The 226,718-nt window shown below is 33.5% G+C and overlaps 2 protein-coding genes across 3 annotated transcripts; both read right to left on the reverse strand.

The window, feature by feature from the left end:
- Positions 1 to 1,688: 1,688 nt before the first annotated feature.
- Positions 1,689 to 12,415, reverse strand: TBR1 (T-box brain transcription factor 1). The gene is made up of 6 exons (XM_051986273.1): positions 11,587 to 12,415; positions 10,816 to 10,970; positions 10,338 to 10,459; positions 9,486 to 9,644; positions 8,340 to 8,401; positions 1,689 to 4,286 (listed from the first exon to the last, which is right to left on the reverse strand). The coding sequence occupies exons 1-6, from the start codon at positions 12,276 to 12,278 to the stop codon at positions 3,437 to 3,439; spliced, it is 2,040 nt and encodes a 679-aa protein (XP_051842233.1). The 5' UTR covers positions 12,279 to 12,415; the 3' UTR covers positions 1,689 to 3,436.
- A 5,072-nt stretch (positions 12,416 to 17,487) lies between these two features.
- On the reverse strand, positions 17,488 to 126,670 carry PSMD14 (proteasome 26S subunit, non-ATPase 14). 2 transcript variants are annotated; one of them, XM_051986274.1, is made up of 12 exons: positions 126,474 to 126,663; positions 112,108 to 112,241; positions 109,820 to 109,871; positions 60,082 to 60,153; positions 59,726 to 59,845; positions 57,647 to 57,717; positions 56,434 to 56,584; positions 42,818 to 42,925; positions 37,177 to 37,251; positions 34,610 to 34,735; positions 20,720 to 20,782; positions 17,488 to 17,949 (listed from the first exon to the last, which is right to left on the reverse strand). In XM_051986274.1, exons 3-12 carry the CDS (start codon positions 109,865 to 109,867, stop codon positions 17,851 to 17,853), a joined length of 933 nt encoding a protein of 310 aa, XP_051842234.1. In that variant the 5' UTR covers positions 109,868 to 109,871; positions 112,108 to 112,241; positions 126,474 to 126,663; the 3' UTR covers positions 17,488 to 17,850. The 2 variants fall into 2 exon arrangements, with proteins under 2 accessions (XP_051842234.1, XP_051842235.1); XM_051986275.1 differs by lacking the exon at positions 112,108 to 112,241 and having other exon boundaries at positions 126,474 to 126,670.
- Between the last annotated feature and the right edge of the window lie 100,048 nt (positions 126,671 to 226,718).

Consider the following 226,718-nt stretch of genomic DNA (forward strand, 5'->3'; position numbering starts at 1 on the left):
CTCAGTACAAGGCACTTCGTTCCTGTGAAAAATCTATCCCTGTCTCTGAGAAACTCATTTACGCACATGGAACGGACTGGGGGCCTTTGCTACTTAAGACGGCAGAGGCCAGAAAACGCGCGCAAACCTGACTGCAAAGCACGCATGAGAACATACACACTCAATCCCACCACATGGTACAGTTCGACTCCCTCAAAAAATAAAAAATAAAAAGCAAAAGAAACAACCCCAAAATAAAACCAAATCACAATCAATAACAACAACAAAAAGAACCGTCGAGTTCCGAGGACAATCCACCACTTTTACTTACAACTGCGAAGGCACGTCTTCTGAGTCTGACTCCGAAAGACCCAGACGAGAATCGGGGAGAAAAGGGGTTGGGTTACATTTATTAAAAAAAAAAAAAAAAAAGTGAAGTCTCACGTGAGAAGCTCTACTTGTTAAATATGAACTGTAATTTCTACTTTTCTTCTTGTTGTTTGGTATTAAAGGGGGTGAGGGAATGGGGGACAAAGAAAAAAAATCAAAAATAGCAGTTTTGCTATGTAAGGCAAAACAAAACTCCACGGAGCGCCGTCTAGTGGTAGCTGAATTGTTCAAAGAAAGCAAAGGAGCTGTACTTGGGAATAAATGTCTTCTTATATTTGATACTTTTTAATTGCCTTTAGATTTGTCAACCTTAAAGGGGAAATATAATATCCTGAAGAACTGAAAAACATGGTATCATAGACATGGGGATTATCCAGTTAGGTCAAAGTTTTGAGACTGGGTGGATTCTTAACACCTTACTTCCAAAACGAGTGGCAATCACCTACACACACACACACACACAAAGGCGTTTTCCTTTATCAGAGAAGGGCAATCTCTGCAAGACCCCCAGCTGAGACCAACTGTATTCCTCTCCATCTGATCGTACAGTTGAGATACTATCATTTATATATTAGTTACTCTAATAAAATAAAGGCTTGAGACCCAAACTGAGCATAGATTCAGTTTTCCATTTGATTCCTAAGCATCCTCAGACACTTCTCAACATAAATTGATCGGATTTTAAAGAGACCTTTCTATCCTAAGCATTTTTTTTAAAGTATACTCAGTAGCTTCAAGAAGAGTTAGATATTTTCTGGTTCTATCTTTCCCTCTCAACAAATTGTACTGTTCCCTCAGAGACCATGAGTTAAAGACAATTGCTCTTCATTAAAACTTGTTTTAATACTATTTTAGCAAGTTTTAAAAATTAACTTCATCCACTTTATACATAGATGCATGTATGCATGCATACATACATATGCATACATACGCATGCACACGCAAACTACAGTCCATTCTCATCACTTCTTCCCTCTGAAATTCCTTTCTGAATTTTAAGTCAATCTCTGATTTTAAAACGTCTCCTTCTGCTTGCTTTGTTTCAGAATTTCTGTGAGCGTTAGTTTGAAAAGATAGGGGGTAGGGACTGAGAGGCATACTCTTCTGAAAAGAAAAAAAGGAATATGATGAAAAGTTTGGGATAAAATATTTGCAAATAAAAAGGAACGGGGAATTGAGTCATGATTGGTCCCGGGGGAGAGGGAAACAGCTCACTTTATAGCTAAATGTTCCTTGTCTGGTTCCGCTTTATCATTTAAAATTAATCACCTATAGTAACTGAATTTTCTTCAAACGGTAAACTGCTTTAATACACCATGTTAAAGTTTTAGCAGATTTATTTTTACTTGTTATACACAGACGATACAAACGAGCAAAAACAAAACATTTCTCAGTGGAGCTTGTACTTGTATAAATTATTCAGTTCACAGACAAAACATAACAAATATAAAAATCACAACATTAGATTTACAGAAGAGTCAAAAATATACACACGTTTAGACCCTGAATTGCTATTAGGAAAATCCCCCCATGAACTGGAATCTAGATTGAATATTGTGTATTATTATGCATATTTCACGTTATAATTTAAAATACAAAAAAAAAATGTATATTTGCTACACAACATTCGAAATCCTACTAATCTACTTCCAGGGGGATTAATGTTCCTTATCAAATGTAACAAGACTTACAAAGGAAAAAAAAATCAATCTTACTCGCACCAATGCTAGTGTTTTTCCAAGGAAGTCAGATTTCAGCTGTTTTCTAGATTAGAGGGAAAAATCATTTTCAAAACTAAAATGCAGTAAAATATACAACTCACACGATTCATCTTCACTGGACTACACGATAGTTACCAACAATTCAATCATCTATATCGTTTTAGAGTATTCATTACAAAGATTTACAGCATATAAAGAGGGAGAAAACTGAAGAGAAATTCGGAACAGTTTGTCAGCATATTTGGCACCTGCACAGACCAGTAATGGATTTGGCACTTTGGGAAAAACAAATAAGGCAAAATAATATTGCTGATGTTGAGCTATTCGATTTAGGAAATGAAAAAAAAAACTTACAAATTCAGTTAACTTTGCTTTTTGGAGGCATCAAGCCATTTAATTAACTTTCCTATAAAATAGATTCCCATTCTTTATAGGAGTTAGGGTGAGTAGGTACTCCTTAGCTATGTGCACTTAGGGCACAGAGTAAATTATTCCATGCGAGGGACTGCAAAGAAGTGAGAAACCCATTACTCATTGCCATAGCTGTTGGCCATTTTACATTACCAAAGCCTCTAGAATATAGTTAACCATCTCTCAAGGTAAATAAATAAATAAAGTTAAGCATGAACTGGTTTTGTGCCTTCACAATAAGAATAAAAACTAGCCATTCGTTACAATAAATTAACACTATGTACAGACATTTCACAGGCTTTGTTCCACTAAAATTATTAACATCCCTACCATCCATCCATCCATCCATTCATGGATAAGGAAGGAAGCGCTGTATGGGCTCCAGGTTCTAGAGCCAGGCGTCCTACTTTTTGAGGGTAAGGGTGGGGAAAGGGTGGGGAAAGGATTGGAATTCTGCGTTCCTAGAGCACTGCTTGGCTTTAACCTGGCAAAACCAAGGACTGTACAGATCTCCCAAAGATGAAGTATTTCATTATAAGTAAAAGGAAAAAAACAAAAAACAAAAAAACAAGTAGTGGGCCAAAGAAGGAGAGAAGAGAGGCGGGAAAGGAAGGTTAAAGACTTAGATAGGACAAACTTCACGGAAGGGAAGAAAGGCCGGGATATTAAAAGGGACCAAGGGTTTACAACTGAAGTTGAAGATCAGTGAGCTAACTACAGAGGTTGCTGGGAGGAGAAAAGGTTAAAAACACACTCGGAATTCTGTATTTATTCACTGAAGACGGCAATGGTAAGGCCCAAATTAAATACATGAGATGAGGAAAGTGGAATTGGAAAGGGAAGAAGAAAATTGGGTCGGGGTCTGGCCTTGGGGGAAGATGAAAGGGAGTCTTGGGGCTGTAGCTGGGCCTAAGCGATGCTGCCCGATGGCAAGTCTAGCTGTGAGAGTAGAAGCCGTAGTAGCCTATGTCCTTGGCGCAGTTCTTCTCACAGTCCCTTTGGGTCAACACTTCGCTCTTGAGGGGAGAGGAGCTCTCTGACACCGGGGTGTCAGACGGCGAGATACGCCTCCGCTTGGCCTGCTCGTAAATTCCAGAATCGGTGGAATCGATGGATTTAATGGACGACGGCGTTTCGATCCAGCTGGAGTCGGACAAGTCTTTGGGCTTGGAGTCCTCGGAGCCTGGGGGCAAAGGGGAGCGCTCAGTAGCCAGGCTCTCTGCCTCCTCACCTAGGTAGGGATTGCTGCTTGCCATACGAGCGGCCGCCGCTGCGCTGTTAGGCCAACACGACAACATGGAGCTGGATTTGCTGCAGTACTGCGGGGGGCTGCGGGCTCCCCAGCCCGACGGGTCTGCGTAGTAGCCCAGGGGTCGGCCGGTGCAGCCCGCAGCCTGAAGTGGGAGAGCCTTGACACCTGCCGCGGCATAAGAGAGCAAGGTGGCCGCATTGCCTGCAAAGTCAGTGGCCGTGTCGTAGGCCGAGGCGGCGAAGTCCAGCCTGTTGTTGGCTGGCGTGACGAACCAGCGCTGGGGTGACGGGGCTCCAGGGTCCTCGGCCTGCTGGGGCGACAGGAGCCCATTGGTGTGCGGCACGCTGCGGTCTGTGCCTGGGCCTGGGCCGGCCCCGGCCCCCGGGTGGAAGCGCGCCTTGGCGTAGTTGCTTACAAACTGGTCCTGTAGGAAGGAGCCGGCCATTGCATAACGGGCTCCTGGCACTATTTGCGAGCGGGGAGAGTCGTTGGGCGAAGGGGTCAGGCGGTCCATATCGCAGCCCGTGTAGATCCTATCAGGAGGGAGAGACAGAAAGAAACGGGAGGAATGGCACATAGTGTCCATGAAAGAAGATTAGGAAGAGGGCCCCAGTATCAGATGGGAAAGAGAAGGAATTCTTGACTTTTTCCCCTTCCCCCCATATAAGTATACATCTCTCATGTAGCCATGCCGAATTTCAGGAAACGATTCGCTATGCAGACTTGGAGTGGAGGTGAGTGAGAGGAGCAAAGGGAGGGCACACATTCTCTTCATTCTTATTTTAGGAAATCACTAACCAAAAAGGAAGGGAAAAAGTCTGTGTACATGGCATAAGAAAGGCATAGGGGTGTAAAACTAAGACTACCTCTTCTCCCTTCGCTTCGTTGTTTTATCTCACATTACGGTCCTTCCAAAATAGCCAGGTCAAGGGTAGAAAACTGAAGGCCTTCTCTCGCCCTTTGTCTAGTCAAAATATATGCATATTAACCTAGCCGGGCTGAGTGGGGATTAACAGGCCTCTGTGGGCAAAGGGTGTCTACACTCTGGGGATACTTTCTATAAGGATTTTGAGAGAGATTTTAAACAAAGGCTGGTTGGCTCTCTCTCTCTCTCTCTCTCTCTCTCTCTCTCTCTCTCTCTCTCTCTCTGTCTCTCTCTGTCTCTCTCTCTCTCTCTCTCTCTCTCTCTCTCTCTCTCTCTCTCTGTCTCTCTCTGTCTCTCTCTCTCTCTCTCTCTCTCTCTCTCCCTGTCTCTCTCTCTTTCTCTTTCTCTCTCTCTCTCTCTCCCTCTCTCCCTCTCTCCCTCCCTCTTTCTGTCTGTCTAACTTTCTCTGTTTCTCGTTGCCTGAAAACTTTGGCAACATGTTCTGTTGTGCCCTTCCTTATTTGCCTTGTCCTCTACCTTGGCATTCACTTTGTAATTCAAATTCATTTTGTAATGTACAAATACATAAAATCTCTCTCTCTCTCTCTCTCTCTCTCTCTCTCTCTCTCTCTCTCTCTCTCTCTCTCTCTCTCTCTCTCTCTCTCTCTCCCTTCCTCCCTCCCTCTTTCTGTCTGTCTAACTTTCTCTGTTTCTCGTTGCCTGAAAACTTTGGCAACATGTTCTGTTGTGCCCTTCCTTATTTGCCTTGCCCTCTATCTTGGCATTCACTTTGTAATTCAAATTCATTTTGTAATATACAAATACATAAAATCTCTATAAAATCTCTCTCTCTCTCTCTCTCTCTCTCTCTCTCTCTCTCTCTCTCTCTCTCTCTCTCTCTCTCTTTCTCTCTCTCTCTCTTCCCACTCTCCTCCCATTCTCTCTGTTACTTCAATAAGTCTCTTAGAAAGTAACTTATATCTTCTTAAAATTCAAAAGCATGCACACTCACCTCTTCTTTTTCCTTTATAAATGATGTAAGAAATGATGTGTGTCTACAATAAGTATTATTAAAGGAAAAGACCTCAGCCAACTTCCAGAAAATGAGTTTACTACTAGAATATCTCTGAAACACTCTTTAGTCTTATATAAGATTTTTTTCTTTACCCTTCTCACTCACCAAAACAAATAAGAAGGAATCATTACTAGCAAAAAGAATTGTGAAACTATGAAAGCTTCATTATTTAAAGTTTTTACAAAGAAAAATATTTCCCTCAACCATCATACACCACACAATTCTTGTTTCCTGGCCTTCCATCTCACATAGTTAGGAACCTTGAATCTGGCTGTCAAAAAATAGAGGCTGAAACCTTTTGCTATCCAACTATTCCCTAGGCAATCCCAAAAGGATTTAGCTGATAGGCTTGGGTCTTTGGCAGCTGCTGAGCTGACCTATGGTGACATGAATGACTTGTGTTAAAGAATAAGTCTAGGCCTCTAGGCTAATAGAACCTCATTAGAGATTATTTAAAGGGAGGAAAAGGCTGTTAGATGAATAGGAATGTATCCACCTTCAGATCAACAAAAATCCTCCACTTTGAATTAACTAATGCAGGAATCCCAAAATGCTCATCAATCCACCTTTAAAGCAGCTGTGGGTGGGGTAGTTAAAGGGGAATAACAATTTTTTCATATCTCAGTCTCATTTGAAGAAGAGGATCTTATTAGGCATAAAATAATTACAAATACAAATTACAATAATTTGAATGCTCCAAAAATAGCACCAGAATTGAAAATGATTTTTCAGAACTCTGCCTTTAAAAAACAATAAGTAATTCAAGGGATTATTCAGAATTTGAGTAAAAGAGAGGAGGAAGGAAGGAAAGGAAAGTTTCTTTTTTGCTATGGAAAAACTGCATAGTTTTCATAGTAAATATCAACTAATTTTTAGAATCAAAATAGGGAAAAAGATGAAGTTACAAGCAAGTTCCTTTTAAAATAGATTTCTGCAACATTTGGCTCATTAATAACTGGGGAGGAGGGGAAGAGAGCAATAACAGGTATTAGATACCCAATATATGCAATCTTTGTCCTGAAATTTAGTTGTATTTTAAAAATTAAAAAGAAGGGGACTGGAAAGGAACAAAAGTAAGTAATTATACCTATCTTCTCTATTTAACTGAGATACAGAAACAATGTTGCCAAAAGTAAGTTTAACGACCCACTTGGGAACCCTGGGCCCATTTACAAGACTAAATGCATTTAAACAGATGTTAATAATAAAATTTAAAAAGCTAGGATTCTAAAGGATTGTCCTCTCATATCCCTGGTCACCAATACATTCTGGATGTACTTATATTCCAAACTTTAGCTAAAACACTTTGCAAACACTGTCCCATGACTCTCTCTAATTTAGAAAATTGGAGCTGGGATGGGGGTTGGGTGGGAATATATTTATTTTGAAATAACATTTATGATAGAAAAATAATTCTTCTGCTGGGTTTTTTTTTTTTTTAAGGAAAAGATGAAGAAACAATTTGTATCATTATCAGTCACCCTCCTCTAGGCCCACAGTTTCCTAAACTGCTTCTCATAGCAGAAGCAGTTAAAGTACAGATTGGGTTTAGGGGTTTAAGGAATGGTGCCTGAAGCTGGAAATGAAGCCGTAGCCCTGTTTCTTTTTTCCTTGCAAATTTAATCTGATCCTACGCAGAGGGCGGCTACAACTTCGTGGCAGTATCCCAGGCACTGAGAGCAAGCCATCTAATTAAGACTTGTGTCTTTCCCTTATATGGTCAAGGAAAAAATAGGGGGAATCCCCACACTCCTTTGAAATCTAGATTTAGAATTCATTATCCACCACCATCCAAACCCTGAGCCACTGAAGCCTGGTCCCCTACACTAATGCTCTGATCTAGAGTGAGCTTAGAAAGGATTTAGTTTAAACTGAAATTTTGTCCCCAAAGAAAGAAACATTAGAGAAGACAAGAAGGATAAATACGAAACAGGGAAAGAGAAAGAAAAGAAATAAACAAGTTTCTAAGTCACATCCAGAAAGTAAAAATTTAGGGGAAAATTATTTTCTTTTTATGCTATTTAAATGTACACCAAATACTGCTTCATATCTTTCCCCAAACTCAAATTGCTAAAGCAAGCAGTTCATCACATTAGCTTTAGCTGCTACACATTTTTATTTAGTTCACAACAATGCACAGGAAATGCTATTACAGGAAACTTGAAAGTGGGTAAATAATATGTCACATACGCCAATAAAACTCTCACAACTGCCAAAGCAACGAACAATTTCGGGCAGAATCCGGGACAGGCTTCAGATAAAACCAATCTGAGCTAAGCATCTGTAGCCACACACACAACAGGATTGCACCCAGAGGCAAAGCTAACTTGCGCCAACCAAGCCAAAGTCCCAATACCAATTAAACAACGTCTGCAATTCAGATAAAAACTAAAAATACAAAGTCAGAACACCTGGACCATCCCAAAATATAACCACTTGAAGAAAACCTCTGCAAATATAGATAAGACAAGCAAAAAGAGGGAGAAGGAAGGGGGAAAATAACAACAAAAACCTACTACAACCTCATCCTCACACATTTCAGCTCCTGAAAGCTTTCTATCCAACAATTTTACAGTATATTGATAAGCGTTGCACTTCTTAGTATGACCCCGAAAAGTGAAATAATAGAGATGCAAATTTACTTACGTGTCATAGTTATCCCGAAAGCCTTTTGCGAAAGGGTTGTGATCTATCTTCAACTGCGTAATCTGAGGAGGAAAGGATCAATATTTATTTGCCAAGCCTGAGAAATTGCACTTTTGAGAATGAATAGTCATTCAATTTTTGCAAGGATAATTTCATCAGATGCCCAGGTTCCCGTATTTAAACACGGGATCGAGAGGGTAATGGGAAAGGGGAAAGTTTAAGTTAGTAATAAGTATACTTTAACGAAAGATCCAAATTAAATCTTTGCTTTAAAATTCGTTCCTCATATGTGTGTGTATGTATGTCACAAATGTTTATTGATTTGTTCAGACAAAATCATTTCCAGAGAGATTGAATTTATGACCAGATGTTGAAATTTAAAATCTTTTCGTGACATTTTAAAAGGTTGCGTTGAGTTTGGTATGTAGCTGCACAACAAGAGAGAATTCATCTTACACATTAAATGCAAGTTTAATTTAAGTGGAAGTACTAATAGAATAAAAAAAAGTTCTAGCATATTTAAAAGCACCATCACCCCCAACCCAGACAACAGCAGCTATTGCCAGCTTTTAAAAACTTGCTTTAAAAATGCTGGATTGACCAGTGGCGCTGATTTCTCTTCTGAGTATACCCCTCCCCCTTAATAACATATTTTATTATAGTTTTCACATGCCTCTGTGAATGTATGTATGTGTGAATGTTTCCTCAGTCTCCCAGGATGGTGATTTTTATTCTATTTAGCCATTAGTCCTGCCCACCTAGGAAACCGTTTCAAAAGCGTTCTGATTTTCTGTGATAATTATGGCGCCTGCCAAGAATGAAAATTCAAAGGGGAAATCTGCTTGTTTTGCAAAGGGAGACAAATTGAGGGAACAGCTTTTTATCTGTTATTGTTTACAGACCAAATTCTAACTCCCCGAATTAAGGCCGCCAGAAATCCTGTATACCACCTAAATACCAAAACCCGTCCCGAAGTCAGAGGCAAGAAACAATAGTATTCTCCTTCTGCCTATAATTTTTGGAGGGAGCATAACCGTCCTCTCCTGCTATATCTAAATGTTTTGACTGAGGCTGCTGTTGCTGTTGCTGCTGCTGCCGGAACCGAGGGTGATGCCTGCCTCAAGTAGAAAGTACAAGTCCAGTTACATCTGTGTTTTGGTAGGCGGTGACCGCTATGAACTGTGTCTCTGGGAAGGTGAAAGTCTGGACCCTCCCTGGCTGGTTGGTATCCTCTGTGCCATCTTCATTCACTTCCACTACATGCAAGCGGGGCTGGTACTTGTGCAAAGACTGTAAAACAACCATCTGTCGAGAGGAAAGAAAAGGGGAGAAACCCAGCGGCAAGTTAAAACATTGTGCCTGTTATGTGAATGTGTGCGGGTGCGCGCGGTGCTTGCGGTAGAAACATATATGTTTTGTAGGACTTGCTCGCTAGCTCCTCGCTAGTCTGGTAACTAGGGATAAGACCTCACCATCTCACAGCTGTCAGAAGAGATCCGACTAGATCTAGTCTAGATCTACCCTTAGGAAAATGTGACCCTAACCATCCACCCCGCAGGCCATCTCTTTTTCCCTACTGAAAGAAGGTCAAACATTTACCCAACCTGAAAAAATTTGGTTGTCCTTTCAGAAATCAGTCAATTGGATATTTGTATTTAGAAATCTGGGAGGATGTAGGGTAAGAAAGGAGGATTTATCCACATTCCTTTGTTCATTTCATTTGGGTGGATTGAAAGTAAAATTTAAAAGATAGAAAAATATTAAATCCTTATTTTTCCACAAAGGAAGAAAAGTGTTCCCATTCTAGGCAGAGGTAGGGGGAGGGAAGAGAATTTAATTATGAATTAGGTAGTACTATTTGTTTTTCTTGCTGGAAGTTGATTTTAAGAGCTTGGAGAGGGGGACATAGACTAGGGATTGGAATGTGCGAGGTAGGGGAGTGTGTGTGTGCGCGCGCGCGTGTGTGCGCTTGCTTGCTTGTCTGTGGGTTTTACTGACCTGGCCATTGTTGTTTGAGGCTCCTTTGTTGTTTGTAAGTTTTAATTTCCCGAAAGAGATTTCTTGGCGCATCCAATGAGCCCCTGTATTGGGGGAATCGGGATGCATATAGACCCGATTTCCTAGAGAAACAAACACACATTGCTTACACATGCACACCCCCACTCCCTGCCACTGTGTTCAAGAACACACATACATACACAAGCACACACACACCTTGAGTCAGTAAATCATATTAGATGGGAGTTTCCAGGAGGCACTCTTTCATTTTTTATGATCTGTAAATGATTAAAATAGCTTTTGCATAATCTTCCCCTCTTTCCTCTCTTTTTTCTCCCCTTCCTAGTCTCCCTTTCTTTAAAAAAAAAAAAAAATTAGCCAATCGTTTTTTAGTCGCTCGAGCCAGTCCACAAAGGCTTTAATTAATCATTCTCACCTAAATATGTGTCAGAAAAAAGTGTTAATTGGAAGAACTTGCCTTGTACATTGGTGTCCGCTTTGCCGCAAGGAACCCATTTCCCTCCTTGAAATCTCCAGTGATTGGGGTCCGCCAAAATTACATCCACAAAAATATTGTAATGAGCCGTGGGATCCAGACCAGAAATATTAAAACTTAAAAAAGGAAACATGCGCCTATTTAAATTAAAAGAAGGGAGGGAAGAGGAAGAAGGTAACAGAAGAAAGAACCATTAATATTAAAGATTTTATGCAAACCACAACAAAAAAAATTACCTCCTAAGTAAAGGCAAAACTTGCCTTGGCAGCATAGATGCTGGGTTAAAGAAAGGGCCATTCGAAAGAGAAAAAAAAAATCGTAAGGGACCCGGGGAGGATAGGGGGAGTGAGATGAATTAGAGTGGCACGAGCGGCAGACCTTTCCTCTGTCTCCCGAGAGAGAGAGGTAAGGAAGAAACCCACATCCGCTCAGTAGGAGAATTCATTCTTCTCCAGGTGCTTATGCCCAAACAGCCTTTTCTCATCTTCCCCTCTGGCATATGAGATCTTTGTTCTAAATCTCACCTTTGCCCTCGGGTTTGTCACCCACACACACACACGCATACATTGATCCCTCCATTATCTTTTTTGAAAGCTAGGAAAATAGGGGTACATACCCTTCCAATTCCGATATGCCCTACTCCCGCCCCGACCCTCACTATCTCAGCTACCACCATTCTGCGGACTGTCCGCTTGCCCAGCGGGCAACGGCTGTAAAAACAGCAGTAGCAGCAGCAATGAATGTAGCTTTTACCTTCCCTGTTTGGTGATGATCATCTCTGTTTGATGTCGATGAAATTTCAGCCAGAGTGGTCTGTTGCACAAGTAGACCTGAGCTTTGCCGGGTACTAGTCCCGGTTGAGTAGAGGAGAATTGATAGAAAGGCGCTCCCTGGTAAGAGTGCCCATACTGTTGAGGGTAAGGATAACCCGCCGCTGGATAGCCCTGTGGCGAAGAATTGGACAGGAGGCTGTTGTAAGCTCCATTGGTGATCACGGGGTGGTGTGCCATGTAGCGACTGGGACTGCCGATAGAGAAGGCAGGGTGCGCGGGTCCATGCTGGCTGGGGTAAGGAAACATGGTACTGGGAGCAGTGGCAGCGGACTGGGGCTGGCTGGACTGAGAGAGGAGATAGCGATCTGCAGCAGATCCATCGAAACTGTGACGAAGCTCAGAGACCCCGTCCAAGACAGGAGAGAGTTTACTTCTCTGGACGTCCCCTGGTGAGTCCTTGGAGTCAGGAAAATTGTCTGTATCTGACTGATTCGTCATCCCCCTGGTAATTTTTTTCAAAGGTGAACTTCTCTCCAGGTTGTCAGTGGTCGAGATAATGGGATGATCATGCAAGACAAGCTCAGATCCGCCTGAATGTGGGTAACTGCTGCTCACATTGAGAAATTTCTTGGAGAGCATGATAGAAGGAGAAAGACAGTGCTCCAGCTGCATAGCTCTAGAACCAGAGCAATCGCCCTCCCTTCCCTGGTTTTTAAAGTGCTATTTATCATAAACTAGAAATCCACAGACCCCCTCACTAGACGGAAAGCACTTCAACCAGCAAATGCTTCTCAAAGGTTTGATTTACTTTTTTTTTTTCCCTGGGAGAAGAGATTGGCCAATTGACACTATGCAGCAATCAGAAAAGGCTCACTTTTGATCTTGCTGCCTGTGCAGCCGATGAAACGGCTCCTGCCATTGGTTAACTGCTGACAGTAATTTAATTAGATAGACATTAATTAGGATAATCACCTGGCTCCTGGTCGCGATGATCATGGCAATTTGAAGGAGATGATTTTATTGTGGGCAATAGGGGGAGAAAGTGTGTGTTGGTTCTACGTGATCATTGTTGTGTCACCTTTAAGCTTTGTGACCACTGCGTTAGAAAAATTCAAAAGACTTGCCATTTACTAAACATTTTCCAACCCCCTCCCTTCTTTTGGGTGGAGGGACGGGGGAGGGGATTCGATGTTGGGAGACTTTTCAATTTTGAATGAGCCAAATATTCAGTTGAATGTAACCATTTTCAAAGTGCAAAGTATACAAACTACGAGCCGGTGGCCTCAACCAACCCTGTAAAAGTTCCAGAATGTCTTTTCCAGCTAATACAAAAGTACACAATACCTGAGTTAGCTCTTTGTGAATGGGTCATATGTGTGTGTCTTATGCCTGCCCCCTTCATTATAACCCCCTCCCCCCCACACCTTTCTTTTCAAGAATTAGCCGCTACTCGGAGTGGTCCCTGTAGGGAGAGTGAGTATATTGTGGGAGGGGACGAAGTGGCAACAACAGTAACCAACCCACTCACTTCGGGAAGCTTTCGATTCTTGGTTGACTACAGATACAGTTACAATATATGATTTCATTTTTAGGTTTTGAAATAATAATAAGCTGTTGAGCTGAAATGCCCTAATGTATTTGCAGTGATATTTACGGGTTCTTTAGTAAATGAATATTTTATCTGCTTGCTTGAATGCAGATTATCTGATGAGCATCTAACTGATGTGATGGTCAGGCTTCTGCATTTGTTGCCTTTGGAAGTCCTCTGCTGTGGCCACTGGATCAGAAGCAACGGTGGGAAAAGGGGATGGTTCTTTGTAAATACAATTGTCAGAAGCAGTGGTCTTGGTAGATACAAAATGGAAGAAGTGGCAAAACTATGATCACTACTGGCTGTGGGGGTGGGGAATGGATCTAGAGAAAATTAACCCATGTCTAATTTCTAAAAGGAGGGGAAGAAACCCCTACTTTAAAGGGGGGGGGAGGGTTGAATAATTATTAGAACAAGGCCTGAAGCGACCTCGGTGTGTAGAGGGAACACGGTTATTCCCAAATCACTAACATAGCTAGATAAAAGATAGACGCCCATCACACTCTGGGAAGCGGGCATGGCGGGAGAGAGCATTTGATCAAATCTGCTTCCCCACTGTAGGGTGCACCCTCAACCCCGCCCTCCTGCCGCTTTCTTCACCAGGCTGTGTGCGGTGGGTGAAAAGGGAGGGAGGAGCCGCAACCTGAACATCGAGGTTCAGCCCAGACAGGTCCATGAACTCTCCCTCGGGTGGACGCTCAGCTCTGTCCACCAGCAGGTGCACCAGTGCCCCGGGAGCCAGCGCTCGAACGGACGTGCGCGCACCTCCCACCTTTTTTCCTCTTCTCTTCACTCCGCCTCATTGTTCTGCAGCCCGCAATGACTGCAGGCTTTGTGGCTGAGATAGAGCTGGCTTTCCTCCTGCACTCACCTGGGCAAAGGGAGGGAAGCTAGGCCGGGAATGAGTAACGAAACAGCGCCTAGCAGGGCTCCTGGCGGTGGCATAGGGGGTACTCCCTTTTTGCCTGCCAGTGTTTCGGGGAGGGAGACAGTAGCTCAGTTAAGCTCAGAACTCCTGTTCGGCAGGCAGGCAGGCCAGCTAAGCTTTGAAGGAGCAACCCTTCTTTGGCGGCCAGGATCTGGAATAACTAGGAATCCAGAGTTGTAGCATTGGAATGGTAGTGATTTAAGGGGAGGGGTCAACCAGGATCCTTAACTTTACAAAGTCTGAGCACAAAGGTTAAAACCTTAAGTTTTCCCAAAGTGGTCAATCCACAAACCTAGTGCCCCTGCTGCAAAGGTAGCTACCGACCGAGACTTTAGACTGTAAAGGGAACTGGGGAGGCGCACATAGTCCAGGTCTGCTCATGCATTCCAAGACTACCCAGTTACAGGATGAGAGAATTTTCTAGAAGGGGAAAAAAATGCAGCAAAGCTTCCCCTCCAAGAACTACAACTGAAACATCAGATAAAGCTTGTTTCATGCCAGTACCCTGGTCTTTCTGAGGTATTTGGGATTTAGCTACTGCTAGAGAGGATGTTATGGTGTCCCCTAGTTTACTTTCCATAAATCTTTTAGATTAACGACTCTCTTGGCTCCCTCTCATGTAAAAGGAAACACGGGTTGGGAAGAGGGGAAGGTAGGGAAGAGAACGCCACAGAGAACCAAAACTAAAAGTCTACAAATAGAAAGAATATTAAATTTGCCAGTCAGGCCCAGATTAATATCTCAGTTCTCTTTTACTTGTGACAAAGCTAGGCCTCAATTTATAGAGGACTAGGGCACCTAACGCTTCTTCCACTTCTAAATACAGAAATGACCTTCCTCTATATTCCTCTTTGACCATTCTCCAGAGATCCGTGCTGGGATTTGATCTTGAAGGTTGAAGGAAAAATTGGGATGAGGTGTGAGGCTGGAGAAGGAGCACTAGGCACTCCTGAAACTGTCTTAATTAAATGGATAGATACAAAGATAAATCTGCTTTTTCTTCACGTAGTTACCAGCACCAAACCTGATTATCTGAACATGGTTTACAGAATAAAGGTTTATCCAAGAACTACATACAATAAAGAAAAAAAAAAATCAGGACACTGGGGGTAGTGTTAAGTGCATACACACATTGTAGTTTATTGTGTTAGATAAATTCTCTTTGCATTACTGGAACAAATATTTGTCAGAAAAACTCTAGGAGCAGCTTCAGGAGGGAAAAAAGCTTTGAATTTGGAGTGTGGGTAACCTAAATTCAAAATTGTCTACTAGGAAAACCAGAGTTTTGATTATACCATGATCTCAGCAAGGTCTGTATTGGGGAAGTTTTCCTGAGGGTCAGAAGAGAAGTGCTGGGTAGTTAAAATAGAGAAATATAAAAGCCAGGATTGGGAAAGACTTTTCAAACTTCTTGGATTCTATAAGGATGAAATTGAGAGCTAACAATTTTTCTTTTTAAAAGGATCCAGGTTAAAGTTATTTGTACTCCTAACTTGAATCCATTTATCAAAATCAAAACCAAAACAACAAAACCCTCTACAAACTCACTGGTCATCTTATAATTACAAGCTACCACATCTTTATCTAAGGAAAAAAGAAATGTTTTAAAATACACATAACTAGAGTAGAATATTCTTTACATTAAGGTTTGTGCTGCTTACATAAGACAAAAACAGACAATTTTTCCTGATACTGTGAATTTGAATGCTATATACCTGCTCCCTGTTATATTCCCATAATAGCTGACATTTAAAGTAACACTTTTATGATTTATAAAGTGCTTTACAAAGTAATGTAATTTTAATGCATCCTTTGAAATAGGCCTTATAGGTATTATTTTGACTTTATAGATGAAGATGAAGATTCAAAGGTTAAGGTCCCTGCTAAAATTACACAAAATAGGATGGGAACCAGAGTCTTCTGATTCCACAGTCATGATACATTAGATCCCCAAATCAATTCAGGCCCTTATGAACATATCCACCCCCTTTTGGACCCAAAGCTTCCTGATAATCTACCCATTTTCCCATGCTTTCTAACAGGAGTTAAGGTTACTATTTAGCATTCTAACCAGTCCATTCTATATCATTAAAACAATAGTCTTATTTCCTGTTATTTTTAAGAAAGCAGAGTAAGCCAAAGCTAAAGCTAAAGTATGGGCAGACTACAAATAATGTCATTTAGGCATACTGGAAATTGAATTGGTTTTCACTTAAATGATGGGTTACATACCTGTCTATTTAAAGGTTCATAGAAGTTTAAATTCCTTATTTTAGCTTAAAGCTTCACGCATGTTATTTCTCTATTTTAAACTTCAAACATAACTAAAACTTTCCTGAAACAATAAGGAAACATCTTCACCTAAGAAACTACCTTGTTGGGTTTATAAGATTAAAGGAGTTTGGTACTTTTTTAGGAAAAGAGTTCAGTATTTGCCTAGACATTTTATAATGAACAATTTAAGAACTACTTTCATGCTCTATGTTTCTATTTGCATGGTTTGGAAATTCTCCACTCACCTGTTTAGGCAACTTGACTAGTTAATAGCTTTAGAGATAGAATATTTAGAGGTTAACTTGCCTTGCCTCTTGTCACAGTTTATTATATGAGAGGTAGGATTTGGATAAAGATCTTCCTGACTTCAAAATCAGTCTTCTATTCCCTTAGATTGCTTTTCAGTAGATAGTATAAATATTATACCATTTGACAGATAAACAAACTGTGGTTTTAGTTGAGTAAGCAACTTACTGAAAGACTTTGATATTCAATACAGGGTTAGACATACATTGAGGAACAAAATTTTAAGTTGGATACTGCTTTTAGAGGGAGGGTAGTATCTTAGTAATATTCTACTATAATTAATACTCAAAAGACATCTGCAGGTTCCTGACCTGATAATCCTCTTTTCTCCACGAGAATCTTAAAGAATTTATTATAGAGGTCAGTTTTGTACTAGTCTCTCTGGGCTCAAAGGTTTCATTTTTAAGTCCTTAGTGTTTAAAAAAAAAAAAAACCAAACCCAGTTCTCCTTCCCTACATAATATTTATTTCATTTAAATCTTGAAAGCATAATATAGGCCACCTTAATAAAATATTCAGCATGGAATGTCACCTGTTTGTTTTTGAATGCCTTGAACAAAATGTTAATGTAGATCTTTTTTTCTAGGTTACACGTAAGAGTTACAAACTAATGGCAACCACTTTTCATTCGTGAAGTTTTGTTATCACACTGATGTTTTATGTGTTATAAGAGCTTCAAAATGAAAAGGAAAACACATCTCATCTGTATGAGCTTCCTAGAGTGTTGTCAAATGTAATACTGTCAATTCTACTCAGTGCCAAAAAGACCTCAGGAGACTAGATAGATTGTAAATGTATTTTTATTATGTAGCAACAATCAAAATATATATGTACTACTGATTTCTTCAAATATTAAATGGTAACTTAATAAAATTTGTCCACTTTGATGTATTCTTGTACTACTTTGGATTCTGCAAAGATCCCGACCTAAAGAAACAGAAGTAATTGCAAACAGAGACCCAAAGGTGTTAGAGTGCTGATCTTGGAATGCAAATGATGCCAGATGTCTTCCATTTAACCAAATACACCTTCGGCAGTCGACTGATTGTGAGCGTTAGAAACAATAGACGAATATACACTGGAAGTATCACTAACAGTTTTCTGCTGTTTTGGGTTTTTGTTGTTGTTGTTTGTTTGTTTGTTTTTTACTTGAATACAACAGTATCCAACATAGCTGCTAAACACTGGACAATGTTTGAGGTCATAAGCACATCCACATGTTCTTCCAAATGACGCTTTGGGTCCTAAAAGCAGAACAAAATTAAAAAAAAAAAAGATATTAGCTAGAGAGAAAAAAATTTTTTTGGCACATTTACATTTCAGTAATTGGTAATAATGCATGTAAAAAATTTGAGACAATTATGCTATACTATACGTATATTTTTTAAAACCTACAATTTTAACTCATATTATTTATTATGTTTAATTCAATTTCCAAGATAGCAGATTAATTTATATCATCACTGTTATTACACTCCTCCAGAAAAGCACAATAATAAATTTTATATACTCTTTGTTCATTTGACCCTATTACACACATATAACTGAGTGAATCTTTTAAGAACAACACACAAAAAAGATATATTTGAAGAAAAGGAGGATCAATGAAATCCAACTTCATTTTAATAAACCTTTTAAAATATGCCTTGTTTTGAATAATTTGGAAAAGAGACTTTTGTACTGAAATTTACTGTTTGAAGTTGAGAGAATTTAAATATTAATTTCTAATCAATTTCACACATAAGTATTGATAAGGTAATGTGGCTAATTTTTTTGTTTTGCTAGAAAAAAATGTTTAAATTGGGATGAGGTAACTTTTTCTTTTTTTGCATTTTTATAATGGATAAGAGAACTTAAGGAAAAATCATTATGTTTCAGCCCAAATGCAGTTTGAAAATTGAATATAAAAAGCTCTAAGGAAAGGTAGTGTGTAAGGGATACAAGAAACAAATATTTAATTAAAACAATGCTAATAGATGTTTCTGTAATACCCAAGACTTTCAATTTTATACAATTGCTCATCGGTGGAATAATTACTTGGTTATGCCTTTATAAGTTGTTTGTTTAACACCCTAAGGTTATTTTTACCACTGAATTCTCATAAAATGGAACCAGCAAATTCAAATGGATAAACCCCAATACCATATTTTGTTCAGTAACTTTGCAAAGAATTAAAGCATAAAAGGTGAAGTAGATAAGACAAACTTGCAAAAGAAACCGAATAGAATTTTTGGAGGGTGGGGAGGGGTTGTATGTGTGTGTTTTTTCCTCATGAAGAAGAGGCCAAAACTGAAATACTAAGATCTTTTGAATGATCCCTTATGAACATTCATAAGTGCCAATTATTCTCATCTCATTGATTTTAATTAGCTACTTCCCTTTCTCACTAAATGGAAAAGAAAACTCAACATTAATAGATCAAATACAAGGAAGTTATGATGTATTAGTGAAAACAATGGAAAATGAAAAATGCTCTACCTACTAAAAATACTTGATATCCTGTAGCAAAAATGATTTTAAGTACTATGGAAAATTGTCTATAAACTGCAGATAAGAATTTCTAACCCCCACAGTAAATATATCTGTCTGAGGTGTATCAGAAGCTTAAAAACAAAATTATATGCTATATATATATAGCAAAATACAATACTACACATGACCAAAAAATATAGAAAATAGGGGGCAAAAGAAACTATTACCTCTCCCACTACTTTTCTGAGGATAAAACAATATTTATGACATAATGGGACATTCATTTATTATATTTAAAGATGAACTTTGCCCTTAATGTTTTACTGGGATAACTGGCTCTAAACTGGTAACATCCTCTCCTCAGTCATCTACATTACATTCTTGTGGCAGCTGGGTGTTTCTTAGAGATTTCCCATCCAAGAATGGTCCTGGCCCAAACCTACATAGCTTGTGAGATGTGATGGGATCACAGCATATGGTAGGATGGCTGAAAGCAAAGACAGCTTAGTGTCTTGCATCTGAAATAGCGGGATTCTGCCAACATCAGCAATATGATATCCATGTTCCATGGAATGGGGGAAAAAAAGTAATCAATGTTCTTTAAAAAACAGTCTCATTACTCTGAAAATCTCCATTAAAAGGTGAGATTTTTATTTTTCTCTTGCCCCAATTATGGGGAATAAAATGCCTATTGCCCTTACATAAAACCCAAGACTACCTACTTTTGAATACAATTACATATTTTTAAGCATCTCAATCTTTATTTTTCCTGTTTCCCCAATAAAGCATAGGTAACCATTTAAATCTATATGTATGTGATTTTAATTGCAGTTATTACACAAAAAACTACTCAACAGATGTTTTTTAAAAATTTGGATTATTAGTTTACAGTCAAAGTTTCTCTTAATACTTTAAAGATGTATTATTTATTAACCAATTTAAACAAAATCACTGCCTTAAAGGTGAGTGAAAGCATTTGGCATTTAACTTTTCAATAGCATTAAATATCTCTGAAAATTAATTTCACATTTCCTCAATCCAACAAATATTTATTAAATTCATATTGTATGCAGAGCCTTTGGGAAGAAGTTAAAAAACCTTCTGTTCACAGGGAGCTTAAAATCTAGTAAGGAGATAACTATAATAAAATACAATAAGGGTATTAAAGACTTGGAAACAAAGTTATATTTGACAGCCAAGGGAAAAAAGTCCTTACCAATGAAAGGATTTAGGAAAATCCTCAAAGAAGAGATTTGAGTTGAGCTTTAAAGGCTCAGAAGAAATTTAAGAGGTAACAGTACAATGACTATTGAATGGGCTGGCATCAGGGAGGAAAAAAGCATTTAGAATAGTCTAGAGCAGAATAAATGGAGAAGTGATAGACAACAAATTGGAAAAATACTGATTGTGGGTCAAAATAAACAAACAAATAAGTAAATAAATAAAGCAGTGGACAGAAAGAAGCAAAGAAAGTTCCCCACATAGACCCTAAAATATACTTAGTCCATAAAGTCTGTTACTATATAATGTGGTACATCTTACCTGCTTGCCAACATTCTTTATTGCCAGCTGTTCAGGTGTCATCTTATCTTCTTCTTCTACTGCCTGTAAATGAAAGATCAAGGTCAGTATTTTCAGTTTTGTTTACTTTTCCCACAGCATTAAAAAAAAAAAAACACCAACTAAACAATAATAACCTTTATTCATAGGATTCAAAGAATTACATTTTAGTGATATTCTTTTGCTAATCTTCGCAACTTAATTACTATCAATTTGAACTTAAATGACATCTTAAAAAGTATGCAAAATCATATTGATATCATAAGAAATTGAATGCTTTGAGAGTTAAAAAACTTCTAATGATCTATTTTTAAAGATTAGATAACCTGTAATATGAGTGACACTCAATGGCCTTTAAGCAAATATTGGTTGTGTTCTACCAATGTATTAGATGAACTTTAACGGGCTGTTCTTTCCAGCTCTATGATTCATTTATAGAATTGAAAACAACTGGGAGCAAAGCAATAACTTGGAAAGCATAGGGAAATATTTCACAATACTGGCAATCACAGAAATGGAGACAAAAAGCAACATGGCACAGAGATACAAATGAAAAATACCTACTGGGTGCTTCAAATTGATCGTCTTAATGTCAAATTTCTTCATAGTTAGGAAATTTAACCCATCTTTAAATGTTTTCCACAAAGAGAGAAGTTTGGTCACATTTCACACCTTCTTAATGGTTTTATAAACAGAGAACTTGAAAATGAGCAAGGATGGCAAGTGCATAATTTTGTAAATGGATAAGCTACCTAGAGAATTTGCCCCAGCAGAACCATCCCCAAAAGAAAGGATGATAGATTAAGGATTGTATCTACTAATTATTAGATTATACTTATTTAATAATGCAGTAAAAAAAATAAAATTATGACTCATAAAAATGAGCAAAGGAAAAATTGCAATTAATAACACTTCCCCAATTGGGAATCCCTAGGGTAGCAAGTATGTTTATTTTCAAGGTTGGATGTCATTCCTATTATTTCCAGATAGGTTAAATCTGATTCTTAACTGGGAACTTCCTTCTCCATGCACTCCTACTATTTATATGGATTTCCTTGTAAAATTAATTACATTAATACTGTTGTGAATCATAGCTAGTTTTGGTTTACATGGATATATTGATTATATTAGGAGTAATTAAATAGCTAAGACTGACATACAAATTTATGTTTTAAAAATTCAATGATGTTATATACTTTTCTCCATCAATCTAAAGCTGGGTTTTAAATTTCATCTGAAGGACAGTATTTAACACTTTATACACTATGTCCATTCAATAAGAAAAATGCCAATAACAGTTTCTAATATAATAATTTAAGACAATAGTTGTGGAATTTGGCTCAATCCACTAATCCATTAACAAAATAGCTAATAAGAAATGATTTCTTAGTACTGTACATCTTGCCACATAATCTAAGTAGGTGCAGGTGAACCAGCTATAGTTCATAAAGTGACTAAAATTGTTTACACTATGTAGCTATCTTATAAATTACTCTCTCCACCCCCAGCCCCCATTTCCAATAATCCCCCTGGAGAGAAAAAGAAATTCTCAGAAACTCCTTGTTAAATGCAGATGGCAAAAAGTACTCCCAGCCATATCTGCCATCTGGGAATTGAGGAGCAGCTGTAGATTTAGGCATACACCAAGGTTGCAAACCTTCATGGCAAAAGGGTAAGTATATTCCATTTGGTAATAAAAGAGGCCAACTTTATCTACCAAAAAGCTTTTTGGTATTTCATTCAATGTACTTGCATTACCTCGATTTGTATAGATTGAGACCAGACCAGTTTGTCTTCACTCATATTCCTAGTCTGGCCAGTCACCAGAAAAATTCAGAAATGGTAGCAGTAAAATTAAATGAAATTCAGGCACAGGCAGTGTCCTCACTAGGGAACTTCTGTGTTTATGGCAACTTCTATGATTTGGCGTCAAATTTTGCTTTTGCATTCATGTTCATCGGTTTACTCAACCAACAAAAAGCACTGAAAATGTTTGTGGCTATTCACACTAGAAACGTTTATAACAGTTTATCAACAAAGACCCCCAGATGGCTATCCCATCGTGCACTGTCTGCACAGTTCTTGAAAATTCTTGGAACAAGGTCTGATGTATGATCATAATCCCCTAAAAGTCTCCCCTGTCTTAAAAAGCTTTCACTCAACCTCCAGACCTCAAATATCATTCCATCTTTTTTTCTTTTTCTTTTTTAAGCACCTGTGGCTTCAATTTTTATCATTTTAGTAAAACTCCTCTTGGGAAATCTCCTCCAGGTCAAATCCATTGTGTTCTTTTTAGTTCTCACTCTTTTTCACCTCTTCAAAACAACTAACCATCTGGTTTCCTTGTGCTATTCCATAAGCTCAGTTTCCTCTGAAATAATGTGCTATTCTTAATGTCTCTTTTTCTATTTTTCTTTCCTTGTACCCACAAGGCTCAGTCCTGGGTTCCTTTTTCTACTCTTTTCCTTAAAATGTGCCATTTAAACACATAATTCCAATCATTACTATTTATATGACTACATCTCCTATATCTCATTAACAATTTGCATGTGATATGTCAAAAACAACCCTAATATCATCAACCTCTTTAGTCACTTTTTCCTAATTTCCCATTACAGACAATGAAGCCATTAATTTTCATTTCTTCAGGTTAGCTTATAAGGATGCCTTTAAATAAGACAAGATTGAAATATGAATGTTCTACTTCCAAGTCTTTTCACTTTTTATTATACCAAAATGTACTTGATACCTTAAGAAGCATAACATGGAGAACACAAAGCTGAACATTCTTCAAGAATGATGAAGGAAAGGGCTATAGAACTTATAATAAGGAGTTAACTAGTGGGTTTTAAGAGTGCTTATAAGAAATGGTGGGGAAACTCAGACTGCAAAGATTTAGGAATAAGAAGGGATAAAGGAAGCAAAGGTAGAAGTTGTAGGATCCTTTTCTGAGAAGTTTTGTGAGGAAAAGGTAGCTAGAGGAGCCAGCAGGAATTCTTCACTCAAAATGGGCAAACCTTTTTAAGTTTGAAGATAAAGGGGAAAGAGTCAAAGAAGTAGAAAAAAAAGGTAGTGAAGAGAAAAAAAAGATTAGTATAAAAATAAGACCCTTCAGAAAATAGGAAGAGATGAAACTAAATGCATAGGTAATACCTTTAAGTGGAGGAAGAGGGATATCTGTTCCTTTGAGATTTGAAGGAAAGCAAATATAGTAACATGGTCCAATACAGGCCATATTTTCTCCTGTGATTCTTCTTCCCCCCACCTCCTAGTATAAAACTTAAGTGCATCCTATAATAGCACTTTTACTAACACAAATAGTACTTAAACTTTTCTGGCTTCCCCAGAAGCAGCAGAAGAGTATCAGTGTTTTCCCTCTGGCCCAGACACCTGCTGGAGAAACCTGTTCAGAATGATCTTACTGTTACAAAACGACAGACTAAATGGATGGCTTTAGCAAGAATCTTTCTAAAGTCATATTTTAATGATGTCATTCTTTGGTTTGAAACCTAGAGAAATTTCTAAAAGCTTTTATACAGTGAATTTAAACTTCTTACAACATACTTCATGACCTATAAAACAGTGGATTTGAATGACTTTCTAGATTAAGGTATTTATCTATTTAAGAGTCAGATAATCAATAAATATTTATTAAGCACTCACTAAATTTCAGATACTTACAAAGAAAGGGATAAGATATTTCTTGCCCTCAAAAAGCTCACAATCCCATAGGGGAGGCAAAACATAGAAAAAGAAGCTGAAAAGCTGAGGAGGAGGGAAAGGAGAATACAAACTGGGGATATATTGAAGTCATGCATCTGGGAAGGGAAATTATATGAGGACATGTGAGTTTTAAGTTAATTTCATCTCGGAGAATGATGAGTTTCTGTAGATAAAAAGACCAAAAAAGTAGGTGGGTGGGAAATAATAAGTGAGAATTCCCTGGGTATTTTAAATGAGGTGGATCAGGGACGAGCTTCCAAGTGTCCATTTTTCATCCTCTCTAAACAGCAATTCTCTACATACGCTGACTCAGTATTAGATTTTAACTACTATTTTGTTATTTATACCGGGCAAACCTTTCCCTTATATGTTGCCTAGTTTTAAAAATCGGGCTTAAAATGCCATGTAGGTCCATAACATAAAATTCTTCTTGATTATAAAATATAACACTAAAATAAGATGAAATGGAAAATATTCAAAATGGAAATAAGGTATAGTTGAAGTAGATACTTATCAAGGGACCAGATCTAATTCATAACTATCCATTTTACTTAAGATAGGCTTGGAGAATAATTTAAGGAACAATTAATTTCAATTAGCTTCTTGAGTAAGATTTTGTGAAGAAATCACTCTATATAACTTAAAATGATTGCATTCTAGCAATCTGGAGAACCTAAGAAATATTTCTGTAAAAGACTATATTTCACAAATTAATTCAAGTCTGGAGAGGTTCATCCCCAACCTGGCTCAAGGTGAAAGATATTTTTGCTCATGGAAATTCATAAGGATCAACTGTGATGGACTTGGCTCTTTTCAACAATGCAGTGATTCAAAGAAATTACAATAGGCTTGGGATAGAAAATGCTATCAGAAGAGAGAGAACTATGCAGACTGAATGTGGATAAAGGCATAATATTTTCACTTTTTGTTTGTTTGTTTTTTACTTTCTCATGGTTTCTTCCTTTTTTAACCTGATTTTTCTTGCACATGACAAGTATGGAAATATATTTAAAGGAATTGCGCATGTTTGACCTCTATCAGATTGCCTGCTGTCTTGGGAAGGAGGGAGAAAAATCTGTAACACAAGGACTTGTAAAAGAGGATGTTGAAAATTATCTTCACATGTATTTGGAAAATAAAATATTGAAAAATTAAAAAAGAATTCATCAAGATTAATCAACAACAGAGGACAGGATTTTCAATTACAGAAAATTATGAGTTTGTGAAGTACTGAAAATATAACTTAAAAAGTAAAGTTCTGATATGGTCTCAGATTTTAATAACATTAAATTCATTTAAACCACAAATAATTTTTATTGTAAAGATAGAGGGGACATCTCAGCTGATAACCAATTGGAAGCAAATGCATCTGAAGAAATCTAAAGAAGTGCCTTCAAACCGAAGGGCAAAGAAAAGGAAAAACATTAAATTTTGGAATTAGGAGCTGAAAAACTGACTTAAAAAAAGGAAGAAAAAATCATTAGTAGTTTTTATCCACATCATGATATGATTTTTTTTTCTCTCCCCTCTCCCCCAGCATATTCAATTTAATAGCAAAGCTAACAATTACAATAAATAGGATCCAGGATTCCTCAGTAGTCAAGAATGCACCTGACAATCAAGACAGCTTTAGACTCAATATAGAGAAACCTATCAGTCTAACACAATCTTAAGCAACACAGCACACCTCATTTCTGACTGGCTGGTATTAAGATCAACAACCATAAATTATACCAGACAGTCACCAGGTGGTCTAACATTTGAGCCAACATCTTCTAAAAAGTACCAAGGGTGATACCTTCTAAGGGAAAATAGGAATTTTGTGGTCTGGTTGATGCTTTCTGAGGGGATATACTATTGTTCTGTGATTGAAAAGAAATTATGTGGGGCAAGATAGAGCACCAGTCCTGAAGTCAGGAGGACCTGAGTTCAAATCTGATTTCAGATACTTAATACTTCCTAGCTGTGTGATCCTGGGCAAGTCACTTAACCCCAGGTCAAAAAAAAAAAAAAAATTGTGGGAGGAAAGTACCCAGAAAAAGGAAACTAAAACTCAGGGGTTTTTTTTGCCTACTAGGGAGATTACAGGACAGGGTCAAATTGTTTGTTTTTTGTGTTTTTGTTTTTTGCTGAGGCAATTGGGATTAAGTGACTTGATCAAGATCATACAGCTAGGAAGGGTTAAGTGTCTGAGATCAGATTTGAACTCAGGTCTTTCTGACTTCAGGGCTGGTGCTCTATGCATTGTGCCACTCAGTTGCCCTTTTGTGGTTATTAAAGTATACATATTCCTTAGTTAGCAATGCAAAACATGATTTTTTTTTTTTTTTGTTGAGGGTAACTGATATTAAAAAAAAAGTCTGCTGCTATAGGCTTAAGGTCAGAGAAAGTTCAAGTTCACATACTAAGGGAGAGTAACATACATAGCAACTTGATCACTAATATATAGTAAACTGATTAAGTTTTAATAAATAATCCAAAACAAAGTGGATCATCAATTTTCAATTCACAATTTTCCACTTAGATTTCTGGGAGCTATGTCTACCATAAATCGATGTGATTATTTCTTTTAAAAACTTTAGCCAGGAAGAGGATTTTGGAAAGATGGCAGAGTAAATCAGAAAACTTTCAGCTCTCCAAATTTCTTCCACAGAAGACAGAACACTGCCTCAGAAGGAATGTAGAGCAATAGAAAGAAATAAGTCAGGTTAAGCAATTGTTTTCCTGTGATAACCTAAGAAGTTTCCAGGAAAGACCTGATCTCCAGGGGCAGAGGTTGGGCCTGAATGAAGTACAAACACCTCCTACAACAACTGCTCTATCAACAAATAACAAACCTTGGGGGTAGCTGAGTTTGGGAGGCAGCCTTAGCCTTAGAAATTTCATCTCATTGACAGTGTAGGAGTCTGAAAGTTGAGTAGGAGAAGAATGAAGGAACTTCCACTTTCTGAGGGATGCCCAGCACAGCTGAGCCTGTTACTGCCAGGGAGGACCACACTTCTGGTGAGTGCAGTAGAGGAGTGACAGGGGCCCTACAGGCTGTGGTTACCTGCAGGAGAGCAGTCCCAGGTTTCAGTTTCAGGGAAGAAAGGGCAGTTGTAGTTTACCAGAAGGTCTTCAGAGAGTAAGATCATATGAGGATGGGGGAGGGGGAGATTGCTCTAGTCTAGGCTTGGTAGTAGAGAGGAGAGTCCAAGATTGGGCCTTGAGACATACCTGAGAAAATAGCAGTAGGGAAGAACTGAGCCTTGGGCCATTATTCTCATATTCAGAACTAGCACTTAATCACACTAATAGTTGTTAAAAACACACAAAGAAAATTTAATAACAATGACAAAACAAAAAAAAAACCCACTCATAGATAATTACTATGAGGATAATGAAGATCTGGATTCATATTCAGAGAAAGATAATGGAGCTGAAGCCAGTCTATTTTCAATGAGAATTGTCAAATGGTCCTAAGTACAAAAAGAGTTCTTGGAAGAACTTAAAAAAGGATTTTAGGGGATTTAAAAAAAAATCAATCCAAGAAAATTATGAAAAGAAAAAAAAAATCAATCAACTTGAAACAGAGAACCAAAAACTAAAGGAAGAAAATAATTCCTTGCAACCTAGAATAGGGCAAAGGAAGGCTAATAACATTTTAAGACCTAAAGAAATAATAAAACAAAATCAAAATAATGAAAAAAATTGGAGAATATGAAACATCTCAGAAAAACAACTGATCTGGAGAACAGATCAAAGAGAAATAATATAATAGACTTCCTGAGAATTATGATTAAAAAAAAAGAATCTTGATACCACACTATAAGAAATTACAAAGGAAAATTGCCCTGAAGTTCCAGAACAAGTAGACAAAGCAAGAAATAGAAAAAAAATCTAATTACTGCCTGAAAGAGATTTCCAAGAAAAACTTACAAGAATATTAAAACCAAGTTTCAAAGCTTACAGGTAAAGAAAAAATACTGAAAACAAGAAAAAAAAATTCAAATATTGTGGAGCTACAGTAAGGATTACATAAGTCTTAGCAGTTACTACATTATTGGACTATAGATCTTGGAATACTTTTTTCATAGTTACAAACAAAGGTAATTTACTCAGGAAAATTAAATATAATCTGAATATAATTTAAACAAAAGCACATTTAATGAACTTGAAAGGCTTTCAGGTATTTGTAATAAAAACAGCAGAAAATAATGGAAGTTAAGGGGAAAATTCAATAAATTATACCCCAGAGAAATATAAACATTAAGGAAAATTATGACGGATTCATGAAGGAGAAACAATTTACTTCATAAATTCTTTTATAAATGTGATTTTTATTTGGGTAATTTGAAAGATAGACTACAGCTAAGCTGAGTGTGATGGAGTGATACTAAAAAAGATAAAACTGTTTAGGGAGAGATAAAAAGAGACAATTATCTTATACGAATGAGACAAAAAAGGAAAAAACGGATACAGAAGAGGTTAGCAGGAGGAGGGCTGGTAGTGCTGAAAACTTATCAAAAAATGGATTCAAGAAGGAACTAAATATATAATATTATATATGTCTACAAGGGAAGAAAAGTCTTCAAAATTCAAAAAAATAAGGAAAGGGGATAAAGTCAGAGGAGAGGATAAGGGAAGGATTTTTTGCAGTAGATAGGTTAAGGATTAGAGGGGCAAGGTAACAGGTAAAAATAAAGAAGAAAAATGAGGAGGAATAAAAATAGAGTGAGAAAGTGAGGAAATAATAGGAAGGAGGAAAATATACAAATAATTATAGATTAGAAATGTATTTACCCATAAAATAGAAATTGAAAGCAGATTAAAAATTTGAATTCAACAATGTGTTACTTTCAGAAAATACTACAAAAATGAGATAAATAAAATAAAGATCAGAAATAGACATTGTTGTACAAAAAAACAGGGGTAATCATGATTTCAAACAAAGTTAAAGCTAAAATAAGGAAATTACACTATGTATCAGCCATAGTATTCAATATTGTTTTAAACTTCTTAAAATAACCAGACAGTATAAAATACCTGAGAGTATATTTGCCAAAACAAACACAGGAATTATGCAAACATAAACACAAAACATTTTAAACAAATCAAGTTAGATCTAAATAAGTGAAGTAATATTTATTGTTCATGGGTAGATAAAAAAAAGAGAGATAGATAATTTAACCTAAGTAATACCATCCCAATTAAATTACAAAAAATAATTTTCTTGCCAAGAAAAAATAATTTAAAAGTTCATTCAGAAGAACAATAGGTCAAGAATTTCAAAGAAACCAAGGGATAAAAGATGTGAAGGAAGCAGATTTGATAGTATTAGCCTTAAACCATATTATAAAGTGAGAGCATTATTAAAGTGTAGAGTAGATAATTTTGATTAAATTAAAATTTTCTTGTGTAAATAAAACTTATACAGCTAAGAATAAAACGAATGCAGAAAATTGGGAGAAAACTTTCATAGATAATCTCTCAAATAAAATGCGACTGGGTTAATATATTGCTGTGTTATAGGAAATGAGCTGGTTAACTAAGAAAACATGGACTTATGAAAGTAGATGCTATCCATATTAGAGAAACAGATGAAAAGCAGAAATAAGTATAATGTGGTCTTACATGTGTATGTATGAATATATGTGTGTGTGTGTGTGTGTGTGTGTGTGTATTTATTTATTTTTATTTCATTCTCCATGCTTAATTGTAGTGTTCTTGGAGGCTAGAGGTGGGGTGATGGTGGCAATAAAGTAAAAAGTGCACAGCAGAGAACAAAAGAAAACCTACAAGGAAGCAAAGGAAAACCGAACAGTTTTGAAACCAATGTGTAGTACTTATTATACAGGTTTTCTTGAAATGGAAATTTATTGCTTTATATTGAATCCTCTCATGTTCTGCTGTATACATGGCAATTTTTTTTTCTTTTCTTATTTTTAGTTTACTTATATGTTTAAAATTAATTTAAAAACTTAACTCCAACCTTTAGTTAGAAGGAAAGACAGAAGACAGAAAATATGCTAAAATGATTATTTAAAGTCTTGTCTTTTTATTAAGTTGGAAGAAATCAGATTTCTTTTGTCGAGAATTTAAAAGTTTGGGGGAAAAAACTATTTGCAAGAACTCTTGATACCCAACAGAAACTTAATGTACAGGAGTTACCAATATCCTGAAGAAATTTACCTTTTAAGGGTAATTTTGGGATTCTATTTTTCTTACACTAAAGAAAAGGTTAGAGTTATATTAAACACTGTAAAATCCATGAGTTTTATTTAATTTTTGTATATTCTTTCCATACTTGCCAAAATGTTCTTTTTGGTATGCACACAAATATCTGCAGAATATCTTTAATAAAATAGTATCAGATCATAGATATATTTTTAAAAATCTTATGCTGAACATTTGTTATAAATATAAACTTTGGTTAATTCCAGGTGATATATGTCCTTAGCAGTTCTAATGAAGGCAAAGTGAAAAATTCAGATGCTCAATTAAGTCATACTTAGTAAGCACTAACACAAGCATATAGCAGATACTCTGGACAACACAATTCCTACTTTCAGGGACATTAATATGTATTTTGGAGAAAGAGGTCCAAGATAGTGAAAGCCAACTATTGTATGCCACAAAAGAATCAGCTGAAGGAATTGAGGATGAGAAGTTAAGAGTGTTATCTTCCAATATTCAAGAAATAGATACCATGTAGAAGTTGAATTAGCCTTGTTTTCATTGGGCAACAGAGCAAGATTAGGAAAAACGCAGGAATTTAAAAAAAAAAAAAAAAGGATTTTAGCCTAATGTAAGGAAAATCTTCCTTTGCAATTAAAGCTTTAAAAATGAGTAAGATGCCTCCAAATAGAAAGGGTCCTGTTTCCTGGAAAGCTTCCAGAAGAAGCTACCTGGCTTTTTGCTTATAATGTTCTAGAGGAGATTATCATTCAGAAAGTCTGGACTAGATGACATCTGAAGTTTGTTCCAAACCTGAAATTGAGAAAACCTAATGGAGGAGGGTAAAGGGGGAAAAGGAATAAGTCATATGCATAAATGATAAAACAATGTGGCATTCAAGTGACAAACTAGTACTACAGATAATAAGTACTCTAGGAGTTCTAAAGGAGACAACAAAAGACGGGCTTAGGAAGGTGGGACTTAAATGAAGTCTTAAAATATTTACATAGGAAGAAGGGAATGGGAAAAATTTGTAACATGACCAAAATCCTTAGGAAGCTTATCTGTTCTGAACATGAGATTTGACTTTAGAAACCACACAGGACAACAACCTAACCTTCATTACTTGTCATTTGGCTTTCTGTAATAGCCTGCTTTCACTTTTTCTCCTCCTTAATCCAATCTCCGTACAGCTACCAAAACAATGTTCTTAAGGCATGGGAGCTGCTGTCACAGACTTGTTCAAAAGCCTTCAGTTGTTTCCTGAACCACTAATTGATTCTAAGGCTCACATTTTTTGTTTCTGCAATCTGCAGATTTATATTTTCAAAATTATTTCATACTATTCCTCTTGATAAACTGTTTCAAACTGGATTGCTAACCTATTTCCTGAGCTTAATTCCTGCCTTCATGCTTCCTATAAGTACAAGACATTCCATATGCCTCTAACCTATTCCTTTCAAATCACTGACTTCAGAATATGTCTTCCTTCAAGACTTAATTGAGATTTCATATTCTCTGAGAATCTTTTCATTCCCTGACTCTTTAGTTTATTAGAGTCTTCAATTTACAAAGTAAATTGTACAAAGTACATAATACAAGGTAAACACTGGAGGAGTTGATGTCTTCAGCATCAACCAGAGGGCCTTCCAACATAGCATATACTTCATGTTGGTGGAGTGGAATTATATTGTTTATTTAAAATATTTTAGCAGATATTTAATAAGTTAAATTTTACTTAAATTAAATGAGGCAAACCATGAATCCCTATATATTTAAAAACTCATTATTAAGTAAATGCTAGCAAACATTATTTAAACAGAACTTTTGTCACTTAAAATGTGACTTTTATGGCAGCTTAGTGGTAGTCATGTGTTCTAAAGAACACTTTTAGATTCTAAATGAGTGATAATTAAAAGCCAGAGGACCTGATTTCAAATTCCAGCTCTACTACTTATCCTCTGTGTGATGTTGGGCAAGTCACATAGTCTTTCTGTGTTTCAATTTCCTAACATGATAAATGAGGAAGTTGTACAAGATGACCCCTGAAGTTCTTTTTAGCTCTGAGTCTATCTATTTCTCTCTCTCTCAAAGCAACTTGTTCTTCTGGCACTCAAACAGGGTAATATTTCCACATGAAAAGATCTAGAAGGATTCTAAGGTTAAATAAGTGGACAAAGAAGGGGGCAGGGAAATATTTCCTACTCATGGATCATCATGCTCTCCACCTTTGTTCCTCCACCACCCACAGAAGATAGCTCTTTTGCAGTTCATTTTTCCACCTGCACACTCATTTACAAATTTTGCAATCAAAATACTAAAATAAGACACAAAAATAGCAGATGCATCCTGGCATGAATAAATTAGGTGAGTTAGAATAGCAGGAATGTGGGTGTTTCAGTTCAAGAATTAAGGAGATAACCAAATGAATAAAAGTGAAATTCAGGATTCTCCAAATTGTTCTTTCTTTGCTGAATTCAGAATTGAAATTAATTATCTAGTACTTATTTACTCAAATGTTTTAATCTCCATGTATTATATATAAGACCGCAGATAATCATATGACTTAAAAACAGTATTGTTAAATACAATGCCAATCAATAGGCATTTATTAATTGCCTATCCTGTATCAGACACTGGGAATATCTACATATCTATATCTATATATAAAGAAATAGTACCTGTCTTCCAGTAGTTTATATTTCATCAAAAGAAATAACATATTCAAATATAAGTACATGCAAAGCACATAAAGAACAAACAAAAAGTATTTGGGGGTGAAGACTAAAGAAAGGAGCTGTAGAAGTTGAGGATATCAAGAAAGGCAGCAACAACTGGTGCAATCAAGAAAGCCCTCATGAACACATAAACTGATCTTTGAGGGCAACTTGAGATTTTAAGAGGAAAGCATGTGGTATAGCCTATGAAAAAGGAAATAAAATGTTTTGATGAATAGCTATAAGGAAAGCATTGATTTGGCAGTGGTATTTGTTTCTGTATTTCAAATACTTAAAAAAAAAATTACATTTTCCCTCAATCAAAGAGGATAGTTAAGAGTTCAAATCTGTACTATCACCACAACAATGTAAAGGAAAACAAAACTAAAGGACTTTTTAGAATGCCATCAACATCTTATCTATTTCTGACTTTATGGGAATACCTCCTTCTTTCTTGATAGAGAGATTGTAGACTTAGTGGAAAAAACAGTCAATCATAATGCTGCCTCATAATCTAATGAAACTCTAAGAAAACGTAGGCCAATAGTCTAATATACTAAATATTGTTTTATATTCCATAATCTTCATAACATCAAATTGCAAACTATAATGATTTAACATCTTAACCCTAGCACTACTATGGATTTTCCAGCAGAGTACTATGTAACCACTCATCAGTACTTGTCCTTTAAAACCAAGCTAGCTGTTGGAATTTAGTTTGTAATGACCTGTCAATTTTAGTTTAAGACTTGAATCCTTGAATTTTCACAAACAGCAATAAATATGCTGTAATACGTTGATGAATTTTACATATACTTAGTCCTGGTTCATATTATTGCAACATTATATCCTCAATATAGAGCAGAGTTACACTATCATATTTTTTAATCATCTGAAGTATGTTCCTAATACTTCAAATATTTTCTTAATATACTCACATATACATTTTTAAAGCAAAAGAACAGCAAAGAAGCAAAAGATACATTTCAGCTAAATAAAAAGTTTGTATGGCCAAATGATACCTTTTATAATAGTTTCATCAGAATTTTCTTAAACTTTTCAAAAGAGTACTGTTACTTAATTGGCTTAAAAATCCTATAGAAGACTATGTATCAAGAAAGAAACTTATAGAAAAATCTTAGCTATCAATGTATTTTATCCTTATCTTTAAAAGTAATATAATTTTAGAGAAAAAACTCCAAATTTGAAGTTACTTAACTAGTAGATAGCAGAAAAGAATTTTATTTCAAAAATTTAATTATTAAAAACAATTTACCTTATTGTAATTCTTAGCTAATTCCAACATCTCCTTTACTACAGATTCATTGAGTTTACAATGTTCACTGTAGTCTTGAAGTGTCAAACCTTCCATCCAACTCTTCTTATGCAAATTTAGCAACATCTGAAAAATAGTCACATCACAATTACCTGCATCAACAATTTCATTTCCTTGTCATGAATAAATTAAAAACTAAATATAATAAGCATTCACAAATATGCTTATTTCTAAGCTTAAGCTTACTGAATGTTTTCATCTGTAAATAAGAGAGTTAAACTAGATGACCCTTGAGACTGTTCTAGCTTCAGAGCTACAATCTCATAAAGTTATAGACTCATTAAAAAATTCTGTATTTATACAATGAAACTAGAATATATTACACAATTTTATTTCCAAATGCAAAGATAAGAAATCATTATCTTGAATGGTGTAGCAGAAAAAACTCTGTACTATTTTCAGCTATTTTCAAAAAACAAACAAAAAAAAGGACTTCTAAAAGTTATAACATTTGAAGACTATTTGACACAAAATTTTCACCCTTCTAACACAAATGTATTAGGATTGACTCTGGTTTCAATGATATGGAGAATTTCTAGACAAAGAAATGCAAACCAACACATTTTCTCTACAAACTTCAGAGTTGTTTAGAATCTCTTGTTAATAATGTTCATGTAACCCAAGTTGGTGCTATCAGTAGCTACATATGCAGTGAAGTTCTCCTCGAATGAAAATGACTATAGTTAGTATACTGGCTTCTACCCTTCTTTAGTCTTTTGAAGACACTGACCAGGAAGCCCAGAATAGAATAGTTAAACTCTGACAACTTCCCCAGGACAAGTGGTGTGAGGTGAATTTTCTATCATTTAGAAGCTCTTAAAAAGCTCTTTCAGAGAAAAAGAATATTTTTATTATGTCTCAGAGTTAGAGGATTTGGGGTTTAATGCATATGGTTGTGAGCAAGGGTAGAAACAGAATCTATGCTGCTGGATTGGGGTAGTTAAGATAATAACATTCATTAAAAAATTTTTTTTAATCTGAAGATTGTAGTATAGGATATCCCCAAATTGGGTGGAATTCAAGTCACTTACTTGATTTCCGAAAGGCTAAACATTAACCAACATTTAGAAAAAAAAAATTTTATATTTTTTGATAAATTTTCCATCTTTTATTTTGAATGTTCAGCTATTGTACATTTCTTATATACAAAAATATATACAATCTGAAAAAAGTATTCTCAAACAGAATAATATTTATCTCTATCCTATCACTTTTCCACAAAAAGTGAAAAAAAGTAGAAAAAAATAAATTTGAGTTTCTATGATCCTACTTCATGTAAGTTTGGGATATGGGATTCTTTCTTCTCAGGTACTTTTGGAGGTGGCAAATATATATCTAACACTCATTTAACAAAAAACAAAGCAAAACAAAACAAAAATACAGATGGACATGCAGATGAATATTTATATAACTTTCACTGAGACACTGTTTTTTTAGCCTTAAAAGCAATAATACTGGATGGATGCTAACTCTAGAATTCAAACAGTAGTATTAAGACAGAATTTCACACTTAATTGAGGTTAAATAGGAAAAAAAGTTATAGCAAAATCCTAATCTATCCAAGATGCTATGAAATTTTCAAGATAACAAGTCTAGAAATTTGAAGAATGATAATTCTAAACATGAGGTCCATTAATTAACATAATTATTTTCTCTATTTCTTTCTCTTCCTTCTCTTTCCCTTCTTTCATGGAGCCCAAACTCTCTTATTTTACAGAGATGTATCCTTACACATTCATGAACTAAACCCCCTACTAAATCTGTATGGGAGCTCTGACATTGGTAAGACTGCCCTTTCTTCGGTAAGCCTGGCTATTCCCAACTTTCATAGTTCATCAATCTGATGATACAGTACAGACTAGGTTAACCCAATACAGCTCAGAACCTAAGCTTAACTGATCCACCAGACTCAGCCTACCCACGATCAGAGTGATTACAGGTGTGTGGCACCATACCTGGCTTAATAATTTTCAGCCCTATTCCAAATTAAAAAAAAAAAAATTACTCAGAATACAATGGCACACAAATTTTAAAAATTGATATTTCATTCAATGTATTTTCCCCAAAATGAGGAAATTAAACCTGTATTAGTTACTAATTTAGCTACAAGTTACAGTAGAGAAGCTTGAAAAAACCATACAACTTTACAGGTAACAAAAATTTAACCGGCAAATCACAAAGCTGAGAAAAGAAAAGGTTTTATAATTTGTCAAAATAAACATTACATTGGATTTATTTTTATTAGTCACTTCTCTCCGGCTTTAGCATCCAATGATTAGTCTTAATTAAACATGCCTTATGGAGGAGAATATGTAACCTATTCCAAAGGAGCCTTTCCTTTATTGTCTTCTACAATGCAACAGGAACACGGTACAGAAGAAAATACTGGAGACAATGATAACTGAAGAAAGATGACAAATTAAAATTCAAATCACAATGTTGCAACATGCCATAAGAGTTGAAATAGTTTTTTTTTTCCTTTCTCTAAAACAAAAATTAAAACTTACCTTCTGTTCTAGCTCATTCTTTCTATAGTTGATAGTAATGGAGTAATAATGTCTATTCAGTCCATGGATTAATGCCTGCACAAATTAAATGATTAGAAAAGAGGTGAGCAATTTAAATTTTTAAACTTTTATTTAAGAAGCACAAACAAAAAGTTAAACTAAATAGTTTAACATCTACTGTAGGTTCTATAGCACTATGTATGTGTCAGCTATTATATTTATTGTCCATTGAAAAGAGTATGTATTTCTGAAGTCTGACTCAAGATTAAGAGAATTGATTCTAGCAACAAACTTAGAAAATTAAGTTAGAGAGGTTAACTCTATTGGTTTCTATGTGCTTAAAGTGTGCAATAGAATAGCTCAGACTCTCCCGAGCTGGTGAATATAGACAAAAACTGCTAGATTTGCTGCCATATATTTCAGCTAGTTCTCTGACTTAGTTGCTATCAAAAAAGAAAAACAAAAGGCCAAACATCTAATTCCTTCATTACATCTTCATGCCTTTCCACTCCCCTCCTTACTATCACTTCTTGGAATCCCAAATTTCCTTCAATGTTCATCTTAAGCGTCACCTTCCACATCTATCACAAACTATCTTGACTCTATTAGGTATATTTATATATAAAATATCCTAGAACTGCACTAAGATGTTTGGGATGCCCTGCACATAAATGTTGCCTCACTGAGCTAGACATTAAGGTTTCTGATAGTGAGGAATGTCTGTATATCTCTAATTCCTAGTGCAGCACATGGTACATAGTAGTCACTTTAAAAAATACTTGTTGACTGATGGAATATATTTCCATCCACATCCCTGACTGGGGTTTTAACTTTAAGTCTGGTGGATTTAAATATTCCCATATACACTAGCTTAGAAATAGAAACTTTCCACTAGTTTTTACCTTCCCAAGTAAATAGCTTTGGTGAATAATTAAATCTACTTAAAAATTATTAAACTATAAATAAGATAATGAATAATTTGATATCCAACTTCAGTTTAAAAGAACTTCTGCTACTAATTTGTTTTTAAGTTTAAGGAACTAGCTTCTTATGCATAGATGTATAGAGATTAAATAATACAAATCCTGACCAATGATGGTCAGGGATATATCGAATTAATTTCATGCTAAGAAAAGCCACTCCCAAACAGATTCAAGAATTGACACTAATTTTAAGTACCAACTGTAGCCAGTATGAAGTGCCAATAGACATTTGGATTCTAGGATTATTTTACACGCGTGCGCGTGCGCACGTGTGTGTGTATGAGATGCCAATGAATTACTTCTGGCATCTAATTTGTTCTGGCCCTTTAATTTAAATCAAAGTAGGTTGAAGATGGGACAGAGAAAGGGAACATAGTGTAAAGCTGAAAAGTACAGAATCTAAATGAACATAAACTCCTTGAGGGAAGAAAAAGTTTGTTTTGTTGTTTTTGTCTTCTTAGGGCCTAGATATATACTTGTTGGATTGAATTAGCTTTCAAATAAGGAAAAATGCTGAATATATGAAAGTTTGGAGAAAAAATGTCACAGGGGAGTAGATATATATCAACATGGCTTCCTAAATAATAAATTCAAATTCAATCTATTCACATGTGATAAAACCACAAACACTTGCTGCCACTTGGTGGGGACGTACTCTAAATGCAGACAGATTTTTCCCCCTAGAGTTTGAATCTGTAAACCCAATTATATAACAGGAAAATAGCAAAGATTAAAGTTTAAAAAAAAATCTTATACATGTGATATTTTTCTTGATAATCAAATATGGCTGATGTTTTGTATTAAGCTTCACAAACTTTTTAAGAGTCTAGGAAAATAGAGGCAGTTCCTAGCCTATAGGCTATATTCCAAATTCAATAGTTAAGCCAGATATTTGGAATTCAGAAAATGTTTTGTCATTGAAATCATGAAGGGTAGCGATACTCTTAGGCCACATAAGTCCATTTAACCTATAATATGTCCAAATTATTGAACAAATAATATTCTAATTACCCTTAATAGGATTCTTTTAATTTTATTCTGAGTTCTGATCCAATGATTATTTGTTTTACTGACATCTTAATTTCCTTGCTTACCTTTCTTTTCCATTAAGGGTAAAAGCCTTTACAAAAGAACATTGATCTGAGATGTTATTTATTCTAAGCTTAGAGGGACTTGCAAGAATAACTAAGCAGGTGAATAGTAGGAAATTGGGGATGAAAAACTGGCTTCTTCCCAATAATTTCCTCAATCAGTTCTTCATACTGCAGCTTATTTTGTTTCAAGTGGGTTCCAAGAACATATTTCACTCAAATTAAAAACTGAAAAAGACATTCTAAAAAGGGGGGAAAGAATTGATATTGCCATTTTGACTTATTTATCTCTGGACCAATAATTTAACTCAGGTGACATGAAAAATGGTCAAGTAAGTACAATGCTCAGAACAGAGCAGGTAATAATAGAGATTAAGGCAGATGGCTACTGTCAGGGATAGATCTGACAAGCAAGAATGGTGAGTGCTTCAAAGTAATAAAGACTACATGGTAGCAGTATAGACTACAGCCATGTGGTCACTAATATCACCAGATGACGTGTATCAACTCAGTTCATGTGCCTGATTTTATAAAGCAAAATACAATAGACTCAAATCTAAATTGCTTAGGGTTGAAACTTATTTTGGATGATGGCAAATTTTAGATAAATGAGAAACCCTAACATACAGAAAATCAAATCCACTAGGGCTGACAGAATGGAGAATTCAACAAATATTATCTTGTTTCTCTATATAGCCTTTGGTAAAGGAAAGCAGGAAATAGATCATGATTTGAATTGCCAATTATAATTCAAAAGCAAAAAAAAAAAATTTAGACATGTAAAAGGCTTGAGCTGAATTCAAATAACTTCAACTACAAATTTCTTTCTTCCCTATTATACTAAGCTTTAAAAAAAAATGAAAATATTTTGCTAACAGTATACATTTAAGCTGTTTTTTGAAAAGATTGCATTATTGTGTACAGAAGAGAGGTTTTTCAGGAAATCTAATATTGTAAAACTTAACAATATAGAGCTATTCTTAGAACATGAAACTATTTTTTAAAACATTCATGACATCTCCATGAGGTAGATGATCCAACCTCATTTACTCTAAGAGTATTCTTAAAAAAATAAAATTTTTCAAAGCAGTTTTTATAATGGAAAACTTTTAAAAAAGCTTACAGGGGGCAGCTAGGTGCCATAGTGGATAGAGTACCAGCCCTGAAATCAGAAGGACCTGAGTTCAAATCTGGACTCAGATACTTAACACTTCCTAGCTGTGTAACTGTGGGCAAGTCACTTAATCCCAATTGCCTCAGAGGAAAAAAAAGTTTCAGGATAAATTAAATTTCAGGAAGATTCTATTAATTTAAATATTTCATAGGTATGCTACAAGTCAGGTAACATCTTCTGTGTATATGATGATACATCAGAATAATAGAAAAATTTTATTACAGTATCATTTTCATTCTTGTCAATGGCATTATATAGGGCTTCTATGATATAACACACAAAACCAATTTGGGGCTAAGTTACACACAAAGGCACACAAATTCTCTAGAAACATGTTATCTAAACTTAGTTTGAAATGACTATGATTGTTTAATCATTTCAATATATTTGTTTATAAACAAGTTTTAAAGATATCATTAATTGCTGGCATAGGGGTTGGTATCCCAGAGGAGGTATTCCCATTTTGAGTGGAAAGTTACTATAACGTGTCATACCAGAAGAGAACGGGTTATCAATGTGCCAACCTACTTTTAAAAAGCTGCTGACCCTTGTATTACATATTCTGATGAATGCTTTAAAACTCCATCAGGGAATATTACTGCTTACTTTGGATTCTTTCTTGGTTCCTTTCTTTATAGGTGAGTCTAAAATAAGTAAGGAAAGGTTTTAAGGTATAGGGTTTGTTCTACTTTTTTGGCTTTGCCTCATTTTAAGTATTTAATATTTTGAAAGTGTCTTAGAACTGTAAAACACTCACATAGATGTCATTCTGATGGGTGCTATATAAATTGTGAAATAAATAAATATATTTATAGATTTTAAGTTGAAGAACACCAATCTGCAAAATGAAAGAAACAATAATAACAATGTATCTATGCTACACAGGAGCCTGAAAGTTTAGTCTGGCTAATACTTTTGTAAGGAAATCTGAGAATTTCACCAAATAGCTTAAAAGGAAGGATCAAAAAAATTAAATACATGTAACTCTAATTATAAGAAAAAAATAGATCATTAATAACATTTAGACTTAAAATTCTTTTAAAATGACTAATTTAAGTGACAAAAAAGGTGACTAATTTAAAAAATGAACTATGCAACACAACAGGTGGCTGTTGACATGCAATTAGTAAACTTCTGGTAGAATTATGCGATGCTGTAATCACAATGATCTTAGATTGTGAGATGTTACTTAACCTTTTGCAAAAAATAATGAAGCTGTATGATGCTATGGGGGTTTACAAGGCAGGTCATTATTACAGGCTAAAAAGGTCCAGTAATATATTCTCTTGAAACATGCATGCATGGGCTTGTCTGTACCCAATCAAAAACACTAGTAGATTATTTCATACTCATTATACTTCACAGTTTTCACTTATAAAAATCAAAAGCAACACAATTTGGTTTTTTAATTCAGCATGTTTCACTTTGATCAAGACTTTTTTATTAAGTGATTGTTATAGAATTAGGTAAATAAAAATGTTAAATGGTCAAAGTTTGATAAAGACTTAACTATGTTTAACAATCAAAGCCACAAATCCCCAAAGACAGTTATCTGATAGTACTAGGTGGAGGAAGGAGAGGTGTAATGGCTACTATATTGTCTTTGTTCTGTATGCTCTATTTAACCACATATACGACTATTTCTCTGTTTTTAATTAATCTTCAGAGAAGCAATTAGCGCTATGGTCACAAATACTTGTGCATTTAAAGGCACATTTAAAATAATTTTTGCAGGCAATAAAGGTCTGTGTAAAAACAATGAGGCATGAGAATGATTCAAACAAAACATTAATCACTCAAGAGGATACTTAGTGTCTGAACTTGAACAATTCAAAACTTTCAGCAACAATGCCACACTAGATAACCTAAAATATAGGCTCCAACTTTTAAAAACATTTTAATATATTTACCTTTTAGAGTTGTTGGGCTTTGTTTTTTTGTTTTTGCTTTAAAATCAAATAAAATTAAAAGGGAAAAAATTCCAGGAATATTAAAATTATCTGTAACTTCTTTTCACTGTGACCTGATTTTTACTTACTAGCACTTCTTTGAGACTGCAAAGGTTTATTGATTTTTGGCAATAGATGGCAACAGCTTAAAAATGAAGTGTAATCCACTCAAAACTATATCTAACAACATCACGGACATACAAGTCAGAAAATATTCTCTAGGGTAAGTTGCTTTAAAACATGTTCCTAAAAAGATTGCCATAATATTCAAAAAAGATCTTTGTTTAATTACTCAAATCCCCATTTAACAATTACCTTCCAAAGAACCATAAAGATTTACTTGCATGCCAATTAAAAAGATATATTATATTTTAAAATTACTAACCTGATTAGAGTCCAAAACTATAAATCAGAGTTTAGCACATTATCAAAAAGAGGCATTACCTGGATAGATGGCTTGTTTAAGTGACCCAGATTTGAAGTTGTTTGTCTGGGTTCATGTCCCAAGACCATCATATTAGCATTGATCAATCTGAAGGCATCAATAACAACCTGTAAAAACAAGGTGTCAGGTCAATTCTTTTTAGAGACTGCAAGTGATGATTCCAAGCAACAGTGGACAAGGCATGATCAACTTGCATCTGTTTTTGGCCTATTTCCAGAAAATCATTTAATTATAATATTAATAAAAAAGAACCTCCTGCTGACTGTGCCATCAGCACACCACCCTCTATCTTGTAATGTAAGGTGACACCAATTATTACAATTTTCATGAGCTTCATGTGAGGAAAAATATTAATTTTGAATCCTTGTTACTGTAATACGTCATTGCTAAGCTTCTATTATATAGCTTCCATTGGTGTGCATATGTTTTGTCACCTAAACTTTACCTCATCCAAATGAATGACAAAGAGAGACTAAAACTGAAAGTGAGCACAAGGTAAGGGACCACAGCTAAGGCCCAGGCCTGTCACATCAATTATACCACCACGATACTTGAAATGACAACAAAATTATAACCAGCAAGGAACTTGCCTCCTATATTCTCTGCTAGTCAGATGCCTTTTACTCCTTGTGATTATGGAAGTTTGAATATCGGCTGATGGCTTTAAAAGTCCCTGCCAGTGTCATGATCATAAGTTAAGAAACAATGTTAGAAGATCAAGGTCATTTGTGATTTAAGAGGAACATATATAATTGATAACTATATTCTAGCACCACTGCAAAATAAAAACAAAAAACCCATGGTCAACTTTTTTCTGCTAAATTTAGTCTTTATTTTTTGGGCTTTACATTTTTATATAACACAATTTCACTTCTTTTAGGGATCTTTGCTAATGTAAGACTTAACAAGATATATTATTATCTTGCACTTAACAATTAATGTTACTGTTCCCTGTTTTTATCACTAAAATATTACATAAAGTTTTAAATATTATAAAGTATGATTCTCTGGTGCCTTTTAAAGAAAAATGCTTTTATATAGAAAACATTTCTAATATAGGTACTAGCCTTAAAACTTAAATAATAAAATACTAGAGTTTTCCCTTTAAAATGTGTTGTCATAATTCAAAGAGAAACAAGGGATAAACATGAAAGTTGTCTTAATTTGAAAATAAAACAAATTGAAAAGGGACATCTCAATAAGGATTATGCAAATATATTAGGTATTAGAGAAGATAAGTTTGAAGAAAAGAAATCACATCTTCTAAAAGATTGCCCTGGAAAAAATATGTACTTGAGAGAGATAGCTGTTAACAGATTAACATGTCATGAGAAATAAAGTATTTCAAAGCTTTTATACTATCCTGGTCAGTAAATTCATTTCTAATTTGATTTTAAATTTTAGCCCTTCTTTGAGAATTTCGTCATGTTACCCTTAATTTCTTCATTGAAATTAGTTACTTATGTGCCCAAAAAGTTCAATAATTTAACATTTATTATTTCATGAAGAAAAGTTAATACAGTTTTTAAATTCTTCTATACTTCTTTACATGTATCCCTACATATAACATGGTCTGGCTGAATAAGCTTATTTTGAATCCATTTATTAGTTTTATCACTATATACAATTTTTTAATGGACAAAATAATAAAAAACACCATCTTCTAAAGGTCTATTTATGTCTGATGTATATTTTCTTCAGATAGTTTAACTTTTAAGGGCATGCTCACAATGAATTATTTGGTTAAAAAAGCAAGAGAGGAAAAAAGAAAACAATCTGTAAATTCACATTTGTTTGCTTATTTTTTGGGGGGAGGGATGAGAAATAAACATTTTATCACAGGAAAATAAATAATGCCTGGGGGTGGGATAATTTACTAGCTACTTTGACATACTTTAAAATGATAACCTGTATACAGATGAAATTTTAAATGACTAATCTTATTTACTGATGGTAATGTAACAAAACATCATTATTTTGGTATACTTATTTTTCCTAATGTATCTATTGATTTTATTACTAGCATTGAGAGCAGGTAAAGGTTAATAGCATTTTGGATTTTGCTGTATTACCCCAGACTGATAAAATTGCATGAAATGTAATACTATAATGCTTACATACTGTTCTTTTTTAAAACCAAACATTATGTAACCAATAGTAATGCATCAGACAGCTATTTTACATGTGAAATATCTGTAATATTTCATAACTATTCTAAGCAGGTGTGAAACTTCATGAGAAGGAAAAGATCAGTTGAGTAGCTATCATACCTTGTTAAACTAAATCTAACTTTCAACTTCTATTCGGAAATCCAGAGGAAAAACATTTTAAATATCTAAATGTATCATTCAACTAGTTTATGAAGGACTATACAAAATGAAATGAGTAGACTGAGAATTTCTTAGTAGCAACATAACCAATAGAAAACGAATACTTTAACTACATCAAGATTAAAGGAATTCGCTGCCATCACTATAGCAACTGTCTTAAGGAAGCTAACATACTCAACAACCTGCAGACCAAAATTAGACTTAGTACGCAATAAAGGCATAAATACGGCAAAATAACCTACATTTTAATTTCTATACAATCTTATAATTGCTTTCTGCACTGCAAGAACAAATCGGTTCCTCCTTTAGAGCATATCAAAATAAATAGACTCATTAATGTCCGGTGCACTAATGAGCAATGGGTGAAGTAGGTGTTAATTATGCCACAGTAAGATTCAAGAAAAAGCCCTGGTGAGCACTTGGAGGTGTGTACAAGCTGAAGGCTTTCTCTATGTTTGTGTATTTACAGCATGATGCAATAGAATGACAGCAAAGTGGTCACTGCATAGCTAAGAATGGAAATCTCAGACACAGCAACATGAACAGAGAACCCCCAAGGATTAATTAAAGTACAGGGGAAAAGTCCGCTATTTCTTCAACTTTTTGAATTTTTTCAACAATTTGACAGTTCACATTTTTTCTCTTCTCATAATGGACACACATGTTCATTAATCTAAAGCAGCTTATACCTTTCGATGCAAACAATTGACCCAAAACAGACTATATGAGATTACCTCTCAATATGTAAAAAACAAAACCCTCCAAATACATGATGAATATTTTCAAGAACATGAGATAGATTTTAAAAAATGCTTTCCCATACTGAAGTCAATATACCACACTGAATATCTATTCACTATCCTGACCATTTAATATTTTCTGGTACAAATGCCTTGAGACTTTTCAGAGGTCACTGCAACAGTAGACAGCTTATAACAAAACCATTAGCAGTTTGGCTAGCTTAGGGAAACCTCTTACTTTCCTTTTTTGTTTATTATCACTGCATGAATCTGCAGCATATGATAGTTTATAATTTCTCAGGCTTGTTAAATTCATGTTAAAGGTCTGTTTTCTTGTTGAATAAATTTTGTTCATATAATGCTGCCTATTTCATACACTCAGTCTTTAATAGCACCTTTGGTCTATGCGCAACTCACAGATCAAAACAGAGGACTAAAATAGGGGTTGATGATGCTATTTACATGTGTGATTCCTGCTGTCTTCTTGTTAGTAGCTTTAATATAATAGAAGACCTTGTCTGTTTTGTAATTAACACATCTTTACTGGAGAGATATTTGGAAGTGATTGCTGTGAATATACTGGTTAGTAAAATAAACACAATCACACACCACTTTCTGTTATCAGACAAATTTGTGAATTGTACACATTATACTCCAGATCAACAAACTGTGATATAACAGCCAAGTAGAAGACACATATTTATATAACCCTTTATTTTTCTGAAAATATGTATTCACTCTGACCTTGCAAATATAATTAGCTTGTGGGATGTGCGGATTTCAGTACCATGGTTGCTTTACTAATTGCAACTCTTGGAAATAGATACAAAATATTTGGAAGCTGCCAATACAAAATAAAAACTGCATCATTTTGTACATCTGTCTTAGCTTGTAAAAGCTTAATAGTTTGAAAATCAATAACTATGTTCCTTATTTACACTAAGCATGACCAAGGGTCAAAGACCCAGAATTTGATTTTAGTAATGAGAATGGTTTGAGGAGCCAAAACTGCAATCATTTCCAAATTAAGTTTAAATACATGATTTTTGGCTTCACTAATGAATATGCTACAATTCATCCAATATGCTATTCATTTTTAAACTCATGTTCTTTTCATCAGTTATAGGTTACTCAAAAGACAAATTTTCAAAAATCCTAATCTATTTTAACAATATATGTTTTAATGATTTCTATAAAGAAAAACTATATTTAATGCAAATTCTCCTTTAAAAAAGTTAATATGGATTTTAAAGAAAAATGCATGGGTCTCTAGGCAATCTCCTCTAAACTACTAGTTCATTGGATTTCTTTATGGATTATAGTAAGGGAGGAGTAAGGGAGCATAGAAGAGAAAAAGTGAATTTTCTTAGTATTTAAGAAATATTATAGGACTTTAAAAATGAGAACTTTTGAGAAGCCTTTTTTGAGTTCTACATGCAAATTACTGTGAAATCTATTGAAATTAAGAATTGCATCATGAACAAAAAAGAAAGTTTGGCTTGAGATTGACAAAATTTGAAGAATATATTGAAATTCCAGAATTTGTTTATTTTTTGGATAATGTATTTATAAACAAACATACTAGTTAGTGAATAGTTAGCAAGTAAAAGATATAGCATGAACATGCCAGGTGTAGAAACAGAGGAAATGTCCCATCTAAAATATCTTTTATCACCTACAAATGACCTGTTATCAAATGCTTAGTTTGTTTCTAGATTCGTTAAAAATTAAAGGGCAAATGACCTTGGAAGTGCTGATGGGTTTATGATCATTTGGTTATTTATGCTGCTATGCACTGTCAGACATCTTTAAGAGAAGAACATCTCCTGTCCCCTGTAAACCCATAGCATTAAAAATTCAGAGAAATCTTACTTTTGATGCCATTTCCAATGAAAAGCACTAAGAACTGAAACTGACTCATGCCAAGTACATATCACTGAATTGCTATGATTGGGAGTCTCAAGTTTGCAACATGGAAATTATTTATAAAATGTCAATTTTAGCTCCGGAAAAGAGATTCCTATGAGTATGTACATTTTCTTGCTTTGTCCTTGGAGAATTTCTTACTATGGCTAGATCTGTAGTACAATCTCAATATACTGGAAGTAGAGGAGTTGATTGCAGGATAATACATTTATCTTGACAAGTGAGGACATGCATCCTAACTCCAATGGTAAGCCATAAGTTTTGCCTTAATGAAGCCAAAAGGATTATTATATAAACTAGTAGAGCAAAGAGTATCTAAACATTTGATTGAGCTTCTTTGAATAATAAATCTATTTAAAGTTAACTGATTAGTTGGCTGAATTTCAGAAAACAAATTTAAGCAACTAACATTTATTGTTTCAATCAGAAAACTGTTCAATTGGAAAGTTATGTAGTCCTTAAAAATTTTTGTATAAAAATAATGTACCTATGTATTACTTACACTGGATGTTCACATGAACTATAAAAAAGAATGATTGAGTTGGCATACTTTAGACTAGTCTTAATATCTTTATCACTTCAATATCACTGGAATATGTTCCAAATAAATAGTATCAGAATTATCTTGAGTAAACCTAGAAACTGTTAAAGCTAAAATTCTGCTTACCTAAAGGAAAAGGCAGAATTCTCAAAATACTGTAAATGAAGTAGAAGAACTTTCATGTCCAAGATACTAGTCTCAATTTGACCTAAACTACTGTTTAATATATTATGACTATTTAGAGGCCTGTGTACGATGAATCAGTAACTCCATTTCATTTTCTAATGTACTACAATTGGCTCTCCTTTGACAATCTCAAAAGTCAAGAACTTCTTAACCTAGAAATTATTCTTCAATGCTAAAATTCATTAACAACATTTCTCGTCTTAGATCTGATAGGTAAGATGCTTTTAAATGATCAAAGACCAAATATTTTGCTAGGGATGACTGTGTAAGCTATTTAGCATTGTTTTTAAATGGTTAGTGTATATCATATTAAAGCACTTTTTAAAAAAAATCCCAAACAACAAATTACTAACAGGTAAGTTTCACTATTTTTTTCTTCACAAATATAAAAATCAATTAACATCCCTAAAAAAAATTTCTTTTTTAATTGCAAGTAGCTTTCAAGATTTATTTTCCCATCAATGTATATGTGACTTTTGGCCTTGAAACTATTTTGAATTGCCACAGAAACATAGGTCCTTATAGGCAAAAGAAAATACATTCTAGCTATCCCTATCACTTCTCCTAATTTTTCAGCTTTCTTTTGTGTATTGTCTTCCCCATTAGAGTGTAAGCTCCTTGAAGGTAGAGAATGCCTTTGTTTTTATTTGTATACTCAGTTCTTACCACAGTGACTGGCATATAATAGGCATTTATAAATGTTTAATGACGGACTATACTGTTAAAAGTCACTGGTTTCCAAACTTTTTCGGTAGACAGGTGGTATATGTTGTTAGAGTTTGACACAAAAATGGTTAATGACACTTTATAATATCCAATGTAGCCATTTAAATTGTGGGAAAATTGCAGCATCCACTTGAATTAGAAGTCTAAGTTTGAGACTCTGCTATTTTAGTAGTTGAGATCTAAATTCCTCTGGAACTCAGTTTCCTCATCTGTGACACAAATAGTCACATTAGGAGATATCTAAAGACCTTTCTAAATCTAACATTCTGAGAATTTGTGGAAATGAATATCTAATTAACTGCTGCTTTGAGAAATTGCTGAAAATGACCAATAGAGATTTAAGGAATTTGAGAAAGAATTCATCACAATAGCCACTCAGGAAACCTCTATTTATTTGGGAGTGACAATCATAACATTTTCAACTCCCAAATCTAAATAATGAGGGGGAAAAGAAGCCTTAAAAATTTACAATGAATGTAAAAACAAAGAATAACAGTATAACAAAATTGAATGAGAAATGGCCTAATAATTTTTTCCCATGGCTTTTCTAATAGTGTAATAGTGAAATGAATATCACATTGATATAACATAGCTATGAAGCTAATTTTTATAAAATGGCATAGAAATGAAAAACATGTTATATAAATTAAAACTCAGTCAACAAACATTTAGTAAGTACCTAGTATATACCAGGCCCTGTGCTAAGACGCAAGACAGAAGACTGTTGCTAACCTCAAGAAGCTCACAATCTAATGGGGGAGATTACATGCAAATATATACAAACTACATATACAATAAATAGGAAAAAATTAAGAAAGAGAAGCTTGAATTAAAAGGGACTGAAAAAAACTCTCTTATCCTTAAATTACTATTAAGGGACACTACTATCAAAGGACAAAATATAATAGGATATTTAAAATAGTATTTTAAAATTTGATTTGAATACTCTATGCTTCAGATGCTTCTAGAACTTTTATCATCCAAAAAGGCAAAATTATCATAAAGTCATAATGAATTAGTCCAGGGTTTGAGAGACAACGGAGTACAATGGATTTAAAGTCACAGGAACTCAAATTGAATCATGGATTTGCCAGGATTACTTAAACATCTAAAATCAAGTCATTCTGTTTCTGGGCTCAGTTTCTTAATTTATACAACGATTAGATTTCTTTTAATTTCTTTCTAGTTCTAGACCTGAGAATCTGTTTTCTGAATCTATTTTTCTCAAACATTGTCATAAACTAAAAAGAACTTCATCTAGTATTTTCTTTCTTTTTCTTTTTGGAACTTTAAAAAGAATATGATTTTTACATTGGTAACACATACAACAATGACCAATAACAAAAGAATATATGTGGAAAATGTTTTTATTAAATAGAACTATATATATAATGTGGTACAGGTCTTATGATTAACTACTTTAACATAGCTGAGTAATTTTTTGCATTATCTTCAGAGATTAAACCAGTTTGCTAGATATCAATCTGATTACATGTGAAAAAAGAGAGAGCAAATAAAAAACACAGTAATTTGTATACTAGGAGCTGGAATGATAAGTTGATATGGAAATGGGATTTACATTTTTCCTATTTCCTTTTGCTTTCCTTCAACTTAGTTAATGAGTACAATTTATATGATGAATACTAAAGCCAGAATAATATGAAGAAAATGCTGATTCTAAAGTGTTCTGGAATATTTAGAAAACACAGAATTACAGTTGTTTATACTCATAAAGTATAATGTTTACTAATTGAATCTTTATTGACAAATCAATCTAAAATCTTTTTTATAAAAGTTCACTTCCCATTGTCACTGAAATGGTTGGTACATCAAAAGTGATACAGAGTGAACAAAATAACTATGCTTTTGTTTGTTTCTTATTCTTAAAGTTAACTGCTGTGCATGAAATATCTTTTTTATATGTTTAGAGCTACAATGCAGAGAGAAATCTTTCATTAAATAAACAACTAAGTAGTGGAGTAGAAACTAATGATCATTGGCAGATACTTAAGCCAGAATGACACAACAAAGATCTTTTATTTAACAGCATTTCTAGGGGAAATTACCTAGAAATAGTATTTCTAAATTAATTGGTCTAGAAATGTGAAAGGGATAATCTATTTCCATAATTAATGATAAAGAATTTTATATAAATATTCCAAGCTATAAATATGATAAATTTTAAGAAACATTTCTTAAAACTATATCTGAGTTTTGATCTTGTTCTTGGCTATCCTAATTAGCCAAGAATTTAAAATCCTTAATTTTAAAGAAATAAATTTTTTGATGATATTTGAGAAAGTTAAAAAATACCATATATATTTGAATTTATTTATCCAAATTTATTAAGTAAAGGATCCATCCTAAGAAAGCAAATATCATTCTAAATGGTTTTCTTATGGCTCAGAGGAGTGAGTTATTATGACACCTTTTTTCTGTCTTTCTCTTTTTCCATACTACCATCCAATTTCCTGTTCCTTTTTTTCCCCAAGAATGCTGAAAAGTAACTGATTTTACATTGTGACAGATGCCTGAATTGGTAGTATAAGTAATATTTTTCTTATACTGTCTCCTATATCTAGAAGATTTTTACTTGCTTCTTTTTAACTATTCTTCAAGGACTCAATTTTAGTTTTAACTCCTCTATAAAGCTGCTTCAGACAATACTGGCTTGCACTGATTTCTCAAATCCTTTTACATGCATTGTATGCATACACTTACCCTCCTTCTGACTTATGTTTACCACATAATTTTAAGAAAATATTACCTAGTAATTCTCTCATGGACATTCTTCTTTATGTAGGATCGTGGTCTAACTTCAGGAAGGCGTCTTAGAAATACCATTTAATTAAACTTCCTCATTTTTCAGATTAAGAAACAAGAGTTTCAGGTAGGATAGATGATTTGACCAAAGTCACATACACAGGTAAGGAATTTGTCAAGAGCTAATTCTGAAACTATATCATATCAAATATAACATTCTTTCCGTCCTACCACAGTTCCTGACACATAAATTCTTTGTGGACAGACTTGGTATAATAATATTTCATTTGAATTCTAGTATTCTTCCTGCTTTGGAGTTGTTCAATCCTGCCTTCTCAGAAAAAAAAAAAACACATTTGCTAATTGGATTACACCTTAATAAATAATCCATCTGGAAAGTTCTCAGCACTCAAATGCTTTATAGGCTTGATTTCCTACTTATTCTAACTCATATAATCCTTGTTCATGTCCTTCTGGTAAGTCCACCATAGTAGGTCCATCCAATATGTGGAAGATCTTCCTCAATTTTTCTAGACTTCATGAGGATATTAGTGGATCACTTTGGCTGTCCAGCTATTATCCCTCACCCTCATTAATATCATCAGTCTATCTCTTCTTCTTCCTGTCACATTTCTCCAATTATATTTTCTATTCCTGTTAATCACAGGAAAGTTCTCTGAATGGCAAATTGAGTTCAATATGGCAGAGAAAACCAGGCTATACACACACACACACACACACGGAATCCACCCTAATTAATAATCTCCTTAAAAATGAGGATTATACTTAGATTAAATGATCACTCTTTTAGAATAATTTTTTTTAGACTATAGACACAGACAACGAATTTTAAGAAAGAATTGGTCAATTTCCTACAGGTTGGAACCTTGTTAAACATATTTTGTAATATTGAAACCTATCAAATAGCTCTTTTTATTCTAAGTCACAGGATGACAGATGAAAAAAGGGAAGAGATCACAGAGGCCATTTAGTTTAGACCTCTCATTTTACAAGGGAGGAAACTGAGGTTCAGGAAGACTAAATTACTCAAAGTCACAAAGGTAATGTTCGGAGGTGGAACATAAACCTAAGGCATGTGACTTCAAAGCCTGCCCTCTTTGTACTGCACCACTGCTTGGTACACTTACCTAGACTAAAGACTAGCATCATAAGACTAAAACTTAACTCATTGTACCTAATGAATGTTCAATAAATAGACTGAGTCAGTTATGTTTAGAAAGCATATAACATTTGCAAGCAGGAATTTGAAGTTTTAACTTAAGGAACAAAATCAGGTTTCTGAACTGGAACATCTTACAAAGTAAGGAAGCAAGTACCTTAAAACCCAAGAAACTTATTATCATACATCTTATTCAGAATTCATTAAATGGTAGTTTCTTGGAATAATGACCTGATTTGGCATCACTATAATATATGTTAGCTATATCAATTATGTAACATAGTCTTGGTTCAACTAAGGTATATTACTGTTTATGAATTTTTTGGTTATTACTTATTTGCTTCCATGTTGTTTTCTTATTATAGGCTGCTAATTGGCAATTACTGACTTTGTCTAAATTAATTTATACAATGCCTAGCTCAAATATCACATAAATAAGCATATGGTAAAGAAAGATGTTAGGATGAATAGTCAATAACAACCAATTTGTAAAATCACTTTTATTGATAAAAATGAGTTATCAATACTGAAAACAGTTTGGAAGGAGTATACTAAGATGATCTCTTGAAATACTTTTCATTTACTGACATAAGCAAAGTCCAAAATACTCTAATAATATGAAAAATATCAATAATGAATGACTTAAAGCTGATGAAATTTGATATATTCACATTTCATTCAAATATCACTTATTTAGTAAAAATTATAAAAATGGAATATATAAAAATGCAAATAAAAAACATTTCCAAGAGGCTCCTGAATAAAGGATATAGACTCAACTTAAATATCTGACATGTAGTTTGCAATTTCAACTCTTGAGTCAACAGTTGCTTCTTTGTATGAAAAATACTACGTGTGTAAACTTAGAAATTCAAATTTATATAACAAGCAATTTGGAATGACTATTATACACGCTGGTCATGATCATTACTTATATTGACTGTAGTCCTGTAATTCTGAGACAACTTTGAAAGAATTAATATTTTCCAAATTTATTTAGGGAACTTCTGAGTAAGTAGTAATTTCTCTCTCTTCCTGTCTCTGTCTCTCTTCGTGTGTGTGTGTGTGTGTGTGTGTGTGTGTGTGTGTGTGTGTGTCTCTACATGCTTTGGTGTGATATGAAACATAAATCTAAATGTTAAAGTAAACAAATCATGTGAATTATTTATGTTAGCTATTTACAGACTTTGTTGAAATATCTTCCCATATCAAACACTAAACCTGTATTATATAATTTCTTCATAAAATTCAAGATATTTGCCATGAAAACTATTATGAAATTTTCAATTATATGACTATTCCAGAATGTGAAACCTTGCTCTATTTGTTAATATGTCTACATTTCTTTCACAAAATAAAAAAAAATAAGTCATAAAAATACAAATCAACATTCAATAATCTAAAATATTGTATTTTAGTTAGGTCTCTAATCCTCAGGACTACAATATGTGTGCCATGTTTAAAGAAACTATAAGATCAAACATGCAAAATATGTTGCACAAGACTATTTTAAATAATGTTTTCTTTCATTACATTTCAGTTATTTTTTTTCTCTTCAAAGTATCCTCTTCTGAGTTGAGTCAAACTACCATGAAAATCAGTTTCTAACCAATGCTACAAAAACAGCACCACTTTCAATTAAAATCAGGCCTCAACGATTAATCATCACTTAAGGCAGGAAAAATTTGAAAATGATATTTGATATTCGAACTCAAAATTACTGGTTATTTTTAAAGGAAGAGGATAATAATTTTGATGGTATTAGCAGCAACAAATGAAAGAACATTTCATGTAAGGGATGAGAATTAAAATTTTGTGATGGAATACCATAAGTTAATTTTAAAAAGAAACTAGCAAAAATCAATGCCTTTAATTTCTTTTCCCTCTTGTATACTGGTTAAATAACCACACATAGTCAAAGGAATTAAATTAGTAAAAAGATTTTTATCCACTAACGTTATCAGACGCTATTTATTTTGAATTTCTCTTATAATAGTAGTTTCTTTTATTTCTTTTGTGGGCAGCTTCTATCTTGAAAAGCTAAATCAAGACTAATAAGATCATGATTTAGGAAAGACCCCATCACAATGATATGTCATCAGAAATGGTTAGACTATAAATTCATGACAGATAAGTACTCTGAAATAACAGTAATATTGTTTGTTTGAATATGTGGTAAATGTAATCTGCACTACTACTATAATACAGGTTGGATATATTGCAAGTCACTATTTATTTTAAGTAATATAAAAAGTATTTACAAAATTGCATAAAAAAGACTCCATAAATATATTGTGATTTTAACGATTATTCTGCACTACAATAGAAGTACATGCTCAAACAAGACACCTCAGCAGTATTTTAAAGCAGTAACCACCTAGCCAATTTCTGTACGTTCTGTAGTTTTTCTAATCCACTCTCCCTGTGGTTGAGCAAAATCGAATTGCCTCTCACATTTGCAGACAGCTCTGTGAAGGTGATAATAGAGCTGCTCCCTGCTGTCATGAGGCAGGAAATAGGAAAATGGCATATGGGGCTAGAAAGAAAGAAATAAAAAAAAAAAAGGAACTAAACAAGAACAAAAGAGATTTCAACAAAGGACAACTATAACCCAATATGCTTTGCAAGTTAATCTCTTTTCAGAATCATTTAACATACTTAATCATTCATCTGTGTCCTCACTCAAAAATGTGAATGGTTGAGACCCAGTCTTTGGGGTAAGTTTGCATTGTCTAAAACATTTGGAACACACAACGCCAGAAAGTGTCGTGTGCAACATCTGCAAAACAAAGCCTTGTAACTAGCTGTTAAAGTCCTGTACTCAGCCCCACTTACTATTCATAAATGTAGTTTGTTTAAACCATTTGTCAAAATATTAATAAAACATTTGGGTCTGGGGTTATCACTCCTAAATGATCTTTCAAATCATTAAGGGGTTAAAAAACAGTTATTTAAATGGCAGTTGACTAAATTTGGAACAATCACAGAATTTAAAAATCAATAATGATATTCTTAATATACAGGGGAATACGTTTAGAGATTTTCATGCTTTGTTTATTAACTTCAATTGTGAACTGAATCTAATTATGGATAAAATTTGTAATGAATTAAATTAATTTGTAATGAAATAATTAAATGGGTCACTGAGATGCTATGCTAATAAAAAAGGACTTAGATATAGACCCATCAACATCTCACACCCCAAAAGAAAAACAAACTCTACCTTTCCTTTGACACTTTGAATGGGATCCACTACGACTGCTACGGCTCTTTCCGACAAGGCTTCAAAGCTCTGCTGAGTATTGATATCCACACCAGAAAGCCAACAGCCAAAGCCAGGGTGACTATGATACCAACCAACAACCATCTCAGGCCTGAAACAAAGAGGGCATTCAGGGACTCCTAAATGGAAGTAGTAAAACATTTATGATATGAACAGAAATACTATACTAACAGGGTATAAATTAAGAAGAGATGAAAAAACACACAGGTGTGAAAAAGCACCATTAGAAACACTGAAATTTTTCACCATATTATCTTGAAAACATGGAAAGGAATCGGTGTGACAAAAGAGTGCTATCATTAAGATACACATTAGCAGTGGTGGGTGAGGCTTGCAGTTTTTCACCCTGTTGCCACACTTGCCTGGAGCCAGTTTTTTACCCTTCAGCATTCAAGTAAACATCGACCCCTTAACTCCTTAACTCTGGGAGTTGCCTTCTCCAGGCATAAAGTCCGTTGTGAACAACGGACACTGGGATCCACTGTCATGAAAGTATTAAATATCAATTAAACCAGCAGTAGAACTAGGAACTCAGTCAAAAAGCAATTTGCACTGTTCTGTTCAGCTGCTGAGCCTTTTGTTAACATGAATTTTGAAGTTTTTTCTACAGTAAAAGAATCTGAGCGCAAAAAAAAAAAAAAAAGACAACTGTTGAGAGGTTTCGTTTGAAATCACCAAAATTGATAGACTAAGATTATGTTTTACTACTTCTCCTGTCTTTACACCTAAATGGTAATCCACATGCCTATAGATTTAAATATTCAAAATTCGAATATACTTGTAACTATCAAGACAAGTGGAAAACACAAGCCTTTTCATTTTTAAGCGACTAGATAGTAAGTCCATATGCTGAAGAGAAGGGAGCTACAGCCCAGGCTGTATTTTTACAAGAGAGAGGCAAGAATTTTAATGTGAGGCAATTTGCTGGTTGGCAAGTTTCTATGATTTTTGTAAATCAGGGAGGGAAAAGATAACTAGGTAGGTGACACACCACAGTCATATTGATAATACTTTTATGTCAAGTGAATTTTTTCCAGTGATAATATCCACAAATATACTTAACTGTGAGGTGTGTATCTGAAAAATCAAACAGTTTATATAGCATATGAAATGTTTTCAACTACTTATTTATATGTTGATTTGAAACCCTTACCTTCCTGTCTGCTTCAGCATATCCAACATTTTGGCTTGGAATACTGGATCAACTGCCTCTACACTGACACCCTGGTTTAGAAAGATGATTAGCTTTAGCACATAAGGAACTTTTGGAGGAAAATATAAACAAACAAAAACAGTCACAATGCAAGGTGAATTGACACTTCCACAGAAATACCAATGGAATCTCTTTTTACTTGAAAGTTTAATCTCCTTGAAAATCCAGTTATTTAAACAATTCTTTGAGGTGGTGATACTTAAAATCAGATCACCTGATACTGATATATTAACTTCAGTCAATTACATTTCAAATGTTTCCCAAACTCTTCATTGTTAATAATTTAGAAAGATTTAATCCACTTTTTATGCTTTATAATCAGATAACTATGAAATTATTCTAGTTTCTGGTTGGATCATTAGATTTATCCTGTGTCAATTCTATTTCCACCAGTCAATAAGTATGCATTTATTAACTCCTTATTACTCAATGAAGAAGGTCTTAGATGACCTCTTAAGTTCTTCTTCCAGCTTTATGTCTAGGAGTTATAATTTCAAGATTAGTTTGATCAAACTTCATTCTCAATAGGCAAATAAATATTCTACATTTATTCTGTTAGCATAAAAATATCCTAAATATTTTCCTCATATATTTTGCCTAAAGAAATACATAACTTGACTACTGGCTTAATTTCAATGTCTTTTGACAACAATAATATCCTCAAACATGAACTATATTCCAGGAAAGCTAGAGCAGATCAATCACCATGGCTTTAAAATTAACATATTTTCCCAACAATGTATCCAAAATGGGATTTTTAGAAAGATCCCATAGAGTCATATTACTTAACTGACAACAGTTTTCCAACTCATCATTTCTTTTATAAGACCATACATTATAAATGGATAACAACGGAATGTCACATTGTTAACTCCAGTTATTTTATAAATTCATGCATTAACATAAACATTTCCTCAAAAGATATCCTTAATATTTTGGACTCAAAATTAAAAGAAACCTTTTCAGAGAGAAAACTTTCTATTCGTATTTATGCACAGTGATTTTGGTAATCAAAGTTATTTCATAACATATTATTGTTGTAAACAAGCAATTATAGAGAAATTATAAGATTTTCCTTTGAAAATGCTTGCCTCAGAGGGACTGGTTGCTGATACAAAACAGTTAAGGAAGAAATTTGTTGCTCTCTTGTTAACTTATAATTAAAATCAAAGTCTCATGATTTTCTTCTTCAAACTCTGGCACTGTGCATTTAATGTAACAAGGGTCAACACATTGTCAATGCTTTTATAAATCCAAATACGGATATAATTCTTTCTTTAACTATGTGAAAATATGAAAAAAAAAAACATAAAAAAAAAGAAAAAAATGAATTCTAAAATGGAATGAATACAATATAGTTAAATTAAGAGTAATTTAGACATCTGTCCTGTTGTATTATATTCTGCTTTTAGTCCCACAGAGCTATAATGGCTTATCTGATATGTTGTTAGTAAAATGCTTAACATCTTTAAAAACTTATGAGAAAATGATAAAAATGCACCTATCTATACTAGTCATATATATTCCTTCCAAAATCAAAAAGCATTAAGGAAGACAATGGATTTCTTGCAAAGAAACAAACACACTGTATACTTTTGTAAATAATCTACCTCATCTGGGGAAAAGAAAACATTTTTTGTGATTTCTATACAGCCTTTTAAGTATTTTTTATTTAAAGTATTAAAAGGGACATATTTTTCAAATTTATTGGAAACAAAACCCAAAACTATTTACTAAATTCAAGCTTTAGAGTAGATTTTCAATTACAGTACTGATATCCTTTCCTTCATATATCCTATTTAAGTTTAATATGCTATTTTATTTCAAAGTCTAAAAGTGCTGATGAGGAGAGCTAGATCTAGGACATGTTCTAGAAATTTCTATCATTAATATTGTCATTTTTTTCCCCCTCTGTTGGGAAAAAACAAAATGGAACATGATGAAAAGTTATTTAGCATAGAAAAAGGAAAAAAAAAAAAAACACTTTTACTTGCAAGAAGAAACTATAAAAGTACTCACTGTTCCTGACTGTGGCATAGCAAACACATCAATCACTCTGACGGTGTAATCATCAACAAATTCTCCAAGCATCAAACCCATAACTTCCATTGGAACTCCAGCACGACCATGTTTCAACATCTGTAAAGAAGAATGAACTGGATTCAAGGCTTACATGACTAAGAAATCTATTTGCCCTATCGGACTTTCCCCATCCCCCAACTAATTTTTCTTCAGAGTAGAAAAACTGTTCATTTTAGATGATTAAAACAAATTACCTCTGAAAGTGTGGGTTAACACGAAATATATGATTTGGAATAAAATCAAAATAATCAATAATCTAATAAAGCTGCAACAAGGACAGTGGCTCTACTTACTTTCAATAGTGCCAAAGAAGAGATATAAACTTGTTCTGCTGTATCTACTGCTGGAGCATCTGTAGGTGGCCCCTAAAAAAACAAGATAATCAATAAGTACTATCAAATACTTGCCTAACTATCCAAAGTTAATTAAAATCCATCCCCTGCTTCAGCTAAAGGTAACTTGTAGAATTAAGGCTATGATAGTTCTCTGCAGATATACAAGTACAATGGGGGGTAAAAATGAACCTTCAGTCCCTAGGTATAAAAGCTGTGTGCAAAATACTCTGCCCCTCCCTTTATGAATATTTTTTTTTCCCAAAATTAACACTGTTGCCTAAGGTGTGAACAACTAGTTGAGGGAGCTATGGCACAACACTGAAATGTTTCAGAAAACTCAACCAGAACCAGACAGTGCTATTAATCATGGTGTGTCCTCTAATGAGTAAAAAGGACAAATTAATGAAATCATCATCAAAAGGTTCTAAATCTATTTTGAAACTAAATCAATACCATACAAAACTCTGTGTGTGTGTGTGTGTGTGTGTGTGTGTGTGGTTGTTATCAGCTAGAAGTTTAAAATCTTAGAAATATGACTTCAATAAGAGCACACATGATCAATCATGCTTTAAAAAAATTCTAGATACCAAATGATTCTAGAAATCAATGTGATTAATTACTTTTGCAATTATAGTCTCAGAATCCTCATATTACTTTCCTTACTAGAATATATATTTTCAGATTGTAGATGAAAAAAGCCAACAATTCAAATTATAAATAAATATAATTATAAATTATAAATAATCCCTACAAATTCATGTCACACTTTTAAATCCATGTGTATTATGTCTACACACATATAGTTACAGCATACATTAGACGCATTTGCTAAATGTCTAATTCTATTCTATGGAGTTGTGTGTGTGTGTTTAATAAAGAATTCAACAAGTCTTAAAGAAGGGATTAGAAGAATACTTCTTAAGGATGTTATAGAGATTACAGACTTCCACTTATACAATTCTGTGATAAAACTAACACTTCTAAAAATATACTATCTACACCATGTATAGAAATGACTAGAGATATATATGGCTGAGAAAAGACCAGGTAAGATGAGAACACACTGAGAACTAATGACTACTTTAAAGTGACCTGAAATACAGTAGAGTAGGGAAAATATGGGTTTTAATGACAAATAGGCATCTGGATCATGGTATATACTCATTTTGGCTTGTTTCCTTACTTGTAAGATACAATGAACCCACTTGCCCCCTTTTCTATTAATTTTCTCATAATTTTTATTAAAATCATTGAATTGGCTTTAATATGTTAAATGATTAACATCAGCATTAGCCATTATCCAAGGTACTGCTTCATTATTCCCCTTGTATAGAGGCATACTTGAAATAGGATAAATTATGTAATACCCATTAAAATGACTTTCTTTTTTGGGAAAGGAACTAGAGTCAAGGAGCTAACCTTTTTTCCCTACAGGCCAGTATTGAAACCAAGATGGTATAGCAGAAAAAACACTGGCTTTGGAGTTAGAGGACCCTGGTTCAAATCCTGGCTCTCTTGCCACTTAACCTCTCTGGGCTTCAGTTTCCTCATCTGAAAAAAAAGAAATGAGGGAATAGTACTGGATGACCTGCAAGGTTCTTTTGGATGCAGCAAAAGGCAAAAGAAAGTCAAATGGGCAATTACCCCAAATTGATAGCCTAATCTAAACAGAGGTACAAGTATATGCAAATAAATGTACTATATAGGTACTTGTAAGTGTAGTAAGGTTTAGGCTATCAGTAAAATGAACTCTCAACGGGTTATTTTTACCTTCTGAATCCAATTCTCCCTGTGCAAAAAGAGAACTGTTCGGTTCTGAAAACATATATTGTATCTAGGATATACTGCAACATATCTAACATATATAGGACTGCTTGCCATCTAGGGGAGGGGGTGGAGGGAGGGAGGGGAAAAATCGGAACAGAAGCGAGTGCAAGGGATAATGTTGTAAAAAAATGACCCTGACATGGATTCTGTCAATATAAAGTTATTATAAAATAAAATAAAATATATATTTTTTTTAAAAAATGAACTCTCAAGGTAACTGCCAAGTTGCCAGACATAACTGAATATTCTCTACTAAAGATCTACTTTGACACCACATGAGAACAAGGTGAGATGATTCTACATTTTCTAAAACTGAAAGAGCATTAAATATGAATCCAAATAATTGAGCATGAGTTCACTATTTGAAAACCAGATGAGCTGAATTTGGCAAATCTTCCTACTAAGTTGGTTCTAAGTTGATTTTTTTCCCCTCCTCTGGCTATAATAACTTTCCAAAACCATCTATTAAGTTTCATTGTCATCTATGTTGGTAAGGAGAAGTTATAATAAAAACATTATACTTTTAAATATGCAAGTATTCAGATAAACATATGTCCACCACATTGCTCTTATTAATAACAGCCATTATGCAAAAACTATTTGATAAATCTGTATTTTAAAAAATGTTCAGTGTCTCTAACACTACATTCCCAAGTCTTTTTGGAAGTTTAAAAGCAATTTTTAAAGTCCTCATGCAATCAGAGCAGATCAAATACAACTCATAATATTTCAGAAGAACCTATTACATCACAGATTGCTAAATATAGAACACAATTTTTCTACTGAGGCCCAAAACAATTCAATAACTTGGTCAAGGTCATAATGTTACTTAGTGTTAGAGAAAGAGACTAGATTCTAGTAATCCTAATTTCTAGTGTAATAATCTAATATATGTTACTACTACCTGTTAGTTACAAATGAAATGTCTTTATCATGAGCCTATTTAAAGTTGCTTTAATAATTTATAAATTAATTAAAAAATTAAAGCTATAACAAAAGAAGCAATCATAACTAAACATTTTTCTCAAGGCATCATAATTTGGGGTAAGGGAATCATAATTACATAATTAAGCTCTTTGTACATATCATTCTCCCCAAGGTCCTTGAGGGTTCAATCATACTTGTTTACTAGCTGTCCCTCACACACACACACAACACACACACACACACACACACACACACACAGCCTCATCTCATCGCTGTCTGTGTATAACTGGAATGTTCTCCTTCCTAACCTCAGAACCTCTGATTTCTTTCAGCTCATTTATCACCTTTCTCAGTTACCTCAGCAGTCAGAGCCTTCTTTCTAAGACTACCTTCTATTTTATAATTAGCTTTCATACATCTATAGTACAGAAGTTCCTTTAGACCAGGGTCTCCTTTCAGTTTTTTCTTGCAAAGGGCTTGGCACATAGTAAGTTGTTTCTCTCTCATTCTCTCTCTCTCTCTCTCTCTCTCTCTCTCTCTCTCTCTCTCTCTCTCTTTCACATACACACACACACACACACACACACACACACACACACACGTGAAAACAAATTTTTAACTTTTTTTTAAAGTTGAGTTTTAAATTCTAATCCTCTCTTCTCTAACCTATCTGAGACTATAAATAATCTGATATAGGCTATATATGTGTATTAAAACATTTCCATCTTGGTTGCTTTGTATATGAAAACTCCAATGGGGAGCTAGTTGGTATAGCAGATAGAGCATTGGTCCCTAAGTCAGGAGGACTGGAATTCAAATCCAGCCTCAGACTATCTGGCTGTGTGACCCTGAGCAAGTAACTAAACCTCAAGTGTCTCAGAAACAAACAAACAAACAAACAAACCTACAAAAAAAGAAAAAAATTAAAGTGAAAAATAGTATGCTTTGTATTCAGACAATATTCTTTTTTCTAAAGACAGTTTTTTCATGATGAATCCTTTGGGATCTTGTACTGTTGAGAGTAGCTACATCATTCGCAATTTTGTTGTTACTGGGTCCAATACTCTTCTGGTTCTGCTCAATTTATTTGCATAAGTTCATATAACATGTCTTTCCAGCTTTTTTTCTGAAATTATGCTTCTTGCCATTTCTTGTAGCACAGTAGCATTCAATACATTGAGTTTGAGTTCTCAAGCCCAAACCTAAAGACAAGCTAAGTGTAGTGAAATGCTTTATGAACTATTCTATTAGAGACTTATATGAGATGGGATCACTTACAAAGATCTGCTTTTAAACATCTACCTTTGAAAGTTCTTTCTCGCCCACAATTACACTCATTATCTCTAACTGGCTGACTCTAAAAGGCATCTAAATCAGAGCTTCTTAAACTTTTTCTAGTTACAACAACCCTTTTTCACCCTAGAAATTTTTATGTGACCCTAGGTATATAGGTATATAAAACAGGTATACAAATCAAGTATTTTATTGATAATAAATCATAGTTTTGTAATTTAATTTGCATATTAAGTCATGAGACTATATAGGATTGTGATCTTTAGTTTAAGAAGCTGCAATCTAAATAACCAGTCTGCCCTTACCTACAAACACTCATAGGAATCTCATTCAGATATGAGACCAACACCAAAAAAATGAATATAAAGGGTAATATTCAAAACCAAATTCATCACATTCACCCCTCAAATTTGTTTTTTACACATAATGGCACAAATTCCTTAATCTTCCATGTAGAAACCTTGGAATAATCTTTAAGTCTTTTTCCTTCATGCTTTTTGTTTCAATCTATCAATGAATATGATAAGCATAAGGATAATACTATAATAAGCAACATAACAAAAAGGATAGATAAGGATGTAAAATTTCCAGAAAATTTACATCTGTAGGGAAGATGTCACCCAGTCCCTAACCATTTTTGTGCAGAATGAAATTAATGCAGTATTTCCCTTTTTCCCAACATCCTTTACAGATCTAAAAATCATTGTTGGTTTAATAAATGAAAGAAAAGGCATTTATCAAGTATTTGCTATAAGTCAAGAACTATACAGCATGCACAGGAAATAACAAATAGTGAGACAATCTTTGCTTCCAAGGAACTAATATTCTAATGGGGAGGAGACAACACATAAAAGAAAGTTAAGTTGCAAGGCAGATGAAAAACTCCAGAAGTTCCAAGGGTGCAGGGTCCACGGTTCCTTATATTTCTCCAAGAAGTTTAATGACAAAGACAAGGCATTGAAGAGCACAGAGGAAGGGCATATAAGAAGTGCTGGATGGAGCACCATAGATGGGAATAATAAGGCAAGCAGTTCTCAAATTCTTTAGACAGTAGGCGGCCATTGACTTCCACTTCATCTAAAGCCTGTGAGAAATGAAGGAGCTCAGGGAAGAGTAACATACAGGGTGGCAGGTTTTCTCATTGTTTGGGGATCCCAAAGGGAAAAGTGGAAAGCAGGAAGGGTGTGGGGGAGAGAATAAAGATTCCAATTTATCAGTGACATTTTCCCACCACTAGCAGTGTTGATGGGAATATTTCTTAACTGCATTTTATATAATAGGATATATAATGAAAAGTATTATTTGATGTATATACATTTTAACTAATTTATTCAAGTAATTACACCCATAGGTTAATATAATAGAATTTACTAAAGGGTTTTTTTAAATAAACAAATGAAACCACCAACTTTCTAAGGAATTTCATGTGCCTCAGGTTTTCTTTTGCAATTTTATGCAGAGATTCTCAAACGGATCTATGATCTCAATTCAGAAAGTCCTTCTAATGACGAAGATGACAATCCCTCTATGCCTGCCTCTCTTCTATAACACTACCCCTTTTCTCCCATAAATTCCCCACAGGGAATTACAATGCGCTGGAAGCCTTCTGTGCTTTCGGCTAACACTGGGGGATTTATCAATGGAATACACTGGCTGTCAACCTGGTATTCCTTGTTTGTCACAAGATGAACATATCTTATTGTCCTATTATACATTTACTTGACAAGATTGTTCACTTCTGTTCTTTGGAGTTCCTAACTGCTTCTATGCTTTAGCCTGCTCACAACTATAATACATCACTCCATTGCTCTTTGTGTGATTTATTTTAATTTCTTTAAAAGCAGTTGTATTCTACATCCTGCTGCCTTACAGCAACATCAGTAGAAAATCTTAAAAATATTGTGCCTTTGCTTTCAAGGGGGGAGAAAAGGGGGGAGGGAGGGAAGCAGAAAGAGAGAGAGAGAGAGAGAGAAAGAGAGAGAGAGAGAGAGAGAGAGAGAGAAAACGAGAACAATAACTCCTCACTTTATATACTTTTATAACATCTCCTGCCTCTGGTCTCTTCTCTCTACTCACATAGCTAACATCTTAATACCAGGTCCTTGATATCAATTTTTGTTTAGATTATTGCAATATATAGGCTCCCAAATGGACTCCCTCACCATTCCAGTCATCACCATCCTTATAGATCTAACCATGTGACTAACCTATTCAACTTAACCCAGGAGTTTCACATCTAGAATGAAATATAAATTACTTTGTTTAACTTTTAAAGTTCTATATAATCTCGTCCCAACCTATCTTTCCTGCCTCATTTGACATTACTTCCCTCTGTATTTGAATGATCCAGACAAAGTGATTTTCTATTTTTTCATAAAAGACACTTCTCAGGACCTCTTTATAGGCTTTTCCACATACCTGGATTTTTTTTTCTTCTTCACCTCACCTCATATAGTTTTACTCTTCCTTTTAGATGAGGCTCAAGCATCATCTTCTACATGAATACTTTCTTAATTTCCTTTTCCCAAGTGTTAATGCTCTTCTTTTCAAATGACCTTGTACATATTTGTACTTAAGTCACTTTATATTTATACTGTATATTATTTCATATGCATTTGATGCCTCTTCAATTATAATGTAATTGGACTGCAAGTAACAATTACTTCCTTTTATCTTTACTGCCTAGAACATAATAGTTGCTTAATAAATATCTGCTGATTGATTGGCCTTATGCCTTTCCTGGTATTTTTTTTTTATCAGAAGATCACTAAACAGGGCTCCTTCTGTAATAAATTTTTTTTTTTGATATAATCTTGAATGATTGTAACACCTTGTTGTCAAAGTGCCTGTAAAAATGATGCTCTGTTCTACCAAATCAAATGCCTTTAAATAACCAAATACAAGATCTTAAAAATCTCCATATATTTATATTAATTATAAAATGGTAAGAAATACTAGTCCATTACTGAATATCACAAAAGCCTTCTTGTTGCTTAATACTTTTATCAATAACACTTCTGACTTATGAACAGATGATTCTTACATAGTAGACCAGGGGTCCTCAAACTTTTTAAATAGGGGGCCAGTTCACTGTCCCTCAGACTGTTGGAGGGCCGGACTATAGTAAAAACCAAAAACTTTGTTTTGTGGGTCTTTAAATAAAGAAACTTCATAGCCCTGGGTGAGAAGGATAAATGTCCTCAGATGCCACATCTGGCCTGCGGGCCATAGTTTGAGGACCCCTGTAGTAGACAGTAATCATCTAGGTTATATATCTTTACTGGTTTTCTTATCTTAGTATTAATAAGGTCTAAGAGTCTTTCTATGCCTTTAGTATCTTTGCCTCTTTCAAATATCTTGTATATTGGTCCTCAATTCTATAATAATTGTTATCACGTCTAGCACAGAACTTCTCTATATATACTTGCTTTAATCTGGTTATTTTCCCTATCTTTCTTTTCTTTAGAATGTCCTTTAAACACATCTGAGACTGTGATGTTAGTCCAAATACACTGTCTCTGACAGAGAATTTTTACAAATCATTTCTACATTAATTTTTTCAGTAATTGTCATTCCATTTTTAGCCCTTGAATATCCTTGGGATGTCTGTGTCTTATTGTGACATTGCTAACCTTTCTTAAAATTGTTTTTTGTCTTTTACTGTCCTTCTTTGCTTTATGAAATGATAGTGCTTCTAGATTCTGTTGTTTTTTTTAATGAGATTTTATAAACCAGTTTACATTCTAACTTAATGTTGTTGGCAGCCATTTCTCTCCGTCTGGCAAACAAATCAGATGTCTGCTGATTAACGCAGTTTCTAAAGCTCTTATGATCTTCTTGGTATGGTAGTAAATTTATATTGGTTAAACTTCTGGATAAAATTATTATGGTTAATGTCATTTCTATGTCTGAAACAAGCAAAAGTAAAATAGAAAATATTGATATTATAGTAAAACAAAAAAAATTCTTGTTTTCTGAACTTATTCTACTTAGTATGAAATAGTTGTAGAAAAATATATGTTTCAGAAAAAGGGCTCAAGGGCAACAAATGTCAGGTTAGACTTTTCTGCTACTGTTGAAACTGTTTTTCACCTTTAAAGATTACTTATAGGCATCATAAGCTTTTTCTCCCTCCTCCCCCAACCTTAATGCAAATAAGGAAGTTGGGGTGAGGTGGAAACACAATGAATGTAAGTCTCCCACATCTCTGCACTACCTGGAAGCCACAAATTTGACCTGGCTTTTATTACTCAGAACCACCATCACCACTACAGCAATCAACTAAGGACACACCATTGGTCAAGGTAGTCTTGAACCATCATTTAAATTAAAACCTTGAGAGTAATTGAGTTTAACAAGTTTTTATGAATTTTGTGCTCCTTATGGCCTATGACTGGCAAATTCCTTTTTCTTGCTCCTTTTTAATCTCTGATTCTAAACTGCTATATGCCTAAGTGAAAAACTATTTCTCTTGTTATATCTTTTGCACTTTCATTCTTGACCAAGTTTAACCTATGATCCCTATCTACCTTTACTTAATCTCTTTCACACGATGTTTACCTATGGATAATACACTAAGGACATTGAAATCTAGGTTTCTCCTAAATATGCTACATATATCACTTATATTTCCTCCAATGCAAATACTTCTTTCATGAAGTATTTCCAAACTTACAGGGCCAGACATAAGAGTATGCAGTTACTTTTTATTTCAGCTCCTTTAATAGTCATACCATCATCTATACTAACCTATCCAAATTTTTGATGCTATACCTATAAAGTTCCAGATCATTCTTTATCCTTTCTGAATGAGTTTAGTATTGGTTCCATCGTTTTCTCTTCCTCTTTAGCTCTTATACTTATCCTGCATGGCTTCAGTCTTAATACTGATGAACCTTGGCTCCCCAGTTCACTAGCATTTTAATACTTCTAGCTCTATTCCAAATTAGCTCTACTCATGGGATAGAGAGGTAGATCTCACCATGACCACAAAACATTCCATTTTTGTCCAAGATCTTGAATAAATTGTCCTCTACCACCACAATATTCTGTACCTCTTGTTCTATTATTGCCTTACTAACTATACTAAATGATACTTAGGATTCTCCTGATCCTCAAGGCAACCTTCAATACATAACACCCCCCCATCTCTCCCCTTAGGCTATCTACTTTGTTCTAACATCATATTTCTCCTTTCTTTCACTCCAGAATCCTTGCCCTCTTTTGCCCTGCTCTTGAATCCTGAATGAATGGTAATTCTTATCCCTGGGTCACTCCTGATGAATACTACAGGAGGGATTTGGTCCCATGATTAAGTATAAAGGAAAAACAGAAGATTTAGAGCCATGTGACGTGGGACATTCTATCTTTGACACTTAGAACTTCACTAGGTTTATGGTTTTCTTATAAAGAAAAGGGATTAGACTAGCCCTTACTACTACTATTTACTCACTTCTAATATATTCCTTATCACTTACTCCTCCCCCAGTAATGCTAACCACTTTATTTCCCAACGGACTGCTTCAATTTCTTTTTCACTGAGGAAAGACAGGCCATCTATTATTGCGAGGCTACCTCATCTATTCTCTTCACCTCAAAACCCTTCATACCTTCATCATTCCTAAGTTTCACAATAAATAGAATGCTAGACTTGTAGTGAGGAAGACCTGGATTCAAATTGCGTCTCAAGACACTAGCTATCTGATCCTAGGCAACCAACTAATTCCTCTCAGCCTCAGTTTCTCCATCAGTAAAATGGAGACAATGACAGCACTTATATCACACAAGGTCATTATGAGGATCAAGTAAGAATGTTATTCCTTTTCTCCCCAGTCTTAGACAATGAGAAAGCAATTCTCTTTGCCAATGCTAATCTTTCCATTTTTGTCCACAATCCAATGGCTCCTCTATTTCCTTCACAATCACTTTGTCTGGATGAAAAATAATTCAGGCCCTGAAAGAAGTGAAAAGTATGACTGCTGAGCTACTGATAGTGATATCTGAAAGAATACAAAGTCAGCAAAGCTAACAAAGTTGGAAAATTGCTCTGATTTTTTTTAAAAAAAGTATTCAAATAGATAATTTTCAACATTCATTTTTGTAAGATTTTGTTTCAAATTTCTATCCCTCCTCCCTTACCTATTCCCACCCCAAGACAGCAAACAACTGTTACATAGGTTAAATATGTGCAATTCTTTTAAACATATTTCCATATTTGCACATGTTAAGAAAAATCAGACGAAAAAGAAAACAAATAAAGAAAGAAAAAGATGAAAATACTATGCTTCAATCCACATTCAGTTTTCATACTTCTCTTCCCTGGTTGCAGATAGTATTTTCCATCCCACATCTATTGGAATTGCTTTGGATCACAGCATTGCAGAGAAGAGCTAAGTCCATGACAGTTGATCATCACATAAACTTGTCAATATGTACAATGTTCTCTTGGTTCTGTTCATTTCACTCAGAATCATTTCATGTAAGTCTTTCAGGCTGTTTTGAAATCAGCTTGCTCATCATTTCTTTTTTTTTTTTTTTTCCTTTTGAGCTCACAATTTTATTTATTTATTTTTTAAATAACAGCTCTTTATTTTCAAAATACATAGTTTTCAACATTCCTCTGTGTAAAACTTTGTGCTCCAAAATTTTTTTCCTCCCTTTTCTGCATCCTTTCCCCCAGAAAGTAAGTAATCCAATATAGGTTAAACATGTGTAATTCTTGTAAATACATTTCTACATTTCTAATGCTGCACAAGAAAAATCAGATCACAAAGAAAAAAAAATGAGAAAGAAAAGCAAACCACAATAAAGAAGAAAATATTATGTTGTGATCCACATTTAGTCCCTATAATCCTCCTTCTGGATGCAGATAGCTCTCTCCATCACAAGTCTATTGGAATTGGTCTGAATCATCTTATTGTTGAAAAGAGCCACTTCCAACAGAGTGATCATCACATAATCTTATTGCTATGTACAAAGTTTTTTGGTTCTATTTACTTCACTTAGCATCAGTTCATTTAAGTCTCCCCAGGCCTTTCTGAAATTACCCTGCTCATCATTTCTTACAGGAAAAGAATATTCTATTACTTTCATATACCATAATATATTCAGTCATTCCCTAATTGATGGGCACCCATTTAATTTCCAATTCCTTGCCACTACAAAAAAGGGCTGTTTCAAACAGTTGTGCTTATATGGGTTCTTTCCCCTCTTTTATGATCTCTTTGGGATTCAGACCCAGTAATGATACTGCTGGATCAAAGGGTATAAAGTTTTATAGCCTTTTGGGAAGAATTCCAAATTGTTCTCCAGAACAGTTGGATCATTTCACAACTCCACCAACAATAATTACCTTGCTTTTCAAAAAAAGGAAAGAGAACTATCTGCAAATCAGAGGTCAACTTGAGCCAGATTCATAAGAAAATTCTATAGCAGACCATTAAGCAGACAGTTGTAGAACATTCAGAAAGAAATAGCAATTACAAAGAGTCAGCAGGACCTCATCAAAAACAGATCATGCCAGACTGACTTAATTTTCTTTCTGACAAGATTACTACACTAGAAAGTAAGAGGAATGCTAGGCATATATTTACCTAGATTTTAAGCAAAGCTTTTGAAAAAATATCTCATACTATTCTTATGAAGAGACAGAGAAATATGAATTAAACAATAATGTAATCAGAACTGGTTAGATGGCCTGATTCAATCAATTAATTATACAAAGTCATTAAGTTGGAGGTTTCCATTGGAGGACTTATAGCTGTCCCCTGTGCTGTTTAACATTGTAATCAATGACTTAGATAAGGGAAAAATGTTTTGCTCATCAAATTTGCAGATGATACAAAGGTAGAAGGGAAAACTAATAAAATAGATAATAGCTTCTAGATTTAAAACTGGGATTCTTAACCCTATGCCATATATCACTCTGGAAATCTGTCAAAGACTATGGAAAAATTTAAGTGCATAAACCAGGGGTCCTCCAAGTATGGCCGTGGGCCAGATGTGGCAGTTGAGGACGTTTATCCCCCTCATGTAGGGCTATGAAGTTTCTTTATTTAAAGGCCCACAAAACAAAGTTTTGTTTTACTATAGTCTGGCCCTCCAACTGTCTGAGGGACAGTGAACTGGCCCCTTATTTAAAAAGTTTGAGGACCCCTGGAAACCATATAGAATTACAATGGAAACTAGTGATACTGATATGCAATTACCAAAAAATACATTTTTTAAAATCCACAGAGTTAAGAATTTCAAAGTTACAGAAATCAGAGGTATTAAATTTTTTAGAACACTGGTAGGGTGGAAGGAAACATGATGGCTGTCTTCAGGTATTTGAAGGCCTGGCAAGTAGAGAAACACTGATCTTGTCACATTTAGGTCCCAGTGGGAAGAACCAAGAGCAATGACTGAAAACTGTAAAGAAGAAAATCTAAGCTTGATGTCAAAACAAACTTCCTAATAATTAAAGCTGTCCAAAAGTAGAATGAAGTGTCAAGAAGATGGTGTGGACTCTCCCTTCTTGGAGAGCTTAAAGCAGCCTGGATTACCACTTGGTGGCATGTTATAGTGGAAGTTTATTCTAAGTAGGAGTTGGACAAGATTGCTACAAAAACAGAGAATACAAAAATAAAAACAGAGCAAGTGTTTAATTTCTATTCTATCAAATTAGAGTTTATTCATATTGAAATATTTCTTTTGTATTCTTTCACATTTTAATTCACATCTGAATTAAATCAATTTCTGAACACAATCAATCTTCATATCCTAGGGAAAGAAGGGCTATTCTGAAGCAGGTAAAAAACACATCAGAGGCTGTGTGTGTGTGTGTGTGTGTGTGTGTGTGTATTTTAAGCCAAGATAGATGATGGAGAGATGCTCAAGAGAATGGCAGATGTATTCCTTCACCAAACCCCAGGTGATTTTATTCTGCAAAGTATCTCTGCAGCATCAAATCCTAAGTGTGCTTTCTGTTTTGTTATTTAGTGTGCTGTAGGAGCAGTGCTGTCATTGCTCACATTTCTACCTTTGAAGATGGACCCGGTGGATTTATAGCAGTATGAATAAGTAAAATAAAAGGTTGCTGTTTATTAATTTTTAAAAAAATTGTTTGCTTTGCTTTTTTTCTACTCTTCTAACATTGAAAATATATCTTGAAAAAACAACTGCTTTCCAGGAGGCAGTGTGACATAACAGATTTAGGTTCAAGTTCCAGCTGTGTAACCCTGCTCAAATGATTCCTTAATCTTAATTTCCTTATTGGTTAAAGAGGACAGTGATATATATATATATATATAGTCTCAAAAGTAGTTCCTAGCATTGAATGAAACTATAAAGTACTTCACAGACATAGATCAAGAAGGGATGTTGAAGGACAGTTAATCCAACTTCCTCATTTATATATAAGAAAAGTGAGGTGTAGAAAGGTTAAATGATTTATCTCGTTAAGGTCATACAAGCCTCAAATAAGGGGACTAGGATTTTAATCAGGGTCTTCTGAGTCCAAACCCAGTTAACTTTCTGCTAATCCATGCCATATATCAAGTATTATCATTTGGCAAAGAATGCTAATAAAAGTACACTGTAAGTCTGATAGATAAATTTTATACAAAAGCTTTTCTACTGTATACCTCTTACAAACTATGCTAGAAAAATATTAAACGATAAGTAGATGCAGCATAAAAACACTTCATTCTGAAATATGTTTACTCCTTCCCTCTTTTGGGAAGAGACGGAGAGGGAGGGAAGGGGAGAGAAGAGGAAAATTTTTATGAATTAAAAAAAACCCAAAATATCCCCTCCCCCAATTTTTCTGATCTTTCATATCTGCTTTTGTAAAGTGCTCACCTAACTTTCTCTTTTACCAGCATTTATAACACTTCACACCTAGATCAATGTATGGGACAGGTCTCTTTAATTTTAGCTTTTCTTCATTCTAATTTATTCTGATTTAAACAAAAGGCCAAACAGTTCAAAAGAAATAATGGGGGAAAATAGAAGAAAAGGGAATTAGAATTAACATGGCTCAAACTATAACACAATACTAAAATTATTTGTAACTAGTTAAAAAAGGAAAAGTAGGATCAGGGGAACAGATTAACAAGGTAATGTAGGACTTGACCAAAAAATCCAACACAAATTATTGGGATCAAAACTTCCTATATGATAAGAGTAGAAAGCAAAGAATAGCTTTTGATGAGCATCTTTTACTATATACCACATCAAGTGTTAAAACAAATTATCACATTACCAAAAAATCAGGCCAAACAGCTTCCTCTATGTATATTTCATATAATTACAGTTAATAAGCAGGTGCCTATTATTAATTAACTGCTAAGCAAACTGTGGTACATAATTGTGTATTGTTGTACACAATTTTGGAAGTTTTTTATATTGTAGAAATGGAATATTATATTGTAGAAATGATCAATATGAGGAATTTTTTAAAAATGGGAAAGACTTATTATGAATGATGCAGAGAGGTAAACAGAGCCAGGCAAACAGTACACATGATGACTGCAATATGAATGAAAAAAAGAAAAAAACAGTTGAATATGGTATCATTATAAAGACCAAGAAAAAGAGATAGAAAAGAAAAGGAAAATGTACTCTTTTCCTTCTCTGCAAAGGTAGGGGAAACTATGGATGTGGAACATTACATAAATATTATCAGACTATGTTCCTTACTTTTATTGTTTTTTTGTTATGGACAGCTAGTTGGAGAAGCATAAAAGGCACCTCCAGTGCAGCTGGAAGTTGAGATATACACTGTATATTTGGAAATGAAAGTGATGTCTTAAAAAGCAAAAGACATCAAGAGTCTTTTTAAAGTTTCTATACCAACAAGATCAATGCAACTAGAAAAAACAGAAAAGGCAGTGATTGGGGGGGGGGGGGGGGGGAATGACATACAAAATTTTTTCATTAAGCATTTTTCATATAAGTGAGAGACTGAAGATTTACAGAAAATCCACAAAAATTTATATAAAGAAAATCATCACAAATTTCTAACTCCAAGAAGAATTCATTCCCTAATAGCTAAAATGAAGAGTTTCAAAATAAGAATTGCAATCTAACCACAAACACAAGAAAATACACTAAGTCACCAAGACAAATATTAAATCAATTGTGAGGTACTGTCCTCACACCCAACAAAGTAACAAAATACATAAAATATGAAATTCATAATATTAGAGGGGCTGAGAGAAGAAAGCCACATTAATTGGCTGTCTGTGGACCTATGAATTAGAGTAACTGTCCTGGAAATCATTTTGGAATTATATGAGAAAAGCTAATGGATCATTGACCCTTTAACCCTATCACTCAATATTAAGAGATTGCTGACAGAAAGGTTCCTCTTATAGCAAAATATTCATTTCAACACTATTGCAGAAGAAAGAAAATGGAAAAAAAAAAAGGTGTTACGGTTTTGAGAATGTGAACAACTTCAATCCAGAGCATCCCAAAACTCAATGTAGTTTTTAAGTTTTCACTTAAAAAAAAAGTTTGCTATAGAAATGTTGATCAAGAAATGTTTTAAGTTCTAGTTCAAAACTGCACTGAGAGTTTTGAGATATTCAGTATGTTAATGTAATGGAATACTACTGTACTTTAAGGAACAATAAATATTAGGAACAACATGAAAAAGTTTACATGAATTGAGTTAAGAAAGCATAAGCAGGAGAAATGTCTGTAATACAAAAGGCAATACAAAAAAGACAGCAGAACTCAGATTAAATTAAATGATCAATATATGCTGCTAACTGGAGTTAAAACATTATCCTCTTATGACAAAAGCAAGAGACTATACTTAGAATGTATTTGTTTGGATGAAATTATCTTTAGTAATTTTTATTATTAGGTCAGGGTAGTGGAGTTATAGGGGAAAAATGTTGGGGGAAAAAAACCTATATTAAGAAAACTTTTTTTTAAAGGCTGCCTATTCTCTTTCTTTTAAGAAGAATACCTTTGACCCTTGTGTAGGATATTCCAAGAAAACAGGGAAAAGTTAGTATAAGGTCAAGTTTTGTTAATATTTTCTTGATCACTTTTTTGTATAATAATGTCTGTTATTTTTCCTACACATTTCATATATCTTGAAAAATCAATCCCATAATTTTACCCACAAATTTATCCATAATTCCTAAATTTTATTACCTTTAATAAAGAATGCCCAGTGAATATTTGGTGTAGTCCAACTCCTTTCCCCATCTTTAGTTTTTTTCAATGTCAGTTCTACTTCCTCATGCAGGATATCAGAATTATGTTACAGTCCAAATATGGGTACTCTATTCTAACTGATGGATGAAAAGTTTGTTATAGAAATGATCAATCTTCTGAATTTCTTTCTTTCCTTTTCTGCTTGTCTTCTAGTTTGATCTTTAAATACTGGTATGATATTTTGATTTAACTGATTCTCTCCTCAGACTTTATATAACTTGTACCCCAACGCTGCTTTTTTTTACTGTACTGCTGGAAAACACCATTCATAATTTTTTTGTAAAAGAACTCCTCTATAAATTTTTGGAAGGCATTTTGGTATTCTGAAAGGTATTTTGCTAAATGCTTATTGGCTAAGCTGGTTTTTAAATTGTTTTGCTTTCCTTGTGGAAAAGACCAATTTCCATTAAACATCTTTAAGAAAATGTGTTTATTCATATCTATTTTTCCCATTTCAAGCATACACAGTTTATTTAAATTAGTTTGACTGTAGTTGCTTCAAGTACATATGGGTTTCTCATTTTAATTTGTTCTTCTAATTTAATATTGATTTTGATCTGCTTTAACAAACTGGTGGTCTATGTACATAGCTAATTGGGACATGATCCCCACATTGGTAATCAGTTCTTTCCCATCTGTTAAATAAGGATCAATTTTGTTTCATTTTTTTGCAGTGTAAAAATGAGGCAATGTGATAAGAGATGATCAGTGTTCTTTAGATTCATAATAAAAATGTTCCTGACAACTCTTTCAACAAAGGAAACCAGCATTGGAACTCTCCTGCTGTTTAGGTCTTTTGTTTTCTGGTTCCCTATAAAGTCTTCCAAGAGGTCCTCTTAAGATTATAAGTGGTAGAGAAATTGATGACCTTCACTGGGAGAAGACTTTTCTTATCAGGAGTTTCTTCCATCAGTGGAATCACAATCCAATCCCTATTACCTAAAAAATATCACAACTACTAGGACTTTAGTTTCAGTAGGATATAGAATTTGTCACTAAACAAATTTCTTACAATTGTAATACTAATTATTAAAAGTTTATAGATAATTTAAAACTGTATTGATTCTATCTTGCATACTTTCTCTCCTTCCTCCCTGTTCCCTCCCACCACCCCCACCCCCTCACAATTCTGCTATTCTGTTCCCTACTGCAGAAGTAGTATACACAGGGCAGGGGACCATTTTGTACTTTTCAATGCTTAGAACAATGATGAAGTAAAATAATTCACAAATTGAACCTTCCTCTGCAGGAAGGCAAGACCACACAGAAAGTAGATAGTCCTTGGTTAGACTATATTCAAAGGTTTTCCAGATGAAGAGAACTTGACAGAGTTTGCAATCCCCTGGCAAAGCCTTGGAGAATCTGCGGTTTACTTCAAAATGAAGTGTTGAAGTAGAGCAGTGTAACAGAAGGTCTACCAAAGAGAATGTAGGGATATGTCTTGGGACACTTTTACACTTTTGAAACAATGACTCCTTGAAGTTCTGATATAAATAAAATTTCCCTAACATTGACTAGATACTGGTAGAGACAGGAAATAAACAAAAACAAGGTTTTTGTCTTCAAAAGTCACAATTAAATGAGAAAACTTATTAAAACTTAAAGTACTATATAAATGAGATTACAATCTAGTTAGGGGGATAATTTACATACAAAAAGAATACAAATGATTATTATAAGCTTTATAATACAGCAGTATCTCAAGGAAACTAAAGATTAAGGTGGGCAGATAGTGGTAAAGAAAGGTCTTATGGAGATAGTGGAACACTAACTATAATATTATAAATGGGTAGAATTTGATAGGAGAGAAAAACAACTTTTCACATGGAAAGAATCTGTCTACGCAAATACTATTTGTCAACAAATGCACTACTACAAAAATGTCCAGTTAAAGCTGAGCTTGAAGAAACATGTGATGTCTTTAAATCAAATCAAATAAAATGTAAAGACCCATAGCAGAATATTAAAAGAAACTGAAATGTATCCCAAACACTTAAAACAGAACTTAAATTGTGGATCTCAATCTCATATGGGGTAGTGTAACTGAATGGGGTGTTGTGAAATTATGATTTGTCATTAGTAAATGTTTGATTTATATAACTAATTTATATTATCTATATACACCTGGGGTTTCATAAAAATTTCTTTGCTAAAAAGGGTCTGTGATATAGAGGATGGAAAAAATTTCATTTTGAACATTTTCTCGTTCAAGAAGACCATGCAAAGGAAAAAAGCTCCTTAACTCTAAACCCTGGATACCAATTTCCATTTATGGCTCAGAGAATTTTAATCAAATCAATACAATCTTTAGAACTGGTGGGTCAAATGACTGAAATATTGTTACACTCAGCATTCTTACAATTTTTAAGACTTAGAATTCTTGGTACCCTACTATTAGAATGATAGCTTCTGGAGGGTTTGGACTTCCTCATCTGTATTTGTATTCTAAATACTCCTGCTAGCTCTTTTTTTTTTTTTTTTTTTTTTTTTAAAATTCAAAGAATCACTGAATTTTAAGGGAACAGTTAAGTACAAGTTACAAATAAGCATTCATCCTTGATTTTTTTTTTTTTTTTGGCCCAATTACATATGGTCAGCTGATAGCTCAGTGGAAGATTTTGGGCCTTGGAGTTAGGAAAATCTATGTTCAAATCTAGCTTTAGGCACTTAGTAGCTGTGTGACTGTGGAAAAGTCACTTAGCTCTGTTTGCCTGTAAAATGAACTGGAGAAGTTAATAGCAAACCATTCTAGTAAACCCTAAATGGGATCACAAATACAAACTGAAATGACTAAACAACAACAATTAAGTATAGTCAAAGCAACGGCTACAATTACTTAAGTACACAAAAATTATAAAGGCACTAATTAACACAATTCATTTTAGTGAAATAATAAAGTTAGAAATTAAGTGACTTCACAAATTTTAAACGCTTGTATTTAAGGAATTTTCAGACTTGTTCCAATAGAATAAAAGATTCTGAAGACCGAGGTTGTTTTTCCATTTCTTCTTTGTATCCACAGTGCTCTGAACATCTTGAAGGCACCTAATAAATGCTTGCAGGTTATACTGCACTGTGGCTGCCCAGGTTCATCTGGATACAGTAAATATCCAAAAAAAAAAAAAATGTTAAAGAGAGCTAATTTTAGAGAACTACAAACACGAAGAGATAAACTGTTAAGAAAATAACATTAAAAGAGCATTCATATAATATTTTTAGTCTATAAAAAGAACAATCTCTAGTCTAGAGATGCTGGGAGCGATAAGGAGACAACATAAAAAACGCTCCTAGGCCAGGAAAGTTCTATTAAAGTACAACAACAATGCCATGAATATTGCAGTGAACTTAGTCATTAACCTGATGTCCACAGAATATTCTCAGTTTAAACCTATTAAAATATACAGCAATGCAAATTTTGTAATCAATGAGAAAATGACATTTACTGCATAAGATATTCTTAAAAATATATTCTTTAGAGGCAGCTAGGTGGCGCAGTGTATAGAACACCAGCCCTGAAGTCAGGAGGACCTGAGTTCAAATCTGATCTCAGACACTTAACACTTCCTAGCTGTGTGACCCTGGGCAAGACATTTAACTCCAAATGCCTAGGGGGGAGAGGGGGAGAACATATATATATATACTTTAAAAGTTGCTTTTACCCAAATTAGAGGAAAGGTGATGGAAACTGCTGTAGATGGTGAAACAGGGGACTTGTGTTCTAATTTTTCTTGATTATGCCACCAACTAAACTCTATCACTTTGGGCAAGTCATTTAAATTGAATAATAGTTTAAAAAAAACTAAGCACTCATGTTAGGAACTGTGCTTTCCTCTAGGTTCAATTTCCTTGCCTGTAAAAGAAAGGAGTTGGACTGGATCATCTTTAAAGTCCTTTTCAACCCTAAAATTCTACATGTAGATATATTTAGTTAAATGTACCCTTTTTAAGACTTTGGGGAAAAAAATGTATTTTTAAGTACCCAATATGTACAAGTTACTATGAAACTTAAAGAGCCAAATTAGATTCCAAATAAAAATCTCAACCAACTAAAATTCTTTCAGTAGTCTATTGGCTATGGGAATTATTAATATAAAACATCAAAAAATGATTTCTCTCTGGTGCTTTATCAGTAGCATAGTTCTAAAATTATCAGCTTTATTGAGTTATAAATTATTCAAGCTAATTCTAATGACCTTATAACTCTTTTATCACCATAATAACTGCACTACCACATTTTACAATGATCAAACAAGATCCAGAAAAGTACTCCATTTTAAAAGACTATGTTAAAATATAAGCAACATTTCAAGTTAATTTAAAAGCAGGCAAAATTATAACTTAAAAACAGGTCAAGATTTGTGGAATGGAAAAATAAAATCTAAGATGATGTTATCTGCACTTTTTTAATATAATTGAAGCTTATTTGACTTGACTATTTTTGTAACTAACTTCCATTTTATTCTTAGAAATCTCAAACTACTTCAAACATACTACTATATTTAAGCCAAAGTTACAAGAAGACAAAGAAATACATTAGAGACAACAGACATTTAAAGAGGAAAAAAATGAGTTCTTTTATGTTTTCTTAAATTAAAAGTACAATGGAAATTATAATAACTGACCTATATTCAAATTTGCAGTGTACTTGAAAACATCTGCTTTAAAACTAACCAAGGATTTAAATTGAACAATTATCATGCTTTTGGATTTATAAGTAAGCTGAATTATGAAGCTGAAATAACTTCCCAATAAAAACTTTTAAATACATCAAGCTGCTTGTAAGAGGCACACAGATTAAAGTAGGAAAGATCTTGGGGTGGCTGTGGTGAGTGGGAACAAATTCAAAACAACTTGCTAGTTTGCCATATTCAAGCATTAGATACCTGGCCCTGTAACTGCAACTTCACTCTTCTACCCCTAAATTTCCCCCAAATCTCATCTCCTTACACACTACCTTAGAGAATGAAAATGCTAATAATAATAATTCCTCCCACCATCATATAAGCCTTATTTACAAAACCAAAATTGAAATGATCACATTTGCTGCTTAATACCGTAAGGCTTATTTCTCATGGCTATCTAAAAGTTTGGAGAAGGAAATGGCAAACCTCTCTAGTGTCTTTGCCAAAAAAACTAATAAAATGAGGTCACAGAGTCAGACACTATTTAAGTGACTGAAAAACAATCTTAAAAGTTATTTAAACTGTCCTCCTTCAACAAAGTTTTTTAAAAGCGAAAAACAAATATAAAACATCCTCACCAGGATGATTCCTTTTTCTTTGTACTGTCAAAAAGCATTTGCTAGGAAAATAGCTTGCTTATAAATAAAAACCATAGTTATAAACATATTTAAATTATGCTGGTCTTTATATGTACATGTGTATACACCTATCCTACATATGCATTTATCATGCCTGATCTTAAACCTTTTACTGGTATAAATAAGGAAATAAATGTCACTTTAAATTCAATTTTGTTGTATTGCATTTAGATATAAAAAAAATTACTTGTAGCTATGTATTCATAATTTTTAAGGCTATAATGAATTTACCTTGTTAACAAATTTCAAATGTAGTTAAATTAAATGATCCAAGCATTTTGTTATTTAGAAGGTTAAAATCTGATACAGTATAAAAGCTGTGACTTCTCCTTGGGCAGCCCTTGTTGACTAAGTGCTAAAAAAAGGCATTTGCCATTATAACGGCACAAAAACTATGGCCTCCAAGTGTTACCTACTCAGGCCTTTTAACAAATTTGTTAACACTCTTAGTTATATTACTCCACCTCTCTCTTAGTGTGAACTGGTATCAATTATTTAGCCAATTTTATTATGTTATTAAAATACCTGCTGATTAGACGTGAACTAAAGTGTCACTTTAAAGAAATGTAAAATAAATAGTACCACTGAACTGCAATGCTCCCCAAATGTCTAAAACTGAAGTTGAAGTTAATTATGTGGGCAAAAGTGATAATATAAAACATTATAAGAATGTGCACAAAATGCATGCTTTTCCCCCTCCTTTGCTATAAAGGGTTTATTTTTCCACCACTGGTTAAAGCAATGTATGTAATTGTTTTGGGATTTTGAAATGACAGAAGGTCTTAACACACAAGTTTTTAACAAAAGGGATTTAGACTTCACAAATGGAGGTGATTATACTTTTTTAAAGAAATAACACATTAATTATTTGGGAATTTGATACAAAATGAATTTTAACTTTATAGTGTCCAGTATCACACTCAACAATTTCTACACAAAATATAAAATTTGATGTAGCCATCACCTCCAGTTTCTCAATTAAAAACCTTTAAAATAGAAATAGCACACAAATAAGCCAATATAAAAAACATACAAATAACTACCACTGTATTGTTTATCTCTTACCCAGCAAGGTAAGAAACAACCTTTTAATACTTTAATTTCGAGAGTATTAAACAACTAGTGTGAAAAACAAGCTGCATGTAAACTATTTCTACTGCCTGTGCTTCAATGACTAGCTGAGGCAACCTGTTATAGGAGGTGTTAATTGGCAATAGGAGTACAAGTCAGAAGCATGTTCCCCATCGTCCTAACCCAGCAAGGCTAGGTCATTAAAGTGGAAATGAATTCTTTCATGTCGACTTAACCCTTTCTGTGCTTGATTTCAGCTGTTTCCCCTCAATTAATTTAAAACTTGTTACTTTTTAGAGTTTAAAAAAAATGCTTACCAAAAAAAAATTCTCAAGCTGACAGTTCCAATGGATATATTATTCAGAAGGAAATGAAAGTTAATTGCAATATAATACCCCTCTTGTCTTTCCCCTAAAATAAAAACTGAAATTCTGTTAATTTTAATATTAAACAAAAATGGGAGCTATATAGAGAGAACATTTGAAATTAAAGGTATTCAATTATTTGTACTAATTTATGTTGAATTTCTAGATATGGAATGTGAATGCCCTGTTCTCTGTTGGCCTCAATCTTAAACAACTACCTGAGGTATATAATTATGAACTGATTTCCAACATGTTTAAAGAAGAATCTTCTGAGACTGATATATCTTCAAATGTATTTTGACTAAGTCCATCTTTCTAATTATATTCCATTATTCTGAGAAGGTGTACAGCCACAGCATATCCTGATGACTGGTTGCCAAAAAGCCAAAATTCCTTTTATGGCAGGATCTCAGAGGTTTCCAGATGGCACATTAATTCTCAGGGAGGGAGGGAGAAAGGGAGGAGACAGAGAGAGAGAGAAAGAAAGAGAGAAAGAAAGAGAGAGAAAGAGAGAGAGAGAGAGAGAGAGAGAGAGAGAGAGAGAGAGAGAGAGAGAGAGAGAGAGAGAGAAGGAGATATGGAGACGTTAAAAATTAGCATTTTTAGTAGAATATTGTGTATCTACATTTCTATATATTTTTAAAATGGTAATCACTAGAAGAACAAAATTCCAAAGAAATGGTTTGTACATGATATTCTGAATACTCTTTTCTGTTGTGTTTTTTTTTCCTTCTGGTCTAGACTGGTAATTTCATTCTTGTCCTCTCTCCAGCAGGCAAAAATTACTTTCCTTAGACAGTTGTCTGAGGGCACTAAGAGGTGAAAGTATTTGCCAATGGTTACACAGCCATTATTAAGTCAGAGGCAGAATTTGAACCAGGCCTTCCTGACTGCAAGGCAAGCTCTGTGTTCATTAAATGATTATTTATTGAATATCAATTTTTATTATAAAAGCTTATTTTGCAATTTTTAAACTTGAATAAGCTTTTCAATTACGTTTACTTAAAATCTAAATATTCCAAAGAATCTATTGACATATGGTTACTTAAGTTTTTGTTGACAATGATGATCAATTAATTCATTTCACCTATCAAAGAAATTTAGCCATCTTTTTAGGTAAATAGTTGGCAGGACATAGTACTAGTCTAATATGTCTATTAACAAAGAGGATACCTTTCTGTGAATTCACTGTCAGAAATAACAAAAATATATGTGGCATAAGGAGTTCTAAGTCACTATAAACAAATTCTTTCCTTCATCTTTCTCCTTTTCTCCCTAGTATACTGCCTTATTCTTCTCACTTCTACCTATTTCCCAGAGTCATTTTTCAGACTTCTATTAAGTCTTTCAGTGCTCAGACACTGAAATAAGTCAACATTAGGGCTGGTTGTTTGGAAAATTTAATGCTCTATACTATCTTTTACGTTATATTTCTTGCCCCACCAAAAAAAAAGTCATTTTATTTTCAACTTTTCATTCACTTTTCAACTGCTATATGATGGTTAAAAGTTGAGGCTAGATCAGCTGGGGAATGGGTGAATAAATTATGGTAAATGAATGTAATGGATTATTAATGTTCTATAAGAAATGATCAGCAAGATGATTTCAGAAAGGCCTGGAGAGACTTACATGAACTGATGCTAAGTGAAGTGAAGAGAACCAGGAGAACATTGCACAAGGCAGCAACAAGATTATGTGATGATCAACTGTGATGGGCATTGATTTTTTCAACAATGAGATGATTCAAGCCATTTCCTTTTTTTTTTTTTTTTAATTATAACTTTTTATTGAGAGAACACATGCATAGGTAATTTTTTACAACATTATCCCTTGTACTCATTTCTGTTCCGACTTTTCCCTTCCCTCCCTCCATCCCCTCCCCTAGATGGCAGGCAGTCTTGTATATGTTAAATATGTTATAGTATATCCTAGATATAATATATGTGTGCAGAACAGTACAGTTCTCTTGTTGCACAAGAATTGGATTCAGAAGGTAAAAATAACCCGGGAAGAAAAACAAAAATGCAAATAGTTCACATTCATTTCCCAGTGTTCCTCTTCTGGGTGTAGCTGATTCTATTCATCCTTGATCAAATGGAACTGAATTAGATCTTCTCTTTGTCGAAGATATCCACTTCCATCAGAATACATGCTCATACAGTATCTTTGTTGAAGTGTATAATGATCTCCTGGTTCTGCTCATTTCACTTAGCATCAGTTCATGTAAGTCTCTCCAAGCCTCTCTGTATTTATCCTGCTGGTCATTTCTTACAGAACAATAATATTCCATAACATTCATATACCACAATTTACCCAACCATTCTCCAATTGATGGGCACCCATTCATTTTCCAGTTTCTAGCCACTACAAAGAGGGCTGCCACAAACATTTTGGCACATACAAGTCCTTTTCCCTTATTTAGTATTTCTTTGGGATATAAGCCCAGTAGTAACACTACTGGATCAAAGTTATGCATAGTTTGAAAACTTTTGGGGCATAATTCCAAATTGCTCTCCAGGATGGTTGGATCTATTCACAACTCCACCAACAATGTATCAGTGTCCCAGTTTACCCACATCCCCTCCAACATTCATCATTATTTTTTTTTGTCATCTTAGCCAATTTGACAGGTGTGTAGTGGTTGATCTCAGAGTTGTCTTAATTTGCATTTCTCTGATCAATAGTGATTTGGACAACCTTTCACTTGAGTAGAAATAGTTTCAATTTCATCATCTGAAAATTGTCTATTGATATCCTTTGACCATTTATCAATTGGAGAATGGATTCAAGCCATTTCCAATAGACTTGTAATAGAGAGAGCCATCTGCATCCAGAAAAAAAGCTATGGGGACTGAATGTAGATCACATAGTATTTTCACCATTTTATTTTTTTGCTGTTTGCTTACTTTTTTTTCCCCTTTTTGATCTGATTTTTCTTGTATAGCATGATGAATATGGAAATACATGTTTAACCAATATTGTATTACTTGCTCTCTAGGGTAGGGGGAATGGAGTGAGAGAAGGAGGGAAAAAATGGCACACAAGGTTTTGCAAAGGTGAATAGTGAAAATTTTCTTTGCATATATTTTGAAAATAAAAAGCTATTTTAAAAGTTTTCTAAAAAAAATCAAATTTGGGGATTACAAATGAAAAAAAAAGAATTGAGAATAGGAACAGCCTAATTTGCTCCAGGCCTAAAATTCTCACAAAAGTGACCCTTACTCCCTCTTTCCTATAGCCAGTGTTAGGATTCTGTACCATCTGTTTCATGAGATTAAGTGTTATATGTCTTATATTAATCAATCACTCACAGGGTTGTCCACCCAGGAGGGTGTCCATCACTGTATTCTGACCTACTAAAAGTGAACAGACAGTACGTGATGATCTTTGGTATAGACCAGAATTTTACCCCTAGAAAATTTAATAAAGGCATCACAGTATAGTTGTTTCAAGACCTTAAAAAAATGCTACTAAAAAGTACCCAAGAAGAACAAGACTGTTTTTTTGAAAAGGACAAAAGAACTTTATACAATGAATCTACAACACTGACTCTTATGGCAGTCTGAAATTTCTCAGAATGATGATGTCAAACTCAAATAGAAGCAAGGCCTATAGATCCATGCACAAAAATCCTATTGGGCTGCATACTAAGTTTTAAAATGTAAAACATTTTGTTGTATTTGCACTTTTTTTTTTTAATAAAATATTTCTCAATGACATTTTTATCTGATTGAGTCTCACTTGAAAATGATGTGGGCCACATGCAACCTGAGGTTGGCATGTTTTTTCAGGCCACCATGACTCTCTGTTGAGTTCTTGTAATCACTTGTTTAAAATGCTATGATAAATGCATAAATTCAACTACTAATAAGTTATATGAAGGAGAATTCTAACTATTGTGAAAGCTAATAGCTAACAGTTTAATTGCAAACATGATAATCTCATATGTTCTGATAACGGAACTTACAACTCAAAAGAATGTTAGAACCAGAAAATGAACTAAGAGACTCATCTTACTCTTAATTGTTAAAATTGGTAAACCTGGCCCAGAGAAGAAGTCATCATCCAATTTCATAAAGATAATGTCAAATCAGCAGCTAGAATTAAAGGCTCTTGTTTCCTGGTAGAGGGCTCTTCCACAAATATTTTTAAAACTTTTTTTTTCATTCATGCAATATAAAACTTTTCTGCTTTTCATTTCTCATATAGAAGTTAATTTTTTTTTTAAAGTCTGAATGAATAAAACTGAGAACAAATATAGATTCTTAAGAAAAAACACCCAACCTGCCATCTAGGGGAGGGATGGGGAGAAAGAGGGGAAAATTTGGAACAGAAGATTCTGCAAGATTTTCAACATTTTTCAATGTTGAAAAAATTACCCATGAATATGTTTTGTAAATAGAAAAGATATAAGAAAAAAAAAAAAACACACCCAGCACATAAAAGAATTACAATTGTGGATGAGGTAAGGAAGAAGCAACACACATATAGGAACTCACAGTGAAATAATTCCTTCTATCAACATAAATCTGCAATTACTCTGGAATTTACAATCTTGAAGTGTTACCTAAATGTAGCTTAGTGGGATAGAAAGCAGCTCTACAACTAAGCAAAAATTGGATTCAGATTTCCCATCTGATAATACTAGCTACAAGAAGTCACTATAACCCTCAACTCACAACTATATCTTTAATAAAATATCTATTTTATTAAATATCTAAAATATCTAGTTATATTTTCTCAGAATGAGTAAAGTAATTATTTTAAAAAAATGAATCTTAAGGTTATAAAAATCAAAAATATTTTCTCATATACCCTTTCATTTAGTAACAAATTTACTGCTATAAACATTAAATCTAGTGTTCCCTGACTGTCCAAAAGGAAAACACCTTGACAAAATGTAGTATGTTTTTTCCCATAAGTTTTTAAAAATTCATTTACCCTTAGATTTTATTTTGTAAAAACACTACTTTTGTCTCTTTTAAAGTATAATTTGCTTGAAGACCAGGATTAACTGTAAGAGCTTTGGAGAGACTCTTAACCGGATCTCCCCCCCCCCCCCCCCCCCATTTTTTAAAGCAAGCTTGCTAGATGCTAGAGGTCTCCAAAACTGATTTCATAACTCTCTGGAATTCTTTACTGGTATAAGTTGACTCCTGGATCATAGCATGTGGCTCATCCAAGACCTGAGATATTAATATTTTAATCATCCTGAGCCTCTTTTTAAGCTGGGAAATCTTCAATTTGGAATAGTTGGTAAACCAGATCTTTGCAGACATGGAAGACTATTTTATACTATTATAGTACTATGAACTATGTAACTTAATCCTGATTCTACATCTTGGCACTAAGTCCATTTCTCTACTTAAAAAAGTGTTTTCTACTTTCAAAGTGTTTTCAATACATTATCTCATTTGGAGAAAGAAAAACTGAGTGAAATAAATAAGAAAAACAGGAAGAAAGAACAGATCAGCAATAAAAAGAAGAGCTGTGTTGTTAAGAAGTAGGAGAAGGTAAACAGAATATTAGTGAAAGTTAAGAGAGAGAGAATTGAAGAGGAATACAGAGGTACAAGATGAAATCTTGTTAAACAACCTAAAATAACTAGCACATTAAATAATCCAGGAGACACAACCCTTATTCTTAACTGTATAATTAAGGTGTCACAAGTTAAGATTTACCAAAAAGCACAGAACTCATCTTGTGAATGAATAATTATATAAAACAGAGCCTAAGTGAGGCCAAGTTCTCTTAAATTTTCCCATTCCTGATGTTTTAGAGAGGATTTTTATAGCATAACATCAATTATTCCCAGTATTCAATACAATGTTTGGTACACAGTAAGTGTTTTAAAAATGCCTTTTTTCATTCAATTATTCACACTGTAGAATCACTGAGCTCACAGACCACTGAAAGGCTCAAATATTTTTAAAAATGAATTTTTGAATAACTATGCTTCCTTGACCTTGCTATTACAATGTTGATTTTTGAAACCAAGTGTTAAGAATTTACATTAATAATGAAATTTTTAATGAAATTTCACCAGCTAAATGTCCTAGCTTGTTAAGATCTTTGTGGATCTTGATTCTGTTGTTCAATGGGTTAGCTATCCCTAACAGCTTTGTGTCATTTGCTAATCTGATAAGTAAATCACTTATGATATTCAAAGTCACTTAAAAAATGTTATCAAGATAAGCACTAAACACAAATTCCTAGGACAATCACTCCAAAGGAGAGCTTGCCTTAAGTTCATATTCACAAGCCATTTATAACAGCTACTTTTAGGACCTAGTCTTTCAATGAATCCTGAATCCTTCTAATTCACTCACATCTTTCAACCTTATTCACAAGAATAGCAGATTTTTAAGAATCTCGGTAAAACATATTAATGTATTTGTCGATGAAGAATACAAGGTTAGTCTGGAATGACCTGTTCCTGAAGAAGTCATCTTGGTTCTTAGTTACTATTATTTCTCTCTTGCAAATTGCTACAGTGGTTTAAGATGGTCTTGGAATCATCAAAACCTGGATTCAAATACAGTGTCTGTAACATACTGGATATATTGTAATGAGCAAATGAGTGAAGTACTCAGAGCCTTAGATTAAGAGACTGTCAAATACTATGAAGTGCTAATCTGTTTCAGTTAAGGGAGTTCCCCCACAAATAGTTCTCCATAGTGATAAAATCACTAGCCTAGAAAAAAAGGAGAGGGGAGGAGGGGACAGGGGAAGGCAGGGAAAGGAAGATAGGGAAGGGAAGGGAAGAGGGAGGAAAAGAAAGACAATGTTTGTGTGTGCACACGCATGTGTATATGCATACACATGTGTATGTGCATGCATTATATCTATTCAAATATCTCAGTTCCAAATATTAACAATACCAATCTTTTTTGTTAACGTTTTGCAAAGGACAAAATATTAGTATTATTAGGGACATCTATCTAACTTTATTTAAAAAAAAAAAACAACAACTACATAGGCAAATTCAAAGGTATCAAATACAATTGTGTCTGGAGCCTCAGAATGAGGCTCTTTAAATGAAATATAATTTTTAAAATTATTCCTCCCCCAAATGTTTACCTTTTAAATGTACCAATAATAATCTATACATATTACAACCAGTCCTAGATTGCTACTCATTTGAAATCATATGTAAATACTACCCCCATTTTACAAGTAAAGTTAAAAGTGGTTATGGCTTCCCCAAGGTTATACAGCTAGTAAAGTGCAAAACCTCTAACTCAAACCCAGGTTTCCTCACTATAAATCTAATATTCTTTCTTCTATCTTAGCCTGCTTCTCTATCCTTAAACTAAAGCACAATAAATACCTGCCCAAGGAGGAATCATTTAGCTGTATTAATCTGCCCAAGTCATGAAGGTAAAGTGATCAAGTCTTCAATGTTCCAGCAACGTACATGAACCATCATCTAATGGCTTTATAGATTTCTTTGTTCTGTTTAGCTTGACATAAGAGCTAACTTGACATCACGAGGCAACGATGTGGTAGAAACATCTGTGGATCTGGAATTGGAAAACTTGAAGATCTGAATCTGGGCTTTATCAAGTTACTAGCTGTTACCTTGATGATGATGATGATGATGATGATAATGATGACGACATTAATAGTAGTAGTAATCACAATAAATCATCATCATACTAATAACTATCATTTACATCGAGATGTAACCATCACAAAGTGCTTTACAAGTATAATCTCAACATCTGGAAGGCAAGTGCTCTTATTATCTTCATTTTACAGTTGAGGAATCTGAGGAAGACAGAGGACAAAAGACTTGCCAAGGGCCATTTGGCAGAGGTCAGATATAAATCCAAGTGTATCTGTCTTCAAGCTCAGTTTTCTCAGTGCCCTCTACTTGCCCCCCTTGATCAAATTACTTTAAAAGATTGTGCCTCAATTTATTCAATTGTAAAATGGAGCTAAAGAAACAATTCAGCATCTACAATTCATCTACTTCTATATCTAAAGGTTTTGTTCATGGAATTTTTCATGCATTCAATCATCTTTCCATTCACTTGTAAAAATTAGCAAAATGTATGTTCACCACCTATTTCACAGTTATAAGGCATTTTATTAATCTTAACAACAGAAATGAGTTGTTATCAACCTGTTATGGCATTATTTTTTATAAGTTAATTATTTTGTTAAAAAGATATAAAAATAAAATAAAATAAAACACTTATGATTTCTTCCCTGAATTTTTTTAGTTAAGCATTTTTAACTGTTTTGAGGTTAGTATATGCAGAGGGATCAAAGGAATTCTTTTGTTGTGACAGGGCCTCAACCTAAATGCACAGAAAAGGAAATACACCAAAAAAGGAAAAGAAGCTGAGGTGAATAATGACAATCAAGTTTAGGACAACACACAACATAGACAAATCTCTTAAATACCAATACTCCTCAACAATCTCAATCATTTATTATAAACAGATAAAGAAATTTGTCTCACATATTACAGAAAAAAAAAATTGAAACTGTTCACTATGAACTCCCTCTTCCTTATTACTTATCATTTAGGTAACTTTTGCTACTTTCTTCTTAATCAGTTTCATATGATAAAGTGGTTTTACTCTTTACCAATGATAACTCTTCTACTTGTTCAAGTGATCCTACACCTAGTTAGGTGGCACCATAGATTAGAGCACGAGGGTCAGAGTCAGGAGATTCTGAGTTCAAATTTGATCTTAGACACCTGACACTTGCTAGCTCTGTGACCAAATGCACGTCATTTAACCCCAAATGTCTCACCAAAACTCCTCCCCCCAAAACCAACAACAAAAAGACTATCCTGTCTCTCCCAACAGATTTTCCCATTCTGCCAACTCCACTCACACTTATTTTCAATGTTTTCCTCTCTACTGGTTCATTTTGTACTGCCTACAAACACGCCCTTGTCTCCCCATCTTGAAAAAATCCTGAGTTGGCCTTTCCATCCCTACTATCATTCTATTATTTTTCTGTCTATAGTGTCTAAACTCCTTAAAAAGGACAACACTATAGGTGTCTCTATTATTTCACCTCTCATTCTTCTGCTTCTGACCTAATCATTCCACCAAAACTCTCTTCAAATTTACTAGTGATCGCTTAGGAGCTAAATTCAATGGCCTTTTCTCAGTTCTCATTCTACTAATTAACAATCTCTGTGGCCTCTAACAGTGCTGACCAACCTCTCCCCCTTAATACTCCTAGGTTTTGGGAATAAAACTCTTTGTTCTCCCACTATCGATCTGATATATCTCTATCTCCTTTGCTGGATTATCCTCTAGAGTATGCCCTCTAACTGTTGGTGGCCCCTCAGTAATTTACCCTCAGCAACACCATCTTCCTAGTCTTTTAAGCTGACAACTTAGGAGTCATTCTGAATTCCTCACTGTTTCTCACCTCCTCTCATCCCATCCAAACTGTTGTTAACATTTGTTAATTTCAACTCTCCAACATCTCTGAATAAGACCTTCTTTCCTCTGACACTGTCTATATGATGACATCATCATATAGACCCTCATCATATTACAAATGGACTCTTGCAATAGACAGCCTGCCTCAACTGTCTTCCCACTCCAATCTATTTTACTGAACCAGTAAGGTGATTTTCCTCAAATGCAAGTGTTGTCATGCCACTCCCCTACAACAATGGCTTCCTACAGCCTCCAGGTACAAGTACAAAATGCTGTAGCATTCAAAGGCCTTCATAACCTAGCCCCATACAATTTTTCAGTCTTCCTATAACCTCCTCAATACATATTCTTCAATCTCATAATACTGGTTTCCTGGTGTCCCATGAACAAGACATATTATCTCTGGATGTCCCTGGCCCTGGAATGCTCTCCTTACTTTGTTCTGTCTATTGAGCTCTCTGACTTCCTTCAAGTCCCAAATAAAAATCCCACCTCCTACAAGAAGCTTTCCTTAACCCCTTTTAATTCTAGTGCCTTCTCTGTTAATTATTTCCTATTTATCATGTATATAGTTTACTTTATACATATTTCTTTGCATGCTATCTTCTCCATTAGATTACAAGCTCCTTGAGAGTAAGGACTGAATTTAGCCTTTTTTTGTATTTTCAATATTTAGCATAGTGCCTGGCACAGAGCAGGTGCTTAATAAATGCTGACTGACTGAACTGAGAACTGGATTTTCTGTTTATACTTACATTTAAATGGATTATAATTGATAATGAAAGATTTTCATTACTTTGAATAGCTTCCAAAATACTTACCAAAAGCATTCATTCAGCATGAACAAAAAGTTCATAATATATAATAGACATTATGCTAAGTAGTAAGAACCAAAGAAAAAAATGAAAATAGTCCTACCCACAAGGAGCTTACAATCTAGCTAGAGGAAACAACACATACATAAATGTGTATATACAAGATAAATACAAAGTAGAGTCAAGGTAACCTCATAAATAGCACTAAGCTACCCTCTCAGAAAGACTGGGAGATCATTATTTGTAAACACATCCATTATTTCACAATTCTTTCATTGCAGTGTACATCTGTTTATCTGGCTGGCACCCACTCCAAGAAGTATGCTAAAAGCAGAATGCTACCCAGGTCCTAGGGATCTTAGATGTACTCAAGGGTAAGCTACAAGCATTGTATCATGGGTATCGTCTTCAATTTGTCCTCTTATGCCTCTCTTTGTTTCAAGGTTTCAAATATACTGGATTCACTTCCATGTACATTCCCAGATGAATCCATATGTAACTGGGACAATCTCTCCTTAACTATATAGAATATATATACATATATGTATATGTATATATACTCTACATATGAAAGAGCAAATAACTCTAATACTCTAGTATTCCAATGGATCTAAAATTTCATTGATGTGAGTATCCAAATCAAGAATGCAGGTGACATTCTAGTTATACCTTTCTAATGGGATTCCCATCCACATCTTTCCGTTAGTTCACCACAAAGAGGCTTCTCAGGATTCTGGGGACCCTTACTCAAGTTCTCCAGACATAGTCTACACAAGAAGCAATTTCCTATTTCTCCTATGATAAAATAGAGATTCTGGCATTTAAAATCTTCCACTATCTGGCTCCAGACTGATTATATGTATTTCCCTTCCCAATAATAAGACTTTGCATGTCTCCTGTTTGTGCCTTTACACATTTTTCCCTGTCTAAAATGTTCTCCTTTCCTTCTTGCCTCTTAGAAACTTGAGTTCCCTTTGAATTTTACCTCAAAGACCACCTATTTAAAATAACTGGTATATTCTTGAAAGGTATTCTGAAGACATAGGTCAAGAAAACACAATTATGAAAATGTAACATAATTTTATGCATATCTGAAGGGAATCTAAATATATCAATGGAAGATGGGGAAAAAAAAAGGTCTTCCAGTTCTAACCAAATAAATTATTTTGGGACTGCCAAGGCAAAGAAAAACACACAAGTGATGTGAGTTTCCATTTATTTAAAGGAAATTTCCTTTGATTATTTTAAATGACATGATAAATGTAAGCTTCTTGAGAGTGGGAACTGTTTTTTTCCTTCTTTGTATGTTTACAGTAGTGCTTGGTACATAGATGTCCCTTAAGAAATATTTGCTGAATTGAATGAGGCTATAAATATTCTTTTGATGCTTGAGCAAGAAAGAATAAAAGGAAAACAAAAGAGAGAAATTTGTGCTATAATACTTTATAGCACCAAATCAGAATGGACAGAATGCAACAGGAAGATTTTCTGAGGTAATAAAGTTATAAATAGCAAACTGATGTTTTTAATCTTGAAGACTTTTGCCTTTCAAAATTACTTTTGTCATTTTCAAAATGGGGTAAATCCAAAGACATTTTGAGAATTTCAATGGAATTTAAAGCCTCTAACTTTGGTCAGCCTTCATTCTTAGATATGTTGGGCTTTAAAAACTTGGTTATTTGTCCACCAATAACTAGGAATTAAAGCTAGTATTGAGCTCCAGTGGTTCAGGAACGCTAGAAGACAGTGGATTTGGTAGTCTGTAAAACATAAAATATATCCTGGTTATAACCTCAAAATTCCCATGCGCACGTGACACTGTTTTATGTGCCATTTAAAAACAAGAACAACAACAATCCAAGTTAAAGTTGCACAGTTCCTCTTTGGGAACTTTCAGTCTGACAGACAAATAGTAAAGTAGTTAGCCAAAAATAAAACACAAATAAGAGTTTATAGAATCTGTTCAATGTAAAAATTATATGAAATGGGAAAAGAAGATAAAGGAAGAAGTTTAACAAGTTAAAAGAGGTACATCAGAAATGCCTATTGACTTATAGGTAAGGAATTAGAAGATAAAATCGGCTATAAAATGACATTCTGCAGTTAAACTTTTTCAAATTTTTATTTTTAAAAATAAGTTTACTTTGCAAATAAATATTTATATGCTTTATAACTGAAACCTATATTCAAATGAGGTATATGCATGTAAATTTTTATATTTTTTAAATGTTTTACATAATGTTTTTAACTTCTAATAGAATTGGGAAAAAATGTAAGAAAAGGTATAAAATGGTAGGAGAGCAATGAGAAGTATTTTGAATTTACAAGAAACTAAAATTCATCTTTTGCATCTTCAAATTCACTCAACTGATTTTCTTAAGTTTTGTAATCATTCTGAAGACTTGTGGCATTATCTTGACCAATTTATATTTCTAAATATCAAAGAATTGAAATTTCACTTTATAAAAATTACTAATTTTACTTTAAATTAATTAAATTAAAAGTAATTTAAAATTACTAAAGACTGGTCCCTATTATTAAACAAAAACACTTTTGAATATTGGTATTATTTCATAGGCTTGGCTTCAAAATCATTTCATATAGTTAACATTTAAAAATCTCAATACTTAAGTAGCCTTGGGCTACCACATCTTTCATGGAGAGACACTTTAAAATTAGTTTATATTAATGTGAAAATGTAAAGAATCATGCCAATGTGTGCCAACTTTATAGCTCATGGATAAAGAATACCACCTTCCTGTGCCAATCAGATCACTAACCACATTACTTTAAAGGTTATGTTAACACTCTGATTAATCCCAGTGCAGACCAGAGCAGCAGATTAAGCAGAATTTTACATCAGTGGCAGGTCTCCCAAGTTTCCTTGATGCCACAGAATTCATGAGTAGGATCAGCGTGTTCTAAAAAAACATTGGGGGGGGGGGGAGGGGAGGAGAGGAGGAGAAAGGCTTGCACAGCCTCAAACAGTATAATACTTGAAACCTCGTCATCAAAATGACAGTTTTCAAGTGCCATTTATGATGCCCTAGTCTGGAAACATCCCAGCTAACCCATCTGATCAACAATTTCACAGATGGAAGCACTTGATGGCTAATTGGCAAGTCCATTATTCAACTAGAACAGCTCCCTGTACCTCTTTTCTTTTCAATGAATGTCAAGGGACACTAAGATTGGTCACTATGAATATCTTAAATTTTTTTTTTTTTTTTAAAGTTCTCACTTGCTCAGGGCAATCTTTTAACACAATATAAAATTGGCTGGCTGGTTTAGAATACAGATGCAGTTTCTAAAAATTACAACTTTTCAAGAAATGAAAGAAGTAGGGAATATATAAATTCTTTTTCAAAAGTTGACCTTGCTTCTGTATCAGTAGTCTTTATCAAAGTGATATGACATAGGAAAATAAAGTGAAAAACTGAATGCCTCTTCTCAAATATTCTTAAAACATATCTAAATAGCCTTCATGTTACATGTCAAGACAACAAAAAATATTCGAGCATTTAAGCTTTACTAGAGGTGAGCATCTGTTAAAATATAACTAACTTTTAACTGAGTTTTGGAATAAAAAATATTAATTCCAATTTTTGATCTGTGAAACAGGTAATCAGAATGACTTTACGAAAGGAATTATTTAACTCAATATATAGTAAGCTTTTATCACATGAAACTGAAGGTAAAAATGATATTAGTGACATTTGTTAAGGCACATTATTAAACCTCATGAAATCTGTTTCTATCCTTATGTATCTCTTTTTAACAATACTACCACTAGATAACATTGTCAAAAGGCCTTATTAGGTTGCAACTTTTGGTAATCTTCCCATTGAAGAAATCAAAAGCAAATCCTCACACATAAATGAATGCTACATATGGTCTCAAAACATAATTTATTACACAAAATCCAAGTCACTAAAGATTTACTGAACACCTACTATGTGCATGGCACTATGCTATTCAACAATTTGTTGAGTACCTGTTTTGTTTATAACCAGAAAATATGTTTTGCTTAATGAAATAACTATCTCAAAATACTTACAGTATACATATTGCCTTTTATATTTAAACATGACCAAAAATGTATTCTCTAATATTGTGTTGAGTCTGTGACCTCATTAGTATGGGTACTCCTGACTATGATATAGGCTGTAAAAGATATAGATAGCCTACCAACCATGTGTAGTCTTGTTCACACTCAAATATGTCAACAGTATTTTTATTAAGGTTGCAGAATGTATCTAATGTATGTCTGTCCATCCTGTATGAATAACTCTTGTTCGTGTCCTCTCATAAAGTTTGCCACAGAGTCCACCCAACATATTCCAAGTTTTTCTCACTTTCTCTCAATGTGAGTTAACCAAGAGCTTATAAATTGTCAGTCTATCAGTTAACTCCTATTCTCATATATGACCAGTCCATCTTTTTTTGCTCATAGTTTTCTATGATTATATGCTACTATCCTTCTCCTTTGTAACTGCAGCTCATTGCTGTATGGTACAGCCTGCTTAAGGCTACTATGTGGCACTCAACTGCCCTCTGGATGATTTTCAAAGTTCTTTTAATGACTCGGGCTTCAATCTGAAATAAAGACTACTTTAGAATACAAATATTCTGCCTTTGCAGTTTTAGGGCTATGAATGATGTTACTCACCACTTCGTATAACTTCATACTATACTCCAGAGACTTTCCTTGCATTCTTTTCATATTAGGTGAGTATCAGTGAAACACAAGAGATGTCCATTTAGTTGTTCCTCACTCTTACTACCTGACAAGTTAATTTGTTTTTCTAATTACACATTTCTCAGAACAATTTCCTTATTTACAAATATGTCCTTACTTACAGTGTGATACTGCCTGGGTCAATGTCCCATGTGTCTTTCTACTACATGATGTAGAATCTTCAACTTTAAATCTCTGGAAACTATAGTACTGAATTTCTTTTTTAAGTGAACTCACTTGTCTCCTTGAAAAAAAAAGTTCTACCTTTTTAATTAAACCTCATATTCTTTAATATATTCATGTATGACTCTGAGTCATAAAATATCATAGCCTCTATTACATATCTGTATCTCTGCATGTAGATATAAAATGAAATGGAAATGGCTAATAATTTTCCTACTTATTAGGGAGAGCTATCTTTTAAAAATTAGGTATTTTTTAAAAAACTATTCTTACTTTATTTTTTATTAGAATTATGCTTCCTATTACTCAGCTTCCATTATTTACAAATCCAGGGAATGAAGAACTAATTAATCAATAGCCAGTATGACTAGTAAAAGTCAGAGCAAACACAGGTAAACATGGGAATTTAAGATAGAAAATAATGTAATTAACCTAATTTTATCTGTTGTTTGGAGGATATAAGTCAATAGATTTTTTCTGAGCTCTCCCACTTTCTTGCTCCTTCTATATTCACTTTCTGTTAGAGTAAGCAAACTTTGAGATCATTCACAACATGGCTTGAAAAGTATCATTAGCAGGGTTCCCTACACACACATACACACACACTTTGGTCTGATTTTTCTCATACAACATGACAAATATGGAAATATGTTTAAAAGAACTTAACATATTTAACCTATATTGGATCATTTGTTCTCTTGGGGAGGGGGAAATGTTTGGAACACAAAGTCTTACAGAAATGAATGACGAAAATTATCTTTACATCTACTTGGAAAAGTAAAATACTATTAAAATTTTTTAAAAGGAGAAAAAAAAAGTACCATTAGGAAACTATCATGGAGGGTACAAAATGGTAATAAATACTCTGTCCTTGGCATGCTTCCAGTCACTGAACCAACATTGGTATATTGAACACGTGGGACAAGAAAACACATTTACATGTTTAGGATTAAGTGAATCTGCTAATATCTAGAAAACTGGTGTCATTAATGAAAAAGAATAAAGTTTAAAAGCTTGAGAAGTAAATTTGAGTCAGGAAATATATTCAAGTAACTACAGGAAAGTAGCACCAGCTAGCTAATCAAAAGTATGAAAACAATGTGAAAGGCAGGAAAGTATAAGAAGTAAGAATGATAGAAAAAAACCTTGAAAAATTAAATCAGTTACTTCAAATTTTAAATAATCTCTTCTCTGGCCCTGATTTTATTTCTAAGTACAAAGCCACACTAAAGTTATATTGTAATAAATTTGTGGCCAGGCATGGTGGGCATTCCTGTAATTCCTGATACTGGGAAGCTAGTGGATCACTTAAGTCCAGGAGTAAGTTGTAGTAAGATTAAATCAAGCAGGTGTCAGCACTAAGTCCAGAACCAATATGGTGAACTGCCAAGAGAAGATGGTCCTAAGAAAGGCAAAATGGCCCAGGTTGGAAAAATGAAACATCTTAAAGATTCTGTGTTAATCCATATTGACATTGGGCTATAAGTGGCCACTGTATTTCCAACCTGGGAAAAATAAGAGAATTTCTATACTAAAACTTCTCTTATACCAATGAAATCACAGGTCTAAAGGGGGAAAATTATCCTTTAAAAAAAACCAACACATTTCCTAATCTAAATCTTTCACCTCAACTTCTGCCCTAAGAGTAACAGGCAAATCTAACTCGTCTCTTTGCTTTGATATCATATTTCATTGTGATCAACTTGATCTGACTTTTGGTGCTTATTTAGATACTTATAGATAAGATCTATATTCTATCCATATAGTATTCCATCTATCAATACTGATTATAACTCCCTCAACATGTCAGCAATTTAATTAGTTGTTGTAGCTCTAGGCTCCTGAAATGCCAAACAGAACCCAGAATACCTCCGTTCTACAATATAGCTTATCATGGGGATATAGTCTTCTTTAGAAGCCCAAAGTATTATTAGTTTGTTAGAGGTATGATACTTTTCTTAATTTTCTTAAAATTGATGGCAATGGGGTTAAAAAATTGCAACTGAAGTCAGGAAGCCCTGAGTTCGAATCCACACCCTCACACATTTATTAATTTATGTGGCTTAATAGAGTTGTTTAATTTCTCTTAGTCTCAGTTTCTTCATATGTAAAATGGGGATAATAATAGCAACTCTTATAAGCTTATTATGAAGATCAATTGAAATAACATATGTAAAGCACATTGCAAACCTTAAAATATATATAAATGTTAGCTATTACTGTGTAAACACACAAGATAAGATACAGTTAACAATAGCATCTACATTTCTAATAGTACTAATAGCAAAGAAGAATTTTTAGGGTTCTTAGGCTTATAAAATTATTTGTAGTAAGTTAAGCGATGCAAAAACTAAATTAAAATATTACCCTCTTGCCTCTCTGCCCAATTTCATACATAACTGTTATAGTCTGTATGCAAAGGGTAAAATATGTTTGAACTCTAATAGCCAGCTTTTATACAGCCAGCTTTAAAGGTTTGTAAAGCATTTAAAATATTTTACCATGTGATAAGGATCACATAGCCCAATGGAATTTAAATCAAATAATTAAAAAGAAATGCTTTATTCTATTAAGGTGGAAAAAGAATAGTTTAAAAAAAATGAACTGGTATATAAAATATTATATAATTATAAAATATATATTTATGAACCCAAGAAGCAGAAGTAAAAGTCAAACTGTATAAAATTTTAATCAAGAATGTTATGATCCTTTTCTGACTAAAACAGGCCAGTATTTAAGGATAGAAGTTAAGATCTTCTAAAATCATTGGTATGTTTAAATCATGATTAGAGTGCAAACAGTAGACCCAATTTGTTATAAATCCTTATCTCAACAAAATCAAAATTGGTGTTAGGAATTACTTGACTAAAGTATAATACTAAAATGCATTATTCTAAACAACTGATCATTTTGTATAACTGCTTCTGAAAATTACTAAATCAGACAGAAAAACAATGTAAGGCTAAAGTCAATGACTTTGATTATTAGGTTACAGCAAGTGATTACAAATTTGAATACTTATATATGTGTAGTCTAGTTTTCTGGAAGGGGGAAGTTTAGTACATTTTCCCTCAACTGATACAGAACACAACAAATGATATGGAAGACTGTCTTTAAATTTGGAAAGATCTTTTCAGAAACTTGTCAACCTACTTATACAGATTTTAAGATAGGGGTTCTCAACTTAAGATGCACAAACTTTTAAAAAATGGATTTTTTTTCTCAGCTGTATTTCATTATGATTGTTTTTCCTTACAATACTATGCATTTTGTTTTCTGCATTTAAAAGCATTTGAAGGATCTGAAGGCATCACCAGATTGCCCAAGGAGTTCATGATCACTAATCTCATTACCAGTAAATGCTTCATAATCAGAGAAGCTACAAGAAGCCAAGGAAAGACCACTGAGCTTTTAGTCCCAGCTTTGCTACTTCTGTGAGCAGTAGGTTTTTTTCCTTCTCTGAGCTTCAGTCAACTCTTGTAAAATGAGGGAGTTGCACAGGATGGTCTCTAAGTTCCCTTTCAGGTCTATATCTATGATCTGAATGAAATGAGCGATAAAGTGATTGTCTTTTTTTTTTTTAAGCTGTAGCACAGACTTAGGGACATCTTAATCAAAAAGTCAGATGAAGATAAAGATGACATACTTAAATTTGTGAATGACATAAAGCTGAGAGGGACAATGATATGGGCTGATAAGATCAAAAGTCTGCTAGCTAATAGTATGGTAATGTAGAATGAATAATGAACACCCAGAGGTAAATCCAATATCACTGTGAAGTTCTGGATCTTAGATGAGTTAGGAACCTGGAAAATCAAGGTGGCTGAGGAAAAAAAAAAAAGGAAAAAGGAAGGAGGGGAAGAAAGAAAGACAGGAAAAAAAGGAAAAAAAAGAAAGAAAAATTAAAGAGGAGAACCCTGGGGCAAAGAGTCAGATCCTACAAACCAGTTTCAAAAAGCTGAATGAGATCACAAATGCACAAAACTTCAGAGAAGTAATAAAATAGTGCATGCATACATTATAGTATCACTATAATAGTTCACTATACTTACTGATCTCCTTGCACCACCTACTTTAACACTTGTGAAAACACTCTACTGAAGTTAGTCTGCAAATATTGTATAACTTAAAGTCTAAGGCAGTTGCTTTGAGCACTCAGAACTTAAGGGAGTTGCTCTGGTCCATAAAGCATGGATGTGTAAGGAGCACAACTTGAGTCCAGGTCTTCTTAACTCTGAAGGTAATTTTCTATCAATTTGGTTTCTCTTCTTAGTCTAAGACAAGGGTCCTTAAACTACAGCCTGCGGGCCAGATGCAGCAGCTGAGCACGTTTATCCCCCTCACCCAGGGCCATGAAGTTTCTTTATTTAAAGGCCCACAAAACAAAGTTTCTGCTTTTACTATAGTCCGGCCCTCCAACAATCTGAGGGACAGTGAACTGGCCATTTAAAAAGTTTGAGGACCCCTGGTCTAAGGAAAGCAATTAAGGAAAGATATTATTCTTTCCTTTTACTAAGGATAAGAAAGTACTGATTATATACCTCAAGTTACCATAGTAATTTAGAAAAGTGTTATTAACAGTACAATGAATTTTGACTACTTCAAAAATGGAAAGTAGAGGATTTTAAGTAACAAAATTTAAAAATCTCTCCAAATATGTATATACATATCAAAATCACCAAAGAAAGGAAGCCATGAAAAGAAATTTAAAAACTGAAAAAGGCAATAAAAAGTATGAAAAAATTCATTTATAAAATATTTAAGTCAAGTCAGCAAGTGTAAAATTTGTTAAACATATACTCTGCCAGGACATAGAAAAAGGCAAAAGCAGTTCCTGCTTTCAGGAAGATTTCCTGCAGAAGGTGGAATTTTAGTTGAGACTTAATGGAATACTAGATATTAGATAAAGAGAAAAGGAGACAATGAAAGATAAAAGAATAAGCATTTATTAAACACCAATTATATGCCAAGCACTGTGCTAAATGCAAGAGATACAAATACATGGTAATTATAAAAATGTCTATTTAAAAATATATTTAAAATATATTAATTTAATATTTAAAAAATAATTGCAAAATTAAATCATTAACATAATTCAATAATTTTTCATAAAGCATTCTTCCAAAGCTAAACGAAAAAATTTGCTTTTTTTCTAATATACAACTATAACCAAAATTTGAGGCTCAAATGAAATATTTTGGAGTTTTGCTTAAGACCTCTATTAGGAAATAAAGATAAGGAATATTATAAAACTATATTAATTATTTGATAAGCCTACAAAGAAAGCAACACAAAAATTTCTATTTCAAAAACACTGTTAGTTACAACTTCTATAATAGGAATAATAGGAGATACAACTCAACCCAAAGGGCTATTGAAAATGCAACACCAATTCCCATCTACTCACACACAAAAAAGAACTTACCAACTTTAAATATGTCTAGAAAAGCAACTTCAAATTCCAACTGTTCATGAAGTTGGTCAACTCAAAAATTATTTATACTTCCTCTGAATTGATGATACTAGTATCTGCATTATTCCTCCCCTCCAGAGTACACTATGTCATAGGCCTAAATAAGTGTGGGTGTCCCTCAAGATTCTGGCCTGGGCTCTCTTTTGTTCTCCATCTTTGCCCATACATCTGCTCCAACAAATTTAATTATCATCTCTATGCAGAGGACTACTCTATCTACATCCAGCCCTCAACTCTTTCTCAAACTTCAGGCACACAACTCCAAATACCTCTTGAACATTTCAAACTCAACATATCCAAAACAGAAATGAATTATCTGTTTAATAAAACCTGAATATTACTATTTCTACAAAAACAACATGTGCCCTACCTACTTTTCTGACCCTTATCATACATACACTGTGATTCTTTCAATATCCTATGGCTCAGTCAAACTGGCTTTTTTATATTCCTCACATATAGTATGCCATATCCAATTCTGCCTTTACCTTGGCTGTCCCTCATGACTAAAATGTATTTTTTCTCCATCTCCACCTCTAACAATCCCCTATTTCCTTTAAAACTCAAATGAAACAGACGTTTTATATTAAAGACTAGTAACTAGAAGTCTACAAAGTTGTTTGAAAAATATTTTGATAAATATATTTCAATATAATTCATATCCCTTAGAATGCCAGTTTTCTTTTACTGATTTCAAAACATATTCTAAGAAGGAACCAATAGGCTTTACCAGACTGCCAAAGGAGTCCATGACACAAGAAGGATTATGAATCATTGTCCTAAATGAATCTGAAGTGCTTCAAAGAATAGAACGCTTGGTCTAAAGTCAGAAAGACCTGAGTTCAAATCTGGCTTTAGCTTTGTGATCTTTCACAAAGTTTCTTCACCGATACAATAAGGATAATAGCATCTACATCTCAGAGTTGTTGTGAGGAACAGAAAGGATAACATTTGTCAATGCTTAGTACAATGTCCATCATACTAAGCATGCTACAATGTTAGTTTTTATTTTCCTTCAAGTTACTAATAAGCATCTCACCTCCCACCCCCACCTCATTAACTTGTATTTACTTAAAAATAATTATTTTGTCTCCCCTGAAAGTCAATTCCTTAAAGACTGTCACTTTTGTCTTGGTACAACATAGTACCTGCCACAAAGCAGGTGCTTAATAAATACCTGCTGACTTAAGCCCAACTGGCCTTCTAGTTACTGCATATATATGACATTCCATCTTCCACCTGTATGCCTGTGACAGCAGGATCAACAAAACTAGTTTTGTCATTGATAGGGAGAGTTAAAAATGGAAGTCTTCACTGCAAGGATAATCAACAATTTTCATATACTTAGTGACAGCTTTATTTTTATATTTCATTTCCTTTCATGAGAAAACACTATAAAATTCATACAAAGGATACATTCACTATTTGAAATGTAATCCAAGTCCTGAGTTTCACAGTAACAGAAACACTAGGAAGCTGATCCCACCTCTCCCTCATCCTGCATTATTAAATATTCTGCAAGGTCACAGGGTATTCCTACATAGACAGATCCCTGCTTCTACTGGAATATGGAAAGAGAAAGGCAGAAATGCAAACTGCCTGGGTTTGGAGCAAGAGACAAAAACACATCAAATGCTATCAAAGGCTAGGGCACTTTTGATCCCAGCCCCTGTCTGACAGAAGGCAGGTCCAGTTAAATATCTCAACCAGGGCCACAGTAGCTGAGGCCCAGGCTGCCCCAGGAGAAGAGGCTAGACTAGTCTGCAATACAGGGCCTAGTCAGCTCAATATTCATTCCAATAGAAGAAAGGTCCAAAACAATACAAAGGAATCTTGTACAAGATCGATGGACAGCAAGTCAACAAAATATGGAGCCTGTCAGAGTCATAGCAAAGGACAGGGTTTGGAAGTGTGCATGGAGGAAACAGGTAACATAGATCAAAACCTAAGATGAACCACCAGCATAATGAACCAATACCCAGGAATTCTGAAGAAGATGAGAGCTTAGTCTTAGCTCTCCCATCTAAAACCAAGTAGGGCCTGTCCCACATTATAAAACATTATATATGGGAAGGAAGAATCTGATACAAGAACAAGGCCTAAATCCAGAAAAAAATTAATGGTGAAAAATTTGAACACAATGAAAAAATAATTGGGAACGAGGAGTCCAAAAGATAAACCCAGAAGAAGAGATTCATTTCACAAGAAGTCCTGTAGAAGCTAAGAGAAAAGAATGTCCTAGTCACAATAACTACAAAAATACTTGAAAGAAAATGAAACCAAACATATAAAATGTAATGTTCAAGGAAATGAGAGTTAAGAAGGCAATAAGGATAAAGAGAGGACAATAATTAAAGGCTTCCTTTTATAAGAACTAAACTACATAAAAATCAGATTGGATCAACTAAAAACCAATTCCAGGCAACAAGAAATAATAATAATGATAATAAAAATCAAGACTGAAAAAAAAAAGACATATCAAAAACTGACCTGGAAAACAAAACAAGGAGAAATCATCTAAAAATCACCATACTAAGTGAAAATCATGACCAAGAAAAAAGACTGAATACCATATTTCAAGATAACATAAATGCAAACTGCTCAGATTTTTTTAAAACCAAAGGGCAAAGTGAAAACATAAATATAAAAGTTATACAGACTCAAAATACAGAGCTCTCAAGTCAAAGAAAAAATTAGTCAAATTAGAAAATGCCATGATTGGTGTTGGAGTGCCTCTCTTTCACTCTTACATGCACGCGTGCACACGCACATACACACACACATACACAAACACACACACACATAGAGTACAGAAATTGAATTCTTCCTATGAAAAATATACTTTGGAACTTATAAGAGCTGTGAAAGTAAAATGAGATAATATCTGCAAAACACTCTATAACATGAAAGTGCTGTACAAATGCAGGCTATTATTATTCCTATTAATGTGTATTACAAAATCATAAGATAAGAATCATAACTATATTCATTAAAATACTAGTTTATCTTTGATTTTCAAATCACAGAATTCAAAGTGGAAAGAGATCTTAAAGATCCTTTTATCCAACCTGTTGGCTAGTGGAAAGTCAAAGTCAGAAGGACTAAATAAACATTTGCACTAAGTCACATAAGAAGCAAAGAACTGAGCTAATACTTGATGCTAGGTGCTCTGATTCCAAATCCAGTACTCCGTATTGTCCTTTTTCTTATAAAAAATATGTGTATTTTTATACTCTTTTAAACTGGTTATGGTGAGAAATATTTTGCAATGAAACATTATAAGCAAGATTTAAAAAAATATCTAAAAGTGAATAAAGTTAAAAGAGAATAAATTTTTAAAAATTGAAGGGAAATGGAGGAGGGAAAGAAATCACATTTACTAGCACTAACTGGGGTCAAAGTTCTAATGACTGAAATACGACAGAAATAAACTCAAGAGAATGATGAAAGAAACTTTGCTTCAAGAGTTTAAAATCTACTCGGGAATATGAAAGAAGCATAAATTACATTAGAACTTTATGTAATATGCCTAAACAAAAAAGTAGAAATCAACCATTAAATACACATTTTGATTAATCAGAAATTTAAAAAAAAAGGCTGTATTTTAGCAAATGATAAATCCTTCCAATAATTCATAGAGCAAAGGTTAACAATGGTCATCATGATAATACTTAGTTCAGTAACCAGACTGTGACACCCATTATTTAATGTCCTTGAGATATTTAAGAAGGAATGTTCTTGTGTAAATTACTGGTATTACAATGAATATAGTCACTTTGAAAGGAACTTAACACTGAGAGGAAATATGGTATAGTGTTAGAGTAAGTTGAGACCTGGGTTCAAATCTCAATGCAGACACTTATTAGCTGTGTAACCATGGACAACTCGTGCAAGGTCTCTAAGCCTGTCTTCACCTATCTAAAGGCTAACTGCGCAACTATGAAGCTCCAACAGTGGAGGTAATGGGAATTTCTATATATAGGTCAACTGTTTATTTTAAAAACCTGAACAGAAGTTGTAAAGTAGAGTGAAAAATGTTTGGAACATGACATTAGGATGATTTAAGCAAAAATCCTGCCTCAGACATTTGCTAGCAAAGTGACCCTTGGCAAATGTCTCATCCTATCTGTGCCTCAAGAAACTCTTTCTTAAAATTTATTCATCTCTTCTATATCATGAAATTTCCTACAAATAACATTACAGACCTGGGTTCAAATTCCAGATGTGAGCTCAGACAAGTAAATTAATCTCTCTGGGCCTCAGTTTTCTTCATCTCTAAAATGAAGTGTATGGGGCCTCTTCCCTAAAGTTATATGCCTATGACTACAGATCCTTTATGTATTCCTATAAGCTAATTTAATTCCCTTAAGAAATATTTACAAACTACCAAGGTTGGCTGTAACATGAATATTAAAGCGGGTTTTTTTTTAAAATCATTATATGTTTTTATAATTAATTTCAAATCAAATTTAGGAAATTCTAGAAGACGTTTGGAAAATTTACGATGTTTCTCAAAACAGCTTTGGTAGGCGTCAAGTTCAGAAAGGCCTGAGGAGGCAGAAGTCTGAAGGATTAGACTACACAGATGTTAGAAAAATGAAGAGTCATGAAGCAGGCTGGCAGCAAAGAAACATGAGAAACACTCAAAAATGTTTAAGGAAAAAAAAAACTAAAAATAACTGAAGACTGCTCCAGGATGCAATAAACTATCAGGAAGAGATTTTTAGCTCTCTAAAGAAAAAATGAAATAATATGAACCAAAATAGAATTTGGCCGTCTATCTAATGAATGAATTTACACATAAGCTATGAAGCTAAATGCCTCAACACAATATCTAAAAACTTCTTTAATTTTCACATCAAAGGTATTAGTTCTTACAACAAACATTTGAATAAAGAAGACAATTTCCTATGGTAATACTGAATTAGAGGAATGATGATGACTAAAGAAATAACAAAAATGGGATATTAAAAATAGACTGCAGAAGACTGTTCTCTGTAAAGTGAAGTAATTATCTCTGGGTTCAACCATGAACTTAAATATGTAAGCTAAACACATTTCTATAGAAATGGAAAATTAGAAAGGAACAACATAAAGAGATACATACATTATTAGAATAAAGACAGATGACTTTAAAAATACTCCTTTACAATTTGCAAAGTGCTTTATATTCTTTCTCTTTTTTGATCCTTCTAATAATCCTGTCAAGTCTGAAAGAAAAGTATCATTATCCTAATTTTACAGATGGTGAAATTGTGGTTCAGAAAGTGGCTAAAGAATATTCTGCCCATAATAAGCAAGTTAATATGAATTTGCAGATATAATACTTGAACACAATTCTTCTGACTGCAATTTATTCCTTTTTGTACTAAACTTCAGCTGTTTTTGCAATATTCAGAATTCGGGGGGAAAAAAAAGTATCTTCGCTGGTTTCAGAAGACAGAAGAGTAACACTGCTTCCCTCCAACCTCCACATTGATTGAATGAAACAAAGAAAACACTCATATCATTATTTGGTAATTAATCAGTTAAAGTAAAAGAAATAATTTCTATACAAAATATTAAAAGGGGAAAAAAAGATATATAATCACCACTTTAAAAAAAAGTAAACATTTATTTTGCACCTACTATGTACAAGGCACATGTAGCCAATAATGTAATATTTCATACACATAATTAATGCTGGTGATCATTTTTAGATTATTGCTAATAATACTGGTATCTAATTTTGCAAAAATATTACTAGTAAAGTTTATAGTTTTAAACAAGTAAGAAATTTCAAGTAATTTAGCCTTTTAACAAAAGACAACTTTGAAAATCGTATATATCTCAAATTATTAAATGAAAACAATTAGTTAACATTATTATTCCCAGGGTGGAATATCAATTAAGATAACTGTGCTCTCCATGTACCTTTAGTGTAGCAATATAGCACTAAAGCTATAAGGTCATCTGTGGGGTCATTTTCTTGAGACTTCTTTCACTTTTAGAAACACAGAAAATGATTTTATCTGTTTTTAATGATCAAAGAAACACTGAGAAACTGCATACTAACCTGGCCAAGCCCAGGCATACCTCCTCCAAGTCGAAGTAGTCTGTCCATATTTCTAGAAAACAGAAACAAAGGAAAATCTTCCTAAGCACAAAAGTGTTTACTCAATTGCTATCTATATAATTCACCTTCAGTCACTCAGTATGTCAAAAATATTGGTGGTAATTACAACACAACATCAGACTTCCTGTTAATTAACACCACATATTAATTCAAGAAGCTGTCTTCTACGCTAATTAACAGACCTTATTTTACTGCTTTGGTTTTGGGTTATCCCCAGTTTTAAAGACAAGCAATCTTAGCATAAGTTTTCAAAACTTTGCTATCCAGTTAATTATATTTTTTATTGTTATCAGATAACAGTACCTGAACAAGAGAAGTGCCTGGAATACTTACCATATATATGATTGAGTGTGCGTCAATTTGTCCAGAGTGTACAAATAAAAATCCTCACTTTTAAATTAAATTTTAACATCCTCATTAGTAAGTTCTGTGCTAATTAACTTACAGCTTGTCAGTTATCATCAAAACTACATGTGAAAGACATTGTGAGCAGATTATAGATCTCTGAATTAGCATCAAAAGCTTTTTTTAATGAACTCATTATACTAAAAAGAAATACTATAAAGTAAACATTAAATGCATTCAGTTAATGTTCTAGCAGTTACATAGAAATTTCATTTCTTTTAGATACTGGAGAACAAATGTAGAGAAATGTACCTACCTACTTCATTCAGGAAATGTTAAGCTATTAAATGTTTTAATTATGAGTCCCTAAATATAAATATGATTTAGTTTTTTAATAAAAACAATTTGATTTATTTTGGCATATTTGGATAAAGACAAGAGAAATAATTCCTGTGAATATGAAAAATTAGATAGAATAGCTAGAATAACACAGAAAAGTCTATATGTATACATATTTATGTGGTCTTCTCAATGATCACATAATTGACACTCTCAATATTTAAAAAGGCTAAAGATGTAACACTTGCATACTTAAAACATTATGCTTTCCCTAAGTAATCTTCTTTTTCAAAATCGCTATCACATCTCAAGAATTCTTCTATTCCTCCAAAGCCACGTACTTTAAAACATGTCATTACTGTTACTAGAAACAATTCTAAGCAAAAATGACTGTCTACACTGTTTTTACCAGGTGAAACTGTCAAAGACACTGAAATCAAATAAAGTGCTATTATCATCACACCACTAAGAAAAGTACTATTTATAAACATACATGTTGAACCATGTTGAAAATGTAACTTTTAAAATTTCCCTTAACTTAGACCTTAATAACTATTTAATTAAGGAGGAAAAAACAATCTCATGATAAAGTATAGCTTAATACATAGTTTGCCTCCAAAGAGTTTTTAAAGCAAAAAATACATATACCACACAATTTCTATTCTCAATTAGTAGCAAAAGTAACGAACAAAAACCCTCATCAAATCTCTATGGTTTTATGACAATTCCTACTATTACATGGACTATTTCTATGCTCATAAGAATATTCAAAGTATGTAAATAGTAAAAATAAGTAGCTTGGTATACATTTCTCTATTATTGAGCAGGGAAAAATGTTCTCAGCACAACATTAAATAAACTTAAAACAAGAATCCTTTTTCTTAAGACAGCCTTGAAGATCAAAATTTTAAGAAATAAACAAAAGACTTAAGGAAGAAAAAAGTATGCTAATCTAATACTTAATATGTTTTTCCCCATTGAATCTAATTTATCTTTTTGTGCTTTATAGCTTTAAAGATTTAACACAGATTTCCAGATGCTGTGAAAATTGAGAGCAATGTAATAAGCAGAGGGAAATAAAATCTGGCTATAGGGAAATTTGTTTTTTCAGTACAATTATATTTTTCAGTAAGAAGAAAAATATATTACACAAATGAAACTATTTTTAAAGAACTGATCTACATACATATAAATCAAAATTTTTTTTCCTGATGCTTAAATTTTGATAACAAATTTGATTTGATATTAAAAACAAAAAAACTTAATGGTGTTATAATTTTTAAAAAAACACTCAAAGCATTATTTTAAAAGTTAATAGAGGATAGAAACAATATTTTTAAATATGGTACAAAATCAATGCTGATTTCCAAACTGTCTACTAAGAACCATTTACTTTATAAATGTGGGTTATTATTTAGCACATCAAATTTGAAATTTGCAAGACAGATAAATACAATGTATTTCCAAAGTCAGGTCCCTTTTTATCATATTCTAAAAAAAAAAAAAAAAAACCTAAAGAAGTGAAGCATAATTCTGTTTCTCACCTGGTCACTAACTACAAAATTTCAGGCTTCAAATTGTTGAACTTGGCAAAAATTCTTCTTAATTCAAACTTTGATCCTTGTAGCAGTTTTGAAGTGTAACTCTTCCCAATTATTTCTTTTTTTCCTTTTTTTTCCTAATTAAAAAAAAAGGGAGGGGGGGGGAAGATCACTGTGATGATTATAAAGATTAAGGAAGCAAAACAAAAATGAAAAGGTTTTGCCCTAATCATTTCTCTACTCCAAGGCATCACTAGAAACTAATTCCTCATGCATCCTTTCCCAACACCGCTGAATTATCTAACATGTTAGAATCATGATATTTCATGTAAATATCCCCCCCAAGATGTTTTGCCACAATACAGAAGCTTTGTGAGTCCACAAAGTTCAATGCTTATCATAGTAATGAGTCACCAGCTATTAAATTCTTTTCATTATAATAATCAATTTTGTAATCTTTTAAGAATTTGAAAAGTACTTTTCTATAGAAACAAATTTATATCACTGCTTGCCAGGCCACAAAAATCTTTTTAGAACTATTACTTTGTATTAGTCAGAGAAGATTGTGCATATAAAAAATATAATGGTTTTTATTATTATATTTATTTTTAATGAATTTTAATATAAAAGACAGAACCATAAAAAACAATATATACCGGTGATCTCAAATTCAAACATATATTACCTATGTTGTACTGTATTTTTGTTAAATATTTTCCAATTGCATTTTAACTTGATTCAGCCACACTTAGGAGTTTGGGAGGTCAAGTGAGTTTGACAAATCTGACATATATCATGACTATCAATAATGTAAACAAAGAAATATTTAAAAAAAAATAAAACTTAAGTCAAATACAATCAACAAAAGTCAAAGCATACATTAACAATCAAAATACTAGAAAAGATAGAAAGTGACAAAGACTACCCATTGCAAACATTAAATAATTTTAATTAGATATTTACATGGAAATGTACTAGGGTAGGCGATAGTTTGTCTGGTTAGTGGCTTATGTTGAAAAAGAAATGCCTCCCTCCCACCCTAAATCCTTTAAAACATTTTTGAAAAATAAAATTAATTCTAGAGTTATACCCTAGAGTACATGAAAACTATCCTTCTCTGTAGCCTTGGCAGCAGAAATGGAGACTTTGAAAATTCCAAGTCAATAATAGTAGCTCTATTAGGAAAGAAGATATAGTAGATTAGAGAAGGTACTGGGAGATGGGGGAAGGGAGGAAAGAGTCATTTTTTTAAAAAATAAATGTATTTCATTACAATTATTTTCCTTAACCCTATATATTTTATCTTGTGGGTTTAAAGAGAGAACTCTGAGAAGGGGTCCATAGGTCTCACCAAACTAACAGAAAAAGGACAAGAAGCCCTCTGGACAATACTTATGATTTTGGTAGGGGAATCTCAAAAATCCCTTCAAATGCTCTAATTCTATTTATTTATTTCAGTGTGTGTGTGTGTGTTGAGGCATACTCTTTTCTAGAGTAGCATTGAATAGAGGTCCCTAAAGATCATCTTTAATTTCTCTAATTCATGTTCCACGTTTGCCAAAATTTCCTTGAAGCCTTTTATTTGTGACTCTTCATTCTCATTGTTCTCCCCTTTCTCTGACTATCTAAATTTCTTGTTTTTTCTTCTTCACTTTTCTAAATTCTCTATCTACACTCTCTTGCTTTTATATCTTCTGAACACTTTAGTTATCAACTATGAATTGATAACTTTCAAATTAATTCTCTCACTTTGAACAGAAGTTATTCCAAACTTTTCATCCTCTCTTTAAGTCTCCTTTATCAACCCCTAACCTCTCAAATGAGGACCTTACTTCTTACTTTACAAAGAAAAGAAGTGATAATTCGCCATGATCTCCTTTTTTTCCCCTGCTCTCTCCTTTTTACTTCTAATGAGGTGGTCCTTTTCCTTGTGAGGCTCATACCTTTAGAACCCCTTGATTCCATGCTCTTTTCCAATAAATTGCCTCTTCAATTAGGTCACTTCAACCTTTCCCTCACTAATGGTTCCTTCCCTACTGCCTTAAAACCTGTACAAATGTCCTCTATACTTAAAAAAACAATCACTCAACTCTACCATCTACTTAAGTCATCATCGCACAAGTCTTCTCTCTCTCAAACTGTTAGAAAAAAATTTGTTTACAATCCTTGTTTCTACTTTCTCTTCTGTCACTTCCTAAACTCTGCCTTTTAATCTTATCACTCAAAACAAACCGCTCTTTAAAAATCTCATTATGAAACTGCAGTATTTTCGAATCCTCATTCTTCTTGACATATTTCTGCAATACCAGGCATTCTTTCCTCTCTGCATTTTTTTTTTTTTTTACCCTTCACCTTTTCTGGTAGATTTTTCTTATCAATATCCTTTGGCTCTATCTCTATGTCCCTTTCTCTTTCTAAAATCTCTCCTTTGGCTACTTCATTTCTTATTGGTTTATCACCTGTATACAAATGATTTACAAACATCATCACTGGATGTTTTAACACAAATGTTCTTGAGACATCTTAAAAAATCAATATGCTCAAAGTAAAATTAGTAATCCTTTACCCTAACCCTATTCCTATATTAAACTTTCCTATTTCTGTCCCTATTCATCTAGCCTTTCATAAGTTCATAACCTTAGTGTTATCCTCAAATCCCTGCTTTCCCTTACTTCATATATCCAAACAGTTGATAAATTTGCTTTATTTTCCTCTATAATATTATACCTACATCAATTCCTCTTTAGTTACAAAGCCAACACTTTAAGTTCAGGACTTCATTACTTCTCATGTGGACTTACGCAATGTCCTCCTAATAGTCACCTTGCACTGTCTCCTTACTCCAATCCAGCTTTCGCACACATGTCAAAGTAAATTCCTTAGGCATAAATCTGACCATCCCAATATTCCACTCAACAAACTCCAGTGGCTCCCTACAGCTACTAGAATAAAATAAAAATTCCTGTTTGGCTTTTAAAATTGCTCATTTCTTGGCTGTAATCTATCTTTCTAGCCCTTTGCATTATTCCCTCTTATGCATTTTACAGTACAGATAAGTTAGTCTTCTTTCTGTTCCTTATATATAGCACTCCAAGACCTATCTCAATGCCTTTGCCCTGCTCATTTCCTGTGTCATGTACTTCCACACCTCCATCTTGTAAAATCCCTATCTCTTCCTGCACTTCAAACATCACTTTCTACTAAAACTGTTCCTGACTCCCCTAACTACTAAAGCTTGCATTTATTTTCTATTTATTTTGTATAGATTATCAGATGTGCAGAACAATGTATTCCCTGATAAAATATAAACTCTTTTGAGAACTGGGATTTAAAAAATACAGACACAGACACACACATACACACACACACACACACCAGTGTCCCTAATACATGCCTTACACATAACAGGTGTTTAATAAATGTTCCTGATCGATTGTAGGGGATGGGGAAAAAGGGAGAAGTGACAAGGGATGTGGAAGAATGTCAGGCATAATCATTAAACTGCCTATAGGATATTTCGAACTCCCTGTCTCAAGGTCATCTTAAACTCAACATGTCCAAAACATCTTTCCCCCCAAATCTACTGTTCTCCCAAATTCCTATTACTATCAAATGTACTGTTATCTTTGTAGTCTTCAAGGTTTATAACCTTGATGATATCCCCAACTTCTTGCTCTCTCCCACTACAAATACACACTTAATTGCCAAATCTTTCCACATTTAATTCTATACCTCTCCCATATCAACACTTTCTTTCTACTCAAATTTGTTATCCATCATCTCTCTGCACTCCAGTGCAATCTCCATTCACACAATTGCCAAAGTAAGCGTCCTCAAGTGCAGATCTGACCTGTCACTATGACAAAACTTTGAAAACTCCTTCAAGGAGAAATTCTCCTTGAATCCTATCTCTGTGAGACCCACCCCAAGGAACCAAGATAAAGTGGTTTATCTTGGTGGGACTAGTTGGAGCATTCAATTCCAAGGTTTTCTACCCCTATTGTTGGCTCAAAACCACTCTCATCTATAGGGTTAGTGGTCTCATCTAGGCCTGGGGGCAGTAAGGGAATTGAAGGAATACCATTCAATTAAAACTTCTGTCTCAGATTTCCTTATAAAAAATGGCAACTTAGGGCTCAATGTTTGCAGAGGACCTAATATGCCATGCCAAGGAAACTCTTTCTTCCTGGCATAGCAGCAAGCCTCTGCCCACTGGAATGATATTCTCTTTCAGCTCTATCCTCTCTTTATCCTCACCTATTTCCCTAAAGAGACTTTATACATCTCTGTTGGAATTTCTCTACTAGAAACTTTACTTCTCTGCCAGGACTCCTACACTACTTTACTCCCCTGTCGGCACCTTGCTACTAAGGAATTTAGCCTTTCTATTCATGCATAGCAAAGACTGACTTCCCAATGCCTATAATAAACTTTTTATCAGTCTAGCTTATCAGGTTCATAAATTCCTTTATGAAGGACCTCTGCCCTTCCAGAAGGGGATTTAGGGAAGCTAAACCTCTTCATTTGGTTCCCTGAACTCCGAACCTGCCACTAACCTCATCATTTAACTCCCTAACCACCAGCAACCCTAATCTCATCATTTTGGTCCCCTGAATCTAATCTCATTAACTACTGTAATCCAATGGCTCCCCTCCACCTCTAATATAGCCTCTGTTTGGCTTTTGAAGTCTTTTATATCTTAGACACAACTTTTCTTTCTGTTCTCATTATATATTACTTCCTCACCTTACCACCACTTACACCAGTCAAACTGGTTTCTCTCCATTTCTCTCACATTCTTAAAACAATAAAATGGAAGAATCATTTATCTAAAGCATTACACATATAATCAGACCTTCAGATCCAAGTATGTAAAAGACATCACATTTAAGCTCATAGCTTGACACGTTTGGTACTGCACTGTACTCATATGGCCACTACCACCCTAATTAGCCAAAGCCCTCATCATCTTCAACTGCACTATCATATTATCTTCCTAATCTCTTGCCTCAAGTCTCCCATCAGTCATTTAGGCATTGTGCTAATCATGGAAAATACAAAAAAGAGAAAAGACATTCCTTGCCCTCATGAAGATGATAATCTAATGAGGAGACAATGTGCAAATACATGTAAACAAAGTAAGGTATATACAGGTTAAAACAGGAAATGAGAGAGAAGGCAATTGAATTAAGAGGAGTTGGGAAAGGCTTCCTGAAAAAGATGGAATTTTAGTTAGGATTTAGAAGAAAGCCAGGAAATTCTGTGGACAGATGTGAAGAGGAAGAACATTTCAAGAATGGGAGACAGATAGAGAAAATGCTTAGAAAAGAGAGCTGGAGTGGTCTTATTTAGGAACAGAAAAGAGTCCAGTGTCACTGTACTGAAGAATATGTGGAGGGAAATAAAGTCTAGGATTAGAAAGAAAAAGGCTAATCATGAAGGGTTTTAAATGCCAAACTGAAGATTTTACATTTGATCTTGAAGATGAAAGAAAGACATTAAAGTCTACTGAGTAGAGGGTTGACATGATCAGACCTATGATTTGGAAAAATTACTTTGGTGACTCAATGGACAATGGATTAGAGTAGACTTGAGGCAGGCAGACTAACCAGCAACTATTACAACAGTCCAGGGGCCTACACTAGAGAAGAGTCAGAGGAGATAAGGAAGAATATACAAGAGTTAATGTAAAGGTAAAATCAACAGACCTTGGCAACAAACTTAGGCCAAGGAGAAGATAATGAAGAATCCAGTCTAAGGGATTGAGAGGATGGTAGTGGCTTCTATATTATCATTATTAATAGTGATAAGAATAAGGAAGATAAGGAAGAGAAGATTTAGAGAAAAGTTAAGTTCCTCTTTGGACGTGTTGAATTTAAGATGTCTGCTGTATATACAATACAAAATGTCTGAAAGGCAGTTGGAAATATCAGATTGGAAATTAGCAGAGATGTTAGGAAGCAGAAAGATGACATAATGGATTTCTTCTCTTGCTGAGTTTAAATTTAGCCTCAGATACTTATCAGCTGTATGATTCTGAAATCACTTAACCCTGTTTGCCTCAGTTCCTCACCTGTAAAATGAGCTAGAAACAGAGTACCTTTGCAAAAAAAAAAAAATCCAAAATGGGGTCATAAAGAGTTGCACATCACCAAAACGACTTAAGAACAAGAAATGTTAGGGCAGAATAAGTAGATTTGAGAATCATTAGCCAGAGGGGCAAGTGAATCTGAGAATTAATGAGATCATCAAGTGAAACAGGGTCCAAGGCCAAACTCTGAGGAATACCAACAGTTAGAAGTCATAATGTGGAGGAGAATCCAGCAAAGGAAACAAAGGATCAACAGTATCAAAAGCTGAAAGAGAGGTCAAGGTGACTGAAGATTGAGAAAAGACCACAGGATTTGGCAACTAAGAGTCCACTGGTAATTTTAGAGAGAGCAATTTCAGTAGCTATAAGTTGGGAAGCTGACTTTTAAGAGGTTAAAAAAAGTGAGAGGAGAAAAATTAGAGGCAATTAAAGTAGATGACCTTCTCAAGGAGTTTAGCCACAAAGATCTTGTATGGTAAGAGGTCTAGAACTATTAAGTGAGAATTTTTTAACAAGTTCTGGGCATATTTCTAGGCAACAGAAATCCAACAGAAAGGGAGAGATTGAAACTGAGATAATTCCTCCTATCTATCCACCTTATTTTCCTCCACAAAAGTATCAAAGAAATTGTATTAAAGTGCAGGTCTGGCACTTTCCTTCTAAATAAATTCTAGTGACTCCTTTTTATTGTTATTCGTTTATATTATTTATATGTTTATTATTTGATCTAGTATCAAATATAAAATCTTCTGTGTAACATTTAAAGCCTAACAATCTGGCCTTATTACATATCAATTTCCTTTTACACACTATGGATGATCAAAATGTTCTTACTGCTTCTCACACACAGACTTCTATATCCTGGTCCCATGCCTTTGTAAAAGCTTTTTTCTATATCTAAATGTACTCCCCGCCTTTCTACCTCACAGAATTCCTAGTAACAACTGCTACATGAAACCTTTCCTTATTCTTAGTTTCTGGTGTCTTTTTCCATAAAAACGATCTTTTATCCATTTTGTATATTAATACATGTGTTGTTTCCCCTATATCAACAGCATATGTAACAAAAACACAAGGCTAAGAGGTACAGTTAATACATTTAAGACCAAAATATTCAGATTTTAAGTAGTATATCTATAAATCTATTTGGAAGAAATCATTATTAATCAGAGAAATGCAAATTAAGACAACTCTGAGATACTACTACACACCTATCAGATTGGCTAGAATGACAGGGAAAGATAATGCGGAATGTTGGAGGGGATGTGGGAAAACTGGGACACTGATACATTGTTGGTGGAATTGTGAACACATCCAGCCATTCTGGAGAGCAATTTAGAACTATGCTCAAAAAGTTATCAAACTGTGCATACTCTTTGATCCAGCAGTGTTTCTACTAGGCTTATACCCTAAAGAGATACTAAAGAAGGAAAAGGGACCTGTATGTGCCAAAATGTTTGTGGCAGCCCTGTTTGTAGTGGCTAGAAGCTGGAAAATGAATGGATGCCCATCAATTGGAGAATGGTTGAGTAAATTGTGGTATATGAATGTTATGGAATATTATTGTTCTGTAAGGAATGACCAACAGGATGAATACAGAGAGGACTGGCGAGACTTACATGAACTGATGCTAAGTGAAATGAGCAGAACCAGGAGATCATTATATACCTCCACAACGATACTGTTTGAGGATGTATTCTGATGGAAGTGGATCTCTTCGATAAAAAGAGCTAATTCAGTTTCAATTGATCAAGGATGGACAGAAGCAGCTACACCTAAAGAAAGAACACTGGGAAATGAATATAAACTGCTTGCATTTTTGTTTTTTCTTCCCAGGTTATTTATACCTTCTGAATCCAATTCTCCCTGTGCAACAAGAAAACTGTTTGGTTCTGCCCACATATATTGTACCTAGGATATACTGTAACCTATTCAACATGTAAAGGACTGCTTGCCATCTGGGGGAAGGAGTGGAGGGAGGAAGGGGAAAAATCGGAACAGAAGTGAGTGCAAGGGATAATGCTATAAAAAATTACCCTGGCATAGGTTCTATCAATAAAAAGTTATTAAAAAAAAATAAAAATAAATTCAATGCTAAATAAATAAATAAATGAGCAAACAAATAAATAAATCTATTTGGAAGAACAAACTGTCCCCTATATTTATTTCTTCTTCAGGGTAGTAAATGTCAGAGGCAAATTTTGAACCTAGGTCCTATGGTTCCTACACACGTACCTTTTCTATTGCATCACTTGTATGTATCAAAACTCCATCCTCCCAAGAAAGAAATGGAACCAGGAAGCATAGAACTGCTCTGTATGTATATAAAGGCATTAACAGAATGATAGCATTTTTGAGTTAGAAGAACTCTGGAGAGTCCTATACTTTAATTAGTAAAATGCATCTGTATCTTTAAAGCAACTATTGTCAAAGAAATCAAATCTGCTACAGGGTTTTATCCTGGGCCCTAGCCTATTCTGGTCATTATTTTTAACTAGTGGCTTTCATGAAAATATAGATGCCTTATTTATCAAATCTTCAGAAGACACAAGAGTAGTAGTAGTGTCACTGGACACTAAACATCCTGATTTTAAGCAGTATATCCAGATAAATCTTTTCTGGAAGAGCAAGTCATCTACTATATCTAGGTCTGACTTCAACTATGCTTCATTTCTCTCCCAATTTCCCTCATCAACTACTATATGCAGCTCTCTTCTCTTTTCATAATTAAATCAATTATGTTATTACTCCTGGAACGAGTCTATCAACCTGCTTCCCAATGGCTTCAATTATCATCCTTAAAACTTTCCAAACCAAAATCTCCTTTTCTGGACATCACTTCCTTATATGTCTCCTATGAAATTATAACTTCCTTGAAATCAGGGACTAACTACACACTGCACTTAGCACAGTCTTCACCACATTTGGAGGAGTTTTAATAAATGTGTTTTTCATTTATTCAAATGACACTGACAGGCACTAAGTCAAATATAACCAGGTGAAATCTGATAGGGTTACTCATAGGGTGTCCCAAAAGTCTGAGTGCAGTTTTAGGCTGTTAAAGCTTTTGGGACATTCTGTATAAAAGTTATAAAAATCAAATGCACAAAGACATGATGAAAGGAATATAATAGGTCAGAGAAAAACAATTAACATGGACTTACAAGCTATTTCCATTATCCTCTTAAGAGAGAAAGCATGATGGAGTTGTAACATCTCAGAATTTCACTTTCCACTAAGCTGAATTCACTCTGAACCTTTTTTGACTTCTCCACAAGTATGCTACCCGACAGGTACTTTCTCTTCTTTTCAGCCCTTCAGCCCTACTACCCTCCCCCAATTTGAGTGAAAGCTTTTTGAGGGCAGGGGCTAGCTTTTTTATTCATATTTGTTTACCTGACACACAGTAAACTTTGTACTGACTGAATATTGATAACCTGAAGAATCAAGAAAAACAGGCTCTGGTCCCAAGTTGGTTTGAGATTTTCTTCAGTTTATCTATATAACATAAAGACATTGTAATCTGGATGACTCCCAGATCTATATATCCAGTCCTGATCACCAACTACCAATTAGCCATTTTCATTTAGTTGTTTCACATGTTTCTCAGACTTAATATATCAAAACAAAACTATATCCTTTTTCCAAACACATTCATCTTCCATTTTTTCCATTTGCTCATATTTGAAATTTTGAAAACATCCTAAGACACTTCACTCTCCTTTCTATCTAATCACTTGCCAAATCTTATTTTTCCTTCACATCTCATGAATTCACTACTTCTCCACTCATATAGCCACTACCATGACTAAAGTCCTTGTTACTTCTCACTCTGTCTATTTTAGCAGTTTCTTAATTGGTTTCCTTGTCTCAAGTCTCTCCTCTCTCTAAAACTGTCAAACTAATATTCAGAAGGCATAAATGTCTTTCTCCTGTTCAATATCCTCCAATGGCTATTATAAATATGGATAAATACCTTTTTTTGGGGGGGGGGTATTAAAGTTCTTCAAAATCTGGCTACAATCAACTTTTCCAAGTTTATTACCTATTATTCTCAGTATAGTAGGAAACTCTGGCAATCATGGAAGGGAATGGACTAGTTAACTTCTAGGGTCCTTTTTAGCTTTTGGTCCCTTTTCACAGTATACCTAGTCTGATCCCTTTCTAGTTGCTAATGTCTTCTCTGGGTACATATTGCTCCATTCTAAAAAATGGAAGCTCACCAAGGGTAAAGGCTATTATGTTTTAATCTTCACATCCCCAGGTACTAGCACTATTTGGCAGGTACTTAATTAATGCTCACTAAGGTAAGGAACATACCTTAGGATTCTACTGTATTTCCCCCATAATAAGACCTGTCCCGAAAATAAGCCCTCCCCTTACTGTATAAGATACCTCTAAAATAAGTCCCCCCCACCCCCGTCCCACTCCCCTTCCCCCGTCCCACTCCCCTTCCCCCACCCCAAAAATAAGTCCTATTGAGATTGCTACTGTAGTGAAGGTGATCCCCTGCGCTACACGCTATATTACGGTACCCTCTGTATACACCGTCCCCCCTCCTCCCCCCTAGGTGAAACGCACGCTGCGCTCTGAGCTGCATCCAATCAGAGCTGCAGCAGTGAGCACGTTATCCTGTTCTTCCCCAGTGATTTGCTTGCTGGCGCCATTGAGAGCAGTGCCGCGGAGGAGAGCTCAGGCAGGACAACATAAAAACCAGGTATGTAAGCGGGAGTGAGGGGGCATGATGGAGGATAAAAGAACTCAGCCAGCACTCACTGCACTAAAGAAATGAAGAACTTCCTTGCAGAGAGAAGAATAGATCAAGTAATGATTCCTGCAGGAATGACTGCCTATCTCCACACCCTTGATATTGCAATAAACAAGCCATTCAAGGACCATTTGTGCATGGAAGTCAATGACTACATTGAAAATAGAATGGAAAGAAATCAGCGTGGAACTTTGTGAAGCCCTGTCTGCAAGAAGTCGTGACTTGGGTGAAGAAGTCATGGGATAAAATTACTGACAGCTGTGTCGCCAAGGCACTATGAGCAGGTTACCTGGACAAGACATGTTCATTTAAAGAGAGCTATATTGCTGGACATGACAGATTGGGTCCACTTCTTCTGAAGGAAATAAAGGCACAAAACATCCAGGACGGAATTCAGGGTATGGACACTTATGACAATGTTGTTGAAGAAGATGACATGATCATTATTGAATAAAGGTACTTTTTTTTGTTCACATTTACCTGTTTATTAAAATTGCCGTCAATGTTCATTAAAATAAGCCCTCCCCTGAAAATAAGCCCTCTGGTGGTTTTTCTGTCCAAAAAAAATTTATTAATAATAATAATAAGACAGTGTCTTATTATCGGGGAAACACGGTAGAGACCTGACAATTTTTCTAGGAATCCACATTACGGTCACTGGTGCATCCTTGTGCTTACTTTTACATTTTTGAGTAGATTTTCTTTAATGACATATTTATCAAGTCAAGTCAAAAGAAAATCACCTTCACTGCTTTTAAAAATCAAATTTCCTTCATGTTTAAGTAGGTCCCATTTGCTTAACTGGAGGTAGGCAAACCCACCAGGAGACAGCTACTTAGCTTAGTGGATAGGTTCAGGAATGGACTCAGGAAGACCAAAGTTCAAATCTGGTATTAGTTCAAACATTCATTAACTGTGTGACTCTGAGCAAGTCATTTAACTTCTACCTTAATCCACTGAAGAAGAAATTTGTAAACTATTCCAGTATGTTTGCCAGGAAAACCCTATGAAGAATATGGTTCACAAGATCAAGAAGAGTCAGAAACTAAACAAAAACAAAAGACAATAAATGTTTGGGACTCTACTCCCTTTATGAGTGGGGACATATGAGTGCCTATCAAAACACCTGCCCATTTCTTTTTTCCCCTATTCACTTATTTAATAACTGCTTAGAAGACCATCTTTAAGATGTTAATAGTATTGGGCTATATTTAGTTACTCTCAGTGTCATAATATTCTCAGGCATGAATGAAAAAGACTAATTTATGAGTGGTTTTAGAATGTACTTAAATAGGGAAGAGAATGATATTCTAGAGATTTACAAAACTGAAATGAAGGGACAAAGTTAAATCATAAAGCCTTCAGGAAAAAAATTGTCCAGTTTCTCCATCATATTCCTTTTCTTTTGCTTTTCATTTATTTATGGGAGGAAAATTTCAGTTACATTTTAAAAGACTAACTTCTATTTCTAAAGTTTTGCTGATTTGTGGTTAGCATTTTTTTTTCTTGTTTGTTTGTCTTGTTTTAAAGCCTTCTTTCAGGGAGGAAAACCAAAATGGGAATTAAAAGTAAATCAGAGTTAATGATATAAATAGGATTCTTAGAATCTACTAAAAATGTTTCTGTCAATGGATACTTAAAATCAAATTTTATTGAGCCTGGCGTAGTCTAGATGGTTATTATGAGAGACAGAGCAGACCCTTGAAACGAAGGAGAAGACCCAAGAAACATCGGGTCAACAGTGTGTCACACTCAAAAAATAGAATAATTACAACAACCCTTATACACATTAGGTGAAAAGTATCTGTTGAAATCAATCTCACTAAGAACACTACACAAAGTTAATTGATAATGCAAGTTCTAACACAAAGTAGTGTCTGGTTAAGAGCCAAATGAGTACTCTAATCATTAAGTGATCAGAATTCATGTGAGGGAAAAAACATTCATTGTAGGTTGGTTGTTGTTCCACTAAACTTCAGAGAAAGGAGGAATTGGGCTGGAATTGGGATAACAGATAATTTACATGCAAAAGGGTAGAACTGAACGCTATTCTTTTTTTTTTTTTAGAAATAAAGTGCAAATTACAGTGACAGTATTGTACTCAGATTCAGTATTTTAAAGTTACTTTTACACTTAAATAATTGAACTGTATCAAGCATACAAAGAACATTGTTACAAACATTTTAAATAATAACTTTTAAAATAAAAATTAAATTTGTTTCTTGATATTGATTTTCAAAGTGATAAACAAGCCCAAAGGTTGATTTCACAAATATTTCATGCCAGAGTCAGTGGGTCACTTCAATTGAGCTGACCTATAAAAATACTATAATACAACATCTTGAAGAATAGTTTTCAAAACTTCACTTCATTGGAAGTGTCTCATTCATTTAACCACACATCTATTTCAAGATCACCACAAGAGGCAAGAATAGTGGAAATGTTTAAAATTTACAAGGATGGCTATCTAATTTCTTAGTAGATGTTATATATAGACATTAATGCTTCTAATAGGAGTTTGGACAAGATGATTTCTAGGGCCTATCTCAGAAACTGTCTTTTTTTCCCCTTTTCACATTACTTTATCCTATACTTTGTGGTTTCTCCCTCTATTTCATACATCTCATTGATCTTTCTGTAAGAACTACAATTGTAAAATAAATTCTAGATTAAACCCAATCTATTTTCTGTTCATTTTTGAAAAAGTAGTTTGAAGCTAAACACTTCAACATTTGTTTATTCATTATACTTTTAAAGGAGATCTCTCAAAGTGATTACTTACTCTCCTCTCCAAAAGAAACACCAGAAAATTTCTTCATCATGGAAGTGATCTCCTAAAAGCAAAATACTTCAGACTTCTTCCCAGTGTGGGAGTGGGAGTGAAGAGGCAACCACCGAATTATCTAATAGGTTAAAGCTTTAATTTTGTTTTTTGTTAATTTATAAAAAGAGATTTTTAAAGTTCCAAATCAATGGGTTCCCATGTTTTGGGAGATTCTTTTATAGGAGGAAAAATAAACCGGGAGGTTGGGGGGGGGGGGGCAGGGGGGGAGCGGGGAAGCCGCAGGGGAGAAAAGGATCATTGCTGAAAACAAAAGGAAAATAATGATTGGTGGTCGAGCTGAGTTTCTAGCAACACAAGATACTGGCATTTGGTATAGATGCTGACTTTATTCCTTCTGCTTTCCCTCTTTTGTTCCTAAGAGGTAATGACAAAAACTGGGACTTTTTTTTTTTTTTTTGCAAATCTTAGGGTGGGGAAACGCCAAAGGAGTGGATGAAAAGAAACCACAAGACCCAGAACCATCACTAAAAGCCCTAGAAACGTCCCGGCTGAGAAGGGTCTTAACAGGCCTGGTTTCTCTCCAGACACTTCTAAAGGACGACTTACCGATTCTGCACCGCTTCTACCGGGCAACGTGACTAAAGAAAATCCGGGGCTGAGAGCGGCCTAGCCGAGCAGATTTCTCGGCCGGATCCCAGTGGAGCTTGTCCCCACACGGTCCTTACCTGAAGGTGGGTAGCCAAGTGACTTTTCCACGCGTGGCTGCTGAAGTGATAGCGGCAGCAGATACAATGGCTCCGACTAGACCCCCAGCCCCGGCTCGGAGAAAGCACGATGAATCAGCTCGATTCCATTCAAAAGAGTCGCCCAGGCCTTGGCCGCGAAACACTTCCGGGTTCACCTTCATCCTCTTCGGCTTCCGTTCCGTCAACAGCCAATGGGAGATGGGTATGAGTAAGAAGTTACGACCTCTCGGGGAGGAATAAACAGAACGGGAACTTGCCTGGCTGGGTCGGAATCGGCACTTCTTGTTAGACTTCGCGCTTTCTACGCCAGACGCTCGGATCTCGAGCGCCTGCTCCCCAGATTCTGGGTCTTCGCTGGGACCGCCCCAGGCTAGGAAGGAGATATCAGGAAGAAACTGACTAGGTTTCTAAACTTTCTCTATTCTGCGACTCCGCCCCACATATTTTGGGTTTGTTACCCTAAGTAGCTGGAACCTGAACATTATTTGCTGTTTCTCACCATCTCTTATTTAAAAGAAGAGGAAGAAGAAGAAGAAGAAAAATGGCTCAAGAAAAGTCTATATTGTCACTTTCTTTTTCATGGATGCACATTCACCTAAATTTAGCACCACTTCCCAATAGTTTATTCAAAGGAATAAGCTTGTTTTGTGCTCACTGATTTTTAGATAGAGATCTTAGGCTTGTGTAATATCTGTTCTGATCAGATCGAGATCATCTCATTCAGGACCCCTTGTTTTATAGATGAGGCCCAAGGAGAAGTGATTTAACATCATAAAGCTAGTAAGTGACAAAGTCAAGCATACAAACCTGCAGTTTTCAGGTAAGGAAATTAAAGCAAACTAGCACATGTTTTTACAAATGATATTCCATAGTAGACCACACCTTTATAAAAATAGAATTAATTGAAAGGCAGAGAGAATCCAAGATCCCACTGTGCTTAACTTTTGTAAACCAATTTTGCTGAGTATTAAGAAGATTTGAAGTGGTAGAACAAGGTATAATACCTTAAAGAATTTCTTTCAGCAAAATGTGTACTATGATTATGTCAACATTACATGAAATATCTTGAAAATGTAACAATAGGAATAATTTTGTTTGGGAATCTTCTGATTATTAATACTAATCAAATACATGCTTGCCAATGATGATCATCACTGTCATGGTGGTCCACCATAGAGTTCAAGTCGAGAAATTTTCTTTAGATAAATCAATCAAAAAAGGATTTATTAAGTGCTTACTATATGTCCAGCACTGGGCTGGGTACTGGACATACAAATACAAAATACATAATCTCTGCTTTCAAGTAATATATTCTAAAAAGTGTGGATTTTTTCCAGATTTTCCTATTTGTGGGTGATATTGATTGCATAACATTTGGGAGATTGCAAAATACACATATCAATAGAAAGAAATGGCATTGATTTAGTATCTACTATGTGCCAGGCATTGTGCTAACTCTAATGATATAAAAAGAATATAAAGATATAAAAAGAAGCAAACGGCAACCTCTGCTTTCAAAAAGTTTACAATCTAATGGAAGAGACAACATGCAATATATTATATACAAAGCAAAGTATATATTAGATACATAAGAAACAATCAATAGAGGGAGGACACAGCAACTAAGATGGGTTGGGAAAGGCTTCTGTAGATGGTAGGATCTTAGTTAAATTTAAAAAGAAGCCAGGGAGGACATTAGTTGGAGTAAAAAAGGAAGAATATTCTAGGTATGGGAGATAGCTAGAAACAATACCTGGAGCAGAGATGAAGTGCCTTGTTGCTAGAACAGCAAGGACATCAGACATGCCCATTACTCTCCTATCCTGTAAAAATCCTTACCTGACCTTTTCATCCTTACTATCATCTTATTTCTCTTCTGCTTTTGTAACTAAAATTGCTACAAAAGCTTTAGTCAATAGGTAGTTCCACTTTTCTCCTTTCTTTTTTAAACCTTTAATAATTAAGCTTTTAAACTAATCATTTCATCAAAATTTTTCTCTACAGTTACTAAAGATCTTTTGTTGCCAAATGCAATGGTCTTTTCTCAATCTTCATTATGTTTGACCTCTCTGTGGCCTTTGTTGATCTCTTTCTCCTCCTTGAGGACTGAAGAGTATGTGTTAGGAAGTAAGGCATAAAAAGCCTGCAAAGGTAGAAGGGAAGCTAAACTGGGAAGGGTTTTGAATGCCAAAAAAACATTTTGTATTTACTCCTGGAGGTAATAAGAGGCTACTAGAATTTATTGAGTAGGGGAGTGACATGATCAGAATTGACCTCTAGGAAAATCACTTTAGTAAGAGAATGGAAGATGGATTGGAAGGTTAAGAGAGTCTTGAAGCAGGTAGACCCATCAGCAGGCAGTTACTCAAGATCTAAGGACCTGCACCAGGATGATAGCAGTATCAGAGAAGAAAAGGATGACTTCTAGGTTGTGAGTCCAAGGGATTGGGAGGATGGTGTTACTCTCTACAGTAATAAGGAAGTGGGAGGAGTTTAGGGGGAAAAGACAATAAATTCTGTTTTGTACATTGATTTAAGGTGTCTACTAGACAGCTAGTTTGAATGTCTGAAAGGCAATTGGAGATTTGAGAATTATTAGCATATAGATGGTTATTAAATATGTAGGAGTTGATGAGATCACCAAGTGAAATTATATAGATGGAAAAGAGAAGAGGGCGCAGGAGGGAATATACAATTAGAGGAAAGGATCTGCAGGAAGCTCTAGCAAAGAAAACAAAAGAAAGCAAAGTCTGGTAGGTCAGAAGAGAACTAGGACACACAGAGGTCAAAGAGAATGAAGCTTGAGAAAATGCCATTGGATTTCGCAACTAAAAGATCTTTAGTAACTTAAAAGAGAGAAATTTTGGTGGAATAGTTAGTTTGGAAGCTGGATTTTTAGGGGTTAAAGCAAGAAAGGAGAAAAAGTGGAACCACCCATTAAATGCCTTTTCAAGGAGTTTAGCTACAAAGGCTAAAGAGAAATAAAATGACAGTTAGCAAGAATGGAAAGATGAAGTAAGGGCTTTTTTTCCAAGATAGTAGAGTAATGGGCATGTTTGTAAGCAATAGGAAATGAACCAGTAGAGAGAAAAGATAGAAAATAAATGAAAGATTAGGGATGACAGAGGGCAATCTAGAGGATGGAATAAGATCACTTGAACAAACAATGAAGTCACCTTTGGTAAGGTTTAAGGCCAGTTTATCATGTAAAACTGAATAAAGGAGAGTGACAAGCATTGGAGTGATAGGAGTTAAAGAAGAAAGGAGGAATTCATAGTATATAACCTCAATTTTTTGCCATAAAACACATAGTGAGGTTCTTAGTTAGGAGAAGAAGGGAAGGAGAACCATGAAAAGTTTGAGGAGGGATTAAAAAGTTTGGAAAAGTCAATGTGTAGAGTGGAGAATGAGTTGACAAAGGAGGTATAGTAGAATTGCCCAGCAGTAGTAAGGGTATAGTTGAAGTTATATAACATAAATAATTTAAATTTGTAATGGATACAATCAGAATTAAGCTGTGTGATTTTCACCTTCACTCAGCAACAAGTGTATATAGGAATGAAGGTAACATATAGTGACATTAATCCAAGAGAAGTGGCTGTGTATAATCAGTGATATAAGGGGATTAGGTTTTAATTAAGAAGGACAATATAAAGCTGATTTGGTTTATCATGGAGTCAAAATGGGGAGCAGATGAAAGTGAGTAATATAATAGAGATGGTTTGGGAGAGAAGTAAGAGATCAAAGGATTAAATGTCATGGTGCAGATTGTGTGGGATGTAAAGGACCCCTACCCAAAATGACTATTCAAAGTAGAAAGCAGAAAAATCTTTATTATAGAATCTCATGAGAAGCAGGTAGTCCAGCCGTGAGCAAAAAAGGGAAATGAAAGTACTCACAGCAGGAGAGCTGAAGAATCAGTGAATGCACACAGCTTTTTTAGATTTTGTTGCCAGAGATTACATCACAAGTTAAAGAGCATTGATAGGGCCATCTAATTGGTTGTTGCTACCCGAAAAGATTCGAATGGAAGGTTTCCATTTCCCCGAAATCATCTGATTTCTAGGAAACCAAAACTTTGGCCTTCAGACTAGATAATTGAGCCAACAGTGGTCAATCTAATAGATTAAATATTGATAAATGTCAAATACTGATAACTGTCACTGACTACTGTTAAGTAAATATGTCTACATGTATTATACTTATGCAGGACACAAGGAAATAGCAAAAAGGGAAGTGGATTCATATAATACTTATCTTATAAGTTCTTCATTTTTCCATCTTTTATAAGATGAAGAATAGAGTTACCTAAAAGAAGGCAGAGGAAATGGTGAAAATCCAATAAATTATGGTCAGGTAAGGGAATTTCAGAATTCATGGATGTAGAAAGTGGTAAATTTTGTGGGTGGTAACAAGATCAAAGGTATGGTCATCTTTGTGTGTGGCTGGGGTAAGAAGTGAGTAAGTTGAAGTATGGAATTTTAGGCTATTTTAGGGAGAAATAATGTTTTAATAAAGTCCCCTATTATGAGAGGAGTTGGGAAAGACAAAATTTGTAAGTCAGGTAGAGGAAGGAAAGAGAATGACCTGGGAGTCTATAGACAGCAATTACCCAGATTTTGATTGGTTGGTAGATATAGATTATATGAGACTCAAAAGAGGAAATGTTAATGAGTGATGGAAGAAGGAGAACTTGAATGTAGCAATGGGGAGCAAAGAATCTTCCAATTCCTTTTCCTCTGTCAGTGAACTGAGGATGAGTAAAGATGCATCCAGTACTGCAAGGAGGCTGTGTCATCAGAGAAAAGCTAGATTTTGGTAAGAACTAGTAGATGGAAGAAAATGGCAAGAAAACCATACAAGAAAAAAGGAAAGGAAATTTGTTGCCTTTGGAACAAGCATTTTAAAAAGCATGGTAGAAAATATGGATGGAGTTAGGATGTAGCTTTGAGGTGGAATGATTGAGGGGGCTGGGAATGAGAACCAAGTGGGAAGGGGTGAGGAATAGAGGTTGGATGATGATTTATAATTCAGTGTTATTTGGAATGTGAAACGTATGACTCGATGAGGGGATGTTCAGCATTGAGTAGAGCATGAAACTCTTTTACCTCAAAGAAGAGGTGCAGCAGAAGAGGAGAAATTTGAAATTGAAAGGAAGTGCACTCTTCTTTGCACTGACAATTCTCCACAACCCATTTGAGAGATTGGATTGGCATCAGAATATAGAAGATGCCTTGCACTGATACAGAGGAAAGTACTTAATTTGAGGCAATTGGAGGATTTCTAGGTCTGCTTCTTGTAGCCATCTCTTAAAGGATACACTGCAGTGCAAGAAATGGAAGGCTGTGGGCCTATACAACACACCCCAAAGCTCATTGTTATGGAATTATTTCTTTATTAGTGGAGATAAATACCTTGACCTGTGTGAGAAGCCAGGCAGAATTGGAGAGATTGAGAGAGCACCAATCCTCTTTAGTCCTCTTCCAGATTTTTTCAAATTGCAAGTCTTTTTCAGGGCTTTTCAAATTTTAGGTAGTTTTAGCTTCCAACTTTGAGAAAGGAAAGTTCACTTCAAGTTGCCAAAGAAAAAGACTCTGGGAAGACATGTAAGGAGCTAACATTCTCCATTATGCCTTGCCCTCAGCAAATTACATCTAGTTGAATTTTAAGATATATTTGAGAAAGAGGAATATTAGAAGAAAAGAATATTATATAAAATCTTTTAAATGATTTTTTAGAAGGCCTGATAACTTTAATGTGCTAGTTAATTTATTGCAACAGCTTGACAGCATTGATGGAAATTATATCCAACCCCAATATGATTAGTGAGACTTTGCTGTCTGCGGTAAAACCATTTGGCAGAATGAATTTCCTCTTTAAGCTTCATTTTCAGGTTTGTTATGTCCTTGAACCAATGTTTCACCATTTTAGGAAAATGTTAGCAGTCCAATGGAGTAAAGTCTGTGATCTGTAGCCAGTAGATCCCTGTCCCTGAGAAAAAGGTTGGGAGCGTGACCTTGGGAAGGGTCTTTCCTTAGAACCCTCTTGACTCAGATTCCCATGTAAGACATTTTCCCACCTGGTTAATTTTGAACCTGGCTGTAGTATCTGGTCATACATTTGGATGCTTATGATATTCACATCTGAAGCCAATTAGAACTAGGGATTCTTTAGTCATTCTGTGCTCTTGGATTTTGATTAGGAGGCTGCTATCATGGTTCCTGCCTGCTTCTTCCTCTCATAACTACTCTTGAGGTTTTAGCAACTAAATAAATGAAAATTTGTCCTCATCTGCCTATTTGTGTTATATATATATTTAATATAAAATCCTTAAATTTTCCAAAATGATATGGGAATAATTAGACAATGTTTTAAGTTTGTGGGAGCAAAATACATATATACTTACATTCAAATATACATGTTCATAATTAAATTCAAAACATTTTTAGTTTTGTTTAAAGAAGAGGATTAACTTTAGAGGAGAATAATTTATGGATACTCAAGGGAAATTCTAATTTTTTACTTAGGTTTATTAATTAATGTGGGATTAACACATGTATATAGAGCATCTGAAATTCAAGTAAATTATGCAAGAATTTAAAGAGGCTTTGAGAGCAGTGGACTATGTGGGTGTTTATTCTCTTTAAGAATGTTTAGTAGCTGAATATGTTTTACTATAGACAATTTATTTAATAAAATCTGGAATTATTTACTTATTCTATTCAGACACTCCATCACAGCCCTTTGTTAAAATAATCATCTTTGTGCAGTGCTGTTATCTCAATAAGGAAGGGCCAAAACAGAGAAAGAAAAATTATAGACCAATTTCTCTAATGCATATTGATGCAGAAATCTCAAATAAAATGTTAGCAAAGAGATTACAGAAACTTATCACTGTGACCAAGTGGGATTTATACCAGGAATGCTAGGGCTTCTTCTATATTAAGAAAACTATCAGTAAAATTGACTATATCAGTAAAAAAATGAACAAAAATCATGTTATTTTAATGGATGCAGGAAAAGCATTTGACAAACTATAACACCCATTCTTAATAAAAACACTAGAAAACATAGAAATAAATGGAGTTTGATAAGCAGCATCTATATAAAACCAAAAGCAAATATATGTAATAGGTATAAACTAGAAACATTAATAAGATCTGGGGTGAAACAAGATTGCCCCTCATCACTACTATTATTTAATATTGTATTAGAAATGTTAGTTTTAGCAATAAGAGAAGAAAAAAAAATTGAAGGAATTAGGATACATAATGAACAAACAACTCTTTGCAGATTATATAATCATATATTTCAAGAATACTAGAGAATCAACTAAAGAAGTACTAGAAATAATGAACAATTTTATCAAATTTTCAGGATATAAAATAAGCCCATATAAATCATCAGCATTTCTATATCTTACCAACAAAGCCCAAATAGCAAGAGAGAGAAAGAGAAATCCCATGTAAAATAGTTGTAGATAATATAAAATATTTGGAAGTCTACCTGTCAAGACATAGCCAAGAACTATATGCATGTAACTACAAAACACTTTTCAGATAAATAAAGTTAGATCTGAACAATTGGAAAAATATCAATTCCTCAGATGTAGGCCCAAGTTAATATAATAAAAATGACTTCTACCTAAATTATGCTTCTTATTCAGTGTTTTACTAATCAAACTGCCAAAAATTTACTCTATAGAACTAGAAAAAAATTCATCTGGAAGAGCAAAAAGTCAATAATATCATGGGAATTAATGAAAAAAAAATGCAAAGGCCTAGTCATACCAGACCTAAACTATATTATAAAGCAGCAGTCATCAAAACCATTTGATACTGGCTAAGAAATAGTGTGGTGAATCAGTAGAATAGGCTAATGACTATAGTAATATAGTCTTTGACAAACCTAAAGACTCCTACCTCTGGGATAAAAACTTTCTATTTGACAAGAATTGCTGGGAAAAAAAATGAAAAATAGTATGGCAGAAACTAGACATTGAGTACCATTTAACACCATATATTAATATAAGGTCAAATGGGTTCATGATTTAGTCATGAAAAGTAATACTATAAACAAATTAGGAGAGCAAGGGATATTACCTATCATATTTTTAGAGAAAGAAGGAATTTATGTCCAAAAAAGAACTAGAGAACATCATGAAATGCAAAATGGATAATCTTAAATATATTAAATTAAAAACAAAACCAATGTAACCAAGATTAGAAGGGAAGCGGGAAGTTGGGAAACAATTTTTATAGTCAGTATGTTTGATAAATGTTTTGTTTTTAAAATGTGTAGAGAACTGACTTAAATTTATAAGAATACAAGTCATTCCTCAATTAATATATAATCAAAAGGATATGAACAATTTTCAGATGAAGAAATTAAAGCCATTTCTAGTCATAGGAAAAAATATTCTAAATCACTATTGGTTAGAGAAATATAGATTAAGACAACTCTGAGGTACCACTTCAGGCACTGGCTAAGATGACAAGAAAAGATACTGATAAATATTGGAGGGGATGTGGGGAAACTAGGATGCAAATGCATTGTTGGGGGAGTTATAATGATCAACCATTCTGAAGAGCAAACTGTGCCCGAAGAGCTTTAAGACTATGCATATTCTTTGACCCAGCAGTCTCATTTCTGAGTCTGTATCTCAAAAAGATCATATAAGAAGGAAAAGAATCCCCCATGTACAAAAATATTTGAAGCAGCCCTTTTTGAAGTAGCAAGGAACTGGAAAATGAGTGGATGTTAATTATTTGAAAAATGGTTTAATAAGTTATAATATGTGGATGTAATGGAATATTCTGTAAGATTTGGATCTCCTTTTCCATTTTACCAAATTCAGTCTACCAGAAGGTAGATCTAATTTCTATAAGAAATGATGAACAGGCTAATTTCAGAAAAGCCTGGAAAGACTTATATAAAATGATATGAGTAAAATGAGCAGAACCAAGAGAATATTATATGTAGTAATAGCAAGATTATGTGATGATCTACTGTAATGGACTTGGCTCTTCTCAACAATAAAATGATTCAAGGCAATTATAATAGACTTGGGTTAGAAAATGCCATCCACATTCAGGGAGAGAACTATGGAACTCAATGTGAATCAAAGCTTAGTATTTATACCTTTTTGTTTGTTTGTTTTTTTCTTTCCCTTTTGGTCTGATTTTTCTTGAACATGACAAATGTGGACTATGTTTAGAAGAATTACACATATTTAACCTATATGAGATCGCTTAATGTCTTGGGGACGGGTTAGATAAGAAAGGAAAGGAGAAAACAACAAATTTGAAATATAAGAGCCAATATCAAGGAACTCGATAAACAGTACAAACTGTTTATATTCTATATGTGGAAATATAAGTTATATGCCTAAGATTGTCATTAGCAATTGGGTAGTCTGAAAGAAAGATGGGATAGAGATATGATGTGATTCAAAAAAGCAAAACCATGAAGGGAAAGATAAAAATAGTAATTATGCTATACTAATGATGTGTGAGAACAAGAAGCAATGCAGAGGAATTAGGGGAAGAGTGCTGGTCATTCTGAAATTCTACAATACTATAAAAAAAAAAAGGATAAAGAGGCAAGATAGGAAGAAAAGATGAGGTGGGAAGGAAATTAAGTAATAGCAAGTTAAGTTAACACATAAAAGTAAAGCAGAAGAGTTAACAAGAATAGGAAATGAGATATACACAAACACAGTGACAATCATCAGGAGTAGAATTTATTAGGAAAGATAAGTAGGGGTAGTCATTGGTTTCAGACAAAGTCAAAGTTTAAAAAGATTCAATCAAGAGTGAAACCCACATTATGTTAGCCATATTGATATTGTTATAGATGTATGTATGTATGTATGTATATATTATATAATATATGTGTGTGTATGTATTATGTATAGCATATATATCCATGTTCATTTTGGGGGAGGGAAAGGAAGGGAAAAAAAAGTAAAAAGCACACAGCAGAGAGCAAAAGATAACTATAAGGAAGCAAAGATTGACAGTTATAAGTACAAAATCTTCTGTTATTATAGAATGCTGTCTTTAAATGGAAAGTTTTGTTTTATATTTTGAATCTTCCCTTATGTTCCGCTGGACACATGACAATTTTTTTTATATTTGTATTTGTTTTAAATAAATACATTTAAAAATAAAATAAACATCTTTTGGGTGATTTCATTTATATGACCACTAAATTTAGGGAGACATCACCTACTTATAAGGGCATTAGATTAGATCTTTATTAGCATCTCTGTTGAAATACATGGGAGAGATGTTGGAGTACACAGGAGCCACCTGACAGTAGCTGCTGGAGATCCAACCCAGGATGGATCTCCCCTTGTGAGAGGATGATACAAGGAGGCTGAGAGGCAGTTGCTATTCTCTGACCTCTCTGACTGAGAGGACATTGCTTTGTCTGATCTCTCTCCTCTTCCCTCTGCTTCCAATTTATCTCATTTCTAGTCTACAATACCTGTCAACAAAGACTGCTTTGCAACTCCTTCAGATGTTATAACACACAGCTGTGTGAGGAGAATTGACCTGTCCCTTAACACATCTCCTCTTAAATTGAATAGATGGGAGGAATGAGTTGTCCTATTTTTCCCCCTATAAGCCTTACAGGCATTTTAGTTTTCATACTCTTGGCATTCAAATATGATGATGGTTTTATTTTTTTAATTTATTTTACACTTTTTCATTGATATGAATTTGAACAAGCACTTTGGTAAAGCATAATTTTTTAATTAAAAATAAAAATTTAAATTAATAAGCACAGAAGAATATTATAAATTAAGTATCTTGGGTCCAGTTCTTAGAATCGCAGAAAAGTGTATGTGGGATCATTGTTTTGTTTTATATAATAGGATATTTAACTAGAATTTGTTTTAATATTTGGTGGTTTTGTTTTAAAATACTTCATACTATTTTAACCATTTTCCTTCCATTAATGTTATTTGATTTCATTGCCAGATTTATGAATTTTGGTAGCCTATGTTCCATATTTAGCTTTTGTATTTTTAGGCAAGTTGCATTTTTATACCAAGTGTGACATGTCAGATCTAACCTTAATGAAGTACCTTCTATCTTTATTTTATTTTTCTTTCCTATCTGAAAGGTAATTAAATGTTTCCAAATCTACCCCAATAGTGAATTACTTATAAGCAGTTCTGGTAGGATGTATACCTGCTCAAGAAATTTCTGATGATTACTGTTACAATTAATTTTTAATGAAAATGTAAAAAAGATACTGCTAAAAGCATATTGTACATTTAATTAAATCAAGATGGCTATTGAGATTAACTTTCATCACTGCTCTGTGCACCAATGCCAAATGATTTAAAGGCCATCAAAACATTTTAATCAATTTTTTTTAATATTTTAATTTTAATCAATATTTTAATTTAAATTTAATTTTTTAAAAAATTTAATCAATATTAAAATGTTAATTAAGCCAGCAATGTTGCCTGCTTGTTGCTGACAGCATGGGTCAGTAAGTTCTTCATTGAATGCCTTACAATAATTTAAAATCAAGCACATATACTGTGTAAAACTGTTTCATTTTTCATTCATATGTATGTATATACATATGTATCTTTACGTATATATACATATATACATACAAATACATATGCAGAAACCTAAAGAAACATCTCTTCCTTTTGAGAATATGGTAGATTTATCATCCTAAGAAATTGCATTTATATTTTGCTGTTATTCATTATCAGATAGATGGCATAAGATGCTTTTTTATTAAGTTTATATAGCAGTTACAGTGTTGCCAAATCATTCAGATATTTTCATGGAAAATATAATTGCCATCTTCCAGACAAATCCCACATATTCTTTTCAAGGCACTATGACCATGTACAGTCAATTGTTCTATAAGAAATAATCAGCAAGATGTGTATATATATATATATATATATATATATATACACATACACACACACATATATATATAATCTCATAATATATATAGTTATATGACATATAATATATAACAATATAGGTGTAACAATTATAGAAACATTTCTTATAGAATAATTCATATACCATAACTTATATATCCAGAACTTATCTCTCCGTTCAGTTTCCAGTTCCTTGACACTACCAAAAAGGCTACTACAAATACTTTTGTACGTGTGGATCCTTTTCCTAAAGGAAGACCATTGATACCAGTTAAAAAAGAGAAAAAAAGGAGTTGTCCATTCTGACCAAATGTTGACCCTCCTGGCCTTCTCTATGGACCTTCAGTTGTACAAAACAATTTAATTAACATCTTGAAGCTGTGCCTTTTGTGAGATTTCCTCCCTGCTGAAATGTATTTAACCCTGCTCTCTGTCCCACTCTTCTTGGGCACTCCAAGATTCCTGTGCTTTGTAGCAATTACAATTCCCTTGTTTCCATTAAAGATCCTAGTTTTTGCTACTTTGGTAGTCTTTTTTTCATTTTAGTTTGACAGTTCTTACATTCTATATTGTTGTCATTGTGTATATGTGTGTGTGTGTGTGTCATTGTTTATCTTTTGATTTTACCTCATTTTGCATAATTTAATGTCTTCCTTTACTTAGAATTCTTTGTGTTCATCCTTTTGTATCCTATAGTATTGAATTCAGTAACATTCCATTTGTTTTCCTCAATTTGTATAACCATTTCCCAGTCAACAACATCTATCTTGTTTACAATTCTTTGCTATCACAAAAAAGTTCTGCTGTGAATATTTTGTTATAAATTTCAATTCTGTGACCTTAACTTTTTTGGGGGCTATACAACTAAACAGTTAAATTTCTTAGTTAAAATAAAGACATTTAAATTTATATTTTAAGCATAATTCCAGATTGTTGATACTAATGGTTAGATGAAGTCACATTTCCATCAATGGTGTTTTAGTACGTCTCTTTTGCCAAAACTCTCCCAACATTATTATTTCTATTTTTTGTCTTTGCCAATTTGCTTACTATGAAATGAAATTTTAGAGGTATTTTTAAACATTTCTCTCATTAATAATGACTTGGAGTAATCTTTCATATCATTGTAAACCATTTGAAATTTTTCTAATGGGAATTAATTGCTCATATCCATTGACCATTTATACAGTAGAAGATGGTTTGTGTTCTTATGTATTTCCATTAATTTCCTATACATTTTAGATATCAGACCAAAACCAGAGATATTTGGTGCACAAATTAATTTTCAATTGATGTTTCCTCTAATTGATTTTTTTAAATTTGGAAGCTTTTGATTTTCATTTAATTGAAATAGTAAATTTTTAAATAATAATATTTTAATCTTCTATGATTGTTTTTAGCTCTTGTGTGCTAACAATTGACTCTAGTTATAATTAAAAGATACTGATTTTGTCTTTTGATTGTTTTATGGTATCTTTTAAATTTAGGTTACATAACCATTTTGATGGTTTGATAGTATATGGTAAAGATATTTGTCCAAGAAATCTTCTGCAGAGTGGAGTCAAGATGACAGAGTAAAGCCAGGAAGCTGCTCAAACTCTCCCAGTTTCCCTCAAAAACCACACGATACCAAGCCTCTGAACAGTCTGATGCAATGAAAGCCCTCTTCAGCTCAAGATAGACTGGAAAAACTTCAAGAAGATCAGTCTCACTAGGGTGAAAAGAGGATTCAGCTAAGCTTAGTAGAGTCTGGGAAAACCTGTGAGAGGGTCTTAATCACAGCCAATCAGCAACTAAAACCCTCAGTCCTGGCTCAAGAGAGGAGCAGATCAGAGGGGCAACTTCCAGTCCTATCTCAGAAGGCAAACTCTAGGAAACCACCTGCTTCCTAAAAAGAGCAGGCAAAGCGACCCTGCAAACACAAAGGGGTGCTGTGCTCAAAGCCAAGGCTCAGAGTTGCACAGGAAGTTTGGGACAGTACCACCTTTACCACAGGAGCAGAGCTCCACCTTAAAAGTTAAAAAAAAAATCCCAAAAGAAAAGGAAAGAAAATGAGCAAGAAACATAAAAGAGCCTTGACCACAGAAAGCTACTAAAACACAAACTCAGACGAGGACAAAATCTCCACAGAGGAAATCTAAAAAGAGTGAGATAAATTGGCTTTAAGCCCAAAGAAGTTTTTTGGAAATGCTCATAAAAATTTTTAAAAGGCAAATAAGAGAGGTTGAAGAAAAACTGAGAAAAGAGGTATGCAAGAGAGAGTCAACAGTTTGGAAAAGGAAGGAAAAAATTGACTGAAGAAAATATCTCCTTAAAAAATACAATTGGCCATCCCCAGGATAATACACCACGATCAAGTAGGATATATACCAGGAATGCAGGGCTGGTTCAATATCAGGAAAACTATCAGTATAATTGGCCATGTTAATAATCAAATTAACAAAAACCATATGATCATCTCAATAGATGCAGAAAAAGCATTTGATAAAATCCAACATCCATTCCTATTAAAAACACTTGAAAGTATAGAAATAAATGGACTTTTCCTTAAAATAATCAGTAGCATCTATTTAAAACCAGCAGTAAGCATCATATGTAATGGGAACAAACTGCAACCATTCCCAATAAGATCAGGAGTGAAACAAGGTTGCCCACTATCACCATTACTTAGTATTAGAAATGCTAGCTTTGGCAACAAGAGTTGAGAAAGAGATTAAAGGAATAAGAATAGATAATGAGGAAACCAAATTATCACTCTTTGCTGATGATATGATGGTATACTCAGAGAACCCCAGAGACTCTACTAAAAAGTTATTAGAAACAATCCACACCTTCAGCAAAGTTGCAGGATACAAAATAAACCGACATAAGTCATCAGCATTCTTATATATCACTAACAAAACCCAACAGTTAGATTACAAAAAGAAATTCCATTTAAAGTAACTACTGATTGTATAAAGTATTTAGGAATCTATCTGCCGAGGGAAAATCAGAAACTTTATGAGCAAAACTACAAAACACTTTCCACACAAATTAAGTCTGATCTAACCAACTGGAAAAATATTAAATGCTCTTGGATTAGGCCAGCAAATATAATAAAGATGACAATACTACCTAAATTAATCTATTTATTTAGTGCTATACCAATCAGACTCCCAAAAAACTACTTTGATGAACTAGAAAAAATAACAACAAAGTTCATATGGAAAAACAAAAGGTCAAGAATTTCAAGGGAATTAATGAAAAAAAAAAATCAAATGAAGGTGGCCTAGCTGTACCAGATCTAAAGTTATATTATAAAGCAGCAGTTACTAAAACCATCTGGTATTGGCTAAGAAATAGACTAGTTGATCAATGGAATAGGTTAGGTTCAAAGGACAAAACAGCCAATAACTTTAATAATATAGTGTTTGACAAACCCAAAGACCCCAGTTTTGGGGATAAGAACACATTATTTGACAAAAATTGCTGGGAAAATTGGAAATTAGTATGGCAGAAACTAGGCATTGACCCACACTTAACATTGAACACCAAGATAAGGTCAGAATGGGTTCATGACCTAGGCATAAAGAATGAGATTATAAATAAATTGGAAGAGCATAGGATAGTTTACCTCTCAGACCTGTGGAAGAGGGAGGAATTTATGCCCAAAGAAGAACTAGAGATCACTATTGACCACAAAATAGAAAATTTTGATTATATCAAATTGAAAAGTTTTTGTACAAACAAAACAAATGCAGACAAGATTAGAAAGGAAACAATAAACTGGGAAAACATTTTTACAATCAAAGGTTCTGATCAAGGCCTCATTTCCAAAATATATAGAGAATTGATTCTAATGTATAAGAAATCAAACCATTCTCCAATTGATAAATGGTCAAAGGATATGAACAGACAATTCTCAGATGAAGAAATTGAAACTATTTATAGACATATGAAAATATGCTCCAAATCATTATTAATCAGAGAAATGCAAATTAAGACAACTCTGAGATACACACTTGTCAGATTGGCTAGAGTGACAGGGAAAGATAATGCAGAATGTTGGAGGGGATGTGGGAAAACTGGGACACTGATACATTGTTGGTGGAATTGTGAATACATCCAGCCATTCTGGAGAGCAATTTGGAACTATGCTCAAAAAGTTATCAAACTCTGCATACCCTTTGATCCAGCAGTGTTTCTACTGGGCTCATACCCCAAAGAGATACTAAAGAAGGGAAAGGGACCTATATGTGCCAAAATGTTTGTGGCAGCCCTGTTTGTAGTGGCTAGAAGCTGGAAAATGAATGGTTGCCCATCAATTGGAGAATGGTTGAGTAAATTGTGGTATATGAATGTTATGGAATATTATTGTTCTGGAAGGAATGATCAGCAGGATGAATACAGAGAGGACTGGCGAGACTTACATGAACTGATCTGAGTGAAATGAGCAGAACCAGGAGATCATTATATACTTCAACAATGATACTGTTGGAGGATGTATTCTGATGGAAGTGGATCTCTTCGATAAAGAGAGCTAATTCAGTTTCAATTGATCAAAGATGGACAGAAGCAGCTACACCCAAAGAAAGAACACTGGGAAATGAATATAAACTGCTTGCATTTTTGTTTTTCTTCCTGGGTTATTATACCTTCTGAATCCAATTCTCCCTGTGCAACAAGAAAACTGTTCGGTTCTGCACACATATTGTATGTAGGATATACTGTAACCTATTCAACATGTAAAGGACTGCTTGCCATCTGGGGGAGGGGGAGAAGGGAGGGGAAAAATCGGAACAGAAGTGAGTGCAAGGAATAATGCTGTAAAAAATTATCCTGGCATGGGTTCCATCAATAAAAGTTATTAAAAAAAAAAAAAAGAAAGAAAGAAAGAATATGTAAGTAGAAAAAAAAATACAGTTGGCCAAATGCAAAAAAAATTCACTGAAGAAAATAACACCTTCAAAAGGAAAATTAACCAAATGGAAAAAAAAGATACAAAAGCTAACTGAAGAAAATCACATATCAAAAACTAGAATGGGGCAAATGGGAGCTAATGAGTTTGTGAGATAGCAATAAGTCAAAAAAAAAAAAAAAAAACTAAAATGAATGAAAAAAAGGAAGAAGTGAAATATCTCATTGGAAAAACAGCCAACCTAGAAAATAGATTCAGAAGAGACAATTTAAAAATTATTGGCCTACTCGAAGTCCATAACCAAAAAAAGAGCCTGGATAGTATTCTTCAAAAAATCATTAAAAAAAATTGCCCTGATATTGTAGAAAAAGAAGCAGAAATACTCATTGAAAGAATCCATTCATCACCTCTGGAAAGAAATCCCACAAGGAAAACCCCAAGGAACACTGTAGGAAAACTTCAAAACTACAATCTCAAGGAAAAAGTACTGCAAGCTACCAGACAAAAACAATTCAGATATCAAAAAGCAACCATCAGGATTACCCAGGATCTGGCAGCTTCTACAATAAAAGATCAGAGGGTCTAGAATAGCATATTCTGGATGGCAAAGGATCTGGTGTTGCAACCAAGAAGCAACTACCCTGCAAGATTCAGTATCATCATTTAGGGAAGGATATGGGGCTTTAATGAAGTTAGAGACTTCCATTTCTACTGAAAAAACAAGAACTAAACAGAAAATTTGATCTTCAAGCACAGGACTTAAGAGAAACATAAAAAGGTAAATAGGGAAAAAAAAAATATATATATATATGTCTCTGTGTCTGTGTCTGTGTATACACATATGTTGTATAGATAGATATATCTGTAATTCTTGAGAAATGTATCTGTCACTTGGGCATCAGAGAGAGAGCATCATATGGATAGAAGGTGTAGTTGTAAATGGACTCTGATGTGATGCTATCAAACAAAAAGATATTAAGGAGTGGAAAAAGAGGAAAGGGAAGGTATAATGGGATAAATTAAATCACATGAAGAGGCCTAAAAGACCTATTACAAAGCAGGGAAAGAAGGAAGAGGGTGAACATTGTCTGAAGCTTGATCTCATCAGTTTTGCCTCTAAGAGGAATAACTTAATCTATTCAGTTGGATATGGAAATTTATCTAACCCTATAAAGAAATAGTAGGAGAAAGAAGAAAGAAAAAAGGAGGGGCAGGATAGAAGGGAGAGCAGAAACCCTAGAGGAAAAGATAAGAGACAGGAGGAAGGGGTGATAGAAGATAAGGTAGTGGGTGGGGTGGGTAAAAAAAAACACTGCTAAGGACAGGGTGGAAAGAGAAACAAAAATATATAACGGGAGAAAATAGGATGGAGGAAAATACAAAGCTGGCAATCATAACTGAATATGAATGCGATGAACTCTCCCCTAAAATGGAAGTGAATAGCAGAGTGGATTAAAAAACAAAATCTTACAATATGTAGTTTACAAGCAACATGTAGAGTAGATTGAAACAATTTCATTATCCTTCAACTCCAAGTAAAAAAGCAGGGGTAGAAATTCTGATCTCAGATAAAGCAAAAGATCTCTTTTTAATCTCTTATTAAAAGAGATAAGGAAGGAAAATACAACTTGATAAAATGCACAATAAACAATGAAGTAGTAATGATACTAAATGTGTATATTACAAGTGATAGAGCAGATATTCCTAGAGAAAATTTAAGCAAAACTTAAAAATAGCAAAACTAAACTAGTGAGGGACCTCAGCTTTCCCCTCTTATTATCACACAAATCCAATCACAAAATAAATTAAAAAAGAAATTAGGGAAAAAAACTAGATATGATAGACCTCTGGAGAAAATTTAATACAGATAGAAAGGGATACACTTTTTTCTCCACAGTACATGGCACCTACACAAAAATTGACCATGTATTAGAGCATAAAAACCTCACAATCAAATGCAGAAAGACAGAAATAGTAAATACTTCCTTTTCACACACAGTGCAATAAAAATTATATTAATAAAGGGATAGGGAAAGATAAGCTAAAAACCAATTGGAAATTAAATAATCTAAAACTTAGATGTTTTTCTAAACCTTATTTCTGCCAAATTTTTCTAGTAGTTATTTATGCATAAGAAGTTCTTTCCTAAATAATTTTTATATCTCTGGTTTAAGACTGTTTATTGAATTTGTTTCTGGTTCTTAGTCTGTTAAAGCAGATTGATTGAACAGACTAAGAAAGAATCAGAAACAAATTCAATATTTATTTCTGATATATAACTATTCCTTTACAATATACTCCTTATAATATAATTACTTCTTTATGATACAGCTTTAGATATCACTAAGATATTACATACTTCATATCTACTTTTATTATTTCCTTTTTATTTCTTATTTCTTTAAATAATTTTTAGTTTGTTTTTCTTATATTTAATATTTTTATTTTCCCAGTTAGTTGTAAAACAACTTTTTACATTTGTTTTTAAAACTTTGAGTTCCAGATTCCCTCCTTTCCTTTGAACCTCCAGCCCTCTTTATGAAGGCACATGTGAAGTTATGTAAAACATTTCCACAAAAGTCATGTTGTAAAAGAAAACATAGATCGCCCTTTCTTTCCCCCACAGAAAACCATCAAGAAAAAGAAACACAATATGTTTCAATCTGTTTTCAGACAGTCAGTTCTTTTTCTGGATTTGAATAGAATTTTTCATCTTTAGTCCTTCAGAGTAGTTGTGAAGCACTGTGTTGCTGAGAACAGCAAAGTCTTTTCCAGTTAATCATCCCACAACACTGCTATTAGTCTGTACACAGTACATTTCACTTTGTTTGAGTTAATGAAGAACTTTCCAGGTTTTTCTAAAAGCATCTTTTTCCATTTCCCATAAAAGAATAATATTCCATCATAATCACATTCCACAATTTATTCAGCCATTCCCCAATTGATGGGCATCCCCTCAGTTTCCAGTTCTTTGTTTTGAGAAAAGAGCTACTATAAATTCATTATCATCATACTTTTATTTAGCTTTACAAAAATTCTTTTTGCCATTTGATTGGTATAGCACTAAATTTGTCCATTGATTTAAGAAAGCATCATTTTTATTTTATAGGCATGACACCGCCATGAGTATTGAATATTTCTCCAATTATTATTGATTGCTTGATTCAGTTATTATTTACTTTTAAAAGAGTTCTTTATAATTCTGTTTACATAAATCTTGAATATATAAAGAGCTATCTTTTAAAAATTATTATGTGTAGGTAGGAGTCATACTATTATAGTCTTAGAAGAATATTTTCTGGTACTTTTGTGTAATTGGGAGTCATTCTAAAAATATAGAAGAACTGAAATTGGTAATCACCAAAAGACAATTGAAGTTGTGCATTGTAGCTACTGGAAAGTTGAAACACATTAAAAATAAGAAAATATTTAATTTAGACATGCTTAGTACCTTAAAAATCATTACCATATCACATTGCTTCCAATTTGTTATAAATATTATGTTGCATGTAAAAAGGAAAAATTCTTCTCAACTCTCAAAAAAGACTAAAAGTCAGTATAATGAGGAATCACAGCATAAGATTTTTAGAAGTGCCCCGTCCCCTTTTTTGGGGGTGATGATCAAGATTCAGTTACTTTCCCAGAGCCACACAGCTGGTAAATGTCAAGTGTCTTATGCATTGGATTTGAATTCAAGTCCTCCTGACTTCAGGGCCGGTGCTCTATTCACTACATCACTTAGTTGCCTCTCATAGTCCAATTCAAAAATAAAACTTTCAGAATTGAGTAGAGCTGTTAAAAGATATAAGTGATATTTGGAAGAGATTAAACAATATAACATATTCAAGCTACAAAATCAGTATTAATTGTTATACTTATGATTGGGTTATACAATTATTGAGTTTTATAAATAAATACAGATCTAGAGAAAGAAAATAGAAAATAGAAAAATATTTACATTTGAAAGCACAGTGAATTAATTTAATGTATAAGACCAATATCATAATTGTTACTTCTAACAGATGGTATTTTACATTTTGATTTTTTTTAAAAAAGATATATTCTTAATGATATATGTCAAGAAAAAGCCACCATATGTTGTTAAACACTTCCAATTTATCATTTGATTTGAAAGGCACACTAAGATAGCACCATTAGATTCTTCATTACTATGACCCAATAAAGGATAAACTGAGTCTTTCGGACTATTTGTACAAGGCATATCAGCCAACAAAGGGTTTTCTCAGCAGGGATCCCATGAAGAGGTAAATACAGACTATATTCTGCCTAGATTATTAATTAAATCTATGTGGTTTTAATGAATTTTCTGAGATTTAACTCATCCTCTCTAAGGAAAAATAATAATCTACATTATCTCATTTAATCCTCACAACAGCCCTGTGAGGAAGGTGTTTTTAATTACCTTTCTTTAACTATGAAGACACCTCCTTCCCATGTTGATTTGCCCAGAGCTACCCATAAATTCTGAGCCTTTATTTGAATCCAAGGCTTTCTGACTTCAAGATTAGCACTCTTTTTACTATTCTGTAAGCTTTACAGTGGTAAGGTGTTATTTGATGTATTAGAATTAAACTAGCATAGGAAAGAAAGCAGATGAAAAATGCTTTAAAGGTTATGTTTTCAGATTAGAATGGCTTGATCTGAAATTTTAGGGTATTTTGTCCAATGGCAAAGTTAACCTCAAACCACTATCTATTATTTGTTTTATTATAGCTTTTTATTGACAAAACATATGCATGGGTAATTTTTCAACAATGACCCTTGCAAAAACTTCTGTTCCAACTTTTCCCCTCCTTCCCTCCACCCCTCCCCTATAGGGATGGCAGGTAGTCCCATACATGTTAAATATGTTAAAGTATATATTAAATACAATATATACATACATATTTATACAGTTGTCTTGCTACACAAGAAAAATCGGATTTAGAAAAAAGGTAAAAATAACCTGGGAAGAAAAACAAAAATGCAAACAAACAATAACAGAAAGAGTATAAATACTATGTTATGGTCCACACTTATTTCCCAGTGTTCTTTCACTGGGTGTAGCTGGTTCTGTTCATTACTGATCAATTGGAACTGACTTGGAAACTCTCATTATTGAAGATAGCCACTTCCATCAGAATTGATCCTCACATAGTATTGTTGTTGAAGTGTATAATGATCTCCTGGTTCTGCTCATTTCACAGCATCAGTTCATATAAGTCTCTCCAAGCCTCTCTGTATTCCTCCTGCTGGTCATTTCTTACAGAACAATAATATTCCATAACATTTATATGCCACAAGTTACCTAGCCATTCTCCAATTGATGGGCATCCATTCAATTTCCAGTTTCTAGTCACTACAAAAAGGGCTGTCACAAACATTTTTGCATATACGGGTGCCTTTCCCTTCTTTAATATCTCTTTGGAATATAAGCCCAATATTAACACTGCTGGATCAAAGGGTATGCACAGTTTGACAACTTTTTGAGCATAGTTCCAAATTGCTCTCCAGAATGGTTGGATCTATTCACAACTCCACCAACATTGTATCAGTGTCCCAGTTTCCCAACATCCCCTCCAACATTCGTTACTATTTTTTCCTATCATCTTAGCCCATCTGAGAGGTGTGTAGTGGTATCTCAGAGTTATCTTAATTTGCATTTCTCTGATCAATAATGATTTGGAACACGTTTTCATATGGGTAGAAATAGTTCCAATTTCATCATCTGAAAAATTGTCTGTTCATATCCTTTGACCATTTATCAATTGGAGAATGGCTTGATTTCTTATAAATTTGAGTTAATTATCTATATATTTTGGAAATGAGGCCTTTATCAGAACCTTTTACTGTAAAGATGTTTTCCCAGTTTATTACTTCCCTTCTAATCTTGTCTGCATTAGTTTTGTTTGTACAAAAGCTTTTTAATTTGATATAATCAATTTTTTAAAATTTTGTGACCAATAATGATCTCTAGTTCTTCTTTGGTCACAAATTTCTTCCTCCTCCACAGGTCTGAGAGGTAAACTATCCTATGTTCTTCTATTATTTATAATTTCATTCTTTATGCTTAGATCATGAACCCATTTTGATCTTATCTTAGTGTAAGGTGTTAAGCGTGGGTCAGTGCCTAGTTTCTGCCACAGTAATTTCCAATTTTCCCATCAGTTTTTGTCAAATAATGCATTCTTATCCCAAAAGTTGGGGTCTTTGGGTTTGTCAAACACTAGATTACTATAGTTATTGACTGTTTTGTCCTGTGAACCTAACCTATTCCACTGATCAACTAGTCTATTTCTTATTCAATACCAAATGGTTTTGGTAACCACTGCTTTATAATATAGTTTTAGATCAGGTATAGATAGACCATCTTCCTTTTATTTATTTTTTTTTCATTAGTTCCCTTGAAATTCATGACATTTTGTTCTTCCAGATGAATTTTGTTGTTATTTTTTTCCAGGTCAGTCAAATAGCTTCTTGGGAGTCTGATTGGTATAGCACTAAAAAAAAATAGATTAGTTTAGGGAATATTGTCATCTTTGTTATATCTGCTCGACCTATCTAAGAGCACTTAATATTTTTTCAGTTGTTTAGGTCTGACTTTATTTTTGTGGAAAGTGTTTTGTAATTTTGTTTCCCTTGGCACACTATTATTTTTAAGAACATTCCTGAAAACTAGAAAAGAACAAATAGTTCCCATGATCATACTAATAATTGTTAAGAAGTCTTTGTGATTCACAACCTGAAGAGGTAAGAATAAATCCATTACTATATTTTTCAACTTTTATTTTCCAAATAAAGACACTGATATCAAGAAAAGTGAAATGCCACCATCATGCAGGTAATTGACTGAATAGGAATTCAAACTAAGGCCTTTTGACTCCAGATGTAAGACTGAGTTTCATTATACCATTCTGTATTTGCAGCTAATTAGATTACAATCATTACTTTGTGATTATTATTCAGTCATTTTAGTTGTGATTTATGACCTCATTTGGAATTTTCTTGATAAAGATATTGAAATGCTTTGCCATTTCCTTCTCCAGTTCTGAAACTGAAGTATATAGGGTTAAGAGACTTGCCAAGGGCTACACAGTTAGTAAGTTGTCTGAATTTGAATTCAGGTCTTAGTGACTTCCAAGCTTAATACTCTATCCACTGTGCCTCTTAGCAATTACTTAGCAAGTAATTACTTAGCAATGTAATTAGTAAGTACATTGATGAACCATTGGTAGGACTGTAAATTGGTTCAGCTATTCTGGAAAGCACTTCTGACATGTCTCAAAAGTTACTAAATTGTGCATGCTGTTAAATATACTGATAACACTACTAAGCCTATACTCCAGAGATCACATAAAGAGTGAAAAGGACTTATATGCATGAAAATATTTGTAGCAGTTCTTTTTGTGGTAGTAAAGAATTATAAATTGATTATCTCATCCTGCCAGATGATCTTCAGAATCTTCCAAAGACAATTCACGTGGAATGATTTAGTTTCCTGGCATGGTGCTGTAGACTGTCCAGGTTTCACAGATATACAACAATGAAGTGAGCACAATGGCTCTGTAGACTTCCAGTTTGATTATCAGTCTAATACCTCTCTTCTCCTATACTTTCCTTTGGAGCCTTCCAAGCATTAAACCATGTCTGGCAATGCATGTGTCAATGTTATTATTAATGTAGATATCAATGGAAAGTGTATTGTCAAGGTAAGTGAATTTATCCACAGAATTAAAAACTTCTCCATTTGCTGTTACTAATGGTTCCACATATGGATGGTGTGATGCTGGCTAATGGAGAATCTTTGTTTTCTTGGTGTTAATTGTTGGGCCAAAATTAGAAGAAGCAGCAGAGAATCAATCCACACTTGAGTGCCTAGTCATCTGCAAACAAAAAATCATGCACCGACACTCCCTCCACTTTACTTTTGACTTGTAGCCTTTTCAAGTTGATGAATTTGCCATCAGTGCAATAATTGACTTTGATTCCATTTTGATCTCACTGAAGGAGTTTGACAACATGGCTGAAAACATCATGCTAAAAAAGCATGGAAGCAAGCACACAACCTTATTTTGCTCTACTGTTGACTGAAAAAGCTCTAGAGCATTGCCTATTGTACAGAACTTGAGCAAGCATGCTATCATGAAATTGACATACCTAGTGATGAACTTCTCTGAGCAAACAAATTTTGATATAATTTTCCAAAAGCCCTCATGACTGACAGGATCAAAGGCCTTGGTCAGATCTACAGATGTTGTATACAGACCTCTGTTCTATTCCTGGAATTTATCCTGTAGTTGTCAGGCAGCAAACACCATAACAACTGTTCCTCAGCCTCTTCTGAAGCTACACTGGCTCTCAGCTAAATTATTAAATAGATGAGGTCAAAGAAAAATTTTGTGAAGACATGGAAACCCTTATTATCAATGTGCCAAAAGAGGACAAGTTTATAATTCTGGACTTTAATGCTAGAGTAGGTTCAGACTACCAGACATGGCAGGAAGTCCTTGGAAGGAATGGAGTTGGAAACAACAATAGCAATAGTCATTTACTATTGAAGACTTTTGCATTTCATAACCTTCTTATCACCAATACTGTATTCCATTTACATAAATGCAATAAAACTTCATGGATGCACCCTTGCAGCAAACATTGGCATTTAATAGACTGTGTGATTATAAGAAAAGACAGACAGGATGTGAGAGTGGCAAAGGCCATGTGTGGGGCAGAGTATGAACTGATCAGAGACTTATTCTCTCTGAGCTGAATATTTGCATTTAGCAAAAGCAGTGGTACCAAGGCAAAAAGACTACTCTAACAATTAATGTCAACTAATTAGAGCTGAAAAGGAACATTTTGTTGCCATCCTGGAGAGAAAGTTAAGTTAAGACACAGTTGGTAATAATGGAGCAGAAAAGGAGTGGGCAACTTTCAGAAATTTGTTGTACAGCACTGCGTTTGCTCATCTGGGTCACAATAGTCACAAAAATCAAGACTTGTTTGATGAAAATGATGGGGAAATTCAAAACCTGATAAAGGAGAAAATGAGAACTTCACAGCGTATAGCAGCAGGATAGTTCATCCATGTCTAAGAAGGTAGCAATCAATTCTATCATAAGTAAAGGAAATTAAGAAGATGCCTGTCAATTGAGAAATGATTGAACGAATTATATAAATGCAATAGAACATCATCATGGCATAACAAATGACAAAAGGGATTAATTTCAAAGTAACTTTACTTTTTTTTAAATTTTATTTTATTTAATAATAACTTTATATTGACAGAATCCATGCCAGGGTAATTTTTTACAACATTATCCCTTGCATTTGCTTATGTTTCGATTTTTCCCCTCCCTCCCTCCACCCCCTCCCCTAGATGGCAAGCAGTCCTATATATGTTAGATATGTTGCAGTATATCCTAGATACAATATATGTTTGCAGAACCGAACAGTTCTCTTGTTGCACAGGGAGAATTGGATTCAGAAGGTAAAAATTACTCGGGAAGAAAATCAAAAATGCAAATAGTTCATATTCGTTTCCCAGTGTTCTTTCTTTGGGTGTAGCTGTTTCTGTCCATCATTTATCCATTGAAACTCAGTTAGGTCTCTTTGTCAAAGAAATCCACTTCCATCAGAATACATCCTCATACAATATCATTGTCGAAGTGTATAATGATCTCCTAGTTCTGCTCATTTCACTTAGCATCAGTTCATGTAGCTCTCCAAGCCTCTCTGTATTCATCCTGCTGGTCATTCCTTACAGAGCAATAATATTCCATAACATTCATATACCACAATTTACCCAGCCATTCTCCAATTGATGGGCATCCATTCATTTTCCAGTTTCTAGCCACTACAAACAGGGCTGCTACAAACATTTTGGCACATACAGGTCCCTTTCCCTTTTTTAGCATCTCTTTGGGGTATAAGCCCAATAGAAACACTGCTGGATCAAAGGGTATGCACATTTTGATAACTTTTTGGGCATAATTCAAAATAACTTTAGATTGCATATTAAGGTTAGCAGAACCAGGAGAACAATAATAACATTTTAAACAATATTATTGTTATTATATTTATGTATTATGTATATATATAATATATATGTATAATATATATATATAAAACACACATATATAATATATACAAATATAACATTGTCAAAAAAACATTGCAAACAAGGGCAACTAGAATGGCTAGAGCTCTAGTCAGGTAGACTCATCTTCACAAGTTCAGATCTGGCCTCAAACACTATCTCTGTGACCTTGGGCAAGTCACCTAACCCTGTTTGCCTCAGTTTCTTCATACATAAAGATGGAGAAAGAAATGGCCAACTACTGCAGCATCTATCCCAAAAAAACCCCAAATAGGATTGTGAAGAATTGCACCCAAATGAAAAAAATATATATATTGTCATTATTGTTGTTGTTATATTTAGTGGAAATAAAATAGAAATGGAAAAATGTGGTTATCTCAGTTATGAAATGTAATGTGTTTTCTAGAGCTCTGATTTGGGGTGCCAAAATGTACCATCCAGACTAGCTCTCTGGCATATCTTGGGACCAACCCAAGTCCTTGGTCTCAGAGAAGAAGTGATGAGATAGGGACCCACATGGATGGTCAAATATGGAGTCCCTTTATTTCAAGTTCTCTCAGCCTTAAATACCTCAGTACAATGACATCATCACAGCACACTGAGCATGTTCTAACTATGGTACCATTATATCACTGCAGCACACTGCATATGTGCTAACTATAAGCACTCTGCTAATAATATATAAATGCCTCTTTACTGTAAGTATCTCTGCTTCAAGTAGAACATAGATTGCCACATCCCCCTGACTTCTCAGGAAGGCTGAGATGCCCCCAAAGAGAGAAGAGAGCTGAACCAGACATTGTCAGCAGGTTCCTTCTGGGTTGAAGGGTCTTATACCTCACTGAGAGTTCCCCCACTTTCTGTGGCCTTCTACAATGAAGGGTAGATTTTTTTTCTCCTCTACAACAAATAAATTATTAGAGAACAAAGTGGATTGCTTGAAAACATTTAAGTGCATTATGTAATTTATAATTATATATTATACAACAAAAATAATATAATTAATAAGAAAGTAGGTTGGGGAAAATAATAGCTAAAATATGATATCACCTAAATAATACAGAAGAAACTGCTAACCTTTGACAAGATATTTGGAGATGCCCTGTTTTTCAGAGTTAAGGTGAAGCAAGTAGTTCTTGTGCCTTGATTTTTGTATAACAATAATGCTTTGTGCTCACCTTCTGGCAAAATGTATTGTGTTCACTACTACCAGTTGTTCTCTGAAAGATTTATGATTTTCATATTAATTGGTAACCCATTTAGATTTATTGGAGCTTCTCTACTTCCCAGGGATCTGATAGGCAGCATCTGACATGCTGTGGCAAAAAGCAATCAATCATCTCTCCTTATACGCTAGACAACTTCCTTGCTTATAACTGCTAAGTAAACTGAACCAGGAGCTGCATTCCTTTCACTCTGGTTCTATACCCCACTGAAGATTCAACGATCCTCATGAACTGAGATAATCACAAAGCTCAAGGATTCTGATAAATTAGGGACCCAAGAACACCTGTATTGTTCCATGAAATACCAACTGTGGAAAACTGTTTACTCAAGGCTTAAGAATAATTATTTTATGGTACTACCTTTTTTGTGATTTTTCAGGAATAAAATCCCTCTCTCTGGTATAAGCCACAATCTCTTTTTTCTCAAAAAGGTGGACTTCTGTTTATAAGCATTTTTCTCACTTTGAAATTAAACTTTTCTTTGATTTTTGACTCTCTCTAACCTGTTTTATTCTGCACTAACCACCCACAGGTTAGAGATTGATTCCAATCTAATTGACACATTGATACATTTTATAAATGAAAAGGATATGAATGGAAAATTCCTTGTAATGAGAGCTTAAATTATTAAGAAATACTAGAAAAAATTCAGAGTTCACTAAGATTAAAAAAGATGCAAAACAATTGTGAAATGCTACTTCACATACAAAAAAAAGTTAAAAAGCATTGAACCTCACTGCTAGTGAGATTGTAGAGAAAATGGTAGCAAAATTTCAAACCTCTAAAGTTTTTTGGAGATAAATCTCACAGAAAACATTAAAGATTAAAACAATAATCATTATATGATGATCAGTTCTGATAATCAGTCATTTTATGATTGAAATGATTCAGACCAGTTCCACTTGTGCACTGATAAAGAGAAGAACCATCTACACCCATGGGAACAGAAGGTGGAACACAATATAGCATTCTCATTCTCTGTTATTATTTGCTTGCATTTTGTTTCTTTTTTCTCAGTTTTTTTTTTTTCCTTCTTGATCTGATTTTTCTTGTGCAATCAGATGGCTGTGTGAATATGTATACATATATTGGATCTGGCATGTAAAAAAAAATTAGAAAACCCCCCCAAAAAAAATAGTCATGTGCACTGACCCAGTAATTCCATTGGTAAGACTATCCCCTGATAATGTCATTAGAAACAACACAAAAAAGGCATCCTGTTCAGTTACTTTTATAGAATTATTTACAAATTGCAAAAACTGGAATTTAATAATAAGGGAAAAATAAATAAATTGGGTTATATTAATGTGAAGGAATTACTGTGATACAAATAAAAAGATGAAGAGTATAAAGTAACTTGGAAAGAACTTCATGAAATAATTCAGAATAAAAGAAGCAAAAGCTGGACCAAGTATACATTAACCATGATTATATAACAATAAAAATGAGTATGATTGATGGACTAGTTCTATGACCCTAGGAAAGATACTTTACTCCTGTCTGTCCCAGTTTACTCAACTGTAAATGAAATAATGGGGCAGCTAAGTGGCAAAGTGCACAGAGTGCTAACCTAGAATCAGGAAGCCTCTCTTCTTGAGTTCAAATTTGGCCTCAGATATTTACAATCTTTGCTCTAGAGCAAAACACTTAACTCTATTTGCCTTGGTTTCCTCATCTGTAAAATGAGTGGAGAAGGAAATGGTAAACTAATATCTTTGCCAAAAAAACCTCAAATGAGACACTACTGAAACAATTCAACAATAACAACAGCAACAACAAATGGCAATAATAATAGGACTTGCCTAACAGGGTTGTTGTGAGCTTCAAGTGAGATAATATGTATAAAGCTCTTAGCACAGTACCAAGCATCTAGGAGGTTCTTAATAAATGTTTTATTTCCTTCCTTAAAGAATGTCAGAAAAATTGTCATGAAATTTTATGGACTTAAATGTATGTTGTCATTAAACAAATGCAAATTCCTTTCCTGATCTAAAATACTTAAAAAAACAAATCATTTACTTTTTCAAAAGTTAGTGTGATGCCTAATCTTCTTTCTCCTTTTATAACACATTTTAAAACTTGAATATTTAGTTTACATATCAAAAAAATACTGCTTAATTTGGAACTTCCTGTGCATAGTGTCTCTACTAGGTCTATATCCCAAAGAGATTATAAGAAAGGGAAAAGGACCCACATATGAAAAAATATTTGTAGTAACACTTTTTGTAGTGGCAAGGACTTGGAAACTGAATGAATGCCCATCAGTTGGGAGATGGCTGAATAAGTTATGGTATATGAATGTTATAGAATATTACTATTCTATAAGAAACAATCAACAAGATGATTTCAGAAGGGCCTGGAGAGACTTAAGTGAACTGATGCTAAGTGAAGTGAGTGGAACTAGGAGAACATTGTGTACAACAACAACAAGATTATGTGATGATCAATTTGTGAAGGACTTGGCTTTTTTCAACAAGAGAGTGATTCAGGCCAATTCCAATAGATTTCTAATGGAAAGAACCATCTGCATCCAGAGAGAGGACTGTGGAGGTTGAACGTGGATCACAGCATAGTATTTTCATCTTTTTTGTTGTTTGCTTGCTTGTGTTTTTTTTTCTCATTTTTTTCTTTTTGATCTAATTTTTCTTGCACAGCATGTGGAAGTATGTTTAGAAGAACTATACATGTTTAACCTTTATTGGGTTATTTGCTGTCTAGGGGAGAGGAAAGGAGAAAAATATGGAATTCAGGGTTTTGCAAGGGTAGATGAAAACTATTTTTGCATGTATTTTGAAAAATAAAAAAATTGTTATACATAAAAAAGAATCTATATTTTAGTCTTCATTACAGCCTTAACCTTAGTTTGTTTTGGAATTGTCTCTTCAATTGCTTTCTTTTTCTCACCAGACTTATTGATCCCTGACATGGTTGTCCCCAAGTTTATCCTCAAAACCCTGATCTGAATTCATAAGGGTCATAGCAGTTAAGAGCTGTTAGGATTCTTAGAGATTTAGTCCAATCTACCAATTCACCACTGAGACATAGAGGGAGGGAATGACTTGCCCATAGTCATAGAATTAATGAGTGGCAGAGACAGAATATCAATCTAAGTTCTTTAGTTCCAAAGACTACTACATATCTTCTGACTTTTGATCTGCTACAATTCCAAGGCAGTATCATACTGTGCTATAGATCAAACTAAAAAAAAGTTGCTATTAAAAAAAAAAGTTACCAAATGCAAAATATCTCACTTTTTTTTTTTGGGGGGGGGGACTCTTTGATCCTTTCTATCTCAAGAAAACATCCTGGTAATTTGATTCAACAAGTAGTTATTAATCACTTACTATGGACAAGGAATTATACTAGAAATAGATAGACAAAATGAAAAACAGTACCTGCCCATGGAATTTGCAGTCTACTAGGAAGATAACAGGTGAACAGATATGCAATTATATGATTATCTAAGGAAGAAGAGAGAGCAATAACAACTAAAGAGAAGATTAAAGGGTATTGTTGGTCATTTGCTGATCTTCCTTTTCCATATGTCATTTGCTGAAAGACACTGTTGAGATCTACTGATCATAATGTCTTTGAAGCCATATATAAATAAATTACCTTGGAAAATTCTCAAATATTATATAAGCCATAATGGCTTAAAAGTAAATATTTTCTTACTATGTTTTTTTCTAGAAGAAGCAACAAGCTTATGGGAATGATAAAAGAGTCCTCCCTATAATTTAACAAAAAGAAATTCAATTAAATTTAATAATGCTAATAACGGTTCACATTTATATAGCACATAAAGGTTTGTAAAGCATTTTATAGACATTAACTAATTTGCTCTCATGGCAATCTGGTAAGGCAGATACTGTTATTATATACTTTTATAAGAAAGTAATAATAATGATAGAGATAATAGTAGCTAGCATTTATATAGTGCTTTAGAGTTTGTAGATACTTTGTAGATATTTCATTTTATCTTCACAACAACCCTGATAGGTAAGTGCTATTAACCTCATTTTACAGTTGAGGAAACTAAGGCAAACAGAGGCTAAGTGTTTTTGTTCAGGTTTATACAGTTAGTAAGTTTCTGAAGAGGGATTTTGTATTCTGGTCTTCCTGTCCATTGTTCTAGCAACTGTGCTACCTAGTTGCAAATGAAAACACAAATGAAGAAATAGTTTCAGAAAGATAAAGTCATATAACTAGGTTTTAGTGAAGGTCACTCTTCACTACTCTTATTTTATCCATTTTTCCAGGCAATACCCAGTGTTCAGAATATATGCCCAACAATTTCCTGTTCCCCACATCATGAAACTCACTTAGAATTTTGACTTTTATCAGTTATATAATTTCCAAGATCACATACTCTCTATGAAACTTTTTGTGACCTAGAAGAGCCACAAAGTAATTTTCCCTGTATATTTATTTAGCCATTAGTTGTCTCTGCATTTTAAAAGAAAACAACAAAACTGTTTAAAGCATGAAACTTAGAATCTGTGAGGAAAAACAAGGCCAAGAACTTTGATTAACTTTGAGAAGAAATAAGGAATGATTTATTTAACTGTTCTTAATTATTATTAATTATTTTTAACAATAATACAGACATTATTGTCCTTTTATAGGTTAGATAAATAATAAAAATTGCCTCAAAAAAGAATTTGATTAGACAAATATAGAACTTACTGTTTAAGAAAGATCATAAGCATGATTCTCCTAGAAGAGACTATAAAGGAACCCTAGTTCCTAGAGTTGTTGTTTTTTTTTTAATCTTCCAAGTTTTGAAATTTTTTTCCTTTTGGTATTGTTAACTTGATAAACATAGACAAATAGTCTTTCCAAACAGATAAAGAAATTAAAAAGATTATGGAATATGAAATGCTACAGCTTTATTATATACTACTTGTATTTGTTTTTAAAATTAAATTATAAATTTCATGTTAGTTTCAAAGCTGTCCCTATTTATTTTCTTTTATGCATCTTTAAAAAAAATCTATAACCATCTTCACTCATCTTGAATTTTATCTTGCCACTGGACTTTGATGACTCTGAAAGAGTGAGGCTGACCACTTAGTGTATGTAACTCTACCTTACTTGACTCCAATTCATATACAACCATCACCTATCTTCCACTCTTTTACTGTTTAACTATTTTATTATTTTACTATCTCACCTATCTTGAAATCCTTTGGAGAAGTGTGAATGATTGTAGAGAGCCAGAAGTTTGGAGAAATATACTTGAAACAAGGATATTTACAAGATGTTAACTCAGTGGAATTGATGAACTGTACTTATAATGAAAGAAGCACACTACATTTTGAGGCTCCGGACCTAAGGACCTACACTCAGCAGTTTGACTGATGCAATCATAAATTCAGTGGAAAAGTTCCTGTGACCTGAAAATAGGGTAAGTACAAAAATAGATTAGCACAAAACTTTGGTAAGTGCTAAACTAGTCACTTTCATTTTTTTTCGGCTGAAATGGGGGCAAATACTAAGAAAAGAGCCTTCCCCACCCCAAGGGAAGTGTGTAGAATGCATAGTTAGCTTAATAAAGAAGCAAGGATTGTTGGTAACTTGGAAGCAGATCATTGGACTCTTAAAAATATTAGAGTGCATGTCTCCTTGGTTCTCTAAGGAAGAAAAATTAGAGGCAGATGTGTGGAAACTAGTGGGAGAGCAACTATTTGAATATTACGAAGATAATGGTTCTGATTCAATTCCTGAGGAAACTTTCTACATATACAATATAATACAATTGGCTTTAAGGAATTCCACAAGTTTTAAAATAAGGAAAAATCTTAATGTGGACAGCCAGACAAGAAAGTGTCAGGAGAAAGAGCAGGAGGGCCAACACGAGGTAGGTCAAAGATGGAATGCATTCTCTTCCAGTCCTTCTTAGCCCTTATATACCTTATTTTAATTACATCACTACAGCATACTGATTGTGTGAACTAGAGAACCATCTTACATCACCATACTAAGGACTAAAGTATATATGTGAACTAGAGAACCATCATCTCATTAATCACACTGAGTTAACACCTTGTTGTAAGTATCCTTGTTTCAAGTATACATCTCCAAAGTTCTGGACCTCTGTAAGTGATATAGGCCTGTAGGCCACAACACTGTACATAGATGACTCAGGACACTGGGTTGTCTTTTGACTGAATTAAAACAGCAGTGGGCTTCAGCAATTCCTGGGGATCTGAGGAACTTTTTTAAATGACTGCATTGCTCACCTCCTCATGTGAGGAGAAGTCTAGAAAAGGTAGCCTAAAAATTGTCTTAAGTCACACAGCTAGTTGGTAGTAAAAAATCTGAAGAACTCCAAATCCTATGGACTTTACACTACATCATACTTTCTATTCAGCTGATTTTTTCTTGGTGGAGATTAGTGTGAATATGTGTGTGTGTGTGTGTGTGTGTGTGTGTGTGTGTGTGTGTATGCATGTGTCTTTGGGACTTTTTTATTCCTTATCTAAAAACTCAAGAGAAACAATTAATTATTGGCCTAAAGAGAATGACTAGAAACACATTTCTCTTGATATAATCCTTATGTCTGCTATTGAATAGTTTGACTTTGGGTTGGAGTAGGACGTGGGGGGTTATGAACTGAGTTACATAAGATTTTAGGAAAGAAAGAAAGCAGATGCTATTTTTCTTGCTATGGATGAAAAAAATATGCAAAACTGGCATTGTGAATATAAAGGAGAATGAACAACCATGTTTCTATTACATTCAGTAATAAACACATTGGTAAAATATTTGGGGACTGAGAAATTTTACATAAACATTCATTGTTATTAATGATCAAAGTTAATGAAAAGGAACTTTAAGTGGCTGAAAATTCAGATGTAGAAAAATATTGCCCTTTCTCTAGAGAACATGAGTCTATAAACATGAGTTGGAAAAATTTGTGGTCTCCTTTCTCTTGCTTGAATGTCCAGACTAAATATAAGGAAGGATTTATCTTAGTTTCCCTATGTATTGTTATTATCATTTTATAGATGAGAAAATAGAGGCAGACAGAGGTTAAATGACTTGCTTAAAATCTCACAGCTAGTAAATATCTGAGACTGTATTTGAACTTAAAGTCTTCCTGACTCCAGGTCCAAGGGAGAGCTGCTTTGGAAGTTAACATAAGGAAAATTTTAAAATAAGTGCTTCCAAGTTTGAGAGTACCTTAAAGATTGGGATCCTGAGCTTTATCCTTTGGGCACAGACCACCTATAAAGAGAAGCTATACTTAACAATATGCTTCTTAGACAACCAACAAAGGATTGAGTTATAGCTTAAAAATTAAAACCCCATAGGGATGAGGCAAATCTGAGCTTGTCTAACTAAGATATTGCTTAGATAGCATAAGTACTATGTGAAGGAAAATTGTTTGATGTTTGGACCCTAAAGATGCCTGAACTTAAGTCAACTGTTCTAACTCTACCTACTATGAAGTAAATTTCACTGTGCAATGTGAGAAAGACACATTCTACCATGATTTATGTACCACTCTTCCCAGTCCACACATTGATTCACTTTTTCTGAGTCTCTTCCGTCCCTCACCTCTTTACCTGGCATTGAAGAAGAGTACTTTGTCATTGATAGTTTGGGATCATGCACTGATAGAGTTGTTAAACCTTTCAAAATTGTTTTCTTTACAGCATTGTCAATATATTAATTGTTCTCTTAGTTCTGTTCAGCTAATTCCATATTAGTTCAGGTTAAATCTTTCCAGGTTTCTCTGACTCCTCCCTTTTATCATTTTTATGGCACAATAATATTTTCAGTTTTAATATTATTTTAATTAGTAGTATCTAATTTCTGACCTCCCATTTCTCCATGTTTTGATGTGTTAATGATGATCTCATCACTGTACATAGTTATAAAGCTTACTCCTTTAATATTTGTACCTTTATTTAATTCTTATTTCATTCTTATACAATTTGTTTATGATATGATATATATATATATATATTTATATTTAGGTCACAAATACATTTAGATATTATTTTAGAATAAATTTTATGATAAAATTTATATTAAATTTAGCATACTAAAGTAATATACTAAATTCAGTATTTATACATTTAACATAAATTTTAGTTAGGATATTATTCTAACCTAATATATCTATCATACTGCATTCTAAATTTTCTAGTGATTCATATCAAAGTATGATTATTGGGGTCCTTGGATTTATCAAACATTAGGCTACTGTGTTCTTTTGATCCTCATTGTTGTGTAACTACTTTATTTCATTGATTGTTCTCTCTAATTTTTAAACCAGAATCAAATAGAATTTATGAATACTGCCTTTTGTGTAATTTCCATTTAAAAAGAAAATATTTCTCTCAAAAAATTTTAAACTTTTATTCTTTTGGTTGAATTCCAGTTTTATAATTTGACTGGCATGCATTGAATAAGTAAATTATTTTAGATATTAATTTCCCAATTACATATAATGTTTGCTCCAAATATTAAGTTAATGCTGCAATCCTGGTACTAATTCAACCTGATCAGTTTAATTTTTTATGTGGATATTTCTCCTTTTCTAACATTTTAGCATTAATATATTGGGAATATTAGTGTCTAGTTTTCCTTCATTGCTTCATTTCTCCATGGCTTAGGTACTAGGCCCTCATTATTTCTGTCATGGAAGAAATTTATGTAACATTAAAGTTAATTGTTCTTTGAGTTTTTGTTAGAATTTATTTATAATTCTGTTTTAAGATTTCCTGCTTTGGAAGGTTGTTTATTACTTAATAGTCTTTCTTTTGGAGTTTCCTCTATCAGGTCACTGAACTCCCTGATAATTCCCTAGTCAAAATATTGGGAATTTCAGTCTGTTTGGGCTGTGTCCACAATTTGAGGCTATATTTTTATGTAGTCTTGGATTAGATAAAGGATCTTTTTAAAGTTTGTCTATGGACTTTTGAGTCATGGTTCAATGTGATTTCTTTTAAGATCATTGCTAGAATAAAGTTAGATTTGGGTTTTTGTGTGATTTCCCACATGCCATCTTAAGCAAAACCTCTAGAAATATTTAAAAGTTGGATAGACAACCATGGTCTGCATTACTGATTTCTAGACTTTTTTTTTTTTTTTTTACTGTAATTTATTCTTAAACCTCTACTTCCAGATTCTATGTGGAGATATAAGGGGAGGGGGGAAGAATTTTTTCATCACAATCCTTGAAGATAATGGTAATAATCAGTGAGAGATTAGAAGAGATCCTGTGGCTCAGTGACTCTATGGATATCCTTTTTAAATCACTGACTTAAGTACATTTATCTTAGGGAGGGAAATGGATGAGATTATTTCTTGGATCCTTTTCATTCTATTATTGAATAATACAAAGGTTTGTAGGGTGTATGGTGCAGATGACTTCTAGATCTATGTCTCCAGCCCTGGATACATCTCTTTACTACTTTCCATTCCTGATGGGCCTTAGGTACTTAGCTGTATGAACTTCGGCAAGTCCTTTAACCTCTTTGGGTTCAACTGCCTCATCTGCAAAATGAGGGGATTGCACTTAGTGACCTTCTTGCTCTAAATTTGTGATTCTGTATTTTCCAACTATCTACTGGATATTTCCAAATCAGATGTCCTCTAGGCATCCCAAACTCAGTATGTGCAAAACAAAACTCCCCAAATCTCAAAGCTTCCCTATTATTGAGTACCACTATCCTTCTAGTAATACAAGTTCACAACTACATCTTTGATGCCTCATTTTTAACTGCATATATCCATCAGATGCCATATCTTGTCATTTTTACCTCCTTAACATCTCTCATATGTGCCCTCTTTTCTCTATTCATTAAGCCATCACTCTAGTTAAAGCTCTTATCACTTCTTGCATGGACTACTATAATAGCCTCCAATTGATTTGCACCTCAAATAACCTTGAACTTATTTTGTAAATATTCATATAGCTATACATATTATCTTTCCCAATAGAATATCAGATTATTTTATTTTTGTGACTGATTGGCATAGTTTTATTTTATTACAAAATGCTGAATAAATTTGCCTATTTTCACTCCTTAACAGTTTGTTAAAAGGATATTTTCTTTTCTTCTATTGACACAGTAGTTCTACCATTTAAATAAAAATATCAGAGATAAGTTGGCTAATAGTAAGATGAAACCTCTGAACTATTACAAAAAAATCTCGATCCATTTACAAAAATGAGGGCTGAATCAAAATGTGTTAAATATCAGGAATATTATGCTCTAGCTGGATGTCAAAAGCTTTCTCAGCCTCTAATGAGGTAGCTAAAACCAGATTATCTTTGTTGGATAATATTAATTAGGTCCTATTATTGGAGTATATCTTTAAGCTTATAATGAATCTGTTTGATTTAGGAAGATTAGTTCAGTATAAATCTTTATGTTAGAATTTTTGCTACTATTTGTAATCTTTTGAATTGAAGAAATTAAATAACAATCTTAACACTTATTAAAATATCAGAGTAACATGAATTTTCTAATAATTTTGATCAAAATGAACTTGTGTATGAAAGGAGTTAATATTCATTCATGAAACAGCAAATGGATACAATGTAGAGCTAATTCAATTTTAATTTCAATCTTTTTAATTGAAAGGCTGTTTTTCTCATTGCATATATTTCAAAATTTTAAAGTAGTGCATCACTAACAAATCTCAATCTGAACTAGTTGAACAAAATGCATTAAACATAATAGGCTTCTTAGTTATCAAATTTATATGTATATATGCATACATACACACTTATGCATATATTTATTAAAAAAAGTAGCCACATTAAAGGAATCTTTGGAAGGACTTAATGATGGGTCTAACCCTACAAATGAAATCACTGTTTTGCTAGTTCTTTCTCTATTTAAGGAACAAAATCTCCTTTGAAAGACTCAAAAATTAAAAAATTTATAGGGAATCCATTTTACAAAGATCAGCATTATAGAGGCTGAAGTATATTTTTGATTCATGAGTAAATTTAAAATTGGACATACACATTATATTTTAAATTTCATTTTTCTCTGAAATATCTAACATAAAAATAAGAGGTAGGCCTGAATTTCTCCAGACCATTAAAATTTATATTTTTATATAACCAATCTATTGAATAAATAAATGAATAAAAAGCAAAAATTGTAATAGAGACATGTAAAATTGCTAAGAATTATTCATGCAGAAAATTCCTAAAGTTATCCAGTCAGTTAAACAACAGGAATTTATTTCAATAACTAGCCTAAAGTTTCATGTTGGAGAGTCATAATATTATGGAAAGAGTTTGAATTGTAAAAGTTAAATATGGATTCCAGACCTTGCTCTGCTTTGAAAAAAAAAAAGCAAAATCAGCTGTCAGCAAAAATTTTCCTTCTTTCTCCTCCATTCACCTTCTCCTCAATTGCAAAAACCAAACAATCCATGTTATACATATATATATATATATATATATAATCAAACAAAACAAATTTCTGCATAGGCCATGTAAAAAAAAAAAAATCTCATTCTGCACTTTCAGTTTACTACTCTATAAACAACTGGTCAGGATTCTTCATCATGAGTCCTCTGAAACTGTTGGTGGTTATTATGCTGAGCAGAGTTTATAAGTATGAAAGTATGTGTAATGTTCTTTCTAAAATGTAGTGTTCTCTGTTGAGGTTTTCTTGGGGTCTCTAGAGGTAGCCTTCGTCTCAGTTGAGTAATCACCACAGGGGTAGCCAGGTGTTAAAGTCCAAAATCTTTATTATTTCTTTCAAAGTCTTGTCTCCTTTCCTGGGACTCCGTTAGCTTTCTTATAGTCCAGATCCTTTATTATCTCCTTCCTGGGACTAGGCAACTTTCTAGAGAGCCTTTTAGTCTGGCCTTGGTTTTAGTGGGGGAAGTTCAGGAGTCCAGGCCAGCCACCAGGAAGATTGAAGCGCGAACTGAATTTTTCCCTTTAGTTCTAAGAGCTTAAGCTCCTGCTACCAGTCCTTTGCCTTCTCTCCAAATGTCTCTGAATCTCCCTGGCTGAGGCTTCTGGCTTATATGCTCCACACTGAGTACAAACCAGTCATTATATCATTAGGAAACCATTATTTGTTGTAGGATCAAATCAATGCTAAACTAGATTTAACCATTGTCTCTTCAATTTCACTTAGTACCTTGTTTCAAGTTCTGGCCCATAACATCTCCTTGTAGGATTAAATCAATCATACTGAACCATGCTACCGTGTTTCCCCGATAATAAGACACTGTCTTATTATTTTTTTGGACAGAAAAACACCAGAGGGCTTATTTTCAGGGGAGGGCTTATTTTAATGAACATTGACAGCAATTTTAATAAACAGGTAAATGTGAACAAAAAAAAGTACCTTTATTCAATAATGATCATGTCATTTTCTTCAACAACATCGTCATAAGTGTCCATACCCTGAATTCCGTCCTGGATGTCTTGCGCCTCTATTTCCTTCAGAAGAAGTGGACCCAATCTGTCATGTCTAGCAATATAGCTCTCTGTAAATGAACATGTCTTGTCCAGGTAACCTGCTTGTAGTGCCTTGGCGACACAGCTGTCAGTAATTTTATCCCATGACTTCTTCACCCAAGTCATGACTTCTTGCAGATAGGGCTTCACAAAATTTCCACGCTGATTTCTTTCCATTCTATTTTCAATGTAGTCATTGACTTCCATGCACAAATGGTCCTTGAATGGCTTGTTTATTGCAATATCAAGGGTCTGGAGATAGGCAGTCATTCCTGCAGGAATTATTACTTGATCTATTCTTCCCTCTGCAAGGAAGTTCTTCATTTCTTTAGCGCAGTGAGTGCTGGGTGAGTTCTTCTTTTATCCTCCATCATGCCCCTTTTATCCTCCATCATGCCCTCTCACTCCGGCTTACATACCAGGTTTTTATATTGTCCTGCCTGAGCTCTCCTCCGCGGCACTGCTCTCAATGGCGCCAGCAAGCAAATCACTGGGGAAGAACAGAATGACGCGCTCACTGCTGCAACTCTGATTGGATGCAGCTCGGAGCACAGCGTACGTTTCACCCCGGGGGAGAGGAGGAGGGGACAGTACATACAGAAGGTACCGTAATGTAGCATGTAGCACAGGGGATCACCTTCACTACAGTAGCAATCCCAATAGGGCTTATTTTCGGGAGAGGGCTTATTTTAGAGGAATCTTACACAGTAAGGGGAGGGCTTATTTTCGGGATAGGTCTTATTATCGGGGAAACACGGTAAATTAGATAACTATTGACTCTATCAATTCCACTGACTTAGTATCCTGTAAGAATCATTTGTTTCAAGTTCAGAGTTCTGGCCCATAACAAGTATGAAAGACTTTTTTGTCTTTATAATATTGTTGTCATTATACAAGTTGTTCTTCTAGTTCTTATTTTACTCTTCTTTAGTTCATCCAAGTCTTCCCATGTTTCTCCAAAAATCATTTCCTTTATAATCTTGTAAAACACCATAGTATTCTATCACATTTATATACCATTAATCTATTCATTCATTCTCCAGTTTATGGAGTCTCTATTGCAACCACAAAGAGAAATCTAAATATTTTCTTGCATCCTAATTTAATTTTTTTCTTTTTAAAAAATATTTTAAACATTCATTTAAAATTTTGATATGTTAATTCTCTCCCTTCCTTGTGCCATTCCCCCACCCATTCTACTCCAGCCTGTAATTTTATCTCTTTATATGGTTCTCTTTTTTTTCAAGTATATTTCTTTTAAACAACATATTTTATTTCCTTCTGTCTTATAGGTGAGTTCATCCCATTCACATTTACAGTTATGATTACTAACTGTGGGATTTCCTTCCATCCTATTTTTTTTTGTTTATGCTTCTTTCTCTCTCTTTACCCTGTCCCTCCTCAAAAGTCTGTTTTGCTTCTGACCACTGCCTCTATCATCCATCCTCTATTCTTTTATACCCTTCTTCTCCTACTTCTCTCTTGGATAAGAAAGGTTTTAAAAACCAACTGAGTGTGTATGTAATCTCTTCTTTGAACAATTCTAATACCTATCTCTCCTCCATTTTCTGCTCTACTGTAAAAGTTTTTGCTTTTGTCTCTTTATATGAGATCATTTCCCCTATTCTTCCTTTTCTTTTTTCCTTCTCCCAACACATCTTCTTTTTCACCCCTTAATTTTTTGAGGTCACTCCATCATCATCATCTCATACATGTGCTCTCTATGTATACTCCTAATTGCCCTAATAATAGAGTAGTTAGTTTATCATCTTCTCAAATAGTAATGAAAACACGTTAACTATATTTAATCCCATATGATTTCTCTTTTACAATTCTCTCTTTCTGCTTCTTCTGAGTAGTGTGTTTGTCAAATGATCCATTCATCTCTGGTCTTTTCATCAAAAAAGCTTGGAAAAGTCTTCTAGTTGATTAAATATCATTTCCCCCATTAAGGATTACATTGTTTTTCTGGATACATTATTCTTGTTTATAATCCTAGCTCCTTTGCTTTCTGTAATATCACGTTCTAAATCCTCTTCTTTTTTAAGGTAGAAGCTGCTAAATCTTGTGTGATCCTGATTATGGCTCCACAGTACTTTAAATACTTCCTTCCTTTTTTCCTTCCTTCTTTTCTTCCTTCCTCCCTCCTTTTTTCCCTCCCTCTCTCCCTCCTTCCTTTCTTCCCTTCCTTCCTTCCTTCCTTCCTTCCTTCCTTCCTTCCTTCCTTCCTTCCTTCCTTCCTTCCTTCTTTCCTTCCTTCCTTCCTTCCTTCCTTCCTTCCTTCCTTCCTTCCTTCCTTCCTTCCTTCCTTCCTTTCTTCCTTCCCTTGTTCAATTCTAATTTTTAAGGAATTATTTTCATCAGTGAGCTTTTGTATCTCCGTTTCCATTTGGCCAATTTTGCTTTTTAAGGATTTCTTTTCTTAAATGAATTTTTGTGCTCCTTTTGCCATTTGGTCAATTCTGTTTTTAAGGTGTTATTTTTTCTGGTTTATTTTTTGTATCTCTTTTACCAAGAAATTGATTTTCTTTTCACAGTTTTCTTTCATCATTCATTTCTTTTCCCAACTTTTCTCTACCTCTCTTCTTTGATTTTTAAGTTCCTTTTTGAGATTTTCCCAGAAATTCTTCATGGGCTTGTACCCATTCACTTTTTTTCTCTCTGAAGCTTTGCTTGTAGTTATTATTAGGATATTCCTGTCTTCTTCTGAGATTCTGTCTTTAAATTTTTTCCCTCATTAATGTAAAAACAATTTTAAACACTCATTTAAAAGTTTTTTTGAGTTCCAAATTTTTTCTCTCTTTTTCTCTTCTCCCCTCCCTGAGATGGTAACTAATTTAATAGATTATACATGTTCAGTCATACAAAACATTTCCATATTAGTCATGTTGTGAAAGAAAACATATAGGAAGGAAAGAGGGAAGGAAGGAAGGAAGAAGGAAGAAAGGAAGGAAGGAAGAAAGGAAGCAAGGAAAGAAGGAAGGGAAGGAGGGAGGAAGGAAGGAAGAGAGGGAGGTATGGAGGGAATTCTTTACGACTCCAAAAAGGGCTGCTATATGTATTTTTGTACAAGTAGGTCTTTTTCCCTTTTAAAGAAGTATAATTTCATTAGGATATAGACATTGTAGTGGTACTGCTAAGTCAAAGGGTATATGTAGGTTTTGTAGCCTTTGTGCATAGTTTCAAAATGTTCTCCATTATGGTTCAATCAGTTTACAACTTCACCAGTGGTGCTCTTGCAGTCCAATTTTTCCACACCCATTCCAACATTGCTAATTTTCTTTCTGTCATATTAGCCGATTTGATAGTTGTAAAATGATATTTTTCTCTAATCAGTAGTGACTGAGATAATTTTTTCATATGTTTGTAGATAGCTTTGATTTCTTCATCTAAAAACTACCTGTTCATATCCCCTGACCATTTATCAATTAGGGAATGAATTATATCCTCATAAATTGACTTATTTCTCAACATATTTGAGAAATACAGCTTGATTCTCTGACAAAAGTTTCTCTGAGACTTGCTATAAACATTATCTACAGTTGTGATTACTGTCTATTACACTTTATCCTTTCTTGTCCTCTGTTTATACTGCTCTTTCTCCTTTTACCCTGTTTCTCCTCAAGTGTTTTTCTGTTGTCCACTGCCTCGCCTAATCTTCCCTTCCTTCTATCAGCCCCTGTTTCTCCTCCTACTTCTCCATAGGGCAAAATTAGGTTTCTATACTCAAAGTAGTTTGTATGATATTCCCTCTTTGAACCAATTTCTCTGAGAGTAAGTTTTGAGTATTGCTTATCACCCTCCCCTCTATACCACTTATGTGACTTAATTTACTCCATTCTGTCTCTCTCTTTTTCCCAATAGATTCCTCTTTCTTACAGATTATTTTTATTTTTTAGAAATCATCCCATCATAGTTAATTCATACTTGTGCTCTTTGTGTACATTGCTTCTACCTGCCCTAATGTTAAAATTCTTGGTAGTTATAAATATCATCTTCCCATATAGAAATGTAAATAGTTTAAACTTATTGAATCCCTTATAGTTCGTCTTTATATTTTATGCTTCTCTTGAGTTTATATTTGAAAGTCAAATTTTCTACTTAACTCTTCATCAGGAAAGCTTGAAAGTCCTCTGTGAAGTCCGTATTGGCTCCCTGGAGGCCTCAGAATCAGCCAGAATCAGGATAAACAAAAGTCCTTGGCCTTTACGGGGGAAAAGTTAAGAGGATCGACAAAACTGCCACAGGCTCTCCACCAACCTGTAATGACCACGTATTTTAAAATCAGGTGGAGTCAGGAATTCAGGTTAAGGGAATATCCTCAATCTTTATTCTTTGTGGAGGCGAAGGGGGATGGCGATAGGAATGCATGCAGCCGTGACACAAACCTGGCCAGCAGTCTCTCTGCCTCTCTTTTCACCTCTCTCTCTCTCTCCATCCACCAATCGTCTCTACGTCATTTCCTATACAACACATCAAAACTTGCACAAAGAGTGGGCGGGGGCCATTCTTTCTCCAAGCATATATTAATAGCATATGGTCCAATTACTATTTAGCCTCATGTGCTCAGGACCTCAGTGCATCAACTTGAGTTTCAGCCCATTACACCAACCGACCTCCTTTCTCTTCTTCCTTCTCTAAAGTGACTCTGGCTTGTCTTACTCCATCCCCTAATTCCTCCTACAATTATCTGTATACACCAAAAGATCAAGCCAGCACAGAATAGTGAGAAGGGCCATTTTTCCAAGCATATGCTAATAGAGTATTGTCCAATAGGTAATTAGCATTAAGTGCTCAGTCGTCTGATTCCAGTGTACCTATTCAGAGTTTCAGCCCTTTACAGAGGGGAAAGTAGAAATAGAAAAAAATCCACTGATGACCTCAAAGGTATCATTTATGGAAATCACACTGGAATATTTTGCCAAATTTCAAAAATCCCAAATCAAAGAGAAAATTTTGTAAGGTACAAGAAAAAAAATCAATGCTGGAGCTACAATTAGAATTGTATAGGCTTTATTAACAGCTATAATGAAAAACAGTTATAATGAAAATTTAAGTCTTGGTGTTGAGGTGTGAGAAATGAGAGGTGAGAGAAACCCTGATAACAATGGAGTCCCTAGGCTGGTGTGACAGGTTTTTTGTGAAAGAATTTGTAGTCCCAATCTGTAGGCAAGGTTTTTGGCAAAAAATAGGTTTATTGCACTGAGAAATAACTTCTCAGTGGGGTCTTCCAAAAGGAATTTAACAAAGGTAAGTTTTTGGCCAAACCCTGATAGGAATTTTAGCAAAGGTTTGGGGTACAGATTTTGATTATATTGGGTTTCTATGGCTCAGGACTAGGGTGCTAATTTTCAGTTCAATAAAGGATGGTGATTGTTTCCCAGACCAAAAATAATTATTAAATCAATTGGGAGTGGGAGATTCCTGTAGGAACCAGATAGCTTTCCCCAAGGAGATTCCAAAAAGATCAGGGGACACAGTTCTATTACATCACTGGAATCATATCTACTGACAATCAAAAGAACTAGGCCTGTGGCAAAAATATCACATCCAGTAAAATTGTATGTAATATCGAATGAGAAAAAATGGACATTCAACAAACTTGCAATTTTCAGGACTTTCTATCAACCAAAAATAAACGTAACAGAAAATTTAACATATAAGAACCAATATCAAAAATCAATTTCAAAGAAATCAATATAAAAAAATTATTTAAACATGGACAATTTTTTTTTACATGGGAAATGTATACCATATATTTAGGACTCACATCAACAACAGGATAGCTCAAAAAAAATATATTGGCAGAGTCAGGTAAAAATTAGGAATCGAATCATTATACAAATGAGGTACAGAGGAAGAATAGACACAGAGGCATTAGAGGGAGAAGCAGGACTTGTAATTCTGAAAACCTACTCACATCAGGAATGGGTTTAATTACAAATATATCATGGAGGTATAGCACCCTCCAAAATATGTCAAGAAATAACAGAGGAGGGATGGGAAAATGGAGAAGCAAAGAGTGAGGAAAGAAGATGATGGGAGGGATCCCTGGGTGGGGGAGATTAAGTAATAGCAAGGCAAGTTAAGGAGCTGAATTAAAACATAGGCAGCAAGAATAGAAAAGATATGTGTGTGTATGTGGTGTGTGTGTGTATCTGCGTGTGTGTGTGTATATCTACATATATATACACAAATATATCTTTTCACAACTATAGCTTGCTTGGGGATGGTGGGGAGATGAAAGGAAGAAAAAGGTAAATAAGGTGTGCAGAAGAGAAGAAAATAACAATTTACAAGGAAGTAAAAAAGTAGACATTCATGAATATAATTTCTTCTATTAATTCATATACTTTCACATATATATATATATATATATATATTATATATATATATATATATAAACATATATAATTGAACATGAAGTAAATTTGTCATTTTGATGGGGTTTTAGTGGCAGTCAGAGAGTTGTGGGAATTCTCTTTTGGTTGGTGCAGGTTCTTTGTGAAACAATTCATGAAACTGAAGAGTTTTAGGTGACAAAAAGGGAAGTTTATTGTTGGATGAGAAGTCAGATTTGACTGAATGACTTCCTAGTGGCAAAGTCCTGTTAGGGAAATGGAGGCTGGCACTAAAAAGAGAATGTCTTTGAAGAGGGCAGAAGTCCTGGCAGCTATGCTACAGAGGCAAACCATGCTACTTTGGCCATTCTGCAAAGAAGTGAGTATTAGAAAATATTTAGAAATATCCTACATAGAAAATCTGAGGCTCAGGTTTGAGATTGAAAAGAAAGCCTAAGTCCCCAGGCCTAGATCTCTAATTGAATGGAAATCACTTTTTGAAGGCTTCTGGAATTTAGAATTTCTTAAAAAGGGTCTGCAGTTTCACACCCCCATCAATTTAATATAGCCCAATACATAAAAAATAAATATTTTGTTTTAATAGTTTTATATTTATATTATATTTTAAATATATTGATATCATATTTATATACAATAGTTTTCTGTTATGACCAGCTTTATACTTTTCCAATTAATAAAAAAATTTAATTTCTATATCTCAGCAAGATAATTATAAAATTTTCCTGCCATTTTTCTCCACATATTTGTGAATGAACATTTTCACTTTATACTCGTTTTATATCAAAGTTCAGGAACAAACCGTCTGGAACCATATTTAAGACCGTTTGTCTTGTTTTGAGCCAAATATTACAATATATTCTCCAAATGAAAAGGTTTAGCATCAAAATTTAATTTATGTATGATATATAAATATATTTCAAGTTGTAATTTATTTCATTAAAATATTTGCGTGAACAAAATTTGCATAATAATACAATTTTATGTTAAGTTTTATGGAGAAAAGATAGCAACACTTTATGAAGTGTTCCTGCATTTCTGCTAATTCTTACTAAAATATATATAATTATTTTACTATTTGTAATTTATATAATAGAAATATATTTTTATTTTTAGTGTTTTCATAATTTGGATAGAATAAAATATCCTATTTTGTCATTTAAAAACATAATATAAATTTATTTAAGAATTTTTTTGGGGTAAAAGTTATCATTGTAGCTGCTGTAAGTATGTAAGTAAAGAAATTATAATCAACTATGAATATTATGAACAATATATTCAATTATTTTGGGAGTTCAAACTCCTTTCTTGCTGTTGAAAGAGATTCATAGAACAAAAAACAAAGAAACTATTGATTTATACTATCTCAGGTCTTGAATTTTTATGTTCTAGCTTAATACCATAATCCAAATAGTATGCACTAGTAAATCCAATGGACAAATTTTAAAATTGTCATTTGAAGCATAATTTACTTGAGAATATTAAAGAATTAAATAGTTAGAGGTTAATTCAGTCTTCATGGTAATTTAGATTTTCTAAATCTCTCTTTGCCAATTAAAATTCACATATAGTCTTAATTTCCTATTTTCTCCCTTACATTTTAAAAATGTTTAACAGAAAACAAATGTTTCAAACATATGTTGAATATTGAGCTGGGGTGAGGTCATTGGCCCTTAAAATAAAATTATTTGAGTTGAGCATGGTTGTGCATGCTTATAATTCCCGCTGCTGATTTTCAATGGGCTAAGCTAATTGGGTGTCTGTGCTAAGCACCAATAAGGTGAGCCCCCACAAGTGGGGGGTGACTAGACCACCTAAGGAAGATCAAATCAGCACAGGCTGAAAACAGAAGGTCAGTGCTCTCATGTTGACCAGTATTGGCACTGTGCTTATAATTACCGGCCCAATTAGCTGCTACATTTAGAGTTTAGGAAAGATCAGGAAAGACAGAGATAGACAGACAAACAGACAAAAGAAACAGAGACAAAAAGAGAGACAGAGAGAGATAAGTCACATAGGGACAAAGAGAAGAAGAGGAAGAAAGGAAGGAAGGAAGGAAGAGAAGTTGTGTTAGAAAATGCCATAGACTTTTTAGAAAGCTCTTTTTCATTTTTTTTTTTTTTTTTTTTTTTTTTGCTATATTTAAGGATTGCTGGAAGTGATTCTTTTTGCTTTTTTCCTGGGCAAATTTTCTAGATCTTATCATTAAGGTCATTTTATACACAGGCAAAATAAAACAAAATCTAATTTAGTTATTATGCAATGCATGACTCAAGAAACTGCAGATTCCCTATTGATATCATTCTGTTCTTATTTTTTTAATCTGTCTTTAAGATTTCCTCTTTGTAGGGAATACTTTGTATATGTAATTCTCCCTCAACTGTACCAGCAAAGATTGAAGAAGATATCAGAATGAGTAGTGATTACAAATCCAAGAGGAAATTATGGTGGGTCATTTTTCAAGCTCAAGATTAAATATGCAATCCACCAAATTACCAGAACCAGCAGCTCTGTCACTATGATCTCAGAGGATTATTGGAACAGGGACAGACCAGGAATCTTCTTGAAACTTTGTTACTCTGATATCAGAGTGGTAACTTGAATTTGCCCTAAGGATAGGTGACCAAGACAGGGATTATAGATCCAGGCTAGATATATAGTTTTGCCAATGTGATGCCAAAGTAGGATTGAAAATTCACAGGCTAATCTAGGGGAGGAGGTGAAGGGAGGGAAGGGAAAAGTCAGAACAGAAGTGAGTGCAAGGGATAATGTTGTAAAAAATTATCCATGCATATGTTCTGTCAATAAAAAGTTAAAATTTTTTTAAAAATAATTTTAAAAAAGAGAGAATTAGAATAAAAAAAAAGAAAGAAAATTCACAGGCTAGTGATTCAGAGCACAGACTATTGGGATGGGTCTGGGATCAGCTACTGTCTACTTGAACTCTCCTACTAAAGGCAATACTGTAGCTATATTGCTTACATCCAAAAGGGATAGTGAGTCTACAACTCTAAGACCGAAAAGATACCAGACCATATCCTAGACTAAATTTCTTAGGGCAAACCAAAAGTTTACATTAACATAATCTGAGCCACTCTTGAGATCCTTGAAGAATACAGCACTCAATTCCTGGGGAATGCAATTACAGGAATTCAAATAATATAGATCAATAGATCAAAATCATACAAGGTTCCAGTATTCCTCCAAAAGTATACAGAGTCTGGTCCTAACACAAAATCCCTATTCATAAAGTAAGGTATAAAGAATACTTTAGCAGAAATAAACACTGATGATAAAGCCCAGGATGCCAAATACTAAAAAAAAAAAAAAAAAAAAATTCAAACAAAGAAAACAACTTTAAAGCATTTATAAGCAAAATCTCAATCTCAAAGAAAAAGAGCTTATCCACAAAATCAATTAAAATCCTCAGAAGAAAGTAACGAGATAAAGAGATTTAAAAATTATATTTAAAATGGAATAAGAACTCTAGGAGAAATAATTAGAAAAGAAAAGGAAGCTCTGAATAAAAGATTTAAGAGAATTAACACCTTAGCACCAGAGGCATAAAATCTTACCCAAGAAAAACACTTCTTAAAACTTAGAAAAGACTAACTAGTGGTGACTTTATGAAACAAGAAAAAATATTAAAATAAAGACAAATTCCTAAAAATAGAAGAAAATGTAAAGTAATTTAGGCAAATGACAACTGACTGTCAAACATAAAAAGAAAAATTAAAATTTTCTGAACTACTTGAAATCCAGGACCAAAAAGAGATTCCAAATCTCATATTTCAAGAAATGAAAGAAAAAAATTGCTTGGATCTATAAGAAGAGGTCAAAATGAAACTAGAAAGAATTCATCATTACTTCCTGAGAGAAGTCTCAAAATGAAAATTCTAAAGAATGTCGCAGCAAAAATAAAGATCTTTCAAATCAAAGAAAAAATATTGAAAGCAGCCAAAATAAAATAATGAAATTATCAAAGGACTAAGGTCACACAAAATTTAGTAGTTACAATTATAAAGGAATGGAGAGCATGGAATAAAATATTTCAAATGGTATAAGATATAGGTTTACAATCAAGAATAACTATAGAGTAAAAAAAATCAAAAACTTTTAAGAATTTCTGATGAATAAAGATATACAGAAATGTTGAAATACAAACATAAGAGTCAAGAAGAGAAAAAGGTAAATATGAATGAGCATTCAGAAGAAACTTTGTAAGTATAAAATGTTTGATTTTTAACAGGGAGATGATAAATTGACCCCTTAGGATGTTAATGTATTCAGTGTTCATAGAAGAAGCCAAAAAAAAAAAAATCCAAAAACAGTAGACCTATGTGATTTTGTTATATTTTGGTTATCTAAATAGAAAAAAAGGGGGAAAAGAAATACACTAGTGAAAAAAAGGAGAAAGAAAAGAAGGGAGAACTTACTATCTTACATCATCAGTGAGGAATTATACCCAGTGAGGAAGAATCATGGAAATGGACCTCACTTGGATCTCATTTTCATCAGTCAAAAAAGGGCAGAACCCCCACACATATATATGGAGCTCAGTGTAGAAATACATTACACTCAATAGGGAAATAATTATAGAATGGCAAGGGAGGAGGAATAAAAGACTAGATTTGGGAAAGGATTTATCATAGGTGAAATACATTTTAACTTTGGAGAAAAGACAATGAGGATCACTTCAAAACACTGAGAATATATGATTAGGATATGGGCAAGGAGAAGTGTAGAAAAGAAGAGGATTACATCAAGCAAAGAACACTAGTTTAAAGCACGTACCTCCTATCACTCTCCTCTTTTTAAAGAAGGGGTAGGGAGCAAAGAGATGAAAAGGTATTAGATAGAGGAAAACAAACTATTAATGATAATAATTAAGATAATAATATTGTGAATTTGAGTGGGATAAAATTACTCTAAACAGAGAGAGTAGAATGGAATAGAAAGCAGGATCTAATGAAAAGTGAACAAGAAACACACTCAAAATATAAAGATACACAGAAATAAAACTTACCCTTGAGAATAGTTTATCATAATTCATCTGAATTCAGAAGGCCAGAGATAGCAGTTATAATCAAACATACACACATATATCTAATAACATAACATCTAAATATTTAAAAGACAAGCTAAATGAATTAGAGAAATATACAATAAAACTATAATATGATATATATTATATTTTATATAATATAATAATAAGCATGTCCTTTTCACCTTTTCAGATTTAGACAAAGACAACCCCTCAAAAGCTACAACAATAAGAAAGAAGTTAGGGACCTGAACAGAATATTAGAAATGTTAGATTTGATAGATTTCTGATAATTATTGAATGAGAACAGAAAGAACTATGTCTACTTCTCTTTTTAAAAAATTTTTCATGTTACATATAAAAGCAATTTTTAACATTCATTTAAAAAAAATTTTGAGCTCCAAATTTTCTCCCCCCTTTACCTGGAGATAGTAAGCAATTTGATGTAGGGTATACATGTGCAATCCTTCAAAACATATTTCCATATTGGTCTTGTTGCTAAGAAATAGTATGCTTTGATGTGCACTCAGACTCCATTAGTTCTTTTTCTAGATATGGGTTACCTTTTTCATAATGAGTCCTTTGGAATTGTCCTGGATCACTGTATTATTGAGAATACCTAAATCATTCACAGTTGATTATCATACAATGTTACTATTACTATATACAATGTTCTTCTGGTTCTGCTTGTTTCACTTTACATCAGTTCATGTAGTCTTTACAAGTTTTTGTGAAAGCATCTGGCTTTTTTAGAGTAGAATAATATTTCATTACAATCATATACCACAATCTGTTTAACCACTATACAATTTGATAGGTATCCACTCAATTTCCAACCCTTTGCTATTATAAAAAGAATTACTATAAATATTTTTTTATACAAATAGGTTCTTTTCACAATAATGAGAATATACCAAAATTTATGGGATGCAACCAAACTAGTCTTTAAGGGAAAAGTTACATCTTTAAAAACTTGCATCAAATTAAAAAAAAAAAGCACAGGAAGGTGGCCTAGCCATGCCAGACTTAAAACGATATTAATTATATTACTAAGAAATAGAGTAGTGAATCAGAAGCATAGATTAGGTATATAAGACACAACAATCAATGATTGTAGTAATTTAGTGTTTGATAAACCCAAAGACTCCAGATTCTGGGATAAGAACTCACTATTTGACAAATTCCTGGGAAAACTGGAAAATAGTATGGCAGAAACTTTGCACTGACCAACATTTAACACGCTATACTAAGATAAGGTTGAAATGGGTTCATGATTAATCATAAAGGGTGATACTGTAAGCAAATTAGGAGAACAAGGAATGGTTTACTGTTGTGTCCTGCTTTCTAGAACCTCCAAGTTGGGGTGACAAAATGTACCATGCTTTCTAGATCCCCCATGCCAGGGTGATTAAAATATACTGTCTTAGTGAACAAGTGATGAGGTGAGACTCCTGAGAATGGTGGAAATATGGAATCCATTTATTCCCACTATCATACCCTTATGTAACTAAAACAACACTGTGCATGCGCTAAAAATATATTGCACATGTGGGACCACATAAACAACTTGCTATTGTATGTAGTTTGCCATCTGATATCACTCTGCTTCAATTACATGGGTTGTCACCATCCCCTGATTTCTCAGGAAGGCTTAGAGCCCGTAGGGGAGAGGGGGAGCAGAACCAGACATTGTTGGGCTGAAGGGTCTTATACCTCACCCAGAGTTCTCCCATTATTGTGATCCTCTATAGTTTACCTATAACATCTGTGGAGAAGGGAAGAATTTATGGACAAAGGAGAACTAGAGGAAATACAAATTGGATAATTTTGATTACATTAAATGAAAAGGTTTTTGCACAAACAATACCTTTATAGTCAAGATTAGAACAAAAGCAGAAAGCTGGGAAACAATTTTTACAGCCAAGTAGGCCTCCTTTCTAAAATATATAGAGAACTGACTCAAATTTATAAGAATACAAGCCATTCTCCAACTGATAAATGGTCAAAAGATATGAACAGGCAATTTTCAGATGAAGAAATTAAAGCCATTTCTATTTATATGGGAAAATGCTCTAAATTGCTATTGACTAGAGAAATGCAAACTAAGACAACTCTGAGGTACTACTTCATATCGCTCAGATTGTCATTTAAGATGACAGGAAAGGATGATAAATGTTGGAGGGGATGTGGGGAAAGTGGAACATGAATGGATTGTTGGTGGAATTGTGAAATTATCCAACTATTCTGGAGAGCAAATTATGCCCAAAGAGATTTGATCTCAGGGTCACTACTGGGTCTGTATCCCAAAAAAGATCATAAAAGGGGGAAAAGGACTCCATGCGCAAAAATATTTGAGGCAGCCCTTTTTGTAGTGGTAAGTACCTGAAAATTGAATGGATGACCATCCCATATGAGAAATAGATAAATAAGTTACAGTATATGAATATTCATAATGGAATATTATTGCTCCATAATAAATGATGAGTAGGCTGAGTTCAGAAAAGCCTGGAAAGACTTACATGAACTAAGATGAGTGAGGTGAGCAAAACCTAGAGAACATTGAAAACAGTAATAACAAGATTATGGGATGATCAAGTGTGAGGAATTTAGCCCTTCATAACAATGCAGTGCTTCAAGGCAATTCCAATACACTTGGAATGCAAAATGTCTACTACATCCACAGAGAGAAGTATGGAGACTGAATATGGATTGAAGCGTTATATTTTCACTTTTTTGTTTGTTTCTTTCTTTCTAGTGTTTTTTTTCCCTTTTGGTATGATTTTTCTTATATAACATGACAAATATGGAAATATGTTTAAAAGAATTGCAAATATTTATCTCTATCTGATTGCTGTCTTGAGGGGGGGAGATTAGGGAAGGAGGGAGAAAGATTTGGACACAAAGTCTTATAAAAATGAATGTTGAAAATTAAATACTATTGAAAAATTTTAAAAAAAACCTTTTATCAACAGAAGAATTATATCTAAGCCAACCATATAGAAATTATGAAACTCAAAAGATTAAGAAAAAAAACCATCCCCCAAACATAATAAATAAACAAGGACTTTTCTCTTTTTTGGAATAAAATAACCAAGAAGGCAAAGCAAGAGCTGTTTTTAAAAGACAACGAATCACAAGAATCAAAAATAAAAATAATTTGCAACAGAGTAAGAAATAAATGTATTAAAAAGTCTTTTGCCCAATTATATGCGAACAAAAATAGTTTTTAAAAATTATAAGATGCTTAAATTAATAAAACAATAGAAAATTTAGCTAACCCAATCTCAGAAAAATAAATTGAATAAGATACAAATGAATTCTCAAAGGAAAAAAGTCCAGAACCAAATTAATTTATAAGCAAATTCTATCATATATTCAAAGAACAATTCCAACATTATGTAAACTGCAAAAAAGAACAAAAGAGGAGACACTACTAAACTCCTTTCATGACACAAATATGGTTTTATACCTAGCACAGGGAAAGTCAAAACAAAGAACATATCCTTAATAATTATGAATTTAAGTCTTTTATTAAAAATTTTTTTTGCTTAATATACAAGCATGTTGTTAGACACAAATCAACTTGGGTATTATTAGGAACATACCTTGGGATGATGTGTTCAACAGGACACACAGACAACTTACAGATGGAATATGATTTTATAATCTATCAATTTTTAAATTTTCACTAGACTATTTACAATGTATAAATTGCAAGAGTTTGGTGGGTCTTTTACGTAGCTCAGCCATGAAAGCTTATTTTATTGAAGTGTTTCTTAGGTTTCACAAAGTTCTCATGTGTGTGCAGGATCCTGAATTGGTCATCTTATTATTCTTCTTGCTTCTAGGCAGAACTGCATTTAACCCATGCAAGAGAGGGCTCTGTCCTATTTTTAATGATACTATTCTTTCCTCCAGTCACTCATTCTTTTTTTTTTTTTTAATAGCTTCTTATTTTTCCAAATCCACACAAAGATAGTTTTCAGCATTCATTTTTGCAAAACGTTTTGTTCCAAAATTTTTCTTTCCTTCCCTACTGCCTCCCACAAAGAGCAAGCAATTCAATAGATTAAACATGTGCAGTAGTTCTTCTAAACATATTTCCATATTCATTATGCTGTGCAAAAAAAAGATAAAAAGATGAAAGAAAAAATGATAAAAAACCCAAGCAAACAAACAACAAAAAGGTGAAAATAATATGTTTTGATCTATATTCAGTTTCCATAATTCTCTCTCTGAATGCAGATATCTCTTTCCATCACAAGTCTATTGGAGTTGCCTTGAATCATGTCATTGTTGAAAAGAGCCAATTCCATCACAGTTGATCATCATATAATCTTATTGCTTACTGTGTACAATGTTTTCTTGGTTCTACTCATTCATTTACCATCAATTCATGTAAGTTTTTCCAGGCTTTTTTGAAATCAGAGTGCTTGTCATATCTTATAGAACAATAATATTCCATTACATTAGTATATGATAACTTATTCAGTCATTCCTCAACTGATGAGCATTCACTCAATTTCCAGTTACTTGCTACTACAAATAGAGCTGCTATAAACATTTTTGCACTTGTAGCTTCTTTCACCCCCTTTTTGTATAAATCTTTTAAATAAAATATTAACAAAGAGATTATAGCAATAGATCAATAAGATCATATGCCATGATCAGGTTGGGCTATTATTGGGAATGCAGAGTTGTTTCATATATATTTCACATATATAATAATATATTAGTCATTATTAATAGCAAGAACAATAATTAGATGACTATGTCAATAGAAGCAGAAAAAAGATTTTTTTGGCCAAATTTTCAATTATTTGTGTTTTTAATAAAACACCAGAAATTGTAGGGATTAATACTAAACAGAAAATATCTAAAACTAAGACTCTGTATTATATATGTAATGGGGATAAACACAAGATCTTTCAAAAAAAATTAGAAGTAAAGCATAGAAGTCCATTATAACTATTTTATGCAGTTATAGAAATGCTAACCAAAGTAATAAAATAAGAAAACAAATTGAGAGAACTATACAAAGGCTAAGAGGAGATTGCTTTTTCAATGACAGTTTGCTTAGAAAACCTAGGTCATCTAAAATATTAATTTAAACATTTAATCATTTCAGCAATGTTGCAGGATATAAAACATACCTACCTATGTCATTAACATTTCTATGTATTGCTAACAAAGCCCAGAAAGAAGAGAAAGAGAAATTTCATTGAAAATAATCACAGAAAATATAAAATGCTTTTGAATCTATTTATCAAGACCCTTATGGGCATTATATGAATATGGGTAGAAAATGCTTCTTATAGAAATAGAGGCCTAAATAATTGAAGTCTTTCAATTTTTTCTTTATTTTATTTTCTTTATTTTAAAAGTTAAATAGGAAATAGAAAAAAAAACAGAAAAAGAAAAAAATTGTCATGTTCATGGCAGAATATACAAGAAGATTCAAAATATGTCATAATAAATTTCTACTTCAAGAAAGCATATGTAATTTTAAATATTATAATATAAATAATATAACAAATAAAAACATTGTAATAATAATACAAATAATAAAACATTGTATTCAGAATTGCCAGTCTTTGCTTCTTTATGTTTTCTTTTGTTCTCTTCTGTGCCCTTTTTACTTTATTCTTTTTTCCCATTTCCCCAACTACATCCCCAAAGCAGGTTACATACAGTACATCCAAAACATGAATGTATTCATGTTTACATGCATATACATATATTTGTTCATAAATACATATATACATACAATATAACACATACTCATACATGCATTTACACTTACATATATAGGCATTATCTTGTTTCCTATACCTGCTAACTCTTTTACTTTACTTCTGCTTATTAACTTGTCTTGTTATAGCTTCCCCCTCTCCTGTGAAATTTTTTATTGAGTTCAGTTTGAAACTTTGACAGTTCATTGAATGTCATTTTTTTCATTAAATATTATACTTAATTTTGTTGCATATAGTATTTTTGGCTGCAACCCCAGTTCTTTTGATTGTAGTTTTTATTATGATATGTCTTATGTAACTCTAATTGTAGCTCCAGCATATTTGAATTGTTTTGTTGTTACTTATAAAAATTTTCTCTTTGAGATGGGGGTTTCAAAATTTAGCAATAATGTTCCTATATGTTTTTTCTATAAGGATCCATTAGTGATCAATGTTTTTTTTTTTTTTCCTTTTTCTTCTTGCCTTTCTTGTTCTATCACTTCAAGACAATTCTATTTAATTATTATATTATTTTATCCAGGTTCTTTTTTTGGTCAAAGCTTTCAAATAGTGCAATATTTCTTATGTTTTTTCTTTTTTTTAATCTGTTCTCCAGATCTGTTGTTTTTCTCATGAGATGTTTCATATTTTCTTCTATTTCTTTATTCTTTTTATTTTACTTCATTATTTCCCTGATATCAAAACTTCACTGACTTCCCCTTGCCTAACTCTAATTTTCAAAGAATCATTTTATCCAATAAGACTCTATTTCCTTTTCTAATTTGTTGACTTTCTTTTTATAATCTTGTTTTTCTTGGATCATTCCTAATTTTTTAAAAGTTTTTCCTCAGTCTCTCATTTGATTTTTAAAGTCTTTTTTTGAGTTTTTCTATAATTTCTCTTTAAGCTGATAACCATTTAATGCTACTCGTTGGGGTAAGAGAAGACCCCTCTTTTTTTGCTTCAGTAACCTCCTCTGAAGGATACTTCCCTATTCTCATAGTAGCTTTCTATGACTGGGTTCTTTCTCCTTTGTAAACTCATTTTAAACAACAAGAGCTTGTGAGTATAATTCCTCTAATCCTTGGGTGGGAAGATAATGCCTCTGGTTTTATTTCAGTTCTCCCTTCTGGCCTGGAACCCAGAATCAAGAACTCCACTCTCCTATAAGTACCTGCAGCCAACAGCCCTGTTACACTGCTTTTGCACTCACCAGGTTTGTGCTGATTCCTTCTTGTCCAGGGTGGCATCTCAGCTACACAATTAGCCCAGACATTCCTTATCAGCAAAGGTTCCCTCATTCTTTCAGGATGCAGACCCCAACTCTCCATGCTGTTTGGGAGGTGAAAGTTCCTTTGGGGCTGAGGCAATTTCTGAACTCATCTAGCCCAAGGTCTCTTGTCACTTGTTGTTTCAGTGGAGCTAACCTAGAGGTATTTACACTTCATACCAGTTAAACCTTTATCATGGGGTGTTTCTGAGAGTCTTCTCTGGTAGTCATAGGAGTACCCTGTTTTGCTTCAAGTCTTTTTTTTTCATGAGTCTACATTTGCCTGAGGCAAAACATTGTTTTGTTTGTGGGAGAAATGTGGAGAGTTTAGAATTTTCTGACCTACTCCCACCATCTTCCCAGAATTATCTTTTTGGAAAACTATTAATTGCCTAGTCAATTTAAGAAAATAATAATAATATCTAAATTAGCTTATTCAGTGCTATATTAATTAAAGCACCAAAGAATGTCCTTAAAGAACTAGAAAAAATAATATATTCATCTGGAAGGACAAGAGGTTTGCATAATTCACTGACATTTTAGGGTCAATTCAAAATCATTTTCCTGTTCTATCAACAATACTTTAATGTGTCTGTTCTCACAAAGATACTCAAAGAATTGTTATTTTTGTCATCTTTGCTAATATAAAGGGAAGTAAAGTAGAACCTCAAAATGTTTTAATTTGTATTTCCATTACTATTAGTGTTTTACAGGATCCTTTCATGTTATTGAGTTTGCATTTCTTTCTTTGAGATCTACTTGTTCATATATTTTAATCATTTATATTTTGGGGAATGGCTCTTCTTCTTATATAGCTGTAGCAATTCCCTATAGATCCTGGATATCCGACTTTTATCAGAAAAACTTAATGCAGTTCTTCCAAAACTGTTAACTGTTTTTCTTCTAATTCTAACTACATTGATTTTATTCATATAAAATATTTTAGATAATCTATCTATATATATGTATTTTTATTTTATGTGATCATATGTCTCTTATGTGGTCAAGAACTTTTCTCCTGTCCATAATTGTCTTTTTATTGGTTCCTCTAATTTATTTACTATCTTTTATATCTAGATCATATGTCCATGCTTATTGTTTAATATTCTGTGATTTTCAAGTAATGAGTCATTATCCCCAGTAATTAACCTCAGTTTACCTAATGTTAATTTGTTCCTTTATTTCTGGATCTTGTATACCTAATTTGTTCTACTGATAACTTTTCTACAGTTTAATCATACCAAATAATTTTTTATGATTACAACTTTATAGTGTAAAGTCTGGAATTTATAGGCTCCCTTCCTTTCCACTTTTTCATTATTTTTCTCAAGATTTTTGAGCTTCTGTCTCTCCCAGATTAATTCTGTCATTTTTTTCTTGTTCTATGAAATAGCTCTTTGGTAAGTTGATTGACATAGTATAATAATTTTAGATAGTATTGTCATTTGTATATTCACATTCAAACATGAGCAGTTAATATCTCTTCCATTATTAAATCTATTTTTTCAAAAGTATTTGATACTTGTATTTGTAGAATTCTCACGTGTGTCTTTATATGTAGATTCCAAATTATTTTATACATCTTGTGGTTATTTTGAATGGATTTTTTTATTATATGTTTTCCTGCTGTATCTTGTTAATTTATAGAAAGGCTAGGTTTTGGTTTTTTTTTTGTGACTTTGTTTTATTTTTTTTGTGACTTCTATATCCTGCTACTTTATTGAGGTTTTTCATTTTAATTAATATTTAGCATAATTTTCAGTTATTCAAGTGAACCATCATCTGCAAAAGTGATAATTTTGTTTTTGTTATATTCTTGTTTCATATTCTTGTTCATTCCTTTGATTTATTTATTTTATTGCAATAGCTGACAGTTTTATAATATGAAATTTGTTTTATGTTGTATTCTATTATAGCAAATGAAAAAATTTTTAATTTCATAAACTCTTTAAATGCTTCTTTTTTCATTCTGAGTTATCTTTTTTTTTCATGTAGTTCTGTTACTTTAGCTAAAATATTGAACATGCTTTTCCTGTTTGCATTACTTTAAGAAACCTGTGTTTTTATGGATATGAGCAATCCTTTCAGTCTTGGTAACTATAATCCTTCCATATGTTATCAGCCTTTTCTGTGATTACTATAGTCAAAAAAAAGTTGGTTGTTAATAATAATAATGATAGCTAACATTTTAAATAACATTTACTGTTTTCCAGTCACTGTGTTAAGCCCAATACAAACATTATCTTATTTGATCCTCATAACAACTCTGATATACAGGTTGTTATTATTATCCCCATTTCACAGATGAAGAAAATGAGGCAAACAGAGGTTCAGTGATTTGCCCATGGTTAAACAGTGAGGAAGTGTCTGAAGTCACATTTAAATTTAGGTCTTTCTGATTCCAGGTCTGGCATTCTATCCACAGCATCATTTAGCTGCCCTAACTTCTACTAATAAGACTCTAAACTTATATTTGTGTACTTGGACAGCAAACATCGACCTTAATCACAATTTGAGCTCTATTCATATGTCCTTTCAAAATTCAAGATCTAAATGGCATTGAGATTTCTGAGTAGGAATTTAGTGGAGTTGTTTACATGTGGTACATTAACTCCCACCTTATAAATTTTCCCTCATGCTAGCTCACATTTTGTTACATTCCCATGTTAACCATGTCCTTTATACTTGGTTTAAAATCTTTAAAAGCCTCACCTACCTAATCACAACCCATTAGCCTTTTGGCATTTATTCATTTATTACCATATTCAGTTCCTACTCATCTATACCTAATTAAGGAATTTAAAGATATATATAACCCATAATAGTATATATTTAATAAGTAATTTTTATTTACTATCTTTAAATGTCAGGTAAGTCTATAAAACTATACATTATCCATGGATTCTGATTTTCTTGTCTTCTTCATGAGAATATAAGCTTCTTGAGCACAGGGACTACACTGCTTTTGTCTTTGTGTCCCCAGTCATTAGCAAATATATGGCACATAATAGGTTCTACATTAATGTTGTTAATTGGGGCAGCTAGGTGGCACAGTGGATAGAGCACCACACCTGAAGTCAGGAGGCCCTGAGTTCAAATATTGTCTCAGACACTTAATACTTCCTAGCTGTGTCACCCTGGGCAAGTCACTTAGCCCCAATTGCATCAGGGGAAAATATTGTTAATTAATTGATTGATCTGAATTGGTGGAGGGAGTTTTACACCAAAGAAATAATAGATCTTTGATATATTGGTATATTCAGATGGACATATACAGCTATTTTCCAATGACAGTGTCTGATATTGTAGTAATTTTTTATCAGTATAATAAAAATGTTCTTTGAATATAACTCAGACTTGAATAATTTTTTTCAATAGTTTTTATAGTATTGGAATTAGTTGTTATTAAATGCTGGTAAAATTCAATTGTGATCCATGTGGTCCTGGTGATTTTTTTCTTAGGAAACTCATTAATTACTTGTTCAAAACTAATTTTCTCATTTGACTACCAATCAAATGAACTAAATCAAATTCCTTTCACTGTATCACTCTTTGGTTAAATATTTAAATTTGAAGGTATTTGTCTGTTGAGATTCAATCATCATTCCAAATAAAAATTAAAAGGAGCATAGATATAAACAAAATCATGTGATTAAGCAAGTTAGGTTTTGCCAAAGGGGAAGATGTCAAAGAAATAGGCAACAATTCAATAGAATGTTTTAATTGTCAATAAACTTAAAAAACTTTCCCAATAAACAATTCGAGGATAACTGAAATTTAATAGCACTGTCTGTTATTTCTCATTTGCTAACATTTTCCTTTTTAATTGTTCTTTTACAACTTTCTATATTTCTTGTTCATAGAAGTGTCTCTTCTCAAAGATATATTCAGTCACAAACCCTATTCCATGCATTAGCTAGTCAATAAATGTTACTATTAAAGTATAAATCTGTTTTCAATTGTTCAGTATTTGATTTAAAGTTATATTACACATAAGTGCATTTGACTAAATTTAATTGATAATATTTGAATTTAAGTTAAATAATTTCAAAATATAAAATATTATAAATATGTCAAAATATATCAAAATATAAAATATCATAAAATATTGTCTCATATTATTTTTTCCCAATCTAATCATAGTTAGTGTGTATTTTTTTGCATTATTTTGTAAAGTTTTTTATAGGTCACTTCATACTTTTAAGATGTATTAGTCTTAACTGAATCAAAGTATTTTATAACATTAATATACTACAATTTATTTAAACATTCTCCAATTGCCAGAAGCTTAGATTGCTTCTACTTTGAAATGATACATAATACTGCTACAAAAGTCTTTAAACTGGTAGCTTTTTTCTTGTTTACTTTTCGTAATACTTCCAGGATATAGTGCCAACAATGGAATTATTGTTTGTATCAAAGGTGATTATTTTTTATATGTTTTTTTATCTAACATTGTTTTCCAAATAGATTTTACAAGTTTGCAATTCCATAAGCAATAAATGAGTATACCTGTTTCTCCATAAATCTACTATCATCTTTTCATTGCTTTTAATTATTTGTGCAATTTTAATAGGAGAGGTTATATCAAGGTTGTTGTAATTTGCCTCTAATTTATGCTTAGTGAAGTTGAGCATTTTTTCAAGTGATTATTAACAAATTTTGTATCTTCTTTTGAAAATTGTTTATTTCCTTTGATTATATATGGATTATTCATAAAGTTACCACTTTGAACATTTAACAGTTTCTTATATATTTTAGATATCAAATTTTAAAAATATTTTTATTTTATTTTATTTTATTATTTATTTCATTTCATTTATTTATTTATTTTTGTATAAATAAATAAAATTATTTATTTTATTATTAAATAATAAATTTAAATTTATTTTTTAAAAACTATTTTTAATAAATATTTTCCTTTTGATTTTAAATTGTTTTTTGTTATATATAAAATTTTTAATTTTAATCTGGTCAAACATATCATTATGGTTCCTAAGAGTTTCAATTTGTTGAATCAAACAAAATAAGCTTTCCTTCATGATTTAGAGAAATATTTTATTTAATTTTCTTCTACCCTTTAAAAGGTCTTACAATATTTAAATATATCATCCACTTGGAGTTTTCTAGCTTCTGTGATATAATCACATGGTGATATAATCCTTGATTAAATCATAATTTTTCTGAATTAGCAGGGTTCATGTACTGAATCATTCTGTAAATTGTGATAATGATTATTAATGCCTCATTAGTCTTCTATTGTTGGTGAAGAAAACTATAAAATAGAATGCAAAATGATCCTAAATTTAAGATAATTTCCCCTTAAAAAAGATTATGTAAGACATTTAAAAATGTGTTGCAAGTACACAATATGAAGATGAATTTATCATATTACACATTTTTCTTATGAATTACCATTTAGAAATATTTATAATTTGTCCAACATTTTTATTTTTTTCATCATTTTCATTTTTCTTTTATCTTTACTGCCTTCAGTGTATTCAATTTCTTCTTTAATATCAAAGAAGTCATCTTTTTTTTTTTTTCCATGAGATTTTAAATTCAATACTTCTTAAATTCTTGAAATTCAGTTCCTGGATTTAGCCAATTCCAGGATGTTTTGTAAATGACAAAATAGTTCCTACAGTTACTATCTGTCACCACTAGATGCCACTCACAAATGAATTCAATGAATCCTATTGTTCTTGAAGTTAAAAGTACTTGGGGAGGAACTTCATCTTCCATTTAAATCAGAAAAGAGAATTTTCCTGATAAGTTTATCTAATTTCTTTCAAGGGAAAAGGGACAAATGATATTTGCAAAAAATCACATACCAAATATTAATAGTTTGAACCTCTTTTTCAAGACAACCTTTAGAGCTTTTGACTCCAATAATCTAAGAAATATGTATGTGATCTCTTTGATGAAAGTATTCCTTACAAAGATACAGAGTGTAACCTATTTCTAAATACCCAAACTATAGAACTCTTGTCCATGTCTTCCTGTACTATATGTACTTTCTGGTACTATATGTTCACTCAAAATGTTAAGGGTCCTCCTTATGTGCTCCTGAATACATACATACATACATACATACATACAAAGCTAAATACAGCTTTGTAGCTGAACTCAGAGCATTCCTTACTATGTGACTAGTTTGCATTGAAACATTTTTTGTGGCATATTTTTCTACCAGTTCTCTTGAATAACGCTGTGTTTTTCATGGGTTACAGCCTGCTCAGACTCTCCCTATTTCCCCATTTGGGGCTTCAAATAATTCTCAATTACAATTCTTCCGAGATTTGGGGTTATACGACTCTCATCACTGGAATATCACTGGAGGAATATTGATATTAAAGAAGATAAGTCCGTGTCTCAAGGAATAATGGGGTAATTTTTAAAAATTGGCAATTTCTCAAATTCACCCTTTTTAAAAAATTCCTTTTCAATTCTGGATTTAGCTCATTCTCCATGTGTTGTGCCTGTCCATAACATCCTTTAGATTGTATATTAAATTACATTTTTCATTCACTTGTTTTTCCCTATGTGTATAAATAATTCTTTTGAACTTTATAGAGTTCATTCAAAAACATATCAATGTTTTGTGGCTTGACAGAATGATATTCTTCAAAATTAAGATTATCAGGAAAACCTCATCATCCTACAAGAAATTCCCCTTCAACTTGTACTCTTGAATTTCTTCCACGATAGTAGCCAATAACTTTAGCAAGCATGTATCTCCCTCTTTATGCCTTATTTGACATTAATTAACTAAATAAAGCTATTTATGTTTCTTTCAAATAATTATATAATTTTCACATAATACATGGAAGGTATTCCTGTCAGAGATCCTTGAAAGTGGCATTTTGCTCTACCAAATTAAATGCTTTCTTATTGTCAACAAAGAAGTACTGTAATATTTTTTTTTACATCTTCTAATGAATTATTTCATGATTAACATCTCTATTTCCTAAAGGGAAGTTACTACCAAAAGTACAAATGGAATTTAATTTCACATTTCCTGTTGTCCCCTGTGAAGTTTTGGGTTATATAGAAAAAGTAGCTAAATACTCAAAAGACAAGGCCATAGTCTCCATATCACTAAATAATACATACATCACAGAATCTTGGAATGGGAAGAGACTTCAGAGGCCATATAGATCAACTTTTACCTGAACAAGAATTCTTTCATGCCATATACCAGACTATCAGCCAACTAGACTTTTCTTGAAAGTCTCCAATGAAAGGAATAGACTATCATACAAGACAGTCCAATCTGAATTCAAATTCAGGATAGCACTAAGTTTTACAATGTACCTTCTCACTACAAACCTATATTTGCCTCTTTGTAATTTTTTTCCATTGCTTCCAATTTTATTCTCTAGGCCCAAACAAAACAAAGCTGTGGAATGATGATAATGAAACATCACAGAAAATATTGTCGCACAGAAAATATTTCTAGGTAGCAGCTCATCTGAAAAAAAGATCTGGGAATTTTGATGATTTGTAAGGAAACTGAGAAACAGAGATTAAGTGACTTAGCCAATTACACATTTGGTAAGAATCTGAGATAAGATTTGAATTCAGATCATCCTATCTCTAGGTCCAGCACTATACCTGTTGTTCTATTTAACTGTCTACCATAATTCTCACTATATACTTCCTATTTAGCCAAGAAATCAAATGGTTTTTAATTGTTTTGTTTTGTTTTGTTTTTTGGTTTTCTCATTGTTGAAATTGTTTTACATCAGTAAATTTTCACAGGAAATCATGATGATCTGTGTTCATACAAATTTCCCCCCCTCTTTATCCATTATTTTACTTCAATAGTCTGTTTGCAAAGATCATGTTGGGACAGGGTCCTAACTAGAAAAAATATTTTATTATTGATTTTTATTTTACTTTATTTAAATTTAGGATGAGTGGGGGAAAAACCTCTTAGCTTAAGGGGAAATGAGAACACTGTCTGAGTTGGAGCAGGGTGAGAAGACTGAGAAACTGAGACAATGATATGAGGTCATTGTTTGGAAGGATATTGCATACGGATGAGGAGAGAAAAGCAAGGGATAATAAGTGAAATGCTAAATTTAGTGGTTTCTCTACTACTAAAAGACACATACAATGACATCAGTCTCTACATTTGGTAAACTGGGTCAATGCCCTGGTCACCTCTTCTTACATAAGAGAAGCTTAGGACTTTTGTGAGTACATATATTATACCTTTTAACTTTATCCTTTCTTCTTAATCAGTGTGGATTTTGACTTCTTTAAATAAGAGGATAGTATGATTACCCACAGAAAGCAGATTCTAAAATGACATTCATATTAGTAAGCCATTTCCTTTCCTTTTATAAAAACCAATTATTTCTTGCCTGATCAATTCCATTTTTTAAAGTGATTTTGTTAGGGGCTTACTTTGTCTGGTATGTTCTGACTTATAGAAAAAAAAATTAATGGCTTATAGGCATAAGACTTCTAAGTAAGTTATAAAATTTTCTTACATTTCCTAAATTTGAATCAAAACAATGAAATCCTGAACTGCCTAAATGCTAGAACTCTCTAAAAGTAGAAATAGAGATATATTCCCCTTTTCTGCGAGTAAAGGTTAGATGAATATTTGTTTAGTATGTTAGAATAGGCATCCTTTTTTTGGATATAGGTTGGACTAGATAGTCTTGGAGGTTCCTTCAAATTCTGAAATGCTATAAATTTGTGATATTTTTCCCAAGAGTTTTTGCCATTCCCCTCTATGCTTAGCTTTGCATTAGTTACTATATTATATACATATATATTAGTTACTGTATACACATATTAGTTACTATATATATGCATATATGTAAACATGGTTTCAAGGATCTTTTCAAATTCTTGGTAGAATTTTTCTACCTTGTTATCCTTTGCAACAGATATTAGAGACAAAGTACAATTATTTTCATGATGATCTGTTTGTTTATTTTCATAAGTAAGACCACAAAACAAAATAACTGAGTAATCTATGAAATGGTATTTCTTTTTTAACTTTAGGCATAGAATGAAATAACTCATATGAAGTCTTTAATTTATCTGCTCAAAAAGAACTTGTAAGTCATTCTTCCATTTTGCTACAATTTCTGGGGTTTTTTTTGTTTCATTCGTAGAAAAAAATTAATATAATAAGGTTTAGTTCCTTCACTAGCATGTAAATTGTCACTGTCCAATTATTGTTGTTGGAATAGAATTTCATGTTTGGAGTACCAAGAGAGAAATTTATTTTTACAGACAGTTTAAAGTGAGTCTTTGCTATCCCTACTCCCTTTTCTGTCACTCCTGCTATATTCCTTGAAGAAGCAGAAAGAGATTATAGTGGACTGAGGGGCAATTAGCACTTGCCTTTGTTTCATAGGTAGTTATGGCCAAAGAAATCATTCCTGACAACTTACTGTTAATCATCCTTTGCATATTTTGCTTAGAATGATCCTAGCTAGAAATTAGCTATTTATAACTTTGTAGTCAGTTTCTAGCTTGATAGAACTGGCTGAAACTTGTACTTTGCAGGCATAGTCTCCAATCATGCATGATCAGCCTGATGATATAATGAGGCCACAGACATTTGTATTTCTATGGAGATGTTTTAAATAAGTTGAAAAGAATTAAGACAATTATTAATATTTTTTGACACAAACCCTTTCCTTAGCATAAGAAATAAATTTGTGCCCAGAAATAAATTTGAGTTCTATCTACCTTGTAGTAATACTTTCTTATGTCCTTTTTTAAAAAGCAAACTTATTTTGAGTAGTGTTATTGAGTCAGAAAACTTCAAAATAATGTCTATTTTAATAACACAACATTGAGTATCATTATTCTCATTTGTCCAACCAATATTTTGTTTACAACATGTCTTCATTAATAGTTTTCTATTTGTCTGGTCCTTAGTGGCCATTAGGCGGCAGTTATTATCAACCAGGTGATGAATCTTCTTATCTACAAATTATTTCTAGATCATGTGTGGGCAGCATGATTGCTGATCCTAACTAATGAACATCTTTTGTTTAATTTTTGTTACTATTTTCTAATTTGAGGTGGGTAGTCCAAAACCAATTAATTCTCTGCCAGTTCTACAGTCCTTTGTTGCATTTTTCTTTTGTCACTACAGATGCTTATGACTCTTAATGTATGGCTTTAAATAACATCGATATTCAAGATGTGCTTATATAAAGCTATCTACTCTTTGCTTCATCTTTTAGGTAAACTAGAGCTGCTACTTATGTTAAAAAATCTAGGTCAGATGTTCACAATATGAATTCATTTACCTCAACAAAATTGCTAATATTCAAGCTGTCATTAGGCTAAAGGAAAAAAGCCAGGTACCTTCAAAAACATAGATACACACATTTATTTCAGAAAGAAGCTTTTTTCCCCTTTGTCACTTATATTCTAGAATGAAAACATATAGGATCTGATTCTATGTTAACTGCAAATGGTCCCCCTTAAAAATTATTTGCACTCTGACACTGGATTCACCAAATGCAAAGCAATAAACAAATTAATGAATCAAGCAATCAACTAACATTATTAAACAGCTACTCTATATGAGGCACTGTGCTTGCCCTGGGGAAATTAGAGGAAAAAAATAGTTTCTGCTATCAAGAAGTTTATATTCTTTGGGGAAAACAACATATACATAAGTAAATATATACAAAATAGTTGTAAAATAATTACAATTTAGTTGGGAGGAAAGGCATTAGCAGCTAGGTGACTCCACAAAGAAAGAAGATATTCCATTTGATCTTTGAAGGAAATCAGAAATTATAAAAGGTAAGAATAAATTCTAGGGATGGAGGTAGGAGATGGAATGTTTTCTTTGAGGAATAGTAAAAAGACAAGTTCAATTAGACTATAAAGTATGTGAGGCATTGTGGTGTTTTTCTTCTTTATAATAATATAAAGGTTCTCTCTGGGAAAGAGCAGGTTTCTTGGGGGAAGTTTTACACATAATTTACATAAGCACATAGCAATATAACACAGGCTAGTAGTAATATAACAAATAACATGAATCAACATGAAAATTTAAGTACTGCAATAGTCTCATCAACAATTTTTCATCTCAAGAAATCCAATGATTCTTGCAATTACATAAAATATATAAGCACATAAGAGGATGTAGCCCCATAAAGAGTACAACCCTTTTTCAAATCTTTAATTTTTTCCAAATTAAAAGGAGTATATTTTCTCTCTTTTTGACCTGAAGAGTCAAGCTTCTCAATCACAGGATATGCATTTATAAAATCAGATATATCTTCTCCTTCATTTTTTGCCTTAATTAATGCTTTTTCTAATCTTGTCATATTCTGCTTTACAGTTGAAGCTGATGGTGTTTCTGCCTCTCTCCCTCCCCCTTCTTCCTCCATCCATGAAGGGTTAATTGAGGGGGGAGGGTCATGAAATGTGGAATGATTTAAGGCCTCCTGTTGTTTAGTATCACACTCCGAATTGTAATTAACTCCATTCTCATCTGATTCGTCCTCCTTTTCACCTAGTAAAGTTGGCACTTCTCCCTCCTGCACTTTCTTTTTCTTCATTCTAATACTTAAATAACTTCTTATAGACAGTTGTATTAAATTGTATGTATTAAATATGTCTTTGGAAATTGAGTCAGGTCCATTTCTATTATAAAAAAGATCCTCTCTTTTTAATGTCCACTGCATTGAGTTTGAATTAGATCTTCACCCAGTTTTTCTCCTTTCCATTTCATAGGCGCAGCACTAACTTCTGCTGCTATTGATCCTCTTACCCAGACATGAAGGTGTCTTCCTCAATCTTTGGCCAGTGACTGGGCCAGCTGGCATCTCTAATGACAGTATGATCTGCACCTGTGTCTACCAATCCTTTTAATGGTATTCCATTCACATAAATAGTGAGCATAGGTTGGTCATCTGTCACAGTTGCAGTCCAAAATATTCCTGGACTTTGCTGCTTGAAGTCAGAATCTGGGCAAGCATCATCAAATTGTCTATTAGGGGTATGTAACAGTAAGCCTGATGCTACTACTTCTCCTGGTTGATACCTGTGTTAGTGACTAGGATATTAGCTACAAATTCCCCAGTTTTCCACATCAGTGTGTGGATGGGCCACTGTTTTGTGAGCACCCTCAGGAGGTGAAATGGTCAAGCTTACTGTGCCACAGCATCTTATGATCTCCTCTAAAGGAGCATCTTTGTCTAACCCCCATATAATTCTTTTGCAAACCTCATTGGCATTTTCCTTAGCCAAATGTCAAGTCATTATTTCTGTTGCTGCATTGTCTCCAATGGTTCCTATTACAGCTGTTTGCAAACGTCCCACAAAATCTGCAAAAGGTTCATTGGGACCTTGCTCTATTTTTGTAAAAGCTTTATTTCCATCTTTCTGTCCAGGGAGAGAATTCCAAGCTTTTATTGCACATTTTGGCATCCCACATTGGGCACCAAAATATGGTGATTTTCTTCTTTTAAAATATAAGAATGTTTTTTTCTGGGAGCGAGCAGATTTCTCGGAGAGGTTTTCTGGAGGCAGCCTTAGTATCAGTTCAGATCAATAATTACCCCAAATGCAGCCAGGTGATAAAAGTTCAGATCTTTTATTATTTCCAATATAGCCCTGTTAGCTTAGAGGCCTATCTCTCTGCTTGGTTCTAAGAGCTCTTGCAGCTTTGTCCTTTGCTTCTGCTTCTGCTTTCTTCAGCCTTCAATTCAGCTCCATGTTGAATCCGTCTTGCCTCCGAGAGAGGGCTTCTGGCTCTCAATCTCCCAGAGTGCTCTGTGTCTGCACCAGAGTACTCTTCTCCGACCCCAGTCAGTGTTCTGAAGTAATTCTCTCTAACCCAAAGTAACTCTCTTCCGAGAGAGGGCTTCTGGCTGAACTCACTTCAATCCCCTCTCAATCTAAATTTAGCTGTACTCCCCTTATTGGGCCTCTGCTTTCTTCTTATATATCAGAGAATGGGATTATGGGTTTTCTCCCATAGTGTTCTGTGGCCCTAAGAGCTTCAAGGGAGGTGTGAATTCGGATATCTCATACTAAACCCTGAAATCTCCCAAATGTGTGAACTCCAATGAGTAAAGTTGTGAACACAAGCATTGTATCAATTAGTTCTACTTAGTACCTTGTTTCAGCTTCTGGCCCAAAACATCTCAACTCTAATGACTTAACAGTTTGTAAAGATTCCAACAAAACATAGTTTTATATATAATATTTTGGGAAGGGATATTGGAATGAAATTGACTCTTTAGATTCATAAAGATTAGCATTTTCTGAGAATATCATAAAACTCCAAAATTTCTCCTAAATTTCCTCAGTCACAGTCTGTTTGTGACAGATTTTGGCATATGAGTGAATGAGTGGGAAGGTGAGTGACTGAACAGGTAAATATTTATATAAATTTATCATGACACAGCCATAGCCTTAACACAAAAATATAGTGTATGATAGGAAATCTGTTTTTTTTTCTCTCCTTTATCCATATCATAATGTAATATTTTTTGCCATATATGACTAATTAATCATCAGTAACCCAAACCCAAATTTAACAACAGATGGCCAGGTGCTTTATTGAAGAGTAATTTAAGGTATTGTTTTAATCATGTACTTAACCTATCTGTTCCCTTCTATTTAACACTTTTGGGATTTCTCCTCATCATCTGGTAATTACATTGGAGCTGTTTGCACTGGACATTGCCTTGTTGGGTTAAAAAACTTGTATTCTCCCCAACTGTAATCCTGATTGCTTTTCTGTTGGTTGATGAAATCAGAGTCCTGAATTTCTAAAGACTCTCTGGGTATAACCTCAGCTGCTATCATGCCCCATCTGTCTTTTGATTGATACCTTGGAGCTGGGCCCTGCCTCTCATTTCTCTGGGTCACTCTACATTCAGAGGCCCAGTGAAAGCCTCTGTTGCATTTTGGACATGGGGTTTTGGATTTTATTCTCTCACCCTGTCCTCTCACTCTATCTCCACATCTACAATGAGCTCTCAAATGTCCAACTTTTCCACACTGAAAACATCGATGAGTTTCTCTAGAATTTCTTTGCCAAGAAGGACCCTGTCTTTCCATGTTCATCATAGTTTGGGTATAATAAGCATTTGTGCCCACTGTGGCACAGTGTCTTATGATCTCCTCTAAAAGAGCATCTTTGTCTAGTCCCCATATAATTATTTTGCAAATCTCATTGGCATTTTCTTTAGCCAGATGTTTAGTCATTATTTCTGTGGCAGCATTATCTCCAATGGTTCTTATTACAGCTGCTTGCAAATGTCCCACAAAATCAGCAAAAGATTCATTGGGACCTTGCTTTATTTTTGTAAAAGCTTTACTTCCATCTTTTTGTCCAGGGAGAGAACTCCAAGTTTTTATTGCAGCCTTAGAAATTTGCTCATATCCTGGTATGGGATAATAAATCTGTTCTGAATTCTCTCCATACTGACTTTCACCGGCTAGTTGGTCAAAAGTGATTTGTCCAATAGCTCCTGTTTGCCTATTGTGTTGGGCTTGAATCCTACATAATTCATGAAACTCCAAAAGCCACAACAAATTTTGTCCAGGTTCTAAACATATCTTTGCTATGGGTTTCCAATCATTTGGGGTTAAGATTTCATAAGACAAATTATCTAGTAAAATTTTAACATAAGAGGATGTAGCTCCATGAAGAGTACAACTCTTTTTCAAATCTTTAATTTTTTCCAAATTAAAAGGAGTGTATTTTCTCTCTTTTTAACCTGAAGAGTCAAGCTTTTCAATCACAGGATATGCATTTATAAAATCAGATATATCTTCTCTTTCATTTTTTGCCTTAATTAATGCTTTTTGTAATCTTGTCATATTCTGCTTCACAGGAGATGCAGATTGTGTTTCTGCCTCTTTCCCTCCCCCTTCTTCCTCCATCCATGAAGGGTTAATTGAGGGGGGAGGGTCATAAGATGTGGAATGATCTAATTTCTCCTGCTATGAAGTGTCACATTCAGAATTGTAATTAACTCCATTCTCATCTGATTCTTCCTGCTTTTCACCAAGTATAGTTGGCACCTCTCCTTCCTACACTTTCTTGTTTTTCTTCATTCTAACACTTAAATAATTTCTTATAGCCAGTTGTATTAAATTATATGTATTAAGTATGTCTTTGGAAATTGAGTCAGGTACATTTTTATTATAGAATTGACAAAGATCCTCTCCTAATTTCTACTCCATTGAGTTTGGATTAGATTTGTAGTACTGACCCAGTTTTTCTCCTATTAATTTCCACTCGTCTAACTCCAATTCTTTTTCCATAGAGAACCAAGGACATATGTACTTAACAGTTTCTAAAAGTTCAGTCATCTGCTCTAAAATTATAATCAAACCTCGGCTTTCCATAATTTTGACAATGCTCTCTAAACATTTTCCTTGAACGGAAACAGAAGGCTGTTTTCTAAACATCTGTCCCATCTTAGATGAAATTCTATTTTAACTCTTTTAACAAAATTTCTTTGTTGTATTCACCCTAATTTCTGGGTCAAGAAGACTTTTCCATTGGATTAAGGATCAGAGGCTTTTCCACTGGATCAGGATTGGAGCTTTTCCACTGAAATCCACTTAGGGGCCTGTCAGCCCCACGTTGGGTGCCAAAATGTGGTGTTTTTCTTCTTTAAAATATAATGGTTCTCCACTGGGAGATGAATATAAACTGCTTGCATTTTTGTTTTTCTTCCTGAATTATTTATACCTTCTGAATTCAATTCTTCCTGTGCAACAAGAGAACTGTTCGGTTCTGCACGCGTATATTGTATCCAGGATATACTGTAACCTATTCAACATGCAAAGGATTGCTTGCCATCTGGGGGAGGGGGTGGAAGGAGGGAGGGGAAAAATCAGAACAGAAGTGAATGCAAGGGATAATGTTGTAAAAAATTACCCTGGCATGAGTTCTATCAATAAAAAGTTATTTAAAAAAAAATATATATATATATATATATATATATATATATATATATATATAAAATGGTTCTCTCTGGGAGCAGGTTTCTTGGGGAGGTTTTCTGGAGGCAGCCTTAGTTTCTGTTAAAAGTAGTAATCACCCAAATGCAGCCAGGTGCTAAAAGTTCAGATCTTTTATTGCTTCCTCCAAAATAGCCTGGTTAGTTTTTCTTAGAGACCTATCTTTCTGCTTGGTTCCAAGAGCTCTTGCAGTTGTCCTTTGCCTCTGCTTTCTTCAGCCTCCAGCCAGCACCAAGGTGAAAGTTGGAATGAATCTGACTCCACCTCCGAGAGTGGGCTTGTGGGCTTTCTCCCCAGAGTGTTCCTCTCCAACTCCTGGCAATGTTCCGAAGTAACTAACTTGAAGCTCTAAGAGCCTCTTTATCTATGATCTCCCAAAGGTTGACTCCTCCTTCTGGAGGCAGGGATTAAGGGAGGTGTGAATTCACAAAGTTACAAAGTTAATTTTGTGAATCTCCCATATTTGTGAACTCCAATGAGTACTTAAATACTTCTTGCTTATATAAGCTCTCTAAAGGTGTGAACATAAGCATTATATCAATTACATTGAGTTAACACTAGGATTCTAACATCTCCCTTGAATTATCACCTTGTTTCAAGTTGAGTTAAAACTAGGATTCTAACAATGTACTCTTAAAACTGAGTTATGAAGTAAATAGAGTTAGCAAAATGTTCTCTATTGTTTAGATTATGTGTATGGGTTAACAAAAATAAATTGAAAATTGCTGAATATATTTAAAATTCTAGTTAATATACATATCTATTTGATTTATTAGAATGATAATCTTTCTATATACAAGATATGTATATGGTTGGCCTAACTAATATAAAGATGGTTTGGTATGCATATGGTATGGATAGATATCTAATTGGGATTTAGATCATTACTCTCCAAGGGAGATTGAAATGTCTGTCTTTGTGGAGGAAAGGAGGGAACTTTTTCCTTTCCTTGCCTATCTCCAAAAGGGATATTGAATTAAAATTATATCTATGCATCATATCTCAAATATTGGTAACTTAACAATATAGTACTTTGGGGAACCCAAGGTCATGTTAATTTTCCTGAATGCTGTTAAGAGAAGGCTAATTCTTGGCAAACCACTGCTGGCTTAGCTTCCTCCCACTAAACTACTTAAATAGAAGACCATCATGAATAGCTAATATACCTTTTTATTAAATTAAACAATACACATAAGTTAGGAAAGTTATACAGATTAGAATATCACCTCTCTCTTCCCCAAAACAAAAATAAAGGAACTGTTCAGCTGAGAGTTAAAACAACTCAACTTGAAAACGGGCCACAGTCTCACCAAAGGGAGTCGACTTCTAGCATTCTCTAGGTTTGTGATTATTAGAAGCCAAAGGACATATTACAGGCTGGCTCTTCATAGTCTGTGGTTTTTAGAGTGCCCGGCATCCAATCAAAAGTTTATGCTAACTCTTTCAAAGTCCTCCATCTGTCTCCAAAGAGGAAATCCTTTTTCAAGTGTGTGCGGTTGTACTACTCAATGTTTTGTCAAATAATTGAGTTACATTTCCCTTCATGTAGCACAAAGATCACAGGATTGTCTCTCAGAAAAACTATGCTTGGCTAGATAGAAGTGGGGTTTTATATATATATATTTAGTATATTATACATGTCTTGCATACCAGTCCATCTTTTAGATGAAAAAAAAAAAAAAAAAAAAAAAAAAAACCTCTTTTGGATTTAGCTTCAACCTTTGAAGAGAATCTTTTTTAGACTCTTCATCCTAAAAATTGTATATCTGTCCATATAATTTTTTATATAGTATCCATATACAATATACAATTATATAAAGAAGTTGAAAGCATTTTTGAGAAACCGCTATGCTAAATTTGTTTGGGTATCATTCTCCTTCTAATGCCACTTTTTCTCAAAACCAAAAGATTAAGTAACTAGATCTAGAAATAATCTAGAAATAAAAAAGATTAATATAACTATATATGTATGTGTCAGCATTAGATTAAAAACATACAAAATCTGCCCTTTGACTGTGGTAGGTTTTTGATATTTCCTAAGTCCTTAAAACTCTAACTCTTTAAGGCAACCTTAGGTTTAAAAGAAACCCTTTAAGACTATTAGTTCCAGATGATCTGATTTGGTAGACAAGTTTCCTAAATGGGAGTTCTCTAAACAGATAAAATTATAATTGCATAAAAGGTCTATTTTATAAATAGAAAATTAAGTAGCTATCCTTAGGATTTTACCTACAGAGGAAACAGAGGTTAAAATTCTAATTTTTTTTTCTCTGTGAGACACCAAAAATAGGATGTCTGCATTGAAATAGGGTTGTGACTAAGATAAATCACACACTATTGCATGTCCTTAATTGCATGCATTTCAAGATTTGAGTTTTTTAAGAAAGCTATTAAAAATGGGAAAAGAGGTCCTCCTGCATGATTTGGAGTTTAAATTAAAAACTTCCAGCTTAGTATTAGTTTGCATTTAGTATTTATTTTTAGTATTAATTTTAGTTTTAATTTGTATTTAGGAGAGAATTATTTTTCACTTATTTTTATTTGGAATTCTTTGACATAGATTTGATTATTTATGAACACTCATGTAAATGAATATATATTTCTGTGCTTAGAAACATATCAATTGATATTATTACAGAAAGATATTAGAACTTGACAATGCCTTATAGATCTAGTGTGATCCAGACAACCCCTATATTTTTTGGATGAGGAAACAGATCCAGAGCAAATCAGGTAAAAGTTGCTATCAGCAAGATAAAACTTTTCATAAATATTGTTTCACTTACATATTAATTTCATGCTATTTGGTGTTTGAGAAAATTTCAAGTGGATAAGTAACCTCTCTCTCTATACACACACACACACACACACACACACACACACACACACAGAGAGAGAGAGAGAGAGAGATTTTTAATTTTCCATTCTAATATGTCAGCTTTCCCTCTCTCTGGTAGTAATAGATCACTCTGTCTCTTTTACTGTATTTCCTATTCCTTAGTTTCTGATTTCAAGTTACTGAGGATATCTGCTAATGGGAATAACAGAAACAGAGAGTTGTATACATAGCTCTTTTAATTTCCCATAGCTTTATCCATGATCCATGCCAAGGATCTTATAAGACAAAAAAACACTGTGTTTTTCAGAAAGAAAAATTCTGTCCTTTAGGGCAGAAAAGAAACTAATATTTTTTGTACCTGGGGCAAATATAGCAAAATTCACAGCTGAGGAGGTTGAAAAGGATGTTTCATGGATACCCATTGGCAGTCATACACCTTGGCTGAAGTTACAAAGGATTCTATAAGAGCTGTTGAGTCTCCTATATGTAGTACCTAGGACAAAGCCCCAGTTATTTAATCTTTTTGTAGTTCTGAGAAAAAGTGGCATTACAAGGAGAATGATACCCAAACAGATTTAGCAAAGTGATTTCTCAAAAATGCTTTCAACTTCTTTATATAACTGTATGTTGTATATGGATAGGTATACACTTTTTAGGATGAAGAGTCTAAAAAGATTCTCTTAAAGGTTCAAGCTAAATCCAAAAGAGGTTTTTTTTTTAGACTGGTATGCAAGACGTGCCTGCATTGATGCTTTGTGAAAAATCAGGTTTATGCATTATTTATCTTTCTAAACATTTCATCACAGCTATTGAGACTTCAAAAAAGCTATAAGCATTTGTTCTCAAAATGCTTATTTAAAATAAGGTCAAGTTTACTCTTCTAGTACATCTCTTTCCCCCATAATTGAGTTTTCAATTGAGTTTTAACTTCTCTCAAGTGAAAATCAAATGATCTTTATCTGTCAGTTCTGAGATATATCTATATAAGTTCTTTTATTATAATTTGTGAAAAGCTCTCAAGCTGCCTTGGTGGAATCTCACCAAGGAGATGATAAGGCAGCAAGATGGTGAAATGCACTTAAGTTGTGTAGCATCATGAAGTGATCAAGTATGGTAGATTTTAAACACACAAGAGAAATTGTGGAACTGTTCTATGGATAGGTGCTATGCTATATAGCATTTTGGCTCAAATTATATGGTATTTCTTGTTATTTCTTTTCAGTTTAAAGTAACTGGCAACACTTCTGAAATCACTTGCTCCTTTTTGAGTGGCATTTCATTAAAAATCCCAGCCTAAAACCCCACTTTTACTCCTTTATTAAAAATTATAGTCTATATCAAAACTGTTCTCGACTGTGGGTTGTTTGTATTCATGTCTTTAGATTAACTACTTTTCAATTGCATTGAGAAAATCACTTTGAGTTTTTCAATTGCTTCTTGAATTCTAAAAGAAACAGATGTCAAACATAAGTTTATAGTGGTGACTGCTTGCTTCAGTAGGTGTAAAATCAATTTGTAACTTCTGTTTAGGAAAAAGGGATCTGCCAAACTACCCACTGTTACTTTGGTTATTGATTTTTGCTAGCAAGAGTATATCAACTTTTAAGGAGAAAAGTTTGTTCTTTAAGCAAAATAATTTGATGAAATTTATAATGTCAAATATATAGTATGCCACACTTAATTCTTTATTGCAGAGCTATGGAAACATAGGATATAAATTGATTGAAACACTCATTAATTTCATTTATAATCTATTTTTTACTTATAAATAGAATGATTTAACAAATACTCTTAACAACATAATAATTGATTTATACTATTAGTAAATCTATTTCAGAGTCAACGTCTACAATGAAAGAGTAAGTGATTGATGTCATTCAAAATACTGATAATAGTGAATAAAAAGTAAGCAAGGGACTATTCAAATGATAGCAATATTCTCTAAAACAAATATGTTGCCTTCTTTTTACAATAATTCCTTTTAAAATACTTTTAAAGAAATTTCTAAACTATTTTAAATAAGATTAAGGTAGATAAATTCACTTTCTAATAACATTATGGTTAGTTGTTTTGTCTGTTGTATTAAAAAAAAAAAAAAGATGATGCCTAATTTGCAAATATTGAAACAGGGCCATGTTAGGGTGGTTAAGTTCTTGTTTACATGTGTCAAACAATTTAATATGTTTGTCATGTAGAATATTTTGTTAAAAAATAATGATAACTGGAAGAACATGGTTCTTGTGAACATGCAAAAAAAATAGTAAAACTAAAGGCAAAGTATTAACGGCCTGAATTTGAAAACAAAACTGTTATATTGAAGTGTAGCCAACTAAGTAAAAACAAATGGTTGGGGGGGTACCCTACTGAGTGGATAAGGTTATTTTGGATCTACCTGAAGAGGGGGGAAGGCGAGAAGAGCCATTTGAGAGCAGTTCTGCTTTCTGCCTCTTTTGTTCTTGCCAGGGTGCCCATTTTTAAAGTATTCAAACAAAGAACCACAAACCGCCAGTCACACCATAATACCAGCTTGTGTTTACATTTTCAGCTCTCCAGATCGTGATCCTATTCAGTGCACACAGAGCGAGTGCTCGTGTACACGCGCCCATCCGCCATCAGGAGAACTGAAACTGTAAACACAAGCTGGTATTTTGGTGTGATCACACTAATATGGCGGGTTGTGAGGTCAAGGGGTGGAAGGTGAATTATGGATTCAGAATTTCCTTGCTTTTGTCAGTTTAAGTCAGGCTGCTTACACAGTAGCTGTTTTTCATACTTGAATAACTCAGCTATTTTAAAGAATTATGGGTTCACTATACTTAATTAAAGATGTTATATTGGAGAATAGTCTTCTGAGGGAAGTAGTGGACCTATTATCACAATGAAGTATGTAAAATGAAGCTAGAAAAAGCAGTAAAAGTCACATCCAGAGCCAAGAAATTGACCTCATATTGACCTAGAGGAAAGTAATGACTATAGTCATAGGAATACTTCTCAAACTTTTATATCTAAAAAATAAGCCACTTGTTTGGCATGTTTTATTATTAAAATTTCTTTTAGTTAGAAAATAAAGCTTTAAAAAAGAGTCCAGGATGTCGAAGAGTCATCCACCCACTGTAAAGAAAGACAAACTGAGTTTCAAATTAAACTTAGAATGATTTTGTCAATTTATAACTCAACAGAACATCATAACTGTTAATATAAGTCATAAGTTTAAGCATAAATTATAGATGGCAAGAGCCAATACATTTTTAAATGAAATAAGACTAGTTGAGCTCTTTAAGATCATCTCATCATTTAAGGTCTTAGAATATCATAAAAATACCTCAGATTTCACTAGTAATTTAAAAAAGAGCCAATTCTCTCTTTCAAAGATCTTACCCATCTCATTGGCATCAAATTCACAAATGTTGTAGTTCTGTAGAAGTATGAGATCACTAACAAATAAATCAAGTTCATTTTATGTTCCCAGCTATTTTACTTACTTTATCAATCATAAGTTTAAAAACCACAGTCTTATAGAATGTATCACATTAGAAGAAGGAGACTAGTCATCTTGGTAAATAGGAAAGATCAAGCTCATTACTGGCTCTTTGGTGTGAAGGCATATTGAAACATTGGTTGTGTTTCTTGTAGAGCAATTTAAACTATCCCTTCCTGCTGACAGCATAGAGATTGCTTTCAGTGTGTGTTCTTAAATTTTTGTGAAAAATAGTTCTTCTAAAGTAAAAGTCAGCTGTCAAACTGTGTATAGAAATGAAAAATGGAGGGGAAAATTTCTTTCACTTAAAATCTTTTCATTAAAATCTATTTTGAAACTAAGTTTACAAAAATTTTTAAATGCTTTTTTTTCATCTTAAGGAAATCAATCCAGGAAAGAATAATAAAGAGTATGACACATGTATATATTATCTGCATACTCTTCTAGTCGCTGCTCAAAGTCCAAGTTCTTGGTTAATTAATATTTAACTCCTTTTTATACAATCACTTTCATGAACATATGGTCATGTATGATTATATATTTTCTATAAAATCTTAGTTTACTTTAATACTGAATTCACATTTAAATAACTTGTTTCCTTTATTGGATTAGGAACTTCTTGAAATAAGTACTCTATCTGATTAAATTTTGAAAAATCCCATGGCACCTAGCAAAATGTCATGGTAAAATAAATTTATTAATGATGATGTCAGCAATGGTTGCAATAATGATAATGATGTGATGATAGTGATAATAATGGTAATAGGTTTGGAGACATTATAACACTTGACCCTGTTTTCCTAAAAGAGACTAAATAGCTTCTTAGTAACTTTGTATAAATGACATTGGCAAGAGAGTGACTCTCCTTTCATCTTGCATACATATTTTTCTTGATTAATTAGTATCTCATTTAGACATCGAGAATATCTCTGCTGTAATAGATCTGTTCTCAGAAGAAAATAGATACAAGGATGAAGAAAAGGAATAAAATTAACTTTACTTTCTCTTGCAATTAATTATTTTATAAACCAGTCCTTTAAACCTTACTTTGAAGTTTTACTAGTTTATAGACAAATTAATGAAATAAACATTTCCCCCTACTTGTTCAACATAAAGTATTTACCACCTTGGGCAAATGTGTACCAATTTCCAAGTCTAAATTTAATTTTTCTTCTAGTTAAAAAGGAGCATTCATTAAATTTCTTCTCTACTTCTTGACTATCATTATAACTTCTATCAGAAATAGGTATCTTGAGTTGAATTAGCATTACTTGTAGGTTGATAATTGTGAAAGAGAGCAATGACATATGTTCTTGCATACTCTTCTTAGTGATTAAAATCTCTACATTTTCCTTGGATGGCTCATGATATTTCAGTATTTGCAGTTTGAGGCAAATGGCTTTGGTTAGTATTATCTTTTCAACTTAGGATACTGCATGCCAACTGGAAGTTAAGCATTAAAAAGTATTTTAATTTTTGAATTATTATCTTTGGTTTTCATTTTTATATGAATTCCATTACTCTACATATACTTTGCAATTATTTAGCACTATTTCTTGAAATATCTGTCTCTACAAATAAATATTTTCTTTCTTTTGCTCCAAATAAAAAAGTGAAATCTTGTTTTTAACTTAATTACTTGACAGTTTTTGTTTATACAACATATATTTTGAAGAGTTGGCTGATTTTGATACTGAATAATATTAAACTTAAGTATGAATTTTATACCAACTTTTATACAAAAGTACTTAGATTTGAATTACATTTCAGTTTTTAACTTATAGACAAGATAAGATGACTAAAACATGTTTTTAAGAGGCTATTTTTTTTGTAATTTTAAACAGATTTTGTTGTAACAACATTTGAGAAAAAAGAAACATCTTGCTCTTCCACTTTAAAATAAAAAAAATATTGTCTATAATATTTGCTCTAGTTTAAAAAACATTCCCCTTATTCAACTTGACATTTTGCATTAATTTACCTCATTTACAATAATTTTTAAAATTATTATTAACTTAACATACATAGGTATCAAATTCTCTGAGGCTTAGGGTTTACACAAAAAATAATTTATGGTTCCACGAAACTGAAGTCAAAAGAAATGATTCTACTAATGTCTTCTGAATTACAAGACTGATTTTGGTGGTTAAGATACATAGGACCCTGGTTTGTAGGACTTTCAGATGATTGGATCATGAACTGTGGAGGGCAGGATGATCAAAAGGATTTATACAATAACTATTTTGGAATACTCTAATGTAATTCATGGGCAATGTCTATAAAATTCTTTAGCTCTCAATTATGTAAGTCTTTTCACCTATTAGGAAGTGGCATAACATTGTTTTTACACTAAGTAAATCTTTAGAGAAGAATATATTGAAAGGTCTTAGTATAAGTTTTGAAGATTTTGTGAAATTCTAACAATTGGGAAGAAATGGTTAATGTCTGACAATACTTATAAAATATAATTGAAGAATGATAGAAAAAATGAATTTATGAGACACTGGCTTCTGAATCAAAATTATTCATGTTCTATATATGTTTTCATTATTTTAAATATATGCAAGAAATTAATTTGTTTACATTTTTTCATAATCATATGAGGTAAAAGAAACGTAAATGACTATGGTTTCAAATGGGAAAATAAGTAGTAAAAGAAAAACTAAGATTCTGTTTTTGTGCAAATTCACTTAAAGAAAAGTAACAAAATATTCAAAAACTTTTGTTTTTTTTTAAAGTTGTTTTATGGAAACATAGGAAAACTCTCAAAGCTTTTATAATGTTTTTTCAATAGTAATCAATTAATGCACATTAAATAAGAAACAGAAGATGATCTCATCAATTAACATTTATTGAACACTTAGTACTTGTATAATGGAGAATATTATTTGGAAAAAGATATAAAGTAAATTAAAAAGATCTATTTTATGACAGATATCATTGTCATCTCATTTATTTAACTTTGTATGCAGAGTACATCATGCAAAATACCAATTTGGATGAACCAAAAGCTAGAATTAAGATTACCAAAAGAAATATCAACTATCTCAGGTATGGAGGCAATAATACTCTGATAGCAAAAAGTGAAGTATAAATGTTTCTTGATGAAGATGGCAGAGCAAAGGCAGGGACTAATAAGTTTCTTGATGAAGATGGCAGAGCAATGGCAGGAACTATCCTGAGCTATTTCCCAATCCCTCCAAATACACTTAAATAATGATTCTGAACAAATTCCAGAACAGCAGAACACACAAAAAGATGGATGGATACAATTTTCCAACCCAAAACAACTTAGAAAGTTGACAGAAAGGGTCTGTTGCATCAGGAGAGTGGAGCATAGTTCAACACAACCCAGGCCCCAGGAAATCAGGAGCAGAAGTAGTAGAAGTGGTGGCTTCCAGACCTCTCAGTACACAGATGACAAAGGCAACTTAGAATGCTGGCAGAAAAGGTTTGTTGTACTTATGTGAGAGTGGTGAGAATCCAATGCACGCTGCCCAAACACAATCCTGGTCCCAGAAAACTAGGAACAGATCTTGGAAGCCACTTAATCAGCAGAAATAACTGTTGCTCCCAGAGTTCTGAGCCTAGAGATGGTATGGGGGTGGAACAGTTGGTCAGAAGGAGATTATAAGGGTCTCATTGTTAGCACTGAGAAAGGTCTCCTGTTTTGCCATACTCAAATCCAGGTGTTGTCTTGGGTGGCATTCCTAGGACAAGGAAGAGCAATAGCCTACCACAGCTTGCAGCCACAATAGATCAGACAGTCATCTCACAGTTCAGGGCAGAAAAGAATGCTTGTAGTCCCTCACAGACCTGATCATAGGCCAGGAGAGAAGCAAACACACCTCTTCTTATAGCATACCACCTTGCAAGAAATGAAAACTTACAGGTCTCTAGAAGTGTCTCTGAAAACAGCTGCACAAAATCATTGAAGCTTGAGACAATGCACCCTCCATCCTGGAAGCAGTGCCTTACTTTAACAAAGAGTTAAAACTCAAGTAATAGACTGGGAAAAGGAGCAAACAACAGAAAAAGATTCTGGCCATAAAAAGTTACTACAATGATAAGGAAGATCAAAACTCATATCAGAAGATGATAACAAAGTCAAAACTCTTACATCCAAAGCCTTTAAGAAAAAATATGAATTGGTCACAGGTTATAGAAAAATTCAAACAGATTTTAGAAATCAAGTAAAAGAGATAGATGGAAAAATTGGGGGAAGAAAGAGAGAGAGAGAGCAAAAAAAAACCATTAAAAATGAATCAACAGATTGGTAAAGGAGACACACACAGAAAAACATATTGAAAAAACAGACTAAGTCAAATAGTAAAGAAAGTACAAAAAGCTAATGAGGAAAAGAATGTCTAAAAAGCAAAACTGACCAACTAGAAAGAGCAGCATAAAAATTCATTGAAGAAAAAACTCCTTTAAAAATAGAATTGGCCAAATAGAGAAGGATGTGCAAAAGTTCAGTGAAGAAAATAATTCTTTAAAAATTGTAACTGAAAGCTAATGACTTTATAAGAAATCAAGAAAAACAAAACCAAAAAGAATGAAAAAGTAAAAGACAATGTGAAAGAATTTCAAGTGAACTGTAAAATAGATTCAGGAGAGTTAATCCAAAAACTATTGCACAATTTAAAAACCATGATTTTTAAAAAGATCCTGGACATAATCTTTCATGAAATTATCAAGAAAAACTGCTCTAATATTCTAGAACCAGAGTGTAAAATGGACATTGAAAAAATCCACTGGTCCTACTGAAAAAGATCACAAAATGAAAATTCCCAGGAATATTATAGCCAAAGCCCAGAGGATCCTGGTCAAGGAGAAAATATTGCAAGTAGCCAGAAAAAAACAATTCAAATATTATGGGCCCCACATAAAATAACACAAGATTTATTAGCTTCTACTTTAGTAAATTGGAGGGTTTGGAATATGATATTTTGGAGGGCAAAGAAGCTAGGATTACAACCAAGAATTATTACCCAGCAAAAGTGAGTATAATTCTTCATAGGAAGGGGGTGGAATGTATATTCAATGAAATAAAAGGTTTTAAAGCATTTTTTGATGAAAAGTCCAGAACTGAATAGAAAATTTGATTTTCACATATAACACTCAAGAGAATCACAAAAAGGTAAACAGGAAAGAAAGGGAAGGCATAAATAATTTAACAGGTTAGATTATTTATATTCCTAAATGGGAAGATGATCCTTGTAACTTATAAGAATTTTTTTATTATTGGGGCTGTTCGAAGAATACACACACACACACACACACACACACACACACACACCCAGATGTGAGCTAAATATGAAGGAAAAACATCTAAAAAAAGAAAATTAAGGGGTAAGAGGATGTGCTGAAAGAAAGGAGAAAAGAGGTAGAATGGGGTAAATTATCACTCATAAAAGAATCAAGAAAAAGGTTTTAGAGTGGAAGGGAAGGGAAGAGTTAAGGAGTAGTAAGTGAACTTTACTTTCATCAGAATTGGCTCAAGCAGGGAATAACATACACATTCTATTGGGTAAAGAAATGTCTTAATGTACAGCATAGTATGAGGAGAAGAAAATAAGGGGAATTGATTGAAGGAACAGCTGACTAGGAGAGAGGATAGACCGAAGTAAAACACTTTTGAGGAAGGACAGGGTAAAACAAGAAAGAGAACAGAATAAATGGGGCTGGGTAGTAAAATGGAGAGCAGTAAAGTTAGCAAAAGAAACTGCAAAAAATTTTGAAGCAAGTGTGTCTGATAAAAACCTCATTTCTCAAACATGTAGAGAATTAGGTTAAATTTATAAAAATAAAAGCCAATTTACCAACTGATAAATAATCCCAAAAGATATGAACAATTTTCACATGAAACAATCAAAGCTATCTATAGTCATAGGAAAAAAAATTATCTCACTAATGATTGGAGAAATGCAAATTGAAACAATTCTGAGGTACTACTTCACACCTATTAGATTGGCTAATAGGACAGAAAAGGAAAAAGACAAATAGTGGAGGGGATGTGAGAAAAATGAGATTACTGCTTTGCTGGTGGGATTGTAGAATGATTCAATCATTCTATAGAATAATTTGAAACTATGGCCAAAATATTATAAAATAATGTATTCTATTTGACCTAGCAATACAATATCACTGTGCGATCTATATCCCAAAAACGATTTTTAAAAAAGGAGAAGGTTTATATTATAAAAATATTTATAATATCTCTTTTCTAGGAGCAAAGAATTGGAAATTGAGGGGATGCTTATCATTTGGGGAATGACTGAATAAATTGAATTATATGAGTATGATGGAAAACTATTGTACTATAAGAAATGGTGAGTAGGATGCTCTCAGAAAAACCTGGAAATATTTACATAAGCTAATGCTAAATGTAATGTACTGTGTACAATGTAACAGCAATAAAGGAAGATAATGAGCTAAGAATGATTTATCTATTCTCAGGAATCCAATAATCTAGGACAACTCTGAAAGAATTATGATGAAAAATCCAATCCATATCTAGAGAAAGAACTGATAGTGTTTAAATACAGATTGGAGTATACTTTTAAAAAATTTCTGTATTTTTGAAGGGTTTTTTTTTTAAACAACATAACTATTATGGAAATATTTTGCATGACTACACATGTATAATCTATATCAAGTTACTTGTCTTCTCAATAAGTGGGAACTGGAGAGGGAGAAAGGAAGAGAATTTTGAACTTAATGTTTTAAAAATGAATGTTAAAATTGTTTTTATGTGTAACTAAGGAAAAATAAAATATTAAATCATTTTTTTGAAAAAGAAGTCTCTTGATGAAGATGAAAGAGGAATTAAAAAAAAAAAAAAACTAAGATCTTGGCAATTGGTCCCATGCCTTCCTATTAAATAAAGGGAGAAGAAATGGAAGCAATGTTGTATTTTTATTCTTGGGCTCAAAGTTCATTGTAGATGGTGACTGCAGATATGAAACTAAAAGATTCTTGCTCCTTGAAGGAAAGCTATGGCAAATCTGGACACTATACTGAGAAGCAGAGATACAAACTTGCTGACAAAAATCCATAGTCAGAGCTGTATTTGTTTCAGTAGCAATATACGGTTGTGAGTGTTGGGCTATAAGGAAAGCTGAGCACTGTGCCTTGTGGGATCATGAAGAGTTAGACACAGTTGAATAAATAACAAATTTTAAGATGAATAGAGACAGCACTGACATTGTCAGTGTCTCCATAGTCATAATTATTTGAGAATTAGCCTAAAATCACTTTCAAGTAGGAATTATCATCTGTAGAAATATCAACAGAGTTCTTTGGTAATTAAATCGCCATGTTAATGGGTCAAGATGTTGACCAATTAGAAAGAAGATTGTATTTCAGCTGCTTAATTTAGAAATGGCCAAAAAAGGGGGGGCATAGTATGTATACAACAATGTATTCCTAGAAGTAGCTACAGAATCAAAGGTCTTTAGAATTTTTTATTTAAATGTTTCTTATATTGACTTCTGTTTTTGATTCATTTTGGTAGCAATAGATGGCATGAAATGTGAAGGGAAGAGAACAGGGGAAACTGAAATGTCTGGAAGACAGCAGAGATTTTATTCTAAGTATTTTACAATGTGTTTCAGAATTGTCCAGCAAGAGTCAGTTTCTCTTGTACACAGGTTTTAAAACATTGCTAAGAATAATCAGAAAAGTTTTGCATATTTTTTAAACAACAAAGAGAATGTTTTGGAGCTATTTTTGGTAATAACTAGTAAAATCATACAGAAAAATACTTTTTTCCCTAGAAGACTACTCATCAATACACATGCATATTTTGTTTGATATATTATCCCAAGAATTCATTGTATATGTATATTATATTATAGTTAAATAGTTTGTATACATATATATATTATTAACCTTTGGGAAAAATAGAAAAATACTCTATTATTTTTCTTAACTTTTTGAATGTTTATAAACTTATGAACTTCATAAATACATAAAAATGAACATTTAATATACAAAACAGAAGAGGAAAAAATGTGAGGTTGTGAATTACTTGCAACACAAATACTTCCTCTATTATTCTTCATGAGTTTTCCTCAGTTTTTCTCTGTGTGTGTGTGTGGGGATGTGATATGATGTTTTTTATGACTAGGATATGGAATCCATTGATTTCAGTTATATTCTAATAGCTTTGTAGTGATACTATGAAGGTTTTTTTTTTTAATTTACTAAAATATATACACATTCAGATTTTAAAAGTCTGTTAGAAAATATGACAAAAAATTACTTCAATTTGGGATAAGTCCAGTGAACAAAAGAGAAAAGCTCATTAGAGGATACTTGGGAAAAGTCATCAGAGTGTACTTAAGAAAAGTAATTAAGTAATGAAAGCAATGAAAAACAGCTATTTATTTTGCTGATCCGAAGTCATTATCCCTAATAATCTTAAGCTGTCCAAAATATCTTTCTAAATTTAGGCAGGATCATTTGACCAATTTGTAATTGTCTGGTTATAATGGAGAAGTTATTAGAAGGCCAAAAAATTTTTGTTTTGTTTTGGTTTTTCTCAAAGAATTTTATATGATTTCATTATAAGTACCTGTTGGGTAATAGACAAAGCATGATTTTGATCCTTCAATCAATATCTTTTTATAATTAACAAATAAGCAAACTAGAATCTTACATTCTCTGTACCTTTTAGTCAATTATATTATTGTCAAGATGTGATCTGTTGGAAAATATCATTTGGAAAAATCTACCAGATCCTTCTTCTAACTTTATCGAGGTATATATCAAAGTATGTGGGTTATTCTAAATTTTTTTTAAAATGAAAGATGGGAAAATAGGCATGTGATTTGGAATTATTGATATTTTGTCAACCACCTTTTTTGGCAATGATAATGTTCATTATTTTATTCAAGCATTTGGTATCCCCCTGTCTTATAGATATTTTGAGGATTGCCCTCAATGCTCTCCCTATATCTATAATTACATCACATATATGTAAGCTTATGTATACATATATAAGAAGTTGAGAAGTATCAATGCTTATTTATATAAAGTGACAATTTATTTTATCATATTCTTTGTAACTTTAATGAAAAAGATCTTATCAATATGGAAATTTCATCCAATGACCTAGACTATCACCTGTAATTGCTCATTGTTTTCTTTTTACATAGATTTTTAATGATAACTTTTGTTTTTACATAAATTAAATTTTACCCTATATTCCTCTTTCTCCTTCCTCCCAGAGAACTACCCCTAGAAGGAAATATTTTAAAAGAAGAAAAAGAGGAAGAAGAGACCACAAATTCAGATAAATATGAAAATATCTGACATGATATGTAATGTCACTTATATGACTTCCCCTACTTCCTCCCAAGCTTCTACAAAGGACTGAGAAGATATAGTTTCTCATATTTCTTCTTTAGAGCCAAGCCTTTCCAATGAAATGTTGTAACACTCATTTTCAACTGTTTTGTGATTATTATATTGTAGCCTTTGTTTATGCTACTTTCTTGCTCTACTTCACTTTGTATCTGCTCATGTAAGTCTTCTCATGCTTCTTCATATTATCATACTTGCTGGTTTCCTAAAGTCCAATAATATTGCATGTGACAATTTGTTTTTCCATTTCCTAATCAATTTACCCATTCTAAAAATTATTATCAATATTTTCTGTAGGTCTGCCATAGGGAATCTACCCAAAATGTTGCAGGCCTTCTTAGAAACACTAAGCTTTAATAATAATATTTTACATTTGTCTAGCACATTCTATATATAAAGCACTGTCACATTTTCTCATTTAATCCTCACAAAAACCTTTCAAAGTGGGCAAATATTATCATCTGAATACTATAAATGAGGTAACTGAGGTTGAGATTTCAACTGGTTTAAAGGTCATAGAACTAGTTAACTGGCAGAGGTAAGATTTTCATGCTGTTTTCTACTCTTTTGACTATAATAGACTGTTTCTCACTAAATGTGAGATATATACTACATATAATTCATAATTATATATATATAATATGCAAATTATATGGGAGATAATATTTCTACATGTTTATAAAGCATGTTAATACATTTAGATATGATACTTTGCATTAGTTGGCTATTTTAAAATACTGCACAATTGTAGTATAATAATTCCCAGCACTGTAAAAATATTGAAGGATAATTTGGTCCAGGCATATCATATATGATCTAGCTTTCAGGAAGGTAAATATCCAAACTATCCAGAATGGATAACTATCTCAAAATGCCTGTAACATATGCTCTCCATATTTCTGCTTATTGATATCCTTCTCTAATTTCAAGGTTCAAGTTAGATATCATCACTTCCAGGAAGTCTTTTCTAATTCTTTAGCTCAAGATATCTTAATTTTTGACTGTGATGTACCTCTTTGGCAGTCTTATATAGCCTATGGATCTTTTTTTTTTTTTAGAAAAATGGTTTTTAATGATATAAAATAAACTGCATAAAATTATAAAAGAAATTAATTATATTGAAATAACATATTTTTCCTATAAAGTTTATGGACCCCCATGAAATTTATCTGTAAATTTATTGGTGGACCCCACAATAAGAATCTTGGCTTTATCTTGAAGTGATGTCTTAAAATGACTTCTGGCAGGACAGTTGAGTTAGTGAGCCTGTCAACGCCATGTTCCTTTTATCATTTCAAAGCAAATAGAATTGTGAACAAGAAATAAAAGAACAACCACAAAAAGATAAAGAGGGAAAAACCATTTCTAGTAAAATCTCACTGAAAAATAAGCAGAGATTGAATAAATGAGTAAACAAAAGAGCTCCTTATAGGTGAAGATATTATAGACTAAAAGAAAACATCAATGAAAAGTCTCCAGAAGCTTGGAATAATGACAACATAACCTCTAGAAACAAGAATGGAATGTTCAGAATCATTGAAAAGCCTTATAAAAACATTAAAATATTTATTTAAAAATATGGACTTCTGATTTCATCAGTATATGGAATTATTGGTAGAAAAAACTTTTCATTGATTAAGACAACCACCTTTTCTGCAACTTCTCTATCTCTCAAACTTGCCCAAAGAACTGAGAAGTTAAGTGACCTGCCCATGATTATACAGCTGATATGTCATAAGTATATCATCGTTAACTCCAAAGCCAGCCCTCTATCCACTCTGCTATTCTGCTTGTCAATGGAAGATGTAAGAAGGGAAACCGGAGCTCTTAAAGAGGAATTTGAAAAGACAAACAAGAAAATTGACAACATAGAACAGTAGGTGCAAAAGGCTTATACATCAGTAAATGCTCTAACATGAAAAATTAAATGGCAGAGACAGAGCACACAAATTAAGAGATGTAGTTAGAAATATTAAAGCCAAATGAAAATGATAAAAATGGACAAACACATTTGTTCTTTACAAACCAGAGGAACTGATCTGAGAAGTGGATATTATTGCTATTCTGAGAATTATTGGTACCTAAGGGGGAGAAAAACAATGAAATAAAGAGGCTGAATACCATGTTTCAGGAAACTATGTAGGAAACTTTACCCAAAGTAATGAAATTAGAGGGTAAGGAGGGCAAGGTTTAAATCATTAGTATCCATAGGACATCATCAGAGGAATACCTCAAGTTTAACTGTGCCAGAAATGTAATTATTAGGCTTTATATCTATCTATCTATCTATCTATCTATCTATCTATCTATCTATATATATATTTTCAGTGAATTATTAGTAAAGTACAGAGGGGAAGAATGTGCAATATGATAGAAAAGAGCACTGACTGAAGTCAAAATACCTGGGTTCAAATCTTTCCTTTGATAATTACCTTTGTCATTTGGGGTGAATCAGTTATCCTCCCTGCTTGTCAGTTTCTTTATGTGTAAAATGAAAAGGCTGGACTATATAACCTCTTGGGTTTCTTCTACTTTTAAATCAAGGGTCCTATTATCAGTCTTAATTATGTCATGAGGTAGTCTTGCTTAACTGTTTTCAGGATATTCATTTATTTTTATTTTTTTATTTGTTGAATTACAGGGAAGATTTTTTTGTATTAGACGTTGTGGGAAAGCAAACTATTTAAATAAAAATAAGACTGAAATAAGGTGACTTTACTACATCTTTGACCCCATACAATCCTTTCCTCTTCACCTTTAGTGTTTCTCTGATGGAAATTCTGTTTGAGTCTTTCTTTTGCCCGTATTTCATTCTATTCTATATCATATGTATTTGCAATGTTTTGTTGTTGAGTTGTTGAGTCATTGTTGTTATTATGTGTTTAGCTGTTTATGATGTAAAAATAAAGTTATAGAATCATAAGACTTAGATCTAATGTGGTTCTTAGATGTCATTTGGCACAAACCTATTATTTTACAGATGAGGAAACTGAAGCCCAGAAAACTGAACTGCCATACCCTCAGTCACATAAGTGAGTGGCCAAAAAAATCCCTAAAAGGGCATCACATACTTGAAGTCAATAATCATCACACATTTCTTAAAATGTCACTTTATTTTTTATATTGTATTGATATATTTTGTTTTTAATTACCTTCATTTCATTTACAAAAATATCACTTACTTCTCTTCTTACACAGAGAAAACTCCCTTATTACAAAGAGTAAAAAAAAAAAAAATTGTTTGGGGAAGCAATTCAACAAAATTAGTCAACACATCAATGTAAGCTGATAGTGTATATATAATATTCCATACTATGGGAATACTTTCTCATTTCTTTTTCAGGGCCAAGCATGATAATTATAAAATATATTGTTTGTTTATTGCTGTACATTTTATTTTTGTTGTTGTAGTCATTGTGTGTGTTTTTTTCAGATCTGATTACTTCATTTTACTTCAATTCATGTAAAATTTCTCATACTACTTTACATTCTTCATATTTTTTAATTCTTATGAACCAATAATATAATGCATGTAAGATAATGGGTATATATTTTGTTTCCAGTTCTTAACCTCATTTTAAAAAATCTTCACTTGTGGGACAAATTCATTATTCCATTAATGTAAATTTTTTGTTTTCTGCTACACTCTCATCAATTTCTCTCATCAATAAAGTGAATGCTCTCAAAACATAATGAAGATCCAATTAATAATATAGTTTAAGAGGTTTGTTCTTGATCCTTGCATCCTACATTCCTTTTAATATGCCAAAATCAAAGGAATATGTACACTATATTTCAGAAAGTAGTTCAAATAAAATTCAAAAGAGAACTAACCAAAAAAAAAAAAAACTTATGATAGATAAATAGAAAGAAGCTACATGATACTGATAAAGGAAGGATTATTCGATTGATCCATTTGTCTGCATTATAAACTAAAATAATCTCCTTTCTTCCAATTCTTTTATCTAATTTTGTTTTTGATACTATATTCCTGAGTGTTGGCAGGTTTATGTGATGGTTAGAGGGGCTGACCTTGGAGTTGAGGGCCAAAATTCAGTTGCTACTTCTGACATTCTCAGCTGTATGAGCAATGGAAAGTCAAAACTTCCATGACACTGAAATAGCTAAGTATAAAATTACAGGTGAGTTGCACTCAGCTTCTACTGAGGGGCTCTCCCACTCAACTAAATTAGAGTTTCTTGAATTCATGGATTGAAGAATATATATACACACAAAACATGTTATGGTAGAAATGACAATATTTGGAAATGTATTGAATGTAAATGTGAATGAAAGTGAGTAGTTAAGGATGATACCAAAGCTTGGGTGATTAGGAGGATAGTGATGTCCTCTACAATAATAGGTTAGTTAGGAAGAAGCAAGTGTTGGGGATGGGGTGAAGAAAATAATGTATTCTGTTTTGGATATGTTGAGTCTGAGATGTCTATAGGACACCCAGCTGAAAAGGCAGCTGAAGATGCAGGATTGGAGTTCATAAGAGAAACTAGGGCTGGATAAAAATATCTGGGAATAGTATACATAAAGATTATAATTGAACCCATGAGAGTCTGAGATCACCAAGGGAGATAGAAAGAAAAGAAAAGAAGGTCCAACATAAAGCTTTGAAAACATTTAAGGTTATTATGACATTAATGAATATCCAAAAAAGGAAACTAAGTCAGATAAGAAGAAAGCAAATTAGTATAAAGCAGTATCATGAAACTCTAGAGAAGAGCGAATATCCAGGAGTCAATTGATAATGTTAAATGTTTGCAAAGAGATCAAGAAAAATGAGAACTGAGAAAAGAGCATTAAATTTGACAATTAAGAGATTCTTTGGTAACTGCAGAAGGCAGTTTCTGTAGAATGATGAGATTAGAAGCCAAATTGAAAAGCACTGAGAAGAATAAGAGGAAAGGAAGCAAAGGCAATGAATTTAAATAGCTTTTTCCAAGGGGCTTAGCTGAGGAGAAGATATAAGATAATTACCTTGCAAAAAATGATTAGATCAAATGAGAATTTTTAAAAGGATATGGACATATTTGTAGACAGCACAGAATGTCCAGAAGCTAGTGAGGAAGTAAGGAAAGAAAGTGTCTAATTTGGGGATTTTGAAGAGAAGAGAAAGGGAACACTAGGCAAATGTTTTGTTAGATAGGATTAGAGCAGTTGGTGCTATGGGAACCTTAAAGAGAGGTTAATTGTTTGGAAGAAAGTGGAACAAATATTTAAGGAAGAATTGAATGATTGCCTTGCAGAAGTATGCTATTGAAAAGAGCTGAAGAAAATCAGAAAATTATGCTGATTGACTTTCTACAAATTTATGTTAACTAACCTATCATCCACTTATTTTTCTCATCTTAATTCCTTGTTAAACTCCAACACACATGAGCAAAGTAGGTGTGTAATAGGAATAATCTAAGATTGGGATTTGACAAAGAATAATTAATAATAGAGAAAGCAAGGAATGTAAGGGTAAAAAAAAAAATAGTATCTAGTTGAATTGGTTTACTCATGCATCAAGATATGAAAGGGAGGACAATATAGCTAGTATAGGGATGATGAACTGGAAAAGAATTAAAAGAGAGAATGGAGATCATAATAAGGATGAAGGATAGGTTAAGGGGGCATAAAGCATAAGAAAAGACAGAATGACAAAAGATTGATTAGGTAAAAGAATTTTGGAGGTCAAGAATATGCTTACTTTTGGTAAGATCAAAAGTATAGCCATTTCTGTGTGTAGTTCAGGTGGAATAGATGAGTAGTTCATGGGAATTGGGTAGGCTGAGGAACTGGAATATTAGAATACATGAAGGAGCACCTATGACTTCCCTTTTATTGCCAAATTCAGTTTTAATTCATTAAATTATAGATATATAGATTGTTGCTTTGTCTGCTAATTTGTTCATACTTTAAAAAATGACAGTATTCATCCTCTTTTGCTTAGTGAGTTTTAATTTTATTTCAATATATTCTATCAAAGTGAAATGAGCAAAAGCAGGAGAACAATTTATATAGTAACAGAAATATTATAAAGAATAATCAACTTTGAAAGACTTAGTAACTCTGATCAACATAATGATCAACTACAATTCCAAAGAACTTATGATGATCATTATATCCATTTCCAGATAGAGAACTGATGAACCAGAATACAAATTGAAGTATATTTGTTTTCTTGTTGTTATTTTTTTTTTTTTTTGGCGGGGGGAAGGCATGTAGCTAGTGATGAAATATCTTTTACATGATTATACATATTTGTAATTTTTTTTTTGTCTTCTCAATGGGTAGAGGAGGAGGGGAAGAGAATTTGAAATGAAAAATAAATTTAAAAAAATAATATTTCCTAATACAAAAACTATGTAGAAGCTATTTTCTCCTACCCTTGATTAATATGAAGCTTCTTATTCTCAGTTTTTTTTACTACCTCTTTGACAGTCTGGCTATCTCTGTAATGACTGCGTTTTTAAAATCAGCCGGAGTCAGGAATTCAGGTTAAGGGAAAAATCTTCAGTATTTATTAAGGTGAAGAGGTGAATAAAGATTGCAATAGCGATATGGGCAGCTGTGCCAGGAAGCCAGCTAACAGAGAGCAATCTGCGCTGAGCTAACCATTGCAGTAGCAATGCCAAAAATCTCTCCTTCCCCTTCCTTTTCCACTCCTCTGCCTCCACCCACCAGAATCGTCATTTCCTATATAACACATCAGGACTTGCACAAAGAGTGGGCGGGGGCCATTCTTTCTCCAAGCTTATATATTAATAGATTATGGTCCAATTACTATTTAGCCTCATGTGCTTGGGACCTCAGTGCATCCACTCAAGCCTCAGCCCATTACATATCTCTATATCACTAAGTGTGGCATCCCCCAAAGTTCTCTTCTAGGATCTTTTCCTCAGACTCTCTTGGTTATTTCATTTATGCCCAAAGAGGCAATCATTTTCTCTATGTAAATAATTCATAACTCTACATATCCAGTCCTAACATCTCATCATATATCCATAATGTAGCTCATTACTTTCTTCCTTAAATCCAATTCATCTCCAAACTTTCCTATTTCCTGTGCATGTAATACCATTTTTCTAGTCTCTTTTGTTTTCAACTTTTGTGACATCCAGGTTAGCTCCCTGTTGACCTCAGGATCAGCCAGAGTCAGGATCAGCAAAAGTCCTTGGTCTTTAGGGGGAGAAGTAAAGGAGACAGACAAACTTCCGTGAGGCTTGCCACTAACTTCCTCTTTCCTTGTAGTCATCCTCCAAAATGACTCTGGCTTGTCTCACTCCACCCCCTAATCTCTCCTACGATTATCTGTATACACCAAAAGACTGAGCCAGGACAGAATAGTGAGAAGGGGCATTTTCCAAGCATATGCTAATAGAATATTGTCCAATAGGTAATTAGCCTTAAGTGCTCGATTGTCTGATTCCAGTGCACCTATTCAGAGTTTCAGCCCTTTACAAACCTTGTAGTCTTCTTAATCTCATTCTTCTCCATTTATAATTGGTTGTCACATCCTGTTGATTCTATTTCCTATAGATACCTGACTGCTTTCCTTTTCACCATTCACACTTCCATTGCTCTAGTTAAGGTTTTCATAAATTTACTCTAAATTATTGCAATAGCTTTTTAATTGACTACCTTTATTCTAAGTCTCTATACTCTCCAACCTATCCTCCACATAGTAGCTTTTTTTTTTTTTTTTTTTTTTGGTCTTAGGCAATGATTTCAATTATATCAGAAAAGAATGATGTGGAAATTTCCTCATCAGTGCAGATCAGCTATTTGTCCATATCTAATCTTCTTAGAGTTGCCTTGAATGTTTTTTTTTTTTTAATGGCTTTAGATGATCCTTCCTTCAAATGGGTTACTCAGTCATAAAATAACATATCTTTATTTGGGGGTGGGGTAGACTGCACACAAAATATTTTCATAAATTAATATTTAACTGTAGATCATTTTTCCTATATGCAATCTTTTCTTTTCAGTATGATATCTGAAATACTTAAGTAATGGCTCTATAATCTCAAATATGAAAACTCCTCATAGTTCATCCAAATCATCCCATCTCATCTTGTGCTAGTTTTGTCCATTTCCTTCTATAAATTCTCCAGAGAGCTTCACTCAACATTTTGGAGGACTTCCTCTCAATCTTTTCATATTATATGAAAAGCTATTCTGTTATCCCTCACTCCCACTTTTATTCATATGCCAGACCTACTTAATTTTCTTTATTTTTTTTAATAGCTTTTTATTGATAGAACTCATGCCAGGGTAATTTTTTACAACATTATCCCTTGCATTCACTTCTGTTCCGATTTTTCCCCTCCCTCTCTCCACCCCCTCCCCCAAATGGCAAGCAATCCTTTACATGTTGAATAGGTTACAGTATATCCTGGATACAATATACGTGCGCAGAACCGAACAGTTTTCTTGTTGCACAGGGAGAATTGAATTCAGAAGGTATAAATAATCCAGGAAGAAAAACAAAAATGAAAGCAGTTTATATTCATTTCCCAGTGTTCTTTCTTTGGGTGTAGCTGCTTCTGCCCATCTTTGATCATTTGAAACTGAATTAGCTCTCTTTATCGAAGAGATCCACTTCCATCAGAATACATCCTCAAACAGTATCATTGTTGAGATATATAATGATCTCCTGGTTCTGCTCATTTCACTTAGCATCAGTTCATGTAAGTCTCGCCAGTCCTCTCTGTATTCATCCTGCTGGTCATTCCTTACAGAACAATAATATTCCATAACGTTCATATACCACAATTTATTCAACCATTCTCCAATTGATGGGCATCCATTCATTTTCCAGCTTCTAGCCACTACAAACAGGGCTGCCACAAACATTTTGGCACATACAGGTCCCTTTCCCTTCTTTAGTATCTCTTTGGGGTATAAGCCCACCTACTTAATTTTCTTATAAATTTTTATATTGTATAGGTCATTTATGCCATTCTTTGCACATAAATCTTCAATGGCAATAGGCAGAGTCTGCTTACTATTAACATGTCTTTCTATTTTCTGTGGATCTTCTGATATTTAAATTCTTTGGAGACTGTACCATCCCATGACTGACAGTAATATAGTATATAATCAAACTATAAGTAATCTCCCAAGAAAAATGGATTTTTATCTGACTTAGTGAGAAACTGATGAGCCAAAAGAGATGATAGATGTTTAGATGTGAAACTTTGAGAAGCCAAAAAAATCTAGTCAAATAGAGAATTGGAAGGGAACACATGGATTGTATAATAGAAACCCTACCTAAACAAGAAAGTCTCTAGAATATACTCAACAAATTTTTGTTCAGATTTTATTGCTATCTTATAACTGTCCTTTTTTATTGGTAAACTACTATAAAGCTTTATCTGTAATCACTGCCTTTATTATCTCATTATCCATGTTCTTCTCTGTCTTTTTCAGTCTAACTTCTGCCCTCACTGTCAAATCGCTCTCCCAAAGTTCTTCATTGATATTCTAGACTTATTTTTTTTTCTAAATCCTCATCTTTTCTTTCTTTTTTTGCAGTTTTTGTTAGTAA

This window comes from Antechinus flavipes, chromosome 3 (assembly GCF_016432865.1).
Source record: "Antechinus flavipes isolate AdamAnt ecotype Samford, QLD, Australia chromosome 3, AdamAnt_v2, whole genome shotgun sequence".
Classification (NCBI taxonomy): domain Eukaryota; kingdom Metazoa; phylum Chordata; class Mammalia; order Dasyuromorphia; family Dasyuridae; genus Antechinus; species Antechinus flavipes.

Excerpts from the sequence above, each read along its gene's own strand:
- TBR1 (XM_051986273.1), bottom strand. The coding sequence starts at position 12,278 with ATGCAGCTGGAGCACTGTCTTTCTCCTTCTATCATGCTCTCCAAGAAA. Across the intron at positions 10,971-11,586 it reads ATCATCACCAAACAGGGAAG|GCGCATGTTTCCTTTTTTAA; the intron begins GTAAAAGCTACA and ends TAATTTAAATAG. Across the intron at positions 10,460-10,815 it reads AGCGGACACCAATGTACAAG|GAAATCGGGTCTATATGCAT; the intron begins GCAAGTTCTTCC and ends TTGTTTCTCTAG.
- PSMD14 (XM_051986275.1), bottom strand. The coding sequence starts at position 126,655 with ATGAAGGTGAACCCGGAAGTGTTTCGCGGCCAAGGCCTGGGCGACTCT. Across the intron at positions 109,872-126,473 it reads ACTTGGCTACCCACCTTCAG|AAATATGGACAGACTACTTC; the intron begins GTAAGGACCGTG and ends TCTGTTTTCTAG. Across the intron at positions 34,736-37,176 it reads AGAATGAGCTAGAACAGAAG|ATGTTGCTAAATTTGCATAA; the intron begins GTAAGTTTTAAT and ends ACTATTTTTCAG.